Below are 288,358 nucleotides of genomic sequence, written 5' to 3'. Positions count from 1 at the left end.
TGTTTCCTCATATGTGTATACACACACACACACACACACTCACATGATTATGAGGGCTGGTAAGTCTGAAATCTGTAAGGAAGGCTGAAACTCAGGCAGGAGCTAATAATGTTGAGTCTTGAGGCAGAATTTCTTCTTTGGGAAATCTCAGATTTTGCTCCTCAGGCCTTCAGCTGATTGGTTGAGGCCCCCCACATTATCAAGGGTAATCTCCTTTACTAAAGTCAACTGCTTGTAGATGCTAACTACATCTACAAAATACTTTCACAGCAACACCGAGATTAGTGTTCGATTAAATAACTAGACACTATTGCCTAACCAAGTTGACACATCAAAACTAGCATAGGGATCATAATAGTACTTTATATCCTTGAGGATTAAACAAGATAAATGCATGTAAAATACTAAACACAATGCCAGACATTCAGTAGCTACTCAAAAGATGGTAGATTTTAGTATTAGAGGCAGGAAAAGATGTCGTTCGTGCAATGTCCTGTGCACCAGGCTCTAATCTAACAAACAATTTACAAATGCTAACTCATTTAATGTAATCCCCTGACAACCCTAGGAGTTAGGTGGTATTATTTACATGAGGTACTGGAGGTCCAGAGAGGTTCGGTAAGTTGCCCAAGGTCCCACAACTTCACTATGTGGTAAGCCAGGATGCATGTAACTGTCCCTCTGAATCAGGCTGCCCCCGAGTGGTCTCCTCAGCGTGTATAACTCAACTACAGTTAAAATCCTGAGAAAGTATGCTCTGCCTTGTCACTTGAAGTAAAACTCTACCAATCCCACAAACACAGCCAAATTTAGCTGCCAACACACATTAGAAAAATATTTTAGGGAGAACATCACACCCCTCCACACTGCCCCCTCCATTATCACCCCCTATCCATAATGATAAAAAGCCAACACCTTTCCATCTAAGAAAACTTAGCAGAAATCCCCCTACACATAAAGAATGGTTCCTTCAGCCCACTTCCATCATGAGTGTCACACAACAAATGAACTTTCCAAACAAAGAAATGTTGAGTCAGAAATACAATCACTTGTTAGTTGTGGTTTTTATGGAATGGATGACTAGATAATATCCTAATCGAAAAGCTGGAATCACATTTGCGTTCAGATAAAGGCCTGTTAGAAAAGAGATGAGAATAAAATGAGGCTCTAAGACGATGGGTACCTGTCCCAGTCATGACTGATAGGGGCAGGCAGCCAGCAAGTCTAAAGTTGCCAAATTTTGGTCAAGTCCAGGACTCCATGATGCCCAATGGTGTCTACAAATTCTTTTACTGTGGCCATTCAGGGCATTCAAGCAGCTCCCCTCCCGATTTGCAGTTAGCTGGAATTCTCTCTCGTAGCAGCGTTTTCTTTCTTTCTTTTTTTTTTTTCTTTTCAAGAATGTGCTGGAAATTTAATAGTCGGTAAAACAGAGTGCAATGATAAAGATGTTTAAAATCAAAAGCCAAGGAGTTCTTAGCTATGACTGCTTTTATTTGGGCAGAAGTCAATTCCATGTGGCAGTGTAGGATTGTAAACACATATCCCTTTTGAAATAAGAAAGACCCCACACAGACCACAGGCTATGCTTGGGTTCGACTGTGGAATACAGACATCTTATCTTTGTCAAGTTCCATATTTTCTCTCTATCTCTTCTTGTTCCTCCCTGATATCAGGTTTTTTTCTATCCTCTCCAAAAACTGGGCTCTGGAGGCCCCAAGTCTAGTGATTGGGGTTGTCTGGTTAGGCAAATGGCTCTTATACATATCAATTCCAAAAGCTACTCCCCACTTCCATACAAGGCAGCAGAGATTCATATTCCAGACCATGTGATCCCAGAGCCTAAAGATTAATTTGGTGGTGCTTGAATGATACTGGTTACGCCCTGGGGTTTGGCTTCTCTCTTGTCTTTATCTGTCAATGTCAGTGTCAAATTAGGGAGAGAAATGAAATAGGACAAGCCAAGGGCAGCCTTTCTGGGAGTTGTGCCAGGTTGGCAAGATGAGACAATGTGCTGGCAGGAGGTCACGACCGGGTCAGATGACAGAGAAAGAGGTGTGTGCAGGGACAGAGTTGGTGCTTTGAGTCCAGAGGAACGAGTTGAGGTCAAAGGTTGGGTAGATAAAATGGAGTCAGCGTTCAGAAATCCAAACTAAGCAGGAAAGGTGTGGTCTGAGCATGAGATCCAGGCCAGTCACAGAGAGAAATAATCAAAATGCAACCACACTTCTGGGGCCTGGGCATAGAAACAGAACACATTTCTCTGGTTTGCTTCCCTGTCAACTCCTTCAGAGCCAAAAGGCCCCTGCAAAGACACTCCTATCCCACCTTCCAGTCACTCCCAGGGATCCAGAGGGATTCTCAAGTTGGTGGCCTCTCAAATAAGTGCTATGGCAAGCAGGAGGCCCTTGTTTTCCCTCTCCAGGCTCCTTTCTGCAAGGTTCCCTGTTGGAACTTCCACTGCCTTCTCAGCAGCAAGCATATGCTTTCCTACCACCAGCTTCCTACATGTTGGACAAGCTGCTGCTGGCTAAACACTGCTGTCCCCCAGCCTATGCCATGTGCCCGGACCACTGCAGTACCCTCTACATTGCTTGCCCTCTCTCCTGGGTCTTACCATTGCAGGCCATACCTGCACAGTTGCGTTTCTTTGCCTGAGGGCTTTCCCTGGTGGTGGGACCCTACTCTCCACACGGCAGGAAGTGCTGGAGAATTAATACCTCTGCTAGCCACTCCAGCAATGGCCCTCAACCAATGACTGAAGAGAGCAGGTATAACTACCCCAACTTCTTTATCCCTAAGACAAGATAACTTGAAGGTGCATGTTCTACCTATCTTGGCTCCCCAGAGTTCCTCAGGAGAATTAAGTTCCAATTTTCCACAGTGGTAACTCCTTTAATGCACCTTTTGTTGACTACTTTCCCTTCCCTGTCCCACTTCCCTATGTCTCTACTGGCATTTTCTGGAATCCTTCTCAAATAAACTTCTTGCCCTTAGATGCTTGACGCAGTCTGTGCTTCTGGGTAAACCCAATGTAAGCCACCTCCCAGCTTATCTCGCTGTCCTCCCCCTGTGGACTCTTCACACAGCAACCTGAGTGGCTGTTGATAACATCAATCAGAGCAGCTCACTGCCTGGCTCAAGACTTTTCAATGTCTTCTCCCTTACATCTAGAATCAAAAGGCAAGACCAGCTAGGCAGCTGGAATTATTCTGTATTTTGATCTGGGTGGGGGCTCTATGGACACATACATATGTAAAATCACATCAGGTCGTACACTTAAGATGTGTCTCTACATAAGATGTGTGTAAATCATACCTCAATTTTAAAACGTGAGAAAAAAGAAGAGAAAGAGGACTATCGACAGAGGAGGAGACTGGGGTTTTCTTCTAGAACCAGCTCAGTTCCCACTTTAGGCCTAATGTCAGAGCTGCTGTGGACATTTGGCAGAGCAGAAAAAGCAGAAACTAACAAAGGCTATCACAATTATTTACTAATTACAAAGGGAAATGGTAACTTTATGGTAAAGAAAAACCAAATAACCAAAGCTACTAGAGCAAACCAACATCATGTGCCCACTGATGTGGTGCCCCAAGGACACAATATCACCTCAGGAATATTTCTGCCAAAAATGGATGACCTGAATCTGATCGTGAGAAAACGCCAGACAAGCACAAATGTGGGTACATTATACCACACAACCATTTTGAATCTTCAAAAATGTCAAGGTAAAAAACACAAAAATGCTGAGCTACTGTTCCAGATTAAACAGACATGATAATCGAATGCAGTGAGTAATCCTAAAGGGATTATAGGCCTAGAAAAAGATCTATAAAAGACAGTTTGGTAATAATTGGAAAAAATTTGAATATGAATTGTCGATGAGATAATACTTTTGTATCAACGTAAAATTTCTTAATTGTGGCGACGTTCTTAGGAAACATACACTGAAGTATTTAGAGTAAAAGGGACGTGATGACTCCAACTTGCTTTTTAGTAGTTAGAAAAAAACGCAGAGAGAGAAAACAAATTGGGCAAAATGAGAACACTTGGTGAATCGGAGTAAAGATAATGTGGGAATTCCTCATACTATTTTTGCAACATTTCTGTAAGTTGAAAATTATATCAAAGCAAAAATTTATTCAAAAAAGCTAAAGCAAAGCATGACAAATTGATAAGCAAAACATCTGTCTGTATAAATTTTTTTAAAAATTAAATAAGGGGAGTATGAAGTATTTGTCCCTTTCCTTGTACCTTTGCCATGGAAGCAGAGAGCCAAAGCCAGTTTTGTGAAAGATGAAGGGAAGGAAATACCCTTTTCAGCCAGGGGTACATGCCTTTCTTGGTTTGAATCAGGAAATGAGAGAGGCTGTCTTGTCCAGCGTATCTGGACAAATAAGCAGAACACACCAAACAGTTCAAGGACCCTGACGCCAGCTTTGAGGATTTCATGGTTAACCTAATATGACATTACAGAATTTTCTTCAATAATAATAGTCTAAAAAACCTCTTGAGCCAGCCTGGTGGCCCAGGGGGTTGGAGCTCCGTGCTCCTAGCTGAAGGCTGCTGGTTTGATTCCCACATGGGCCAGTGGGCTCTCAACCACAAGGTTGCCAGTTCAATTCTTCGAGTCCCGCAAGGGATGGTGGGCTCTGCCCCCTGCAACTAAGATTGAACACGGCACCTTGAGCTGAGCTTGAGCTGCCTCCCTGATGGCTCAGTTGGTTGGAGCGCAGGTTCTCAACCACAAGGTTGCCAGTTCAATTCTTCGAGTCCTGCAAGGGATGGTGGGCTCTGCCCCCTGCAACTAAGATTGAACACGGCACCTTGAGCTGAGCTTGAGCTGCCTCCCTGATGGCTCAGTTGGTTGGAGCGCAGGCTCTCAACCACAAGGTTGCCAGTTCGATTCCTCAAGTCCCGCAAGGGATGGTGGGCTGCGTCCCCTGCAACTGGCAACTGGACCTGGAACTGAACTGTGCCCTCCACAATTAAGACTGAAAGGACAACAACTTGACTTGGAAAAAAGTCCTGGAAGTACACACTGTTCCCCAATAAAGTCCTGTTTCCCTTCCCCAATAAAATCTTTTTAAAAAAAAATAAACCCGAAAAGTACTGCAACAGGGATTAGCTTGAGACGAAGCTGTGTTCATCCTGGAGTGACAATATATCAGAGCAATTAAGGTCAAAGCCTGGAAGTTTGTTTGTTTTGGAGTCAAACCCTGACTCTACCACTTACCAGAAGGATGGCCTTCAGGAAGTCCACTCCATCTCTATGGGACTCAATTTACTCTACCTTAAATCGAGGCTTTCAATAGAACCTACCTCATCAGGATATTGTGAGAAATAAATGAGATAATGAATGACAAGTACTCCGTACTGCACCTGGCATATAGAAAGTGTTCAATAAATGGAAACAAAACTGTAAAAATGAAGTAATCCTAACAGCCAGATGTGTTCAGAACACGGTTAGGAGCTGAAGTGTTTCCTAAGAGTAACTTATAATGCCTAGCACATGGAATACTTGATCTCATTTCATTTTTACAACCACCCAATGAGAAAAGTGTTATTTCCCATTCTACAGATGAGAAAATAAGATCCAGAATGGTTAAGCTGCTTACTGAAAGTCACCCAGCTAACAAGAGTTGAATCCACCACCGAATTAAGGCAGCCTTGTTTGGTTCAAAGACAAAGAGGCAGAGGGGTGATGTGAGCCCAGCTAAGTGTCTGTCTCTGAGGTTGTCCTTCAGCTGGTTACCTGGAAGGTCCTGACTCTTTGGATGGGGACCTAGTGAGTTCCAAGGTCAAGGGAGCTTCCATGACTTTTGAAGAAAGCCTGGGCTCTAGAAACTTAGAGCACAACCATCAGTGACTCAGAAATAGGTCTGGTTGCTGCAGGAAATGGTACCCTTGGCACAGATAGAACAACTCTCAATATTGGGCACTGGCAGCCTCAGCATAGAGTTGCTGGGCGTTACCCGTCATGCATCTTCTGTTGGTATCAGCGGGAAACACCTGGTGATAAGCTGGAGTCAGAAGAATATGGAATTGGGGTGGGGATGGGAGGAGAACAGGACCAGACCCAGGGACACATATTAACACCACTGCCAGGGAGGGACTCTCATCACAGTGGGAGAGGAATTAGCCAGAGGTGGGCCCTCACCAGGGGAACTGGAAGCAGAGCAAGAAGAGTATGACTGCTTGGTAAGAGGATCGTTTTCACCCCCTAAAGAGGCTGGAGGATTGATTACAAGTTACATATCAGAGATGAATTCAGATGCTCAATTATGCCAGCCCCAGTAGACAATACCTAGACAATTTATTTTCTTTTTTCTTACATTAGTGAAAGATTTCAAGGTTTGTTTGTCTAATAACAACCTTCATTTTGATCTTGGCAGATAGTCTTGAATGAGAAATGTCTTTACCCGTCTGGGAACATACCAGATCTGGAAGGGGCTTTCTTAGCGTAAGACTCACCCACTAAACCTCATAGGCACTAACTCCTGCCTCCAATGAGTGGGGGAAACAATCCCACAGTCTCTAAATTTTAAAACAGGACTTCGCTATTTTTAAGACCTGCATTATAGGAAGGAAGGAAAATGCTTGCCTGCCAGAGCCCGGGCACCATAATATCAGCTTCTTAACACACTTATTTTACATGCAGTCTTTCTTAGGTACCTAGGTATACCTAAGACCCACCCTTACACACACAACCTTCCAGGAATTGCTTTGTGGTCCATAGAGACAGGGGCCCAGTGCTGGCAAAAGCAAACAAACTCCAGAAGACAAAACTGATAACTTGATTTGCAAACAGCTCAAATATCCATTGATAACAAGGGGAGTCAGGGTATTTCAAAGAAGCAAGACGAGTGTGATGTTGAATATCTATGCAGCAGTCATGAAGATGGGTCAGAAGAATAAAATATTAAGGATCATTTCTGTTGGTTTCATTTTAACTGAACACGTGACATGAAATTCTGATTTTGGAGAGGTTGGTGTCCTCAGCACCTTCTGTGATTCTGTACAACCAAGGATTTGTTTTTAGGCTGGATCCTAGCAGAGAGTGACTCCTGGCGGGGATAAGGATGTAAGATGTGCTCCCCCCTTCCCTGCCACAATGGCTCCACGCAGATGAAGTCACACAGAGTCCTTTGCTTTGGAGCAGAGCCCTGCAAACCCCACAGCTCCAGCTGTGGGGATGCAAAGAGGGAAACAGCCTTCCATGGACAGTAACTAATAGCAATCTCGTTCTTAAAGTCTGAGCATTGAGCAAGTAAAAACCCAAATGTTTGGCTTTAATAATAAAGGTCCAGGAGGGAGAGGCAGGCTGGGCCCCAGCACCGAGCTCAGGACAAAGCAATGGGAAACCAAAAAGAGGTTCCTAACTGACCAGCAACTGCTTTCTCAGCCACACCAGGCTACCAGGACCACCATCCCTTTGGGGGCGGGGACCTGCTGTAGGAATCACTGTGAGCTCATTTATAGCCCATAAATATGTATCACACACTACATCTAGGTCTCATTTCAGAGTGTGGGCTCACTTAGCATTAACAAATCCTTTCGTCACTTTCAGAAAGTCCCAGCTTAAAGAAACCTTCTACGATTATAAATAGGCACCCAGACTCAGGAAGCCATGTCTGGTGGTTAAAGACGCTGGTGGTTAAAGAGGGCAAAACCCCACCTCCTATCTTACAGAATATTGCTTTAACAAAATTAATTTCTGCCAGGGTGTGCTATATACATGTATATCACATTTTTCTTATGTCTATTTGGTGTGTGTGTGTGTGTATGTGTGTGTGTGTGTGTGTGTGTGTGTGTGTGTGTGTGAGGAATCTTTCAGTTGCCAATGACGGAAAACCTAATTGAAACTCGCTTAAGCAATAAAGAGATTTTGTTAGCTCATGTATTCAACAAATATTTATTGATGGCCTCCTATGTGTCAGGCAACTGAAAAGTTTGGAGTACTGAAATGGTAGCTTCTGGCAAAGCCTGATCCAGCAGCTTAAGCAGTTTCACCAAACACTTGATTTGGCTCTTTGGCTCTGTGCTCTGCCTTCCACACGTTCATTCTTAAATATCACGTGATAGTCATTCCACTCTCACTTCCCTTCACCCAGTAGCTCATCCTCCTCACTTTACACTGTCATGTAGAAGAGAGTCTCCCCCAAATATCTCCCTCAGAATCCCGAGGAGTCATTCTCTGTGACTATGTGCTTGTCCCTGACCAATCAGGGTGGCTGGGGATGGGATATGCTGATTGGCCTAAACTGATGAAAACCCACCCCCAGAGCTGGGAATGGGGCCACATCCACCCCAGCCACCTGGGGGAGAGAATATGGATGCTATTGGCAGAGAAAGGGTGAATGAATGCTAGAGAAGCTCGAAACCAGTAGTCATTATTGCGTTGTATCATTGTTCCAGCTACATGGCAAGTCCTTATAGTGGCTGAGAGCACAGACTGGAGCCTGGGTTAGAATACTGGCACCATGCTTATGAGATGTGTGACGTTGGGCAAGTTATTTAACCTCTCCGTGCCTCAGTTTTCTCATCTGTAAAGTGAGGATAATGATAGTACCTGCCTCATAGGATTGTGATGAGGATTAAATGAGGTCATATTTGTAAAGCAGTTAAAACAGTGACTGGCACTTAGCAAGCACTTATAAGCATGTGTTAAATACGCATAAATGTGTTCAAAACTAGTGGAGGATTGTGCACACAGTAGGGGGTCCAATAAATGCTTGCAGAGTAAATGGAGTGAACAACGAAGTTGGGAGCAAGTCCCACAACTGTCTAGATTTTGCCCCCAGCACTACTCCATCTCTCAGGGCTGGTCCTTTTACTCTGGGGTCCATTGGTTAGGAGCTGTTTTCCCAGGAAGCTGGCAGCTGGGCAGAGATGAGTATGTTGCCCCCCCACCACCACCACCATGATTAAGGTGGCACTGCCCTAGAAGACATCATTCGAGCAGCATCTTTTCCTACAAACTGATAAGAAATCCATAGGGTAGATCCCAGGGGCCCATTAAGGAGCTTCTGGAATAAATTGTCTACATGTGCCACAACCATCTATATGGCGATTTAGGACTGGTTTCTCCTCAGCCTGTGACTTTTCACGCTTCTCAAGCTGTATAAAAATGAACTGTAATCAGGCTGATCTATAGATAGCCAGTTTCTGTTTCTGAGCATCCTGAATGAGGGTGAGTGTGTTGATACATTTACATAAAGCTGATGGATGTAGAAAGCTATGGGGTGTGTGTGTGTGTGTGTGTGTGTGTTAAAGAGGGGGTGGGGTATTCTCCCAGAAGTGGAGCCAGAAGAGGTAAAAAATAGGGAAGAATCACAGCTTTTCCAAATGAAAAGGAGTGAGTAATTATAAGATAAAGTTTATCAATTCTCTCTCTGCAAGGAAAGAACAAGCCGGCTTATAATCAAAGCAAAACTGACCAACAGGTGAATGTGAGGGACAGAGGAAGGAGTGTGTGATCTGATTTTCCTGTCTGCCTCTGCCCTGCCCTTTTCCTGTATGTACATAAAGGGAAGATGTAATCGCCTATGTATAGGGATATTTAGATATGCAAATGAGCACAGCTTGTTAATGAGCGGAGGGTGATTACACCGCAGGGAGCTGCCAGCCCTGGCGGAACAATAGGTGGAGGGAGGCCAGGTGTCAGCAAAGGGGGATGGATCGCTCTGAGCACCCCCCTGCCCCTGCCTCAGTGCCGTGGACCTCTCCGCAAAATGAAAATGTTGGGCCAGCTTCTTCCTTATGTTCCCTCTAGCTCCCAGATTCTAAATCTAATGAGTTAAGACGAGAAGTGGGAGACCAGATAAGACCTGGGTCTGGTCAGGGAATTGCCCCAGAGGCTACGGAACTTTACCAGGAGCAGGAAGGGTGGATGGGCAGCCTGTGAAACACACAGCTTCCTCAGGTGGTACAGACTGCCTGGCAAGTGCCATGGAATTGGGATCTATGCAGGAAAAGTGCGACCCTGTAGGTCACTTTGTGCCATTTGGAGCAGCATTTGGTTGAAAGATGATGATGGCTAGGAAGCTGCATGCTTTCCAGAAGTCGGCAAAGTTTTGCAGTGGGAAACAGAAAATAAAAGAATCTGCTTTTGATCTCTATGGAGAGACGCTCAGTGTTATCGAAAATGGCGTGTACTCTGTAATTGTACAGACTTGGGTTTGCTGAGCCAGATCCATCGGACCTATTTTATCCATGAACCGTGGCTAACTAGGTGCTAGGTGTACAACTAACCTTCCCCTACTGATAAGATACAGCACTTGGCCTGTGACATGTTACTGTGCTCACAAGCACTTGAGGGTGACCCAGTGTAAGAAGCAATCATGGAAGAATCTTATGAAAAACTTTTGTTGCTCAGGCAGATGTCCAGCCTGGATATCCTAGGTGTACAGGAGTGGTACAAACCCAGCAGCTCAAAGATGATCTGCAATGCACTTTCTGTTTTGTTTGTTTTTTTGCAATGCACTTTCTGAACGGTTGTTCTGAGAGCAACAAAATAGGACGCGGTTATTTCCTGTCAGCCTCCAGGTCTCTATGACACCCAAATAAAGAAGCATGTGCTTTTCTCCCCAAGTGAAATATCTCTGCTTGAACTTTTATAGATTCCCATGAAAGGCTTGAAGCTGTCTCAAAACAGTGTAGGTCTTTGTTAAAAGTCCCCTCAAATCGCCTACATCTGCTGTGTGCCTGGATCGCTCCAGGGTGAGGACATGTCCCTAACCTTCTATTAAGGGCATTCAACTTTGCACCATGTGACTACAGCATCACTCAACCCTGCCTATAAATATGAATGCTAGGCTAACAAGACTTATTGCTAATTTAATGGCAGTGGAGTACAGGCTTCTGTGCTGCACATACGCACAGAGAATGGTATTGAAAACGAGAAAGATAATTAGAGTTTAATAAATGGTAATTTGCTCCTTGCTGCTTCGTGTGTCGGGGGTTGGGGGAGAATGAAATAGACTGGGGCCCTTCCAGAAAATGAAACGTAGATAGCAAGTCTGCCATGACAGCTTTATTTTGATTCTAATCTTGCCCAGGATTGAAGTTAATTTTCATTTACCTACAGATCCTCTTTCCTGAAAATACCCCCTCTGGAGCATGAGTAGAGGAAACAATTAGATCAGAAATATTTATCAATGGGACCAAATTTTAACTAGAGTCACAGAATGAACAGGCCAGGGCTCCAGAGACAAAGTGAAGCTGAGAATTAAAATGATTATCTGGATCATTCAGGAGGAAAAAAGAAATCATCCTCTTTGCTTGAATGAGTGTCTGAATTATCTGAATAATTGTTCCCATCCTCCGTTTTGGTCTGATGGTGAAGACCTGGCCAATAGATCCGGTAGCAAAGAATGAAAGTTGTGGAAAAAGAGGACAGAAAGGCTAGTTAAGCCTGAATCCCCTGACCCCCGTGGGGTGGGGGAGGGGTGGACAAAGGCTAGCCCAGTCAGGAGCTGGGGATTCCTTGAGGCTGGTGACTAGAAAATAAGCAAAACTGAAAAACACATGGAAAAACAAGGTCCAACAAACCAGAAATGCAGCCCAAAGGGAAATGGATTTGGTGTGTAAAGCCAGGAAGCTGGAAGCTAGAGCAAAACAGAAACAGGAGCTGAGTGTGTCTCTAGGGAGAGTAAAATAATTACCTACATCAGTGGTTCTCAAACCTGGCTGCATCTCACAGTCACCTGCTAAGCTTCTAAATGCAGATTTTTGGGCTCCACTGGTATAAACCAAGAGAAGTGGAATTTCCTGGGGTAAGGGTGAGGAGCTAGTGTGTAAATGGAAGGTATGGTGTTATTTATGGGCCCTGGAAGTCTCTCCTCTTCAAAGACAGCTACTTTACTTAAATGCCTGAATGATCCACCGCTTGAGATTCATTCATTGCTCACCTGTGTGTTCATTTGTCAAACACAAATTTCCCTTGGAAAGCAACATAATAGCTTCCAAGCTTGCTATAGAAATTAATAGTTAATTGCAGTGGATTTTAAACTCCACAAATTATTTGCTACTCCTCCATTCAAGAGGTGGAACTTAATTTCCCTTTCCTTGAGTCTGGGTTGGACTTAGAGACTCACTTCTAACAAAAAGAATATGGCAGAAGTGATGGTGTATGACTTCCAAGATTAGGTCATAAAGAGCATTTCGGCTTCCCTTTTGTTCTCTTTTTTGGCTTGTTCACTCTGGGGGAAGCCAGTTGCCATGTCATGACGAGACTCAAGCAGCCTATGAAGATGTCCATGTAGTAAAGAACTGAGGCCTCCTGCCAACAGCCATGTGAGGGCGCCATCTTGGAAATAGGCCCTCTAGCTCCAGTCAAGCGTCAGGTGTCTGCAACTCCAGCTAACATTTGCAACGTCATGAGAGACCCTGAGCCAGAACCACGCAGCTCAGCCACGCCTGATTCCTAACCCTTAGAAACTGGTATCTTTATAAGAGAAAGGAGAGAGATTTGAGACGAAGAGACACGAAGGAAAGCCATGTGAAGACAGAGGCAGAGACTGGGGTGATACATCTATAAGCAAAGGATTGCCAGAACCACAGAAGCTGGGAGAGAGGCACTGAAGGGATTCTCCCTCAGAACATCCAGAAGGTCCAGCCTGGCCAACTGCTTGATTTTAAACTTCCGGCCTCCAGAACTATGGAAGAACCAGTTTTTGTTGTTTTAAGCCCCGCATTTTGGGAAAATTTATTATGGCAGCAACAGGAAATAAATACACCTCCCCTCAGAGGCCCCTGGTTCATGTCAACCCCAAAACTTGGCAGCAGAGTGAGACAGGGAATTATAAAAGCCATATAGTAGCTTACCAAGCACACCTTTTTCTCACTTGGGTGTAAGGACAGCCTGGCAATGTTACATTGTTACATAGGTAAGGTGGTGTTATCATTCCTTTTGTAAAAAACAAAAAACAAAACAAACAAAAAAAAAACAGCTAAGGAAAAGAGTCCAGAAAAGTTTAAGTGATTTATCCAAGGTCCCTCAACTGGATGGCATAGAGCCCAGAATTTGGGTCTCCAGATTTTAAATCCTGACCTCTTTAGTATACAGGAGGAGGCTGGCAGGAATACAAGGACACTAGAAAGTATCCCCATTCACTGTTTATAACTCCTCACATTAAAACTCAGCGGGGTGGGAGGTGGGGGGAGCAAGAAGGTGAGATCAAGCTTAACTCCCTTCTGCCTTGCTCAGAATTACAATAGACCTTTGATAGCGTGTAATAACTCCAATAAACTACAGCAGTGAAGTCTAACTTAAACATTTTAGTGACCCCTTCAGATCCTTAACAATGCTATAAATGCAATCCTGGTGTGATTTATAAAGCTATTAAAATAAATGCTTCCACTAAAACAAACATTGCTACCTCTCAGCATATGTTTCCTATCATAATAGAAACACAAACTTCCCTGAATTTGCAAAACCTCAAGCAATGATGCTAAAGGCAAGATGGGTGCTGTACACATATGAACTGGTGTACAATGTCTTGAGAGCATCTTTCTCTAAGGAGAGGTGGTCTTTCAGCCTCGAAGCCTTCACCTTGCTTCTCGGTTTGGAGAAATGCCTCCAAGGCCCGAAGCCCAGCTGACGCCACTTCCATCCATGAATTTCACACTATGCACAGAAAAGCGCTCCTTAAAATGCTCTCCCCAACCTTTCCACATGGTTCAGCTCACATAGAGAACCTCACTTGGGTCTTTGCCATTTCTCATGTCACAGAAATGTCTGCATGCCCTGCATTCCTGGAGGTGTTGGAGCAGGGGAGGGGCATGATCAGATTTGTTCATCACATCTTTGAACCATGAGCTTTTGGGGCTCTATCAAAGGAGACATGAACCCAGGGCCTGAATTTAGTTCATCTTCAACATCATAGCTCTTTGATCACTACATTTGTTCATTATGCGAAAGAGAAGATTTGAGAAGAAATTGAATAGGTCTGAGATGATGCCCAGGGGTCATAGGACTCAATGAAAGAGCAACAGAAAAGAGTTTGCACCTGTCCATCTTATTCCCTATGACATCCTTAATGTTTACCCAGGGTGCCTGGCATGCGAAGCATGATGGGAAGTAAGTATAGAAGAAAGGGAGACAGAGGGGAAAGGGAGGAAATAGAGGAAAAGAACAGGAATTCTAAATAATCTAGGTCACGAGGGAACCCAGTTCCAAGTCTTGATTCCTCTATTTATTAGCCGTGTGACTTTGGAAAAAAATTGTTAATTTCTCTGAATCTCCATTTCTTCAGTTTGATTTGAGGGTAATAATATAGTCCTATTATTATGAGTCTTACACAATATAACTCATATAAAAAATGTTTAGACACAGATTAGGTGCTCCATTCCCTAAATGTTTATTGAATTGTTGAATGAAACAAAGAAGGAATGGAAGAAAGGAAGGACGGAAGGGAGGGAGAGAAGAGAAAGAGGGGAAAGGAAGGAAAGGGAAGTCTGGCTGTTTCCAACTGTAGATGGCCCTGGAGCTTGGGCACCTTGAATACGGGGCCAAGCTAACCCCTTCCGAGGCATGTCAGTGGAGTACTGCCGGTCTCCTTATTTACTTGCCAGGTTTTCATCACTTACCATATACAATTAGGGGATTAATTCTCTGGAAAGTGCAGCCAGCAACACGCCAGCTGGTCAAACCACACAGATAACAGCAACTAAGGTTGTAATTCCTATCCCATTGACAGCCCTTCAACAAAAAGAGGAAGAATGGAGCGGCTGAAACTTGCATTCAAAGTCAGTAACAGTAAAAGTTACAAGTGACGGTGTGTCTGGAAGGCAAGTGAGAGGTGGGCAGGAGGAGGGTGTAGGCCACAGCTTTTGGTGCCAGTTGTGGCACAGAACACCCCTCAGGCTGTGCACCCAGAGCCTGCTTGGATTTTAGGCAAACGATTTAAATTTTCCAATTTAGAAAACAAAAGTTTAAGAGCTTATTTTTTCCTTCTTTTGCACCCAATACCTTTGGAACCTTTAAAATGGGATTACTTGGAAGGTAAAATGTTTCAGCTGCTGTGGGAAACAGTTTGGTGGTTCCTCAAAAAGTTAAACGTAGAATTACCATGTGGTAATTCAAAAGAATTGAAAACAGATACTCAAACAATTATATATGCACATGCGTGTTCATAGCAGCACTATTCACAGTAGCCAAATATCCATCAACATACAAATGGGTAAACAAGTTGTGGTATAGTCATACAACGGAATATTATTCAACAAGGAAAGAAGGACTGATACACGCTGCCATGCCAGGGTAGATGAACCTGAAAAACATGATGCCAAGTAAAAGAAGCCAGACACAAAAGATACATTGTATGAGGTCTGACAATGAAATTCACGAACTTGATATCAGAGGGACCATTCATTATGAATTTATACCAACTGGACAGTTAACCAAGTTTACTATTTGGAAGTGCTGAAAAGGCTGCGTGAAAAAGATGAAAACAATCTGAACTTTTCGCCAACAATTCATAACTCTTGCATCACGACAATGCACCAGCTCACACGGCACTGTCTGTGAGGGAGTTTTTAGCCAGTAAACAAATCACTGTATTGGAACACCCTCCCTACTCACCTGATCTGGTCCCCAATGACTTCTTTCTTTACCGAAAGATAAAGGAAATATTGAACGGAAGACATTTTGATGACATTCAGGACATCAAGAGTAATACGATGACAGCTCTGATGGCCATTCCAGAAAAAGAGTTCCAAAATTGCTTTGAAGGGTGGACTAGGTGCTGGCATCGGTGCATAGCTTCCCAAGGGGAGTCCTTCAAAGGTGACCATAGTGATATTCAGCAACGAGGTATGTAGCACTTTTTCTAGGATGAGTTCGCAAACTTAACTGTCAGAAATTCTATTTATGTGAAATCATACAAAATTAAATGAAAAATCCAGAATAGGGAATCTATAGAGACAGAGTGACGATTGATCACTGCCAGGGGCTGGTGGGAGGAGGTAATAGGGATAAAGTGCTTAATGGGTAAGGGGTTTTTACTTTCGCATAATGGAAATGTTTTGAAACCGAATAGAGCTGCTGAACTGTGAATGTACTAAATGCCACTGAATTGTTCACTTTAAAATGGCTAATGTTATGTGAATTTTACCTCAATATTTTCTAAATTATATTAATAAATATAATTACTTGATATATAGACATGATACAGAAAATTCCAATCCCACAGATGGGTATAAGTGAAAACTAAGTCTTCTTTCTGCACCTTACCTTTCAGTTCTCCCCATAAGCAATTGTATGTATGTAATACGTATTTTAGTAGCATGCTATACACAGTGTTCTGATGTGCAGAATGTTTTCTGAGGACTCCAAATCAGACATACTGAATGAATATTCCAACGCAGTCACTAGTTTTGGAATAACCATAAGTCCTGGGCTAAAAATCGAGTGATGATATTTTGGAACCTCATCGTCTGAGGCTGACGCATAGCCCAGATCGTGAGTGTGATGAGTATAGCCAGGAACCCACAGAAGACTAGGTAGAAGAGCAAGGTCAAACCCCAGCTCTTGGCGCCCCAGGAATTCCCAGTGGTCGGGTTGTAGATGAAGAGCTTCCACTCAGCCAGGCTCTGGCTGGAGGACTTCTTATCTGTCTTCGTCATGGTGCGTGCACCAACAGTGAGGGGAGCGGCAGCTGCAGAGGTGCAGGCCACGAGGAGAATGGTGCAGCTCAAATGGTACAGCCCGGCGACGGTCCAGAATGTTTTAAAGGTATAATTTCACGAGCATCAACCCAGATCTACTCAATCAGCATTTTCAAAGATGGGCCCAAGGATCTATTTTACAAAGCTCCCCAGGGGCTGTGGATGTGCACGTGGTTGGTGGGAAGGGTGCTGGACCAGCCTGTGGCTTCCCTGCCACTCCTGAGGACCTAGGTCTCCCACCTTCTGCTTTGTTGGCCTCCTGGAGTCTTCTCAGAGCTGGAGACTCCTAAGTTCCCCGCCCCTTAAGTTCTCCTCTTCAAATACTCCTCTGTGTTCATCTGCCTCAGACCACATTCTACCTGCCCCTCCACACATCCAGCTCCCAGGCTTCTCAGGGTGTTCGCAACAGCATCTTAGAGGTGCTTAGAGGTCAGCATGTAGAGGTGTAGACCTCTACAAACCAGTGAGAATCTTCACTCTGATGCTACCCAATGACTACGAGATCAAATCACAAAAAACTGATTGACAAACCGGAATGTTAATGTGTTTCAAAGATATCTACCATTCATTGAGCCCCTACTGTGTCTCCGGTCCTGGGTCAGGCATTTTTTACAATAGCTCCCTCAGGATAGATTTTATTAGACCCCATTTTACAGATGAGGAAGGAAACAGACGCCTACAGAGGTGAAGGCAGGCGATTGAGTGGTGGAGCCAGTGTGACTCTAAAAGCAATACTCTTTCCTCTACCCCACATTGCCACACAGTCCAAAACCTGTCAGTTATGCTGGGAAATGGGCCTTACCACGAACAGGGACAAGTACATCTCTATCTGGGACATCTCTTCCTGCTAACAAGATCCCTGGGAACTAAATTATAATGTAAAGATGAGCACAGAATGAGTCAAGGGCACGCAGTGTCTGGAGGCGTTGTCCACAAAACTACAGCCACATTAAGCTTGACCCGCAACAGAACTCTCGTCTCTGGTGACCTGAATATTGGCATCTCCCCAACACAGTGGACCCTCCCTTTGCAGAATGCTGGGGAGACCCTGGCAGATTTCGGTTTTGTCTCTGCTCCATCAAGGTACTGCCCAGCACCATCAGTGGGGAAAACAGACGCTGGTACCCACAAACCTATGTTCACATCCCAGCTCCTCCATTTATAAGCCATGTGACTTCAGATGCATCACTTCTGTTCCATCCTCCCAGGGTTTTTGAAGTTAGTAAATGTATGTAAAACTCACAGCCCACAGCCCAATTATGGCAGGTTCCCCCCTCTCCCTCTTGCAGAGGCAGCATTTTTCCTGGCACTTTTCTTTTGTCACATTCCAGTTCTGACGGCTGTCTCCGGTCATGTTTATGGGACTTGGGTGGTTCTTAATCCTCTCCCTCCCAGCCCTCCCTCCCCTTTGCCCTCAATCCAAAGAGGCATATGATCAAGTCTTGGCCCAGGCACAGGGTAAATATAAAAAGGACATTGTATCTGAAACTGGGAGCCGGGATCATTCGCGGGAGGATTTCTACTGCCCACCGCTCACTAAGCAGGCTTGGGGAGTCACATGAGGGCCTGTGACCCCCGCCCTCCCCCCGGCCCACATGGTCTTCCATCTCATCACAGACTGGACAAGCTCCTTGGGATATGGCAGCTTCCCACTGCCTGACTCGCAGTCAGACTCCTAGCAGGCTTACCTTGCTCTGCTTGACGGTCATCTTCCCCAAAAGTTGAGTAATATGTGAATTCATAAAACAAACCCCCTTTTACTCCTAATGATTATCATTAATTCAAGGGATCCTTATCTTTGGCTTATAGTCACCAGATTGTGTCTCCTTCAGTTGTGGGCAAAACTGATATGTATCAAGTATTTACAACATGCTAAGTGGATTCTATGTGAGTTATTTCATTTCATCCTCCTAACAGTCCTGGGAAGTGGGTACCGTTTCTATCTCCAGTCTAAAGTCAATTACAATCACGAATATATATATAGCACTATTTAGCAGATGTCATTCTCCTGCTTTACGTTTATTAACTCATTCTGTCATCACTGCACTCCTATAGTGCAAATACTCGAGTCAACTCCCTTTACTGAGTCTCAGAGAGGTTGAGCAAGCAGCCCAGGTCACACAGCCAGAAAATGACAGAGGCTGCAATTCAAGTCTGGGTAGCCTGGCTCCTGAGGCTCCTGACCACTCTGCTCCATGTCTCTCATTTTTCTCAAAGCAGGTTCTATATGTAATTTCAGCAGCCCACAGATAACATTACAAATCGATAGGGTGTGAGCCAGATGAGGCCTGGCTCAGCCACATAGGTTGCTGAAGCGCTGAAGGACAGACCACGCTGATTGATTTCTCGGTTGGGTCTTTAAATGTCAGCATGTGCTCAATGACCATCTCAGACCTTGGACACAGAAATAAAATACAGAAGGAGAGGGCATTCTAATGCGTGGGATGAGAGGAAAGCAGGGCAGAAGAAGAGCAATGGCCCAAAGCACACATGCATGTGCAGCAGGGTAGGCTTCCTGGGCAGCAGAGAGTGGCCCTTCGTAAGCAGTGAGGGATGGGAATGGGGTGAGAGTTGTGCCCTTGACCCTGGGCTGCTGGGAAGCCATTTATGGCATGACACCAACCCGAGAGAGAGCTGAGTCTTAACCTGATTTAGCTCCTTTATCAGTATTGATTGGTCACTGCTAGAAACTGCTCATTTAGACCAGCCAGGCCGACCGCTTGAGCACAGCTCATCATCACATATGCAGTGTGGAAGAGTAACCCCAACCCCCAGAATTCACCTGGACCCCCTCCTGTCACCAGGTTCTGCTGCATGGCTCTCTGGGTCTGCCCAATTCAATCATTCATTGTTTTAGGAGCTGAGGGGACAGACACACACACATGACAAAGATGGTCCTACCTCTTCTCAGGCAGCCTGGCGGGGGAGACTGACAGGATAAAGAAGGTAACAGAAATAGACCTAAGATGAGTTTCAGATGTGTTTTGTGCAGTGAAGAAAATAAAATGAAGTGATAGGAGAGAAGCTTGTGGGGAGGAAAAAAAGCAAGGGGAAGGTAGTCCAGGAGGTCCTCCCCAAGGAGGTCCTCCCCAAGGAGGTGACATTTGAGCGGAATTCTGAGTGATGGAGAAAGGGGAGTATTCTGAGATCTGAAGGAAGAGTTCTCAATGCAAGGGAAACAGCAGAAACAAAGGCCCTGTAGCCTTTGGACCAAGAGAAGCTAGTGCTGTGAACAGCAGAGAGGTGGGCAATAAGGGAGGAGAAGAGGGTGGGGTCAGAGGGACCCCAACTCCTGGCACTTTGTCCCTGTGAGACGTCTCTCCTTCATAAGCAGCCCAGGTTCACTATCAGTACTTGACATCAGTGGACCTCTTTCTCCCCCTTCTACCCATGTCCCAGGATATGACTTTGCATTGGCCCCTTGCCCTCACACTTTGGGTAAAAGATCACAGGGAGGCGACTCTTGCCCAACCATGCTTTAGAACAGGGGGGTCCAAACTGCGGCCCGCGGGCCAACTGCGGCCCATGATCCATTGTTAATTGGCCCGCAGCAAATTCCCAAAATATATTTAGTTTACTTAAATAAACCAGGTGAGGCAATACGTACTTCACCTCGAATGAGTGGCCCGGCTGTTTGTGTATTTTACCGCATATGGCCCTTGGTGAAAAACGTTGAAAAAAGTTTGGACACCCCTGCTTTAGAAGGAGATCTAATGTGGGAGGCTAGGAAAGCACCCTGGGGACTGGGAGACCAGAGAAACTTCCTGATCTTCAAGGGCTGTCTAAGCCTACCACCTTCTCTAGCCCTAGCTCACATCACATCCCCGCTGACCACTCACGCATCCAAATCTGCCTTGGGCTCTGTCTCTGGGCCTGTGTTCCCGCTGATCCAACACTGGCAGTGACCTTGACCCACATTCCACTTAGGGAAATCCCTCTCATTTGCCTAGCATAAATGATTCTGACTCATGTAGCCTTTCCTGACTCCCAATCACATTTAATTGCTGGGCTGGTTTTTTGTTTTTGTTTTAATGTTCCTCTGGCATTTGTTTGACGATCTACTTGATCTTTCATTTCCTTTTGTCTTATATTATAGATTTCTGAATACCTGTCTCTCCCATCATACCACAAAGTCTGTGGAGAGCAGGACTACAAATGTGGGCTCTGCCACGGCCTGGCTGTGAGGCTTTTGGCAAGATGCTTTACCTTTCCGGATCTCAGCTTCCTTTGATACCCACAGAAGCAGATCCTAAAACCAGAGTTCAATATCAGAAGTGTACCGGGAGGGGATCCGAGGAAGTTCCGGGAGACAAATGGGGAAGTGAGACAGAGAAAGGAAGGAACCCCAAACAGGATGCATTAACAAGTAAATTACCACACCAGGTGACTAGAGTTCACTCCTGCTGGGCAACTCTGGATGACGATGTAGATTGTAGGTTCACAACTCAGCTGAACATTGTTATCACCTGGGAGCTTTAAAACATACATACGCCTGAGTCCCACCCACAGAAATTTGAATTTAATTGGTCTGGGATGTGGCCTGGGCATCAAACAAAATTTGTGTTCCCCAGATTCTAACACACAGCAAAGTTTGAGTCACGGGTGTAGAATACATCTCAGAGCTCTCTTAGCTGAGAGGTGAAAAAACTGGGGTGTTTATCCACCAACTCTCCATCCATCACTGGTTGAAGATGTTTCTAGCTTATTCTGTGAGTGGTCCTAGCATGCTCCCTTGACCAGAAAAGAAAAACTATGCTCAGGTCCCTTGACCAGAAAAAAAGGCCCAAACTCAGATGTTTGTCATAAGCAGTCTTGGTTGTATGAGGGTGAAAATGAGCAGGGTTCTGGTAACATCACCATATCCTTCATCTTTAAAATGGGGGTAAAGGATTTGTGACTTTTTGTGAGGCTCAGCAAATGTCTCTTAAATGCCAGGCATACAATAGGCACTTAATAAATGTTATGATCTTTGCTGTGGTTATTGGTGAATGCCCTTCAGCACCCAACTAGGGGCTTTGTGGTAGGGAATGCCCAGTAAATATCAGTAACTCTCTGCATCTCCGCTCTAAGACAGCAACGCCAGAAACCTGAATAGATGGGACACACATCATTGAATCCTGCAGTTCCCAGGATGCTGAAACAGTGTCGGTCCCTAGACGATCTGATATTTCTAACCTTGGCAACACACTGGAATCACCCGAGAACTTGACAAGAAAATATGCACGGCTGGGTACCACCCCCAGGGAGTTCTGATTTAATTGGTCTGGGGTGAGGCCTGGGCATTCCAGATTCATAACAGCTCCCCGGGAGATTTTAATGTTGCAGACTTGGTGATTAACCAAGGGTGGAAGGTGGGGGGATGAGAAGGCACAGGGGGAATAGTTGCATAATTTCCCCTTCTGTTCCACCCCAATCCTTTCGTCTATGTATCCTGAGGGTTTCGGGAGAATCCAGTATCTAGGAGAGGCAGGCTTGGGGCCTCAGTGGGCATGAGACCTGCTGCTCCCAGCTCCCAGAACAGCCACTCACCAACACAGGCACCTTCTTGCTCATCCTGACCTATGTTCTTCCCCGAGTCCAGCTAACATGACCCCGGAGCCCATACCAGTTCATCTGGAAACCCCTCTCTGAGTGTCTCCCACAGGCCAGGTGCTAGGAGAGGTACAGAGGCAGATGGATACTTCCGTCCTCACAGTCTCCACTCCCAAGAGGAAAATAACCACCAGTACCGCACGTGCAAGGGCCCGGATGGAAGTCTGCAGTCTGGCAGTAGGACACGAGGGGCAGAGCATTTCCTCCTGGGGTGGGAGGAGAGTGCTTCAGACGGGTTTTCTGGAAGAGCCATACAGAAACATCCCTGAGGTAGATAGTATCTCTACTTAAAAACAAGGAATTTAAGTCATCAGGAATTTAAGTTTAAGGGACAGTATAAACACTTTCAAGCCTTCATGAAGTTTCCTTCCAGGCCGGGTGCTGCGCGTGCTACTGCACGTATCATCAATAAAAGTAATAATGACTCACATGCGTGTGCCCCTCCTGTGGGCCAGGACTCTTCTCGGTGCTCCTTTCATCTCGACAACACTGCTATAAGGCAGATACTATTGTTATGCCCATTTAACAACTGAGGAAACTGAGACTTAGACGGGTGACGTGACTTGCCCCAGGTTGCATAGTGGTGGAGCCAGAATTGTAATCCAGGCTGGCCTCGTGGCTAAGCCTCCTCCCTTAACCACCACACTGAAGGCCTCCCATCACCCCATTTCGTTCTCACAATCCAAAGAAGGAGGTATCCTCATCTTGCTCTTGATCAGACAATGAAGATGAAGGAGGCCACGGTCACACCATGGGTAAGGCATGGCTATGAGTCCATCCCGGCCTGCCCGATCCTGAAACCCTTCCCAGTCCTTTGCCCCAGCCTGCTCCCATGGCCCAGCACTCCTTCCGTGGCCCCACCCTGTTTGGGCAGGTCTTGACTCTCTGAAACATTTCTTCCCCATTGAAGACCAGACCCTTTATAAAAACAGAGCCTGCTGACTGTCTCGCTGGTCTCAGCCACAGCCAGGGTCTCCTTCCCCCCAGGCTCCTGCAGGAACTCCCACAGTCATCAAATCAGGCCCACTTGGCACAACACTGCCATCCTTAGCCCCACGAGGATGGTGCCTATGGGTAGGCCCCAAGGGTGGCCTGAGGTTCCTGCTGAGGTGTCTTGCCACATCCCTATTTCCATCATATTTTTAACTAGAGCTCTGGGGGCACCAGAAAGGATGTGTTTTGCCGAAGCAAGCACAGCCCAGCCTCTCTCAGGCACCCACCAGCTCCATGGTACCCAACTGGGGAAATAAAGCAGGACTCTGCCCTCTCCCTCCTCCTAGACTCAAAGCCTTGTCCCTTTGGGAAAGTCCAGGAAGGCTGCTCTGCACTCTGAGAAAACGCTGTCACCAATCTAAGGGCTTGTAATGAACCAAATTATGCTGAATTAATTGGCTGTCGTTAGCAGTGTCAGGGAGGGGGTTGGGGAGCAGCCGCATCCACCAAGGCTGGGAAAGGGAAAGCGGAGGCAGGACAGCCCACAGTACAAAATGCTCTGCACAGCTTGTGTGAGAGAAGAATTCCTTACTGTCAGCTCTCGCCAAAATAGCCAAGGCACCCACTCTCGCCTCTGAGAGCACCTCTATTCTGGAACTCGACTCTCAGCCTTTGGCGTTGAACATGGTGCCTCCAGGTGCATCTGCCCTTGTTCACAGGAGCCATAACACGGCCTTGATGATAAGAATGAGTCTGTATCCGCCCCCATTTCCCCACTGAGCTTCAGGGTCAAATTACAAAAAAAATCAGGAGGCCCCATCTCTTGGCTGTACATCCTACTTCCTGCCCAGATGGGACAGGCAGGCGAGGAGTCCCCAAGCTGGTAATCACATCTAGTTAAGTATTTGCATGAAACAGAAGACCAAGGCTCAGAAGAGCACATTTGGTCTTCAGCTGGCACAGAATAGAGGTGGTGCAGAGGCAAGAGCACCTGCTAGAGGGACTTGAGCCCAGAGGTCTTATTCTGGTTCTGCTATAAACCAGCTGTGTAACCCTGGACAAGTCACGTCCCTCTCTGAGCCCTCAAGGTCTTCAACTGAGGGGTGCTGGAATGAAGAGTTCATTTCAATCTGGGGTCTCAGACACTGGGAGGAGGGCACGGGTCTTGCAGGCATTGCTAAGGCTTAGGAATCTTTGCATGTACCTTACACTTTTGGTGGGGAAAATAGCTCTCACACTTACACGTACTGTTTTCCAAAAGAACATAGGATGTACGATTATTCACACAATGAAAATTTATTTTAAAGCATTCACTGAATTCACAGGAATTTTGGTCATTGTTTTCTTTTTTTAATGATACTTTACCTTTTTAATTTTTTAATTAAAGTTTATTGGGGTGACAATTGTTAGTAAAGTTACATAAATTTCAGGTATATAATTCTATATTACATCCTCTATAAATCACATTGTGTGTTCACCACCCAGAGTCAGTTCTCCTTCCATCACCATATATTTGTTTAATTTTTTTATTGTGGTAAAATATACATAAAATTTACCATCTTAACAATTTATAAGTGTACAGTTCAGTGGCATTACGTTCATTCACATTGTTGTGCAGCCATCACCACCATTCACCTCCAAGACATTTTCATCTTCCCAGATTGAACCTCTGTACTCATTAAACAAACACTCACTCTCCATCATTGCCCCCTCTCCCCAGCCCTAGGAACCACCGGTCATTATTTTCTTAATCATTCCCTTCTCTCCCCAGCCCTAGGAACCACTGGTCGTTATTTTCTTAATCAAAAGACTTTAAATAGGCAACAACAACTCTTCTCATATGGGGGTCTATGTAATAAACTGATGTTGAGGAAGAGTCTTACTTCCTGAAAAGGTAAGAAGCTCTTGACCTAGATGTGCAAAACCCCTGCTTGAGCTGACATTTAGTGATTCTGTGTTTTCTAATGTCAGGAGGAATAAAATCAACCTGTTAATTTTTCCCCCCTAGGATGAAGATGATTTTACTTTAATTTTTTTCTTCTTTCCATATAGGATGGAATGCAGAGGTAGAATCTACAGTTAGCAGAGCCATCAGAGCAGTGATTTCCTCTGTGGGGCTGGAAAGGGCACAGGCGAGCCTCGTGGGGAGCAGGAAATGCTCTGTATCTTGATCTGGTGGTGGTTACATGGGTGTGGACATTCGTTAAAATTCACTGAGCTGTTTGATTAAGATTTATGTACTTTGGTGCACATATATTATAGCCAGAGCCACATGGTTTTAAGAAGAGAGTGAGCCATCAGTTCCAAAGGGTACAGATAACATCGCAGAGAGATGTGAGGCCTCTACATCCTTTCCCAGCCAGGTTGTCAGGTAAGTGTGTACCTTGCTTATACAAGGAGGACAGGATAAGTTCTATCCTGAAATAACACCAGGCAATGAACCATTTCTTTATTCATTTGTTGAAGAAAACTGTGGGGTGCACTTTCTTTGAGCCAGGCTCTGTGCAAGGCCCTGGAGATACAGAGAAGTTCCCTGGAGCTACGTCAGCGCTCGCAGTCTCACTCGTTCCACCTATAACATGCGTGGTCAAGTTCTGTTTTACCTCACCTAGATAGCTCCTGTTGCCATCTAAGCTTATTTCCTCTTCTACTTTCTCAGCAGAGGTCATCTTAAAGATGCTCAGAGGACACATTGTGAAGCTCTGGCCAGATGATCATTAGTGGGGAGTAATCCTCTTTGTCAGGCAAAACAATCTCTATTCCTTTATAAACCTGTCCATCTTCAAACCCTGTGATCAAAGCACCTTAGTTTAACACTAACAAAGTAGGACTGCAATTTATCTGTTTATGTTTCTCTGACCTGGAATTTCGTGAAGACAGGGAATTGCTATATTCATCGTTGTACTAATTATATATACTGAGCACCAAATATGTGTGGAGCATAGTGTCTGGCACTTAGTAGGTACTCAAGATGTTAACTGAATGAATAGGTGAGGTTAAAAGGAGACAGATGGATGGAAGAGCAATAAACCCAGAGTGGTTAAATGACAGGCTGAGGGTCACTCAGTAATGACTGGACTGCAAGTGACATTTGTCCCCAGACTCAGACCCATTCCTCTTCCCTTGGCAGGCAACAGCCCACACCATAAAACTTCCTGTCTATCCCTTTGAAGAGGTGGGTTGATTTACATCAGCCATCAGAGAGCAAAAATATAGGCCTTCAAACTTTTATTGCCTTTTTATTATTCCTGATGACGCACAGAAATATCATGTAAAACATTAGCAATGACTTTGAAGGTGCATGTTCCAAAGGTTTGGGAATGGTTTTTTTTTCTAATTTGGTAAGTCAGGGGGTTTCTGCCAGGCAGGCCCAGGGGCACGAGCAGAACTAGAGCTGATTTAAAAGCAGAATTGATCTTTCAAACCTCATTTTCATTTCTATCAGCACCCTATCAGACACCTTATGCCTGAGCCAGTTCCCATCCATGTATAATTTATATATTTGATTTCAATAGATTAATTTCTGCCTCATTCACAGGGAGGGACAGAGCAGGGAGAACTCTCTCTTTTATTTTCCATGGGAGTGGTCTTATATATCTGCATATATTTCATTCTGTTTCCACCTGGAGAATTATTGTTTTAAAGACTAATTCTAAACTCACTCTCACATTCATTAAGTTTTTAAGAAGAGGTCAAATGACGAACATCTACGGTGATTTCTGTTTATACAGGACGTGGGATTGTCCCAGGCACGTTAGAGAAGAGACCATTCTATCATCTCCTGCTAGGAATGGCCATCTTTGGGGTAAAATCGAGATGTGGGAGAAGGAAGAAGCTACCCTCACCTGGTGTTAGGGGTGAGTGCCGGCTGACCTCTGACCCCAGTGTATTTCCCCATCCCCTAAGTTCCCAGGGCCCTCCTCAAGTAGCTTAAATAGGTCTCCCGGAAGAAGATCAGAACACCAGAGAAACACTAGAGTCTCTTTCCTAAACCTAACAAATTCCCATAATGCCAGACTATATTGTTCTTCCCTATCTTCATTTTTCTGCCCCATTGCCCTCTGGGAGAATCTGATCCAATTCTGGAATCCCAGAGTTTCAAGAACTATGTTGGCAGTTATTGAACTCCCCCACCTCATACCCAAAACCTTTTCTCAAGGGACCTGTGCTTCTCTGTGCACTATCAATTTCACCCCTGAGAGTCAAGCCCCAAGCCTTCCTTCTGGAAATTCTTCGTAGTTGGGCAGTGTGGCAGATTGTATTTTCCAAGATGGTTGCAACAAGGTCTCCCATCCCACATGTTCTTACAAGGTGACACTGATGATTTTCCCATTGACAGATATGGTCTACATTTCCTCCACTTGAAACCAGGCAGACTTGTGACTGGCAGAAGTAGTATTTTTGCTTCCACCTGGTTCTCTTGGAACTTTTAGTCTTGGACTAGCTGCCATGCTGTGAGGAAGCCCAGACCACACGGAAAGGTGACAAGTAGGTATCTGGGTGACAGCCCCTGCTGAGATCCTAGCGAAAGGCCACCATCAAAGCCAGTCATGTGAGCAAAGAAGCCTTCGGAATAACTCTAATGCCAGCTACCATCTGACTGCAAATGCCCAAGGTATCCTGAGAGAGAACCACCTAGCCAAGCCCCGTTAATCTACAGAACCATCAGAATTAACAATACAATGATGGCTTCCCAGGCTGCCACTCATCAAGGAGAAGGCCATGTTCAGTTCGAGCACGAAGATCATGAAGCCCAAGGCGAGAATCCAGACGCGTTCGAGTCTGGCATCCCTCAGGCTCTCCTTGAGTTGGAGATGAACTCGAACCTCAGAACCCAGCTTCGGGAGCTGAATATAACAGTAGCTAAGGAAAGTGAAGTTGGCGGTGGTCGGAAAGTTACTATACTCTTTGTTCCTGTTCCTCAACTGAACTCTTTCCAGAAAAATCCAAGTTCGGCTAGTATGCGAATTGGAGAAAAAGTTCCGTGGGCAACATGTTGAGTTTATCGCTCAGAGGAGAATTCCGCCTAAGCCAACTGGAAAAAGCCGTCCAAAAAATAAGCAAAAGTGTCCCAGGAGCCGCAATCTGACAACAGTGCGTGATGTGATCCTGGACGAATTGGTTTCCCCAGGTGAGACTGTGGGCAAGAGAATCCACGGGAAACTGGACGGCAGCCAGCTTGTAAAGGTCCATCTGGATGGATAAAGCCACGTGGAACAACGTGCAGCACAAAGGTAAAACGTTTTCTGGTGTCTACAAGAAGCTTACCGAGAAGGATGTTAAGTTTTGAATTCCCAGAGTTTCCGTTGTAAACAAAAATGACCAAATAAAACATCATTCACAATAAAAACAAACAAAACGATAAAATGATGGTTGTTGTTTTAAGTCCTTACTTTTGGGGGTGATTCATTTTGCAGCAATAGATAACCGAAACAGGCATGATTAGCAGAATAAGTGAAGACAAAAGTGGGCCTCTGGCAGCTTTTCACCTCCCCACCTTAAAAGACACCCCACATTTATACAAAATCACATACAAATGAGTGCTGACAGCCTCTGATCCTCTCTCCCTTGGCAGACATTTGGAAAGGAGAAAAAGGTGGGGGAGAAAGAGAAACAATATTCATTGAATGCCTGCCATATGCTAGGTAGGTTACTTCTTATCCATTGTACAAGAAATTGATGTTAGAGAAGTTAAGCGACTGGACTAAGGTCACACTACTAGTAAGTGTGCTGTTTGTGAAGTGAGGTCTGCATAAGTAGCCTGCGGCCTGGGCCACATGTGGAAGAAATACATGCTCAATAAATATTAGTTGAATAAATGAATAAATGAATGAATGAATGACTGCATTCCACTTGCCTTCTGTCTCTAGCCGGTTTCTTTCCTGGTGGCTCAGAGGGCAAGTTGAGCACCTGGTTTGTTTTTTCCAGAAGGGGCAAGAGAAGGGAGGGAGTGGCTGTGGGTTGAACCTAGGACGCCACCGTATCTGTTTCCTGGAGAGAGGCTGGCCTTCCTGCCAGGTGGGAGTCATGATCTTGTCTTCCCTCTCAGGTTGGGGCCTCAAGGCCACCTCCTCTGGTCTCAGCCATCGAAGGTGCAGCTCCCTGCGCAGGTTCCCAGCTCACCTCAGCCCCATCCCGACTGTATGTGCAATCTCTGATGTCAGTTCCTGAGGCAGAATCAGTGCTCTGGTGATTGCAACCACAGAGACACAGCCAGGCAGGGTCAGCGGGCTTCTCTTTGCACCTTTGTCCTCTCCAAGCACAACTGGAATCAGAATCCTTTGCCACAGGCATTTAAGGAGGGCAGTAGGTCCTACAACTACACTGTCTTTCTCTTGTTGTTTTTTCTAATTCACCCTAGAGAATCATATATTTCCAGGAAAGAGGAGGGGAAAGGCAAGCATACAGAGGAAGCTACATTGACCAAGCAATTACCATTCCCCAAGCACTGTATGATGTGCATCCATCATCTCATATAAAGCTATGAGGTACATGTTATTACCCCCATTTTACAGATGAGGAAACTGAGGCTCAGAGAGGTTAAATAACTTTCCCAAAGTCACACAGTTACTGTGATTTGGAACTGGATTTCAAGCCCTGTCAAGCCTACATAGCTCTAAAGCCAGTGCCCTTTTCCTCCTTCCCAGGAATCAGAATCCCCTTGCCTCTGAGGCATAAGGGACCATCACAGGGCCAGTAGATAATCCCATCTCCAACCCCCAAATATCATGAATGTTACTGCGGCAGCAAACCCTGGCAAAGATCACAAGCAACTTATTCAGTAAGATGTATCTGAGCTGCCTGTGATTCTTTGCTTTTGTCTGTAAGACAATTATACTTCAGATATTTGGTTCTGGCCTGTACTAGGTCCTGAGCCAGCACCTACCTCACCCTGCCTCCCAGAATCCAGACCAAGCCAGAGGAGGAGCTCATTCTCCTTCCCCGTGTACCTCACCTAGCTCACCACTGAATTCCATTTCTGCTAAATCCCCTAGCACAGTGGTTCGGCACCTAAGCTTCAGGAGCTATACTGCCTGGGTTCAAATCCTGGTTCTTAATACTAACATGTCCTCTAGTAAGTTATTCAACCTGTTCTTGGCTCAGTTTCCTCCTTTGCAAAATGGGACTAGTAAGAAGACTCACCACAGAGGGTTGTGAGGACTCAGTGAGTTAGGATATGGAAAGGCTCATAACATAGTAAGTTGGCTACTGATGCCCTTTCTGGTTTGATGTAAATACTACCTGAGCGCACATCCTCCGCGACCAGAAAGAACCTTATCAAGAACTGCCTGTGCTGCAGAAAGAACAGCGTTCAGGCAGTTCTGGAGACCATACGAAACAGCCCTGCCAGCACCCTCACCTCACCTATCACCCCTCAGAGAACCAGGTAGGGACTGGCCAGGAAGCCTTTCCACCTCAAGGAGAATATTCTTTGACATTGGCCAGTTTTGTCTTTCATAACTCACAAGCCAGCTTCACCCCATTTCCCCTTCATGTGGTACAAACTGCTTCACCACATTCAGGCCTCACCTTGAACCCTCATTTCCTCAAATTGCCTGTGCCCAGCCTGGAGGCAGCACCATCCACAGAGAGCAGGAGAAGCAGCTGCTCATTATCCCCTCCTCCCCTCCATTAGGAGATGAATCACCTCATGAGATGGGACTCTACAGCCAGAGGGTGAATTTGTGACCTCATTGCTTGGTTCACTTGGTTCCAGGCATCCCACAATGCCAGTGACCTTTTCTTTCCCTTTGATGAGTTAACACCAGGTTTCCAATGGCAGAGATTCCTCCCCCTGCCCGCAGCCCGTGGCCCCATTGCGTGTCAAGTGATTCTAGACTCTCAATGGCACAGGTTAGAGTTTACTGCACATATTAGTGGTTTTCTCCCATTGGAGAAATCCATCTATCTATCCCATTGGGGATAAATAGCAAAGCCAAGTTGAAGCCCGCAAGTTGAAGCCACCCAGGTTCCAGAAGCAGAAAACTAATTCTAATGTTATACCTCTTCTTTCAACTCAGCCATCCTGAATGCACCGAAGTAACTCCATCCATTCACTTATTCATGCTGCTCCTGTCCACCTGCCCTCTGTGTACTGCAGAGGGCACATTCATTCCCTGGCCCCTCTGTCAGCTGACATATATTTGTTCCGGCCTCAGATCTTTTCAAAAGGACACTCACTGAGCTCCTGATTTGCAGCAGGTCATGTGCTAAATGATTGACAGGTATTGTCTCACTTATTTCTCACAAATACCCTGGGAGGTAGGTACGATTATTAACCCATTTTATAGATGTGGAAACTGAGGCTCAGAATGGTTAAGAAACTTGCCTGGATTCCACATCTAATGAACAGCTGAGCCAGGGTGTGAATGAGGTCTATGCAAATCTAGAACCCAGCTTGTCACTACCACACCGTATTGCTCCCTCTTACTCAGCCCTGCGATGTTACCTCACCCTCCCTGTAGATTCATCTTCACACAAGTCCTGCCCTCTCTATTGTTCAAGGCTAAGGTTATGTACCACTGGCATCCCCCACTACTACAGGCAGACACCTCTTAGTTACTTCTCCTACTTCACCTTAAATCACTTGCATGATTCTGAGCAAAGCAGCTTAAGTCTTGTTTTACTGTCAAGAGCTCTGGGTTCCTAGAGAACTCTCTGTGACATATTCATTGACTGGTACTGCAAGAAATACCAGTGCTAAAGGCTTTGAGTAGCCCCACCAACAGCTGGATTTAAAATCCACCTTCCTGGTACCAGGATCTGAACACCCAGCCTGGTCACATAAACTCAGTATGCAAGGAAAGCATATACAGTGTTTCCCAAAGTATGTCCTATGGAACACTTACCCCATGAGATGCTACACCCAAAAAAGGTTCCACAGTCAAACAGGTTTGGGAAACATTATATACCGTAATCCCTGCCTGAAGGTTTACTACACTCCTTAGCAAATTATGAGTTGGAGAAGTTTTTCAGTAAAGAGATCCATTTCCCTTTATTTAACTCAGTGTATCTTTAATTTATATAATTCCAGAACCCTTTCATCCTTTTTAGGTTCCCTGGAATCAATGTTCCGTGGAACAAACTTTTAAAAACGCTGTTCTGGTGTCTCCACCTTTGCCTGAAGCAGACCAGGTTCCCCTGCAGTTCACCAGCCTGCCTGCTATAACCACCCACTCCACAGGCAGTGGCAAAAAGGCCAGCAGCACATGGCCTTGGCCCACGGAGCACAGCTCACACTCCTGCTACTAGTGGGGCCCTCTGGCCCATCTCTGTGACCCCTGAACTCTGAAGCCAGCTGCCAGCCTAGCCCACAGCTGACCTCCCTTGACTTGATCTTCAGGTACCTGTTGGAACAGCGGTATCCCCATAGCTTGCAAGGCAAAGACACAAATAGCTGCCAAGCACAAAATGCCTTCACAAACTTATGGCGTGTAAAAGAACTCACCTGTCTCTCCATCACCCCACCCACCGGGTAACACCCACAGCAGCCACAGCCACAGCAATCACTGCCTCCACCCCCAACAGCCAAAGTCATGTGAACGCTACCAGCCTTTGCCTGTCAGCTCCTAAGAACAGGGCTGGCGTAATGGTACATTCTGTCTAGCTCAAAGCCTAGGACAAGAGATCGAGAAATAGTAACGGCAGAGAGTCCCAGGACAGGAAGGGGTGGGGCTGTGGGGTACCTGAAATCAACACAGTCGTCTGTGCTTCCTCGTGAAATCTGTTTTTTCAAGCCAGGCATCCTCTTTTTAAAGAACCTGGATTAATAATGTCCATGACTAAGGATTTTGTGTGCATATGTGCGTCTAAAACAATGGCGGGCCCAAGGCTTTGTTGAATGGATCCACAGGTGCGTCTGCTTTGCTGATGGGTATACGTGTGTATGTATAAATGGGAGAAGGGAGTAGAAAACACAGGAAGAAGCCAAAATAATAGGGTTTTGTTAGAACTGCCTAAAAAAGGTATATACTGTGTTACCCCAAAAATAAGACCTAACGGAAAATAAGCCCTAGCATGATTTTTCAAGGTGACATCCCCTGAACATAAGCCCTAATGCGTCTTTTGGAGCAAAACTTAATATAAGACCTGGTCTTATTTTCGGGGAAACAGTATATTTTCCAGGATTGATCATTTATCCCTGCATCAATAACTGCTTGCCTTTCTTGCTTCCACCCAACCCCTGCATAGGTCCCCCCATCCCCTGTCATGAAATTTATAGCCCCTCTCTTGGAATGCTACGCTCTGCAGTAAGCATAGGTCCAAAACAATAACTAGAGGGCAAAGCAATTAACCGTTTCCCCAGGCTGAAGTTCCAGCCTCTTATTGCCTTGATAATTTACTCTGTAAAGTGGCAGGCACCTTGGCTCAGAGTCACTTTCCAAATCTATTTAAAAGTCCCTGAATTCTGCTGAGTCTGATTGCACTCTCTGAACAGGACAAAAAACAAAAGGTCTTCAACCCCTCATTGTTTCGTGGTGCTAAATATCACCCATGATACTTATTTAAAAGCCTGTAATTACAATACAAGTTGGTTTTCCTGCTACGCTTCCATTTCCTGGTGTATGAGGAGACAGAATTGGTGGTTTTATTGTTTTAGTGAGTCTTTGGCGCAGTGGACCAAAAATTATATCACTGAGTGTCATCCCTTCTCTACCATGTCTTCCTATTTGCACAGAGATCTTAGAGCCCTCAGACCTAGCCTCATGTTTCTTGTGGAAAACTTGTGGAGGCTCTGAGCTTTCAGGGAAAATAGAAGAAATGGGAATGCCAAGACCAGAAAGAGCCAAAATCATATCACAATCTGTCCAACTCTGAACCTATGATCTCATCATCAGTTCTGACCTCTTCTTGCCCCCAACTGCATTTCCTCCTGTTTCCTATTATTCAGTGAATGGTTTCACCATCCACCACTGGCCGAAGTCACTAATACGGGGTCATCTGGATCTTATCCATTCCCTGCTCACCATCCTCACGCCATATCCAACCAGTCCCCTAAGTTCTGTCAGGGCCAGTCTTTCTTCTCTAGCCCCACCCCTATCACCTTTGTCAGACCACCAACTTTCTTCTAGTTTAACAGGCTCCTAAGGGGCCTTCAGTCTTTCTTCTTTCTATCTGGGCTCCAGACTACAGCCAGAATGACCTTTCAAAAGAACAAAACAGGATCATGTCACTGCTCTGCTTAAAAACCCCTCAGAAACTACCTGTGTTCATCAGAATAGAATTCTAACCCCAACCTTGGGGCTTAACGCCCTTCATGTTGGCACCTCAGGCCACCACTCCAGCTTCTTTTCTCACCACTCCCTCTCTTACCAAATAGTAAACTATTTGTCGTCCCTAGAATACATCATGCCCTTTCGTGTCTCTAGTCTTTGTATATACTGTTTCCACATTCTGGAACACTGTTCCATCTTTCTCCAGGTTAAGTCCTATCCATTCTCCAAGATGCAACTTACATATACCTTTGTCGTGCAGGGTCTCAGGTCCCATTCCCCGCCCAAGAACGCAGGACACGGTAAGGCCAAAAAGGAACACCCACGGAGCCATAGATAGGGGAGTCAAACCAATATATTCTCGCTGGCCGCTGGGCTGGAGACACAAGAAGCAGGATCTACATAATCTGCCTAACAGCAGTCCGCACTTGCCAGCCACCATCTTCTTGCTAGCCCCCATTCCCTCTCTGCTAGCGTAGCCACAGCCGTTATATTAGTGGCCAATGGCCTACGGGTTACAGCTGACGGCCAACTAGCCACAGCTGCTGGCATCTGATCACAGTTGATGGCCATTTACTACCCGAGCCAGCACCTTTCTATGTGAGGCCGAGAGCCTGGAAACTGTTTTTTGGGGTTTTGTCCCCACACTCCACCCCTACAGGGTCTCGCCTCACAATCTACGCGACAAGCGTCTTCTGCGAGGGACCCTGTGCAAGGAGCCTGGAGGTGAATGCACTATCCCGAACACAGCCAGGCTCTCTGGGCACAGCCAGGGTTTCTCAGGGCACCACCAGTACTTCTGGGCACAGCCAGACATCCTGGGCTTCTTAGGGTACCACCTGTCTCCCCGGGCACAGCCAGGTTTTCTCAGGGCACCACCCCAGTACTTCTGGGCACAGCCAGACATCCTGGGCTTCTTAGGGTACCACCTGTTTCCCCGGGCACAGCCAGGTTTTCTCAGGGCACCACCACAGTACTTCTGGTCACAGCCAGACTTCCTGGGCTTCTTAGGGTACCACCTGTCTCCCCGGGCACAGCCAGAGTTTCTCAGGGCACTGCCACTCTCTCTGGACACAGCCAGACTTCCTGGACACAGCCAGGGCCTCTCAGGGCACTGCCACTCTCTCGCTGTGCCTCTCGGGGTACCGTGCTGGAACAACAGCGGCTCACATCAAGGTGCTTACATATTATCAATGGCGGCCAGTCAAGACACAAAAGCAAACATCAACCAGTCCCACTACATGATGGTATGTTCCCAAACAGTCAAGCGTCCATTAAATTAGGGATAGAAGGCAATTCCCCATAGTCCATAGTCATTCGCCAGGGCTGTCCTGGGGGTGAGGGATGACCTTGACCTCACCCTCATCTCCCACGGAGGACTCAGCAAGCGTTTCCTCCTGGGACTAAAAGTCCTGCATCCGGGCTGCCTCAGCAAGCAGTTCCCAGCCCACAGGGCGGCAACAACCTTCGCTTTCTCCACTTTCTCCGGCCTCTGCTGGTTGGGGAACCATCCACGTCTTTCCACCCCTCCACAGGAATCGAGCTCTCCGGCAGCTGCTCCTCCTGGTCTTCCTCAGACTGAGCTTTCATACGCACAAACTGCTCCACTGCCCTTCGGAAAGCTTTGGCCAGCACCGTATCCTGCCTACCACGCCAAGTGTCACGCAGGGGACCCTGCTCGCTGCGCCATTTGTCGTGCAGGGTCTCAGGTCCCATTCCCCGCCCAAGAACGCAGGACACGGTAAGGCCAAAAAGGAACACCCACGGAGCCATAGATAGGGGAGTCAAACCAATATATTCTCGCTGGCCGCTGGGCTGGAGACACAAGAAGCAGGATCTACATAATCTGCCTAACAGCAGTCCGCACTTGCCAGCCACCATCTTCTTGCTAGCCCCCATTCCCTCTCTGCTAGCGTAGCCACAGCCGTTATATTAGTGGCCAATGGCCTACGGGTTACAGCTGACGGCCAACTAGCCACAGCTGCTGGCATCTGATCACAGTTGATGGCCATTTACTACCCGAGCCAGCACCTTTCTATGTGAGGCCGAGAGCCTGGAAACTGTTTTTTGGGGTTTTGTCCCCACAACCTTCATCTGGAAAACTTTCCAGAAAGGTAAAAAACCCATCTTCCCTCCTACACTCCCAAAATGCCTTTTTTTAAAAAAAAAATCTTAGCCTTATCCTTCTGATATGTTGCAGAAAGTGATGAGAAACTCCTGACTCACAGCACCTGAGGACCTACCCACCCAGCATCAATTCTCCCTTTCCTATCAGGGTCCCAATTTGTTCTGATATCCACTCTACCACAAGTAGCTCCACACCTCAGGAAAAACTGACTACACTCTGTGACCAAGGGTGGACCTAACTGGTCCAAGGATAATTCTATTTTCCTTCACAACGATTGACTCAAGGATGTTATGTGTCCAAGGATAATTCTATTTTCCTTCACAACGATTGACTCAAGGATGTTATGTGACCCAGTGCTGGCCAATGAGATATGATGTTTCTTCAGAGAGACACCAGAGAGGTGGGAGGAGATGGCCTCCGTTCTTCTTCCACGTCAGGGAGTCTTACAGTTTTGTTTGTTTGTTTGTTTTTGTGCCAGGATCCCTTTGGCAGTCAGGTGAATTCTATGGACTCCTTCTTTTTCATCTTTTAAATTAGTTTCAGGTGTATAAAACAATGTAATAGACATTTACACCCCTCACAAAGTGATACCCTCCCCCCCAATCTACTAGTCTACTAGCCCTCTGACATCCTATACGAGCTGTTACAATACCATTGATTGTATTCCCTATGCTGTACTTCACATCCTGTGTACTCTACATTCGATATTATTCTACTTCAGCTTAGGTGTACAGTGCAGTGATCAGGCATCTTCACAGTCTAAGAAGTGATCCCTCTGATAAGTCCAGTGCCCATCTGGCACCTTACATGATTTTTACAACATTGTTGATTATATTCGCCATACTGTGTTTCGTATCCCCATGACTATATTATGACTACTAATTTGCACTTTCTAATCCCTTCACCTTCTCCCCCATCTGCACCCCTCTCCCATCTAGCAACCATCAGTTTTTTTCTCTATATCTCTGAATCTATTTCTATTTTGTTTGCTTGTTTATGTTGTTCTTTAGATTCCACATATAAGTGAGCTCATATGGTGTTTGTCTTTCTCAGTCTGACTTATTTCACTTAGCATAATATTCTCTACGTCTGTCCACATTGTTGCACATGTGGACCCCTTCTAAGAGTAATAATTTTAAATATGTAGAACAAAGTACATGCAAATAATTATAATGTAATATTAAAACAGTATATTTGTGATATAATAATATATGAAATACTTTATTAACACATTCAATATCAAAATCTAGTGATGGGTCTAAAATTAATATAATTTTAAAGTAGGGTTAAGCATAAATGATAATTCACGATGTATTCACAATTATGTTATGTGGAAATACATGGAATTTCTGCTGGTGGCAAAACCACAGCACACTACTACCACTGAAGTTTATTGCCTACATTCATAATTGGAGGAAATACCAAATTTCAGTTAGAGGTTAGTGGTGTAATTATTTTTCCCACTTGGGTTCATGTCTCCCTGAGTTTGTCCATGGAGCTCAGTGAAGAACACCTGGTCTGCACTTTGTACTCTCTGGCTGTGATGACTGGCATCACTGCAGCCATCTTGCCAACAACCTAAGGGTAAAGTAATATGGAGGTTGGCATAGCAGAGACATGGAAATGAACTGGATCTTTGATGCTGATTCTGAACCTCTAAACCACATATAGACTTCAGTTATGAAAAAGAATAAATTTCCTGATTGTGTAAGCCCATTTGACCCAGAATTTCTGTCACTTCCACTAATTTACAGGGAAGGAAGAACGTTTAATTTTATGTCAGAGTCAGTATCACAGGACAGCACAAATGGGGCATCTATATTGAGCCCCCATTCAAAGCAGGAAGCCCCTCTCCTGACTAAACGCAATTTAAAGGGCCCCTGCTATGTTCACAAAGCAGGAGAATACTGATCCCAGAGATCACAGAAGCAGAGGCTAGAGGAGCACCTGTCCCAAAACACCGTTTTGCAAAGCACGTTGGATGGAAGTGCAGCCTTGCACAGGAACCATTGACAAGAACTCTCCCTAACCACTGCCCTTTGAGCTCACCTGGAAGAAGTAACTGGTTCGGAATGAAACAGCTGGCCCACAGCATGGGGCAAGAACAATGTGGGGACACCAGGGAACAGTACTGCTTAAACTACAGTCCTCAGAAAAGAACATCAAACTGGAGGGTGCATCAGAAACACCTTGGCTATGTATCCAAAACATCAGAAACAGATTGCAGAGCCCTATCCCCAGAAATTTTGGTCCAGTAGGCTGGCAATGTGCCCTAAAATTTGCATTTCCAAATCGTTTGGGGGTATGCTGAGGCTGCTGGTCCAGGGATTACAGTTTGAGAAGCACTGGCCTAGAGGATCCACAGTGCTTTAAAATTAATCCCTCAGCCACATGGCTAATGATATCACGTAGGAAAGCGGAACAAGCCTTAAACATGCTTCAGGTATTAGTATGCTGAGCAGTTGATCTAGTTCTCTTTACCAAATATGTTTTGAGCTGGGAATGTGATTTGCAACTATCCTAGGCAGTAGGGTGCTGGAGCCAGCTTGTACTGGCTCATAAGACCCAATTGTTAAATTTTCAGGAATTTTGCAAGGTAGTCATTAAATACAGCCCTTATTAAAAATTAAATTATACTCACTTATCGTGAAGTAAATTACATTAAAAACAAAGGTAATAAACCCTCAAAACTCATCACTTCCTAATTATTTTACTATATTTTATCATTATCTCTGTTCTTGAGGTTATTTATGTTGGTTGTGACTGTAAGTAGAAATACTATATATAATACCATATTACTATGCATCTCTTCCCAACTCCACATTCAGTGACTTAACGTTGGTAGAATGAAATCAGCCAGGGTGGGAGTATTAACACCATGGAAATTGTCGAATGTATAGCTTTAAGAAAACATGGAGAAGATGTTAATTTTGCAAATTCACTTAAAACACATGTTGCATCTATAACTGTTACGTTGTGACTAGCACAAAAAAATTAAGGAAATGTTCTTTCAGTATGCAAAAACTACTACCTGATTCAGCAAAGAAGTCACTATGTCATTGATGACAAAATGACATTCCAATACACTTCTTCGTTGTTTGTCTTACTGCTTAACGCAAATTAGAATATCAACTGATGTTCACATTGGAATTATAGTCATTCGTTTGGTGACATGAATGCCTTCTTTGCGGAATCAGACAATAATCAAGCATTTATTCATTTGTCAAATCACAGTTGAATTGCAACTATAGTTTGGCTACAGACACAAGAGTTCAACAAAGGTCAATAAAAGCATTGTAAGAATCAATTGGCTACATGGAATTTATAATAAAGCATTGTGTATTTTATTATTTGTAAATTGTGTGCTATATGCCCTTTCTATAAAATTTTATAATAAACATATATCAATTATACTACATTTGCAATAAACACTTTTTTTTCCCCTGGAGAACCAGTTTTTAAACATTTACCAGCACCATCTTTTAATCATCTTCAAATCCTAAATGGGGTGGGCCCTCACTGATTATTAGGGTTATGATTCTGTTGCCCAGAATGAGCAAAACTGGGTGAGCAGCTCCCTTGCAAGATCTGTCTTAACCAGGTTTATTTCCTTTGAATGTGCTTCCTATAACAATGGTCTTGCACACTTGTTGAAATTGTGCTTGAGTGAGGACTCTGGCTCTTTCCTTCTCCCATGTGTAGCTTGGTGCACTTCCCTAGGCAGGGCGAAGCCCTGAAAGTAACAAAACTTGCAGAACCAGGGCCACACCCAGCCTCCTAGTAGCTCAAAACCTGGCTTTCTTTTCCCACAAGTTTACCATGACACAAAAAGCACACAGCTCCATGGAGAGTCTCTCCATGAGAACAGGACCAGGGAAGGGACGTCCCTTCCTCATGAGAAGTCCAGGGCATTGGAGCAGCATGCTAAAGGGTAGACCAGAGACAGGCTGTGCCACAGACAGAGGGCACTCTGGGCAGTGATGACTGTGGGAAACATGAAGCCTTAAGCTGGGGGAGCAGAAGGTCTTTCCAGAGCAGCGGAGATGGTGTAAGACTGGACTTATTCACAAACACCCTCAAGGACTCCCAGACAGGAGAGGCCCAGTCCTGCAGTTTACTCAGGTAGGGGTAGCCCAGAAGCAACCTTTCAGTTTAATGACTTTTCTCATTTGTATCTCATTTGTCGAGCTTCATTTTGCAGATGAGAAAGCCCATCTCCGCAGAGAGATGCCGCAACCAAAGAGGTCACATGGTAAGTCGGAGTTCAGTGCTGTAGATGTAGCCCTGTTTCATCCAGCTTCTGCTCCAGGCAAGATTTCTCCTTTAAATAAGCAGGGCAAGCATCAGTTCCTTGCATAGAAACCACAGAGCCAGCTGGCATTTGTGCCTCTCCCAGATCACTAACAGATTCTGGGGAGAAGAGTGCAGGGTGAGGGTGCTCCGGAAAAACGACTTCCATAATGGCCAGGCTGTCCCCACCTTGGCTCATCATTCACAGGTTTTATTTGTCTCTGTCTGGCACCTCAACAATACTGCAAGCTCCTACAGGCAGGGAACATGACATACATGGCTTTGGCACCAGAACTGGGTCCAAATATTGATGCTGCCACTTACGAGCTATGACACTGGGCAAGTTCATTAACTAGAAAAAGAAAAGGAGCAGAAATTTTTGAATGCCTTATGGAAACTAGGATCTTTTTAGAGGTAAGTGACTGAAACCCAATTAAAACAAGATTAAGCAAAAAAAGAGAATTTATTGGCTCAGCAACTGAACTATGATGGAACAGATCTCGTTGGCTTCAGGTGTGACTTGACCCAGGGGAATGATGGGCTCAGGACCCATTTCACTCTCTCCATCTCTGGCCTCCACATTCTCCTATTGGCTCCATTATCAAATGCGCTCTCTACTCAGAGTAGAAAGATGGCTGCCCAAACTCCAGCCATAGATGTGGTCAGACTCAGGCCTAGCAATAAAGAGAAGAGACTTCTCTTCTTAATGACATCCACACAGATCCTCGGATTTGCTTTGATCGGACCAATCTGGGTCACATGTACCCCTAAACCAATTCCTGTGGTTAGGTAAACTCACAGCACTGATTGGCCATGCTTGAGTCACCTACTCCTCCCCTGGAGCAGGGGAATGAAGCCTGGCCTGGAGCACATGAACCACAAATGCAGTACAGAGTAGTTTTCCAAAGAGAAATAAAAGGACAGTTACTGAAAGAGCGTTGAATTCTGGATAGCCAAAAAGACATCAAATGCCTGCTTCTATTGTCTGCTAGGAGGATGGTTCAGGACTTTCATTAGATTCTCACAACAATGTAACTTAACCTTTCAGAACTACGGCTTCCTCCTTTTAAAATAAGAATAATGATACCTAATAAAAAGAATAGCTACCACTTATTTAGTAAGTACTGTATCAGGCACTGGGCTAAGAGTTTAATGCAGTCCAACTCATTTAATTATTTATGTCATACATTGTCATTGGACACAAATTAAACAGATGACATAAAAGGCCCTAGCACAGTACCTGGTATATAATAGGTGATAAATGTTTAAACATATTTTATTTGTACCAGCCACTCATCTACTTACTACTAAGCATCTAAGAGGTGCTTATTTTTAAAGTTGAATTAATGAATGAAAGTATGAATGATTTCTGTGTTTAGTTATTTATGCTCTACCTAGTTGCACAAAGGATTTGATAGAACATACAGGATATACATTCAGCAATATAGTGCAATATAAATTAAAAAATAAAATCAGAATATGTAAGTTAGAATAGAATAATAAGATAGGTGGGAAAAGATACATTCTTGGAGACCATGGCATTAGTTTGTGAATTTGGCTCTGAGTTTCCTGGCAACCAAAGAGAAAAGGGAAACCCCATTAATTACAGTTCTACAATCCAAGAGTGCAGGGGGAAAATATCATTCCTCAGGGAAAAGAATTTAAAGTGTTGGCTTTTGAGATAAAAGAATCTGGGTGGGGGGTGATGGGGTTGGTAACAGGGACAGATACTAATAGATCCTGTTTAGTTACAGAACGGTAGCATCTCTAGCACAGAAGGTAATTGTCAAGGTAGCACGCCATCTTTTGTAGGGAAAATACTTCTGATAACAGGATGAGATGCCACTTTTGGCCTCTGATCAGAACTCAATCCCTTGACGCACAATGCTTCCCATAGCGTTGGGAGGGGTTTCCCGCTGACAAAGTTCAGAGGGGAAGTAGGAGCATTGTCTCCAGGAAGAGGCTAATCCTGAGGGCCTGAGCTTCCTCCTCAAGAAGAGTCAGGAGGTCTCCATGAGGCCCAGGGAGGAGAAACCAAGGGGTTCTCACCTAGCATGTCTCCTAGGCAGGACACCTCTTCTTAGCACCAAGACTCTGGCCTACAGGAAAGAGTTAAGTGCAGTGACCCAAATCTGCAGTCCCATTTTCAGCATGCTGAAAATTACTTTTTAATCCTGGCTTTCAAGGCTTGCCTAGGGAGCCATCTGCTGTACCTCCCCCATCTCAGGCACATGGGATTACCCCCAACTGCCCTGCCTAATTCGCTTTTATGAAGCCTAATTCTGTTCCTGCCCATCCAGATAATAATAATTTGGAGGATGACATTTTCATTTGTGAGGTGGGAAGAAAGCCTAGATTTTAAAACAACAAAAATCAAGGTTTCCAGCCCAGATTAAATAGAAAACAATTTGAAAGGTCAGAATCCATAAACCATTTGCAGGTCTGATACTCAGACCTCCCAGCCTCAGTGACGCATTGCTGTCTGCTTCAGGCTTCTTGGGATGGGCAATTTGGAGCTTAAGTTTCTTTTCTCAGCCAAAATACTTGGGTGCCAGAGGGTTACAAAAGTGAGTGATTGCACCCATGACTCTGGATTTGCTCCACCCAAGGAAAGAGCAGAAGTCCCTGAACTCCACACAAGACCCAGAGAATATGCCCTAATTTCTCAGTCCTTCATGAACCAGTTTATGTAGGTCACCTACTGTGTGCCTTGGTCTATAACCTCAAGGACCTCACTAACCAGTAGAGGAGGGAAATGAGTCAACAAAGAAGGGCCGGAATGAAGTATGATGTGTGCTGTGAAAAGGGGTCTCTGGTAGCACTGAGAGAGCACCAACTCTAAACCCAGATTGGGTGGGGATTGAGCTGAGCCTTAAAGAATAGTTTACCAGTAGGACGTTCCAGAGAAAAGGAATCACAGGGACAGAGGTCTGAGAGGGGATGTTGCTTCTGAAGAGGATACAGGGAAGGTGGTTCTCACCCATATGGCTGGTGGAAGTACCAGCTGCTTGCGTACTACCTCTAAGAAGAACAATCAGCAATAATTTTTGAAATTACAAATATATATATCCTTTCACCCAGAAATTCCACTTCCAAGAATTTCTCTGTCAAATACAACCCCCCATGTGCAAAGTGATGTACAAGGTTATTCAACACAGCATTGTTTGTAATAGCGAAAGGTTTGGAATGACCTAAATGTCCACCCACAGGAGACTGGTTAAATGAACGATGGAACATCCATACTGAGAGTACTCTGCAGTGGGCAAACAAAATTGAAGTAGTTCTAATTCTTTATTTTCTGGTAGGAAGTGATCTCCAAGAGTATTGTCAGGCAATAAAAAACAAGGGGATCAACCAATTGCAATGTGTAAACCTTGCTTGAATTTTGATTTGAACAAAGCAGCATCTGTTAAAGCGAGAGAAAAACGGAAATAGAGACAGAGACAGAGAGAGACAGAAACCACACCATCAACGAAATCAGAATGCTGACTGGATAGTTTACAGTATTTTCTTTTACATGGGATAGATGCCATGGTTGTGTTTTTTGAAAGTCATTCTTTTAGAGATATATTCTGAAGTAGTTATAAATGAAATTGTATGTTTGGGTTTGCTTTAAAATTATCAGGCGGAGGGGGCAGGACCGAGGGTGTACGTAGAATAAGACTGGCCCGGTGTGGATAATTGTTGAAGTGGGCTAGTGGCTATATAAGGGGTCACACTGTTTTCTCTACCTTTGTATATGTGTGAAAATTATTGTATAATAAAAAGTTACTAGAAAGCAAGAAACAGACTAGTTCATTTAGCATGGTGCCACTTCAAGTAAAAAGAGCAGAACCTCACCAAAAAAAGATATATTTGTTGAATGAATGAATGCCCTCCTGGGTCCTATCAGGTTACTTGGGAATATGATTAGTTTAAAAAATAATTATAGTATAGGTGGAAAATGTGAGGATGCAAAGAAAGACGTGAATAACGGTAAGCCGGGAGAGGGTGTAGTTGAGGAAGGTTCCTCAAGAGGAGATGACGTCTGGGCTACATCCTGAAAGATGCCCAGGAGCTTGCCTGATGAGGAGTGTGCGTAAGGAGTCACGCATTTTGTACTGAGGGAAAAGCAAGAACGAAGGCAGAAAAATTGAAAGAATACTGCATGTTTAACTAAAAATACTACTTTTGTATTACTGTACTGTACTGTTGTCTTCTATATAGAACTTTCACAGTAGCTCTTCAGTAAAAAAAAGGATGTATGCATTCACCAAAAGAAAAAAAAAGAAAGAAAAAAGAAATTGACTTGCTTCTTTGCTTGTATCTGTATGACACACCTCTGGAAGAAAACACACAGCTGGTAAAATCGGTTGCCTCCTGGAAGGTGGACTCTGGCTCGATGACAGGGGGGCACGAAGGAGACCTCTCAGTTTTCTTTTTTGTATCTTTTGAATTTTGAGCCAAATGAATGCATTACCTATATTTTAAGTTAAATTTTTTTTTAAATGTGTAAGATTTGGAATCAGGGAGCAAGACTGTCTTGCTTTTGGTAAGTTATTTAGCCTTCTATGCTTTTGTTTTCTTATACACAGAATGGGGACAATATTAGAATCTGCCTCCTGGCAGTGTTTTGAGATTAAGTGATACAGTATATTAAGTAAATTAAGTTCCACACAGAGGGCACCCTTATGCACACCAGCTGACATTAATGTCAAGGCCAGGATTCAACCCGTGACTATTTGATTCTACAGTTCGTGTTCTTTCCACTCCGAAAGTTAATCACCAGATCAAGTTGAAGAGAGGCTGGCCGTAGAGAAGACTGGTCCCCAGGGTGAAGATAGGAAAAGAATCAGTGGGATCTTTCTAAAGCTTAGATGCTATGGCCTCATGGGTCTTTATATCGGTGATCAGTTCTGCTAACAAGCACTTTCAGATGCTCACTGGTTTTGTCTCCCCCATGAAGGGTCATTGGAGCACAAATGGGTGTATGACCTTGTCTGTATGACCAGGACCAAGTCTTCCTTTCTGAGAGAGGAAATTCTTCCCAGAGCTGCTCACAGGCCTCTGGGTCAGCAAAGAACCCTGGTGTGGAAAACACAAGGCATGAGACCCAGGGCTGTGAGTCAAGAGGTGTTGGACACTATTGACAAACTACAGAGCCTAAATCATATACCTTAACCTCACTGAGCCTCAGTTTCCTCATCTGTAAAATGGAAATAAAAATGCTTGCCCTAGCTACCTCTCCAGGTTGATATGAATAGTTAATGAAAAGAGATATATGAAATTACATCTTCTAACTCAGATTCAAGACTATTAGGATTTTCTCCGATTCACTTTATTTACATTGGAAATATATTTGGCTTAAGAGTCTGACTGTGTGATGGCTCCATGGATATATATTTCCTATATAAGTTAAAAAACATGATCAAAGGGAAATTGAAAATGCTAATACTGTATTAATGAGCCAGAGATGTCACCTTGAAGTTCCCTAAACTCTCCTCCCCTCCCCTTGTCAAGAGATTACAACACACACATAGGTGGGTGGGAAGGATCAGATGCCCCATAAACACACGTAGGCAATATCCATCAATTTCAAATGTTTGTCCTTGGTGAGATCCGCAGCTGTCTTAATGCAGCTAAATGAAGTAAGGGAAAAATCAGAAAAATGCAAATGAGATTCTTATTTTAGGCAAATCAATCTCTGCAATGCTCATATCTGATCAAGCTTATCTTTAGGACGATCATTAGGATACTAGATTAATGCAAAGTTTGTTCTTGCCCTGCCTGCTGTCCGCCCTTAAGATCCTTCCCCTCACATCTTGACTCTGCCAGACACTCCCGACCCCTTACAAGTCAGTCTGGGGACAGTATCCCCAGCGTTAGTGCTGGAGGGGACCCTGGCAATCACAGGGTCCAGCTTAGCACAAGGTCATTAGTACCACCCTGCCCCCACCTCTCCTCACAGGACATGAGCCAGCTGCAGGCAGCCATCCCCACACTACAGGGGTTTCCCTTAGGAAGCCCCGGAAAGGTCTTGGAGAGAATGCAATGAGGAGCATGTGCTTTGGAGTCAGGCAGTACTGGTGGAATCCTCCTCTCTCACTTATTTGCGGTGTGACCCTAACTTCCATGAACCTCATTTTCCTCATCCGGAAAGTGGAGATAATAATGACATTTACTTCACAGGGTTGTTGTATGACCTAAATAAAAACCATGTGTGTAAAGCACTTTGTGAAGTGCCTGACATGTGATAAAAATGAGGACTACTGGGTACTTAATATATACTCAGCACTGTCCCAAGTACTTCATGTGAATTGATTCATAACAGCAACAAACTTAGAACAGAGGTGTTATTAGCCCCTTCTTTAAAAAAAAAAAAAAAAAAAAAAGAGGAAGCTAAAGACCCTGAGAAGTCGAGTGACACAGCAAGTGGCAGAGCCAAAACTTGAACCCATGGCTCTAGACCCCAAGCTCCTGCCCCACAGCCATTGCCAGCTCACTTTTTGAATTGAGAAAGATGGAGAAAGGGCCTCCCTGCCTGGCACAGAAACTGGATTTGTAGAGAACTCTTCTAGAATTCTGTACGATGAGAAAAAGACAGCACCAGGTCAGGAAGGAAAAGGCAGGTAAAAGAGAAGACACCGGGGTACGGTGCTTTCACAATGTAGCATGAAGAGAGGGGGACAGCAGCGTCTCGTTGGCAGGGCCTTTTGGTATGAAAGGGCCGTCCCCCAGTTGGGGCACCCTGGTAACCCTGTTCTGAGCCTGAAGCCTTAGCCAAGGCTCTCTCTTCCCTGAGTTTTGGGGAAGGGGCTGGAGAAACATCCTAGGCCTCTGTGGAAAGCCACAGCACACTCCCAAAGCCTTTCTTATTTCAAGTATTAGATCGCTTTAAACCGGAGCCTCAATGGGACTGAAAGGTGGGAGTTAGACTGGGAGAAATGGAATTTGGAAATATCCTCCCTCTGAATTCAAAAATGTCTGGCTATGGAAAAGCCCAGATTCTTAGAAACAGCATAATGACTGAGACTAAGGTTCAGACTTCAGGCCTATTTCAAGTTCCAGTTCTAACACTTACTAAGTCCATGACCTTGGGAGATCATCTTAACCTGCGGTCTCAGTTTTCTTGTCTATAAAATGGGGCTAATAATACCTACCTCATAGCGTTTGAGGATTAAATAAGAACATGTACAGAGCCTACATAGGGCCCAGCATAGAACAAGTGATTAATAAGTAGTAACCACTTATTATTACATATGGTGGTTTCTAAAAGACAAAAATACATACATTTAGTTGATTGTGTATGTGAAGTTGGGGGTGTATGCTTACATAGATATAAACATGCGTTTATACATGTTTCCCCAGACATGTCACTGAAAAAACAGGACATTCTTGAATCCAAATGGGATATATTCCACCTACTCCCCAGTCCAGCGAGGTGTTCAAGACAGAGATCAGATACCAGGAATCAGTGATAAGGAATCTAAGGGACTTAGCAGTATCTAAGTAGTTTGTTCAAGGTTTCAAGGCTAATCCAATGTCCTCCCAACTCTTTTTCTTAGCCTTCCTGACAATTTGTGCCTGCCCTCCCCCTACTATTCAAATTCTCTGTCAAGCTAAAGGATTATGGATTCCCCCCAAACTCAGCCAGATCATGGGAAGGATATGCTTGAGAAGAGGTGAGAGGAAAAAGAAAGGAGAAGAGGAAGCTGGAGGAGGGTGAGATAAAGAGACGGTGCTCTCTTTGTTACTGAGACCCAGTGTTCTCAAGGCGGTGAGCCTGCACCCACCCACTCTGCCCCGCCCCCTAGCCTTGTGTCTGCCCGGTCCTGCCCAGTCCTCCCAAGGGCTGCAGTGATGTCCTAAATGTTCCCTCCACAGTGGGGTCCCCGAGTGGACTCCGGGCTCCTGAGACCCTAAAGTACCTGCCAGCATCTCTGTACCACACTGATGCTGGCTCCATGCATGCCTGCCTGCCTGCCTCTGGGCTGTGAAGGGGCTGTGGCCCAGGTGAAATTCCAGGAGGGAACCAGGCCTCAGGAGAGCTACGCTTGGCTGGTTCCTGCACCATCTCCTTCTTGGGCACCTGCAGAGCCCTTGGCATGGGTCACCTTTTCATCCAGTAGTCGCTGATGGGTTTGAATTTCCACCCGAGCATGTGTGCAGAAGCTGCATTCTGACAGTGAAAGCAAAGGTGAAGGTGTGGAGAGAATGATCGGTGTAGTGATTATATGAAACGGGGTATACAAAACAGCCATCAGAGCCTGGCACGCAGTAGGACTCAGCAAATGGGAGGACGGTCCTCCCTCCCCACAGAGGAGCCAAAGCTGCATCTCACTTTGTCTCATACACTCAGGCTTCACTCCATGACACATGGAAATTTGGCTTCATTGATATGAAGGGGCTAATTACTGCAAGAGACATAATTACGAGACAGGAAATGGATTTACAGACACTGTCAGTGAGAAGGGAAACCACAGCGGCGGCTAGGACTGCTCTGTGCTCCTAGGAGCCGATATGACTAGGCTTCTTGCCCTGGGACTTCTGGCTTTCCAGAGACATGTGCTCCTAGAGAGGTTGATCCAGTTTTCCCTCTGAATTTGTTCCACAATTGATGATATAGTCCCTCAGAATCCCTTGACATAATAAAAAGCATTCCTAAGAATGTAGTTAGTCTTAAAGGAAATGTTTAAAGAGAAAAATGACAGGAAATGATAGATTTTAAAACTAACACAATGAAGAGATGCTGTGTAGAAATTATATAACACTGGTACCTGCTTTTCTAGGGTTTGATGAACCCTGAGGAAGAGCTATATATCCAGTAGTTTGCCTGATAAAAACTTCCTTTTAGAGTTTCTTATTGTTTAGGTATTTTCACACTAAGATAATGTCTTAATTCATACACACAAACACACACACACACACACACACACACACAGAGAAATACAAACAGATAGTAAGCATAAATGTAAAGGTCCCTCCTTGCTGATAATCAGATAGACAAAATTAATTATGTCTAATATTTATGGAGCACACACTCTATGCCAGGTACTGAGCTTCTCACATATTACTTGTTCATCTTTACAACAGCCCCATGAAGAGAATGCAATCATCCCTAATTTACAGCTAAGGAACTGAGACTTAGAAAGGTTAACGAAGGTGCCCAAGGTACAAGTTAATACCAAAGCAAGGGTTTGCAGTCAGCAAATGTTTGAATCCAGAGCCTGGATTCTCAAGAACAATAAGAAAATCTCCCGGATTAGGAATGATATATTCCCAAGTATCTGAAGAATATCCCGGTCTGGGTGACAGCATTCAACCCCTGATCTCCTGTCTTTAGGAAATAATCTTAAATATGGAATAAGTTTAATGCACAAAGATCTTTTTTGCAGAATTACTTGGTTATAAAAGGGAAAATATTGGAAACTAAATAATCAACAATAGGGGAATGGTTAAATAAATTATGGTACATCCATAAAATGGAGTATTATTGAACCACTAAAACTGAAATTTGTAAAGACTTTATCATAATATAAGGAAATGTTTATGTTTTGTGGAATAAAAAACAGCAAGATTTAAAAATTTGTATGCATTACAATCTCTACAAAAAATATGCAAGCAAAGACAACTGGAAGGAAATACATCAAAATGGTAGTTGGGGGTTTTTTTAAGCGTAAATAAGACTGTAAGAAACAATTTTCTGTCTTTTGTGACAGCTCTTCATTATCTGTATTCTTAACAGCCTTTCCCAGTCCCTGCCCACAATTGTAAGGCCTGTATGGTGAAGTCTTGCTTATCTTTCCTCACAGATGTCTGTTTAAAAGAACCACCATCATCATAATTTATTATTCCCATAACTGTAAGTTTTCACACAATGGGCTTCCCTTAAGCAGAAGATATCTGTGCCAAAGTTGCCTCCTTTGTCCTGGCTGATGACCTCAGACGCAGAGTAAAGGACCTTTATAAGACCAGAAAGGGGGATGTCTAAGGGGGGCAGAGCTGCAGATATCTCCACACCCGAAAAGTCATTGATTCATTCATTCATGCAGTCAGTAAACTTTCACTGAATGCCTGCTATGTGTCAGGCACCAAGCTAGGATCTGGGAATATGGGGGGGGGGGGGGAGAAATACATCAAGAAGTTTAAGTCATGTTGGCTCAAGGAGCGTCCCTGCTAATCACATGAGAAAATGGGAGGAAACTGAGGCCAAAACAAGTAACTGAGACGATAGCAAATCACTGACCAGAGAAAGAACTAGAAACCAAGTCACCCAGCACTTTGCATTTATTCCTGTCTTGGTAGAAGGAGAAGGAGAGCTGGGAAATAGAATTCTCCTTACTGGTCTGGAATGGCAGTTTCTTTGTACTAATATGGAATAATAACAATAATAATAATAATAATAATAATAATTTCAGTCAGTAGTGTTTGGCGCCTACAGTGGGATGACAAGGGCACTAACATGAATGGCTTGTCTTCCATGGGGCAGGCTTGTACCTGGGCACTCACAGACTGGGACAACTTATGTCCTGGTCTTCCTAAGACAAATGCCTCTGGCTTACCTAGGGTGATTGATAGGCCTTTTCTCTCTAGAAGCACCATGTTGCTCCTGCACTTGCAATCCAGTGAGACACGGGGGTTTTCGTGCTAGAGTGGAGTGAGAATCAGGTTTTGCCTCCTACTCCACTTCACTTACTAGCCATGTGACCTTGAATCCATGGGACTAGGGTTGTAGGATAATGAAGGAAAAGCCTGAAACTAGAGCATCGTTGGAGGAAAGTTCAGTTTATTTATGGGTTCCAGGGCTTTCCCCCAGCCCTTTGACTCAGATCTCCAGGGAGGGGCTCAGAATCTGTACATTTAATGAGCATCCCAAGTGGTTCTTACAACATCATGATAAGTGTTCAATAAATGGTAGCTTTACAGAGTTGTAATTTACATTATCACAATCTACAGTCAGTTTAACAATGACGTCACCATTTCCTTCAAGAACAATGAGTGAGGACAATGTTTTACCTCTGGATAATTGAAAGAACATTCTGAGATTCTTCTTAAAGCAAAAGTGTTCCCCAAAGGTGAATTCAGATCTCTTAATCTAGTTGCAGAAAATTATGATCTGTAAATTGTAATTGCTTCTACCTATTAATGTTTCAAAAACTTTAGGGCCTGACCATATATAGGCAACCTTATCATGTCATGTACTCTGTAGAGCCTTGGATACAGTATTCCATCTTTAGAATATGTTAAATTCACATATGCAACCTCAACATACATATAATTTTCTATATGGAGCAGACTCAAAAACATAACCCTTGCAAACCTTGGGAAATGGTCATATATGTTCTTATTATTCAATTTATTCATCCTTTTAAATCTTTACAGCCAACTGTGATTGATCACCTCTATCCTTTATAATTATTTTCTGTAATATTTTCAACAAATACTTTGGTATCATTTCTGAAGCATCATTTCTCTTCTAATACTCTCTGGAATTTCAACTTGTTAGACTAATACTTTCTCCTCAGTGTCGAATTGCTCACATTAATGAGGTCTGAATACACCCTCTTAGGTTTTTGTTCCCATATAAATTCTCTGGAGAACCATGAGTCATGACTTCTAAATAAGAACCTTTGCCCAGTTGTGTTCACAGACTGTTTAGATTAAGTTGTCTGTGAGAGTTTCTTTAAGTCAAAGCCTTCAGCTATATCTTAAGACTTACCCTGTGTTCAGTAGACTACAGGGCTTTTTCATGACTTCTCTGATGTTTCCATTCCCTTTTGTGGTGCTCTCCATCGGCCTTTCAGTCCTGCATATATTTTTAAGGGAGAGGCTCACCTAATTGCCCTCCACCACCCTGCTTTGGAAGTCCCTGCTGGTTCCTACCATCTACCCAGACTCCAGCAGAAACAATCGAGGCAGGACCCCCAACCTGGGTCCCTTCTACGAAGAATAGCAGTATCAGCTATTCACCTGCATTCTGCTAAAATCTTCCCCTACATTATCCCATTTCATCTTAAAAATAACTCCCCCCCCCAGAGTGGATATTATCATCTCTATTTTAAATGTTTGTTCCAAAAGGTTAAACAACTTGTTCAAAGTCACACAGCTAGTACGTCGCCGAGCCTGGTCATTTGAACTTGAACGACAATGCTTCCGACCTCTGTACTGCTGCTCCAATTTCCTCACACTTTTCATCCTGTCCCCGTGACCTACTAGAAGCCCTAACTTTGCCAAGGGGAATTCTATAGCTTTTAACACTGTCAGCCCAAGCTTGGCACTGGGGCTTGTCCAGCCCAGCTGGATTTGCACCACAGAGAGGCCTTATTCTCCAGCCTCTATGTTCCTCCACTGCCATTCTCTGAGGGATGAGATCATCGTGTAATTCCTTTCTGCTGCATTGGGCATTCTCCTGCAACTCCAGCGCCGTCCACACATTCCAGTCTCCCACTGAGAACTGTCACTAGGTTGAGCAGCCCCTTGGAGAACCCCAAGACAGAAGGAAACTAAATTAAAAGCCCAGGTAGCAAAGATGCTGTGTTATCTCTCAGTATAACAAGTTACCCCACAGTTTAAAACAAAAGCACCTGTTATATCACAGTCTCTATGGATCCGTAATCTGAAGGTGGCTTAGCTGGTGCCTCTGGTTTAAGTTCTCTCATGAGGTTGGAGTCAAGCTGTTGGCCAAAGATGGGCTCTCATTTGAAAGCTCGAGTAGAGCTAAAGGATCTGATTCCAAGCCCATCCCCATGGTTGTTGGCAGGCTTCAGTTCTTCATGAGTTGTTGGACGAAGGACCTTAGTTTTTAACCATGGCACCTGGGCCTCTCCAGAGGGCTGCTCACATGGCAGCTTGCTTCCCGCAGCACAAATGATCCGAGAGAGAGGACACCCAAGGTGTAAGCTATAGTGCCTTTATAATCTAATCTCAGAAGTATCGTTCTATCTTCTGTTGTGTTCTATTTGCTAGAAGTGAGTCATTAGTCACTCAAGGAGAGGGGATTAGACAAGGGCATGTATACCAGGAGATGGGAATCGTGGGAGCCACCTTGGGGGTGTACGGGACACAATTAGGTGGACTAATTTTTTACTACCACCAGTCCCCCAAAAAAACCATCCACACTAACTTTGCTCCTCTCTTCATACAGGTTTTTTTTGTTTGTTTTTTGTTTTTTTGTTTGTTTGTTCGTTTTTTGTTTGTTTTTTGTTTTCTCAGACAATAACTTTCATCATCTCTCCTGCTTGACTTTTGGAGTCCCCTACCAACAGGATAGTATAATAATTGACACCTGTCATTTGCTTAGCCCTTTCTAAACGCTGGGTCAGACACCTCACAAAACTTGAAAGACGTAAACACTGAGGCTTAGAGAGGTAAAGTAACTTGCCTAAGATCACATAGCTAGTAAAAAGCAGGGGCCCAATTCACTGTCAAAAACATCTGAACTTCAGAACCTTGTTCATGGAAGCTGTAAAGCAGTGTCTGAATGCATGATCCACAGACCACCTGCACGAGATCACCCAAGGCATTATACTCACTAAAATTTAGATCTTCACCCCTGCCTATAATCCAGAATCTCTGGGGCAACGGAAGGGACAAGTGTAGGAAAGCTGTCCAGTGCCCTCTTGGTGGGAAGGGTCAGGAAAGACCTGTGCATGATCAGGTTCCAGCCAGGCAGGGTGTTATCCTAAGCAAACTGACTGGAAATGCAGGCCTGACCTTGAAACCACTCAAGGTTAAAGTAAAGATGTGGAAGGTCATCTTTAAATTCCAATACAAGAGCAGGGCTAAAAGCAAGAAACAAAACCAATGGGTCAGGAATTCAAAAGCGTCTATCATCAGTCAAAAGCAGGAGCAGGTAGAAAAGGCCGGGACGTACACTGATGACAGAAAGGGGTTTCCTATTTGCACCGCTGGTGTGGTCCTTGGGTGGGTGGGTCAGCCTCGTCTAAAGGTTATTCTTTAATTGTTGCATAATCAAGAGAAATGCTGTTCTAGCCCATCATTTCCCATGCTGTCACCTTCCATGACTCTAACTCAGATTTGCTGAGATTGACAGAGCTGCCAGAGGAGCCAGCCCGGCTGTCTGGTATGTGTAGTTAAAAATAATCTTTCGAGTTTTCTAAGCTGGCTTTTGAATAGCTGTGTCTCTAACCGATGGGTGATCTTCATGCTATTATATGAATTTGAAAACGACTGCTTCCAGAGTGCATTGTTGCCCTGGCTGTTGTCGGCCATGTCTCCCCATATTGTCCCTGCTGATCCCAGAACACCCAACCTGTCACCTTCAAGGGCCACAACCTGTGTTTTGATCCACTGGGTTTCAAGGCTTCGCTGGCTTACCAATGAAATGAAAAACAGGGAGCTTCATCACAGCTTCTTATTTTATTTATTTCTTTTTTCTCGAGGATTTCTCTGCTACAGCTGCCTCAGGGGGCAGGTACAACAAAATGACAGAAATGAAAACACTGAGCCACATTAAAATGCTTTACCAGCAACTGCCAAATCCTGAGCCTTTGGAAAATAAACTGACGGAAAGTACAGCTGTCCCTCTGCTTGTGACAGGGAGTGTAGACTCAGATTGATGGCTTTGGGCTTAAGCCCAGGAGTTTAATGATACGATAATGATGATAATTATAATAATAACTAGCTTAATGAGTGCTTCCTATGTGCCAGACACAGTACTAGGCAGTGTGTGTATATATATCTATATCTATATGGATAAAATCTCATTTAATTCTTACTACAGTCCTGTGACGTAGGTCATACAATTATCCCCATTTTACAGAGGAGTAAACTGAGGTACAGAGAATTTCAATAACTTGAACAGAAACCTGACTCAAAAGAGCTTAATCTAAGAAAGAGATTTGTTGGCTCATATAACTTGGAAGGATGGGGTGGGGTGGGATTAGACATAGCTTCAGACACATCTGGACTCATGGGTTTAAATGATGTCTCTGAAGGACTTTGTCACTTCCTCCATCTCTCAGCTTTGCTTCCCTGTCAGTATTGATCTCATTCTTTGTTATTACAGTTGGGCTTCCAGATTATCACGAGCAACTCCAGGCATACCTTCACGCAGCAGTGAGGCTGTGCTTGCCAGTAGGCAAGGTACCGACAATTTAGGACTTGCCCCTTTAATTCTTCCTCTCACAGCAGCCACTCCCACAAATCCAACCAAGTCACTCCCTTCCTTAAAACTCATCCTTGCCCCTTCATTATCACCTACCGGATAAAGTCGAATTTCTTTATAAGGCCCCAAGGTCCCCCATAATCTGGCCCCTGTGTGTGTCTGATTTCACCTCCCATGACCCTCCCATATTACTCCATGTTCCCAGCAGGCCACAGGCCACAGCACTGACACCTGGATATGCTTTCACAACTCCATGCCTTCACTCCTGCTGGTTCCTTGGCCTGCAGTACCGTATTCCTACTTCTGATTCCTCCTGGACAATGTTTACTCATCCTTAAAGATTCAAATCAAGCCTTTCTTCCTCCATAAAGCTTTTCCTGTCCGAGGTACAGGTGACCCCTCCCTCCAAGCTCCACATTGCCCCTTGTTTCCACTTTTCTATAGCTATTGAAATTGTTTCCCTGTCACCTCTACTAGACTTAAAGTCCCTTGAAGGCAGGAATCATGTCTTACTTATTTCTGGAACCTGTCGACGTAAGAACGTCCAAACCTGTAGAGAATTTTTATAAAAATTTATTTGAGCCAAAAAGAAGATACCCCTGGAAGCAAGATTTCAACAGACTGGGTAAAATGCATCAGAGAATAACAGTTTGCAATTTCTTTTATGCATTTGAAATTAAGGAGGGAATGTTCAGGAAGATTACATGGAGATGGGAGAAAGCAAAGTGGGGATTGGATTATAGGATAGTTAACAAGATTATGTGCTTTCTTAAGGGTGATTACAGCTTATTTTAAAGATGTGTTAACCTAGGGCTGCCCCGGTGGCTCAGGTGGTTAGAGCTCCATGCTTCTAACTCCGAAGACTTCCGGTTCAATTCCCACATGGGCCAGTGGGTTCTCAGCCACAAGGTTTCCGGTTCAACTCCCACAAGGGATGGTGGGCTGTGTTCCCTGCAACTAGAAACGGCAACTGGACCTGGAGCTGAGCTGCGCCCTCCACAACTAAGGTTGAAAGGACAACAACTTGACTTGGAAAAAAGGCCTGGAAGTACACACTGTTCCTCAATAAAGTCCTGTTTCCCTACCCCAATAAAATCTTAAAAAAAAAAAAAAAAAAGATGTGTTAACCTAGATGCACAGAAACAATGGACAGGGCTTACTTAAGGCAAAGATAAACTAAAGAAGTTATGTGCCTGAGGTGTGACGACCCCCCAGGACTTGCCCAGCTACTAAGAATTTGTGATCAGATCATTCTGTGAGGTTACTTTCCATAGAACTCTTTTTTCCCAACCACAAAATCTAGTACCTACTATGCAGCCAATGCATAGGATGGTTTTAGGCCATATTTAGGCCAGGAACAGGAACCTTCTTATCTTAAAAGCCATCTTGTCTTGCTTTGTACCTTGTACCTGACAGCTTGTGTTTGCCTTAGGCCTGGAGATGCCGCCTGCAATGTAGAAACCATCTTATCCTGTCTTGCTTCGTACCCTTGTTTGTCCCCTAGGGGCTTATGATCAGCGGGCCTGGGTGGTCCTGGGTGGTTCAAACAGAGGCCTGGGTACCAGGAGTTGGAGCCGGAGGGCATGGTCATGCACCAAAAGCCTTGGTTGCTAGAGACAATGCAACAAAAAACCCCTGAAGTACTGAAAGGGGAACAACCTCATGTACCACCTCCTATAAAACTCCATACCCCTTTTTGCACGGGGAGGTTATGGTCTTTTTTATCCTGACCTCCTGCAGCTCAAACACGCCAAATAAATTCTAATAGACCAATTTTGGTCTCCCGTGACTCATTCCTCCAGCCGTGCCTAACAGATGGTACGCTCAATGACAGTTGAATTAATCAATGGATGGATGGGATGAATGATTAACTTACAATATGATTGTCAGGGCAGCTTTGATATGAGCCAATTTTTCCTAGTGTCTTAGCTCCCTAGCCCCTGGTTACAATCATTTTTTAAATCACTTTCTTGATCATCAACAATAGATTGTTTTTCACCTGAATCATAGAAATCTCCTACCCTCTGATTTACATAATTACTCTAAAACTTGTGATTAATGTCTGTTGACTACAGTCATTGTATCACAGCCCTCTTTCCAGGCCTACCTCCCAGGTGAACAATAACGGAATGACCGGTTAACTCAGAAGAAAGGCCAGGCTCCATAAAGCTGAACAATTTTTCATCAAGCAGTCACCCTGTGCCAATGGTTTTGAATCCTGCTTCTTGGGCCAACACTTTTAACTCCATTAGCTAAAATCTATCTCTCCTCATCTAGGGGCCGTTAGGATACAAGTGATACCTCACCAAGACTTCCAGCACATCCCAACCACAGAAGTCAACATGGTCCTCCAGGCAGCTCTTGAGACTCCTTCCTCTCATCTAAGATCAGATAGGATGAAAGTCCCATGAATCCCCACTAGGCAGGGACGACAGCCACATTCAACGAGAAGCAGACACAGAAGAAGAGACCTCCTGTCCCTCAACTTCCCATAGAGACTTATGGGGATCACGTTTTTCAAGGGGAACATGAGGGAGGCTGTTAGAGACAGGAATTGGGTTTCCGAGATGCCTGGATACGTCAGGTAACATTCCTGCAGGTCCAACTTGTCTGCGGGAAATAACCGCCCAACATACCTCCCCTCTCGGCTCAAACTTGCCCTTCTTTACCATAACCATTAAGCATGATCAATCACTGGTATCGGTCAAACAGCCCCACCATTAGAGAGGAGCAGCCAACTCTATTATAGAAGAGAAGGAAATAGAAACTCCAAGTCCTCACCTGTTGCTTCCTTTGGAGCCACTCTGCTGTTCAGGCCCGCTCCCAATGTCTTTGTAGTGTACTTTCACTTCTAATAAACTGCTCTTTCACCACTGTATTACTGTGTCTCATTCAATTCTTTGCTCGAGAGGCCAAGAACCTGGATACCGCGCCCAGAAGGGTTTGCTCTCTGATAACAGCTTGACTTGTGAAATAAAGTTAAATGCTGATCTAAGAGTACAACCCTTCCCAAAAGAAAAGAGAGCTAACACAGTAGTTAAGAACATGGGTTTTAGAATACAAATCTGGATTTGAATTCTGTCCCTGCTGCTTACTGTGCTGTAATACTTAACTACCGTGAGCCTCAATTTCCAAATCTAGAAATTAAGAGTAAGAATACGTCCCACTTGGGTGGTGGTGCAGATTAAATAAGATAATGTACACTTGAAGAGAAGACAGAGGAAACTATATCATCTTAACTGACACTAGGAATTTTATTAAGCAGAGAACTGTTTGCTTGGAAAATTCCCTGATAAGGAGCTTAGGGTAGAAGATGGGACTAGGAGAGGTGGTGCTGAGATATCAGAAAGGAGAAAGGGAAAGCACTTTTTTTCAAAAATAAACTCTTTGTTTTGGAATAATTTTAGATAGAAAAAGTTGCAAAGGTAGTCCAGAGAATTCCTATATACCCTTCACCCAGTTTCCCCTAATGTTAGCATCTTACATGATACATTTGTCAAAACTGAGAAATTAACATGGTACAGTACTATTAACTAAACCATAGACTTTATTCAGATTTCACCAGTTTTCCACTGTTCCAGAATCCAGTCCAGGATATTGCATTGCATTTAGAAATTACTTTTCATAAATAGAGAGAGGGTGATTATGGTGGTTTCAAAGCAATCCAGGATTAAAGGGGAGGAAAACGGGGGGGGGGGGGGGCGGTGAAAGGGGGAGAGGGAAAGAGGGAAAGGGGAGATAGAAGAGAGAGATAGCAACTCCAATTACAAAGGGTGTGGCCCTCTCCCTTTGAGTTTCTTTCCAGCCCACATTATAATCTTGGGAATGTTGACATGAGAAATTTTAGCTGTGGAAATGGAAGAAGTGTCCTGAATTTTATGCCTGGAATGGTGTGGCGCAAAAGGGAGGCCACAGAAGAGGACAGAGGAGCCTGAAGGCACATATGGCCTTGGGAGTACACATCTCCAGTCATAGAGATCTGCAGTGGAGTTTAGACGTCCACAGGCTGCAGAGTTGCCTGGGTGTGTTAAGGTCTAGAATCGACCACCCCTCAATTGGACAGAGGACACACGCGATAATGCAAGTCACACAGTGAGATTTATTTCCAGCTAGCTGGGGTCCGAGTATCTGCCCGACGCAGTGGGTTTCAACAAGGACCCCAAGCACTCTAAGCCAAGGGTTTATATAGCATTTTTAAAGCATCCAGTCATTTTCCATAGCTTCAAAGAGTATACATATCATGGGCTTGTACCACATTCTGGGGGTTTGACAAGATAAGCTAGCTTGTACCCCACCCAGTCTGCAGTTAACAAGATAAGCTCTTTTCAAACAGGACATCTGGTCCACACCCTGTTAAGGTCATCCAGAAAATGGCTTCCTTTCTTATGCTAACCTACTCTTACAGGTGGGAAGCAGTCTGTTTTATCTATATCTTGAAAGGCAGAAATGCTCCCTGTTTGGCATCTGCCTGACATATAACAGTGTTCAAAATGCACATGATTAATATTATTAGTATATTTCTCAGGTCCTTTCTTAAGGAGTGCTGCCCAGCTATCAGCCCAATTCTAAAAAGTAGACTCGATGATTATGTAGGGACTCCCTTTCCTGGTTCAAGATCCTCACCTTACCATCACCCACTGGGGACTTCATGCAGACAACACTGGACTCACTATGAAGAGAGCCCACTCCATGGACTGAACTACGCCCTGGTTACTGATGATGACCATCAGGGCAACTTGTGGGTCCCCAGGGCCCAGCAACAGCGGGAAGGATGAGCAAGTGATGGGGCCAGGGTACCAATAGCTATGATAAGGGCCACAAAACCTGTGGATCTGAACTCCCACAGAAAGGGCATCCTGGAAGGGCATCCTGGAAGGGCATCCTGGAAGGGCATCCTGGGTTGCCCTTCCTTCTCCCTCCTCCTAAAGCCTTCCTCTTCCTCCCTGCCTCCACCCCACTCCTGCCTGAGCTCCTGCCCCAGGAGAGTCCCTAAAGGGCTCTCTGGCTTTCTTCACCACAGAGATGTGAGGACTTTTGCAGAGGACCTTGCCCGAGAGGCAAAGGTTAGAGACTGAGTTCTAAGGGCAGGAATGGGGGCAACCAGTTCAAAGTCAGTCATTCTTTTTCTTTCACTGAATTGATCAGTATTTTGAGCACCATGTAATAATAATAATAATAATAATAATAATAATCCTTTGCATTTCCAATAACATCAATTATTCCAAGTGGTATGCCCATTTTACAGATGAGGAAACTGTGTCTCAAGAGGATAAAGGATTGCCAGATGGCACCCAGCTAATTATGAAGGATCCAGGACCAGAAGCTGGTCTCTCTCTCTCTCTTGGACCTGGGCACCCCTGTTAGCTACCATCATCAATGTTTCCCCAGCAAGCGTGAGTCCCAGTCTCTCAATGGAAGGCAGGGGAGCTCAGATTCAGAATACAGAGTTTCCCAAATGTCAACATTTTAGCTTTAACAAATCTATTTGAAAACACATTTCTTCAAAATAATTTATTCCTAAACAGTTAATGCAGGGGAGAAAGGCAGTTGTCAAAGAATGAATTGAACAGACAGGATAACAGACAGGTTAAGGGGAATAATTAGAGGCTTTTTTTCTTGTTATTCAACAGCTTCTTTTTCAAGCCTGTCAATCACTGTTTATTACACTTGAACTAAAACAATGATTTTTATTTTCCCCTCTCTGGGGCCAGGAGGACCTTCTGGGGAGATGGTCATTAACACTGAGGCAGGACCAGTGTGGAGTACAGGCTGGAGTTAGGGCAGCTTAAAAGTGTTCACAGCAGCATGGAAACCAGGAGGCCCGGGCCCATGCAAAGGGTTCATGCAGGTAGCTAACAATACACCTGGCAGAAAGGAAAGAACACATTGTCCAAGCTCTTGCTGTGGGCCGACATTCTTTTTTTAAACTCTCAACCCTACCGGATATAGTCTCGTCCCCAGTTCACAGACGGAGATGCAGAGGCTCAGAAGTGTTAAAAAGCATGCACACACACACACAAAACATGTGTAAGGCAAGCGCAAGAAAATGCAATGTTAAATGAAACTGCATCATGGTTCCAGAAGAAATGTCTGTTTATACAACTAAGATGAGTGTCAGGATCCTGATAGCAGGCTGTGGTTCAGGCAAGTCCCTGTTCTACTAGGACCCTGGAGACTAAGGCGGAGCAATCAACCTGGCTCTCGATAAGGCATGAGGTAGAGGATCAGCAACTACTCAACTCAGGGGCCAAGGGCCTAGAGAGGGGGCTCACTCTTGGCAAAATAGGTACCAAAACTGGTTGGAGGCACAATACATTCCAAATTCCACCAAATGAAGTCTTCCATCTTTGGATGGAGCTCAGCCATAGACCCATCTTGGAAAAACAGAGCCTGATAAAGGAAGAAGATGGAGTTAACATGGGAGAATCTGATTCGGGAGGAACAGAGAAGACTTCCCAGAGGAAGGGATAACTGAGTTGAATGGTAGCCATGTAAGTGAAAGTAGAGGAAAAGAAAAGAGAAGATAAGCAAAGACACATGTGCCAGAAACATCATGAAGTAGGGAGAAAACTTAGTTGGATGTAACTTGAGCATTAAATTTGAAGCAAGAGGTGGCCACAAATCAGGCAATGCCTGATGATAGCTAACGTCTGTTGAATGCTCACCATATGCCAGATACTTCAAAGAGCTCTACATACAATATTCATTTATTCTTTTCACAAATATTTATTGAGCATTACAGGACCAGCTACATGGTGTGCAGGGCTCAGTACAAAGTAAAAATGGGGGAGCCCTTGTTCAAAAGCAAGAAACAGCTTTTAACTTTTGTCTGCAGTGTCTCTCTTCACCAGTCATCATATTTTTTATTTGGTATTTAATGCTACCTTCCGGGAGCACAGAGATGCTGGCAGGGCAAGTACAGACAAAGGTGCCCAGTGCCCTTCCTTGTGATTTAGACCATGACTCTGACCCTCTCCTCGGGGGCATAGGGTGGCAGTGGCTGCTGGGCAGCGGCAGAGGAGCAGCTAGACAAGAACCCATCGCAAAGAGGTGGCAGAGGCAGAATCACATGTACACTGGCGCTCTAAGGCCCAGAGCATGCGCCCTTGTTCTATTAGACTTAATTTATTAAATACAGATTCAAAGGTAAAATTAGTAAGAATTTCAAGATGGTGACCTCAGAGCATTAAACTTCAAGCAAGGGACCCCTTCTGAGAGTGGGCTCTCTGCAACCTCACTGGTTGTCCGCCCATGAAGCCATGAGTACCACCGTATGTTAGGCTTTATTCTTGACTATAAGATAAAGCACTGAACAAAACAAAAGAGATAGAAATCCCACTGTCTTGCAGCTTATATTCAATTGGGGGGGGAGGGGAGGGAGCAAACCAATAAAATAAATGAGACAGATATATGGTATATTCAAATGGTGATAAGCACAATGGAGGAAAATGACGTAGGAAGAGGGTATGATGGTGCTAGGGAAGGTGAAGGGATCAGAAATAGGCTTATTGAAAAGGTGAATTTTGAGCAAAGATTTGAAGGAAGTAAAAGAATGAACCAAGAGTGCTGGGAGGGAAAGACTGTTCCAAGCAGACAAAACAGCAAACACAAGGTCCTTAAAGCAAGAGTGTTCTTGGCTTGTTCAAGGAGGTCAGTGTGGTTAGAATGGAGCAATTGAGGGAAGGCTGGTAGAAAATGAGGTCAGAGAAGAAGCAAGGTGTGCGGATCATGTAGGGCCGTGTAGGCCTTTCTAAGGACTTTGGGTTTGGCTTCGAGTATGATGGAAACCTTTGGGAGGGTTTTGAGCAGAGAAGCGAAATGATCTGCCTATTTTAAAAGGACCACACAAGGCTTCTGGTATGTGAATAAGGGATGTCGAAATTGAGTTTCAAATTTTGGGTGGTAGCAATGCAAGTGAAAGTGGAGGAAAAGGACAGAGGAGACAGGGAAAGAACCAGAGACTATTTCAATAATCCAGGTGTGTGACAGCGTCCTGGATAAGAATGGTAGCTGTGGAGAGCGTGGAAAAGGACCTGATCCTGGATATATTTTGAAAGGAGAATCAACACATTGCCTATGGGATAGGAAAGAAAACTAGAACTCAAAAATTACTCTAAGAATTTTGGCTAGAGCAATTGGAAGGGTGTTGTCATCAATTAAGATGTGGAAATATGTAGCTGAAGCTGGTTTTAAAAGAAAATTGGGAGACATGTTAACTTGGAAATGCCTATGAGACTTCTAAGTAGAAATAGCAAGTAGACGGTCATGTATAAGTCTGGTGTCGGAGGATGATGTATGGCCTGGAGATATAAGTATGGAAGTAGTTAGTATATAAATGGCATTTTAAAATAATGAGACTGGATGAGATCTCCAACGGAGTTGAGTGGAGATAGAGAGACGAGGTTTAGAGACAGCTCTAAGGTATATAGGAGCTTAGGGAGATAAAAATGAACCAGCAAAGGTGATTGAAAAGGGGTGGCCAATGACATAAGAAAACCTGGAAAACCAGGAGAGTGGTGTTCTCAAACCAGGAGAGTGGTGTTCTCAAAGCCAAGTGAAGAAAGTGTTTCCAGAGGAAAGGTTGATCCTCAATGTTAAATGCTGCTGACGGATCAATTATGAGGAATAAGAACTGACCTTTGAATTAATCAACATGGAATTCACTGGTCACCTCAACAAGAGGAGATTCAATGTGTGTGTGTGGAGGGGGGTGTGAGGTGGGGGGGTATGAAATCCTGATTAGAGTGACTTAAGAAGAAAATTGGAGTGAACCAGCTCAATTTAAAAAAGAAAAAATTAGTAAAGAAGAGGGAAAAATCATATGTTTATTCTCTCTTTCCTCGGGGTAATCAAATAGTTGCTGAGGAGAAGCTAGCAAATAAGGGAGAAATGATAGACTATCATTATATTGCAGCCCCTGCTGAATGAATGGATCTTGACAATGCTTACCATTGGTATTATGAAAAGACACGTACTCCTGAATAAAAAGGAACCTGAATCTGATTAAGCCTCTAGATCTAGCTATCAATTTACAAAAACCACAGGGAGAGAGGAACCCATTTAGCAACACCACAGGGAGGCAATCAGGAAAATCCAGTCTATAAGGTGCTCTACAGGAAAAATGGCTGGTTTCTTCAACAAAAATATTGCAAAAATGAAAAAAAGAGATGGAGGGGGAAACTTATAGATTAAAAGACATTTTAAAGGTAAATCAACAAATTACAATGAATGACCCTTATTTATATCTTAATTCAAACAAACTGGAAAAGTAACCGTGACATTTGACATCATAAATTTGAACACTAGTTGGATATTTGATTATGTTAAAGAATCACTGTTCATTTTTGGATGTGATAAGTTTTGATATTTTTGGTAAAGAGTTCCAATCTTTTAGAAGTACGTACTGAAATATCTGCAGATGATATGGTACGTCAGGGATTTGCTGCAAAACAATCCAGGAGAAGGAGTGAGAGATATAACAAGATTGGCCATAAATTGCTAATTATTGAAAATTGGATGATGGGCACATGTGAATATATTAAACCAGTTCTCTTCTGTGTATGTTTTAAATTCCTATAACAAAAAAAACGTTTTGATGGAAAGATAAAAGAAACAGTGAAATTGGAGACAGTGAGTATAGATACTTTGAAGGAGTTTTGCTGTAAAGGTGACCAGAGGAATGAGGCAGTGGCTGGTACTATTTTATTTAATTCTCAACAACAACTTTTTGAAGTAGGTGCCATTATTATTACCCCTATTTTACAAATACAGGAACTAACATATAAGAAAATTAAGTAACTTGTGCAGGGATACGCAGTAAATGGCAGAGCTGAAATTCACACCCAAGTAGCCTAGCCTCAGAGCTCTTACTCTTAACCATTTATGCTCACCACATCAAATATAGGAAAATGATATAGTCTGGATTTGGATTAATTTGACAGATGGGGGAGGGGTCAAAATTGAAGCAAGGAAACGAGAAGCTAGTATAATAGTCTAGGCAGAAGGTGATGACCTAATCCATGGCAGTGGCAGTAGAAATGAGAGAAATGGGAGAGTTGCAGATGTATGGAGATAACACTAACCAGGAGATTTGTGCAAGGTTAGGAGAACAAGTGTGAAGAAGGCATCAAATGTGGGTCTCAGATGACAGAGAAGACAAGGGGAAAAGGAGGGTGGGGTGAGGAATTAATTCATTTGGGACATAATAAATTCCCTAGTGCTCTCCATAGGAGGAAGGATGTCAGAATTAAGATTGCCTCCATTTATCGGCAGAGTTGTTCTCATTGATAAACATTTTGCTAGTAACTACTAGAGATGCATTTCTGGTTGAGGAAGAAGGTGAGCATTATTTTCACCAAATGTCCCTATCATACACAAAAAAAAAAAAAGGCATGGAGTTAACATGGTGCATTCAGATTCTGGCCTGAATACCTGCCTTCTGAATTTGGTTTCCCAGGGCCACCCACCCTCCTTTCCATCCTATAGGCATGGTTCGACCCAGATCTTAGCTCCAGCCCGAGGTAAATTTCACATGGCAAAAGGCTACAAGCTTGGAAGGTAGACAAAGGCTGAAGCTGAGTTTGACAGAAGGGGACACACTACTTACTAACTATGTGATATTGGATAAACTTCCTTAAACTGAGTCTTTATTTCCCCAGTTGAAAATGAGAATAATGATATTTGTCTCTGAAGATTTAAATGAGTGGTTGGAAGTAAATGACATAACAGAGGCAGTTAGGTGCTCAATAAAATGTCAGTTCCATTTGTGAGATTCTTTGGCTATGATATCTCCAGACTCTTGGTGGTGTTTGTGGGTCATCTTCTACGTCTGGACAGATCAAGGGCATCAAGCTTTGATGGCCTTAACTGATTCAGGCGCATTTGTCCTGATCTAGGAATACCCCCACCCCACCCCCCATTTGGGGTGCATAAATTTACTAGGTAGGGATCGGCTAGGACTCCAAGATTGTTCCATATATTACGTCTGCCTATAGCTTGTCAGTGTGAAGCCTACTGCGAGTGTCAGCACCAAGTGCATGGACAGCTCCTTCCCCAAGCCTTCCTTACTCTAATTCCAGAACCTAGCTTCTGCCGGTGGTTCTGACCAGGACTTCCCTGACTTTCTTGCTCTTCTTGCCACAAGTTTAAGCACTGAAGTTAGAGTCCATAGGTTTGGTGCTTAGTAATACTAGAAACAAAACTGATTAGACATTTTTTAAAAAACTTGCTAGGATAAAGAAACCTGTATCACTGTCTTCAACTTTTTAGGAGATGTTTCATTGTTATTTATTGACTCTGAATCTGACATAAAGTTTATGTTTTGCAAACAGTGTAACTTTTTAAAGTTTTTAAATGGAGCCCTACTGGGTTGAATGTAATGTCTTTTATAATTGCATCTCTTGCTTTATTTTCCATCTTTTAGTAAAATACTTGTGTACACCTCAGCTTTTCACAAGCTTTTGAGAGATTAAGGGTACATTTCAGGGGACTTGGTCTTCTAGATTTATACTGAGAGCATACAGCTTAAATTATTCTTCACTCCCTCAGAGATAGGTATGTAATAGGGAAGGAGAATAGTTACTGTTGCCATAGGGAATAGTTTTTGTTTTATTTAAGGGAATTAAACCATATATACATTAGCAAAGAGAGTAGATTCTTAAGTTTTGACATATAAAGCCGAAATGTCAAAAGCTGCATGTTGTCATCAGATCTCCTTAAGTTGAGGTCTTTCGTCCCTTCACCCGAGTCCTGGGCTGACATCAGAACTCGGTTGTTCGGGTGCCTGGTGGAAGAGTCCTGATGAAAACTTCCTAAGAGTACTTAGCTGATCCAACTTTTGGAAAGTGAGCCAGCATTTACTACATAACTACCTGTACCCAATTCTTAGTCGGATGCTTTACACATGTTATCTCAAAAAGTCCTTACAGCCACCCTGGGAAGTAGGTATTAGTAACCTCATTTCACAGATGTGGACGTTCAAGTTTGAGGAGCGGTCATAACTTACTCGACACTACTCAGTTTACAAATGGCAAGATTCAAACTCAAGCTAGTCTTAACACAAGAGTACACATCTGTGGCTTCAGGGATTCCAAGAAGGGAAAAGGCATAATAGGGACTGAGTATGGGGCACGGGGCTGCGGGTTGCAGGATGAATGTGGGAGGTTCAGGAACATCTTCCATGTCTGTGAGCCAGTGCCTCTCAGAAGTCCATCTTAGAAGCACAGGCTGGCACACTAAGATAGCTACATCAGGATTCCCGGTGGCCATGTTAAGAATGCAAATAGTTGGACCAAAGATTCTAATTCAGTGGGTGTGGAATATAGCCCAGGAATCTGAATTTTTTAAAGACTCCTAGAAGATTCTGATGCACAGACAGATTTGGGAACCACTGCTCTTGGCAACCCTTATAAGTCCCAGGTTTTCCGTTTCTGCCTTCAGTCATGAAACAATCCTCGGGGATTCAAAGCCAGAGCACAATTCCGAAAGAGGAAAACAATCCCCGTGGGCGTGATCACTCGGCTCATGGAGCCTGGTTAGGACAGTGGTTTTCAATCATAAGGCATGTGTGTCAATACCAGGGACAAGTTTTCAACCCCAACACACCCACTGCTGCTGTGAACGACTGCAGATCCACTGAGCCTAGAAATGAACTAACTGACGGTAAGAGACAAGAGATTCCTTGGGGATAAATGCCGACCTCTTCTGCCTTAGTACAAAGCAGCCACCACATTCTCCACCTCCTAGTGTATCGTCCAGGAGGGATTCTAATTCATCTCCAGGGCACTTCCCACGTGTCTCCCCCATTACAACTTGAGGGGGTTTGCCCTTGGAGGTTTACTTTGGACTTTCCTGGCGAGGGGTCTGATGTTTCCTCCTTTCGGTTTTGAGTCTTCTGGGACATGTTGGCTGCTTCCTGCTCACTAAAGGAAGTCTAAGCTCCAATGACCCTGAGTATAGAAAGTCCATCCATGTCCTGTGTTAGTAGTAGGGACTGAGGCAAACTGTTTAAAGGAAGATGCTGCTTCTCAGTTCCAGTCCATGCTTGCCATGTAAAAGGCAGGCTCAGTACTACCAGAGTTTCTGATTAAAAAAAAAAAAAAAAGCCCAGAAATCAGGATTTCTAAATGTAGGTTCAAATCCAAATTTAAAAATATCACGTGGGCCAAACAAAACATTTTTGTGGGTCACCGCTGGCCAATTTACAAATCAAACTCAGCAGAAAACGCCTTCCTGATTTTTGATTGGCTTGAGAGCGGGCTGCCACACCTGGCCGCGTCTTCCAAAGGAATCAGTTCTATTTTGGAAGCTGCAATCTAAAGCACTTAGTCACCCCATGCGGTGCTGATTTGGTCACCTGTCAGGATGAAGTTTTTAGTGTGGCCTTTGGTTTGAGGGAGATAAAATGGGGGAGAAGGGCTGGGACAGAGCTAACTCCTCCTATCACCAAACATGCTCTGGTCGATGGTTCTAAAGCATCTTCCTGACATGCTGACAGACTTAAAATTCCACTGCTAAAAACCACTCATTTCTTACTGTTGTATGACATGGCCAACTCAAGGCTGCTAGAATTCCAACAGTAATACTGCTTTCTCTTCCTCTTGTGTATATTTCAAATCACCCAGGAAAGGATCACCTCCACAGACAAACACCAACTTCTGCAACTGGAACAAGTTGAAGTTGGCATTACACACTGCTAAGCTCGCCAACCCAGATTTCCAAGTAAATTGGGATATTTGACCATTGCTAAAGAAGATTCAACCTGCATCTTTGCTCTCTACCACCACAAAAGTGATTGTGAACACATTCACTTTCTTTCACTTTGTAAAACCCTTTTGTCAGTTTTTCCTGTTGCAAAGTAGTAGGGTGGGGGTGGGCTCAGTCACCAGGGAACAAATATTCTTTAGCCTTGCAACTCCCACTTCTACCAGTCCTCTTCTTTCCCACTCTCTGGTGGGTGAGAACTCTGGTGGATAAATGCCTTTCCTGAGAAAGAAAGCCTCAACTAGGTGGGTGGTTCTGAAACAAAAATAGTGGTAAAGACCTAGCTAAGGGATAAGCATTGAAGGAAGTCTTGTGGGATCTTCCTGTCTCTTCAAATCAGCTGGGGCTCAGGATTCAGAGAAAAGGCATACTTTCTTTGTTACAAGGGTCTCTGTGTCTCAAGTTTCCAGCCACAATCAGTGGCTCCCTTAAAGTATATAAGAGTTCTCACAAAGATGGGGGAGGAGGGAAAAGATTCTCAGAATCACCTGTGGAGCTTATCCAAAATATCCATGCTTGTCCTCTCCATCCACCCTAACCCTCTGGTCTATCAGAGCTGGCAGTGAGGTAGGGTGTCAACCATGTAAAGTTCAGAAAAACTCACTGCATTTTGGGTTTGTTTTTTTTTTTTTTACTGATTTTGGCTCACTGCCCTTTCCACTCCCACAATACCCTTGCATTTGTCTTACTTGAGAACCATTTAACTGAGAGTTACCCAGCCACTTGGGTTAGTTTGGGAGTATTGTGGCTACGTGGAGTCTGTGTATGAGGTCCCCATTGAAATACACACACACACACACACACACACACTCACACACACTCACACACACTCACACACACACACACACACACACACACAACTTGGACCTTCAATAAGATAATGGGTGGGATTAGAAGTATGTATAATCTCCTGAAGGACATAGGGGTGGCTCTTCTGTGTAACTGACAACATTAATAGGCCTAAAGAATGTGCCAAGTTGAACAGGTGGGTAGTACAAAGGTAAGAGAAAGATGGTCAGTCAGAAGAACACAGATACAAGAAAGATGCTGAAGCAAACACCAGTCGTGCTCAACCCCACGGGAGCCTCAACAATAAGACGTGAAACATCACAGACCATTGGCAAAACCATCACCATGATGAGGAGGATGAATTAGGCTATCCAATGCTGATGTCAGTAGGCATCGATCAATCTGTCATCCCCAGGGGCTAATGCCTTGCTCCTTCAAGCAACCCTCTGAACTTCTCTCTTGTAGGGACAGTGGTGGTCTATATTTCTGGCCCCTGAGACAGTGGCCTTTTATGGTAAATGGCTTTTGATTGATCATGATTTGGCATCCCAGGAAGCATGTTCCTGATATGGCTCAAGCTGACTCTTCAACATCATCTAAAATCACTTAAAGTGACATAATGTGACTTCCTTTTTTAAAGGACTATTTAAAAAAAAGTGAAATTCACATAATATAAAATAAACCATTTAAAATAAATAAATAAATAATAAGCCATTTTAAAGTGAACAATTAAGTGGTATGTAGTACATTCATGATGTACAATCACCATCTCCAAAACATTATTATCACCCCAAAAGGAAACCCCACACCCGTTATGCAGTTGCTCTCCGTTCTCCCTTTCCCCAGCCCCTGGCAACCCCCAATCTTCATTCAATCTTTATGGATTTGCTTATTCTGAATATTTCATATAAATGGAATCATGCAATATATGATCTTTTGTGTTTGATTTCTTTCATTTTTCATAATGTTTTCAAGGTTCATTAACATAGTATGTATCAGTACTTCACCCATTTTTGTAACTGAATAATAATGGCATTGCAGAATAAACAGTTTGTTTATTCATTCATCCACTGATGGACATTTGGGCTGTTTCCACCTTTTGGCCACTGTGAATAGTGCTGTTATAAACATAAATGTATGTGTATTTATTTGAGTACTAGTTTTCAATTCTGTTGAGTATATACCTAGTAGTGGATTGATGGGTCATATTGTAATTCTATGTTTAACATTTTGAGGAAATACCAAACTGTTTTCCATAGTGGCTGAACCACTTTACATTCCCATCAGCAATAGAAGAGGGTTCCAATTCCTCCACATTCTTATCAAATTTTGGTATTATCTGTCTTTTCTATCATAGCTATACTAGTAGATGTGAAGTAGTACATCATTGTGATTTTGATTTGCATTTCCCTAAGGACTAATGGTGTTGAACATCTTTTCATATGCTTGTTGGTCATTTGTTTATATTCTTTGGATAAAATTTCTATTCAAGTCTTTTGCACATTTTTAACTTGGGTTTGTCTTTCTGTTGTTGAGCTGTAAACGTTCTTTATACATTATGGAAGCTAGACCCTTATCAGATATATAATTTCCAAATATCTTCACCCATTCTGTAGGTTGTCTTTTCACTTTCTTAATAATGTCCTTTAACGCACAAAAGATTTTATCTTGACAAAGTTTTATCTATTTTTTCTTTTGTTGCTAATGCTTGTGTGTTACATCTAAAAATCTATTGCCAAATCCAAGATCAGGAAGATTTACCCGTTTTCTTCTAAGAATTTTATGACTTTAGCTCTTATATTTAGGTAATTTATCCATTTTGAGTTAATTTTTGATGGTGTGAGGTAGGGATCCAACTTCATTTTTGCATGTAGTTATCTAGTTTTCCTGGCACCATTTGTTGAAGAAACTATTTTTTACTTATTGGATGGACTTGGTACCCTTACCAAAAAATCAGCTAGTGATAAATGGGTTTATTTCTGGACACTCAATTGTCTTTCACTGGTCTATATGTCTATCCTTATGTCAGCACGATATTGTTTTGATTACTCTGCCTTTGTAGTAAGTTTTTAAATTGGGAAGTGTAAGTTTTCCAACTTTCTTCTTCTTTATCTATATTGTTTTAGCTATTCAAAGGCCTTTTCAATTCCATATGAATTCCATATGAATGTAAAGATTGGCTTTTCCATTTCTGCATAAAAGGTCATTGGAATTATGATAGAGATTATATTGAATGTGTAGATCACTTGGGTAGTATTGCCATCTTGACAATATTAAGTCTCTAATCCATGAACATGGGATGATTTCCCATTTATTTAAGCCTTACTTAATTTTTTTCACCGGTTTTCTGTAGTTTTCAGCGTGCAAATCTTTCACCTCCTTGGCTACGTTTATTCCTAGGTATTATATTTGGGGGATATGCTAAAATAACCACTTTAAGTCATAAGTAAGATGACTATTCTTGCTGCTGTGTAAAGAATAGAACTTACAGAAGGAAGGGTGGAAGTAGGGAGATATATTGTATATTCCTGGTGGGAGATGATGGGCAATAGGATAATCTTGGGAATGGCAAAAAGAGGTTACATTCAGGATACATTTTAAAGATAAAGTAAAAAGATAGGATTGGCTGGGATATTAAAAAAAGCTGAGTCAAGGATCACTTCAGGGTTTTTGATCTAAGAAACTGGTGATTGGTGGTACCATTTACAGAGATGGAGAACACGGGACAAGGTGCAAAGAAACAACAAAGAATTTCATTTGGATAAGCTGAGTTTGAGTTGTCTATTAGACATGAGTAGTATTTATCACAATTTGTAATTACATATTCATTTGTTTACTTCTTTATTAACTGCTGTCTCAGTTAATACTAAACAGTAGATATGAGGGTGAGAATCAAATATTTCTTATTCACAGTTATATACACAATGCCTAATACAATACGTGGCACTTAGAGTATCATTAAATATTTTTTAATAAATAAAATCACAGGTAATAAATAAAATACAAGTTCAGGTCCAGGTGGTCTTTTTTATACACCTGGTTTATAACAGTACTTCCAGATGCACATGCTAATACTTTACTTATTGCTGCATTTTTAGTACTTTTTCTATTTTTGTAAGAAGTGAGATTCTTCTATTCATAATTTCATGAATCATGAATGGCTCTCACTCCATCGCCTTCCTCTCTCTTTATCTTTCCATCCATGCAACGGCCAGCACAGTGGCATAACTTAACAAATGCCAAGAAAAATTAAAATCTGGTACTTCTCAATCACAATGGCTAATATTTATTGAGTGCAAGCTATGTGTCAGGTACTGTGTAAAATGCTTTATGTCATCTTTTCTAATGCTCACAACAAATGTATCAGCATAAAGCCTGAACCATCTTTTTAATTTTATTTCAGTATGAGGGTCACTTGCTTTGGAATGTGAACCTGTCCACATAGCCAAAGAGAACAGCTGAGATGGGTACATTAATTTACTTAAGTGAATATATATCAATGTCATTTAAAAAAATGCTGACTTGTACCAGCATAAATAAAACCTTGGAGAACCTTACAATTGGGCAAATGAGTACCTTCAAGTTAAAAAAACCAATCCATTAGTCAATAAACATTTACTGAGCCCTACTATAGAGGTATTGGTGGAGGTGAAACACAAGACAGGGGATATGGACTTAGATGGGAAGAGCTGGATCTAGAATGGGGAAAGGTCATCAGCAAGCCCTGGAATTCTGGCTACTGGTGACCTCTCACCCAGTATTAATCTCAGAGGGGTCAGTAAAGCCCTCTACATCTGAGTATGCTTTGTAAAGACTTTTAAGTAGCACCCTCCTAAAAAATTCTGGCAGCCAACCCACCATGATCTGTCTCAGAATAGAGGGTCCAAAAGCAGATGCTGTTGTGAGGTGAGGGTGCCTTGCTAAGGAAGGCAGGAAGCTACATCAAAAGGATGCAGAAAATGTCCTTCCACGCTGAGTGTGGGCTCTGCTTGGTGATTTGCTCTCAAAGAGTACAGTATGGGAGGAGGGGAAGGGGGAGTAACTTTACAATGGAGAAATCTAGCAAATACTATTTCAGCCAGGTGACCAAGGTCAACATCAATAGCAATATGTCATCTTGTTAGCATATGCCCTTGATATGAGATCATGAGAATTACACTTTACCAAAAACCCATAAAGTCTAACCAGTCTAACCCATAAAGTCCCAGTCTAACCAGGAGAAAAATACCAGGTAAACACAAATTGAGGGACATTCTACAAATAGTTTAACAGTACCCCCTCAAAACCTTCAAGGTCATCAAAAACAAGAAAAGTCTGAGTAACGACATAGACCCAAGGAGGCTAAGGAAATATGACACCTAAATATTTTCTTTTAGTGGCAATTCTTCTGTGGTTCAAGTGTTTAAACTTCTTTAGTGAGAGGTACTAAAGTGTAGCAGTTAAGAGTAAGAGCTATACGAGTAAGAGCTATAAGAGTAAGAGTTAACTGGTCCTGGGTTTGAATACCAGTTCCCCCCCTTATTAACTATAAGAACGTGATCAACTTACTCTTTGAGCCTCAGTTTACTCGTCTGAAAACAGAAATAAAATGAATAGTACCAACCTCATAGAATTATCATGATGTCAAATTAGTTAATTCTTGCTGACATATTTGGCATCAGGTCTGGCACATAGTAAACAAAATATGAATTATTATTGAATTCATCTTTATTTTAGTGAGTCATATGATACAGGGATTTATGTTTCTTTTCACCCCAGATCTTTAACTAATTTGTCCCAGCATTTTCTGAAAGATCCGTTGTTTCCTAATTAATTGGAAAATGCCAACTTTATAAAATAATACTTACACATGCTTTTATTTGTTAGGGGCTTTCTGTTCTGTTTCATTGATTTGCCTGTTCATTCTTGCACAATTAGCACGCTATTTTACTTTGTAGCTTTGTATAGATTTGTAACATGTTTTACAAGTACAAGCAGTACAAGTATTCCCATGGTATTACCCTTTATATTTTTATGGTTGTTTTTATTCAAAATTTATTGATCAATTTCCATGTGGAGCACTTTCATAAGCTTAGTGAAAGGGGTACTGGAATTAAAGGATATAGTCCGTGTAATGAGGGTGTGTGTGTGTGTGTGTGTGTGTGTGTGTGTGTTTGTGTGTGTCTAAAAAGACAGAGAGAGAGACAGAGAGAGAGAGAGAGAGAGAGAGAGTGATTAATTTTTTTCATTAGCCACTCAAAAACATTCCACAAGTATCATTCTGACGCCAGGCACAGTGTTTGGTTCTGGAAATACAGGCTGAATAAGACATGGACAATGGAAGGCCAGAGACAAAACCATGATTCTAGTCTTGAATAATTGTAGAGGGTGCTGTGGGTTATCTCAATGAGGAAGGTGGGTTATCTCAGTGAGGAAGTGACAGCTGATATGAGTTTTGAAGGATAAAACTGAGATTGTAAAGCAGAAGAGAGGTGAGAGTGGGGGGGTACAGCTTGAGGGCCCTCTAGGAAGGGGAACAGTTACATGAAGACGTATCAATTTGTGGACAAAGCCAACCTGCTCAATATGATGGAAGGGGACGAGGGCAGTGGGAGAGGACTGGAGTGTATGTGAATATACACATAAAATAACTCCAGAATATTTAAAGGGCAACTTTACTGCCTAAGTTCTAGCTGATGTCCTTTCTCTTCCCTGAAGCTTTTCATCACACTCCATTTCACAAAGATCTTCTCAGTCCAGATGGCCGAGCAAGAATCATATTATATTTTGACACCTCTTGTTCATTTTTTTTCTTGTTCATTTTTATGTAATTTCCATTCCTGTGCCTTGAAGGGAGCTTCTAAATATATTTTCTTGCCAGGCGCTCCTCTAGATACTGGGCTATAGCCCAATGAACAAAATGAAAATCCTGCCTTCATGAAGTTGATAGTTCTTGTAGAGGGAGACATAATAAATAAATAAGTAAATATGTAGTTTGTTAAATGGTGATAAGGGATGTTTTGGAGGAAAATATATCAGAGGTAGAAGGATAAGTGTGTCTAGTGTAGTACTTACTATGTTGTGTTATAATTATGTGTGCCCTGCTCTTCTCCACTTGGTTATTTTTCAAAGGCATAGATTTGATTTTATTAATCCCTATAGCTTACTGATCCATGCCTGAAATACAGCATGTGTTTAATAAAAATAGAGGAGCAGTACTGGTTAAACCTGGGATGAAACTTCCTAGTCCCAATCCAATCTCCGTCACTTGTCAGCATGACCTTGGATAAGGTACTTAATTCTCTATGTTTGAGTTTCCTCATCTTAAAAAAATGGAGACAATGATAGTACCTCCTCATAGGGTTGTTGGGAGGATTAAATGAGGTAATATATTAAAGCACCTAAAATAGTACCCCTGCATAGGTAGTATTTAACAATTGATAATTGTTATTATTAAGGAATTGACTGTGATCTGAATATATTCTAACAGCATGGACTTTAGGGCAATTAAAATAATTTATTGCTGTTTGAAAAATATGTTCATGCTAGGATAGGTCTTCAAATTCAGAACCATCTTCTGAATTTACACCAGTACATCATTGCAGCCCAAGTATAGTCAGAGCAGTTTGCCCCGAATATGGAGGCATGAACAGCTCACACAGGCCCTGGCTATCCTTTTGGGAACCTCAGACCCTGCTTTGCATCCAGCATTTCTCCAGAGCTGAGCCTCTCTACCTAGTGCCTAGGTTTGAGAACATGACGTAAAAAAACATGATTGTTCAGATTCGTTTGGTGATAACATGTTCTGACAGTGTTTAGCCTACAGGCCGTGTACATTTCCATCATCTCTTCTCAGTGAAGAGATCGCCTGGAGCTATGTCATGTGTCTAGAGATATTACCTTCTCAATTGTCAACAAAGTAAAAAAGAGTCATTTCTTAAATTTGTCTGGGACACTGTAGTTTGCAAAGCACTCTCCTATCCATTATCATTCAATCCACAAGCAAACACTCCAGACAGACGAGACGGGGTGATCATTTCCACTTAGCAGCTATGGAAACAGAAGCTTCTGAGGTTAAACTTCAGCCAAGTTGGCTGAGCTTCTCTTAGTTTATGATTCTGTCTCCATGCCCTGCACCAAGCTTGCTGGGATCCCCCCAAATATTCAACATGTTGACATGGGCGCTTTATCTTGGTGTTTACCCATCTCTGTATCTTTTTCAACTTGTCAATACATCCCCGTTTAGTTACAAAATTGACAACTATACTTTTCTCAGATCAGGTGAGGCTCACCTCAATCTACTAGAGAATCACAGGCCCTCTGCGTCAATCCCTCGGGGTTCTGCCACTGGGGACAACACTCCTTGGTTAGAGGATAGAGGTTGGAATTCCGAAGTGACTCCAAGCAAGTCCATAGTTGCCCTAAGTAATAACGGTGATGAAGAATCTGTTACCACGGCACAAATCTAGGCATACTGTGGTTCTCCTGGAAAATATACTCTACTATGTCTCAGGCTAGTGACTTGTTATTATTATTTTTTAATTGGTGGTGTGTGGTAGATTTAGATAAGTTTGCTAACTTATTTTACCAAATACAGATAATAAATAATCATCATCATGAACTAATAATAAAGAAACATTTTCATACCAAAAAGGTAGGAAAAATAGAATCTCAGAATAAGGAACAATACATTTAGCTTTATGAAGAACTCACAAATCATTCTCATATTTCTTGCTCTACAGAGGTCTGTGTGAAACACTTTATCAGGCACTTGCTCTGGAGCTGGCATTTGGAATCACTGCTCTGAGACTTATAACATCATTTTTACACTTTTTGCCCTGGTATCCTTGACTCCTGCTGTGTTCAGAACTGAAGAATTCCAGAGCTAAGAAGACACGTGTATGAACTAACAATAAGTTTCTCTGTACATTTGAATTGGAGCCAAGACTTGTGAATCATTCTTTCTGGATATACTATTAAAAGCAGTGAACATGATATAATTAGGTATAATTTGGAACATTGCATTTGTTTTGTAGTGGGTAGGACAACCTGTTAATCCCAGAAAGTCTTAGCCTGGGAATAATTATGGAATCTGCAGTCAAGAGAGGGAAGCACCTGACTGGATGCCATATGTTCCTGTGATCCACTGAGTTGTCATCTATCAATGAAACCTTTACCTTCCTATGTGACCAACACCTTTTTTTTTTAAAGGGGAACAGAACTTTATTGGAAAACAGTGTGTACTTCCAGGACTTTTTTCCAAGTCAAGTTGTTGTCCTTTCAGTCTTAGTTGTGGAGAGCGCAACTCAGCTCCAGTTGCCCGTTGCTAGTTGCAGGAGGCACGGCCCACCACCTCCCTTGTGGAAATTTAGGTAGACTTCAGCCAAAATGACTAGGGTTCAATCAGCACAGCTGAAGGTATAACGATTAAAATGAAGCAAATCAAGTGCTTGCCACTCAGTCAGAATAAAGGTGGTTTTAGTAGAAGGGTCATGACATTCCTGGAGGGGTGTATTGGAGCAGAAATTTATCAGTGTTTCCAGAACCACCAGGAATTTCCAGTCAGACAGTTACATTGGCACAATGCCCTTGACTCTTCAGATCATCCAGCAGCCTCCTCTCCACGCCCCCATTCCCACCCACCCCATGCTCTGAGACCATGCTCACGCAACAACCTTCTGCTGCCTTCGTTTTCCATAGAGGCTTGCCTAGCATGAGAACTTGTATGGAGGGGAGGAGGCGAGTATTACAAACTAGCTGCCTGTTTGTTATATTTGTCACTGAAAGGCTATCAGGTGATCTGCTTCTTGCTTCTGAGTCTTGATTATGCGGCCCCTTAATCCAGTGGTTCCAAGCTTTGCTGCACATTGGAATCTACTGGGAAGCGTTTAAAAATTCTAACGTACAGATCAGACCCCATACCAATAAATTGGGTGGGCACCAGGCAGTGATCAGCTGCCACCTGGGTTGGAAGACCCCATTGTTACCAAACTCAAGGGGTTCGCCACTTGGGGTGTTCTATTCAAGATGTGGTTGTTAGGTAGTTTTATTTAGTTGCAGCAAGTAAAGGAGACAGTGGATTCACATGCAAACCTCTGTCTCTCGGAAGGGAGGTTTAGCCATTGTTTATATACACTATTTGGTTAATTACACATTGATTTCTTCTTTGCAGTTGGCTACACTTATCAGGCTTGGTTCCTGTCAAGCTCATCCTGTTTACAGCTGCATCTGCGAAATACTATGCCACATTTTAACATTTACCAAAGAATAGCATTTAGTAAGAACGACCCAGACCTTAAGACCCTTGTCCTATTAATACTACCGTATTTCCCCGAAAATAAGACCTAACTGGATCATCAGCTCTAATGCATCTTTTGGAGCAAAAATTAATATAAGACCCGGTATTATATTGTATTATATTATATTATATTATATTATAGCCGGTCTTATAGTAAAATAAAACCGGGTATTATATTATATATGTTATATTATATTATATTATATTATATTATATTATATTATATTATATTATATATTATAGTAAAATAAGAATGGGTCTTATATTAATTTTTGCTCCAAAAGATGCATTAGAGCTGATGGTCCGGCTAGGTCTTATTTTCAGGGAAACAGGATTGTCTATTTCCTCCCACCGCCACCTTCAGTGAAGTAAGTCATGCTTGAAACCAATCATGGTGGAAGTTTTTACGCCACAGAAATAGGCTACAAATCAGGCTTTTTCTTTCTTTCTAAAAAGCTGTTTGTTGAGCATTCATTCATTCACCAGCACACCACTGAAGACAGGCATCAGTGGTTTTTTAAAGATCTGCGGGTGATTCCGATGTGCAGCAAAGATTGGGGAACCAGTCTCAGTCTTTGCCTACATAGTGCTCAGCGTGATCTTAGAGAACTTGGTTCCACCTGCTAACTCTAGGAATGGCTGCAACCAAAGGCTCCAACCAAAGGCTGCAGCTCTCTTTCTTATCTGGGACCACTGTCTCTGAGGTCTTTCAGGGAGAACAACCTTTATTCTGTTCTGGAGGCTGAGCTCTGTAATTTGATATGTTGGGGGTAGATAGCTGAAGTTTTGTGCAAGGCTCATTATTGCCGTTAGTGAAAAATATCTGGATTCCAAGCATTATGAAAATGGATCCATAGGACATTCCCCATATAGCATTATGAAACATCCCTTATTCTACTGTATGTTCAGTGCATGTGAGTTATACTTGCATTTATTGATTTAAGATGTCAAAGTAATAAAGGGCACCTACAAATGTTAAGCATAACACTTTGTTATATATATTAAAACTTTTTAAAAAACGCACTTAAGGTAAAATGTTCATCACTGATTAACCTGGGAAAGGGAAAGTGTTGGCTATTGCCTGACTCTCATGGCCAAGGATGTGCGTCCGGGCTAAGGTTTGGTCCTAGGGTTTTGAGCTGAAAGATGGAGAGGGGTATGAGATGAGGACAAAGTGAACTCAGACAGTACATGCAAAGAGAGCACTCATGGGGGCTCAGGCTGTTCGTGAGTTGGGTGGAGGTCCAGCTCTGGAGAAAGAAGGCTCAAGTCCTCAGCAGAAGGCCTGGGCAACACATGAACTTGGGTTTGTCTGGCCTTGCCCAGTCCCCGGCTTGTTACCATGTTTCATCTCTATCTTAGTTCTCTTGACTCCTGATATTTTATTTCCCCCAAACTGATTCTTCCACTGTCCTGTTTGTCTTCCCATCCCTTGTTACGCCTCCATATAGCTGTTTGTGGATACGTCCTTTGTCCCACAACACTACCAAATGTTCAAAGGTTTGCAGCCTTGCTGTCACGCAGGATCTCTGGTCCTGCTCCCCACACGGAACACAGGATATGGTGAGGCCAAAAAGGGACACCAACGGAGCCACGAATAGGGGAGTCACACCACTATATTCTTGCTGGCGGCTGGGTTGGAGATACAGGAGGTATCTCCACACAATTGATTGCCACACAATCCGCAATCCGCCATCTGCTTCTTTGCCAACCAACCAACCAACCCCCTATCATTGACACGGTAGTTATATTAGTGGCTAATGGCTAACTGGTAACAACTGATGGCCACCCAGCCACAGCAGATGGCCATCTGATTACAGCTGATGACCGTCTAATAACCGGGCCAGCACCTTTCCACGTGAGTCTGAGAGCCTGGAAACTGTTCTGCGGGGCTCTATCCCTACACTTGCTCACACTCTGTTTTATCAAGCCTCCAGGTTTACTTTGGCACTGACAGCTTTAAACCCTGTCACAAAACCAATAGAGGATAGAGGGCCTAGAGTGGCACTAGAAAATAAATGGGGGGTAAGTAAGAGAATAAATTTACAATTTATTAAGATTTAAGTATCACATCTTATCCCCCCACCCAACTCCCCAAACAGAAGAGCACTAGAAATGGAGACACCTCAGGGGGAAAAAAACACAAATTGATCAGTAAATAATACAAAGAAGTGGGGAAGGAAGCTATCTGTATTGAGTGGCTACTCTGTGTCAGGCCCTGTCCTAGGTATTTCATATATTAATATATGACCCTATTTAATCCTGCCAATATCCCGTCAAAGTAGATATTACATTCTACTTCAGAATAGGTATTATTAACCCCCTTTCATAGTTGAAGAAACTAAAGCTCAAAAGTGTTAAGTGCCCAAATTCACACAGCTGACATATGAAAAAATGCTCAACATCACTGATCATCAGAGAAATGTAAATAAAAACCACAATGAGATATCACCTCACCCCAGTCAGAATGGCTATCATCAACAAGACAAATAGTAACAAGTGTTGAAGAGGCTGTGGAGAAAAAGGAACCCTCATACACTGTTGGTGGGAATGCAGATTGGTGCAGCCATTATGGAAGGCAGTGTGGAGGTTCCTCAAAAAATTACGAATAGAATTACCATATGACCCAGCAATCCCTCTCCTGGGTATCTACCCAAAAAATCTGAAAACATTTATCCATAAAGATACGTGTGCTCCAATGTTCATTGCAGCTTTGTTTACGGTGGCCAAGACATGGAAACAACCAAAATGTCCTTCGATAGATGAATGGATAAAGAAGTTGTGGTATATATACACAATGGAATACTATTCGGCGGTAAGAAAAGATGATATAGAAACATTTGTGACAACATGGATGGATGTTGAGAGAATAATGCTAAGCGAAATAAGTCAGACAGAAAAAGCGGAGAACCCTATGACTTCACTGATATGTGGTATATAAACTAAAAACAACAAAAGAACAAGACAAACAAATGAGAAACAAAAACTCATAGACACAGACTATAGTTTAGTGATTACCAGAGGGTAAGGGGTGTGGGGGGAGGGAGATGAGGGTAAGGAGGATCAAATATATGGTGATGGAAAGAGAACTGACTCTGGGTGGTGAACACACAATGGGATTTATAGATGATGTAATACAGAATTGTACACCTGAAATCTATGCAATTTCACTAACAATTGCCACCCCAATAAATTAAAAAATAATAATAATAAAAATTCACACAGCTAGGAAATTTTTCATAGTATCCCCTTTCAATTGAAGACATTTGAATGTCTAAGTTCTTCAGGGGAAGCAGACATCCAGAGGGCCTAGTATCAGAGAAAGGCTTCACGAAAGATCTGAGTTTCCAGGAGCAGAGCCTTGAAAAGTGAGTAGAACTTAGGTAAAAGGAATTCCAGGCCTACAGAGAGGAGTCTGGACATGGAGGAAGCATGACCCAGGAGGGTGTGTGTGCTAAAAGGTCAGAGGTTGGTCCTACTGCCTGCCACTGAGGATTTGGAAAAAATTTTTGAAAAGGTATCATGGATCCAGTGAGGGAATTCCTTGATTGTCAGGCTTAAAAGTGGAAGAATTTTCTACCTACTCTTCCCTGACTCCATAGCATTATTTCCTTGGCCATTCCCTCCAGCTGTATGGTGCAGTAGTAAGACTATGTACTGCAGAGCTGGCCACTCCCTGGGTTTGTGAGGTTCAAGTTACTTTGCCTTCCTGAATCTGTTTCTTCATTTGCAAAATGGAATGTAGTGATGATTTGTCATGTGACAGTCACTGAGCAACCAACACTGTTGAATGTGAGTTGCTCTCTTGGTTTCCTTTTAATTCCCCTGGCCTGGCCCAGGTTCTACAAAGTCTCCCCTGGCAACTCCAGAGGGAGCCAGTTCTTGGAAAAATGGGAAGATCACCTCCCACTTCCTGCACATTCTATTCCTGCTTATGCATTCTGATGTCCTTCTTGCTTTTTTTAGGCTCTAAGTGCTATCCTGCTGACTAATTTCCGACTTCTTGTTCATCATGTTTAGCTCCTGAAAATGGAACAGAATGGAAAGGGCCGGATACTGTGCTGTCTGGTGATGTGTTTGAGGGGAATTGGGTGGCTGTCAGGCCAGCCCCACGTGGATGGAATGCTGGGGACATGAGCTGAGAAGTGCCCAAAGTGTATTTCTCATCTGACACTGCAGGACACACTGCCTTTGATTGTAATACTAATAATAACCACCCCACTTACTATCTCTGATGAGCCAGGCAGGCCTTGATGAGCTCTGTGCTTTCTACAGCTGTCTATTTGAATCATTACCACCACTGGAGAAGTTAGGGATCCTCTCTATTTTATGGACAAGGAAATTCAGACTAAGACAAGTTAAGCAACTTGCCCAAGTTTATCAAGCCATCCAGGTGATTTTTAGGGGCTAGGAAGGGGCAGAGCAGAGATTCACACCCATGTTCTAGATCTATGCTATCTAATATGGCAGCCATTAGTCCCATGAAGCTAATGAGCACATGAAATATGACTAGCGCGACTGAGGAAATTGATGTTTTAATCCAACTGAGATGTACTGTAGATGCAAAAGATACATCAGATTTCGGATTTCGAAGACCTACTATCAAAATATGTATACAGGGCCGGCCTGGTGGCTCAGGTGGTTAGAGCGCCGTGCTCCTAACGCCGAGGTCGCAGGTTCGATTCCCACATGGGCCAGTGAGCAGCGTTCTCTACAGCGAAGATTGTGAACAGTGGAACTCCCTGGAGCTGAGCTACTGTGTGCTGTCAGGAGCAGCTGGTGGCCAGCGTGGGTGGCCGGCAGCCAGCATGAGCTGCCATGAGCTGTTGTGAGCAGCCGACCGACTATCAGCAACTGACTGCCTCAGTCAGGGGGGAGCGCAAGGCTCATAACACCAGCATGGGCCAGGGAGCTGTGTCCTACACAACTAGACTGAGAAACAATGGCTTGAACCAGGGGGGCGGGGGAGGTGGAAGACGGGGGAAAAAGTATATATATATACAACGTTTACATTAATTACATGTTAAAAATGAAAATATTTTGTATATATTGGGTTAAATAAAATATATTAAAAATAATTCTGTTTCTTTTAATTTTTTAATATGAGTACTTGAACATTTAAAATTTCATAGTGCCTCTCGTTATATTTCTGTCGGACAGGACTGATCTAAACTATGAACATTAAATGGTCACTAGACCAGTGATTTCTTAATATTTTTTGATAATTTTGGAGTGTTATGAATCCCAACTTATGTATTTAAAGATTATATACATGTACACTACTCTGTATATTATGCACATTATGTAACATTCACAAAATGGACATTTTAAAAAGATGAAATAAAAAATAAGCAGCATTTATTATACTAATTCCCTCCTGGAGCCTATTCCTAGTTCCCTTTGCACTACCTGGAGTGTACACACACCAGTTTGGAAATTCTTATACCATACTTCGAGCCCCTGAAGGGCAGAGACATTAATTCAAGTATCCCCCTCCTCCACTTTTGAACCTAGCACCATACCTAGATACAGTTCATGTTCAATAAATGTTTGTGGCAGAAATAAATAGCTCTTAAGAGCAAACATTTTCTGGTGGATTGCATGTATTTATTTCACACGTATGGAGTACTTTCTAGGAGCCAGATACTATACTAGGTGCTGAAAGGTAAACGTTTAAGAAGACTCAGCCTCTTCCCTCTGGTCAGTGCTTTCTCAAACGTTAGCACGTGTAAAAATCACCTGGATGGTTTGATAAACAGATTCCTGCCCCCACTGCCAAGACATTCTGATTCAGTAGACCTGAGACTTTGCATTTCTAAGATGCTTCTAGGAAACTACACTTTGGAGGAGACTCATATGCATTGGAAAATTGGAAAGGCATCCCAAATACTATGTGAGGATGGGACTAGGGAGACGGAGTGAAGATATACTAACTTTTACCGTTTGCCAAGAACTTTAAAATATATCACCTAATTTAACATCTCAACTTGACACACATCATCTTCATTTTCAGCTGAGGCAACTGAGATTCAGGTTAGTTAAATTACCTAAGTCAGAACTAGTAAACAGCCTAGCTTAGATTGGTTCCCACTTCTCCTGCACTCAATAACTCATGCAAATATTGTTGTTTCTTCATCTTTCAGACACTGCCTTAGGAAACAGGCATACAACATTGAGTGGGACAGGCAAGCTTTCTGTCCTGATGAAAATTCAGTAAACAATTAAAAAATAGAGTTCTCAGTGCTATGAGGGAGGCAGTGCCATGGAGCTTTATAACAGAGACACATACTCTGCAACAGGGTTGGGGAAAGCTTTCCAGGAAAAAAAAAAAATGAGACTTACACTCATATGTGAAGACCTGAATGATAAGTTAGAGGAGTGGAGGTTAGTGGGGAGTGTCTTGAACTGAAGATATGCATGAAGCTTGGAAGCAACAAACTTTGAGGGATTTAAAGAAGTTTAGAATGTCTGCAGTAAAAAAGGTGGAGCTGATAGATAAGGCCCTTGAAGAAAGTGGGAACCAGATAGTGCTGGGCCATTTACACTTACTGACTTTCATCAAGGGTAGGGACATGTTAGACTTGTAGTTTTAAAAGATTGCTATCCTCTCAATGGAGGACGGATTAGAGGAGAGCTAGCCTGTAGGCAGGAAGATGCCTTCAAGATGCTAGTGGTGAAAATGTGGGTAATACTGTGGTGGATAGGGGTGGGAGGAAGGGCGTGTAGAAGTGTTTAAAAGTATTTAAAAATCGATGGTTGATTAGAAGGGGAGGAGTGAGCAGGCAAAACAAGAATCAAAGATGATCTCCAGGGTTCTGGGTGCACACTTTTATTAAAATAAGGTTCTGTAAGCTTATTATTTCATATTTTAAAAGAAAATTCAGATAAGGTTATGTGAAAGTGAAAGAAAGATGTTATTTTAGTAAGATTCAATGACTAGAAATTATTGACTTGGAAAACATAGGAGAAAATTACGACATTTGTTGTTAAGTTTATTATTTTTGTTGTTTTAATTTGTATTTGTATCGATAGCCTTCCTGTCCATGGAGGGTGGAGTTGTGAATGCTGGAGATAATGCTTCTTTGTGTCAAGCTCAGGATTAGCCATGGAGGACCAGCCATAGGCTATGAACTGTCAATCTACTGAGTTTCTCCTGTGACTGCGGGTTGAGTAACCTTGGACCTTGCGTTTCTGTAGCTCGACATCCCTCTTTGCTCCCCCCTGTTTCTCCACACTTACGCCTTTAAAAGGGATACTACGGTAGAGGGTTCCCATCAATGGACTAGCGCAGATTTAGACTCCGCCTTTTTTGTCTTGGTCCCGCCCCCTTTTCTTTAGACCACACCCCTTCCACTTAGGCCCGCCCCCTGAAGAGGTCGTCGCTGATATGACAGCGAATTCTCCACAATCCGGACCTATAGGAGATGTGAAAGGTGGGACTGAGGTCAATCTTTTCTTCCATTTGTCAAATCAAGTGTCTATCTGGCTCCAGTCCCAGCCCATTTCATCTTCAAGCCAAGGATTGGTTGCTCTGTTTGTGGTCCCCAGCTCATTATTGGTTCTTTCATTCCACCCTCTCTTCCAGCTCTTGCAGGCGGGATCAGCACGCAGCTTCCTGCGCCTGCCAAAAAAATAAAAGAAGAAAAAAGAAAAGAGGAGAGAGGCGACAGAAAATGTCACGGAGATCTTTGGTTTTTAATTCGCGTTTAGCCTTGTCGGTCAGGCCAAACTCTGCCTTTTGATTGGTCTTTCTACCTGCCCATCCTGGATCGGGGGCGGGATTTCCCCAGGAGACCTACACCTTGTTGCCACTGGCCGAACAGTGCGCCTGTCTGAAGCTCCCGGCCCTGGATTGGAGGCGGACGCGGACAGGTGGGCGTGGATTGGCTAGGGCAGCCGGTCAGTGTGAGGCGGGGGCGGGGCCTTGGCGGCTGGTTGCGCGTGTCCGCCGCTGGCTCCGCTCTATCCGGCTTTGCTAGGGGAGGTGAGTCCGGCCGCGGCGGTACCGGCGGCTGAGGAGGCGGCGGCTGAGGAGAAAGCGGCCGCAGCGACTGAGGAGAAAGCGGCCGCGGGGACGGAAGCCGGGTGGGGGGGAGGGGGGGAGACGGAGCAGCCTTGAGCCCTGCGGGGGCCGTCGTGCGGGGGGACCCACCCGCTCTCCCCCCCAACCCTTCCAGCAGAAGCAGCCGGCGGCGGCGGGGGTAGGAGTCAGCCCGCTTCCGACTGCACCCCGCCCGCCTCCCGGGGGCTGCCATTCTTTGGCCCCGGGACCCCAACCTCCTCCCGGGGCGGTTCCCTCTGTCGGAGCGTCCGAGGGCTGCCCACCTCTCTTTCATTCCTCGGCACCTCCTTACCTTCACTTTGCCCCGGTCCTCTGTCTCCTCCCTGCCCTGCCCTGCCGCCGCCCCGGCTCCCTCTGTCCCTGCTGCCTCCTTCCCTGGCTCTTTTCTGTTCGGGAAAGTTTGGTACCCCCAGTCCGATCAGGTCCACCCGACGAGGAGCAGGGGGAGATGTAGGGAGGCCCGAGAGTCCGAGGGGGCGGGGAGCCGATTTCCCTGGAAATTTCCCCTCCGCTCTTGAATTTGGGGTGGTTGGAGTTTTTTTTTAAATTGTATTTTTGAGGAGGGGGTAGGGTTTAGAAAAGGATGTGGGAATGGACGGGGTCGATGAGTCAAGCCTCTTAGGAGATCCCCAGGGCGGTGTGTTACCTGATCCTTTGCGTGCGTGGCGGTCGGGGGGTCCGGACGTTTGGCCTTTATTCCCACATTCGAAATTGGAACCGCCCCCAAATTAAGGATGGAGTTTTAGTACCCACTTGTGGCAGGGAACCTGGGGGGCAGGGGGTCCCTTTTCCCTTTTCCTTTTTTCTTTTTCGTTTTCTTTTTCTTTTTTTTTTTTTTGGTTTTTTGTTTGTTTTTTGGTAACCCACACCCTTCCACACACACGCTCACCCCAAATTTCAACACCGAGATCCTCTTCCGCGCTTGGATTGACTGATGAAGACATAAGGCCAGTGACGCTCCATGTTTTGGGAGGTGGAGCGAGTGGTTTTTTTCCTTCATTTTTAAATGGCCAAATGACAGCTTGACCCAGTTTGCTTTCCAATCAAAGAGCATTTTTTTTTTTTTTGAATGTCTCTTTGTGGCGCAAGAGCCAACGCAAACATGATGGCGGCTTACAATGGCGGTACATCTGCAGCAGCAGCAGCAGGTCACCACCACCACCATCACCACCACCTTCCACACCTCCCTCCTCCTCACCTTCACCACCACCACCACCCGCAACACCACCTTCACCCGGGGTCGGCTGCGGCTGTACACCCGGTACAGCAGCACACTTCTTCGGCAGCTGCGGCAGCCGCAGCAGCGGCCGCAGCTGCAGCCATGTTAAACCCTGGGCAACAACAGCCATATTTCCCATCACCGGCACCGGGTCAGGCTCCTGGACCAGCTGCAGCAGCCCCAGCTCAGGTACAGGCTGCCGCAGCTGCCACAGTTAAGGCGCACCATCATCAGCACTCGCATCATCCACAACAGCAGCTGGATGTTGAGCCGGATAGACCTATTGGATATGGAGCCTTTGGTGTTGTCTGGTGAGTATCAGAAGAAAGACACAGCTTCTCATGGTGTCCTCTCGTGGTGGTGATTGGGTGAGTCATCTCGTGGTTTGCTCCATGGTGACCAAAGTGGAGCAAGCTTCTCCACTGCACTGTAGGAAGACACGCTCCCTTACGCGGGAGAGGGCACTGGCGATGTAGCCTTATGCTTTGGAGTCCCGGCAAATTTTGGTGGAGAACCCTCTGATGAGTAACATGCGTGAAGTCTGCTGTCTACCCGAACTTTTTGTTTAGAACCTAAGCAAGCCACTAAATGTGGGATCAGTAGTTGAAGGTGTGAAACGCCTATTGCTGCAAAGACCTTGGTCATCTCTCCTGTATGATTTAGTTTGAATCAGCTGCCCAGTTGCAGCAAATGTCACAACTGACCCAAACTCACTTCCTTTCCTTCATCTTGCCATGGGGATGTACTTTGCACAACTCCTTGGCTGTCCTTTCTGTCTTTTCAGTCCTTAATTTGTGATCTTTATCCTCAGAAAGAAGATAGGGTTCATAGTTGAACCAGTTAAGTAATTTGTTGAGTGGTTTCTTGTAAATTATAAAGTTACAATTGGGAAGTATGTAGCTTTAGCCTTTTGATAAGAATGCATTAAATATAGCATCACACATGAGTACCACAAATGAGGTCAGTAGACTGTAGCTATGCAGTGGCCCACATTTGGTGGAATGTTTTAGTGTCATTTAGTGCCTCTTTAGTTCCTGATATCCCTTGGTTGCTGTAGTAGGAAGTGTATTAGTACTTTTTAAACATGAAATTCCTCTACCTTTACTAATGCTATGATATTTTTAAAAGTCTAAGAGCTTCTTAAATGCAACATTTTGTCTATTTACCCTTCATAGGAAGAGTAGTAGTGTATAATAAAATGTATTTATCATCGTAGGATTCTATTCCTGTCAAAACTAGAGTGAACTGAGTTTTTCCCCCAAGATTCCCACACCAGATTAAGTATCCTGGTGTGGCTAGATGAATTGGTGTTTTGAGTGTGTTCAAAAATAGATTCTTGTTAAAGTCTAGAAAAGCCCCCATCACCACAGGAAAAAGAACGAACTCTTTGGAACTAGCCTGGTAAATGTTTCCTTTCGTCACTGTTTTTCAGGCTATCAGCGATGAGTATCATTTTTGCATTACGTTTGACCATCTTTATATACATTTCAGATTTTACAATCTAGGCTACTAAGTGATCTGATTTTTTTTTTTAAACTGGTAGAGTCCAGTGTTTGCCCAGCTAGCTCTTTCAGGAGGTTGCTGCTCCCTTCTCCAAGGTGAGTGGGATTGTTGGTGGGAAAGAGGATAGCCGGTATTGGTGCCTCTTTAGTCACTCTGCTCAGGGACCTGCCTGTTCTTGCCTTTCTCTCCTTCCTTCCATAGCCTATCCTCAGGGATTGAACTGTGAACTTCCATCTCCTGCCTGACCCTTGAGGATTTCAAAGCTTGGGGGAGGGCGATGAGGGTGGGGTGAGAGTGGACAGGAAAAATTTTGTTCCTTGCTTTACAATTTATCACTGATTTACTGAGAATGTATGTGGATTTTCTGAGACCTGGATGCTCTTTCATTTTAGTACTTTGTGTACAATGCTAAGAACTAGAGATACTGAAGGGAAAATAGGTTGCAGCATTCTTGATTATGAAGGTGTTACCTATATTTCTATCCATTGGTGATGTGATTTGTGGAAGTCTTAACTTCAAGTTGGTGCTAAGGGAAAAGTTTTTATTTTTAAAGGGGAGGGAGGTGAGGAACTGGAGTGCTGAAATATCTCCGACAGTGAACGTTCTGGTAGTGGGTATTCTGAATTAGTGATACATGAAAATCCGAATGTGTTTGATTTGAATTCACTCTAGATTCACTGATTGCCCCCTTCTACCACCTATGGAGTTCGTTCCGTGTACTTGAAATACCTCCTTCTGAGCACTATCTTCTATTGTAATACACCAGTTTTGTGTTTGCCTATTTCACTGACTTCATTTGTAAGCCCCTTGAGGGTAAGGTCTGCTAGAGTACTACTTTTTCTCCACAGCACTTAGCACAGTGCTGTGGCATCTTTGCTGCTTGGTTACTTTGATCTGGTCAGGTCCTTCTTTGTTCTTTAGCCAGATTTTTCTAGTTAGCTGCATTGTTTTTATCAGCTGTTACAGGTGAAGTACAATTTGGTATGAAAAAAAGGGAAGAGTTCCAGGTGTGTGTTTTAGTATGCAAATGCTTTTCTATTTTTATATTTACATATTGATGACTTGCTGTCTGAATTGCTTATTGTATTTGGAATATAACTGCTGTGTGACCTGATTAAGATTATTAAAACTAGAGATTTGAACACCAAACCAGTGTGAATTGCACTTGTATTCTGAAACCCAAACTAAAGATATTAAGTGATATTTTTTTACCCTTTAACTAACTCTACCAGAATTTTTCTTTTTAATTTAGGAAGCACCCAGTAGAAACAATTATTTTCTAAAATGATTAAAAAGGAACATAAAAATATTCTTCCAATGATGCGTCATTTGATTCAAAGCACCATATACCTATTCATATCCCTATTTGGACATTGTAAGAGTCACTTAGATTCAAATATATTTAATGCATTTTGCAAGTGTTTTTCTTCGGCATAGCATAGGAAACTATCTCTGCTCTCATGTCTTTTTATGTACATGCACCCAGTGGCACTGATGGCAAAAAACGTTGCATGTAATCTTGAGGAATACTGTTGTTCCTCCATGTAGACAAGGAGATATTTGTAGAAGTGATGTAGCATTTTACCATTCCGATTCATCACAGAGCAATTTAGTCTACCAGGCTTGATTTCTCTCTCTGCTGAATTAAACTAGTGGAATAACTTATTAGTATCGGGCAGTTGTGTAAAAGTAGTGAATTACCTATTAGCTTGCTGGTAAAGATGGTGCTTTGACAGTTCAATTAAGGTTTCATTAACAACTGTCTGCTGTTTTTTTTATCTCCTAGAAAGGGTTCCGATTTACCTGGTAATATAATCATGGGGTAGCCTAAAATACACTCATTGCCAATGATAGAATATTGTTGATGGATTATCAGAGCATCATATATAATTTGACCTTCTTTATCAGATTGTTAAGGTTTCCAAATGCCCACATGGTCATTTTCATAATGCAAAACCAAAACACAAAACAACCCACAAACAGAAACCTCAGTCATTTGGTGAGCATATTATAAATACCTTTTTGTCTGTAATTCATCTTTGCTAGAGGAAAGTGAGTATGTTGTGCTTAAAAATGTGACAACTCTGGGACAGAGTATTACAGTATAAGGCTTCAGGGTCTTATGAAGTGTATACTTTCGAGAGTTGGAGGAAGTTGACCACATAAGAGAGGTTTGAGGACTGCTAAACCCAGGCAGTTTTGACATTGTTAACCTGAAATATAGATTGAATTAATGGCACATATTGCCACCTTGATAAAAGTGAGTTTTGGAAAAGCTTCTACTTTATAAAATTAGTGTTTTGGTTTTTTACTTACCTGATTCATTGAAAGATAAAGATCCTGAAAGTTGGTCTGGTGCCTTTATATTCCCAAATTGGAGAACTTTGAATTTTATTCTAAAAACTTCAGCAGGTTAGTTTCATTTAAGTCTTTCACAACTTAAGCATCACTGTAGTGATACTTATTTACTATATGTGTGATCTTGATAAATTGTTTAACCTCTCTATTCCTCTTCTATAAAGTGAGGAGTCTGATAATACCTATCTCATAGGATTGGCATGAGGATTAAAGGAGGTAATCCTTGTGAACCAATGGGTACACTGTCTAGCACACAGTATTTACTCAATAAACGTTAGCTGTTTTTATTGTAGTTATTGGTAGAATTGTAGTATTGTAGTATTTTGTATTGTAGTAGTATTTGTAGTATATTGTATTTTTGGTAGAAAATCAAACTGTTGTATTAATGTGTATAGAAGTGATTTCATATATAGTCAGATTTACCAGGTGAAATCAACATGCAGACTATTTTTGGAGGCATGACTTTAAATATCATAGTGTCCACTTAGTTGTGCTATATGCCAGGGAGATAAGGAAGGTTGAATTTAGAGTCGGGGAAAAAATATTCTGTCCTAGTCTCTCAAGTGAAAAACAAACACATAAAAAAATGTATAATACACGTGTTTGTGTGGACCTACCTGGTAGGTGTTCTAGTCAGGTCATCTACACTGTTTTAGAAAGTATTACGGATTTACGTACTGGGAAGGAAATTTTTTTCTTCTCAGAATGTAACAAGTGAGAGAAATCCTTATTGTCAAAGTTCAGCTGTACTGGAAATTTATTTTACTTGTGTTTGGATGAAAAAGTGTGAATTGCTAAACAAGATCCCAGTGAGGTGGGGAAATGTGTGATTTAATGAAAAATTATTCAGTGTAAATTCTTATGCACGACAGAGATTGTTTAGCTTGCTCATCTTACGAAAATTAGAGGCATCATTTTTTTTCTGATGTTTTCTCTGGTCCTCTTATTCCTCAAATAGCAAACTAAAATTTGGAAAAAAGGGGAATGCTTTTGGGATATGTTTGGGGAAAATCCTGGAGTTAGTTGCATCAGAAAGTGTAGTATACTAAAGTGTATTGTTATTAACTGTGTTTTGTAGTTTGCAGGTTAAGAATTTGTAGTATTGGGAAGTTTCTCTATTGGCCAAGATTAACAGCTACAGCTGGATTCTTGGGGGGTGGGGGTATCTGCTATGTGAAAAGAGCTTTGAAGAGGCAGAGCCTGCACCGTAAAAAGGAAATGATTGCTCTTCTAGACATAACAGAGCATTCGTGTGAAACTAGAAATGTGGAAATCTATATTGTTAATTTTAACTACAAACAAATGTACTTTTAGAAACTTCAGGTTTATGGTCAAGAAAGCAAAGAGAGTTAGAGAATGAAAGTAAACAATCTAATGATATTGAGCAGGTTTCTTGGTGACAGAAACTTAGTTGCCAATGTCAAAATTGCCTAGGTTTAGCAGTCCTGAAACCTCTCTCTCATGTAGTCAGTTTCCTCCAACTCTCAAAAGTGTACACTTCATAATACTGGAAGTCATTTTGTACTTAGGCTCCTGTCAAGATTACCCAAATTATATTCAAAAACCAAAAATGAAACAAAACCACAACAAAAGAAATGCGTTTTATTCTTGGGGATAAATTTCATGTTATGCTATTGAATATCAACTTAGAAGAAGAAAAACAAATATTTTTTATTAAAAAAAAAAACATTTCAGAAAGAATTGCCTTTTCAAACAAGCTAAAACAACAATGTGCCTGAGAATTACATGGAGCTTTTTTAGCCATCAATTAGTACCACTGGTGCATGTCCTGAAAAAGAAATAAGGGCAGATAGGGTTCCCTTTCAATATGCTATGCTAGGAAAAGAATATTTGCAAAATGCATTAACTGAATATATGTTTGAATCTAAGTTCTGGGGTTTTATCCTCAAGACATGGACAACTATAGAAATGTTCCTTGATATAAGGCCATTCTCTAGTGGAGTACTGGAATATTTCATTATCTTCACAACTTGGAGCATTAGCGTTTTCACTGACTTTCTATATTGTGGAGTGGCCATTCTTGGTGATTTTTATTAGATTTGTTGATGTATGTCCTAGCAGTTCAAGAATCTACTGTTTATATACTATATGGTTCCTTAATATGCTGATTTGAGATCTCTGGTGGAAATTGTCAAGGGCAAAGAAACTTTTCCATTTGTCATCCAACCAAACAGAAAGAAGCCATTGGGTAGAGGCTCTTTCATTATAAGGTTATAGTTGGGTTTTACTTAAAATTCCCTGTGCATCCATAATACTCCAGTGAATTATTTGCTGATTGGGTCATCTAGTGTAGATCAACAATGATTTCTTCACTGACGCAATATAGCTTGTCAGTTTGACCCTGTAGTTGCTTGGGGGCAACACAGAGTGCCTGAGGCAACTGTCAATATGCGTGTGACAAGTCATTGTAGCGCTTGTCTGTAGTTTTAAGGTACCTCACATTAGGAAAAATACTGGCACTCTGGCATTAGGAAAAGATGACTTCTAAGGAAACTAATTGAGTTGAAATTGAACAGTCAATTGTAATGGTGTGAGTAGAGGGATGTCTGACGTTGATCATGATTGGTGCTCTTTACCTAAACCCAGTTTCATATCTGTGTTTTGAATTAATTTGGCCAATTGAATCATGTCTACTATCAGACAGTAGAAGGTTTTGACGTTGTTGGAACTCACTAATCAGTGTATTTTTATTGTCATCCTGCTACTGACCAACACTGTTGTAAACACTAATGAGGATATTTAGTTCTATAAATAATTTTGCAAACCTTTATCAAGCTTCTGCTATTATCTGTACTGTTCTTGGTACTGGAATACAGAGATGTTTAAGTCATGATGTTGCCCTGAAGGAGCGTACAGTTAAGTAAACAGTGTGAAAAATAATACACCCTCGCTCTCATCTCAGAGAGTCTTGATGGAGAATTGAAACTAAATTTTGAAACCATTAAATAAAAAAATTTAAAGATAAATTATTTTCCCTTGTTCTTACAATACTCATTTATTGTGTGTGGACTTACTTCCCAGGCACTGTGCTGGATGATAGGAATTTAAAGGATATTACGACCTATTGGGAGAGAGAGAAATTTGTAAATGGATAATTGTCATTCATTGACATAAAGGCAGTAATAGAGATATTCCCTGGATATTACAGGAACATAGAGGAGGGATTTCTGTGGAAGGTATGGGTGCTTCCAAGAAGAGGTAATATCTCAACTGAGTTTTAAGAATGGGAGTCAATGAATGGGGAGGGGCATTCTGGGTGGACGGGCCTATATGCAGGAGACTACAGGGCTGGAGTTGCCGAAATACAAAGTGCAGTGCATAGAGTGATCGGAGCTAAGGATGGGGGTGCAAGCTAGAGTCAGCGCCTGAAGAAGCTGGATTGTCCCGCTGACTAGTTACGGCGCCATTGGTACTTGGGAGAGGAACAAAAAACACCTCTTACTCTTTTTATGAATAAAGCACATACATAGATACACAGTGTATCTACGGTATTAAAATTTCATGGGGGGGATGATGAGGGGGAAATGGTTAAAAAACACACCTTTGTGGTGGTGGTGGGGGTGATAATGAAAAAGGTCAAAACACTGGGAATGGCAACCCCTGAAAGTATTTGAGTAAGAGAAAGAATTGTTCAGATTGATTTTTTTTAAGATATGTAAATAGAAGAATAGAAGTAGTTGAAGTCTGAGCCTTAGGGAATGTTCTCAGTTGTAGATGGAAGAAATTATTGTAGGCGAAACAAAAGGGCAGTCAGGAAAATGTGTTCATGGTGATTGACAACTTAGGCATGGCGGAAGATAGGAAGATGGGAGTGATCTTTGGTGCAGATAAAGTCAAAGAAAATGAAGGTGGAGAAAAGACCACTGATGTGACAACATGGATAGACCTGGAGGGTATTATGCTAAGTGAATAAGTCAGACTGAGAAAGACACATGGCATATGATCTTGCTTATATGTGGACTCTAAAGAGCAAAATAAACAAACAAACAAAACAAAAACAGACTGATAGATACTGAGAACAAAGTGATGGGGGGAGGCGGGGTTAGGGAGCTGGATGAAAAAGGTGAAGGGATTAAGAAATACACATTGGTAGTTACAGAATAGCCATGGGGATGTGAAGTACAGCATAGATAATCAATAATGTTGCAATAACTATTAATATGTATAGTGCCAGGTGGGTACTAGACTAATCTTAGGAAATCACTGCATAAATTATATAAGTGTCTAACTACTAGGCTGTACACCTGAAATTAATATAAAATAATACTGAATGTCAACTGTAACTGAAAAAAAGAAATACTTTTTAAAAAAGACCGTTGAATTTAGCAAGTAGATCATTGATGGCATTTGAGAGAATGATTGTGTGTATGTATACGTATATGTTTGATTCTAAAGAATATCTTCAACAGATGTTGGATAGCTTCTAGAATTGTTTAAAGGAAAAATGAGATAAATGTAACCCTGTTGCAGTGTGACTTGACCTTATTGAACAGAACAGTTCTAGAGTCTCTTTGGTCCTTTATTGGGTTGTATACTTATTTCTGAACCAGTCGCTGTCAGTGGAGATAGGATTACTTTTGGTCTACCCCTGGACCTGGAGATGGAGCCTGTTATAAGTGGGAGGGATGAATTGCAGCAGCGGTTGCTAAGAGGGCAGGTAGTCATTAATGACCAAGAACGCATTCATCTAACTTACGTCAGACTCAGAAGAACTTGACCGGAGCGTTTATAGAGCAAACTGGAATAATATTCTTTGTAGAGAAGCTGCCCTGAATTATTTGGAGTGTTTTCCTTTTCTATTCTGAAGCTTTGTTTGCCTAAAGTAGCAGAAGGTAAAATTGGTACCTGATCCTTGCCATGTTTGCTTTCCTTCCCAGTTAGATCAGCTATCCCCCATTGATTTCTTTTCTTTCCTCTCTCAGTGTTGTGGTTTTGTTATCTAGATAAAGTTCTCAGTCTTGTTTTCAATTTAAGTAGTATAGAGTTCAGTAATGTCAGGCAGCGAACTCCTTACAGGGGACTGGACAACACAGAAACTTTTGTTTATCCATTTCTTGACCTAAAATTCTTGCTCTGAGCTGCAGAGAAAAGGTGAAGGGAGACATTTGAACAAATAGATAAAATTAGTCATTTGACCCAGATTGTAGCTATTTTTTTTCCTCCGTCTGCTTGGATAAAAACCATCCTCAATTTACATAAGCAGGTGATTTTTCTTACATGCTAATTTTCTTAATGTACCATGGCAGAGAGCTGCAGATTTGCAAATTGTGTGAGTAAATTGAAATAAACCAGGTGACTATTTTACTTTATTATCTTACCAGTACAGAAGTACCCAAAGGGTGTAATTATCGGGTGATTGTCTCATTGCACATCTAAGTTAACAGGCAGCCTGGTGCAAAGATTTTTTTCCCCCCACTTTCTTCTCCACTTCCCTCTTTTTAATTTTTCAAAAGGAAACTATTGATTTCTATATTTACTTTGACAGGCTAGAATTTTAGTAATCCAGATGTGGGGAAATTTGAGCTTTATTAAAAGTAACCCAGATCCAGGTAAAGGAGGATGGTTGAATAAAACTATGATACACATTAAAAAAAAAAAAAAGTAACCCAGAAGCCATAAAAATTGGCAAGTAATGTGGGTACTGTGCAGAAAAAGACACATGCATACTTGGTTTGAGTTGGAATTGCCTAGGAATGAGGTGAGAACCTTCAACTGTATTTAATTGGTTGGCTTCCTCTGCGTTCCTTTTTCCAGGTTATGCATGTTATAGTAATTGGGGTTATTGTAAAGTTAACTGGGTGTGTCGTAAAGCCAGTGTTCAAAATAAATATTGATGCATATTCTTTCAAAAACCAAATGAGTTAATTGCAACCCAGTTTAAAATATCATTTCAAATAAAACAGAAATTTTAGAGAGGTACAACAGTTTGTTTTAGGGGCTTTTTTTTCCAAAAAATTCATGAGAATAAATAATGTCGATCAATAAAGTACCTTTCTTTATTAAACTTCCCAATATTAAACTTAGTAATTAATTGTCATGCAGGGAGTCACGCAGGGTCTCTGGTCCCACTCCCCACATAAGAATGCAGGACATGGCGAGGCCAAAAAGAAACACCCACGGAGCCATAGGTAGGGGAGTCATACCACTATATTCTCGCTGGTCGCTGGGTTGGAGACACAGGAAGCAGGAGCCACACTGTTCGCAACCCTCACTGCACCGCTTGCAGGCTCAGCAACCATCTTCTTGCTAGCCCCCATATTTTTTTGTTAGCATAGCCACAGCAGTTATGTTAGTGCCCAATTGGCTAACCGGCTACAGCTGACGGCCAACTAGCCACAGCCGGTGGCCATCCAATCACAGTTGATGGCCATTTACTACCTGAGCCAGCACCCTTCTATGTGAGGCCGAGAGCCTGGAAACTGCTCTCTGGGCTGTGTCCCCACATTAATGCTATTTAATTCCTCAGATGTTACAATATTATTTGCCTAGTGATATGTTAGAGATTACATTATACTCCCGGTAGCTTTGAAGTAATGATTTAGAAATGAATCATAATTGTAAGCTAGTAAGTTAAAAGTTTGGCCAGTCTTTGTATCCCAGTACTTACATATTTATCATTAGTTTCAAGAAAAATAGTTCAGAGGAATGTTGAAGGCAAAAACAGTGAAAGAATGGGGCGGCTGCATGGCTCGGTTGGTTAGAGTGCGAGCTCTGAACAACAGGGTTGCCGGTTCGATTCCCACATGGGCCAGTGAGCTGTGCCCCCGCCCCCCCAAACTAGACTGAAAACGACTTGAGCTGAGCTGCCAGTGGGCGGCGGGATGGCTCAGTTGGTTAGAGCCTGAGCTCTCACAAGGTTGCCGGTTCAATTCCACATGGGATGGTGGGCTACGCCCCCGGCAACTAGATTGAAAATGGTGACTGGACTGGGAGCTGAGCTGCACCCTCCACCACTAGATTGAAGAACAACGACTGATGGGTGCTGGAAAAACACAGTTTCCCAGTATTACCCAATAAAAATTAATTTTTTAAAAAAAGTTCAAGAATGACCTGAGGAGGACAACATTTTAAGTAGAAACGGACAGTATGGTTTAGTAGATTAGAGCCTATACTCTGATGACAGATTGCCTGGATTTTAATCTTGACTCTACCATTAATAAACGGCTAATAAGCTGTAGGCAAATTATTTAACTTCTGTGTGCCTCATGGTAGTCGTGTATAAATTAGGGATAGGAATGGTGTATCTCTCATAGGATTGTTGTGAGGATTAAATGAATTAGAACTGTGCCTGACACTATGTAAATGTTAGTCGCTATCATAATTATTATTGCCACTTTCAGTATGAGTGAAAAAATAGGGTACCCCCTTAAAGCTCACTAATTTAGGGCAAATAATTCACAGCTTTTTTATGATTGTTGACAGGTATCAGGTATGTGATTAATACCAGAGGTTTTTTTGTGATTAACTCCAACTGTTTGAAAAATTCATTCAAATTCTAGAAAACCTTCCAAATGTAAAATTTTCTTTAGCACATAAAAGGAGGTGTGTTTTTTTTCTCTTTAACTCCCTCCTCCCACCCCATTATCAAAGTAATAATGTTTATAGTAGGAAACTAGAAAAATACAGAAAAGCTGTTTGTAACCTACGATTCAGAGAGAGCCACTGATAGCATTTGGTATATTTTTTTTGTCCATTTTTTTTTTTTTACCTGAAATGTGTGTGTATGTGTTTGTAGTTTTATTAGAGTTGGGCTCATGATTACACTGTGCATGTACAATTTAGTATCTTGTCTTTTTCACTAACATTACAAAGGTAGATTTTGGCCTTTTTTTTTTTTTTTTGATGGCTATTTTTTTCATTCTCAAAAGCCTAGAATTCTTTCTCTGAAAGGAATTATAGAGTTGGAAGATACTTTAGAGTGCATTTAGTGTAACTGCCTCCTTTTATAAATGGGAAAATTGAGACCTGGAGAAGCTAAGAGATTTGTTCAAGGTCACACAGCTGGTTAGAAGCTGAGCCAGAACCCTTACTCTTTTGCTGCCTTACCAGTAATACCTGTCCAACTTAATGCCCATTGAAACTGGAGGAAGTGTTCTTATAAAAACAAAAAAAACAGAAAGTCTATAAAGAAGACAGGAACAATGCATCTAAAAAAACAATATTTAGAATACTCTGTTGGTTGCTTTTTGTGTGCCAGTGACTCTAAGGTTTCTGGTAAAAGTTTAATGTCACAAGTTACAAGGCTTTTGGTGGAAGACAAGTCAATCTTCATAGTACATGTAATTGTGTATCTGTTTTGACGATATTGTGCTCCTCCCTTTTTATTTTTGAAAATTTTTAAACCTCAGAAAATTTAGAATTATACAATATTATACCCATAAACCATTCTTCTAGATTTATATTTTGTGATTTTTGCTTTATCTACTTTGAGGCTGTTTTTACAGAATTTGCTGAAACTGTCTTTTGATTAAATTTAGACTTAAAATGTTAAGAAATTTATGGTCACTGCATCGACTCACTGTTCCATATAATAAATCTTGTAAGTTGTCCAACTAGAGAAGGAACTGGAAGTTTTCAAGCTTGTGACTTTTGGAATGCTATTTATTCTCTTAATACTTAAAACAAAATTCAGTGTGAATCATGTGTAACTGAAACATATACCAGTCAAAACTAGGCTTCAGGCAAAGTAGAAATATTCTGTTCTGCAAAGTTTTTCTTTTTTGTGGTATTTATCTCAGATTGGGAGTTAAGGGACATTTTCAAAATAAGAACCTAAGGTCTGGTTTCACAATTTTGTGACAAAGGATATGACTGAGAATATTACATTATTGAAGCTAAATTTTAAGTTACTGTAGTTTTTTTAAAGTAAATTACCCTAATAACAGTCACATGAGCTGATGATGCTGTATTTGTGTCACCCAATTCACTGCTCTGTATTTTTCAGTACCGAATAATTCCTTTGTTAAACTCATTTTCAGTAAATGAGCCATTGTTTCCCAAAGGGTAATGATTATTTCTATATATAGCACAAATCCCTAAGAAATAGATTTTAAAGTCTAAAATATCAGTGTTTGGAAGTGGTTGAAATTGTCACTCTGTATATCAAGCCACAACAACTGTGTATAGAAAGGGCTGCTGAGGTGTTCACTCCCTAGGCTACAATATGAGATAGTATGCTTACTAGGAACCAACTGACAGCAGGTCTGTAAAAGTGAAGTCTTTTGGTTTACTTGCAAAAAAGGGTTGTTGTATTGAGTCCACCCAGCTATTACATAATTTTATAATGTAAACACCTAGAATGAGGTAGCTAGAGTTCAAATCTAAATGCCTTGTGACAGGTAAGGAGATACATAGGCAGCACATACTGTTTATTTCTTGCAGTTGATAGTTGATATCAATATCTGCAAGTAAATGACTGACTTGTTAAAGTACTTCAGCAGAAAGATTAAAATAGGGACACGGATGTCTAACTGGTGTAGATGCTGAATATCTAGTTACCAACACATACCAGCTTGTCTCTGTAGGTGGGCAAACTTTTTAAATAACTAGTGTTTATGCTTTGATTTTTCCCCCCTCTTAAAATAGATGCTCGTTCTTAGAAAACAAATCAAAATCAGTCTCTCTGTTTCTTTCCCTCTCAATGCTAATAAAAGCAAATGCTTATAACTACTTATACACATTCTCTAACCCACTGCTCCACTGAAAATGATGAGAGCTTCAAAGGCTGGGGCCACATCTTGTTTGTGTCTCTGGAGCCTAATACAGTCCTTGGTGGGAATTTATTAAGTGTTTGTTGTTGAATTGAAAATTGCTACTGTTTGTATGAGATGGTGACTGTCAAAGAAGAGTACTGTCACTGGGTCTTGCCATTATGTAGATCCCTACTTCCTCATGCAATGGAGGAATTTTTTATGAGGGAACATTTAGAGTGGTGTTTAGATAACCCCTTGGTAATGTTTTGTTTTCTTACATTTGGATTTTTTTTTTTAAGAGTAAAGAGCCCTAATTTAAAAATAGTATATACGTAGTAACCAGCTATTCCCCAAAATAGTCCTTTATTTTGCTACTGCTTTCTATAATATGCATTAAATTAAGAATGCTGTTGCATTGTTTAGGAAAAATACATTCTCAATGCAGTACTGTGATCTCATGTTAGAAAAGTAGAAACTGTGTCTGAAGTCTCATCTAATACTACATTAAAACATACCAATGCAGTCTGTGAGGCTAGCGCAGAAAACAGTTACATTCAATTGTAAGCTCCTTATTCTGTTCTATAAACTCATGAATAAATGAGATTCTCTTTAGTAATGAGGAAAGAATGGTTTATTTCAGTGGTTTGCTGGTATATATTTAACTGAAAAATAAAAAAGCCCTAGTTTGTAGGGCTTGCAATTTCTGTGGTGTAAATACTCTTAATGGCAATTTCAGGCTACCAACATGAAGTCACTAAAAACTGAATTGGAAAAAGAAACACAGTAGCACACCATTGTATTTTCACCATTCAGGTAAAGTAGATGTTAACCCTAAAAGCATAAATCGTAATAATAATTGGGAAGTGGTGATTTTTGAATATTTATTACCTTTATTGTAAATGATTTACTTCATTGTAAGTTTATATAATTTAATTTTTAATAATGGCTATGTTTCACAGCTTGCAAAATTCCTGAAAATGTCTCTCCAGATCCAGTATGAACCAGCTCCAACACACCACTGGCTTAGTTTGTATCTTTGTTGGGATATTTAGCTAGTGGTGGGGAGGTATGAAGTTAGATCCCTGTTCATCATGTACAAAAATAAAATCCAAGTGGATTAAATATTGAAATGTAAAAATAAAAAGCAAAGCAAAAATGTGAGAAGAAAATACGGATATAGACAACTGTTTTTATCATCTTGGAGGGAAAGAGCTTATTACCTTGACTTCAAAGCAAGAAAAGAACATCAGGTTTGTCTGTGTAGCAATCTGAGATGTGTGTTTGGTAAAATACACCATTAAAAAGTCTAGGAGAGGGTGGACGGGTGACTCAGTTGGTTAGAGCGTGAGTTCTGGGCAACGGGGCTGCCTATTCGAGTCCCACGTGGGCCAGCAAGCTGCGTCCTCCGCAACTAGAATGAAGTCAATGAGCCACTGCTGAGCTCCCGGGTGACCAGATGGCTCAGTTGGTTGGAGCGCGTGCTCTCAACTACAAGGTTGCTGGTTCAACTTCCCCCAAGGGATGGTGGGCTGCACCCCCTGTAACTAACAATGGCAACTGGACCTGGAGCTGATCTGCACCCTCCACAACTAAGATTGAAAGGACAACAACTTGACTTGGATGGAGCTGATGAGTCATGGAAAAAACACACTACTGTCCCGTCCCCCCCCCAAAAAAAAAAAATCCTGGAAATGCACACTGCCAAAATAAAATAAAACAAGATTCTTAAAAAAAAAAAAAAAAAAAAAATTTCTAGGAGAAAATACAGAAAAAGGGGTGAAAATATTGGCAACATATATGAAAGATAAAAGTCAATATCTTTAATATTTAAAGAGGTGTTAAAAGCAATAAGAAACAATGGTAAATAACCTAACAAAATGGACAAAACAGGAGAATGAGCTGATTGTAAAAGAAAAAAAATTTGTTTAAAAACGAAAAGATTTTCACTTTCATAAAGAAATGCAGAAATAAGATACTATTTTTAACCTGCTAGATTGATATTATAAAAGAAGTGATAACTCCCCCAATTGTAACAGATACAGTGGAACAAACACAAACGTTTGATGATAGCATTGATGGTTAGAGACTTTCTGGGAGAGCAGTTTCTCAAAATTAAATGCACACAGCCTTTGAAGATATTGAGCTTAGATGATATAAGGATGTTCATTCACTATTAATTATAGGTTGAAAGCACCCTAAATGTCTATGAATAGTGGAGTGGTTATCTTTGAAAGATGATCATAATTTATTAAGTGAAAATCAGTGTCAAAGATTGTTCCCTTAAAATATAAAAAAAAATTCTCATGTGTTCCAGACAAGTCTGGAAGGATATCTACCAATAATGGTTATTTGAGTGAGGTGAGAGTGTAGCATATTTTAACTTGGATTTTATAATAATAACTTCTACTTTAAAGAAAACCCTATGAGTTTCTTTATTATAAAGAATAAAAACCCTAAGGAGATACATGGTAGTGTCCCTATCTTTAGAAGAGGAAGCTGCAGCTCAGAGATCTAACTTCCCTGATGCTTCATAGCTAACAAGTAGCATAATAGGGCTTCCACTCAAATCAGGGCTCTTGAAACAAATGAACAAACAATACTGATACACAGACCAGTGCCCCCCAAATGTACACATTTTAAGAAAGGAAAAAACTGTATTAAAATTGTAATACTCAATAATACCGATAACAAAAGGTGAATACAAGTCACATTTGACTTCTGCAATTCCAAGAGATGCTCAAAGTGGTTACCATCAGCGTCCAGACACTTCTCATTATGGCGAACTACTGCTTGAGCATAGATAACATCTCTTTAAATGTGTATACATTTTTTGGCACCCCTAGTATATGTAAAGGATAAGTGATGGAGGTTACAGAGAATAATAACGAGTATCCATGAGCCCACAACCCAGCCTAAGAAATAGAACATAAAACCAACACTGTTGAAGCTACTTTTAAACACCTCCCCATCCCATCTCTCTACCTTATCTCCCCAACCAAGAGAAAGCCACTATACTGAATTTTACATTATTACCTGCTCTTAAAAAAATGTCTTTCTTGAGATAATTCATATCATACAATTTGCCCATTCAGAGCGTAGAATTCAGTGGGATATAGTATATTTACAGTAAATTTTGATTTAAATTTTAGAACATTTTCATCACCACCAAAAGAAATTTCATACCCGTTAGCAAATCACTCCCCATTCCCCTGCCACTGGCAACTGTTAATGTTTCTATCTCTATAAATTTGCCTATTCTGGACATTTCATGTAAATAGAATCATAAAAATGTGTGGTATTTTTTTTTTAATTTTTGTATTTATTTTTTATTTATTTATTTATTTATTTAATTTATTAGTTTCAGGTGTACAAGACAGGTAATACTTAGACGTTCATCATTTATATCCCTCACACTGTGAACCCCCCTCCCCCCATCCACTGTCCCTCCGACCTCACACTGAGCCATCACATTATATATATAAAATTATAGTTGGCATTCATTAATGTTTAGCTTCTGGTGTACAATGCCGTGATCAGGCATTGTGTGGTATTTTTTGACTGACTTCTTCAACTCAGCATGTTTTCCAGGTTCATCCATGTTGTAGCATATATCAGCACTTCTCTTTTTATGCCTGAATAACATTTCATTGTATGAATATACTATTTTTTGGCTGTTTTGAACAATACTACTTAGGACTATTGTCATGCAGAGTGTTATGCGGGGTCTCTGTTCCCGCTCCCCACATAAGAACGCAGGATATGGTGAGGCCAAAAAGGAACGCCCATGGAGCCATAGATAAGGGAGCCATACTACGATATTCTTGCTGGCGGCCGAGCGAGACACATGAAGTAGGATACACACTATCCGCAAACTGCAGTCCGCTTTTCTGCCTGCCAACCACCCAACCAACAAGCCAAACAACGCAGTCACGGCAGTTACACCAGCAGCCAATTGGCCAACCAGCTACATCCAATGGCCAACCACCACCCGAGCCAGCACCCCCCCACGCGAGGCCGAGAGCCTGGAAACTGCTCTCTGGGACTCTTTCCCCACACTCCACCCCTACAGGGTCTCGCCTCACAATCTACATGACAAGCATCTTCCGCAAGGGGCCCTGTGGTGTATTAGCCATTAGGCACCTACGGGCAAAAAGAAATAGCAGTCTTAGGAACCAACAATGGGAAATCCCTTCCATCTGAGAGGATACATGCTAGCTTTTTGTCCTGGGAACGGAGGGTCGCTGCCACTGGTACCTTTCCCGGACTTATCCTTTAGACTTGGTCGGAATTGCTGTTCTGGACGCAACTGTTTCCAAAGTTCTAACAGTGCATTGGGTTGTATGTCTATTTTTTCCTGATCAACCCCTGCTGCCACAAGATCACGACACATCTGCGTGTGTGTTACTCTCTGAGGCCTGCCATCTCGCCCCCTTACTTTTGACTTGGGCTTCCAGGCCTTAACTTCTTGGACCTCCTGTCTTAACTTCCTTTGCTGCTGGCTTTCAACATCCCCTAGGGTGGCCATGGCAATTGTAACTTCATGGATCCGCTGCCCCACATAGGGTGTAAGAATGGCAAACAAAGGATCCAAAAGCATTTGCAGGGACAGTATCCAAAACCAGCCCTCTCATGCTGGTTGTAAAACGCCCGTCATCGGGCCCCCCGCATATTAGGGTTGAACATAGCATGTCTCATACCCATTTCATGGATGATTTGAGTAAGTTCAGTATATGATTGCCATTTACTCACAATATCTGGCAGCTCACCAGCCTCTCCCCATATTGTGCGCACTGCAGCAGTGAGCCACTATCAGTGTGATTGCCCTGGTCTTGGGCCAATCTATGGCAATTCTATAACCTTTGTCGCAGAGACGGATGCACTGTCACAAAGGCTAGCTTCTCCATTTCTCCCGGGGAGCAGAGAATGCTGTCTACCCCTTCATCCCATAAACGCAGTAGCCAAGCTGAAATTGGCTCTCCAGGGCACTGTCTGTACCTCCTCCCCAGCTCCTGCAACTCAGTGGGAGTGTAAGGGGTGTAGGTTGTGAACTCAGTCACAGTTGGGTTACTGGCAGCAATATCCCCGGGGCCCAAAGTTGCTCACGTTTTACCTTTTGCTTCAAGATGGGCCGGGGTTGGGAGCTACACTGTCTCCACTCGCGTCGTCATCCGCCTCTGCCTCAGAGTCTCCACTGTGGGGCTCCTCTATCAGGCAGTCCCGAGCTTCCATCGCCTCCCACCGGGATGCCTGGTCCTGCACCTGGGCTATTCCAGCAAGCACTTCCTCCGAGTTATGAAGCACTGCGGTGAGAACCTCCTCCAACTGACAGTCCCGAACTTCTAGCGCCTCCCCCCGGAGCTGTTGGTCCTGCGCCTGAGCTATTTCATTAAACATGTCTTCCATGTTATGACACAACACGGTGAGGAACATCCATCCCAGAAAGGGTCGGCTATACCCTTTGTCTCCTCCGGCAACTGCTCAGCTAGAACCTGTAGGGCCCTCTCCACACTGGCCAGAGAGCCATCCATGTCCTCCCACCCCTCCTCGGGGGTCCAACTTCTGAGAACAGTGGCTACCGGGTACCACACGCTGTGTGGGGACCACATGTCCTCCTGCCCAGAGTCACGCCATTCCTACCTGGCCGGAATTCTGCTCGCTGTGCCAGGCGTCCGATTGGGTGGAGGCCTCAGTGCAAGACGTCCACAGCCCTCGGAGCCTACAGCAGCAGCACATTACCAAAAGGAAGGTGATGCCTTCTATGGCCAAGAGGGTGGTGTGCCATCTGGAGGCTCGAGTCTCCCAGGCAGACCGCGCCTCCCATTCCCGACTCAGCTCCTCACGGCCTCCCAAAGCTGAGCTTTCATAAGTATAAACTGCTCCATTACCTTACAGAGTTTCAGCCAACACCAAACCCTGCTCACTGCACCATGTGTCATGCAGGGTGTCATGCGGGGTCTCAGCTCCTGCTCCCCACATGAGAACGCAGTATATGGTGAGGCCAAAAAGGAACACCCACGGAGCCACTGATAGGGAAGTCATACCACTATAGTCTCACTGGCGGCCGGGTGAGACATGAAGTAGGATCCACACTGTCCCGCAATCCGCCGTCCACTTTTCTGCCTGCCAACCAACCAACGAGCGCAGTCGGGGCAGTTACATCAGCAGCCAATTGGCCAACCAGCTACAGCCAATGGTCAACCACCACCCGAGCCAGCACCCCCCCACCCCCCGCTCCATGCAAGAGCCTGGAAAGTACTCTCTGGGACTCTGTCCCCACATATTCATGTACAAGTTTTATGTGAACATGTTTTCATATCTCCTGGGTATATACCTAGGAGTGGAATTGCTGGTTTGTCTAGCACCTGGTAACTTTATGTTTATCTTTTTGAGGAACGACTAAACTGATTTCCACAGTGTCTGAACCATTTTACATTCCCACCAGCAATGTAAGAGGGTTCCCATTTGAGAATATCCTGTCAACACTTACTGTCTTCTTGATTATAAGCATCTTAGTAGGTGTGAAATGATACACCATTGCAGTTTTGATTTGCATTTTCCTAATGACTAATGTTGAGCATCTTTTCATGTGCTTGTTGGCTGTTTTGTACATCTTCCTTGGAGAAATGTCTATTGAGTCTTTTACCCATTCACTTTTAAATTGGGTTGTCTTTTTGTTGTTGAGCTGTTAAGTTCTTCATGTATTCTAGCTACCAGTCCCTTATCAGATATGATTTGCAAATATATGTATTTTCCCATTCTCTGGCTTGTTTTTTCACTTTCTTGATGGTATCCTTTGAAACATAAAAGTTTTCAATTTTGGTGAAGTCCAGTTTATGTGTTTTTTGGTGCTTGCGCTTTCAGTGTCATATCTGAAAAGGTTTTGCCTAGCCTAGGATCATGAGGATTTACACCTGTATTTTCTTTTAAGACTTTTATAGTTTTTAGCTCTTATATTTAGGTCTGTGATCCATTTTGATTTAATTTTTGTATGGTGTGAGGTAGGGGTTCAACTTCATTCTTTGTTGTGGGTATTCAGTTGTCCCATCATAATTTGTTGAGAAGATACTACTGTTATTTCTCAATTGAATGGCCTTGGCACCCTTTTTGAAAATCAATTCATCATAAAAGTTAAGAGTTTATTTTTGGATTCTCAGTTCTATTTCATTGATTTATAGATCTTTCCTTACTACACCATTGATTATGATAACTTTGTAGTAAGTTGTGAAATAGGGAAATGAGAGGGTTCCTACTTTGTTCTTTTCAAAGAACATCTTGGCTATTCTGGGTCCCTTGCATTTTCATATGAATTTTAGGATCAGCTTGCCAATTTCTGCAAAATAGCCATATGGGATTTTGATAGGGGTTGCATTGAATCTGTAAATCAATTTGGAAAGTATTGTAATTTTAATTACATTATCTTCCAATCCATGAACATAGGATGTTTTTCCATTTATTTAGATCTTTAATTTCTTTGAACAATTTTGTAGTTTTCAGAGTACTTTTTACACTTCTTGTTAAGCTGACTCCTAAGTATTTTATTGTTTTTAATGATATTGTAATTGGAATTGTTTTCTTAATTTCATTTGTGGATTGTTCATTGCTTGTGTATACAGTTGATTTTTGTATATTGATCTTGCCCTGCCACCTGGCTGAACTTGTTTTATTAGTTTTAATAGTTTTTTAGTATATTCCTTATGGTTTTCTATATATATAATCATGTCATCTGCAGATACAGTTTTCCCATTCCTTTCCAATCTGGCTGCCTTTTATTTCATTTCCCTTCCTAATTTCTGGGGGAAGAGCAGACATTCTTATTTGTTTCTGACGTTACGGAAAAGGCGTACAGTCTTTTTCTATTAAGTATGTTGTTAGCTGTGGGTATTTTGCAGATGCCCTGTTTCAGATTGGGAAAGTTCTCTTCCTAGTTGGTTGAGTGTGAAAGGGTGTTGAATATTACTTCATTTTTGAATGTTGAATATTTTTGACTTGCATTGAAATATTTTTGAATATTGCATTGCTGGGATATATCCCACTTATTCATGGTGTATAATCTGCATTATTTTATCTTATTTTTGTTTTAAATAGACTTATTTTTTAGAGCAGTTTCAGGTTAACTGCAAAATAGAGCAGAAAGTACAGGGAATTCCCGTAAATCCACTGATTCTGGACATACATAGCCTCCCTCACTGTGGGCATCCTGAACCAGAGTGATACATTTGTTACAATCCACGAACCTACATGGCATCCAAAGTGCATAGTCTACATTAGGACTTACTCTTGGTGTACCTTCTATGAGTTTGGACAAATGTATAATGACATACATTCACCATTGTAGTATTACACAGAATAGTTTCACTGCCCTCAAAATCCTCTGTGCTCCATGTATTTGTTTATTCCTCCCCTCAATCCCTGGCAACCACTGATCTTTTTATTGCCTCTATTGTTTCCCATTTTCAGTCATATAGTTAGATTCATACAGGATATAGCCTTTCAGATTGGCTTCTTTTACTTAGTGATATGTATTTAAGGTGGTTCTATGTTTACTCATGGCTTGATAGCTCATTTCTTTTTAGTGCTGAATAATATTTTATTGTCTGGATGTGCTACATTTTATTTATCCATTCACCTACTGAAGGACATCTCGGTTGCTTCCAAGTTTTGGCAATTATGAATAAAGCTGCTGTAAATATCCATGTGCAGGTTTTTGTTTGGACATAAATTCTCAGCTCCTTTTTTGCAAATATTTTCTCCCAATCTGTGGTTTGTCTTCTCATTCTCTTGATGCTTTATTTTTAAGTTTTAGTCTTAAAAGTTAAATTTGTCATTCTTAAAATTCTTGTTCTTAAAAGAATTCTATAAAATTCTCCCATTTAAAGTATACAGTTCATTGAGTTTTAGTAAAGTTATACAGTTGTGCACCCATAACCGTCAACCAGTTTTAGAATAGTTCAATCATCCCCCCCAAATTCCCTAAACAATATATTTTTTAGTTCTGCTTATTTTGGGGCTTTATACAAATGATAAAGATTAAATGGATGTTAAAGTACTTTGAGCTTCTTAGAGAAAGGTGTAAATAGACAATGCAGTAACTTGATAATTTTTGGTTCTTTTTTCTAATTAACAGATATGATAAAGAATGAAGGTGAGTTTGTTTCATTGTCAACATTTTAATGACTATCTGAGGGAACAGATGAGTAAGGGTTTATACAGAATCGGTATACTTTAGAGCATGACTGCCCCATTTATTCAAGCTCCTCAAATCAGAGGAAACACTGAACTAGGTAAATATAAGAGTGGTTCATTGAGGCATTCCTTTTAAATTTTTCTCCAGCTAACTTTTTATGGTATCCATGATAGTTTTGAAGATATTTGCATAAGTTTCACTACTTTGTTTACCTTACCTTAATATAAAAATAATTCTTTTCTATTATGAAAAACTAATTGTATATCTCTTTACTTAAACTAATGATTCTGTTATTTTTTAAATTTCAGTTTTGGGGAATTTCGTTAGGGAATAACCCCTGAGTGTCAATACTGAGTACTGGTCATGATTTAAAAGCTGGATCCTCGTGTGACTAATATGGTGGTAGGAACAGTTAATTTTACATAGACTTCCCCAGAGATTCAAGCTGTTGGGATTTGGAAGTTGAAGCACTAGATTTTCTAGTTGCAGTGTTTTACCATTCTTTAATTCTGTGGGTTTTTTTTTTTAAAGGAGTTCAGAATCTTAGAAGAAAATTGAAAAAAGACATTTGTACAAAATTATTTTGTTTTTATTTTGAATGATCCCAGAGATGATTTTTCTGTTGCTTTAATTATGATTCAACAGTGCTAGTGATGAAAGTAGCACCAGCTAATTTGTGTGTTATTTCAATATCATTTGAGTTCCTAACTTGAATTTGAGAGTTATATAAGTTATCACATGTTTTGTGGGGGTCTCTACCTCATGGAAGTGTCAAATGAGAGCCCATCCTTAAAACTAGAAATACACTTTTTCCTTAGAAGCTTTAATTTGTAGTTATAGAGGTAGAAAAGACACGAAGATCGTTTCATTCAGTACACTTAGTTAACGCTCTAGTAATCATTCCTTTCAGTTTTGTTATACAGGGGATATATTGGATTTCTCAAATTATTATAAAAATAATTGTGTAGAAAATAATGCCATGTAATTTAGAGGGGAAGATTTGAGAGGTGATGCCAATTGAAATTCATAAATAGGTCATTTGAACAGAGAGTGAGGGATTATAGATGGGGTAGGCTGTTAGTATTTTTTCTTAGAATCCTGCAGTGGTGTGGCACTCTAGCCTTCATTTAGTGGCTTAATTCTGAGTTTTATTGCCCTCTTGCCCTTCTGGTCAAAGAGTTCTGTATCTAATACTAACTTGATGCGCATTTCCTTTCATTTAGTTATCTTTCACTGAATGTAAATACCTTTATTAAGCTTCCTATAACATTTACAAAGTTTGGGGATTCTCAAGGTGAATGTATAGATTAAAAGAAAATTCTTATTAAAATCAAAACCTGGAATTATGCAATGTTTTAGGTAAATGTTTTAAAATTTACTAAAATGTACTGTGGTATCTTTGGATAACGATGAAAAGTTTACATTAAAGCCATATGTGTTGTATAATTAACACAATAAACTTAGATAAATACTTTTAGCAAAAATTATTAAATTACGACAAATTGACAACTGTTTTATCTTTAAGGCAATAATCAAGCCACCCCTTATCTTTTTTCTGTTTGTTACATTGTCAGTTGGTAACACAACTGGAACAGTTCATCCAAATAAACATCATGGGTGAGGAATATTAATGCCTGATGCCTAATACTTATAAAGCATCTAAGAAGAAAAATAATTGAAAATTGAAGATGATTTATTTGTCTATACCATTTTTTCCTCGGTCGACTCATTTTCTCAGGGCTTAGGTTTTTTAAAAAAAATCAGTTTATTTTGTCTTTCTTACTGAACTTTATTCTTTAAAAAGTGTTTGCTAAAATGCTGTCCTGAGAGGGGAGATAATTTTATGATCTAAAAGTCATTTTATGTTTTGTCTATATTTGGCTATTGGAAGAAAGTCCCTAATTCCTTTCTCCAAAGATGTTGTTTGTAGAGTCAGACTTGTGGAAGATTTATCCCCTCCCCCTCATAAAAGTTCAATTAGTAATGTGGAACATCTTATTCTCCACTCTTTCTTCTGGAGCTTTTATGACAAATAGGGGGTTAGCAGAAAGGAATTGGGACAAAAAGAGAAACCCTGAAAAGTGCATTTGGAAGCTAATAAATAATTAGCTGAATGGAATGAGAAAAGAGTGTTTATTTACCTGTTGAAAAAGTGCAGGCCTTGAGAAAAGTTAAGGCAAAAATAGTGTTTTATGAAAACCCTACCAAATAATGGGTTTGTTCTTTTAAGTACTTTAAATAGTTGTGATCTCAGATAAAATAATTGGGTGAATGTTCAGATTAAAATGTCAAAATAATTTTCTGAACCTAAACACAGGACTCAGCAACATTTTTATTAAGAACTTGGACAATAACATAGAAGGCTTATCAAATTTCCAAATCAGTAGAAGCTAGGAAAGATGGCTACCACAGTAGATGACGAGTATTCGGAGACAGCGCTATAAGAATGGGCAGAAATTGACAAGCAGAAATTTAGTAGGGCTAAATGTAAAGGTCTGAATTTAGTCATCTTTAAGTTAGCAAACATATTTATTGAAGACCTGTGTATTACTCAGTTTTGAGCAGTGAAGATACACAGGGGGAAAAATTAATATGTTAAATAGGGAAGGCAGACAATAAATCTCTTCAGATAATTTACCTAGATTCACATTCTGCTACTTATGTGGCTCTCGGCAAGTTGCTTTGGCTCTTTGTGCCTCAATTTCCTCTTCTATAAAATAGGGATTAAAATGGTACCTGTCACAGGTTCTTGTGAGAATTAAATGAGAGGATACATGTAAAATGCTTAGTACGGTGCCTTGCCCATAGCAAACACTCAATAAATAGCAGCTGCTCTCATTGTTATGTATTAGTACTTACCGCCTTTGTTTTAACGAGGAAAACAGTGATTTTATAACCCAGCCTAATTTATGAGGCCAAGAAATCTTCCCTAACACATCCCTATCTTGAAGAAGCATGTACTTGAATCTTTTTAAGCATATAATACTACAGTTAAGATATGCATACAGATAAGCACAGGACGCTTACCTGTGGGAAGACATAGGTGGGATACCCAGGTCCTCAGTTTGTACAATTCCAAGGGGACACTTCTTAACAATCTTATATTGAATGGTCACCCCTGTAGTTAGGCAGTGCATTTTATTTAAAAAAATTTTTTTAAAAACTTTTTGTAGTAGGCCAAATTAGGGAAATGATATCTGAGTTAAATTTTGATTGTGAAAGGTCAAAGGGTGGAGGGGGGAGGACAGCTCAGACAGAAGAAATTTCATGTGCAAAGTCATGGGTAGATGAGACCATGGTATGATTGGGCACCTGGAATTAGTTCATTATGACTAGAGTGAGAGATGAGATGGATGAAAGAGTGATTGCTAAAAGCTGAGAATAAGAAGAACCTTGTTTGCTATTTTAATGCCTTCAGAGCTTTATCTGAATCTGGGAAGCTACTGAATGAGTTAAACATTTAAAATGATCAGATTTATTTTTATTTTTTTCTTATTGGGTAACTGTTTTTTCCAGCACCCATCAGCTCCAAGTCAAGTCGTTGTCTTTCAATCTAGTCGTGGAGGGTGCAGCTCAGCTCCAAGTACAGTCGCCGTTGCAGGGGGCGTAGCCCACCATCCCATGGGGGAATTGAACCGGCAACTTGTTGAGAGCTCGCGCTCTAACCAACTGAGCCATCCGGCCACCCCTCCGGCAGCTCAGCGGCAGCTCGTTGTCTTCAGTCTAGTTGTGGAGGGTACAGCTCACCGGCCCATGTAGGAATAGAACTGGCAACCCTGTTGTTCAGAGCTCACGTTCTTAACCAACTGAGCCATCTGGCCTCCCCCCAGATTTATTTTAAAGGTGCTCAGGCAGTGCTGAGGAGAACGGTTTGCAGTAGGAATAGGTCTAGAAGCTGGGAGAAGGCAACTGTAGTAGTTTAGGTCAATGCTATGTCTAATGTATGTGGACCACAAACTTTATTATGAGCCAGCAGTGAGGAAGAAAGTACCTTTCCCCTTATTTGCTTGAGGCTCATCCCTAGACATTTAAATACTTTTATGGCAGTTTGACATAGTTCATGGTTTATAAGCTTTGCTGGACTTTCAGTGTTCTCCAGCAAATCTTTTTTTTTTTTTTAATTGGGTGACAATTGTTAGTAAAATTACATAGATGTCAGGTGTACAATTCTGTATTACATCATCTATAAATCCCATTGTGTGTTCACCACCCAGTCAGTTCTCCTTCCGTCACCATATATTTGATCCCCCTTACCCTCATCTCCCACCCCTCCAGCAAGTCTTACACTTGTCTCAAGTCAGTTTTTTTCTCCACTGCCCACAACAGCTCTTTCAAACCTCTATCACTCTCCTCAAGTTCCTACTCCACCTCTTCCTCACTTTCCACAGATGACTTCATCCTCTATTTCAGAGAAAATAAAGCCAAAGGATGCAGGAACTAGATAATTTCCTGTTCCACCCTCAGACCAATATGTGTGGCAACATTGTGTAGCTTTCTTCCACTTTTCTGTCTCAATCCTATTCTCTTCAGTTTTTCCACGGGCTTTGTTCCATCTATGACCATCTCAGATTTTCAACCTCTGCCTCTTTTCAGTACCTTACCCCAAAGCCTATAAATTTGCTCAAGGCTCACCTCTAAATTCAGTCTTTATCATCCTTTGGATTACCAGCCTAACTTCTTTCTTTCCCTTCATAGCCAACCTCCTTGAAAGATTAGTCTTCCATTACTGGCTCTGTCTCTACTCCTTCACTCCTCCTTTACTCCCAATCTAGTCTATGCTCCTTTCTTTTTTATTCTCTTTTCTTCCGCCTCCCCTCCACCCTCCGGTTTAAGCTATTGTTCTCAGTCTAGTTGTGTAGGACACAGCTCCCTGGCCCATGCTGGTATTATGAATCTTGAGCTTCCCCCGGCTGAGGCAGTTGGTCTCTGGTCATCGGTCAGCTGCTCACAGCAGCTCTCGCTGGCTGCTCATTCTTGCCGCCGGCCACTCACGATGGCTGCTGGCCACTCAGCAGCACACAGCAGCCCCTGGCTACTCACGCTGGCCGCCGGCCACTCACACTGGCCTTTGAACCGGCGACCTCAGCGTTAGGAGAAAGGCGCTCCAACCACCTGAGCCACTGGGCCTGCCCCTCCATTTACCTCTTAATGGACATTTTGGCTAGTACAAATAAAATTCCAAGGAACATTTCATATGCAAATCTTTGTGGACACATGTTTTCATTTCTCTTGAGTAAATACCTAGGAATAAATATTGAGTCAAATGATAAATATACGCTTAACTTTATATGAAACTGCCAAACTGTTTTCCAAAGTGATTGCAATGTTGCATTCCCACCAGCAATGTGTGAAAGTTCCATTTGTTCCACATGGTTCACATGCTCATGAACATTGGGTATTGTCCTTTGGCCGTGCCCCCGCCCCCTTTGTAGCCATTTGAATAAGTATATAGTGCTGTCTCATTGTGGTTTTGCATTTCCCTAGTGGCTAATGATACTGAGCATCTGTCTTTTCATGTGTTTGTTTGCCATCTCTTTATTCTTTTTGGTAAAGTATCTGTCCAAGTTTTTGTCCATTTGAGTAACTTTTACATATTCTGGATATACTTCCCTTTTCAGATATGTGATTTGCAAGTATTTTGTCCCAATCTATAGTTCTTTTTTAAAAAATTCTCTCAATAGTGTCTTCTGCAGTGCAAACATTTTAATTTTGATGAAGTCCAGTTATCAATTTTTTTTTCCTTTTATTGATTGTGCTTTTGGTGTCATATTTAGACTCTTTGCCTAACAGGTCATGAAGATTTCTCCTTTGTTTTCTTCTAAAAGTTGTATGGTTTTACAGTTTGTGTTGAGATTCTGTATTCCATATTTGAGTTAATTTCTGTGTAAGGTGCAATGTTGAGGCTGAGCTTCCTTTTTTTACATATGGATGTTTAGTTGTTCCATCACTTGATTGAAAAGCCTATCCTTTCTCCATTGATTTGGTTTTACGCTTTCTCAAAAATCAATTGGCCATATATATGTCCCATTTCTTCTTTAACCTGTGGATTATTTAGAAGTGTGTTTTTAATTTTCAGAACTGATCCTTATTTTCAGGTTACTGCCTTATAACATTATTTTCTTGTGATTTGAATATATGATCTGCATGATTTCATTTTCTTTCAATTTTTCAAGGTTTACCTTATAGCCTCATGTATGATCACTTTTTATAAATATCCTATTGTGTTTGAAACTTACATTTATTCTGCAGTTATTTAGTGTATAGTGTTTTGTGTGTGTCCATGAAATAAAGTTTTCTAATTGTGCTATTTAAATATTATATATCTTATATAATTAAATATGTTTTTATGTACATTATCTTTCAGTTGATATATTGTTAATATCTTTTATTCTGGTGAATTTATATTTCTTTTTCTCTTAAGTTTTGCTTTTATATATTTTGAAGTGCTTATTACATTCAAGTTTAGAATTTATATCCTACTGTTGAGTCTTCTAAATATGTACTCTTATTTATAAAAATTATTTTCCCACAAAGTTTATCTTTTGGTAATGCATGTGCCAATTTTTCTTTTTTTAAATTAATCTTTTAATTGCAGTTGTAATTTACATGCAACAGGATATATAGGTCTTAAGTATACAGTTTGATGAGTTTTGACAATAGTTAGCTCTACCCTAATCAAGATAACAGAACATTTCATCACCCTCATGAATTCCACCATGCACTCTCCTACTACCCTAGGCAACTACTTTTTTTTTCTACCATGTTTCCCCGAGAATAAGACCTAGCCGGACCATCAACTCTAATGCATCTTTTGGAGCAAAAATTAATGTAAGACCTGGTCTTATCTTACTATAATATATGATGGGTATAACATAACATCATATCACATCACATCACAACACAACACAACATAACAAAATAAAAATATAAAATACTGGGTCTTATATTAATTTTTTCTCCAAAAGGTACGTTAGAGCTGATGGTCCGGCTAGGTCTTATTTTTGGGGAAACACGATATCATTTTTTATTAATTTTACTTCTTAGATTTTATATAGATGGAATAATGCAAGATGTACTCTTTTTGACAATCTTCTTTTATGCTACATGGTTTTGCAGTTCATCCATGTTGCTTGCAGGACCTCAAGGTCATGAAAGTATTCCTTGGTGTTTTTTCTAGAAATTTTATAGTTTTTGTTTTTATGTTTAGGTCACTTTTCTGTCTCAAATTAATTTTTGTATATGGAGTAAGATAAAGATTTTTTGTTATTTTATTTTTTAATACTGTTCTTATAACACTTTTTGTTGAAAAGACTTTCCTTAAAGTTGAATTGCCTTCTTCTGGTGTGGCAAACAGTTCATTGCATTGGGTAGTCTAATCTGTACTTTTATTCTGTTTCATTGGTCTTTTTGTCTATTCTTATGTTAATGCCATACTGTCTTGATTATTGTAGCTTTAGAGCAGGATTTCTCAATCTTCAGCACTGTTAATATTTTGAGCCTGATGCTTCTTTGTTGTGAGAGACTATCCTGTATATTATAGGATACTTAGTTCCATCCCCCAGATGTAACAACCGAAAATGTTTCCAGACAATGCTGAATGGGCAAAGGACAATACCAAATGCTCATGAGCATGTAGAGCAAATGGAACTGTCATACTTTGCTGATGGGCATGCAAAATTGAAATCACTGGAAAACAGTTTGGCAGTTTCTTATAAAGTTAAGCATACACTTATCATTTGACTCAGTATTACCCCCTAGGGGATAAAAATCACCCTCAGTTGAGAACCATTTCTTTAACTCTTTAAATCAGTGAAAGTCCTCCAACTTTTATGACCTAATTCAGGATTATTTTGGCTATTCTAGAACTTCTGCATTTCCGTATCATTGTAGAATTAACTTGTTAGTTTCTATTTACAAATCTGTTGGGATTTTGATTAGGATGATGTTAAATATATAAATCAAATAGGAGGGGTGGCCGGTTAGCTCAGTTGGTTAGAGCGTGGTGCTAATAACACCAAGGTTGCCAATTCGATCCCCGCATGGGCGACTGTGAGCTGTGCCCTCCTTAAAAAAAAAAAAAAAATAGAATAAATCAAATAGAGAATTGACATCTTAACAAAATTGAATCTTCCAGTCAATGAACATGGTATATCTTTCCACTTATTTTTGTCTTTAATTTTTCTTGGCAGTGTTTTGAGTTTTCATTATCGAGGTCTTGCACACATTTTGTTAAATTTATTCCTAAGTATTTAATATTTTTAATGCTATTGGAAGTGCTGTTTTTATTTTTAATTTCACTATCTAATATTGACTAGTTGTAGGCCCTTCTGCACCACCTGCAACCTTACACTCAATGAAGGCACTGTGGCACTAGAGGAGATCTCTTTCAGTAGTCCTGCTGCTCAATTCTACGGAAGACCCCATGAAAAGAATTGGCAGAAAAGGCACAGACCTTGGGTCTGGAAATCATCAATTCTGTAGTCGATGAAACTAACCCATTTTCAGCCAATAATAGTTTGTTTAAAAGTTTCTGTTTTTTGTCTCCTTACCTATATTAGTGGCCAGTTTGTTCCTCTTCCCACTGGGGATGAAAGGGGCTCGGATGTTTTCTCTCTCAGCAAGGGCTTATCCCTTTCTGGAATTTAGTTTATTTACATTTCTTTGAATTCTCAACTTTCATTTAACCAACCAACTAAGGAACCAACCAATGATGATATTGTTGCTTATCCAACCTTTTTTCTTTGTTAAGGAGAAGTATCTTGTTAATTTCTACACCCTAATTGGAAATAGTTAACTCCAGTTTTCTTCTTTCAGTGTTTTGGTGTATCTTTCAACTTCTCTTTTGTTATTCTTTTACTGTCAACATTTCTGTGTCCTTATATTGTATGTATATTTTATGTGTCTCTGGTATACAACATATACTTACTTTTTTTTTAATCTATCTGACAATCCTTTAAGTAAAGCACTTAATCCATTTACATCAATCGTGAGTATTGCTCTTTTAAACTTTTTTTCTACCATCTTATGTTATATTTTCCATATGTCTTGCTTTACATATTTCTTCTCCTTACTTGAATTGCTTGAGATTTCCTACCCCTTTACTCTAGTTTGTGTCTTGCTTTACATATTTCTTCTCCTTACTTGAATTGCTTGAGATTTCCTACCCCTTTACTCTAGTTTGTAAGTTTTCACACCTGATTTCAGTTCTTTCAGTTGTCCTAGAAATTTTAACATTCATATTTAAAGTCCATAGGTAATGTATATAGTATTGTCTATTTTCCAATTTGCCGGGTCAGTTTTAATAGACTCCTATTTCTGCATCATACTTTTTATTTTATTTCTTCAAGCATATTGAAAACAATTATTTCATACTGTGCAACTAATAATTCTGTTATCTGCAGTCTTTGTTGGACTAATTCTATAGTTTGCTAGTCATTGACTCTTACTCATAGGTGCTTGTTTCTGTGATTTTATTTTAAATTGTGAGCTCGTGGTCTTTGGAACTTTGTGTGTTGTATTTTCTGAAGCTAGGAATCAGATTTTTTTCCTCCCCAGTGATATCTTGAGTATCTAGGGGCACAACCTACTTAAAATTTTTGACCTTAGGTTTTTCAGGCCACACCACTGGTTTGAATTCTAACCCCACGGGGGGTGCTTACTTATGGTTAAGAATTCGCAGTGGAGACATGTTTCAGTTCTACCATGAACCAAAGCCAATCAAGACGCTTCTTCCTATCATTTCTCTCTGCAGAATGATTTTTTTCCTATTTCATCCATTAGGGATGCAGCCTTTTGGGGAGTCTTGGCATCTCTATACAGGTGTTGTTAGTCCAGTCTGTCTCCATGGTAGGGCAGGAGATAGCCTCTTGTCATCTCAGCAAGTAGACATTAAAACCTAGTCTTTTGTCCCACAAGGATTGGCCAGTAACTCGAGGGAAAACTCTGGCTATAGCGTTCCTCATTCTTGTGAATTTATGCTTTCTTTCTGTTTCTGCCCTCGGGAATTCCTTTGCTTCCCCCTCAAGGTTAGTCCCCACACCTTGCTCTTGGAACTGAGACCAAAACTCTTCTCAACACCATTTTCCTCTCAAAGCATGTAAGGCCCCCTGCCGTTCCCAAAGAGGTACAGAACTGAGTATGCAGACTATATGTATGTTGAAGGCATCATTTCCCTCGGCTTTGTTGAAGGCTTTTTCCTGATGGTGTTATTGGGGAAGTTAAGGAATTGATTTATTGAAACACTTTTTATCCAGCGTCTTTAGGTACATTTTCAACCTAATTTCCTCTTCTACTCTGTCTTTGGGAGTTACCTCTAGTTGTGTTTGAAGTGTGACAAGGTGTAGTATGGGGGGGGAAATAAAGTCCATATTCAGTTCTATCTCCAAACTTGGAATGTCCATCCCTGCACTTCCACTGTGGTAAAAGCACCCTACTCATCACTCACTTCAGATATTCATTCCTCTCTCTAGGTATTCTCCCCTTTGGCTGAACTCCCACTCTTATCTGTACCCGCAGATAGAATGAATTAATCTATTTGTTTCCATACTGCTAATCTATCTGTCTGTCTTCTGTCTGTCTATCTTAAGGGGAGATATCCCTATAGACACAAAGCTAGAGACTGGATTTTATTTGTTTCTATGTCCCTAGCGTGTAATAGGCAGTCACTAAGGTTGGTTGAATTGAGTTCTTAAAATCTTTATAACAAATCTTAAATTTTTAAGCTTTTAGATAGGACTGGTATAACTTAATTTGCTATTTATTTTTAGAAAATAACTTTTAAAGCAGTTAAACTTTATTCAACAATTGAAAATAAAATAATTTTATTTGGTATTTGGTAAATTGCTTGGACTGGTCATATTTAAGGAGAGATTAAATTATGATTAAAATGTTAATCTGCCTTACCATCTCCAGAGTGGCTGGGTGATATGAATTTAGAACAAATGGAGATTTAGATCCCAATTATAAATTCTAGTTTACTTTAAAATTATGAAATATGTAGAATTTTCTGGAAGCAGAACTTTGTGTCTGGAATATCAAAGGGAATTTTTGCCTCAAGGGCACTATTTATTTTTTTTTTGTAGGAAGTTTCCTAAATGACCTTGATGGTAGGGGTGGTTGTGAATCGTGTTGTTTCCTCTTGCCTGATTTTGTCTCTTTCTTTGATGAATTAAATAGTCATTTTGTGGCTATTATATACATGTCCTGCAGAAAGAAAAAAGGGGGTGTCCATTGGAGAAACTGAGTTTATAAACACAAACCCCTTCTGCCTTGCACTCTTTCCATGTTTGAATATGTACAGGTGAGGAAAAGAAATACGTAGTAGTATGAAAAAGAGATGGGAAGAATACCTGGTAAAGAGTAGAGATAGGCTGGTGAGAAGACCAACTAGAGCAGAGGTTGGGATGATTTAACAATAGAGAAGGCACAGGTCGGAGAAAAAGGCAAAAGGCAGTGCCAACACCAGAGTTTGGCGAATGGACAGCAGGCCGGCTCATGTTGCTCTAAGGAACATGTTTCATGTGTAAACATTTTTCTGATACCCACTTTTTGTTTTAACATCTCCATAATCAGGATGTTTCTTACAGTCAGTCGTATCCCATAGCTTAATAAACAGTGTGTGTGTGTTTCCTTTTTGGTGGTACATAAAACAATGGCACATTTATCCTTACGGTAGAACTTTACATTGCTCATAAGGAGTATTGGCTGTATTAGCCTGTTGGTTTACATTATGTGAGCTGGCAGGCAAATCAATGTTTAAAACATTCAGAAACAAACTCTCAGCATTAAACTGATCCAAGCAACTGACTCTTGATGTTATTCCAATAGAAACCTCCTCTCTCTAAGGTGATTTATGTGAACCTAGCAATTACCTTTGTAAAAGGTCTGGCTGTGTTTGCAATTGCCAGAAATCCTGAATCAAATATAAGTAATCGCTGGACAGAAATAAAAGTAACCTTTCCCCACCACGGGAGTTGAGGGGCTGTTTCCCTGCAGCACCTACATATTATTTATTAGGCAAGAACAACTTGTGTGGCAACTTCTTACCATTGCTTAGGCAACAACATCTTTGTACAATTTGTGCCTCAAGTTTATCTCTGTTTTATGTTCTGGAGTCTCTTCGGAATTTTAACGTAACTATTGAACCCACAGACTCACTTATCTTATTTGACAAAATTGGGCATTTGAGTGAAAGTGCCTCAACTTAAAAACTACTCTTAGTTTTTCTCTTTTGCTGTGGCTGCTGTAAAGCTCATAGCTAAATGTGCAGCCTCTTTGGTTCAGGAATGTAGAATAATATTTAGCTTACAGACCACCATCTAGCACCCCCCTTCACATCATAACTTTTCCTACCCTTTTCCCCCTTCCCTAGACTCTTGTTTCCCCTCTCTCTTTAAAAATCATACACTGTATGTTTCTTACTTAGCTACCTCCCATTTGTTTTGGAATGGGGTGGGATATAAATAAGGCTAAAAACATCAACAAACAAAATCTATCTAAAAATGTTTTCCCATGTAGTGAAAACAGCAAATAGAAACAGGTGAGGGTGGAAAGTACATTTTTGTTTCTAACATTATTTCTAACTTAGAGACTTAGAGACTCTTCACATTACTTCTAACTTAGAGACTAGGTTTTTGAAGAAAATGATGATTAAAATTTTGAATGATTTTTAAAGTTAGTTACTGTCGATGAGTTGAAATAATGAGAGAGCTATATTCTTTTCTAACAGTAAAGGTACTTTTCTCCTGGTATTTTGCCTGAGAATGGAGAAGGTAAAAGAGTACCCTCATTTCCATGCATCTTTGTGTGTGTTTTAAGTTGAATGTCATGTGAATAAAATACAGAGAACCCATGGTCTATAAAACAGTGAAAGGAAAGAGAGGGTTAGCTATCCTTGGCACATGCATTTTATTCAGACACTTGTCCTCTTATCTAACCAAACTGAGTCCAAAGTGGTAACTGAACTCATCTCCCTATTAGCATATTTTGCTCTCTCTCCCTATTTCTTCTGCCTCTGAAGTAATGATGTAGCATGAAAGATTGAGAATTGTAGTCAGAGCTATATATAAAATTACACTAATCCAATGCTTTGTGTCTGGCCAGCTTTTTTTTTTTTAATTGCTTTCTCTTTTTGGTGCTTTCTTTGGTTAGTATCTATGTCCCCTTTCCTTCCTTTTACTGTTCTTACCTGTTTTTGCTTTGCCTTCTTACACTAGTTACAAACCTCTCCTTTCCCTTCGTTTCCATTTGCCAGCCCTTGGGGACAAAAGTCATTCTGGAGAATTGTCTTGGAATACTTAAATTGTTACTATTTCTAAACCTATTAGGCATCTGGCACTGTAAATTAATCTAAAACGTTAATCTAGAGATTAAAATCAGGCAGCCTGATCAGTTTGATGCAGAGAATACTATTATAATTAAACTTTGCATTAATATGGAGGGAATTAATAAGAAAATGTTCAGAAACTTCAGCTGCTTGTCACTGATCTGTTATTCATTCATACTGGAGAAGAGAAACGAACCTTGGCTTTTCATGTTTTATAACATTAACCTTACGTTACACTATCGTAGGTCTCTTTCCTGTAAGCATTTCTCAAGCATTTTATAGTTCAGATTTATGGAACAGAGTTCTTACAAGGATGTTCTGCCTGTAAATGCACATTTGTTATTTAAACACTGAAAAGAATAAGTAAAGTAGCATTGAATGAAGCTTATTAATGCTTCTAGTTATTCAGTCAGTTAAAACTATTCAGAGTACTACTGCTTCAATCCAGGAAGTACTGTACCTTTTTATTTTCTCCTAGAAAGCATCTGTGATTATTTGGGGTAAAGGTAACTGAATAGGAGTTTAGACCGTTGCATAGAAGAAAATTAAAAATTTATTTATTAGAAGATTTCCTGAAATACCATGCCGTTTTCTTCAAGCATTGAAATAAAAATGATAAAATCTCCTTTGATTATATTATAAATCATGTTATCATTTTAAAAATTAATAGACTTTGTATTTTAGAGAAGTTTTAGGTTCATAGCAAAATTAAGTGGAAAGTACAGAGTTCCCTTCTATCTTTCTCACTTGCCCCCCCAACTTCCCCACCAGAGTGATACAAATGATGAACCAAGATTGATACATTATCACCCAAAGTCCATACCGTTTCCCCAAAAATAAGACCTAGTCGGACCTAGCTCTCATGAGTCTTTTGGACTCATTAGAGCTGATTGTCAGCTAGGTCTTATTTTGGGGGAAACACGGTAGTTTACATTGGAGTTCCCTCTTTGTTATATATTCTATGGGATTTGGCAAGTGTGTGACATATCCAAACTTAAAGTATCATAGAAAATAGTTTCACTGCCCTAACAATCTTCTTTGCCCCCCAATGCATCCCACCCTCCCCCCAAACTCTTAGCAATCACTCATCCTTTTACTATCTCCATAGTTTTGCCTTTTCCGGAATCATATAATATGTAGACTTTTCATGTTGGCTAAATAAATTAACACATCACCCTTCTTTGTACAACACCCCTAAACATAGATTTGTGTGTAGAGTGTAGTTGGCTTAGTGCTGGACTCAGAGGCAGCAACCTGGCTTGGAGCTTCATTCTGCATTTAGTTGTGTAACTATGAGCACTTTCTTTTTTTTCTTTTTTTTTTTTTTAGTTTTATTAGTTTCAAGTGTACAAAACAATGTAATAGTTAGATATTTACACCCCTCACAAAGTGATAACCCCCTTCCCTCAATCTGTTACCTCTGACATCATATAGCTGTTACAATTCTATTGACTCTATTCCTTATGCTGTACTCCATATCCCGTGACTATATATTTGTGTGTGTGTGTGTGTGTATATATATGTATATATATGTATATATATATACATATATATATATATATATACATATATATATATAATTATAGTTGACATTCAATATTATTCAACTTCAGGTGTACAGTGCAGTGATCAGGCATCTACACCATCCCTGAAGTGGTCTGCCTAATAAGACAAGTGCCCATGTGACACCCTACAAAAATCTTTACATTGTTGATTATATTCCCCAAACTGTCTTTTATATCCCCGTAGCAATATTGTGACTACCAATTTGTGCTTTCTAATCCCCTCACCTTCTCCCTCACCCCCACCCCCCTGCCAACTAGCAACCATCAGTTTTTCCTCTGTATCTCTCAAGACTATTTTCTGTTTAGTTTGCTCATTTATTCAGTTCTTTGGATTCCACGTATAAGTGAGATCATATGGTATTTGTCTGTCTCCATCTGACTTATTTCACTTAGCATAATGTTCACAAGGTCCATCCATATCATTTTGTTTCATTTGTTCAGTTTTTGAAGGAGAAAGTGACCTTGTTGGCATTTGATAAATGTATTAGGTAGGGTTCGACCGGATGATCTCTAAGATTCGTTTTAGTACTATGAGTTTATAACTCATGATGAGGTTGGGCTTTAGACATGTCACCTTTGTGGTGTCAGTTTGAGAGATTTAGTCCTCAGTCATAAGGTTTATAGCTTAATTCAGTGGATGAGTCACCAAGGAGGAAAGGGTACAGTAGTCTGAGAATGCCCACATCAGGGAAGTGGTTCGTTCCCTCTCTATATTTCTCCCATCTTTCCCTTAGAGTTTAAGGAATCTAGGTTTGTTTTAGAGCTTGCTGAGATTTACTGGTTCCATCCATGCAGGCTTGATCACATTCACATTCGATTTTTTTTTTCTTCCTTTTTTGAGTTGTCTTTTTTTCTGATGTTAGTGGACATTGGTAATTAATGCCCAGACCCATCAATTTGTTAAAGTTTGCAAAGTGGTGAGCTTCTGACTCTACCATTCCCTCTTATTTATTAGCTGAAATACTCTTTAATGTGAAACTTCGTCTTCTCTTTGACTACCTGTTGATAGGTATGGTTTGTATAGGAAAGGTAGGATAAATGCATGATTTGTTCCCTTTATCTGTTTTCAAAGTAATGAATTGGTTCACTAGCATCCTCCAACAGTGACCGATTAATATTATTGATTTATGGATTTAGGCATATTTGATATTTTGATTTCATTACAGTTATTGTCTTTATTGACGTATAAATTATACTGTCTTGGCACTGGCCTCCTGAGTTCTTTCAACATAATCTTAGTAGTCTAGTAGACTAGATATGGCAAAATGTTCCACCTGTATATTTCCTACCCCAGAACTAGAATCAGCCATTTCTCCAAGGTCCCCTGAGCACTAGAGGTATTAATTCCTCTTGGGTTGGTCATTGTTTTCTAAGACTTTTTCAGTAGACAAATCTTTTTTTGTGTTTAGTTTGTTTTTTTTAAAGATTTTATTGGGGAAGGGGAACAGGACTTTATTGGGGAACAGTGTGTACTTCCAGGCCTTTTTTCCAAGTCAAGTTGTTGTCCCTTCAATCCCAGCTGTGGAGGGCGCCATTCAGTCTCAAGCTGCCATCCCTTCAGTCTTAGTTGTGGAGGGCGCAGCTCAGCTCCAGGTCCAGTTGCCTTTGTTAGTTGCAGGGGGCGCAGCCCACCATCCCTTGCAGGAGTCAAGGAATTGACCTGGCAACCTTGTGGTTGAGAGCCCACTGGCCCATGTGGGAATAGAACCAGCAGCCCTCGGAGTTAGGAGCATGGAGCTCCAAACGCCTGAGCCACTGGGCCGGCCCGACAGATCTTTTTAAGATAAAAATGACATCAGGAGTTCATACTGATACTTCAAATTGAAATTAATTATTAAAACTCTGATCTTACCCTTGTATCTCCTTTCTCATATTGAGAATCTTGGCAGCAGAAATGATAGAAGTAAAATATCACATAAATATGCATTTGTTTCCTCCCATGGTGCATAACACTCCGCATACCAACACCAACAATGTGATTAATGAAAACAGGTGAAGATTTTTTTTTCCAGCTTTATCAAGGTATAATTGACAAGTAAAATTGTAATACTATAAAGTGTACAACTGGATGATTGATATATGTATACATTGTGATGAAAAGATTCCCACAATTAAGTTAGTTAACACATCCATCACCTCACATGTTTACCTTTTTTTTTTTTTTTTTGGTGAAAACACAAGTTCTCTCTTAACAAACTTTGTTAATACCATGTATTCAACTATGGTCACCATTTATACATTAGATCCTCAGATAATTACTTTTCAGTGCTCAGGAGTAATCAATCTATTACAGGGATATACCACAGTTTTGGGTTATTTCTAGTTTGGAGCTATTACAAATAAAGCTGCTATGGATATTGATGTCTTAGTCTTTGCATGAACGAATGTTTTCAATTCACCTAGGAGTAGAATGGCTGGGTAATAATAACTTTTTAAGTTATATGTGTAAAAGTGTATGTATAACTTTTTCATTATACTGTTTTCCAAAGTGGTTTGACCACTTTACCTCTCCAACAGTGTGTTAGTTCTAGTTCCTCCATATCCTTGTTGATACTTAGTTGGGTCAACCTTTTAAATTTTAGATATTTTAATAGGTATTTACTGGTATCTCACTGTAGTTTTAATTTGCATTTTGTTACTGACTAGGATTTGCTATATGTGTATCTTTTTTGGTGAAGTGTCTGTTCAGGACTTCTCCCCATTTTTTTAAAAAGTGTATTTGTTACCATTTTATTGAGCGTTGAAGAGTTTTTTATTCTCAATACAAATCTTGTATCAGCTATATGATTTTCAAATAAGTTTTCCCAAGTTGGTGATTTGTCTTTTTATTTTCTTAACAGTGTCTTTTGAAGAGCAGAAGTTCTTAATTTTGATGACTTCCAATTTTTCTTTCTTTCTTCTTTTTTTTTTTTTTTTTTTAAGGAGGGCATAGCTCACGGTGGCCCATGCAGGGATCGAACCAGCAACCTTGGTGTTATCAGCACCACGCTCCAAACAACTGAGCTAACCAGCCACCCCAGTGACTTCCAATTTTTCAATTTCTATGTGGATCATGAGTATTTTTTATGATGCCATTTTATCTTATTAGCTTTTTTAACTATAACTTTTTCCTTTGTTATTTTAATAGTTGCTTCAGGATATCTTTAAGTCATCATAGTGTACCTTCAGTTGATATTATATTACTTTATGTATAGCATAAGAACCTTGTAGTATACTTCATTTTGCCCCTTCTTGCCTTCTTTCCTTGGATTGGTGACATGTAGTAGTGCACAGTGGCTTTTCCTTCCCGTTTTTAAAGTAAAATGTCCCTGTGTCAGGACCAACTTTTCTTTGGTCTCATGCTTCCAGACTCAATGCATTAAGATGAGTGTGTTGCTCATAGCTTAAAAAAAAAAAAAAAAAGTGGGAAAATAGAGGGGAAGGGAAGGATTGTCAGCATTTTTGTCTTTGAAAAGGGATTTAGATCATTGAAATGGAACATTCAACGTTAGCAGTTTCAGAAAACTTGTGGATACACATATTTCTTTACAACAAAAACAGATCTAGAACTTTTACGCAGTGTGTAGTAATTCTTTCATTTGTGATATTTGTTTTTCTCTGGAGGAAGCCATAGGTTGCAAGGGAATTTTCTTGTTCCCATTAACTACATAAATATTTTGAAACAGTATTTTAGGATTTCTTTTTCCCTTATTAATATTATTCCATCTTCAAGCTCAGTGAACAGTATTTTATAAAACTCCTTGTTTTCTAACCAGGGCTTAAAGCCCTCTCTTTCAACAAACACCTGCTGTGTAACACGTAGCAGGGAGATAAAGGTGAAACAAAACAGACTATCCTGTCCTTGTGTAGAAATAGCTAAGAAACTAAATGGTTTAATTTTTGTTACTTTTTAAAGTTTTTCTAAGCCAGATTTCTAAGAAATACTCTCTCCCAACTAATGAATAATAACGGTCTGGGAAGGGAGTTGAGGGAGGGAGGGACATATATTAACAAAGCAAAGGACTTTAGTTTCTCTGAAATAGTCTAGTGACCAAATGCTGGGAAAATATACAATGGGTTTCTTAAATATAGGTCTGGCTCTAAAATGCATACATACTTAATGAAACCAAAATTGAGCACTCCTAAAGTAGGCTGATCTGTATATAATAGCATGTGCAGAAGTAGAGCTTTTGTGGGTGGTCCCCATTAACTTTCCCTCCATATCCTACCTGCATATTCCCCTTAATTTACTCCATAGGCTTACCAGATGAGCAGTTTCTAATAAAAATTTTAAAAAAAGAGAATTCTGTCAAAGGAGGTCCTTGGAAGGTACAGAGTGGTATCATTGTAATTGCTGCTTCCTGTAACTTCAGAGTTCAGAGAGAGCAGCCTGGTATAAAAAAAAAAGAACATACATATTAGAGTCCAACAGATTTTAATCCAATCCCAGTTCTCATTCCCTGTGACCCAAGACAAATTTGTTAACTTCTCTGTGTACCAATTTTCCTTCTTGAAAAATGAAGGTAGCAATCTTTGCCATGAAAATTGCATGTCAAAGGCTCTCACTGTTTATTTCATTTGTCCAGCTAATTTGTTGATGTTGTACTAGATTCTTTAATGGTTTCTGCTAGTATTAATAATTGATGAACATCATGTCAGGCTTTATTCAGCTATTAGACTGCCTAAACCAGGATATGGTTTGCATTAGAACACATTAGGACTTGAACCCAACCTCTCTGAAAAGAGAATGACAAGAAAGATTGCAAAAAATAACTATTGCTCAATAACAAGGGTAGCAGAAAGAAGCTGTAATATTTTTACTAGAATATGATAGATTCATAAGTTTTGCCAGTAAGCAGCTATATTCTCATGAGATAATGTGAACAAGTAGAATGATTTGTTTTTGTTTATGTGAAGTGAAATTACACTCGCTGAAAAGGCTATAATTTTCACAACTTCCTAGGGGTTGCTATATAGGGAACGATTAGATTCTTTCTTCAGATTTCCGAACAAACCACCACCAAAACAAAATCAAAAGCAGTTTCAAACCCAAGTAATTTGAAAGTTGGTGTCAGCTTGTTTCTGTCCTAGGAACCTAAAAGCAAGAACACATTTCAATAAGGCTGCCTTTCTCTTTTGCACCTTTGAAGTGACTGTCATGGATATATTTATAAATAGTGCTTTATTAACCCAGGTATAGCCACTTGTTCTTTACTGACTGGGTCCAAGACTTAAATACCAGAAAGGGAAGTAATATTGGGAGGGATGATGGGAGTTCTTGACAAAGGAGCTACTGATTTGCATGCATGGTAGTATATAATGTAAGGTCAGTCATGAAAAGATTAAATATATGAGAAGGATTATTTATTTATTTTTATTTTGGGGGGGAAAGGGAACAGGACTTTATTGGGGAACAGTGTACTTCCAGGACTTTTTCCAAATCAAGTTGTTGTCCTTTCAATCTTAGTTGTGGAGGGCGCAGCTCAGCTCCAGGTCCAGTTGCCGTTGCTAGTTGCAGGGAGTGCAGCCCACCATCCCTTACGGGAGTCAAACTGGCAACCTTTTGGTTGAGAGGACGAGCTCCAACCAAGTGAGCCATCTGGGAGCTCAGTAGCAGCTCAGCTCAAAGTGCCATGTTCAATCTTAGTTGCAGGGGGCAGAGCCCACCATCCCTTGTGGGAGTCGAGGAGTTGAACCGGCAACCTTGTGGTTGAGAGCCCACTGGCCCATGTGGGAATCGAACCGGCAGCCTTTGGTGTTAGGAGCATGGAGCTCTAACTACCTGAGCCACCGAGCTGGCCCAAGAAGGATTATTTTAAACACTACTATCTCCTAGGGGTTTGCTGGAGGAGTAAATAACAGTGTTTATCATTTTTGAGGTGAAGAGAAGGAGAGACAAAGCTATTTTTTATACAGGTGAAAATGAGCATCTAGGAAAGGTTGGTGTAAGAGTTGGGTCTCTTGGATTACCTAAGCTCAACGCAGACTCTAGCAAAAGACTTGTTGGCTCATATAACCAGACCTCAAAATGGATAGAAGTAGAACTAGACTAAGATATATCTGAAATGTAAGACTTGAATATTATCAGGATTCTGTCTCCTTTGTGTTTCTCTGCAAACTCTGTTTATTTTCTTGAATTGTTTACATGGCAGAGGCAACTCTCAGGACACATCCTTACAGCTCTTCTTTAACCAGAGAGAAAAGGGGACCCCTCCGGGTCCAGTTTTTTAATTTCCTAAGAAGTCTTTTTGGATGGTGGAAGAAGTGCCCTGCTTATCAGAACAAGATGAGAAAGAACACTGGGAATGCATAAGTAATAGCCATCAGGAGCCTCAAATGCAAATTGTTGTTCTGTGTGCTAGGAAGGGATTTTCATGGGAGAAGAGACTGAGTGTATGGTGCTGTTAAATGTTACACCACACTTCTGTTGATGCCTCTCTGTCGTACCTGTCCTGTTTTATCTCCCTCTCTCTCCTAAGCAGTTTAGTACCCCCTCAAAAACTGGAGGGTAGTCATCTTGAACAGTGGCCTGGACCCTAGGAGAAGTTTGCTGACCATTTACATGGTAGTGTATCTGATTCATTCCATTCCTAACTCGATTACTAGCATCTACATGTGATGGAATTATTTTACCTTCCCGCCCTCCTCCCCCCCCCCCGACTATAACTCATGTAGTTGTGGAAGAAATTTCGAGCTCTTTGGAAAAGATACATCTCTCTATCCAAGTCTCACTTCCTGAGTCAAGGATCCTACTGCTCAGAATTATGGTATAATTGTATAGTCTAACCTATAGGGGCTTTATTATAAAGCAGGCTGCCAGTAAAAGTCACTTCTGGATCAGTATCATCGGCTTCCAATTTTTCTGCCCTTAAAATAATTATAGTTGGAGTGATTATCCCATTAGGCATCCCGTTCCCCAACCTCTCCCTGGATTACATCAATCCTTAAAGTTACATATAAAAATTACATCAATAATACAGCCAGATGGCATTCTGACACTCACTGTAAGTATTCTAGGATTTCCTGAAATAGCTGGCTCAAATAGAAAAGTTATCTTCCCCCAAGTATGTTCCTGTCCTTTTCTCTTAGTTGTGTTTTAACTGTTGCAGTTATCTTAAAATCATAAAACCAGAATGGAGAATTTAACATTTCCAGAATTTCTCATGTGTTTCTCCAAGTCTCTCTCACGAATGAAGTATAATTGCCTAACTTATTAAATAGTGATATTCAAGAAATGTCAGCCCAAGCAGTCTTTTATAGATCAAGAATATAGTTTTTGAAGAAGTTGTAAAAGAATGGTAGCTACTTAACTGATTTCAGAAGAATAGTTTAAACAGCATTCTGGATTTCATTCTGACTCACTAAACATAGGACTTAATTTTGAAGAGGATCACAGAATTCCTAAGTCCTTGATTCTACTATGTAAAATTATAATTTCATGCCTGAGAAAAAAGTACAATATAGTTTACTTTTTGCCCAGTTTAAATAAGCCTAGAAAATGTAGGCTGACCAAAACCTTATAGAACTGTTATTATTGTACCTCATTTGGTATAGATCTGAATTTTTGAAAATGAAATATTATGTTTTTTAAAATCCTCCTACAGTATAGCTTCCGATCTCTAGACCTAAGGGGATATAATCAAAGGAGTACTGAAAAAGGAGAAAATACGGTTGACCACTGACTGCATTTGTACTGAGAAGGTTACCTGAACCCAATACTGGAATCCTGACACCTGGGCATCAAAAGAGAAACTTTCAGTGGGCCGTTGATCTAAATTAGTAGAAAGCCTATGTAGATACTGAAGATACTTGCCTAGTTCCCCACTCCCACCTCAGTTTCCAAACAGCAAAGAGAAAAGGAAAAAAAAGGAAAAAGAGAATATTGAATATCTTCATTTTCCTCAATAAAGAAATGAGGCCTTCATAAAAATTTGCATTTACAGATAACTTGTATCAAGGAAACAATTTAAGAATTCCCTTACTATTGGAAGATAAAGAATCGTTTCCTTTTCTATTAGAACATACGAGGTATATTCTTATCCCAGCAGTTGCCTTGTAGAATATATATGAGTAAGTGAGACACTGTGAGGTCTAAATAGTGATAGGATGGAGTCTTTCCTCTTGTTTCATGCTTTATCTGTGTCTTGTATGTTGCAGGACCACATCCCATCACCACCATCTCCAGCCAGACTTAATGATAATTTTATTCATCTTCTGTAATGGAACTTTGCTTGAGCCAATTGCTTGTATTTCAATTTGGTTTGGGATATAATTTAACTTAAAAATGAGGCACTGTGGCCATACAACAAGTTATTTTTATTACATAACTTCTGAAGGCAACTGCACAAAAAAATGTTCAGATAGCAAAGTACTTGATTGATTATGAAAAATTGTAAATTATACTAATGTTATTTATAATTGGCCATTCTTCTAAATGTAATTGTTTCCTCTTTTAAGAAGATGTAGTAAGTGATTTTCATTTCTTGTGTGTATGTGTAACTTGTGTTCTTTGGTTGGGCATTAAACAAGTAAAACTGAAATCGTTCTTTATAGTCAAATTTACAAGCATTTGACATAGGTTATTCACTTTTTTCTTTGAATTAAGATATGCTGAGTTGCAGGGCAAATTTGTTAGACATGGTAATGTTTGCTAGATGGAAACTCAAGTTGTATTTCATTTTTATAAATAAATTATCCTTCCTTGATTTGAAAATCTGAACCCAGTTGGATTGGGAAACATTAGGTATGATAAATTATTAACCTTGAATAACTCGTAGTATATTGCTCTTTTCTGTTTGAAATTACCTATAGTTGTGGGAGTAGTATTAATTGATGCTGCTGTGATTATGATGACAAATTCTTGTACATTTCCACTGTCTTCAAGTAAGATAATTGACTTTAAATCTTAGCAACTAGGAAACCATTGAGGATCTATCACTTTTCAATTGTGATTCCTGCCTTCATTAGTCCCCTTTACAGATTGAATTTCCATTTTTGTGATACAGTGAATGTTCCTTTGGTTTAGATTAAATTCACCGAAATTTAATAAATATTCTATGCGGGCGTTTTTTTAAGTGAATGTTTACAAGGTATACCAAGCTAGTTGACGAAGATTTATTTCTTTGTACTTTGTATTTGCCAATGCTGTAATTTTTGAAGGTGTTGACTGATTTTTAATAGACTACTTATCTTCCTTCAAACCAGAAATGAGTCAATCCCATACCCTGCCATCTTCTTTTTATACATAAGGAGCTGAGGCCCAAATAATGTATACCTAAAAAGTGTATATTAGAACCTCTGTTACTCCTTTATCTATCTTAGGGCAAACTAAGTAAATTATTAAAATAACATTACATTTGTGGGACAGAGCTTTTGAAATGAGATAGTTGCTCATGTCAGATCGCTTGTGATCGGACTGAGTCAAGTCCAAAGGTTCTTTTTTTTTTTTTCTTTAATCACCATAAAAATTAGACAGAAATTATAGCCTCATATGTCTGAGATGGGTTGAGAGGGTAGAAATGGTTGATTACTTTTCTTCCAATGTTAGAAATCGGACTATTATAGTAGTTACTGCTCACTCTTTGGTACCATAACTCTCACAAGCAGAGAGTAAACATTTTTGTGAAAAGTTCACAGGATAGAATGCAGGAAAGAGGATGAAAATTAATGTTGAGTACATCTTCACACATCAATAAGGACACTTGTATATTATTGGCCACATCATTTTAATTGGATGGATATTTCATTATTTAACTGATCACCTGTTGTTGGACATACAGGGCTTTTTCGCAGTTATTTTTCGCCATTATAAAGCTTTCCAGTACCATTTTTGTATATAGTTTTATTTAATTTGTATGATTATTTCTGTAGTAAAAATTCCTAGAAATAGAATCGATGGGTCAAAAGGTCCACTCATTTTTCAAGAGTTTGGATATACAATACCTACTTACTCTCCAGAAATGTACTAATCAACAACTTTTATCATCAGTATAATTTTTGCCAAGTCTATTGGAGAAAAAAATAATAGCTCATGGTTTCAGTGTCATTCTTTTATGAGTGAAGTGGAGAACCATTTTTTTTTTGTTTATGATTGTGTGATTTTTTTTAAAAAGTTTTATATACCATAAAATTCACTCATTTTAATTGTACCGTTTGATGAATTTGGGTAATTATATACAGTTGTGCAGCCACCACCACAATGAAGACATAGAATGGATCTCTAACCCTAAAAGTTTCTTTCTACTCCTTTGTAGTTGGTCCCCTCTCCTACCTGTAATCCCAGGCAACCATTGATTTACTTTCTGTCAAAGTAGTTTTGATTTTTTTAGTTTGAAACAAATGGAATCATATGGCACATATGATTTGACCCCTTTTGCTTAGCATAGTGTTTTGAGATTCATCCATGTTATTTTGTTTATTAATATTTCATTTGTAATATTGATTTGTATTCTATAATGTAGTTGTGCTAACATTTGGTTATCCATTCATCACTCGATGAGCATTTGGATTGCACTGAAGTTTTGGCTGTTGTGAATTATGCTGCTGTGAACTTTTTTGTGTACAAGTTTTTATGTGGATATATATTTTCACTGCTCTTGGGTAAAACACCAAGAAATGGAATTGCTAGGTCACATGTTAAGTACTCATATATGCCTAAATTTATAACATACTGCCATACTGCTCTCCAAAGTGTCTGTATACTACATTCCCAGCAGCAATGTATGACAGTTAAGTTGCTCCAAATCCTCACTACCACTTACTATTGTCAGTCTTTTCTTTCTCTGTGAGCTTACATTTTATTAGAATAGAGAAATATGTCCATAATTACAATATAGTGTGACTTAGTGCTAAAAATGTCAGTCTTGTTAAACTTGAGCCATTCAAGTGGATGTGTAATAGAATCTCAACTGTGGTTTTAATTTGTTTATCTTTGTCTACTGATGTTGAATATCTTTTCATGTGCTTCTTCTACATCTGCATATCTTCTTTTATAAGGTATGTAGATCTTTTGTTAATTTTTAATTTTAAAGCTTGTTAGTCTTTTTACTATTGAATTGAAAGAGATATATATTCTGGATACAAGTCTTTGTCAGATGTTTTTAAAAATATTTTCTCCCATTTGGTGGCTTGCCTTTTTGTTTTCTTAACAGTTTCTTTGGAACAACAAAAGTTTTTAATCTTGATGAAGTCCATTTCATTTTTCTTTCCTTTTATAGCTTGTGCTTCTTTGTGTCCTCTCCGAGAAATCTTTCTTAAACACAGACATCAAAATTCTCTCCTATTTTTTTCCTGAAGGTTAATAATTTTAGCTCCTACATTTAGTTCAGTGATCAACTTTGAATTAATTTTATGTATAATGTGAGGTAAGGGTCATGGTTCATTATTCTCTATATGGTTGGTTATCCCATTATTCCAGCCCCATTGGGTGAAAACTCTTTCGCTCCACTGAAATTACTTTGGCTCCTTTGTTGAAAATCAGTTGGCATGTTTAAGTGGGGGTCTATTTTTGGACTCCACTGTTTTATGTCTGTATGTCTGTTGTTATGCCAGTAGGACACCATCTTGATTACTGTAGCTTTATAATAAGTCTTGAAATAAGGTAGTGTAAGTCCTTCAACTTGGTTCTTCAAAATTGTTTTGCTTATTCTAGGTCCTTTGTCTTTTCATGTAAATTTTAAAATCAGCCGTTGATTTCCTCAAAAAAGCCTGCAGGATTTTGATTGGAATTGCATTGGATCTAAAGACCAATTTTGAAATGTTTGCTATTTTAGTAATATTAAGTCTTTGAATTCAGTGGACATGGTATATTTCTTTATTTAGGTTGGCTCTAATTTCCCTTTGTGATGTTTTATAGTTCTCAGTGTATAGATTTTGCAAATCTTTTATTAAATTTAATCTTAAATACATTATTTTTCATTATATGTTATTGTCAATGGGGTTGTTAAAATTTTTATCTTTATTTGTTCATTGTTAGTAGTACATAGAGATACAATTGAATTTTGTATGTTAACTTCACATCCTGGGACTTTGTGACATTAATTTATTCTAGTAGCTTTATTGTAGTTTCCTTAGAGTTTGCTACAGGCATGTCATCTGTCAATAAGGATGGTTTTACTTCTTAAACTCTCACCCATGTGTCTTTTATTTATTTATTTTACCCCTTGTTGCATTGGCTAGGTACTCCAGTACACTGTTAAATACAAGTGGTGTGAGTGGACATCCTTGCCTTGCTCCTGATCTTAGAAAACATTGAGCCTTTCATCATTGAGTATGATTTTAGCTGTCTGTTTAAATCTGGTTGAGAAAGTGATCATCTGATTAATCATGAAAGAGTATTGAATTTTCTCAAGTGCCTTTTCTGCATTTATTCAAGTGATTGCATTCCATTTCTCCTTTATTCTAATATGGCGAATTGCATTGATTTTCAGAAGTTAAATCAACCGTGCGTTTCCAGGTTAAACCTCACTTGATTGAGATGAATTATCCTTTTTATGTACCATTGAATTCAATTCAAGGATTTTTTTTTTTTTAACGGAGGACACAGCTCATAGTGGCCCATGTGGGGATCGAACTGGCAATCTTGAGGAATACTAGTCTGTAATTCTCTTTGCTTGTGATGTCTGTGCTTTTGATATTAGGGTAGTACTGATCTTAAAGTTAATTGAGTATTGTTCCGTCCTCCTTTATTTTCTGAAAAAGTTTTTGTAGAATTGGTTTTGTTTCTTACTGAAACATTTGATAGAATATACCAGGGAAGCCATCTGTGTCTTGAATTTTCCTTAAGGGAAGTTTTAAAATTATGAATATAATTTCTTTAATTCATATAAGGCTATTTGCATGATCTGTTTCTTGGGGCAGTTTTGGTCATTTGTGTCTTTCAAAAAATTTGCTCATTTCATCTAGGTTTTTATATTTAGCATTAAAAATTTTTATAATATTTCTTTATGTTTTTAATAGATACATGATCTATAATGATGTGCCCTTATTCATTTCTGATACTGACAAATTGGCCTCTTTTACTCTTTTTTCCCCTCCCTTTATCAGTATTGCCAAAGGCTTAGCAATTTTATTAGTCTTCAATTGATTTCTTTATTTCCTTCCTGTTTATTTTGGGTTTCATTTGCTATTCCTTTTCTAGTGTCTTAAGGTGAAAATCTAGGCTATTGAGTTTGTATTTCTTTTTTCTAATAGTCATTCAAAGCTATTGATTTCCCTGTAGACAGTGTTTTAACTGCATTCCAAATTATCCTTTAGTTCAAAATATTTTCAAACTGCTCTTGTGATTTCTTCTTAGACTCATGGATTATTTAGATGTATACTCTTTAATTTACAGATGTTTGTATTTTTACTCCTGAACTTACTGTTATAGATTTCTAATTTAATTCCATTGTGATCAAAGAATATTCTTTGTGTGATTTTAATCTTTTTTTAATTTATTGAAACTGTGTTACAGCTCAAGATATGGTCTATCCTGGTAACATAGCATATGCTCTTGAAAAGAATGTCTATTCTGCGGTTGTTGGGTGTGATGTTCTATAAATACCAATTAAGGAAAGGTCAGCTATGTCTTTTCTGATGTTTAGTCTAGCTGTTCTGCCAATTACTAGAAGAGGTGTTAAAATCATATCTATAATTAAGGAATTGTCTGCTTCTCTCTCTAGTTCTGTAAATTTTAGCTGTTATTGGACACAGGCACACTTATGATTGCTATGTCTTTCTGATGAATTGTCCTTTAGTTCATATAAAATGTATCTTTATATCATGTATAAATTTTATCTTGAAATCTATTTTATCTAATGTTACTATAACCATTCCAGACTTCTTATGCTTATTGTTTACGTAGTGTATCCTTTTCTATTCATTTGCTTTCAACCTATCTGTCTTTATGGTTCAACTGTGTCTTTTATGAACAGCATATATGTTTGGTATTATTATCCATTCTGACAGTCTCTGTCTTTCAAATTGGAATTTTTAGTTCATTAATATTTAACATAATTGGTGATATAGTCAGGTTTGGGTTTACCATTTTGTTTCTTATCATCTCCTGTTTTTTTGTTTTTATGTTCCTTTTTGCCAGCCCGCCCCTCCCCCCCACTTTTGGATTATTTGAACTATACTTTTAGAATTTGATTTCAGTTTCCCTGTTGGCTTTTGTACATACTTCTTTGCATTCTGTTTTCAGTAGGTGCTCTAGCGATAGCATTATACATCCTTACCTTTTTCACAGCCCATCTGCAATTAAAATACTACTTCTCATACACTATTGAAATCTTGCAACGTTATTCCCAAACCATCTCATTCTTTATAGTATAGTGCATTATGAACCCCAGAAAACAATGATATAAATTTTTCTTTGCACTGTTTTATGGCCTGTAAAGAATTAAGAGGAAAAGACAAACAGGAAAAAAAATAAGCTTTTGCATTAACCAGATATTTATCATTTTCAGTGTTCTTCATTGTTTTCAAGGATCCAGGTTTTATCGGGTATCAATTCCCTTCAGCCTAAAGAACTTTCTTCAAAATTTCTTATATTGTAGGTCTGCTGCCAATTTTGCTTTAATCTGTACATATTTCTATTTTGCCTTTATTCTTGGAAGGATGTTTTAACTGAATATGTGGAAGTACAGAGTGTCATTATTTTTTTCAGAGACACTTCAAAGATATTATTACCTTCTCTTTTGGCCTTCCATGGTTCTTGAGGAGAAGCAGTTTGTGAATCAGTTTATTTTTTTCTCCCTGTATATAATATGTTGTTTTTCTCTTGCTGCCTTCAATATTTGTGCTTAATGTTTGAATGTCAACAGTTTGACTATGATGCTTTTCATCAGATTTGGAAAAATAGCAACCATTATTTTTTCAAATATTTTTTTCTGTCACATTTTCTTTCTCTACTCTTTGTAGCATTCTGATTACAAATATGTTGGATTATTTGGTCATATAGGTTCCCTAGACTGTTTTTTTGTTTAAAATTTTTTTTCTTTGTCTTCATCTTGGATAATTTTTATTGATCTATATTCATGTTCACTTACTTTTTCCTTCCTATTTCCGATTAGCTGTTACAGTTCATTCAGTGAATTTTTTTATTTCAGAAACTGAACTTTTTTTTTTTAGCTCTAGACTTTCCTTTTGCCTTTTGTTTGTTTTTTTCTACTGAGATTTCTTATTTTTCTGATGAAATTTTCATTCATTAAAAGCATGTTTTGATTTGCTTTGTTGAGGATCATTATATAACCATTTAAAAATGTTTGTCTTTTTTTTAAACATCTAGTTCATCTCAGAGTCAGACTTCATGAATTTTACTTTGTTTTGTGCATGTAGTTTTGGGTTTGTTTGTTTGTTTGTTTGTTTTGTGCATGTGTTCTGTTGTCTTGGTTCTTCATGTCTGGTAATTTTGGATTATAACCTGGGCATTATGAACGTTGTGTACAAAGTCTGGATTCTGTTATTTTTCTCCATTCAGTATTGTTTCCTTCTTTTTAAGCAGGTAATTTTCTTAGTAGCTTAATTACTTGTAGCTTGTTGCATTTTACATTGGGACAGCAAAGTATCTTCTTATTTTGTCAGTTTCCCATCTGTTTATCCTTATTTATTCTTTCAAATAAATCTTGGAACCTGTTTCAGTTAGCTATTGCTTCAAAACAAAACACTTCAACCTTAGTGACTTAAAACTCTGTCATTTTATATGTTGAGAATCTGTGGGTCAGGCTTCAAGCAGGGTTGGCTAGGAATTCATGATACTGAGTAATGTCTTTTGGCAGTATTCAGCTGTGAGTTAGTCTAATGTGAAGGGTCCAAGAAGGCTTCACTCACATGTCAGGCAACTTTAGAGGATATGACTTGGAAGCTGGAATCATCTGGGCACTCTCCTTCTCCATATAGCCTTGGGTCCTCTCCACATGTTCTGTATAGCAGGGCAGTTGGTCTTACTTTTGTGAGCATGTGTTCCAAGACAAGAAGTAGAAACTGCTGGTGTCCAAAGACCTGGGACTAGAAACTGGTGCGGTGTCATTTTTGCCATATTCTGTTATCAAAATTCTGTTTTGTGAAAAGGCTGTAGACCCAACTCTCCGTGGTAGGGAGGGTGTGGGCTAGTGTCCCAAGAATTTATGGCCATCTTTAATCTGCCACAGACTCATCAAATTTTCTCCAAAATCTTATTGGAATGTTAATTGCAATTTTGTTAAATTTGTAGATGAATCAATAATTTACATCCTAATAATATTTTACCACTTAACTATGCCTATGTATCACCACCTGAAAACTTAGGGCTGAAAACAACATTCTCATGAATCTGCCTTCTGGTGAGGGCTCAGTGGGAGAGCTAGTTCCTGCCCATTTGGTGCTTTGGCTGGGAAAATTCAAACAGCCGGGTTTCTTTAGGCATCTCGACTGTGTTTCCCCGAAAATAAGACCTAGCTGGACAATCAACTCTAATGCATTTTTTGAAGCAAAAATTAATATAAGACCGGGTATTATATTATATTATATTATACTGGGTCTTATAGTAAAATAAGATCCAGTCTTATAGTAAAAGAAGACCCGGTCTTATATAATGTAATATTATATAAGACCAGGTCTTATATTATAGTAAAATAAGACTGGGTCTTATATTAATTTTTGCTCCAAAAGACGCATTAGAGCTGATTGCAGCCTGGTCTAATTTTCGGGGAAACACGGTATCACTATGTGGTCGCTTCAGCATGGGGCTGCAGCCTGACTTTTTACATGGTAGCTCAGTTCCAGAGAGAGATAAAGAGATAGGAAGATTTTGTTTGATTTCTGTTTGGGAGAATTTCAGCATTTGAATAACACAGCGAACCCCAGATTTAAGTCACAGCGAACCCCAGATTTAAGGGAAGGGAAGAAGACAAGGCCCTTTTCTCTGTGAGAGGAATAGTGAGGTTTTGAAGAGCATGTGGGACTAATATTAGGTTGGTGCAAAAGTAGTTGCGGTTTTTGCAATTATTTTTAACCTTTTAAACAGCAGTTACTTTTGCATCAACCTAACAATAATTATTGTGACCATTTTTGGAAAGCACAGTCTTGCCACATTCTTCTCTTTCAGGAATGTGGTTTAGTCTAAGTCTGTTTATTCAAGTTATTTGTGTTTTTCAGTAAAATTTTATATTTTTATGTATCTAATATCCATCTATTGCCTATCTTCATGTTTTTTTAGATTTATTCATTGCATCTTGGATCATTGAAGATCTTTTTTCCATGTGATTTTTTTTTTTATCTTTAGTATGATTTTGACACTGAAAAAGTCTTCACAAAAATTTTCACAAAGCTGGGTAGTAGAACATTTCTAATGTTATATAAATTTATCCTCCCTTCCTTATGTGCTGTGCTCTTTAGAGGATTTTTAAGCTACGTGCTTAAGAATAGCCATTTGTAAAGGGAATAGAACTTCTGGTTTCTGGTCCAGCATAAGGGAGCTTAGAACTTGCCATTCCATCCTAAACAATGACGGTGAAATGGAAGGAAGTTTTATTTTATAATATGTGATTCCTTCCCTGTTTCTTGCAAATACGTATGTGGTATTTAAATGTGTGAGAGTGACATTGAAATTCTGCATTGCATGCCTTTTTATTATGAGTTAAAATTTTTGCATTCACTTTCTAAGGTCATACTTTACCCTTTTTTCTGAACTTTGGAATTTTTGTAATGTGAAAATTTTTGTTTGAAAATTGTTTTTATTTTGCCATGTATTAAAAACAGTACAAGAAGAGCTGCTTCAGATAGTAACTACATATTTAAAGTTCTACAGATTTAATTACGGGAATTTTTTATGTGTATTTACAGATGAGATAATAATGAATTTGGAAATATGCTTAGATTTTAAATGTTACCTGGTGATCAGAGTGGTGGCATTTAATGTCCGTGATGAACTTTTGAAACCAACTTCTGAGTAAAATACTTTTGAAAATGGGCAAAAATCTAATACGGACTGTGTTTCCCCGAATATAAGACCTAAACCGGAAAATAAGCCCTAGCATGATTTTTCAGGATGACATCCCCTGAACATAAGCCCTAATCAGTTTTTTGGAGCAAACCTTAATGTAAGACCCGGTCTTATTTTCGGGGAAACACGGTACTTTCTTAAACATAGCAGATTTGTAGGTTTAAGTTCCAAGGGAAGTAGTTTTAAGATTGATAAGCTCTTTGAAGAATTTATTTGGACTTTGCTAGTTTTTTGACTCACACATTTATTTTGTGTACTCACATTCTATTTCTTTTTTATTACTAACTGTATTGCGGTGACATTTATTAATAAAATTATGTAGGTTTCAAGTGTACAATTCTATACTACCTCATCTGTATATTGCATCGTGTGTTCACCACCCAAAGTCAGATCTCCTTCCATCACCACATACTTGACTCTCTTTACCCTTTTCTATCTCCCCTTTTCCCCTCTTTCCCTCTGGTAACCACTAAACTGTTGTCTGTGTCTGTGAGTTTTTGTTTGTCTTGTTCATTTGTTGTTTTCAGTTTTATATCCTACATATGAGTGAAATCATATGGTTCTTGACTGTTTTCTAACTTATTTTGCTTAGCATGATATTCTCAAGGTCCATCTATGTTGTCACAAATGGCAGTATTTCATCTTTTCTTATGGCTGAGTAGTATTTCATTGTATATATGTACCACATCGTTATCTAATCATATTGAAAGACATTTTGGTTGTTTCCATGTCTTGGCCACCGTAAATAATGCAGCAATGATCATAGGTGTACAAGAAGGATTGCTGGGTTATACGGTAATTTTATTCTTAATTTTTTGAGGAACCCTATACTGTTTTCCATAGTGGCTGTACCAATGTACATTCTCACCAGCAGTGTGTGAGTGTTCCTTTTTCCCCACAACCTCTCCAACACTTGTTATTACTTGTCTGGTTGATAATAGCCATTCTAACGTGTGAGATGGTATCTCATTGTGGTTTTGGTTTGCATTTTCCTAATATCTAGTGAAATTGAGCATGTTTTCATTTATCTATTGGCCGTTTGTATGTCTTCTTGGCAGAAGTCTTCAAGTCCTCTGCCCATTTTTTAATTGGATTTTTTTGTTGTTGTTGTTGTTGAGTTGTATGACTTCCTTATGTATTTTAGATATTGGCCCCTTATCGGAGGTGTTGTTTGCAAATATCTTCTCCCATTTGGTTGATTGCCTCTTTGTTTTGTTGATGATTTCTTTTGCTGTGCAGAAGCTTTTTAGTTTGATACAGCCCGAGTCATTTATTTTTGCTTTTACTTCCTTTGCCTTTGACATCAAATTCATAAAATCCTCTCTAAGACCAAGGTCCATAACTCATACTCTATTTCCATTAGTGGTTATAGTTGCTTAATAAGTGAAACACATGAGAATTCCTTTTCAACTTGAAAGAAAGTCCTCATTGACCCTTTGTCTAATGATGAATGTGATTCCTGCCTGATGTTCACTTTTACATTGCTCACTGAAACTACTGTATTCTCTAAGAGCAGGCAGTGATTTTGAGATATGGTTTTAGAATAGAGGTATATAAAGCTGCTTTTTCTAGCCCCTTCTCAGTTAGACCTTGGCAGTTCCTTGTTTCTCTGGCTTGTTTCTCCTGGGGATTTGTGTGACCCAAAAACAAATTGCTTTATATAAACAATCATTTCTACTTTATCAAAGTGGGATCAGTCAGTAGAAGACAAGGGCTAAGTTTTAATTATCTCATTAATAGATGTTGTAAGTCGTTTTCAGATAGACTGTTTTTTGGCAAACAAACTTGACATTTCTCATCCTCATGACTTTGATGGTTGGTTTCATCCTTCCTGAAGTGAAAATGACAACAAGCAGAGCAAGGCTGTCAAAGAGAGATTCAGGATCTGTATGGAAGTAATTTTCAGTCGGAGGCAGTAGCAGTAATCTTGAAATCTTTTTACATGGAACCCTGTAGGTTCAGGAAAGCCTTTATTTTTCCCTGGGATAGTATTTTGGATATAAGTAGCAAAAAAAAAAGAAACTATTTAGGAACAAACTGATGCAGTCCTAATTCTAAATCCACTTTATGGTTTTCTTATGGCCACCTTCTCTGAACTCCGACTGCTAAAACTCGCACCATTGACTCCTACTTTAGTTCCACTTGACTTAGTATGTCTTCCATTTTTCAGGTGGTTTTGTTAGATGTTCTCCTCAGTAAAATGCCAGGAAGCAGCTCATTTTCCTGTATTCAGTCGCATTCTGCATAACTGTCTGTGATTGCTACCTTGCATTTTCACCTTGGTCCAAAGTTTTCTGTCTTAGCTAAAAGGAAAGGAAACAGGCACCTCCTTTCACCCAATGTTCTTTTAAATTCATAGCCCAAAGGATTGAAAATCTTTCCACTATGTAATACACACCTGAAATTCTAGCTGTGGTATAACAGGTGGCTTCTCTAACATGGCTAATAAGCTGTGGCTGAAGCAAGTGCGTTCCTCCTTACCTGAGATTTTATAGTTTATAATGATATAATCTACATATGATATTAATCTGTATATTTTTTTAAACTGGTAATATAAAACTTTTAAATTTGTGTTTTATCCAAATGCTGGTATGCTTCAGATCTAAACCTGGGATGGTATTTTCATCTCCTTCTCTCCAGCTGTCTTTTCAAGTGGGAGAAAATATGGATTACTCTTCAAAGGGTTGCAGGTGTCATTTGCTGGTGAAAAATGGATTTGGGAAAAAATAAGGTCTCAGTCATCAGATACTCCCCTGCCAGGTGTTCAGGCAGCCAAATCCTCCCCCTACCCGTTGTTAAGTGAGCCGTGAAGAAGACGTTGTGATATACCACGTAGATGGGGTATAAAAGAAAACCCTTGTTATCTCTTGCTAGCAAGATTTGAGCCTGTCCCTGTTTCCCCAGGTGGGTCTGAGGTAGACATTGTTAGCTAATTATGATCACCCAGCGCGTTTAGAGCTATTTTGCTTGCCATATCATGCCAGCAGGTGTAAGTGCCCAGAGCCAAGGCGGCCTGCTGCCAGCCCTATGTTAGAACACCAACATATGAAAAAAATTGTTCGCAGTGTTCTTATTGTGGGTGATTTATTTCATTTCCTTTGTTGTTCTATTTTCCATAATTAAAAATCAGGGGTAAAGTAAATTACAATATTTGCCATTGCATTTTTTCCAAAATGTATGTTTTTTAAAACTTACCCAGCATTTAAAGCATGTGTACTGTGGTTTAAGAACCTAGCATGGAATACATAGAATAATGATTTGTGTACCTCACTATACCTATTGTATTGAAAATATACCTCAAACAAGATTTACTTGTTAAATTTTTTTAGTTTTTAAAATATTTTTGCATATTCAGTACCTATTATCCTCAACTAAATTCTATTATAATAGTGTGCTTTATTTATATGAACAAAATAGTATTTTCCTATACATTGCCATTTAAAATCATTTCAATTCATATATAATGAATATACATATGAGGTCAGACAATTAAGTTCGTGAACTTGTTGCAACAATGTTGCTAACCTTTTTTGATATCAAAGGGATTATTCATTATGAATTTGTACCAACTGGACAAACAGTTAACCAAGTTTACCATTTGGAAGTGCTAAAAAGGCTGCATGAAAAAGTTAGACGACCTGAACTTTTCACCAACAATTCATGGCTCTTGCATCACGACAATGCACCAGCTCGCACGGCACTGTCTGTGAGGGAGTTTTTAGCCAGTAAACAAATAGCCAGTGTATTGGAACACTCTCCCTACTCAATGACTTCTTTACCTGAAGATAAAAGAAATATTGAAAGGAAGACATTTTGATGACTTTCAGGACATCAAGGGGAATGCAACAACAGCTCTGATGGCCATTCCAGAAAGAGTCCCAAAATTGCTTTGAAGGGTGGACTAGGCGCTGGCGTCCATGCATAGCTTCGCAAGGGGGGTACTTGGCAGGTGACCGTAGTGACATTCAGCAATGAGGTATTTAGCACTTTTTCTAGGATGAGTTGGCCAACTTAATTGTCCAACCTCATATTTATCCCAAAACTTTCTTTGTAAAATTGGGATGTGTTACACACCATGTACCTTACATGTCAGCAGATGTGTTCCAGATTACATAGCAGGAAACCATGGGCAACAAAAACTAATAAATGCAGAAGCTATATACAGTTGGAGACAGTAACTCACTATCGGAATTTCAATTCAAATAAATTTATTGCTCAGTAATATAATAAGATAAAATTGAGAGAATGAAACGGAAATAGCAGGCACATGTGCTTTATTTTAAATGCACAGATTTGAATACACACAATGTCTTAGTAAATACTTTCAGCATAAATTTACATAAAACACCCTCAGATTACGGTGCAATAAGGTAGATGTGAGTAGCAAAACATAAGTTTTCAACCAGATGAAAAAAGGGAAGTACAGGGGCGGCCTGTTAGCTCAGTTGGTTAGAGCACAGTGCTCTTGGCAACAGGGTTGCCGGTTGGATCCCCGCATGGGCCGCTGTGGGCTGCGCCCTCCGCAACTGCATTGAACCGGCTGCTTGGCTTGGAGTTGATGGGTCTTGGAAGAACACGTTTAAATAAATAAAAGTTTAAAAAAAAAGAAAAGGAAATACATACTACAAAAAGCTATACTATACTTGAAAAAGCTATACTTGAAAGACATGAAAACCCTCATCACTAATTTTTTTAGCTTAAAAGGCTAGCAAAGCTAAACTTAGTTTTTGTTCAAATCTACATGTCTACTTCAATAAGAAAAAAATCTGTATTTAACGACCTAGTTAATCTCAAAAGGATCTAATAAAAGAACAGTAATAAGGTAGATAAAATTAAGATGAGAATTACTGAAATAATTTTTATAAATATTTAGAATTTAGACTATAAAAATTTAGAATACGATACAACTAGGTAACTTTTTAATACGTCAGTTGCAATAGGAAACACAAGAAAATCTGCTGAAATCACTGGTAAGTTTTTCAACATGTGATACCTATATCATATAAATAGCTACTAAGCACAGAAGGCTACCAGTTTGTTTTTTGAGGCAGACAGATACAGTACTTGATAAAGCCAGAACATAAAAATGACGACCAATCTTGTTGATAAACATAGATGGAAAAACTCTTACGTAAAATAATGTGAATAGAATGCATTAAAAAGTATTCAACATTTAAATATTCACCATGACCAAGTGAGATTTAGTATAGAAATTTAAGATTGCTTTGGTATAAGGAAAGCTATTACTATACTCCATTCTATTACTCCGAGAAATGGTAAAATCAATTAAACCAACATTCATTGGGATAGGGAAGATACTATTCTAGACTCTGAGAAAATACAAAGATACATGTTAGTGGAGTCCTTGCTCTCAAGGATTTATAATTGGCAAATTAAAAAAGAAAATTATATAACAATGAAAATCATAATGTCCCCAAAATACTTTAAAATATTCTAAAAATATTTTATAAAAATCAACCGCTATTTATGAAACCTTAAAAAGTATAAAGGAAATAGGGTTTTCCCATATATTTGTAGCTAAAAAGTCAACATTAGCCCAAAATGGAGAAGGAGAAGCATCACCCATTTTAAAAATAAATAAAACATGCAGTTTGCTATAGAATGTCAGCTAATGTATAAATGCTTTTTCAAAAATTAAATGAGGTACAGCTATATGAAAGAAGGAAATTAAATTATCACAATGTAAATGATAGTTATAGACCTAGAAAATCTAAAGAATACAACAGTATAATAATTGAATTTAGGAAAATTGCAAATTTTAAATTAAAAATAAAGGACAGACAGTATCCGACTTATTAGGATTTAACTTACAGTTTTTCAGCTTTGTGATGGTGCAAAAGCAATATGCATTCTGCAGAAACCATACTTCAAATTTTGAATTTTGATCCTGTCCTGGGCGAGTGATATGTGGTAAGATATTCTCTCGTGATGCCGGGTAAAGGCAGTAAGCTGCAGCTCCCAGTCAGGCACGAGATCATGAGGGTAAACAACCGATACTCTACAGTATTTATCAGGACATTAACCCCACTGTAAGTTGAGGAGCATCGTATGTTATTGTATTTTAACAATAGGTTATATAACAATAAGTATAAACTTTTTTATAGTGGTAAATATTTAAATACTTTAGCTTAATGTGTGTCTATGTGAACAATAAAACTTTAATAACCATTAAAGAAGTTTGAATAAAAGGGATGTTGTACTCTGGTTAATGGGAACGCCAAGTGTATTAAAGTCCCATGTGTACTATATTACTATATTTAATATTTAATAAAGTAAGATACCATCATATCTTAAAAACTTGGCACTACAAATGTGAGCACCACCTGGGAGCTTGTTATAAATGCAGAATCTCAATTCCCCACCCCGTTCATAGTGAATCAATCTACAAAACACTAATATTAAAGTAAAAAAGAAAGAAAAGATCATTTTTCTGTATTTCTTTGAATAAGCTATTAATATGGAAAACTGCGAGGTGTGATCAAAAACCACGGTGAATGCTTAAATTAAAATTTATTACAGTAAAAGACACATCGCCATTAAACCCTCTCAAAATACTCCCCCTCATTTCATATACACTAATCCCATTGTTCTTGCCACTTTCTGAAGCAGTTCTAGAAATCCTCTTTCATGAGTGTCTTTAGTTGCACTATCGTGGCTGCCTCCATGTCCTGAATCGATTCAAAACGTTTATCTTTCGTGGTCATTTTGATTTTGGGAAAGAGCCAGAAGTCACACAGTGCCAGATCCGGTGAATAAGGTGGATGAGGACACACCGTAATGCTTTTATTTGACAGAAATTGCCATATACCAGAAGCGATGTGTGACATGGAGTGTTGTCATGATAGAGGATGATTTACGGGACACTTTAAAACACACCTCTCAACCGTAGCTCACACCCAACTGACTGCACCGAACAAGCTGAAACTTGTCACACACTGTTACTAAGGTTCGAGGCACCGCTTCCTGTATTGAAGATCCCTGCCTTTCCATTGGATGGCACTCAGCAGCAGCATTCACCATATTTTTTTTTTATCACACCTCATATATGGATATCAAGGGGAAAAACTATACAGGAAAAGATCAAAATAGGGCGTTTTCTACTGACAAGAACCTCCAGTAAAATTTGAGTAGATGTCGCTGGAGCAAAGACATCTTTTTCTTTTTTTTTTTAATTGGAGAACAGTGTGTTTTTCCAGGACCCATCAGGTCCATGTCATACCGTTGTTTTCAATCTAGTTGTAGAGGGTGCAGCTCACTTGCCCATGTGGGAATCAAACCGGCGACCTTGGTGTTATGAACATTGCACTCTAACCAACTGAGCCAACCAGACGCTCCTGGAACAGACATCTTTGTCTTGTTCTTGATCTTGGTGGGGGAAGCATTCCGTCTTTCATTGTGAAGTAAGATGTTAGCTCTATGTTTTTCAGATGACCTTTATCAGATTGAAAGAGTTCCTTTCTATTTCTAGATTTTTAATGTTTTTATCATGAGTGGGTGTCGTGCGGTGCGGCCTGCAGGGTCTCAGCTCCCGCTCCCCACATAAGAACGCAGGATATGGTGAGGCCAAAAAGGAACATCCATGGAGCCATAGGTAGGGGAGTCATACCACTATATTCTGGCTGGCGGCTGGGTTGGAGACACAGGATGCAGGAGCCACACTGTCTGCAACCCACCAAGCACTTCTCTCTGCCAACAAACCTCACTTGCTAGCTGCATTCTGCTTTGCCAGCCACCTTCTTCTTGCTAGCCCCCATTTTCTGCTAGCATAGCCACAGCAGTTATATTAGTGGCCAGTGGCTCACTGGTTACAGCTGACTGCCAACTAGCCACAGCTGATGACCATCCAATCACAGTTGATGGCCATTGTGGGGACAGAGCCCCAGAAAGCAGTTTCCAGGCTCTCAGCCTCACATAGAAAGGTGCTGGCTCGGGTAGTAAATGGCCATCAACTGTGATCCGATGGCCATCAGCTGTGGCTAGTTGGCCGTCAGCTGTAACCCGTAAGCCATTGGCCACTAATATAACTGCTGTGGCTACGCTAGCAGAAGAAAATGGGGGCTAGCAAGAGCGGATTGCAGAGAGGCGGATGCTGCTGGTGAGAATATAGTGGTATGACTCCCCTACTTATGGCTCTGTGGGTGTTCCTTTTTGGCCTCACCATATCCTGCGTTCTTATGTGGGGAGCGGGAGCTGAGACCCCACCTGACACCCTGCACGACAGCCATTTACTACCTAAGCCAGCACCTTTTCATGTGAAGCTGAGAGCCTGGCACCTGCACTCCTGGCTCTGTCCCCACAGTGGGGTTAGATTTTTGTTGTTGGATTTGATTTCTTACTCATTTGTTGTGGATGTTTTCATCTATGTTCATGAAGGGTATGGAGCTGTAATTTTCATCTCTTGTGATGTCATTGTCTGACTTTGGCCTTGTAGGATGAGTTGGAAAGTGGTTAGTTCTCAGTTTCTGGAAGAATTTGTGAAGGACTGGTACTATTTCTTCTTTAAATATTTGATATAATTGACTAATGATGCCGTCTGGACATGGACTATTCATTGAGGTAATATTTTGAATCATTGATTCAATTTCTTGTTACAGTTTTATTCAAGATTTTCTATTTCTTAGGACATTTTCAGTAATTTTTATCTCTCTCAGACTTTTTCTATTTCATCTGAGTTTCCTAATTTGTTGGCACAAAGTTGTTCTTAACATTCCTTAATAATCCTTTAATTTGTATAGATTCAGTAGTGATACCCTTTTACTATCCTGTCCATTTGTATCTTTTTTTGTTGGTCAGGCTAACTAAAAAGGTTCATCAATTTTTTTGACCTTTTCAAAGAATCAGCTTTTTATTTCATTGATTATCTTGATTTGTTTTTCTGTTTTGTTGTTTCCATTCTGATTTTACTGTTTCCTTTTGCTTGCTTTGGGTTTAATTTGCTCTTTTTCAGTTTTCTTTAGGTAGAAACTTATATATTACTGATTTGAGATCTTTATTTCCTATATACTGTTTAAAGGTATAAAATTTCCCTCTGAGCACTGCTTTAACTGCATCCAATAAATTTTGATATATTGTATTTAATTTTCATTCGATTAAAAATATTTTCTAATTTGCCTTGTGATTTCTTCTTTGAACCATGGATTATTTAGAAATGTGTAATGTTTTAATATTTGGAGATTTCCAAATTTATTATTTGTAATATAATTCCGTTGTGGGCTGAACGATATATTTTAACTGATTTTAGTTCCTTTCAATATATTGATAACTTGTTTTTTTACCTAGCATTTGGTCTTTCCTACAGAATGTTCTAAGTGTGCTTGGAGAAAAATGTGCATTCTATTTTGTTGAATAGTGTTCTGTAAATGTTACTCAGGTCAAGTTGGCTGATGATGTTATTTAAATATTTTCTATTTGTCCTTAATTTCTGTTCAGTTATTCTTTTGAGAGTAGGGTATTAAAACCTTCAAATATAATTGTTGAGTTTTCTGTTTCTTCTTGTCAAGTTTTGCTTTGTGGATGTTGGGGCTCTATTTTTAAGTATGTGCAGGCATACCTCAGAGATACTGCATGTTCAGTTCCAGACCACTGCAATAAAGCAAGTAGCACAATAAAGCAACTAACACCAATTTTCTGATTATCCAGTGCATACTAGTATAAAAGTTATGTTTACACTATAGCATAGTCTTAGTGTGTAATAACATTATGTCTTAAAAAAAGAAAAACAATGTACATACCTTAATTTAAAAAATACTTTATTGCTAAAAAATGCTAATCATCATCTGAGCCTTCTGTGAGTTGAAATCATTTTGCTCGTGGATCTTACTTTCAGTTTCTAGAAAAACAAAAAAGAAAAAATGCAATATCTGCAAAGCAAGGTATGCCTATATATAATTGTTATACTTTACTCATGTGGTTACCTTTTTAACATTATGAACTGTCCCTCATTGTCTCTAGTAATATTTTCTTGTCTTAAAATCTATTCTGTCTTATATTAATATAGCTTCGCCAGCTCTCTTCTGGGCACAATTTCTATGGTATATCTTGTTCTATCCTTTAACTTCCAACCTATTTTTATTTTTTAATGTAAAGTGTGTCTTTTGTAGATAGCATATAGTTGAATCTTGCTTTTTAAAAATTAAATCAGACAATCTCTACCTTTTGATTGAAGTGTTTAGTCTATTCACATTTAGTGTAATTATTGATATGATTGAATTTACATTTAAAGTTTTAAATTTTTGTATATATTTCAATGGTTTTTTGTTCCTACATTCTTCCTTCAATTTTTTTTTGTGTTAAACAAATTTGTATTTCAAAATTGTATTTCCTTGTGTGAAACAATTATTTTTCAGTTGACCATTTTAACTCATCTGTTTATTTTTTTTAATCCTCTTGGCTTTTTAAGTTTTTCTTTATTGATTGTTCTAGGGATTGTAGTGCACATCTTAACTTGTGAACAGTCTGTTTCAGATTAATACTGTCTTACTTCTGGTAAAATACAGCAACTTTGCTCCAATATAGCTCAACTCCCTCTCCCTTTTGTCATATACCGGGGGTGCCAAAAAAAATGTATACAAGTGAACACTTTGGTTAACGTTGCTCAAGTAGTAGTTCGCCGTAATCAGAAGAGTCTGGACGCTGATGGTAACCACTTTGAGCATCTCTTGTAATTGCAGAAGTCAAACGTGACTTGTATTCATTTTTTGTTATTGGTATATATTAGAATTTTAATAGTTTTTTCCTTTTTTAAAATGTGTATACATTTTTTTACACCCTCTGTATATATCATATAGCCCCATCAGTATATTCTTTTTATCCACATATCTGCCATTTCTAATTTTTCATTTCTTCCAGTGGATTTGAGTTACCTTCTGGGCTTATATCCTTATGGGCTAAAGGAAATTTTTTTGTTATTATTTATTGTAAGGCAAGTCTGCTGGCAACAAATTCTCCCAATCGTTTCTTTTCTTGGAATGTATTTATTTTGCTTTTATTTTTGAAGTACAGGGCCTTTTTTAACTGGATATAGAATTTTTGCCCATTCCTTCCCCATCACTGCAAATATGGAATTCCACTGCCTTCTGGCCTTTATTATATTGGATGAGAAGTCAGTCATTAATAGTATTGTTTTTCTCATTATTTTCAAGAGTTTATATTTGACTTTATCTGTGTTTGACTATGAAGTATCTAGGTGTAGAATTCTTGTGTCTATCCTACATGGAAATTTTTGAGCTTTTTGGATCTGTAGATAGATTGTTTTTCATCAGATTTGAGAAATTTCAAACCATTATTTCTTCAAATATTTTTTTCTACCCCTTCTTCTCTCTCCCCTTCTGATATTCCCATTAGGTATATGTTGATACACTCAGTGTTATTGCATGGATCTCTGGGATTCTGTTCATTTTTCTTCAAATTTCTTCCTCTCTGTTCTTGAGATTGTGTAATTTTTAGTTCACTGATTCTTTGTGCTATTTCACATCTGCTATTGGGCCAATCTGGTGAATGTTTCATTTCTAATGTATTTTTCAACTGTAGAATTTTATTTGTTTTTGTTTTTGTAGTATTGAGATTTGTGTATTGAGATTCCCTATTTGTTGAGTCATTTTCACCATATTTTTCTTTAATTCTTTAAGCATGATTTCCTTGAATTCTTTGAATATTTTTATAATAGCTACTTTTGAAATCTTTCTGAATACAATATCTGGGCCCACTCAAAAACAGTTTCTATTGACTGCTAGTTCCCCTGAGTATGGGTCACATTTTTCTGTTTCTTTACGTATCTTATACTTTTTGTTTGTTAAAAACTGTGCATATTTGATAATGTATTGTAACAACTCTGGATCTGATTCCTCCCCAGTCCCTTTCCCACCCCTGAAGGTTGTCATTATTGCTATTAGTATGTATGTTTCTTATAGTTAAGTAACTTGACTGGACTTAATATCCAATATCTTTCTCTCCTGTGGGGTGCAGCCACTCAAGTCTCTGCTCAGTTGTTTTTTGTTTTTTAATTGCCGTTTTTAGTTGTTAGCCTGGCCTTTTTGGGGTCCCCCTTGTGTCTACATAGTTTAGTGGTCAGCCAGTGATTGGTTAAAGGTTGTACTCAGACATCTTGAGCCAGCAAGGCTTCTACCCTTTGCTGATCCATCTGTGAGTATGTTAGTGAGCTCATCTAGTGTTTCAATATGCCCAGGCTTTGATTTTCTGCTTAGCCTTCCAGTTCTTCCCTTCAAATGCGGGAAGCCTCCCAGCTAGCCATTGATATGTGGACATCTGGGCCCCCTCCAGTCAATTCTGAGCAAATACGAGCATACAGTCTCTACTTAGCCAGGGATGTGTGAGAGTTCGCCTAGCCCCCGTGGCTCTCATTTCCAGAATCTCCTTGTTACATTTCTGGATTTCTGTTAGTCTACCCCTCTTCTTTACTGGGACAGCAGCCTCAGGCTGACAGAGCTGTAGGCTTTCTTTGTTCTTTTTCAGTGGAGTTTAATACTTTTACTCTCAGTGCCATTGGGTGTGTATTTTCACCCTTCACTTCAGATCACATCAGCAACCTCTGACAGTGAAGCTTTTGGTTTTCATGGCCAGCCCTGCTCAGGTACAACTACTGCATGAACTCTGCGTGGGTGGGGTTGGGGGGGTGGGTAAGAAGCAGCCCCAAGCAATAACACCCCGACTCCCACCGTTCTTACCCAGAGTTCCACAGTTTTTCATAAATAAACACTTTTAAGTTTGTCGTTTGACTTTGGTTGTTTTCTGGAGTCCTGAAATGGTTGTTTTTGACACTTTTGTCTAGTTTTATAGTTGTTTTGGTGGGAGATTTGCTGACCTCTCCAGTTTGCCACAGCTGGAAGTTCTGCCTCCTGTTTTGTATTTGCAATATTTTTGGTTTTAGTTATTTTTAAAAGGCTAACTAATTAGAAACCTGAGGCACATTTATCTATTGTAGCTGCTTCAGCATTTTGCTTCACAATGAAGGAAGTTAGGAGATTGTGATTAGATTAGGGGTGGGACTGTAATTCTGCTGACAGCACTCTCCTGTGGAATGTTTCTTAGTAGCATATTCTTGTGTAAGAATGAAGAAAACTTTTTTTTTTTTTAGGCAAGCAAATTCCTTTGGAATTCTACCAAGACATAAGAAAAATATTATGTATACTTCTCTCTACAGAATGAACTAAACAAGATCTGACAAAATGCATTGGGCTGGTATAGATGTACATTTTTATGAAAAATAGTGGAAAACATCTTCCTCTTTAAAAATTGCTCATTATACAAATTTAAATCTAAAATGCATTTTTATGCTTGAAAATTTGACTGGGAAGTTTGTCTTTTTTAGTTATGTAATAACATACACAAAAACACACACAAAATAAAATACACAGATCAGTGATTTATCGCAAGATACACACCTCTGTAGCTGCCATCCACGTGAGAAATAGGACATTGCCAGCACCCAAAAGACCCTCTGCTCTCCCCTCAATATCTCCTCTCTTCCCCAAGATAACCACTATATTAACGTTTATGGTAACTAATTCCTTTCTTAATAGTTTCTGTCTCCTAAGTATGCATCCCTTTAAACATTAGAGTTAAACTTTACTTACATTTTTAATGTTATAGAAATGAAATCTTACAGTATCTATTCGTGACTGGTTTCTTTTGTTCAGAATTATGTTTGTGGATTAATCTGTTACCTCATGTAGCAATAGTTCATTTTCATTGCCGTAGAGTATCCCATTATGTGACAATTTGTTTATCCATTCTGTTCATGGAAGTTTGGGTTGTTTCCAGTTTTAAGAGTATTACAAATATTGCTACCATGAACACACCTATGTGTGTTTTAGTGTATAGACATGCACATTCTTTCTGGGTATATATCTAGGAATCAAAATGCTGCATCACAATGTATACAGACATACCTTCCTTTTAGTGTATAAAGCCAATCTGTTTTCCAAAGTGATCATACCAATTTACATTCCCACTAGCAGTCTATAAGAATTACCATTGCATCACAGCTTCACCAAACATTTGGTATAGGCAAGACTGAAATATTAGCCATACTGCTGGTTATATAATATATTTTACTGTGGTTTTAACTTTCGTTTCCCACATGACTGATGAGGCCTTTTCATATGTTTGTTAGCCATTTGGACTATCCTTGTTTGTAAAATGCCTGTTCAAGCCCTTTTTAGAAATTTATTTGTAGGAGTTCTTTATGTATCTGCATAAAAGCCCTTTGTTCCTCATATGTGTGTTGCAAGCAACTTATACTATGTGGCTTGCATTTTTTACTCTTAGCAATGTACAGATATGAAAAATTCTTGATTTTTAAAGTAGTCAAATATATCAGGTTTTTTTCATTGTGATTAGTACTTTTTGTGTCTTATTGAAGAAATCATTCCCTGTTCCATTATCATGAAGTTATTCTTCTATATGTTATCTTCTAAAAGCTGTGTGATTTCAATTTTCGCATTTATTCTATAATCCACCCACAATTTATTTTGGTGTATGGAGTGAAGTAGGGATGAAGTTTCATTCTGTTTTTCCATATGGATATCCATTGTTCCAGTGCCATACATTAAAAAGAATGTTGTCATTGTCAGGGTCCAATCAGGAGGAAGAATTATACCAGTTATTTAAACAGCTGAATATGGGGGTGGGGGGAGTGGGAACAATTGCTGATCAGTTGTAAAGTTGTTTGTAACTAAAGTCTAAAGTTGTAGGTAACTAAAAAGACAAGAAGAGAGCACTGTAGTGTATCAGGGAAATAGTAGCTACCACTGCTACAGCTGGAGGGATAAAGAGAAGAGGCTGGAATTATTAAGACTTGGAACCCCATGCAGCAGAAATGCAGACATCTAAGGAAAGGAGACTAACACCCTAGTGCTGGTGACTAGGGTGGAGAATGCAGGGAGGGTGGTTCTACAAGTGCTGGGAAAACTATAACTGGGTTCAGTGACTGTTACAGGAAGGCACTACCACTGCTGGGAGTTAGAAGTATTGGTAGGGTGACACAGAAACAAGAGACAGACAGGAAGCCCGCAGGAAGGAGCAAAGCAAGTCCTTTTTTCCTCCTCCAGCCTTGCAGCCCCTTATTGGCAGAGCCTAACATGGAGCTAGTTGGCAAAACCAAACTGGTTTGCAGAGTATATAGATGGATAGGTTTGAAGCTGAGAAACAAAAGCTTAAGGCACAACCTTTCCAACTGCAGAGACAGATTTATGATAAGCCAGGTGTCTATGCAAGACACTTTCTGGGTCATATTGCTACTTCATTGGTCTACTGTACCAAAATTACAGACTAAATTACTATAGCTTTATAGTAAGATTTTATATCCAATAGAGCTATTATTCCCACCTTATTCTTCAAGAGTGTCTTAGCTTTCCATGACATAATTGCATTTCTATTAAAATTTTCTAACTGATTTGTCTAGATCCACAAAAGGAAAATCCTTTGGGGTTTTGGTTGGAATTTCACTGACTCAATCAATTAGTTCGGGGAGAATTAAAATTTGTACAATGTTGAGTTTTCTAATCCATGAATATGGATAGCATGTTTCTTCATTTATTTATATCTTCATTTCTCTCAGTAATGTTTTTTTCAATCTTTTTATGTAGAGGTCTTGCATAGCTTTTGTTTGCTTTACTCTCAGATTTTTTTTTATTTTGAAAATTTCAAATATATATTTCCTTTACTTTTGAATAGCTAGGCCCTGTTATACCCACCAACCAGATTCAATAATTATCAACATTTGCTTCATTTGTTCCAATAATACTTATTGCTGAAGTATTTTAAAACAAATCTTAGACATCATGTCATTTCACCTATATATATACTTGAGTATACATTTCTAGAAAATATGAACATTTTATTTATAACCGTAATTCCAAACCATATTCAAATTTCCCCTTTTATTTCAAAACTAACTTTTTAGTGGTATATTGGTTGGTATGTTCAGACAGTTTGCTTTTAACTAACAGCATATTGGGACTTACATTTTATGTTAAGTAAGTTAATAATTTAATCTGATTACCTTCATGAGCATTCAAATTATACTAACAGTATTTGCTTCCTAAATATTTTAATAAATATTAGCTTAGCCACTAAAATACTGAATGATAAAGCATTCCCTGTGTCAATTAAACATTTTTTTGATGATGTGAACTTTGTTTCTAAATTCATTACAATTTTTGACATCTACAAAACCATGTTGTTATAAACCTACGATGTGAATAAAACCGTTCTTTCATTTGTTATCTTCTATATTTATAAATCTAATGTGCAACAAAAATTGCCATTCTTTATTTTAAAAAATTTATATTCCTCAGTGTTTCTCTTACTGAACACATATCTTTAAGGAAATCATCAGTAGGATTAAAAGCAAGCACATTTTTGAGTGACATTATTTTGGTTTTGGTTACCCTTTGTAACCTCTTTTTGCTCCAAGTGTTAAAATGCAAGGAGGTGTGGTTGTGAATTATTTTTCTTTGTGGCTTTTTAAAGAAACCTTTCCTTCACTGCAACTGGTTCTCCTATCCCTACAATATTCATAGGTGTGTTTCTAGGAGAGGGCTATGGCTAGTGGGCCATGAAGGCTAGGCTGTGTCATGTTCACACTCTAACATGAGACAATTCCCATTGAAAAGATAGTGTGGCAGCTTTCCTGCAGGCCGGCCAGACTCCTCACAGAGATATTTGACGTTGACTGAGGAGGAAGAGTCTCTATGACTTCCCAGCATCTGCAGTGAGGATGGAACTAATAAACACATGATCTAAAGAACAATAAAATATTCCCAAGACAACAATTAGCATAAAGTGATTTCCACCTTTATTTTAACTTAATCAGTGATTACTGGTGAGGAGTTGAGGAGGTCTTAAAAGTTAGATCTTACTCACTGGTAATAAGTATTTGAAAATAAATATGGCAGCCTGATATTGGATTGCTTGACTATTCCTTATTCATCCTCCCTTATCAGCACCCCTGGGTGTCTCACTACAGATCAGAATAGCCCTCCTGCTGGGATCATTGCTATTTATACTTATTTAAACACAAAGGATGTTTAAGTTTATATTTAACTCTGTTAAATGTAGACGTTTTGCTGCTTCTGATCATTAGTTTTAGGATATGAGACAAAAATGAACTATTTCACTGCTCCAGCTATTGTATAAGGCCTTTTTTCCTTGTAATATCAGATTCACAAATTTAGGAATCATTTTATAAGTATCTTGAAAACAAGAAAAGAATCTCTGATGTAGAGAGCTAACTCAGCTATTACCAAATTTGGATAGACATTGAAAAAAATCCGAAAACTCTGGTTGGTTGGAACAAATTAAATATGAAACATGAGAATCCTTTTTATGTGTTTTCGGGTGGAAGCAGGCAAGCCTAGAAGGTTTGTTCTTCTAAACAGTATGCAGCTCTGTAAATTATGTCAGAGTGCACACAAACTATAGCCTGTTAAAATCCTGGTTAGAAAAACCAGAGAGACGTAAAAATAAATTGCTTATTCCAAGGACTAAGGTACAAATAAGATACATTTTCTAGACTTATTTGTTGTCAGAAATTTTACCTCATAGTCTGCTATTGTTTTCTCCAGACTTAATCTAAATACAAGTAAAAATAACTTCTAAGGAAATGAATTTCAAAATGAATGTGAAAGCAATAATCTAAATATTTAGAGTCCAGTTAGGAGGTTCTGTTATTGAGATGTGTACTGTATTGGTACAGTTGCTGTAGTAATTGTACGTAAAGCAAACCACAGGATTGCTGATTACAAGTTTATATGAATAGAATTAGAAGAACCCGATTTTCTTAATCCAAGTCGAAGCATTCTCATTAGAAGTTATTTTCTTTGAATAGTTAAAAACATTATCAGAAACATGTACTTGAAAACTACTAAAATGTAGGGGAAAGATTCTTAACATAATATGAAAGAGGCGCATATGATTTGGAGATTCTTGCTGACTAGTTACACTAACTTAAAGATGTTATAACATAGCGTTCCAGTGCCTACAAAAATATCCTCATAAACTTCACTCTTATTTCATTCCAACCCTTCTGTTCGTCAGTAATTTAAGCAGATATGTGGCAATGGTCACAGTTTCCTGGGATTAAGAACACTCTACAACAAAACGACCACACCAGATCTAAAAAGCTTCCTGTTTTGGTATTGTACTCTTTTGACTGACTTTATCTCTCTAAAGAATGGCTTGTGGGTTCTTCTGGCTGTTTAAAAAAACAGTTGAGCTTGTATTCTAAGTGCAGAGAAGGGTTGATGCACTCTGGGCAGATGTGAGAAAGAAAGGATTCTTTCTCACAATCCTTAAAACTTTTATTTTTAATATATTGTTTACAGAATCAAACATTAATTTAAATCTTAGGAAGGAAGTGCCGTTAGTATAACTTGAAGCTCATGAAGGTAATTAGATGAAATGACAGATGACTGTTTTATTGAGGGCATCCAGTACTTAGTAGAGAAAGTAACTGACCAGGAAGTGAATTATAAGTAGAAGGATGGCTCCTTTTTTCTGAAATGAGGAAAGTTGCCCTAAATGTTATTTGTTATCTCTGCAGCTGGACCTTCATTATCAAGTGCAGTTGGAATAACCAGGGTATTACAGCAGGAGAGAAACTAAGCACAGCAAGTCTTTTAGTAACAAAGAAAAGAAAAGAATTCCTGTGTAACAGGCTTCCCACGCTTATCTGTGTTCTGCGCTCCTGTTTGTGCTGAACTAAAGCATCTGTTACCTCAAGTTAAGAGAGAACAAACTCAACATGGCGTGAAATTACTGCGCAGCCATTCACATTCATTAGCGCTATATTGTTACCAGCCACAGGCATGACTGACTTTTGCATGAATAATAAAATGCTGCTTTGTGAATTTTTACCTTAAAAAAACATTACTAGACACAGCACCAACCTTGAGCCAGGTGCGGGCTTATCTTAGAGCAGCTTTCCTCCCCACAGTAGGGTCAAGACCAGTAAGAAGTCAAGCTGGGAAGGAATAGTTCTGTATGAAGCCTTTAGAAAGGGCACTGTGTTAAGTCAATTTACTCATTTTGTAAAACTAATATTTATTGTACAGGTATTAAAATTACTAAAGTACCATTTGGCAGTCATCGTAGTAATAATTGATTCAGGTAAAAAAAAAAAAATCATCAGTGGATGCCAAGGGTAGCGAGTCAGAGTTTGATAAGGAAAAGAATATTCGCAGTTACAAAGGGGAAAAAAATAGGAACTTTGCAATGGAAAAACCTGACAGACACCTCATCCAATTGATCAAAATTAGCAATAGTAATGAAAATTGACATCGTGTGCCTCCTAAAATGATGCACTGAAAAGATATCATTGATATCATGATTTGTTAAAAAATGCAAAATCATGAGAAAACACCAGACAAACCCAAATTAAGGAACAGTCTACAAAGTAATTGGCTTATACTCTTCAAAAATGCCTGTGTCATGAAAGACAAAGAAATGCCAAATAACTGCCCTAGATTAATGAAGACTCAAGAGATATTGACAACAAAATGCAATGTGTGATCCCAAATTTTCCTTCCTTGCTTTTTCATTGACATTTTTCTCTTCTAGTCTCTAGCTACAGAAGTAGTGTATTTAAACAGAAAAAAATACGTATTTAATAATCTGAATTAAATACTATATTCAGTTTCCTTCCTATTTTACTTTTCTAGTTTATATGGATTTAAGTAATGTGGTTTTGGGTTGCTACTTTTTAAACAACAGTCAAGCATGTTAGGTCTCTTAGCCTAGTTGAATTACATTTCAAGGTGTTAAAGAGTTTAAAATAATTATTATTTATCAAATTTCTAATCAGTTGAAGAAAGAAGAGTCCTCGTGCTGTTTAAAAATACTAGAATGCACCAATTAAGAGTTTCATGAGCGTTCAGGAAAGGAAGCAGTGATCTCTAAGATGAATTTATAAAGAAGTCATGGTATTCATAAAGAAGTTTGGTATGGTTTTTAGACAGGTAGATAACAGGAATGCTTTATTTCAGGAAGGCAATTTGATGAATGTCTGATTTCCTTGTGAGCAAGATGAAGAAATAAAATAGAGTGGTTGTAGTTAGTTAAATAAATAAATAATTCGACAACCATATCTAAGATTAATGATTGGATGCCAGTCTCATAGATGGTTTCTAATGTTACATCTGTTGCAGAGATCTGTTCTCAGTTCTGTTCTAAACTTTAATTAAAAACTTGGATAAAAGCATTGATGACCTACAGATCAGATTTTAAATGACACAAATCTGGGAGGGATAACCAAAGCATTGGATGACTGAAACAGGAAATGAAAGATAATGGTAGCTGGGAATGATAAGTGGGAATCTAGCAACATAAATCTGATAGGAATAAATTATACGATGACAGCCATTCATAGATGATGGGTGGGAGGAAAAAAGCTTTCTGTTAATTTATGGAAAATCAATTTGCCAAATGGCCAGTTGGCCAATGTTTACCAAATTTATTGATTTTTTTTTAAACTTTGATTTAATGTATATCAATTGGGTCCAGTCAGAAAAATGGAAACCGCACTCGTATTTCAAACATAGGGAAGGAAATACGGGGAATTGGATATACAGGTGTTAGATGGCTAACAAAGAACTAAGAGGGACACTGAGCTCTTAAAGAGGTAATAATTATAGGAGGCAGCTACCACACCAAGAGCTGAGAAATGAAAGGAAAGAGGTGATTATAACCTAGAATCTATCGCCGTAAGCTGACAGTCTTCTCAGGACGGGACACTGTTCAGCTTGTGGTGGTACTGAAATCCTTATTACTAAAAGCTGTTCATTTATGTAAGAAACCAAAATATTCAAGTCGTGTCCTCTATGTTGAACCGAACGTCATAACATCTGAGTGAACATCTCGTTCATCTTGAATTTGGCTTTGAAAATACAGCGTAAAACTAATTTGACCTCAATCACGTTAATGTTCTATACTGCCCCTTTCCATAACTCCGTGTGCCGTTTTCAAAATGGCTTTGCCACTAATAGTCCTTCCACCTTAGATGAATTGCCAGGTACCCTCTCAGAAAGACTAAGTGTATATAGACATTTAGACAGGAATTTTTTAAAAAAGAAAAAAGCGTAACAGATGCGTTGTGTAGGCTAAACATTCCCTTTGATTATAGGTACAGGTGTGTACTTTTTAAAATCTTTCTCACTGACACCCTTTAGCATTTAAATATTAGTGGATTTAATATTTTGTTTTTAAGATAAAGATATTTGTCATGCTCTGAAACATTAAAGAACAAGGTTTGGAATTGATTTCTCTTGTCTTTTTTTTTTCTCCCCCTGAATATGGCTTCTTTAGGTCAGTAACAGATCCAAGAGATGGAAAAAGAGTAGCACTCAAAAAGATGCCCAACGTCTTCCAGAATCTGGTCTCTTGCAAAAGGGTCTTCCGGGAATTGAAGATGTTGTGTTTTTTCAAACATGATAATGTAAGTGAAACTGGTGTTTGGGATAAACTATTGGCTAAGCATGCTTAATTGTATGAGTCAAGAGAAAAAAAAAAAAAAGTTAAAAAGGGAACATGCAAGTCATTAATGCGTTTGGAAACCTGCAACGAATTAGATCCTTTTTGTGAACAGTGAGCAAGTTTAAGTGAATTCTAAGATTTATTGATAGATAAATATTAATTGATGCAAAGCAAAGGTTAATATTTACTAGGTTGGTACAAAAGTAATCGCGGTTTAAAAGGTTAAAATAATTGCAAAAACTGCAATAACTTTGGCACCAACCTAATAGCTGAGGAACAATACTAATATTCAACATAAAAATAGAGTGTAATATGTAGTCTGGGTGATTTAAGTGAAAATAACTGGCCTCTGATTTTATGTGTTTTATTTTTATCCTTTAATGTTTCTATCAGAGACTGAGTTATAGATGTGGGGAAACATTCTCTTCTCAAAAAACAAAATAGTTATTAAAGTAACATAGGTTAGCTTTTTTATGGCTGTGTTTAGAGTTGTCAGGACTCATGGGTGAATAGAATCATTGTGGTTTGAGAGATAGCTTTACCATAATTAATATTGATTGAAAAGTTTGATACATGTAAAATTTACCTGGGGGATGATAGCTTTGGGCTCTTAGTTTTCAGTTTCATGTGGAAAGAAAAACTGCCTCACATTCTGCATTTGGTACTCAACCTAAGGTATTTTTTAATTGCTGAAGTAAAAACTTTATCAGAAAAATAATAATTTCTTGTGAGTGTCATTGCCTATTTGTACAGTAACCTTTAGAACTTTGGCCCAAGTGTGGTTCTCTCTTTAAGAGAGAAATTTGTGTAAGTTTGAAGTATTTGGTAAAACCAGGAATATCAAACTTTGGTTTGCTTGAAGCTCTTTGGTTTGACATATTTCATTTTAATGACTACCCCTCTTGAAATCTATTTTCCTTAAACTTTTTTTAAAAAGTTGTTGCTATCTTTCAGCCAGTTAGAACTATCTAGCTATATGTTTGTTCCACTAACTCTCCAAATACCACTCAAATTGCTATTTTAGGACTAGTTCCTCAGATTATGGAAGTGATTTAGAATGATGTCTAGTGCTTGCTTAGTTACTTATTTCTCGAATTTGCGTGAGTACCACTCTGCCATCAAAGAGTACAAATCTTGTGTACATTGGCAGAGACTCAAGTAAAGGTATCCACAGTGAAGAAATGTTTTGAAGATGGCCACAGAAGTGTGCTTACTAGAGGCTTCAAATGGTTTATTATATTCAGACCTATCTTGACTTCTTTTATAAAGGAGGGATGGTATGTACAATAGGCTGCTATCTGTATATATTGGTGTCTTTTCTCGTAACTCATTCCTACAGAGTAACTAATTAAGTCACAAAGACAGTGTCAGAGTGAGTAGTGTAAGAAAAGAAACAAACTGGATTATTGAAAATCACACCTTATTAAAACATAACAGGGGTGGCCGCTTAGCTCAGTTGGTTAGAGCGCGATGCTCGTAACACCAGGGTTGCTGGTTTGATCCCCGCATGGGCCACTGTGAGCTGCGCCCTCCACAACTAGATTGAAACAACTATTTGACTTGGTCCTGGAAAAACATACTTAAAATAAATAAAAGTTTAAAAAAACAAAAACAACGTACCCACCACTGTTTGGAGCTCCTAAGCTCTATCATAAGAGTGGTAGTGACTTCTGTGGAACTGTTCAAAAGTGAGGCAGGTAGTTGGAGATGAAGAGGGCGTAGCACCACTGTTTTATACATAATGAATTTATGCTGTGCTCTGAGATCTATCTCCAAAAGCATCTCAGGGCCAGCATACCTGGTATGTGTGGAATGCCAGTCTAAGAGGCAACTGGTATTTGATGTAGTTAAGGCAACAAATGTTTATTAATTGTGTCCTGTGTATAGAATGCAGTGCTACTAGGTCATGTGGAGGGTACAAAAATGTTTTAAAACATGGTCCTTTTTTGAGGGGAGTAAAGTAGGTGTTTTAACACTTGTTACTATGTGTCAGGGAGTATGCTAGATACCTTATATATATTACTTCATCTAGTCCTTAAAAGTCTTATCAGATAGGGCTTGTTATCCCAGAGGAGTAAACCAAAGCTTAATGTTAAAACTTGCCTGAGGTCAAGGTGGCACAAGTTTGGAGTCTAAATCCGTCTTGCTTCAGAGCCCATATTCATTAATTGTGTACACTTTTATGGTACACATCCTTTATCCCCAAATTACATTAGCTTCTAGGGGTTTCTGCCCACGAGGAGTTTGGTAATGTGATAAATACGATGATAACAGTGCTATGGGAGGGCTGCCTGCATGGTTAAACCTTTAATACTGGACAGTGTGTTCTCTGCATAGCAAAAAGCCGGGAAACCAAACCTGGAATTGTACTAAAATCACCAGGTGAGCCTTCAGAATGTGGATTCATGGGTCTCATCCCACAGGTACTACATTGGGATCTCTGGCGTTGAGCCCATTGAGCGATATTTTTTTAAAGTTTCTCGGGTGAATGCTAGCAGATGAGTTCCATAATATGAAGGAAAAGAGAGAAATTGTTGTGGACTTCGTAACTCAAAGTTACTGCAAAAAGGGAGAAAGTAAACCTTAAGATGAGTCTTTTGCGATTAAGATTTGATTGAATAGAAGGAGAAGAAAGGAATGTCATGATGAAAATGACATCTGGAAAAATTAACCTGGTAATGAGTTGTAGGAAGGTTGGATTTTAATTTGGATGGTTTTTTAATATGTCAGAGAATAGCTACAAAGCTCTGGGAGTCTTTGGATTTTCTTTTGAGCAGAACCTACAAAGTCACCCTATCAATTCATTGATTTGAGGCAATCTGACTCACGCACACGCACGCACACACATACACACACACACACATAATTTTTTCCCTTACAGAACAGGTTGTTTATCATCTTAAAGGATCGGTTCACCGTGATGCGATAAATAGAAATGGGTTTCACTTTCTAAAGATCGACGTTGTTTAGGCTTATCACTAATGTCTAGTCAGAATCTAAGCTATTATAAAATCTGGCAAAATGTTTTTTACTTCACCCACCTATGCACATGTGTATGCATGTATACACACATAATTGTCATTAACACGGAAAGGGGATGATTCCGTTTCTTCTCAATCTTATACTCTGAGAATCTGATGACAGCTATGAACCCTCTTGGAAAAATGCGCTTACACACAATTTTTATGTCACTTTAGGCTTTCGCTAGTCCTCTAAAGCCCATTCAGAGCCCCCTTGGGCCTGTTGATTCCTGCTAAGAGTCTCTAATACAAGTCTTGGGCTTTTTCTTGTCCTTGGGCAGTAGCACTAAGCACACAATAGGCAGTCTTTGAAGAGTGAGTGAGTAAAGGAATGAAAGTGATGATAGAAAAAGAGAAATCTCAGGGTCTGAAATGATAGATAAACTCAGTGATCTCTCTCTCTCTCTCGGGGTTACTTTTTCCAATCTTTTGGTTCTGGATTACTCTAGAGAGGAGTAGAGGAGGCAAAGAGGATCATTTGTTTTCCTTTGTATAGTCTGACCTAACTCAGACAAGGCCTCTTTGGATTCCTACCTAAGTAAGATAAATAATCGTACCAATAAGAGACCATAGGAGCCTTCTCTAAATGCACATGTGCTGTTTAGCTGTAGACATTATTAATGCTGATGATTCTGTCACTGAGGAGTGTGAAACACCCAAAGGTGAATAGATTAGTCTACTTTTGAGTGGATGTGTTTGTTTCCTCTGTGCCTAGAATTTGTGGTACTGGGCAGATTCTTGATGCATTTAAAATCACACAGTCTCTTGTGGAAAACTCATTGTTGTTAATCAGCATGTTCTCCTGAAGTCCAGCTGTATATTCAGTGTAATCCCATCCAGAATCCCAGTAGGATTGTGTGTGTGTGTGTGTGTAAATTGACAAACATTCTAAAATTTATGGAAGTGGAAAAGACCTAAAATTCTCCAGACAGTCTTGAAGAAGTTGAACAAAGTTGGAGATGCACACTTCAGGCATTGAGACATATGACGAAACAGTAATCGAGGCAGCACAATAGATGAATGGAACAGAATAAGGCATCTATAAACTGACATACACATATACAGAGGGTGCGAAAGTGTTAACATTTTTTGGTACCCCTGATATATGTGCACCTGATTTACAAGAGAGGCACCACTACTCCAATCCAGGAGAGAATGGATGGCCATTTCAATAAACAGGAATCAATTAGCTATCCATATGAAAAACCTCTACTCACAACAAACACATAAATTAATTCAAAATGGATCATAAACTTAAATGTGAAAGGTAAAATAATAAATCTCCTAGAATAAGACATAGGAAAATATTTTTATGACTTTGAGATAAGCAAAGATTTATTAGCTGAACAAGCAAAACATTTTCCATTTAAAAAAAAGATTGTTAAACTGGACACCATTACCAATAAGAATTAATTCTCATCAAAAGTTAAGAGAATGAAAAGACAGATCTCAGACATAAATCCAACATAAAAACTTGTTTCCCGGATATATAATGTGACAGAAAATTTTGTTGTTGTTGTTGTTGTTGAAAATTTTAAATGAATTTTAATTTTTTTATTGTTTTTTAAATTTATTGGGGTGACAATTGTTAGTAAAATTACATAGATTTCAGGTGTACAATTCTGTATTACATCATCTATAAATCCCATTGTGTGTTCACCACCCAGAATCAGTTCTCCTTCCATCACCATATATTTGATCCGAAAATTTTTTTTTAATAAATATATAGCGTTTGAGGAAGACCATTAGAAATAAATATTTTACTTGACATTTTTCAAACTGTAAATTCTGTATCTAAACATATATCTTATAAAGAGCTACAAATCAAGAGTTTCTGCACATCAGTGAAAGACTTAAGAATTTCACAAAAGAGGATAACCAAATGGCTAATAGGCATATGACAAAGGGCTCCAAGTCTTTAGTAATCAGAGAAATGTAAATTAAAACTACAGTGAGAAACTACTATATACCCACCAAAATAGCTAAAATCAAAAAGACAGTACCCAGTGTTGGCAAGGATCTGAACCAACTGAAATGCTTATCATTGCTGGTGAGAGTGTAAATTTGTAAAATTTACATTTAGGAAAACCAGTGGTTTCCCCTAAATTTAAATATGCACCTACCCAGTGACCCAGCAATATACTCCTTGTTATACTCAAGACAAATTATTTATATATCCACCAAAAGACCTGTGCGTGAGTGTTCATAGCAGTTTTATTCATAATACCTAGAAATTGAAAACAACCCCAATGTTTGCCAACAGTACCTTGGATCAGTACATTGTGTTGTGTTCCATTCGTATAATGGAATACTACATATCAATTAAAGGGATGACCCACTGATCCACATGTCAGCACAGATGTATGGTTAATATGTATGTTCTACCCAAGTTGAACTGTATATTCAACGTAATCCCAACCATGAATCTCAGGTATAAAAATTCAAATAAAAGAAGCCATACACAAAAAACTCCACTCTTTATAATTCAATGTATGTAAAGCTCAAAGACAGGCAAAGCAAATCTATGGTGATAGAAATGAGAACAGTGGTAACCTCTGAGCAGGGATGGGTTTTCACTCAAAATGGGCAAAGGAGCCTTCTGGGATGTTGAAATGTAAAATCTAGATCAAAGATTTTAAGCATGGAGTAAAAGTTCATCATATTACATCATTTGACACTGTGTGTGTGTAAAAATTAATTGAATTATACTCTTAGGAATTGTGTACTTTACTATGTTACAACTCTATTTAAAAAATAATAGTGAAAACATAGTCTCTACCTTAAAGAATTTAAAATTTATTGGAGGGGGTGAGAGAATGGGGAGGCAATAGCTCCTTTGCTAAACATGGGATTTAACTCAATTCTATGAATAGTTAAATTTTTAGTCTTTCTATTAAGATTGAGATTCACATCAATTGTTTCATTAATAAATAGCTGACTAAAAAAAAACTAACGCATTTACTCATCATATAACCAATTTATAGTGACTCTTCTAACATCACAGAGGGGAAAATGCTAAGAAGCTACCAGAATGAGCTTTTGTTTAATTTGTAAAAGATTTGAGAAATGTGCTGAAACACTATTTCATAATGACCATAATTTAAGGATGTAGCTTTAGTTCATTTTTTAATTAGACAAGTTTTCTTACTTTTTTATTATATTTGAGATCCTTTGAAGAATTGGTGGTATTTTGGGATATTTTGACTCTTTACATACAAGTCAAAGTCTTTACAAGCATCCTCCTGCATGTACATTATAAGGGTAATCTCAAGCATTTTATTCCCACAACTAATACTGGGGTTATAGAGGGACTCAGGCTATTTATTTAAATAGGGAGTCAGACATGACGTTTGGAGTTTGAAACTCTGCTACTATTCTTTCTCACGTACTCACTTCTCACTTCTGAGATTTCTGGATCATTTCTCCTGGTCTTAGCACTGTTTCTGCCACCAGGAAACACTGTGGAATGCCATCTTCTGATGACATTTTGAGGTAGAAAAAACAGGAGTGAAAAAACAACAGGCGTTTAAAAAATTCCAGTCAGAGTTGCACCTTTAAAGCTAACAATCACAGCTCAATGCTTTAGTGCAAATGTGTAACCCTATTTTATATGGCTTTTCTACAAAAAGCCTCATCAAATTTGGAGTAAGAAAGCCTCATTCTTCTCTATCAAGGTTTAAATGTGTGGTTGTCACTTTCCTCTAGATAACCTCTAATTATAGCAGATAGATTTGAAGTGTAAAATAGCTTTGTCTAATGGACGCTGTCACTCATTGCATTCTGTTTTCCTGCAAGACAGGATGTATGTTGTTCAGATACAGATTTTAGAGTCTGAAAGATGTCAAGTAAAACACTAATTTCTAACTGCCTTCCTCAGACATCAACTATTCATGTTAAAAATTGTTCTATCACACAATGAGAAATGAATTTATACGAATTTGTGACACTAACTAATTATAGGTTTTTTAAAATATAGAAATGAAATATTTTATCTTTCATATGATAAAAATTATTCTTTGAAGAAACTGAAAAATCAGTTATTTTTCATTTATATCAACAGTCTTCAGTAAAAACATTTTAATTCAGAAAGGAAAGATAGACATTCTTTATAAAACATCTAACCTATTTCAAAACCTGTATGTTTAACTGGTTTTAAAGTGAGTTTTTTATTACAGGAGATTTTAGTTTAATTTAAAATTTTAAAGTGACACATGCTTGGCCAAGGAAAGAATAACCTTTAAAATGAACATGATTTCTTCTACACGTAAATTGCAAGGGCAAAAGAAAAAGGGATAGAGGAGAAATCTGTAGGTTAAAACTTAAATCAGCCATACTATGTAAATTTTGTTTAGCTCCTGATTAGACTAACTTTAAAAAAAAAAGCAAACAAACAAGGAAATTTGAGCACTGGATATTTGATGGTATTGAACATTAAATTTTTATGTTTGATAATTATATTATTTTAAAGATTTTATCTTTTAGAGATGCTTACTGATTGGCTGAAATAAATCTAGTATTTGCCTCAAACTTATATAGGGAGAATGGAGGATAAAGATGAAACAAGAACGGCCATGTATAGATAACTAGTAAGGCCAGGGATTGATTACATGAGTATTCTTTATACTGTTCTGCCCACTTTTATATGTTTGAAATTCTCCATAATAAAAAAAAAATTTTCTTAATAAACTAGGCTAAAGATCAGAAAATTTGAACTTGTACCTCCATATAACTTATTTCCTGTTTAATAACTTCTTCCATATCCTTTGAGCCGCATTTCTCATTAGCAAGATATGTTCAGATTCTTAAGTATGACATCATAAATGAAACTTAAAAGAGTAGCTACCCAGCTGGTCAGGAAAGTGGGCCTGTTTGTTATGTTTCAGTGGCAGAAGCCACATTGGTAGTATGCCACTTTTATAAGAACTTGAATTTCAGATGCCTTAAAGTCTTGTTTTTTCCCCACCCTAGTGACTTCTTTTTTTGTACTTAGAATAAAATTCAAAATGCTTAACATAATTTAAAGAAATTTTGTGTGATAGATCCCCTGTCTTTCTCTTCTATTTTATCCCAGTCTGTTTTCTTCCCACTCACTATGTTCCATAAGCACTGGCATTTGTTTCTAGAATCTTCCTGGTTCTTTCTTGCCTTAGTGCCTTTACATTGCCTACTCATTGCCTGACCAACTCTGGTTCAGTCTTCCACTTAGAGTAGTGTTACTTCAGGGAAGCTTTTTCTCCCCATTCCTCTTTACTTTTTCCCTTCATTTTAATAAATGTCATAATTACATATTTGTGTAACCATTTGTTTAATGCCTTCCACTTCCCTAGTCACAAAAGCAGGGATATCAGTTTTGTTCAGTAGAACCCAAAAGCCTGCCACACTACCTGCCAGGTAGAGTGCACTTAGTAAACATTTTTTGAACAGAAATAAAGGACTGAATTGTAGGTATGGCTCTTCGTGATCTTAGAGCAACACCAGTTGTTAAAAATAGGACATTTCCGGGTGCCTGGATACCTCAGTTGGTTAGAGCGCACGCTCTGAGCAACAGGGTTGCCGGTTAGATTCCCACATGGGCCAATGAACTGTGCCCTCCTCAACTAGAGTGAAGACAACAACCTGCCACTGAGCTGCCACTGAGCTCCTGGGTGGCCATATGGCTCAGTTGGTTGGATCACGTGCTCTCAACAACAAGGCTGCCAGTTCGACTCCTGCATGGGATGGTGGGCTGCGCCCCCCACAACTAGATTGAAAAAACAGCAACTGGACTTGAAGCTGAGCTGCGCCCTCCACAACTAAGATTGAAAGTCAACAACTTGACTTGGAGCTGATGAGTCCTGGGAAAAAACACTGTTCCCCCAATAAAAAAGTCCTGGAAATACACACTGTTCCCCAATAAAAAGTCTTGTTTTTTAAAAAAAAAAGGACATTTCTTTTCAACATTCTCCTATGCAGGGGTTCTGGTAGCATGTAATATAACCCAATTGCCTCTCTCATTTGGTGTAGGTAGAATTATCTTGTAGATAGTAAGTTTACAAACTCATCTTAATGTTTAGGACTATGTTTCTTGACTGATAAATTTAGTTAATCTCAGTGGGCAATTGTAATTAAACTGTAAATCATTACAGTGTTAATAGTATTTATGTACATTTATGTCATAGGTTGTTTCCTTTTTAGTTCTCTAAATTTGACTTTATTTTTTTCTTTTTCTCAGGTACTCTCTGCCCTTGACATACTCCAACCTCCACACATTGACTATTTTGAAGAAATGTATCCTAACCAGGGAATGTGAAAGAAGGGGACAATTTTTTATTAATTTGTTCTTCTAGCACTTTTTGGGGTTCATGCCTTGAAGTATATTAAATCTCATCCTTACAGAAGTGGTTGAGTACCTGGAATCAGGTAATTTTGAAATCTCAAGTATCTGTCAGAGCTTAGTATTATCAATATATCCTGAGTGGTGATAACACAAAACAAGACCTCTGAGCAAATGTTTTGTTTAATCTCCACGCAGCCTTATGAGATAGGTTATTACCATCCCATTTGGCACATGAAACCAGTGAGGCAGCTATTTTGTTATAGAACATAATAAAGTGCTCTTGTCACTATACAACAACAGTCAAGAGGCTAATTCTGCCCTTTTTTCTACCACTTGGGGTAAGATGAAAATGAAAGAGATAATGGAAGTTAAATGTCCCAGGTTCCTTGGAATCGTGGTGGTGACAGTGATGGTAATAGCTATTACTTACGTAAGTTTTTATCAGATACGAGGCACAGTTCTAAGTTTTTTACACATAGAAATTTATGTAATCCCTGTAACAGCCATCTGGGGAAAGTATTGTGCTTATTCCCATTTAACAGAAGGGGAAACAGAGGCACAAAAGAGGAAAAAAAAACTTGACCAAGATCACAGAGCTGGTAAGTGTCGGGATTGAGGTTCAATTCTAGGCAGTCAGATTCTATAGTCTTGATTTCAACCCCTATGTATGATTTTCTCAAGGATAGAGGCTTTAACATTTTCCTGTTACTAGAGTTAATGTGCAAAAATAGTATATTAGGTAAACTAATGCCTGGTAATAGCTCCTGGAACTGTGCGTGAAAAATATTAGGACATAAGTTAGCCCAGCTGACATTCTTGACAAAGCATCCCTGTTTGCCATTCTACAGTTAACTTGGTGAAGCTTTAAATGACAGGGAATCCTAAACACTGAATTCAGTGAGCTCATAATAGTGCAGTGTATTCATTCAAGGCTTTTTATTAACACTAGGCCTGTGACTCAGAATGGAAACCAATATAATAGCAAGACACTTTTTCAGATTCAGCAGTGAAATCAACGAAAATCTTATTCTTATGCAGGTGGTAGGTAATTCCACATTAGAAAATTATCTTTGATAATTTCTGTAATAACTGGGACAATTAAGAGCTTCCCAGAGGGAAAGAGAACAGCTAAGCTGACTAGGGATGTGGGAAACTTGTAAGGCGATTGAGTTGTCACTGATCGAGTTGTCACTGATCGGCACTCCTGGGATATTTTGATCTGATAAACCAAAAGCTCTTGAATGTTATAACCCTTGGTGGTATTTTAACCCACTGGTCCTTTGTGGAATTAATCCCTTTGTAAAGAGTTAACTCAGTGGACTGAGGGTGCTCCAACCCCACACATTTCAAAGAAAGGACTGGCTCTTGACTGACTCCTCCCTGATAAGAGTGTCTTTGTATATGGGAGATCTCAGGCCAGGCCAGATGGTTCTGACACACCCGTTTTTTAAAAGTGCAAAATTAACCTAAGAATAGAAAAACTGAGCAAGTTCTTTTCTCCTCAACTGTTGGTAAGTAGTAGCAACTGAGGAGAAAGCAGTAACGATTCCTTTTATCTGGTGGTAAGAGAATCCACCTACTAGAAGGCATTCTTAGGATTGTGTAATACTATTTCTGCCTCTTTGGAAATAAAGTTGCTGACCAAACCTTGAAATTAGAAGAAATCCTCTTTATTGAATAAGAATTTTACTGTTTTACAGGCTGTGTCTTGGGGCCCCAAGATCACCCTCAAGTTCAGTGACTCACTGAAAGGGCTCACAGGACCCAGGGAAGGTGTTCTACCACAGTTACAGATTGTTACAGCAAAAGAATATAGTTAAAATCAGCAAAGGAAAAAAGTGTGTGAAACAGAGACCAGGAGAAACCAGGCGCAAAGTTCAATTGTCCACTTCCAGTGGAATTGCACAAATAGTGCTTAATTCTGCCAGCAACAATGTATGACAGCACAGGCAAGTGTTGTCAACCAGGGAAGCTCACCTGAGCCTTGGAGTCCAGGGTTTTTATTGGAGGTCAGTTAGGTAGGCATAGCGCGCCTGAGGGACTGACCTTAGCTGCACCGTCTCCAGCCCTCCAACTTCCACCCCATTCAGAGGTTAAACTAATGCAGGTGGACCAAGGCCCCAAGCGAATAAAAACAGGTATGCACCTTAAATCCCATTGTTAACAGAAACTGTCTGGTGTGGCCAACGCCCTGGGCATACTGAGATACTCTTATGAGGCAGAATATTGCAAGGACACAAAGGTTATTTCCCAGGAACTGGTCAGGGGCCAGTCATAAAGACTTTTGGAATGTGTAGGCTTTGCTGAGTTAACCCTTTATCGCACATAAGCCTTCCATGGGGATAGAATGTTTTCCTATGAGATGATTGGTGAATGTGGGTATATTTAATAAATGCCAAATATATGTAGATTATCTTCCCCTGAACACTTAGCTAATTCATTATATCCATTTTCTGTCTTACAATTCAAGCATGAATTGTAAGGTATTCATTTTGTGTACTTACATTTGTCATTCCTTTAAAAACCCAAATGTGCTTCTATAAGCTAGGTGTTCTCAATCACTTATTGACCATAATTTAATTGAGTCTGGAAGATCCTTGATTCATTATTTCAAATACTTAGCAGCAGAGGAAAAGCTAGCATAGTTATGATTAAAAACCATGAGTGGCACAGGTGGTAGAGTAGCTATTGGTAGCTGATTTCAGCCCATTTCATTAGTTAGCAGAATGCTTCTATAAAATGCCTCTCCCCAAAATTGTTATGAATGTTTAAATAAAAGACTTTGCCATGAAATATTTGTGGAACGCTCTGGTATACCATTTATTTAAATGTTTTACTTCTTTATTTTTATACCTTCAGGTTAAAAAATTGACATTTGTTGCTTTCATAGAAATTAGCTGGCTACAGAAGGAAAAATCTTTCAAACCTAAACCTCAGTGTTCTTGTTTTCTGTGCATAATTTTTAGCTATATGTAGAATGATGAACAGAAAAAAAGTATTTTTCAGTGGTGCCATTTGGAAAACACTGAATCATTTTAACATAAAAAAGAATTAAACCTATAGCTGCCACAGGATTATAAAGACTTATTAGGAAGGAATGATTTAGCTTGGAGCACAGGATACTAAAAATTTGTGTTTTTAAATGGAAATGTAAGAAATGCCTCAACTACATATATGCCTTACTTTTGCTGATTTTTTTCATGTCCTAAATAGGAAGTTTTCTGTGTCCTGTGCTTTTTAATATACAAATAAATTTATTGTAGACAAGGCAAAAAAATTTTTTTCCCTTTATTTTCATCTGAAAAATAAGACAACTTAATAGATAAGGTCCAAAAATATTGAAGATTTAATAGGATCTCAAGTTACTATTTGATTTCAACTTATTATGTTATCTACCTGTGTCAGTAGCTCCCTCTGTGGTGTCTCAGAAATACGGCATCGACACTATATGTGGTTTTAGATGGTGGCTTTTTAAATTGGAGAATTGCTTTGTCTTTACAGATTTTAGAATGGGTAACATTTTGAGATGTAAATATATAATCATGGAATTGTGCTTTGAAGAAACTGTTTTTGAGGTCTGTTTGAGGCTCTCGTTTTAGGTAAATTCTAAGTATACTGCTATTCATCTAATGGATGTTCTAATACTTAGTTAATAAAAGAGTCAGTTCACAGAGTCAAAATTTTGTATTTGTCATATTGTTTCAGTTCCAAAGGGAACGAAATAATCTTAAGTAACCTTCCATTATACGTACCGCATCATTACACTTTTTTCTAAGATTAGAATTTAGGAATGTTGTATTGCATATGTAACTTTTAGTAGGCAAACGTTTTAAACCAAATGTTTTTAAAATTAATTAATAGTTAATATTTTAGAAAATTTGAGGTCAGGGGACATTTTGATGGAATCAAGTGTACAGTAAATATCAGCATATAGTATCATGCAGTTAATTATAAGTCTTTCCCTGAAATTGTAATAAAATGGTTATATTAGTGCCCACCAAAAATTTAGCTTGGGTTTTGAAAGACCATGCATCTTTATTTTTCATTTATTTATTTTTTATTTTTTATTTTTTTATTTTTTAAGACCATGCATCTTTAGATAACTCCTTAAGCAACTTTTTAAAAGACAGTGTCTAGATTATAACTTTACAAATCTTCCTACAGGGCACAACAGGTTTAGCGGGAGTCAGGTATGGAAGACCAATAAATTCTACCATAACCTCTATGTCATCTACCTGTTGTGTTATCCTATTTTTTAAATCTAGTATACCAACCTAGAAAATACATTCTTTAATAATTAAGGAAGATTATGTATTTTTCTGAGTTGAACTTGCAGCTTGTTAAAGGATCGTAATTTTAAACTTTGAGTTTCTATTTGGAAATCTGTATGAAAATAGTTTGGCACTTAATTACTTTAGCCTGCTGAAATTTAGTCCAAGAGAAACCAGTTCTAACTGTTTGATTGGAAAACGTTATTTGTCAAACTTCAGTCAGGAGTCGGGACTCTATACATAAACAAACTCCTCCCCAGAAAGGCCTGGATGCCTGCTGAATTGGAAATAAAAATGTAGCTTGCTTTGGGAAAAGCTTATTTTTACCTTGAAACATCATCTTATTATTTTATGGAGAGGGATATAGGTGGTGCAGGTCTTCTGTGCTAGAAGCAATTCCAACCTAAAACCAGTGGAAATGAGAAGTCTAATGGGGTGACCATGTGTCCCAGTTTTCCAAAACTCCTAGATTTTACCTGGTGTCCTGGTATCATTATAAGTTCTTCCTTTCACTTGCAGAAGTGTTTCTGTTTGGGTAACAGGTTTGGCTTGTGCAGGCAATATTTAAACAGGAATCTCGTCATAAAGGCAGCAAAGAAGCTTATGTGTCCATTTTTGGCCAGTTAGAGTCCTTGGTAGACAGTCATGTAGATTTTGGCTCTCTGGATGTAGTAGTTTAATGATAGTATTATACATTATATTTTATAGCAACATTTTGTTCATTTAAAGAATGCACAATACGTGATTCTCTGGTGCAATTATACAGTTCCAAAACCCTCAGGGAATCATACGAGTCAGTGAAGAGCTGAAAAATGAAATGTGTATATGCATATATAAGAGTACTCTGCAACAAGCATACCATCAAGGACCAGAAAGCTGCATCCTAGGCGCTTTGAAGATTGCCATATTGTTAGAATTTTCTCTTCATTTATTCCATAAACATAAGTATCAACTATGTTCCTAGAACCAGGAATTTTTAAAAAATTTTGCTCACTGTTTTATTCCCAGCACTTAGAACAGTGTCTAACACTGTTCATATACTGTAGCATATAGTAGGTGCTAAATAAATATTTGTAAAATGAATAAATAAGATAGTCTCTGTCCTCCAGGTTTGTAATCTAGTCGGATATAATCATATAAATAATAGTTATAATCTAGGTTGGAAAGTATAGCAATAGAAAAGAATCGATATATCCTGAGAGTACTGGGGGTTTGATTTTCATTCTTTCACATTTTAGTTTCCAATCTGGATTACTTGAAAAGCATTTGATGATTTAAAACAACAGCTTTTACTTAACCACTGTTAACCAATTTTGGCTCCTTACTTCTGAAGCCTAGGACAAAAAGTTGAAACAAAGGAAAAGTTGCAGAACAATCCTGACTTTAACCACCACTTATTCAATATCTAGTCAGCCTTATTTATTCATTCAGCCAAATATTTAGTACTACTATGTATATAATATTGAGTTAATCTCTGGAGAATACAAAGATGAATTGTGTCAATTTTTTTTTCCATTTAATTTGTCAGGTACTGTTCTAAATACTTATCTCCATTTTACAGATGAAGAAACTACCTCAGAGAGGTAAACAACTTGTCCAAGTTCACTTAGAAATGACAGAGCTGGAATTTGAACCCATGTTGACTGGTCTAATGGGCCAAGAGGGCTCTGACCCCACTGCTGCCTCTCATGCTTTTCCTCAAGAAAAATGGAGTATGTGGAATGAGATAAGATGCAAAGAAATAACTATCAGATGGTAGAATCTTCCAAAAGGAATATAGGCAGGTGTTGTGGGAATTTAAAAGGAGAGATTGCTTCAGGCAGCAAAAACAATAAGACTTCAAAGATGAAAAGGCATTTCAGATGAATATTGAAGGATGAGAAGGACTTGTATGGGTAGCATGGAGGAAGATGAATATTCTAGATGGAGGGAGTAAGGCATCAGGAGCATCTTTTAGGGAATGGCAGATTATCCAGTTGACTAGAGTTTAGCATGAATAATGAGAAATTAGGCTAGCTGGCGCCAAGTCATGGAGGGCCTTGAATGTTGAAATTCATCTTTATTCAGTAGAAGTTTGAGAGCCCAATGAAAGGTGTTTTGTGTTGTTGTTTTTTTTTGTGGTGAGGACTATGACAGTCAGAAATGTTCTTTATAAACTTAAAGAGTTTCTGTTTGAGATGAGAAAGTTCTAGAATTGGATATTGGTGATAGTTGCACAACATGGTGAATATACGGAATGCCACTGAATTGGTACGTGTAAAAATGGTTAACATAGTAAATTTTATGTTATATTCTACCACAATTAAAAAAAAAATTTTGGGAAACACCTGACTCAGGCTGAGAGGCAGTGGCTGTTGTGAAAGGAGAGCAGGATTCTTGGCAATTGACTGGGACTTCTTCAGCCGTGTACTCAATGGCCTGGGTTTCGATGTTGATGACTAGTTGGGTATTTACAGAGGCCGGACAAAGAAATGAAGAAATCTGGGGGTGCTAGCTAGAACATTACCGAATAGCTGGCCACATTGGAAGAGAAGTAATTGAAATCAGAAAAGGAATTGGGATGCTCTGAGAAAGAGGAGAGGTGAGAATCAAAGACAGAACCTTGGGATGAAAGCAAAGAGCAGGTTCAGCAGGACTAGTAGTGTAGTTTGAATTTGGAGATTGTGTTCCAAGAAAGGAATCTGTAGTTAGCACACGTTGTGATCACTTCGAGATAGAAAGTAGAGCCATGCTTTGAGGTGGACAAAGTAGAATAATAATGAAAGTCCTTAGAGTTCAGCTGGTTAAGAAACTAAGGGGCAGAGAGTCTCTACCCAGGCTGCAATTTAAAATCACCCAGAGAGCTTTTTCTAAAATGAGGATGCCCGGACCCTACAGCCCAGAAATTCCGATTTAATTGTAATTAAATCAGAATTTAATTTCCCACGACCTCCCTTCAATGCCCCACCCCCACCCCAGTGATCTGAATGTGCCCTCAAGGTTGGGATCCACTAGGCTAAAGCACTGGAGTGATTAATTATCAGCATGAAAATTATCAGTTACCACCTGAGGGACTTTGAATATGCGAATGTGAAGCAGTTATTTGTGTCATTTAGCTAAGATTGTTGTAAAGGGGATTGTTGTAAAGGCTGCTAGAAAAGACAAGGGTAAGAGACTATGGAATTAGTTTGGGGTATGTATGTTTTTAAAGGAGAGAGTTCTTTAAGCAATAGTGGGACCAACCATAGTCTGGAAAAAGGGTAGGAGAGAAAGAAGCAGCTAACTCCTCCACTTACCAGCTCTTTTAAGTGGAGACCACGTTCCCCATCGCCAGGTTGATGCTCTTCGTGTAAATCCATCATAAATGCTTTTTGACAAACATATTAACTGTGATCTACAGATCTTTAAAAACCTCAAGACCTACCCTGTTTCCCCGAAAATAAGACCTAGCCGGACAATCAGCTCTAATGCATCTTTTGGAGCAAAAATTAATATAAAACCCGGTATTGTATTGTATTTTATTGTATTATATTATGCCCAGTCTTATATTAAAATAAGTCCTAGTATTATGTTACATTATATGTTTATTATATTATATTATATTATATTATATTATATTATATTATATTATACCGGCCTTAATAAGACTGGGTCTTATATTAATTTTTGTTCCAAAAGACACATTAGAGCTGACACATTAGAGTCTGGCTAGGTCTTATTTTCGGGGAAACACAGTACTTCATCTTCTGTTTAAGCCATAAGAAAGTCAAAATATGTCATATTTAGGCAGAAAGTTCCAATTTTATTTTATTCTGATACATCAACAGTGAAAAGGGCAGGATTCAAAATGAGGTGTCAGAAGCTTAAGGCTATATGTGTCTTTGGCTCAGAGCCTTGTGCCTCATCACCCAAAATCTCTGCTTCATTCATTCTTTAAACAATGAGTGTTTTTAACTTATCGTAGAGTCAGAATCGTGCATTTTAACTGAAGCTATTGCCGCATGTGTTTTTTTTAACATGATTAAGAGAGAGAATTAGTTTATGCTAACTTCCATTCATTTAGATTATTTTCCAGAGTGAGCTTGAGAGATAGGAGTGAAGAATGTGCTGTTCCATCTGGTAATTTCAGCTCCCATACACTTCCCATAGTGTTGAGAGAGGTACTTTAATATAGCATCATACCTTAACACAAGCCAGTTGTTTCATATGGGGTTTGATCGAAGAAAACAGCAGTCTATTCCAATACCACAGAACACAGTACTGCTGAATTTAATGAGAGTGATACATTGGTCTCCAACATAGCATCTTCCCAAATGATGTTTATGCTATCCTCAATGTTCATTTTATGCCCTCACTTTGGAACTTTACCCTCAGGCAAGATGTTCCAGCAGGTAGTGTAGAGTATAATAGCCATTGCTGTTATCCTTAGGAGTCCATGGTTCGGTGGAGACGAACGACAATTTTCAAATCATTATAATACTGGGTAATCAGGGTTAAAATAGAGATATTAACCAAATTTTCTTAAGTGGAAAAAAACTGCTCTGCCCTCATTCTTTCCCTCCCCAAAAAGTTTTGGAAAACTTGTCTGGAACTTATAATTTTCATAGAATAAGACATTTCACTAGTCCTTTTTATATCAATCCATATAAGATCATTTGCTTATTAGAAGGATATAAATATATTTTCAATATTTCCAGTCATGTTTTTAATTTTCCGCAAAATTTTAGGCAGTATCTGATTTCTGTTGGTGGGTCTATGTAACCCTTTTTGTATCGCTGTTCCAATTAAATAGTAGTGCAACAGGTGGTACATCTCAGCGTATAACAGAGACGAATTCCATATGTGTTAGAAAGTGGGCACTGTGAACAAATGGATAAGACTATGTCAGATCTTACCTTTCTTCCAACTTTATTGAGATATAGTTGACATACAATAGATGCAATATCTTGACAGAGGAGGCAGGTCCCTTTAAAACGGACCATCGTTGGGGTGACCAGTTAGCTTAGTTGGTTAGAACATGGTGCTAATAACACCAAAGTCGCCAGTTCAATTTCCGCATGGGTCACTGTGAGCTGCGCCCTCCTTAAAAATAAATAAATAAAATGAAATGGACCACCATTTTATTTTGTCTCTTCTTAACTGTCATAGAAAGTACTCAGAAACAGACTTCTCTGATATACCTCTCCTAGATTCTTTCTTCTAGATTTTACTCTCTGTACATGTTTAATCCTCTCGGCCCTTCATAACTGTTCATTTTAATAACTTGGCCTTTTAAAATCTTCACCCAAAAATGAATTTCACTGGTGAGGGGTAGCTCTGGGTAGGTAAGGGAGCATCTATAACTTGGCTCATTGAGAGGCTTGTCCTCCCTTCAGAATGCTGTTTGTGGTTGCTTATACCACTGATAGCAATCTACTCTCGGTTTTAATGACATCATTCTTGCAGCTTTACAATAGATCAGTCTGGAGTAAATTGCTCTCAAATTCTGTTGGGCAGAAGGACATTTGAAACCAGGTTGTCTGGATACAGAAGTAAGGTTTCCACCCTTAAGAAAGGGTGGGTGGATCTAATTTGAGGGCTCATTGTCTCTTGGAGGAAATGTTAAGATTTGTTATGTTGGCAGAAAGAAGCCTGATGCATTTTATATGACCGATGTGTGTATCCTTTATCCTCTGAATGGATGAAGAGGCGACTGAAGAATTTGCCCCTTCTCTTCATGAATTAAACTTAAGTAAAATGTTTCTAGCCTAGGTAGAGGCTCTTTGTTCAAATGTCTCATTTTGATATTCAGAAAAAAATAGTGACTATTCCAGTCATTCATTTGGCTTCTATTCCTTAGGTTTGTGTATATAGGTGTTTGCTCTAGAGGGTTGTGATGGTGGGACATCAGTAGTCACCAGGCTTTACCATCTACATTTGACAGACACACAAGGCCTTTGCCTCCTCTAGAGCACTTTGGGGAGAAGAGAGCTGAGGTTTGAAATAACGTCATTTTCTCTAGAATGTTCTTTCTGTTTTATTTCATATGTGTTTATAGCCTTAGTGCCAAGGAGTCTGCCAACAGAACCTTCTGGGCTATGCCAGACTATGTAGAATGACAGCTTTCCAGTTTTTTTCTGGTTGTAGAATTGATTTTTTTGTAGTCAGTTGTAAATTGCAAATTAAAGGGAGTTTTAATTTTTAAAATTTTAACATTCTATACGACAGATTATTTACCTTAAAAAGAAAAGGAATTTGCCTTTGCCTGGGAAAGAGATTGTTGTAGTCAAACATTTTAACAACGTGACCTTTTAGTCTATTGATTTCTATAGAGAAGCATAGGCATGCTTCAGAAAAGGTCAGCGATTCTAACTGAAGCGCACACGGATTTTTTTTCTAGTTGCAAAGGCACCCATGCTTTTTGTTAGAAAAAAGATGATGAGATTTAGAGCTGTCCATTTGTTAAAAGAGAAGAAAGCATTGCTGTGATGCATTGCTGTATTTCATGTGGAAAGCATTGTTTGAAATCAACGATATCCATAAACCAGATTTTCATTATGCATGCTATTTAATTCCCTCATTTTTATTTCAGGGGCAGTTACATATCTGCAATCTTGGTTGAAATTTCCCTACTCTGTGGACCAGATTTCAGAAGGAAAAAAAAAATGTGAGGAAAGATATACTATCAAGTCTTATATTTATGGTTGTGAGATTTTTTTCTTTCAAACAAGAATGGTAGAGTTTCAGAATTAGTGCTGTATGTGAGTTTAATCATGTTTTATCTGCCATTCTTGAACTTTTCATATACATGTAAGAGAACCCATAGCTTGAGGAGCCAGACTTGAGGATCTGCATACTACAATTTATTAAACCCCCCAAAATTTACTCTGTCCTTTCGGGAAATTATCTGACTCATATTTGTTACCACATGTATCACACTCATATGAAGACTCTTAAAAAAAAACACCAAAATAATGGTAGAATTGTTGACCCATATGGTGCCTACTTGATAAATATTTAATACTGCAAGATTTCTTTTTCATAATCTGGCTTAGTGTTGGTTTCCGTCCAATATGAAATGGAAGAAAGAATGAATCAGTTTTCATTAGCTGAAGTCAGTAAGGACTGTTGAGGGATTAAATTGTGTTTTCAAAGCTTTCTGTCCATATTCATTCTGTAGGGAAATAATTTGATACAACAGATTCTCCATTTTCTTCTCCCAATCCAGCTAAACCAGTTAAATATCTTTATGTTGCTATCTGAAAGCTTTTAACACATTATTAATAGTTTTTCATACATCCGTCACTCATTGAACACAGAACTTTAAATGTGTTCTCAGACTTCAATTTACATCAGCAAGCAGGCCAGCCTGCTGTAGTTCTGAACTCTAGATGTCAAGTTGTTGAACCTGATATCATGTTTCCCGGAAAATAAGACCTAGCCGGACCATCAGCGCTAATGCATCTTTTGGAGCAAGTATTAACATATATTATATTATACCCAGTCTTATACTAAAATATGACCGGGTATGATATGATATGATATGATATGATATATGATAATATGTAATATAATACCAGGTTTTATATTAATTTTTGCTGCAAAAGACACTTTAGAGCTTATGGTCCGGCTAGGTCTTATTTTCGGGGAAACACAGTAATAGTAATCACATCCCCTAGTAGTAGTAGTCCCTTTATGGCTGCATAAAGATTACCTAGGCTTTGGTGTATTAGCAAATCCTGAGATGGTTTTAAAGTTCCAACTCACAGTTGGAGTATTTTTCCCTCTGCTTTAAAGAGAGTCACTGCATAGCTGGAACAACTTATTCACACCACCTCTTTGAAACACCTGTGTTCCAGATGAAGCCAAAAAATCTAAAGCTTGAATCTAGTTTTTTTCACCTCTCTCAAAAATAAATACATCTCTAAAATGTTCCCAGCTGGTGAGAGTGAAATGCTGTCAGGCCCCCTAGCTATTAGTAGAGGGTAATATTGAATAACAGCAAAGCCACACCTACTTTGAGCTGCTGAAAGCCCTCATCACTCCATTATTCTCCTGAACTGTTTAACCTTCTGGTTAACCTTCCGATTGTTAGCCTCTTGACATATTTAATTCAGGTGTGAGAGTTCAGGAACGCTCACAGGACTGAACGCTCACAGGACTATTTATTTGATCATTTTGTTATATCTCACTGTTCTGACTTTATTTTTTAAGGTTAGTAGACACCAGACGGCATGTGTTACATGGAAACCCAGAGGTTTCAGAAGCCACTAAATATATTAGACCTGCCTTAATTGGAGGATATGAGGAAGCAGTGGGGCTTTTAGCCACTTCATAGACCACCCGAATCTCCTGCTACCAACTCAGTTTATTTGAGAGCAGTACTTCAGGAATTTAATAGACCTACAGCACACTAGCGCAAATCTGTATTTCAGCCAAAGTACAATTTATTCACGTACTACTTATACCAGAGAGCCAAATGGTAGAAAATAGGATTAGGTCAAAATGGCATTTTTCCAAAGAAAATATGTTATGCATAAGCCAAACAAAGTTTTTGTGCGTGTGTTTTTGTTGTTTGGGAAATAAATGTAGAATACTAATCAGCTGTGGGATACCAATCTAAAAACTCGTTTTTGCCACTCTGGGCTCATGACTTCAGGTTACTAGAAGCCCGTTACCAAAATCAGGTATTCCCTGTGTGGAAGTTTTCAGAGACTTCACAGAGATTAGTACGTTTAATGGCTCCCTTGAGTTTCCATTCTGTCCAAAACCAACCTAAGTCTATCTCAAAAATCATATGCCCTGTCGAAAACTTTTCGTGGTCCGAGAAAAGGTTTCTGTCCTCATATGAAGGAGTGTGACTATCATGGACATACTGCTATTTGGTGCTCAAAAAACCTGCATGAGACCGCTTAATAAGTGAATAGAATTTTCCTCCTCAGCAATGATGTCCTTTTAAGATTGCCTGCTCTTTCCTTTTAAGGTCAGTAGCTTAAAAGAACTTTTGAAATTGCTTGCCTGTTCTGTGTTTCTTTTTTAGTTATATTCTTTTGACTTTTTCCTGGGGGGAGGGAGAAATGTTGGGAAGGAATAAGAACACAGTCCTTTTGGCAAAGGCATGGTCTTGGATATCGAGCAGTCCTAAGTTCAAATCCTGCTCACTCCTCCACACACACCAGCTTTTTGACCTTGGAAAAGTTGTTTGATATTCTTCCCTGAGCCTCAGTTTACTCAGTGATAATTAGAAATAATAGTTTTCCTCGAAGGACTATTGTAAGGAATAAATGAATTAATGTCGGTGGGAAATTTGGGACAGTGCCTGGCATCTTGATACTTAATAAACTCAGTACTCTTCCTCCCTCCCTTAACGATGATGATGATGATGATGATAGCAGATACTGTGTTTCCCCGAAAATAAGACCGGGTCTGATACTAAGTTTTGCTCCAAAAGACGCATGAGGGTTTATGTTCAGGGAATGTCATCCTGAAAAAATCATGCTAGGGCTTATTTTCCAGTTAGCTCTTATTTTCGGGGAAACACGGTACCACATAATCCCTGTTCACCACATGCCTGGCATTTTTATGTGATTCACATATAACATCTAAACCCTGGCATTAACTTGGCTAATGTTACCAAGCTAGTAAATGGCAGAGTCGAGGTTCTAACCTGGTCTTTGATTCCAAAGCCTCCACTACACTGCCTCCCACTGCCTAAATCTGTTTAACTCTTCACTTTAAAAATTGGCTTCCTGGCCTTCTGTCTTCTGAAGTCGAATTATTTCATTCATCTTTTTTCTGAGGTTTAGTTCATCTTGTGAAAGAGCACAGGTTAAGAACAAAGGCTAGGATCTAAGGTCAACTCTGCTGAATACTCTGGGACCTTTGGCTGGTTCCTTTACCTCTCTCTAAACCTCTTTGCTTGTTTACAATGGAAATCATAATAGGACTTACTTCTTAGAATAATTAGGAGTAGATGAGGCTAAATACGTTTAAAGCTGGATGCCTACCATAAAGAAAATTCAGTAAATACCAGCTGTTTTTCTTTTCTGTCAAGCTTCTATGGCCTTTTGCATTAAACTCTTTTTGCTTTTGTTTTCTGTATTTGATTTTTACGTAACAATCTCAGACTTTTTCTACCCTTTTGAATGTTGCCTTGCTTCCATCTATATTTTTTCTCTGTGTTGTCACTGAGAGAATTCGCATGCTCTCTACTCTGTCTTGGTGCCCAGTCAGTGTTTATCAATGCTAATGACGATGGTCAAACAAAGATGCTGTTGGCACCAGCCCTTCAGCCTCTGAGACTTCCTAAAAACAAAAGGACTCAATCATCTTACACATAATTAAAGGTCAGAATGGGGTGTCAGCGTTTGTTTCTGTGGTGATTGTGTAGCTTTTTCTGCAGAATTACCTCTGACAGTTGGAAAAGTCAGGCTTTCTGGCATGAGGCTGATTCTCATGCATTCTTAAATTACTTCCTAAAATAGACACAGCATCTCCGAGGTGGGTTAAACAAATATTGATCATAGTACAGATTTGTGTTAATTGGAGCAGGAGGCCAGGGAAGGCTTGCCATTGAGTTGTAGTTCATTCCCAGGCTCTAGATGAGTTTCCTAGTCTTCTTGCCCATAATCCTTTTTGCATCAAAGAAAATTGTACAAAACTTTAAAATTCTAAACAGCCCTCTCTTTTCTCTGCCTTTCTAGTATATCTAATATATTCCCACCTTATTTCTTTGATCCTCAGAAGATTCCTTGTTTTTTCATGTTTCAAACTCTGTCCTACCTGAACACATTTTCTTCCTCTGGCAGGTCTCCTGCATGTTATGTTTGGGACTGCACTGACAACTCTCGTGTTCATTATTGTACAGAATGAATCCTGGTGTGCTTTATTCTGAAGAGTGTCCTATTATTAAAGTTGAATTTATACCCCATTAATGGTGACATGCTACCATAATTTCAATATCCAGATTTTCAAAATAGAAGGAAAGAAATAAAAAAAATATTTTTAATAAAAGAAAAACTTTGTGCAAAGAAAAACGATTCTAATCACAAGCAAAATGAATACCCCATCTGTGGCAGATTTCATTTCATAAAAAAAAGTAGAGATTATTGTTTATTACCATATGTAATGATTTCCCAAACTTATATTTTCAACTTAGACATTCCACCAAAGACCTGTCCTATATTACCAGCAATCTCTAGTTCGGACTTTCTTTTTTTTTTTAATTTCAAGGGCTACTAGTCCTACCCTCCATCCTACCGCACACAAAGCAGGGGGTCCCTATTATACAGACACGTGGTAATTTTTTAAGTTCTCCTCATCTATTAAAAATATAATAATAGGGAATATGAAGCTATTCAAGTAAGCATATATGATTCATAGATACAGGAAAATGTTTATTTGTCAATTTTAGCTTTGTAATTTGACTAAAGGGTGAAAGGAATACAACTTGAAGGAAGTGAATGTTCAGCAGGTGGAAGGCAACAGAGAGAACGAGGTAGAAAACTTGCCCGTATGGTTTTTTTTAACCTTTGTATTATTTTTCAGTTGTTGACAAGAGGAGTATCATTACTTGGCCTTCAACCTGACATTTCTTCACCTCCAGTCTAGAACTGTTACGTGGGAATAGTCCCAGGTTGTTACAAGGATTAAATGAGGGGACCTATGTTAAAAGTGGTACAAAGTAGCCTCAAAAATACTTTTCAGTACACTGAGATAATTCCTCTGCAAACTGTGGGATTATTTCTTATTTAAGGTTGTGGCCTGGTAGTGACAGAATGAAGACTACAATTCAGGTTATAGAAGAAATGAGGAAGAGTGCTTTATGTGGATTTGGGCAGTTACTTTGGATTCAGTTCCTTCCAAGAGGAAAGACTAAAACTCAAAAAGAGAACAATTAGTCCTTTAGAATGACCTTCCACTTGTGAGAATTCATTGAGGTAATTCATATAAAGTACTTAGAAAGTGCCTGGCCCATAGTGAGAACTCAGTAAATGTTAATTGCTTTTATTTTTATTATTTCTCATGTGTGTGTTTTTTTGTTTTGTTTTTTTTTAATTTTTAAGATGAACCATTTTAGAAAACCAAATGCAAGTATATATGTTTTTACAGATACAGGTAAATTACCAATTAGAATGTGCCTGTAATTTAGAAATTCAGTAGGAGCTGAAGAAATCTTGATGGTTTCTTACATGTTTAAAGCTTTAAATCTCTATAATTACTAGAATTTAGCAATTCTAATAACTTAGAGATTTATCTCGTTAGAAGAATATCTCGTGGTTGTGTTTTTTGTTGCTTTTATTTTTGTTGGCTCTCTGAGGGCAAATCTGGCATATTCGATTCCAAAGCAGCGTCCAAGGGGCTTTGTGAGGTTAACAACCATAACATTGTTGTAATCTTTGAGTGACTGTATTGTAATTGCTTGTTTAATTGTTCTTCTCCCTTGTTAGGCTATAAACTCAGTGAGGGCAGGGACGCTCTTATAAACCACTGCATTTCCAGTACCTAGAACAGCAGAATATTGAAAAATGGCGAATGGCTTCCCATTTGAAAACACATGGCAAGGGAGAGATTCTAAAAGCTGCATCGTGCAATGAAGTATTAAATTTCTAAATTTTTTTTGAAACCTGATGTTTGCAACATGAAAGTAATGTCAGTCACATGAATTTCATGGAAAGGGTCAGACCTCAGAATCTTTACAAACCTAGGTTTGCACCCAAGCTCTGTGTCAGCAGCTTAACCTCTCCCAGCCTAGTGGAGTTACACATTAGATACTATGAGGATAAGTGAGGTGACGTGGGAAGTGGCACGTGGTAGCTTCAATAAAAAGTGAGCTTCCTTTCTCTTTTTCTTCTCTTCATAGCACATCATTAGAAGTAATTCAGCTTTCCTTTATTTTAAAGTACTGTGATATTTGGTTAAGAAAGGGGAATAGTAGGCAAGCTTCTATGAGAAGCAGTTGGGTGAGGTATAGAGAGCTCTGGACTAGGAGTCAGGAAACCTGAGGTAGTTCTGTCTTTTTACGCACTGGGAATGTGATCTTGGGTAAAAGAACTTCTCTGCCCTGAGTTTGTGTTTCTATTAAGTGATAGTCCCCTGTAATTAATAATATTTGAGAAAGCAGCAGAAGGACTGGTTTCCACCCTGTTACAAAGAAGCTTCTAAAACGTCAATATTACCCCTCCCCCCCAAAAAATTAACTCTTTAAAACAACACAAACAGTTGTTTCTCTCAGGCCCGGGAGGAATCAGCGCTGCCGTGCTCCACCCCCCCCCCCATACATTTATAATTGTTAATTTGCATCATTCTTTTTTCTGAAGCAAATCAGTACTTTTTGAAATCCATATTTCATGGAGCTACTTAACTAATTGCTGCAATCAGCAGCAATTTATTTTATAGCAGGGCTGTTCAAATCACTCTGAGGTTGGCATACCATGCACAGTGTGTTTTTTACGATCATGATTTTAATGACAAGTTTTAATAGGGCAAAATGGTTGATCTGTTAATATTCTGAAAACCCTAACTTTGGTCCTATATTTTACCTTTACCCAATGGTAACTTAAAAGGCCATAGCAGAGTCGTTGACCCAGTGGGTACATCAGCTGTGGAGGGGTTGTCCTATTTAGAAAAACCGGGAGATGGAAAGAGCACCCTGTTTTTCCTCTTGTTTGGAGACCCTCATTAAATTACTCAGAAACAATAATCAGATAGCTGCTGTTCAAATTAATGGCATCTCTGAGTCCCTGTCAAGAGAGCTTTATTTAATGCACAACAGACCTGGAGTGATGCAGGTGCCTTTTCAGCCCCTCATTTAATTTAAGCTGCTTCAGTTGGCATGGCAACTAGTTGAGACATCTGGGAGAAATTATGCTGGGGATTGAGACTTCAGAGGATTTGTGCTAGAGCGAAGCAGAAACCTTCTCATAAAGTGGTGTGTGTTGCTTCTGAATTTCTGCACCTATATTGTTAAATCTTCGAATTCAGGAATTGTATTTTCCAGAAAAGTAAATTTGTAAAAGGTCGGCCTGGTTGTTAGCTTGTTTTCTGTGAAGAAAAAAATGCTTTACTTGTGGAGTGAAAACTGAAGAATTTACTTTGCTAAACTAAAGCTTGACAAAACCTATGGATTGGCCGTTCTAATTACTTTATAAAAATCATACATTTAAAATTGTTCAGTCTTTTATGTTTAAAAGATACTGGAGGAGGAGAAACCATCTCTGTACAAAGGTAAACAAAATGGTAAAGGTGGACAGGGGCTCTTTGTGGTTTTGCCTTGGACTTTCTGGTTCCATTAAGTTTACTAACCAACCCCCATGCTTTTTTAAACCAGTCTGTCATCTCAAGAAACAGAGATTGAAAGTAGCACTCTTAAATTCTTCTTTCTTAAGTATTACAACACAAAGTTGAATGAAAGGTTTTTCAAGTTCACAGATCCTGAGGACAGGGATGTGATCTAGTCATTTGTGTTTAGCAGAGGGAGTGTCTGGTGGTTTCTATTTTGAGAAATAAATTATTTTGTGAGAGAAATGAAGCACATATGTATGTGGTCTTGGTATAGAAGAATTGACGTACCATTTGAAATCATGCTCTATATTCATTTGGAACACATTGCTTTTCAATTTTTTGATATCTGGTAATACTTTGTTCTATTTTAGGTTGAACTATGTGAAATTATTTTTTGTGGGTCAGCAATGGTCCAGAATTGTCAATTCAAATCCAGCTGGTTTAGGGTCAACAACACTCTGATCTGGAAATCATGTGTTTCATAATGCTAAATATAAGAACTTTCTTTCCTGAAATGAGTAATTGTTTATAAAATACCTGGTTAGAACAGGTCCCATGCCAGCCAGTGTTTTCCTTTTTCCCTTTCTTTGAAAATGTTGTCACTATTAGAAGAAAGCATATGATATTTCATACTTATTCTTTGTTTTGGGGGCTTTTGTCTCAGTTTGTTCCTTTTAGAAATCAAAACAAAGTTTTTCAAGTATCAACACTATGAATTCAACTTGATAATTTGAAGATTAAGTTATCTTAATCTTATAAGGATATTAAGGGTTAATATGTAAAGCACTCTTACAAGTAAAAGTTGTCACCCCAATAGAAAATTGAGCAAAGGACAAGAACAATTCTCTCTCTCTTTCTCTCTCTTTATCTCTCTCTCTGTCTGTCTCTTACTCTCTTTTTCTCTCTCTCATTCTCTCACATATATGTAGCCAATAAACATATAAACAGTTTTCAACATGAAAACACAGTTGATAGAACACAAATCTTCCAGTCCTTCCTGCAGTGCCCCTAAAATGTCAGTAAAGGGTTAAAAACTAAAAGAGGCAGAAACCTATGCTGGCAGTAGTGAGAACCCAGAAACAGGTTGGTTCTTGCTACAGAACATCAGAACAGCTCAGGAGTTAGAGACATCAAGTATCTCAAAAAGTAGGGATGCAGGTAGGCCTAAACATAGGATTGGTTGCAAGCCTGTGTAAGAAATAATATGTTCAGAGCTTCTGTCCTGCAGAAGACTAAAGCTTTCTTCTCTGGAGACAGCATGAACTGAGCTACGGTGTCTTTGGTTCCTTCTCCCACTCATACCTGGCCTGTGCCTTCTAAAACAGAAGTTTGGAGGGCTGTCCTCTGGAGAAATGGATTAATCCAAGAGAGAGGATCTATACATAATTGAGGATCCCTCATGAAACAGAACTATAAAGCTCTAAGTCCTCCCACAGAGCTACGTTACTGTCAAACAGTAATAACCTAAGCGTCCAGTGGTAGGGGATTGCTTAAGCCTTAATATTATGTAAAATTACATAAGCATTTAAAATGATAAGAATTATATACCGTGGAAAGATGTTCACAAGATGTTTTAAGTGAATATAGTGTATGTGTGTGTGTGTGTGTGTGTATACACACATACTGGGGGGATATATATATGTGTGTGTGTGTGTGTGTGTGTGTGTGTGTATATACACACACATACTGGGGGGATATATATATATATATACACACATACTGGGGGTGCCAAAAAAAATGTATGCACATTTTAGGAGATGCTAACCTTTGGTCAACATTGTTAAGGCAGGTAGTTCACCATAATCAGAAGTGTCTGGATGCTGATGGTAACCACTTTGAGCACCTCTTGTAATTACAAAAGTCAAACGTGACTTGTATTCATCTTTTCTTATCGATATGTATTAATTCAGTTTTTTCCTTTCTTAAAATGTGTATACATTTTTTGTGCCAAAAAACTGTATACAAGTGGACACTTTGGTCAACATTGCTGAAGCAGTAGTTCACTGTAATCAGAAGTGTCTGGACGCTGATGGTAACCACTTTGAGCATCTCTTGTAATTGCAGAAGTCAATGTGACTTGTGTTCATCTTTTGTTACTGGTATATATTGACCATTACAATTTTAATACAGTGTTTTCCTTTCTTAAAATGTGTGTATGTGTGTGTGTATACACATACACATGGTGCCAAAAAAGTGTATTAAAGTCATAATACAATGAATGACGCTAGCATCCGTTTGATGAACACCATCTTTTGAGCGAATGTCATACTACACATTGCTACCATAATTCAATTTTGAAAAGTAATACATAGATATCTTTTATATGTGTACATATTTTGGCACCCCCAGTGTGTGTGAATGTGTGTGTGTGTGTGTGTGTGTGTGATATATGATCTACTTTGACACCATAATTCCACTTCAAGGAATATATTGTTAGGAAAATAAACAGATTCACATGAAGCCACACACACACACACACACAACCACCATGTATCCCCCAAAATAAGACCTAACCAGAAAATAAGCCCTACCTTGATTTATCAGGATGCCATCTCCTGAACATAAGTCCTAATGCGTCTTTTGGAGCAAACCTTAATATAAGACCCGGACTTACTTTCAGGGAAACACAGTATATGTTTATCTCAGGGTTATTCAAAATAGTTTTTTTAAATTAAAATAACTTGGATTTTCAACAATGACAGATTGGTTAAATGAATTGTAATATCCATACATTAGAACACTATACAGTCATAAAAATTTTGCTCTATTAGAATATTTAATAATGGTATACTGCTTGTATTTTAAGTTAAGAGAACAGGCAGCAAAGCCATACGTATATTATAATTCCAATTTTAAATATACATATATATGCACACAACATTTTCATGCAGACATTATACATATATAGGTTAATTCAAAGAAGTAGGATTCTGGATAGTGTTTATATTCTTTGGCTTCTTTGCATTTCTCTAGTTTTCTACCATGAAGGATATTTTTGAAACTATTTTGGAAATTTTCAAAAATACACAAGAGTAGAGACAATAGTATAATAACTACCATATACCTGATACCCAGCTTCAACAATTATTAATCATTTTGCCAATCTCATTTTCTCTATCCTTTTTTTTTGAGAAGGGAGGGGAAGGAGGGCTAGAGTATTTTAAAGTAGATTCCAAATATCACATTATTTTACCTATAAATACTTAAATATGCATTTCTAACTGATAAGGACCTTAAAAACATTCATTTCTACCTTCCCTTCCCCTCAGACACGTTTTTATCCCCATTGATTTGTTACATTTTTTCCAAGAATGATCAACATTGTGTCTTTGGCGGATTGCTTCTTCATGGTGAATTTGGATTTTTATTTCTCATATTTCTGGTAAACTGGTCATTAGAACTAGAGGATTGATTATATTTAGGTTCTTTTAGGCATGAGTACTTTCTATGCAGTGGTGTGCATATCATAGGGACATAATATCTTGTCCCACATTAAGTGCTATTAAGATTAAGTGGTGGGTTGAGGTGATGTCAATCTCATCCCTTTCAAGTGGTTTTAGCAGCCATGATAATTGGTGCCTATATGCTTGATAATAGAGGTTGCAAAACAGCGATTTTTCCCCCTAACCTATCACAGCTTCTGCATTTATTAGCTGAAATTCTATAAAGAATACAGTGAACATGTAGTATATTTTATTACAGTTTTTAAAATATATAACAATATAAAATCTGAAATTGTGTGGGGTCATTGAAACAATTTTAAACATAGTCAAATCTAAATTTCACTACTATGTAATCTTAGGCATGTTACTTGACTTCTGTTAGCCTAAATTTCCTCAATTGTAATTGAAGATTGAACTTCTATCTTGTAGGATTGTCATGAAAATTAGATGAGATGATGTATTTTAAATACTTAGTAGAGTGGCTAGTACCACTCTACTAAGTGGTGCTCAATAATAGTTCATTCAACAGATATTTACAGGGACTTACTATAAGCACGCATTGTTTCTGAGAATTTGAGATAAACTTGTGAATGAAACAGACAAAAATCTTTGCCCTCATGGAGCAGGTTGGGGAGACAAACAATAAACATAGTAAGTAAATTATGTAGGATAAGTATTAAAAGAAAAAGTAGAGCTGTGCAAGGGGGTAGCAATTAGATAAGGTGTGCGGACGCAGTATTAGAGTGGTCATGGTAGGCCTCATTTGAAAAATAAGATTCAAGTAAAAACAGAGGAAGTGAAAGAATTAACCAAGTAGATGTCTGGGGAAGCACAATCCAGGCACAGGAAACAGCTAGAGCAAAGACCTAAGGGCAGAGGGTATCTAGCATGTTCAAAGAATAGCAAGGAAGGGAGTGATAGGAGAGGAGGTCAGAGAAGAAGGCCCAATCAATTACGGCCCTGTACAGACATTTTTTAGGACTTTGACTTTTACTCTAAATGAAATGGGAAGTTTTTGCAGAAGGATGTAATCTGACTTCCATTCTAAAAGATTGTTCTGTGGAATGCATATAAAAAATAAGATGAATTGATGAATGGAAAGAGCCATGGATAAATGTGTGCTAAAACAAATACAGCAAAATATTAAGTGTAGAATCTAGGTGGTGGTGATATTGGTGGTGGAGGTGGTAGTGGTCGTGGGGTGTGTGTGTGTGTGTGTGTGTGTGTGTGTGTGTTTGATCACTTTAATTCTTTCAAGTTTTCTGTGTGTTTGAAAATTTTTAAGAAAACAATTTGAAACTGTTAAGAAGAAAAACTAAATCTAACCTGGATGACGTGTATCATTTTATAGAATGACTCTAACATTCTATACTGTCCTATAAGAAGAAATTCTACATGCCAAATCTCATTTCCTCACTAACTTTCATTATGAAGTAGAATGTATTTCTTTGGAGAGAATTTGATTAACAAAACCTAGATAAAAAATCATCCCTAAGAGCATAAGAACCTTAAAAATTATATTTTCTAATTAATAAAGTACTGTCAATATATAGACTAAATAACATAACAGTAAAAAATTTATTCTGACTGCTGTATTTTAGAAATGTAGGGGTCTTGGGCCAGTGTGGTAACAGCTGACATGCTGAGACGTCAAATTCTATGGCTAAATTTTGAAAGAACCAATAGGATTTTCTGTTAATTCAGTCAGGTGCCACATAACATGTTCAGTCAACAGTGGACCACATATAAGACAAGTCGTCCTGTACGATTATAGTGGAGCTGAAAAACTATTGTCTAGTGACATCGTGACCATCGTAATGTGTAGCACAACACATTACTCACGTGTTTGTGGTGATTCTGGTGTAATCCAACCTGCCCTGCCAGTCGTGGTAAAGCATAGTACAATACAATTACATACAGCACATAACTCTTGATAATGATGATAAACAACTGTGACACTGGTTTATGTATTTACTATATTTTTAGAGTGTACTTTCGACTTGGTAAAAAAAAAAATTGCTCTTAGACAGTATGCTGTGTTATGCCAGTAGCAGCCTCATACATCTCATGTTTTCCGTGGGTTTTGGTTGCATCATTTTCTCTTGTGCTTGATTTAATCTTGTGTTGTTTTATTCATCATGGCCCCTAAGTGTACAAAATGCATTGCTAGTTGCCAGTGAGAGGCCATGTCAAGTGATTGTCCTGGAAACGAAATTAAAAGTGATTAAGGATTGTAAAGATGGAAAATCAGTGATGACTATTGCTCACCAGTCAGGCATGTCCCATTCCGTCATAGCTGCGATCTTGAAGAACAAGAACAAAGTGATGGAAGCCGTTAAAGGGTCTGCTTCATTGAATGCAACCAGACTAACAATTTGAGAAGGTCCCATATCAGATGTGGAGAAAGTTCTGATGAGCTGGATTGAAAACCAGACACAGGAGCATATCCCTCTAACCACCATGACGATCGTGGCCAGAGCAAAAAGTTTGTTTGCCATGTTGAAAGAAAAGGCCGGACCTGACTACAATGTTGAATTTACTGCTAGCTCTGGGTAGTTTAAATGATTAGAGAATTGTTGTTCACTACATAATGTGAAAGTCATTGGTGAGTCTGCAAGTGCTGATGTGAAGGCAGCTGAAGAATTTTTGGAAACTCTAGATAAGCTGATCGTGGAGGAAAATTACTTGCCAGCACAAATACAGTAGTAAAGAGCAGTGTTCATGGCACATTACCTGCTTACAAGCAAATCTGTGATGAAAAACAGCAACTAAGCAAACCACCATAGACATGTTTCTGAAAAGCGTGAAACCTCCTCAAGAAGAGCCTCAGACAGATCCTTTATCCTAAGAGATGGCAGCTCCATTTGTGTCATTGCTCCTGGAGACCTTTTAGTGGGATAAGATGTGGAGGTGGAAGACAGAAATATTGATGACCCTCACCCTGACCCTATATGGGCATATTAGCCTATGCACGTAAGCTAATGTGTGTATCTATGTCTTAGTTTTTAACAAAAAAGTTTTTTAAAAATTAAAAATCTTAAAAACGAAAAAACCTTATCAAGTATATAAAGAAAAACCATTTTTGTCCAGCTGTACAATGCATTTGTATCTCAAGCTAAATGTTATTACAAGAGTTGAAAAGTTTTTTCAAAACTTCAGTTTATAAAGTAAAAGAACAGTAAGCTAAGGTTAATTTGTTATTGAAGAAAAAACTATTTTTTATAAATTTAATGTAATCTTCATATACAATGATGTCCTAGGCCTTCACACTCACTCACTGCTCACTCATTTACTCACCCAGAGCAACTTCTAGTCCTGCCAGCTCCATTCGTGGTAAGTGCCCTATACAAGTGTACCATTCTTTATCTTATGTACCATATCTTTACTGTATGTTTTCTATGTTTAGGTATACAAATACTTACCATAGTGTTAGTTTCCTACAGTATTTAACACAGTAACATGCTGTACAGGTTGGTAGCCTAGGAGTAATAGGATATATATACACACTGTCATAGCCTAAGTCTAGGAAGCTGTACCATCTCGGTTTGTGTAAGTGCCCTCTGATATTCACACAATGAAATCGCCTCATGACGCATTTCTTAGAAAGTATCTCCATTGTTGAGCAGTGTGCGACTGTATTTAAATCATAGAATTCACCCAAACTTAGTGAGTAGTTCTTGACTGCGGGCAGGGTAAGACCTGAATCTGTCCTATTCTAGATATAGCAAAAGACATTACCTCTGCAAGAGTTCATCTGCCATGTGTTGGTTGATTGAGCAAAACCCTGAGAATATAACACAGTACAAAGCATAGGAAGCTCAAAGTTTAGTAAGGGCAAAATACATAAAAAGTTAAGTAATAAAAGAATTATTAGGATTGTAGAGACTTGGATTTGAACCAGCCATTTTACATGTTTTTAGGACTACCATACTTTATAAAGTACATTGAGCCACAGTTGATAGGTAAATTGTCATCTTTTCCATAGGTGCCATGGTGGCCGAGGGTGAGACCACCAACCCTCAGAGGACCCTCCAATAATGTGTCTGAATAAACCCTGAGACTGTTTGGTCTTTACGCTCTTCCTGGCCTGACTCATTTAAAACTACCCTTATTGTCCCTTTTGTAACGCGGAGTATAAAGTCACTTGGTTGTTTACTCTGCTAACTTTTAAACAATATATGCTCTAATTTTGGCAGCATTTCATCTTCTGAGGGCTGGCTTCTCACCTCTATTACACTGTCTAGAAATTTGGTTTTTTTCGTAAGCTTTTTCCAGCCTTAAGAATGCAAGTTAATCTTTATACCTAGTGCCTACTTTGAGGGCATTAGGGGCTGAATTCTCCGAACTCTCCTTAACCTTATACCTCAAGATATGTTGTCACAGAATTGATGCAGAGTGACCTACATAAAATTATCGTCTCTCCTCAACCACTCAGCTCAGATCATGTCAAAGTTTTTCTTTATCAGATTTTGCGAGGTAAGATTTTCTTGATGAAGAAAAAGGTACAGTTGCTGTATAAATGAAATGTTTTGCTTTGCTTTTCACTTGAACTTTGAACTAATCTAACCTTGCAAGGATTTATTCTTCCCTAAAGACTTTTTTTCTTTTGCCCAAGGTATATTTAATAATCTCTGTACTTGATGTTAAATTAGAGGTTTTTGAGGTTGGCCACATGGTTCTTATTTTCAGTGATGAAATAGAAGGCCCTGTCTAATTCATTAGGTAGTTGAGTCGGTTAATCTACAGAGGTAAATAAGCAAGATGGTTTGTCAAGCAGCGATGATTTAGGAGATCACCAAGTTGAAAAGTAACTGTGTTTCCTGTGCATGTCGTCCTTCCTTCAAGCCAGCAGTAGGTGGGCCTGGTTAGAGTGTTGGCTGGCATACCTGAGTCCAACTCTAGAAAAACAAAATGGTTCTTAAAGCCAAAACATGGATGAGACGGTTAGAAACAGCCAGCTAAATCTCCAGTCTGGCTCATTAAAGAGTACTGACTTGATAGAGAAGCAATTTGGGCAGACATCATTGGAGTTCTTCCTGGACATCGGTTGTGTCCTTCAGAATTTTGCTGTTACAAATGAAGACTTGTTTAAAGTCGAAACAGCTTTCTGACATAGAAAAATATTCCCCTCCCCAAGATTCATAGGATTAAGACATTCTTTATAAAAATTGAAAAGCATCTGCCAAAAGGATTAAAACACGTATACATAAAAGCTAGAAAGTTCACCTTCCATAGATTGTTTTATTTAGTGATTGGGTGGAGGGTAGAGAGAAAATATTGGATATTAGATCTTTTGTACATTTGTAAAAAATATGGTTTATTGCTATATTTTATTTAAAAGACAGCCTTGAAGCTGTGACGTTTATCTAGCAGTGTTAAAGCTCCCACCCCCAGTCTTTTAAGATGTCGAAAGTATTTTGAAAGTAATTACTATGTTGATTCTCAGTTGTGGAGAATACTAGCAATAAACCTGGGCAACTTTCTGAATTCTGTCGCATCAATGAATGCCTGTCCCGGAAAAAAGATTCCCTGTTGATTAACGGGAACTATTTTGTTGGAACAGGCTCAGGATCACAGGTTGAAAGTATAGATAGCAAAGCTCCACTAGCCTCACTTAAGAGTAATTCGAGGGTATTCGTATGGTCAACCTTAACTCCAGTGCCTGAAAAGCTTATCTGTACTTAAACCTAAATAATCTTTTGAGTTATAGACATTATCCCTAGATTGTATAAACCTTTGATGACACTATTTTACTGTAGCAAAGTTATACTAAGTCAAGCTTTTAAGGATGTTTATTATGCAGTTATTTAAGGAACAATTTTAAACCCTGTATTGTTTCTCTGGTTTTCCCCAAATTACTGATTGAGTAAAAGTAATTACATATCTGCAATTAAATCTGTTTGTTATTTCAGGTTTGAAATATCTCCATTCAGCTGGCATTTTACATCGAGACATTAAGCCAGGGAATCTCCTTGTGAACAGCAATTGTGTTCTAAAGGTAGCTTTTTGGTTTTTTTTACATATCTAAGAAAAAAATCAGAATGTCAAGGCAGGTTTTTCATTTCATTTTCATTTCTTGACCAAAAATTAAAGAACCCAGTTTTCTCTAGCAATATCACTAATCATGACCATAGTAACTAATTTGTAGTATTGGCTCGTGGATTTTTTATGATATTTTTCATATATTTGGAAACACTGAAATTGGAATTACAGTGTGACTAGAAACAAGAATAGAGGAGGCAATTTCTTTTCAGATTGTTCCATTATTGAAGGAAGTGTGTATCAGAAGAAATTTTGAAAGACGGGTTAGCTTCTATTTGTATGAGAATGAAGTAGGGCTTTTAAGAAGACTGTTTTTACACAATTAACATTTTTATGTGCTGTTTGACTGACGTAGCAAAAGTAGGGAAGTGGAAACATTTAAAAGTGAAACTACTAAGCCAGAAAGGGGTCAAATGTATTTCCACAATACTGTACTAGTCAATCCTTAGTTATTCCTCTGAAGGGGAATTGGTTACAGGACATAGTTAATAGCTTCAAAATCTCAGGTCATCCATTTCCATTTTACTTTTCCTCCAGTACCAACCCCACCCCATTGTTTTTTGTTAGAGTGACTCACAAATAGCAAAATCCACACGTGCATTTCCCTACCTCTAATAGAGGTATGTATTAGCAGAACTCCTTAATAGTGAGAGGTCCACCATATTTTTCCCTATCATAGACATTAGAAAAAAGGGACTTCCTGTGTCATCTCTGTGTGAGAAAATTAAAATTCCACTTGTTTTATGAGTGGCTACAATATCATATGGTGTTTCAGTCTACCGTAAATGTAAACTCTTAACATTTTAACTGATATATTTGAAAAGGAAAACTGTTTTTTAAATGTTTTCTACTTTAAAAGTAATCAATGGGAGGTGGGGAAATAAAGGTGAAGGGTATTAAGAGGTACAAACTTCTAGTTATAAAATAAATCATGAGGAGAGCATTTGAGATCCTGATCCCCATCAGTTGTCATCAGTTGGACTCAAATAAACTCATAAAAATTTTCTAAAAATAATATCATGAGGACCTAATGTACAGCATGGGGAATATAATCAATAACACCGTAATAACTTTGCATGGTGGCAGATGGTTACTAGACTTATCATGGTGATCACTTCATCAGATACATAATTGTTGAATCGCTGTGTTGTACACCCAAAGTTAATATAATATTGTATGTCAAGTAGTATAATTTTCAAATTAAAATGAATAATTAATTAAAAATAAAAGTGATCAGACTGGTTATTAGCTCGTTGGCAGTTAGACTAAACATTGAAACCAAATATATAAATGAATTTAATTTTTTATTTTAAGTGCTTTCTTTAAACTGTGGGCCAGTTTTCTTTAAAAGCTGATACGTTATGCTGCTTTGAATCAAAAGTCTCCATGTTGCGTCAAGAATTTTGTTCCTGTTTTAACTCTAAAAGGTTAAAAACCTATTTTTCATATTTTACCTGAAAACAACTAATATTGTAGTTCAGTCTTTTGTTTCCACGGAGAAACTAATTGTTCCCAAAATCCACTGACGTAAATATTCCTTCTAAAGGTCATTGAGTTCATTCCCATGCTACCTTACCACTTTTGAAAGATGCAACCTATCCCCGTAACCTATTTAAATTTTTAAAAAACTAAAAACCTTATAGGCAGGAATTCTTTGTCCTACTGAGACCAAATCAGTTTTATGACAATTCAAGCCAATTTTTTCTTATTTCAGTTTCTGGTTGGAGAACTTCACAAAGCATTTTACGTAGAACTTGTCATGCTTGATGCCATTAACTGCTTGAAGTCCATTTTCCAAATTGTCTGTTATGGTATTGGAACCGCTCGCTACATGAATAACTAAAGGAAAATGTCGTTCATGAATAAACAACACACAGATCAGAACAAATTGAAATTTTGCTGTGCCCCTTGGACTCGTCTTAGTGGGCAACTTTCAAATGCCAGAGTAGAGTGCCAGGCTACAACATTGCTCTCTTCTCAAATGTACAAATTCATCGAAAATAATTATGATAAGACATTTCCTTTACATTAGTATCCTTTCATATTGTGAATATATTTTGTTTCTCATTATGCACAAAATGGATAATTTTGCTGGGAATCTCAGTATTTTTCTTTTTTTTTTAGTTATCTGATCATACAAGCTTTTTACTTGGAGTGTAGCTTGTCTTCCATGTAACTTGCCAAAAAATGGCTCCAGTTCAGACTGATGTGTTTAACAAAGAACTTGCTTTATAACAGAAACATTTTTAGTTGGGTGGGTGGTATTTTACGCATTTTATATATATATATATATATATATATATATATATATGTATATATATATAATATACATATGTATATATTATATATGTGTGTGTATATATGTATAATATGTATGTATATATACACACACATATACATACATATATACACATACACACTCATACAAGAAAGATATAGGAAAGTGGGTATAAGTTGTTTTCTTTGGTCTTGTTTTCTTTTAAAAGATATGCTAAAAATTCATGGCCAAGTAATAGATTGTAAAATATAATGTGTTGTTGAACTCTAGCCCTTGAGAGGATTTTAATATCTCCACATACAGTCATAAATTCATTTAATGTGACCAGACATAGAAAACTAAAGACTGAGAGGATTGACAAAAATTAGGGGTAAAACTTGTTTTCTTTAAAAGCAGTGGTTTTCAAATATTTTTTGTAAGTTGCCAGACCCTTTCTTTTCCAAATAAAATCTTATATTGGGACCTCAACTTATTTACTAGAAAACAGATAAAAAATATTATTTCGTCACTTAGAATATTGATTCATAAAGTTAATAATTGAGAACACTGGAGCTTCGATGGCTATTATTCTCTTATTTTATCTTCAGTGCTCCCAGTGTTTTGGTTGCCCGGTGTGAAGAAAATTTTAATTCCTGAAAATAAGCAAAAGTTGCTGTAGCTATTTACTAACAGCTCACTTTGCAATCTCAGCAGTCTTTTCAGTTAAACAGAAATAGCAAAAAAAGATTTATTCTTACATCTGCATATAAATTAGTCTTTCTCATTTACTGTTATGTCTTCAGCTTCTAGAATACTGTCTAAAACATACAAGTGCTCAATTAAATATTTATGGCATGAAGAAATGAATGAACCTAGTAGCCCTTGTATTCTACAGTGCGCTACATTTTGACATATTCACACATTTGAGTGTGAGTTAATATTTTAAATAGAAAGCTGATACAGGTGTAGTTTTGGTACAGTGTTTATGGAGCTCCTGAAGTACTTCCTCAGAACTGAATTCAGCAGGACTGTTTGAAACCCATAGCTTTAAAAGAAATTCTATTAACATATATTCTATAAAAATAGTGAACATAGCTTATGAGGTCTTCAACATACACTTTTTTATTTTTTGCAATACCTTCCTCGATGAGCCAGCCTTGAAAATAGATATCTTGGGTTTTAGAAACCTAGAAATACGCGTTTAGCTGTTTTGGGTTTGTTTCGGTTTTTTTGGTTTAGTTGTCAATTAAAAACAGATTAAAGGTGAGAAGTATATTTTATAATACATCACTTTACATAGAAATACGGAAGTTTGACACTTTTCTTCCCTCTCATCCAAATAAGATCAAATTACATATTGACCCAAATATTCTCTACCTGCACCATTGAAAACTTCAGAGTTCAGAGGTCTATCAAGATTTTGGTTTTTGTTTTTTTTTTCCAGAAATATGTATTTTATTTGTACTTCTGGGGGACACAACATTAAGGAATTGAGTGAGTTTGAATAAGAAGAAAAATCCTTTAAATTGCTATGAGTCCTCCCACCCCACAGCCTTTATCCTGAAATTGCCCACTGCTGATGCCATGTTGATATTTAAGAGTGGCCTGTGGTTTTTGATCCTGCCTTTATTTTTAGTCCAAAGTTGGTAGCCAGTAGGTGATTATATGGTTTCTTATTTGGATCAAGTCTCAAAGTTCTTCTTGACAGGCTGCAAAGAGCTGGGCTTGTGGTCATGTGTGCCTTTGAGATTCCCAGTCATTGTCATTCTATAATTCTACCTTTATTTCAGTTTGAAAAAAGTCTTGAAGTCTTCCCTGGAGTTCTTGAATGTGAAACTGTCTTGTACAGTCTATAAGACCATTTTCACAGGACCCTTCAGCCTCTTTACTTTTTTTTTTTAATTTATTTATTTTTTTAATTTATTAGTTTCAGGTGTACAAGATTTTGGTTTTTTTGCAGTTTTGTTTTCCTTTTCCATTTGTCTGCTTGACAATATGTCAATCTTTTCTATTTAGATTTGTGATTTTGGATTGGCCAGAGTGGAAGAATTAGATGAATCTCGTCATATGACTCAGGAAGTTGTTACTCAGTATTATCGGGCTCCGGAAATCCTGATGGGCAGCCGTCATTACAGCAATGCTATTGACATCTGGTCTGTCGGATGTATCTTTGCAGAACTACTAGGACGAAGAATACTGTTTCAGGCACAGAGTCCCATTCAGCAGGTATGATATCACCTTAAGCTTTAGAAGCTTTCAATTCTATTACAGATTTCAAGGAAAAACCATTTTGCACACGTCTTTGGGCTTATTCATTGTACTGTCTGAACTGCTTTTAGCAAATTCAAGTTCACTTAAAATTCAGAAATTTATGAAGTTGAAGATTACAGAGAGATTCACTTTATAACTTCGGAGCATCTTAGCGGGTGTGTTGACTTTATTACAGGCACTCATGCATAGCAGCAGACCCTGCTGTAACAATTTGCACAGGTATGAACTTCAGTTGTTAGAGAACCTCTGTTCTTTCTAACTGAATGAGTCTGACTAGAAAATGTATTTGGTGACTTAAGTAAGGTAACTTATGCTTTGTATTTAGAATATAAATTTTGAGTGTTGGTTTCTTTCAATCTGAACATTTAGAAACATTTTTAACCTACATTATTGGGCTAAAATGTTTAAATATGGCAGAGAACATCAGAAGCTGATTAAAATGTAGCTTTGGGAAGCCATTCACGATATTTTCATTGTCTGCCTTTATAGCTAATTTATTGCTACACATATTTTCTTAGGATCATTTCTAAGTATTTTTTATTCATAAATTTTAACAGTATGATTTGCATGAGAAGAACATAACAATGATGAGCTCAGGCTGTAGAATCAAATTGGTGGGTTCAAATCCTAGCTCTGCCACCTACTATCTGTTAAATCTTGGGCAAGTTAAACTGTTCTGAGGATTGTTGTGCAGATTAAATAAACTAGTAAAGCGGAACATAAGGCCTGACACACAGGGAGCATTCAGCTAGTGCTAACAGTTATGACGGGGGTGGTGTGCCAGGATACTGGGGGTACAACAGTAAAGGCAAAGTTAGTTCCTGCCTTTGTGAAACTTTCACGTGACAGAAAATAAATAAGTGTACAAATAAATATAATCCCAAGTAATGATAAGTTCTATGAAAAAAAATTAAACTGGGCGGCCAGGTGGCTCAGTTGGTTAGAGTGCGAGTTCTGAAGGACTGGGTTGCCAGTTCAATTCCCACACGAGCCAGTGAGCTGCGCCCTTCACAACTAGATGGAAGAACAACAACTTGGAGCTGATGGGCCCTGGAGAAACACACTGTTCCCCAATATTCCCCAATAAAGTTTAAAAAAAAAAAAAGAAAAAAAAATTAAAGCAAGTTAGGGATAGAGAATGATCATGAAGCAGAGCAGTGCTCAAGTATTCTCTGAGGGGATAACACTAGAAGGGTGACCCAAGTGAAATGAGGGAGCAAGATACTGGGAAAGAGTGTTCTGGGAAGAGGGACAACGAGCATAATAAAGCATCTGAGGCGGGAACAGTGTGGCATGTTGGAAAGATGGCATGATCAGGAGGAGCAAGTACAAGACAAGGTCAAAGAGAGAGAAAGAGCCTGACGATGGCCACCTGGCAAGCACTTTGCATTTTATTCTCTTCAAAATGTAACGGAAAGCTATATGAAGGTTTTGAGCAAGGGAGTATTAAGATTTGATTGATCACATTTTAAAAGATCACTTTAACTATTATATATCTTTGTATTCTTTGTAGTTCTTTGTGATTCGAACACTTGACCAACAATGGAATCATTTCTTTAATGTTCTTTCTACAAAGAATTGTTCACTGATATATTAGAAATTATATATCCTATGATCAACATTTAAATTTATTTCTCCACTATATAGTCAAAGTTTAATTTTTTTAAAGTTTACATCTTAAAAATTGATCCTAGTGATAAAAATCATTATATATAACCTAATGTTGGGTACTGTTGACAGTATCTACTTCACTGTTCAATTTCTTTAGAAAATAAAGTTTAACAGACTTACCTATAAAACTACCATATCTGGATATAAGAAGCTGCCATACAGAAAAGCTTAAGTAAAATTTAAGGGGTTGCTCAAATCGTATATATTAAATAAGGATCTTAGTTTGCTCCTGAAAAGAATACAGAGGGTGCCAAAAAAAATGTGTACACGTTTTAAGAAAGGAAAAAACTATTAAAATTGTAATACTCAATATATACTGATAACAAAAGATGAATACAAGTCATGTATACATTTTTGGAGCACCCCATATATAAAGGAAAAGGTGAAGCAACTGGAATAAATGGTGTTCAGATAACTCAGATTCTAGAGAAATACATGGGTCTTGAGTTTGCCAGTCTGACGTAGCCACTGGAGGAGAACTCAAATCTATCATCAGTGTATTTTGGGGTGAGAAATCAAGATCTAGAATGGAAAAAGAATCTGACTTTTCAACGGAATTAGTTATTTTTCTGTAGCATTTTCTTTGTATCTTTGAGAAATAAATACCCTAGGTACTATAGTACCAGCAAACGTCATAAAAATGTTTCTCATCCATAGAGGTGGGACCCATTTCAAACAACTTTCTGAATGTTTTCCCTTTGTTTTCATGAGCCAGTCACTTCCTTCTGCCTTTAGGGTATTTATTAGAGATCCAAAAGTATCACCAACACACTTTTCGCAAAAAGCTTAGAGATCTTTACTTCTGTGGAAAACGAGCTACTTAGATATCTCCATTATCCTGGAGGGCAGTGATCATGATGGTTACCCCTCGGTTTAGATAAGTGCAGAAAATAGTGCTTTATATTTGGCATCCCCAGCACCAGGAAAAGAAGTATTCTCTAGGTAAGAATTTTCCATTCTGGAGGAAATTGAAAGAAATGTTATTGCTAATTAGGTTAAGGTTAGAACAGAAAATTAAGGTAGTTTGGTACTTACAAAGACTTGTTTGTGAGAAGACTGGTTTTAGTGATCTCTTTTATTGTGCCCAGCTAACTCAGTGTGGCCTTATGCACTGTCATTGTTAGATTCTAAGTCCCAGAGTTTCCTGTTAGTGTAAGAGATTTCTAGAGTAACTAGAATGTAAAGGGTGTATAACTAGCCCAAACGTTGATGGCTTCGGTTTAATTTCAGCTATGAATGTTCTGGGTATTTACTAAATCGCAGCTGCCTGATCGGTGGATTAGCTCCTGGATGAGCATGAATCCGTGTGAAACATCAGAACCTGTTCATTAACTGTTTGAAAATAACAGTCATTAGCCATCAGTGAAAGAGCAGTTCACCTCAGCAAGGACCCTAGATGCTATAGTCTCAAGACACAGGGAAGGTAGATGCAGACTCCTAAAGTACGATAGCCTTAGAATGCCGTGCTTGCCAAAACATATTTTCTGTGTTTCTATCACAAGGGTGCCTAATAAACATTTTTCTGGGTTTTTCGCCTTAAAGTTTATTTCCCCCAAATTTGGTCCTCATCTCTAAAGAAAAGTTGTTTTTGTGAGTTTATTATCCATCGGTACTTTATGTTTCCTTGTAGTTGGATTTGATTACGGATCTCTTGGGCACACCATCACTGGAAGCGATGAGGACGGCTTGTGAAGGCGCTAAGGCACACATACTCAGGGGTCCTCATAAACAGGTAAAAGGAGAAGGAGGGTATCTGTACTCGGTCGCCGTCTGTTGGGGCACGATTTCCCTTCCAACAGAATAATGAAGTGAGACTTTTTAAACAAAACCATTACTTGTAAGTTTTGTTTATTTTGTCATGGCTATAAGTAAGAAAATGTTAAATATTTGCCAAATCAAAATATGGTAATTCCCAATACTGTAGGAGAAAATAAATATTATTGTAACACCATTGCTAATAAATGACCCCTGACTTTTTGTCTCCTGGTTTTTCAGTGTGTCTGGGAAAAGTTACTGGGGAAGGAGTTTTGACCTCAATGCCATAACTTAATATATATATATATGTGCCCTTTCCAAATATTCAGCCAAAATACCTGGTATCTCTTATTTCAGCAAAGAATGTGAAGCTGTTTCTATTGTACTCTTGCCTCTAACACAGAATCAAATGGGAGGGTTGTTAGAAAAGAGGTATGAAGAGAAAGATTGCCAGATTTGCACTGATCAATATTACTTGCAACCAGCCAAGTCACTGCTGAGAAAGACAGGATGGTTTTTATCTCCACCCTGTGGATTTAGCAGCATTTTTTAGAAGCACTTTCCTAATCTCCTTTGGACAGAACATCTTAATGATGTGAAGACTGAGTAAGGGGAATAGCTTTCCTAGGAACAAACTGAAACAGAAAGACTCGGCAACTAATTTTCTTGGGCTTTGCCGTGGTTTCTTTTAAACTGGGTGTTCAGATGATCTGACTGATCATTGGAAGATCTGATTGACCTAACTGACCGAATGACAGACTTTAAGTTTGACACTCTTCTCACATTACCAGCCAGACCTGGCCTTGTCAAGCCAAGGCCTTGCCTTTCCCTTGCCAGTTGCCTCTATAATTCTAGTGTCACTCCAGTGCATCCATTTTTCACCTGCATACAGAGCCATGGGTAAAGTATGTTATCTCCTAAAACCAGCCTGAACTAGTAAATAGAGATGTAGATGCTGGTATTTTAAGTAGCCCCTGCTGGTTATACCTTTCTATGGCATTTAGTTTAGAGCTGAAATAATTTGAGGTCCTAACTCCCTTACAAGAGCACAGTAAGTCTTAAAATGTGATGAAGCTCAGATACGCTAGAGGAAGATTCTGTATTAATAGGAGGAACTAAAAAGATCTATTATGTTCTATGTATTGGCCAATATCAGGAATTAAGCTGATTTATCAATACCTCATGGTAAATGTATCCTTGGCAGTTGGAAAATAATTTTCCTCTTTAACTGACCTCTTTAGGTCAGTAAATTTTGCCTGGCTAAAGGTAGCCAGTAATGAAAAGTAACGACGATCAGATACCCCCATGCCAGCCTTCCTCGGGGCCACCTTTCCATTTCTAGAGGAATTGTAACCATTGCTAATAGTTCGCAGCTAACTCATCCTTTGTGTCAGAGATGCTAAACAGCAGCCAGGAGAGCAAGACTTCCTGAGGAGTTTCCAGCCTGCTGTCTAGAACAGCGCAAAATGTAACTTACTGCAGCAAAAGTCATTCTGCATTCCTTTGAGCATTTCCTGGCAAGTGAGTCCTTTTTCTACTAGAAATTTTAAAACTCTGTTAGTTGTAAAAACCTAGAACTTTCGATTAAATTAAAAAAAAATAGTAAAAATCATATTATCCAAAACAAAGGGTGGAAGAAAGGAAAATTTTAAATTCCATATTTATTTAACTAGTTAAATAGGTTAAGGTGTTTAACAGAATCCTATCTTAATACATTTTTACATGAATTTGCCTCTTGACAGTAGTGCCTCTTAGAGTTTAACATTTTGCTTATCACCAAGTTTAGTGATGGCTTTAAGAGAGTACCACGGTAAAAGTTAGGGGTACCTCTGGCTAGTCTTGGTGTCAGAATATTTTAATTTTGAAGAGAAGACTGATGGAGTAAGAATTAGGAGACCATTTCTGCTGAAAGGGTAGATATGCTTTGCACAGACTTTAAAGTCTTATTTTTAAATGCCTTTTAACCAGTGCTGCAGACGGTCTCTTAGGCAGGTGTTCATGGTCTTTGAACACTAACCCAGGTGGATTTGTATAGAGTAAGTTATACTTGCCATGTATAATTGAATGTAAATGCACTTAGCATGGTATTTGGTTTCATTATTTCCCCCAGTATGGAAATTGTTTTCTATCTCCATTTGCTAGTTGATCTTTATACCACCACTGCTCTCAAGAGAAGTTAACAGACCCCTGAAGCTCTTAAGCCAGTAGTCAGATTCTGCCTTTTCCCTTCACACTCCCTACTCCTTCCTTTACCCCATGATGCGTATCTTATATGCCTCTTGTTAGCCTGTTAGCAGCTGCTTGAAGTTATCTCCATTCATGTTATAGCTATTTAGAGCTGAGACTGAAAGACTCATACATACACACCCACACATCAAGTATATTTGGTATGTTGCCACTTGCATTTTTTTTTAACTTCAAAAGATTAATTTGGTCCCCAATCCAATATATACACTACAGCTTGTGTAGTTCTGTACATCATGACAATTTTGCAAAGAACTTAGTGCTCCGTGCCGGATATGTGCTCTGTTTATGTTTCTCTGGACTGTAGTAATTAAAAGCAGGCAGTGGTGTCAGTCTCAGGCTCACCACATTGCACAGCATGTTGAATGATATCCTGGGAGTTGTACACTACAGTTTTCAGGCAGGCTGAGCATGAATCCCAACTCTACTAGTAACTCACTTTGTGACACATTAATTACCCTTAGTGTGCCTCAGTTTATTCACCTATAAAATGGGAATAAAAATGATTCCTACCTCAAATTGTTATAATAATAAAGAGTGTATGCAAGGAAAGCATAGAATAGTATCTGGCATTCTAAACACTTAATAAATATTAACAATTATACTCTAAAATAGTAGATATAGCTTATGATTTTTTAAAAAATATGATCAAGTGGAGTTTATCCCAGGAATACAAAGATTAATTAATACATTAAATCCTCACAATATTCTATAAACCTATATTCTTAGCCAGTCACTGCCTGGCACATAGACCTTCACAGCAGATTTTTTTTTTTAATTTCATTTGTTTATATGCAAGTTATATGTAAGTACATGTAAAATAAAAATTTTACTGAGACTTAGTCATCCCTAGCTATCCCACACACCGTCCCAGTCTCCTCTGGATTGATTTGAGAATATCTTTCCAACGTATTTTTCAATGCATTTATTTACATATATTTGTACAAACAGAAATATGTTTTATTTTGTGAAACTTCGTGAAAAATATATACATATACAGGAGAACCTAATTAGCTGTCTTCTTAAAGTCATAGATTACTGCTTCAAATTAATTTATTTGTATTGGTTCATGAATATACCCACTTCCATGTGGTGTAATCGTCAGGACTCTTTCCAGTGAAACTCAGTTAAAACTGGCTTAAGGAAAAAAGGTATTCAGTGGCTCATGTAACTGAAAAGTCTTGAACTACAACGGACTTGAGGACCTCCTAGATTCAGGTAGTCAAGTGATGTTTCCTGCCAGGAATTTGAGTCTCTTCTCTGTTCTGTTTTCCTATGTTGGTTTCATTTTCAGACAGGCTTTCCTCCATGTGTTTGCAAAAATGGAACCAGCAGTGCAGGCCTACATTGTACTAGCAATATCAATCCTTCAGGAGAGAGCACTCCCAAATTGATCCAGAAAAAAATATTGGGAAGTTCTCTGATTCAGTTGAGAATGTGTTTGGTTATAAGTAATAGAAAATCTTGCTTACAGTGGTTTAAAAAAATAGGAGTTGATGTTTGCCTCATATCTGGTCCAGAGGTCACAGCAGCTCAATTATGTCATCAAGAATCTAGTTCTTTCTTTTTTCTGCTCTGCCGTCTTTATAATGTTGCCTTCTTACTCTCTTGCTGATAGATTCATGGTCACAATATGGCTGTAGATTTTCCAGATATCATATCCACATTCTAAGCAAGCAAACGGAGTAAAGAGGGGGCAGTAGCAACGTCTGTCACTTTTATCAGGAAAGCAAAGTTTTCCCAAAAGCCTGCCTACCAAACTTCTGCTTATATGTCCTTGTCCAGAACTGTGTAATATGTGGCCTCCCAAATGCAAGAGGGCTAAAAAAAAAAAGAAAAATGCGTATTTTCCATCCCATATAATGAAGGTCCATAAGGGAGAAGAGGATTGAGGGAGTGTGTTGGGTTAGCCATCCATGGCTGTCCCTTACCTGTTTTACCATATGCCTGTGCCGAAGCCAGTACTGGTGCTCAGGCGAATATATTGCTGGATCGGCCAGGCCTGGGTCAGGTGCCATCCCTGGAGTGGGGGCCTGGCCAAACCACTTGATTTGAGAGTGAGAAACGAGTGTTCCCTAAAGGTCAGGGAATGCTGGGCAGACCAAAACTCTCTAGTATTTTTTATTTATTGTCTCTTCTACAACTCAGAATCTTGGATGAAGAGAACCTCAGCTGCCATGACCCAAGTATCTATTCAGGTAGATAGGTACTTGTGGAGGCTCTGACCTGTTGATAGGATTGAAAAGTCTAATTTCGTCTTTTGTTCAACTTTTACGATGTTTAGATCTTCATTTTTCCTCAGGTTGTTCCCAGCTGATTGTGTCAGAAATAGATACATTTTCACTGGAGTTCAAATAGTTCTGTCCCCTGACAGGGACTATGTCTGAACATTTCACAGAATCAGAGTATGGTAGAGAGTTCGTTTAGTTCAAACTTCTTATTTTCAACTGGGAGTTTCTTTTATATAACCCCACAGTGCTTACTGTATGTAATGCATTGTGCATCGTGTATACTCATTTAACATTGCTGACTGATGCTCATGGCTCCTTTGCTGCCAAATGAAAACTAACAGGAACATTGAACAGGAGTCAAACAGCCTGGCCGACTGCTGCGTGGCCCTCACTCTGCGGTTGGCTTATGACTGGTATATCCATTGAGGGCTTCTCACCCACATCCAGAAGCTCATCCTTGCTTCATTTCACTGACAATCACAGTCATTAATAACCCTCTTCATAACCCTTCCTGTCCTCGTGATTCAGCACTGGCACCCACTCACTCCCTCATTGCTAAGTGACTTACAAACTTGCAGAACAAACAGAAAATGGACTGGTGTATTTTAAAGTGGGCGGGGGGAAGGGATGTGTGTGAATGATAGGGGAATTGGCAAAAACTTTTTCCGAAAGGAGATACTTAGGGCATCTTTCTAAGCATTCTGTTTTTTCTCTTACTGAAATTGATTCAATTACACTTGATGAGAAATATAAACTTCTTGTCTAGTTCTGAGACCCTGGGCCCAACTGGTTTCAACCATAATGGCTGGTGAATTAGAGGGGAAGATAATGGAATTAGAAACGCAGCGTCTCTAACATGGCATCTTTCCTGTGGAGCTGATAATAGGAACTAAGTTATTAATGGTTATCTTTCTGGGGAGGTATTGGCATCATGAACTGACTCTTCTTTTTTTCTGTGTGCCTCTTTTTAACATGCATATAAACACAGCAAGGAAGAAAGCATATAATATGACGGACTATTCTATGCTGAAATTAAACTTAGCCTTATTTGAATGTATTTGTTGGGGTGTACTTCTGTAAGGAAAGATTAAATTTTAAATTTCATTTGCTTTTCACAAGCTCCCCATCCCATATCCAGGCGTCCTCAAGTCTTACAAATTTTGCCTTCTGATTTGTTTCTCTAGCTTCCATTCAGTGGCTTCTGGAACTACTTATGTTTCTCTTGCCCACCTGAGAGATGTTATTCATCTTTGTTGCCCCCACACCTAGCCCAGGGCCCGGCATTTGGTGGGTGCTAGCTCAGCATTGATGTTGGCTGTAGGCAGGTCTGTACTAGTGCAGCCCCATAGATGAGAAAGCCAAGGTTCAAGTGACCTACCCAAGTCTAGTGATGGCAAAGTCAGAATTTGAACCCACATCTTCTAGTACTCATTTCCTGTATTCCCTTTCCTAAGCTATAGCATAACGTCCACTACAAAACTAGGATGAGGGGTAGGGGAGGTTTCACATGGGGAGTGGAAAGGAAAGAATTGCTTATGGTGAAACATTTGAGTCAGTAAGAATTGGCTGGAATTTGACTGCCAACCTGCACAAACCAGTGAAAAAGAAGACGGCTATTCAGTCAAACCAAGAATCAGAATCTTTTAAGAATATCAAATTACTCCACTTTAAACAATAAAAATAAATTCTTAGCAGAGGGTGGCCAAATAGCTTAGTTGGTTAGAGCGCAGGTGCTCTTAATAAGGTAGCCGGTTCGATCCCCACATGGGCCACTGTGAGCTGCGCCCTCCACAACTAGATTGAAACAACTACTTGACTTGGAGCTGATGGGTCCTGGAAAAACACACTTAAATAAGTAGAAAGGTCAAAAAAACAATTCTTGGGGGGGGGGGGGAATGTGCAAATTGAGTTATAAGTTAAAACCTCTTCCTCACACTCTCCATACAGGTGCATTATCTTGACTAATACAAATTTCAGAACTACCATAGACTTACATATTTTTAACAAAAATACTTTATCTGCAAACATGTAAATGCACCAATAAATAATAGTAAGTTGATATAAACATATTTGAATGTCAACGATATATGGGTTCTGTGTACAATGCTTTTTATCTGTAGTAGTCCTGTCAAGTCTCATACAATTTTTTTTATTTATTTTTTTCTGAAACCGGACTCCTTAATTTCCCACCTCTTCTCTAGGGCCCTCATCTGAGGGCTATGACTGCCCCCCCACCCTTCTAGGGCTGCGGCTCATACAATTTTAGAATTAAAGTCAACTTAGGAGATCATTTAGTTCCATCTGCCTCATTTAATACTTAAGACTACTGAAATTTAGACATATTGATTTATCTAATTTGTTAGACTAAGATGAGATGGGCGTTCTAGTTTACTATTACTCCTTGATCCTGAAGAAAACTTCTGTAAGGTGAATAATTACCTCCTGATGATTCTGAGGTATCTTGTTCTTATTGGGTTTTCCTATGTGGCTTTGTTGGAAGGAGGCAGATATGTAAAATACTTGATGTTAGTAGTTGTCATAGCAAGATTCTGAGGTTGTGATTGAGGTACAAGGAGACCTTTTAGGGTTACTTGTGTGAGAGACAGCAGTGTTGCCATTCACCTGCTCTGTCCTCTGACTCTCCAAGCAGCGAAATGGAGGCTTTATAAGCTCGGGGGCTTCTCAACTCATCAGAGCCATCTCCTTGCCTCAGTGCAAGAGTGTTAGATATTAGCATGTGGTTATGTCTGCCACTCACAAAGACAGTTATTGAATGAGAAATCAAGTGCTTAAAGGCAAAATAAGTGGGACCAGCAAAAGCAACAGCATACTTGCTTAAAAGATTCTGTAACTTCCTGAATGTCTTACAGCTTCTTTAGGACTCGTGTTTTAGCAACTCTGTGGTAATGTTGCCATAAGACATAGTTCACATGTTTGCTTTGCACAGTTTACATGCTTAACTTTGCATGTGGCCAAGGTATTAAATCTTTTTACTCCCACCCCTAGGCATTTGGTCTTTCTTGCCAGAGTATTTACAGTATAAGGCTAAAAGGGGCCCCATATTTACAGGACTAGCTTTCATTTTGCATCGGCTCTTTTGTGCTCTAGGCTACAATGGCTAATCATGTAATATAAAATATGCCACTGGAAGTCAATGACAGTTGTTTTTGAAGACTGGTTAATGAGGGAAATACTCAATCCCTTTGAGTTTAGACTTATGTGCATACATCTTTTGAGCTAGGTACTTATCATAAATTGGCTGTATTCCATATCTCTGTACCCAAAGACTCATTTATATATTTGAATTCTTTATTTTTTCACAGCCATCTCTTCCTGTACTTTATACCCTGTCTAGCCAGGCTACACATGAAGCTGTTCATCTCCTTTGCAGGATGTTGGTCTTTGATCCAGTAAGTAGTGTTTGTTTTTATGTTTTTTAATGAATTAAAAATCTGTGTGTTCCAAGAAAAACATCAATAGATGTGCAATGTAAATAATGACTTTTCAAAAGAAACTTCAGTCTCCAATTTCATGTATATCATGTTCATTCATCACACAGAAGTTTGATTATTAACATACGAATTGAGGTGAAGAGAGAGAAGGTACTGTGTCATCCTTTTTTTATCGCGATATTTGTAAAAGGAACTTGGCACCAACTTAAATCAGGAGGAAAAAAAGTTAATATTATTTGAAAATATCTTCCCGTTTACATTGCATAAAGAAATATTTACTCTCTGAGTTGTTGAAATGTAGCTTTTCCAAATGCCATTTCTAAACTTGACTTTTCTGGGACAAAATTCAGCTCTTCATTTATTCATTCATCCAAAGAATATTATTCACATCTGTGCTCATAACTATTGTCAAAAATGGAAGCATTTAGAAAAGAATTTCACTTGCTGAGAGTACGAGGAAGTCACCAACAGATATTTAAAGGGGAAAGTACCCACAAACTTACCCGTTATTAAGTTTACATTAGTCTGTTCGTGATGAGAAAACAGCAACTTTCTCACAGAACTATCAAATCCACAAAGGTCTGAACGGTCTTGAGACATCAGCAATAACAAAACTTAGGGACAGAAATGTTTTGTTAGCGAATCCAGGTTTGTGAGAAATAGTCAAGCTTTTATTTGGTGGACCAGAACCAATCAAGTGACCAAGTTATTTTTGTTACGTCTCGGGATACAAAGTGGATTTTTATTTGTTTAGTGTTCGTTTATTTTTTTATTTTCCTTTTGTTTGTTTACTTTGGCATGTGAGGTACTTTAGTGATACAGAAGCAAGACGAAGTGGCAGTTCTGAATTTCACAGTCCCTCCTTGTGATCAAGTTCCTGCCATTAAGGACAGTTCCAACCACATAAGTTGCTCAAGGAGCTAGTGATTTAGTGTCATTCGTTTGGTATTTTATTTTATTTGGTAAGTTTATCTACATAGCTCACAGGAGATGTTGATTTAATACATAAAGACCTTTTGTATGGTTAACAAAACTAGAGCCACGAACTTCAGGCTTCAGAGGTAGTTTCTGTCTGCGCTTAGAAGATTTTGTCAAGGCCCTGAGGTTAAAATGTGCTTTCATGTGTCAGAAATACCTTATTCTCTTTATTAGTTCCTCCAGATTAGGAACCAAGAACCATGTGACTCACCCATGTCAGCTTTTACCTGCAGTACTTACCGCTGTCAGGTGTCCTCTTTCTCTGAGGTCACATGTTTATGAATGCTCCTGACCTGCCGGAAGCTCTTGGTCTTACAACCCTAAGGCTGGAATGTCCTAAGCCATAGAAGGGATACCAAGCATGGTTTCCTGGAAGGCCCTGTAGACATCTGTACTACACGTGAAACACAGTCCTTATTCCTTAATAGTGGGATTGTCACGCCTAATTCAATGAAACTTGTGGTGTGGTCATAGTTATAGATTTATCTGTAAGAAGGAGAGAAGATTTATCTAGTAAGGAGGACAGATTCTTGGTCATTAATAAAATAAAGGAATTTATTTAAGGAACACTGCGTAATATTTAACCATTTTTATCATGATCTCGTACAACAAGGCCAACCAATATACATTATTGTTTTACAAAATGATTATTTTTAAATTGGCCTGATGTTGTATTAGTTTTATGGTTGGTAGTAAGGATTCTTTCCTTTCTAGTTCTGAGAGTTCAATTAGAAATAGAACCATTTTTAAAGAGTGCTTTATTCTGATTTTAACCTGTTAAATTGAGGGTTAGCGATACATTAAGAAAGAAATGATGTTTTTAAAATATCCATTAAAAATCGAACATTAACCGTAGTTAAGTCAAGTTGATTTAGTCCATTTAGTCTGCAGTAATTAAGTCAGTCTTATTTTGTTAATCTTGGGTTAAGCAGTCTATTGCCAGGTGTCTGCTCCTGGACTGAAACATTCCTGGAAATCCTAACTCAATTACTTGGTTCAGTCTAAGAGGTGGTTGTCTGTGGTGAAGATACCAGTTACACCCATGAAGTTATACCAGGAAGACAATCGTCAGGAGTACCTGATAACAGTCCTTCACCGAGGTCCTTGTTATATTGCTAATGGAAAACTCGATCCTAATCTTTAGCTTGAAGCATGAGCCTTTAGGCAAATCTAAGAAAAAAGCAGAAAGCACCAGAGGATAAGAATAAAGGGCTCTGGTTCTTTTATTATAATATCAACAATATTGGAAATAATGGGGTATAATAAATAATTTATAAAAATGTAATTAACTATTACCTCAAAATAGTGAAGACATTAAACAAATCTCCAGAGACCTTAATTTATCTAAAGGCAATAAGTAGTTACAAGCCATATTTTTAAAGCACAACAATACTTATTAGGAATATAGACAAAATTATTTCCTTTTTCCCCCTTGACAAACAAAATGCGTTATCTTGCATACACATCTTCCTGCCATCACACATTCTTTTACATTCTTTAAAAAATATATAGATCAAATATATGGTGATGGAAGGAGAACTGATTCTGGGTGGTGAACACACAATGGGATTTATGGATGATATGGTACAGAATTGTACACTTGAAATCTATATAATTTTACTAACAAATGTCACCCCAATAAATAAAAAATAAAAAATTAAAATTAAAATTAAAAATTAAAAAAATATATACGTGTACTTTAACCCGAAGGTATTTATTGGCACATCTTTTTTAACTATTTACTGATGGCTACTGTACAGTGTATTAATGAAGAGCATAGGTATATTAAAATTATGTTGTCCAGGTATCTAAAGACTATTTATTAATTCAAATTAGTATTAATAGAGTCTTAATGTTAACTGAGAATCAGGAGATTAAAATTAAGTTGACATATAAAGTCTTTATGTTGTGTGGCATTCTAAAAACGAATTTCTTTTTAGAAACATTACCTATTATCAGTCATCTAATTTACTTGAATACATAACTTTGAAATTCCATAATTTTAGAGAGTGATAATTAGTTTATCTGACCAGCAAAACCAGTAGAAAAATTCAAATGCAAAATGATTATATGCTTTTTGTGAGAAAACACACCCACAACTTGTATAAACTAGAATATTTTTCTAGCATTATCTGTACATGACAGTAAAATCAGGGAGAAAACAGTTGTTTTTAAGGTTTTATAACTATTAGACTGATTTGTCCAGTCATCTTGCAAAGGAATATCACATGACTTTATCTTATACAATTACATATTTTGCATCATACTTTGTAACCTACTAACCAAGAGTATTATTTTAACTTACAGATAAAGCCTTTTTAAATCTTTGACTTACAACCTTAGCGAGAAAAGATTTCTAAAGAGCCAACATATTTAATACATAAAGAAGAATAATTTTTTTTAAAAATCTTTCCATTTCTTTTACATGTCTTTAATGTGTTAATAGTGTTTCTAAAAGCTGGTTAGAATGGGAGTTAGCTCCATTTTATTTTAAAAGATATCATAATATAATGTATTAACTCCCTTCAGAAGTATACAAAGTACATCGATTTGTTTACTTAGAAATATTTTATATTTATAAAATGGAAATTTTTATCAACTCCTTTAAAAGTAGAAGAGCCAATTTTGCTAAAGCAACAAAATTGGGATAGAAACAAGTGTCCGTATCTATTACAAATGTTGACTAGGTAAAGAAAAAGATATGCACAATATGTAATTAAGATACAAAGGACATAATTAAGCACCATTAGATCCTTCAAAAGAATACCATTACTGTTGACAACATCCATTTGTGATCAAAACATTTAATAAAATGGGTATAGAAGGAAAATACTTCAAGATAACAAAGGCCATATATGACAAACCTTCGCCTAATATCATAATTAACGGTGAAAAACTGAAGCCCTTTGCTCTGTATTCAGGAACATGACAGGGCTGTCCCCTATCACCTCTGCTTTTCAACATAATATTCAAAGTCCTAGCCAGAGCAGTCAGGCAACAAAAAGAAATAAAAGGCATCCAAATTGGGAATGATGAAGTTAAATTGTCACTTTTTGCAGACGCCATGATGCTATATATAGAAAACCCTCAAGACTCCACCAAAAAGCTATTAGAAACAATCAACGAATACTGTAAAGTTGCCAGCTACAAAATCAATGTACATACTATGTATATACTGACAATGAAATCTCAGAAAAAGAAATTTAAAAAAAAATTCCTTTTGCAATCGCAACAAAAAGAATAAAATGGAGTAAACTTAACCAAGGATGTGAAAGACTTATATACTGAAAACTATAAGACATTTTTAAAAGAAATTGAAGAAAACACAAAGAAATGGAAAGACATTCCGTGTTCATGGATTGGAAGTATTAACATAGTTAAAATAGCCATATTACCTAAAGCAATATAGAGATTTAATGCAAACCCCATCAAAATCTCAATAGCATGTTTTAAAGAAATAGAACAAAAAAATCATCAGAATTGTATGGAACCACAAAAGACCCCAAATTGCCAAAGCAATCCTAAGAAAAAAGAACAATGCTGGAGGTATCACACTCCCTGACTTTAGCTTGTACTACAGGGCTACAGTAATCAAAAGAGTATGGTATTGGCAGAAAAACAGACACACAGACCAATGGAATAGAATTGAGAACCCAGAAATAAACCCACATAAATATGGACAATTTTCAACAAAGAAGCCAAAAACATACATTGGAGGGAAAAAAAAGAAAAAAGAATACCATTGCTGAAAATTTGGGTAATTTTGTGATTTCTTTCTCAATTTAGAAAGATAGTTAACTTATTTTCCGTGTTCATACCTCTTACAAAATGACAGTCTCCTTTTTTTAACCTTGTTTCAGAAGTCCGAAGGGACTTTATAATTTGTTTAGAGAAATGGAAGTTGATCATTATATACTAGGGATTTGATTCACTTTTTGTACAAAGGCTCTCTTAGGTAAAAAAAAAAAAAAAAAAAGTGTCTCATAGGTAAGACACTTTAGAAGACCCAGTATGGGTGCTCAAAGATCACACAAACACAGAGCATGTTATCAGTAGTTGGGAAAACACCAAAATTTTTTCAACCCTGCCTTCTCAAATTTCAGAATCCTCATACAGACAAAAAAGACTAACATGGAAACAAACCAGATTACAGCTGTTGGTGGCAGCTGACAGGGACTCGATTTCTGACATCTGCTACCTGACAGAAATGACTTAATGGTGAGATGATAAAATTAAAACCCAGATTCAATCACTGCTGCCACCAGTGTGGACCTGATCAGCCATGCTCAATTGAAAACGGAAACAGACTTGGCCAGGAACCAGATTTAGTGTGCGAAAGCCGAAGAGCTCACTTGTTGAGATGAGGGACCCTGTCTTGGGCAAGGTGCACCGTCGGCCAGCTTGTTCCTTTTGGTTCTGATAGTCATCCTTTGTCCCAGTGGGATCTCTGGGAATAGCTGGACTCATTGCGGAAGAAAAAGGAAAAGTTTACTTGTTAAGAGTTCCAATGATCCAGTAGATCGCCAAATACCAAACGTGGCAGGTAGCAAAAGGAACAAAACAAAGGTTGTCAAGCTCATATTTGTCTGTTTGTGGTGGATAAACAGCAGCTTTCCTTTGTAATGATCATATCCTGAAAGGTCACGGCATGCCTTTTAAAATTAGCATAGCAAAAAATCAGAGATAAAAATGTTTTTAGGGAATCTAGGTCTATGGGAAATAATTAACATTTTATTATTTGGGGGACCAGAACCAGTCAGGATGACCCAGTTATTTTTTGGTTTAGTTGAATACAAAATGGTTTTCTTTGTTTAAATTATGTTATGTGAAGTGCTTGATCATAGTGGAAGCAGGGCAAAGGGTCAGTTTTTGTTCTACTCTCTACTCCTGAATCCATCCTTAAATCCTTTAAAATTCACTTTCAGTAATACTTATATGTCCACTGAGCTAAAGGGAGGGACAATTTTTTCTTCTTTTTTTTTTTAATGGAGAAATGTTTTTTCATTTATCAACCTGAAACTAGTATATTAAGTATTCTGATCTGAAGTGTCGAAAACCACAGGCTGCTGATTTGAAGACTGAGCCGAATACTTAAACATGCCATTCAGACTGTTATCCGCTGCCAAACTCCAGCAACTTTCAGATAGGCTTTTGCCCTAAGTTGATTTGGTATTCTAAGAGAAAAGTTTCAAGCAGCTTTATACAATTGCCACCGTGATCACCTCTCTTCTGAATGCTTAGAAAATATAACTGTTCCTTAAAATGTAAACTTAAAATATAAAATATTACATGTCTAAACACCATGGTATTTGTCATTTTTGACCCTACATAACGTTTATTTCAAGGTAGGAACTTTTCAGGATCTTAGCAAAGTCATTTCTTAGTGCTTTGTGGTGTATAGTGGTTTCTAACAGTAGTTTCTTGTTCTAAGTCACATACTCCCTCTACCGCTACATTACCCACCTCTAAATTCAGTTATCCCTCTTTACACAGGATATACCGTATCAGCTGTGTAAAGTAGTTACTGTGTCTTGTGAAAGCTCCTGTACGGACAATCATGTTTATCTGTAGTGTTGATGTGCTGGTCTCTAAATTTGATTTCAGTCCAAAAGAATATCCGCTAAGGATGCCTTAGCCCACCCCTACCTAGATGAAGGGCGACTCCGGTATCACACGTGTATGTGTAAATGTTGCTTTTCCACCTCGACTGGAAGAGTTTATACCAGTGACTTTGAGCCCGTCACCAATCCCAAATTTGATGACACTTTTGAGAAGAACCTCAGTTCTGTTCGACAGGTTAAAGGTGAGTATCTTTTTTGGCCTTTGGCCAGCCAGGATAACTAGTAATATTTTCCATTTTGTGGCTGTGAAAAGCTGAGATGTAGAGGGTGACCAAAGTTCCTTCCTATGTTTATTTTACAACCTTGTGTGTAGCTGTTTATCCAGGACATATAAGCCAAGGAGGCTATGGGTGTTACAAAAACTCTTGATTTAATATTACATCCAGGGGAAGGTCAGGCAGAGGAATGAATATTTTGTTCGTATTTTCAAAGCTGATTTATTTAATGAGTGTGACTCAATATGTTTAATATGTATTCAGTCAGTGTAATTTATTTCATTGAATGAAACATAGTGGACTTCTTTTTTTTGTGTAACACCCACTAGGGGAATCATTCCTTGTATGATGACAAGAGAAGGGAATTTCTGGTAGTCGACTCGTAAGATTTCCTGACACAATCTCCTATTGGGGTGGGATGGGGGTTAATGACACCCAAAATTCTGAATGATCTGTTGTCTGCTCTAGGGCATTTTAGAAGAGAGAGTAGTCCCCAAAGTAACCAGCCAAAACTATGTGCCTAAACACCAGCTGAGGTTTCTTAGTGATCTTCAAGAAGGTGGTAATTACCAGCAATTTAGAAGAATTCATTCCTAATGCCAATTCTGTGGGGTCACTCTCAAATTTACAGACCATTTTCCTCCTCTTCCTGATGGGATTTCCAGCCCCTATAATGCCACTTTGGGTAGGCAGGGTAAGAGGGGAGAGGTTTGTCTGTATTTAGCAGCAACTCTCATTTTGGTTTCAGGATATTGCTGCTGGATTCTGCCTGATAGAGGACGGGTGTTTGATTTAACTAAACCAGTGGGAAATGTCGGCTAGAGTTAGCTGAGAATCCACTGCTCCCAGACCTGCAAATTGGCATGCCTTTATGATGTTTGTTTTCTCCGCAGAAATTATTCACCAGTTCATTCTGGAACAGCAGAAAGGAAACAGAGTGCCTCTCTGCATCAACCCTCAGTCTGCTGCTTTTAAGAGCTTTATTAGGTAACTATATGGAATTCCTGTTCAAATTAAAAGGATGCCATTGTGATTTGGTTCTTCAGCGTATTTCTGTTTTTATTTAGATTAGGTACCATAGATTTTAAAAAGGTCCAACAGAAAGTTTCCGTTAGGAGCTTTGGCTTTAGTCAAAAGCATATTAAAATGTAACCATTAGGGTTTACACTGATGCTAGTTCACTGTGGTTGCTTTGGCCATTTTTTTTCTTATATGACCCATTGTGCTGCCTGACCGTATACGTGGGAGTCGTCCTGCCCTTCCATAGCAGCCGGGTGGCAGCCTCTCTCCTGGAGTTAGACATGGTCACCTGGGTTCCCAATACCCTCCCCATTACCTTAATAGTAAATGCAAGAAAGAAAATTGTTTTTTATAGGTGGCCTGCTGGTGTGTGCTACTTAGAGAAACAGCCAATAATAGGCTTACTGGTTAAAGAGCTATAAACCTACTTTGGAGCCTAGCGAGCGTCATTCTCTTTGTCCTTTTCCTTCTCAATCTTATTCTCTTAACTCTTCGGATCAATCAAGGTCCAGACAAGAGAAAGAAACCACACCCTGTACAATGTAATAAGAAGTATTAACTAGGAAAATATGGTTAATTACTATATGGCAGGATATGAAAGAGGATTCAGAAGGGTCCAGGATTCAGGAGCAAATGCAGAAAGCATATACCTTCCTCTAGACTGAGGGAGTGTGAATGAGGAAGAAATGAAGAACTTAGAGGAGGCCCCTCCACCCAAGTCTAATAAGATTTGGACCTCTTTGGAGAGGATATGGCTATCACAGGAACACATAGCATCAGGGTAGTGAAGAAACTTTCATAAAGTGGAGACAGAACTGGTCCATCAAAGAGGCCTGCTGGGTTGCAGAGAAACTCGGCAGAAGGTTTGGGTCAACCAAAGCTGGGTCTTTCACGTCAGAAAAAACACACCAGAATCAGAAAGGGCAGCTGCTTCCTACTGCTGTGGCCTCTAGGCTCCTTGCAGCGCCTTTGGTCAGCAATGGCTAACATCAGGCTAGGTGTCCAAGGAGAAACATGAACAAAGGTCTGGCTCTGGTGACACCAAGCAGGACAGAGAAGGGTGGGTTTTACCTGAAAGGCCACTCTGTCTCCTTTCTTCGCCACCTGCCTTCCTCGCTCTCCTTTTTCCTCCTCCTCCCTGCTTCTCTTTCTCTTCTCCTCACTTCCATTTTAATTGGCCTTGATGTGGTATTGATGTTGATTGAATTTATTGAACCAAAATGCAGACTTTTTGTGTAGAATTTTTAAATCGGGGTGACTTTCATTTCTTCCACCTATGTTTTCAGTAGAAAGAAGGAATGGAGTTGTACCTTTCTTTCTTTGTGGTTCAAAATTACTTTGTTTTAATACTTTTCCCCTTAGAATCAGTGACCCAGTCAATCAGGTGTTTTAATACCTTTCCAGGTGCAAGTTATTCATTATCCTGGACCCCAGGGAAGCAAAGTGGTTACACACACACCCTCATGTTTATAATCTAGTTGGCAACATTAGAGAGACATGTGAAATAACTGAAAAAACAGATCTGTGGATAACAAATGCTAAATGATTACTCATTACTACTCAATTAATACTTGATAAAGAATGCTTATGAGACTCATTCAAAATAGGTCTCCACTTAAAGTCACTATATTTTGAGAGGCTACTTCTAAATGGCTAATTCTGCATTTTTTAAGGTTAATTTCCTGATTGATTATAGACATTATTATTTATAATAGCTACCATTTACTTTATACTATGAAGTAGTCTTTGTGGAAAGCATTTTGCATACATTATCTCATTTATTCATCACAATAATGAGGTGGATAGCATTATCCCTTTCCAGAAGAAAAAAAGATGAAAGAATTTGCTGTAGTCACACAAGTAAATGACATGTTGTTTTCAAAGCCATGTATAGACCACTGGACCATAGAGCCTCACAGTAGATACAGACCCTTAAACAATTTGAAAGAAATGCAACTTTAGATACGTTAAAGAATAATAACAGCAACAATAATAATATAGTAATAATAATCTGGAAATGAACTTTACAATTTTTTTTAAAGGAAAAGAGGAAAATAGGCAGCAGTGAATTGCCCTTTGCCCTTTGTGGTGTTACAACTGATTTCACCATTTCTCCATTTTTTTTCTAGTTCCACTGTTGCTCAGCCATCTGAGATGCCCCCATCTCCTCTGGTGTGGGAGTGATGGTGGAAGATAATGTACTACTGAAGATGTAATGTAGCTTTCCACTGGAGTCTGGGATTTGCAATTCTGGAGGTTAATCATGCTTGTACTGTAATTTTACTAATGAAGTTTTAAATTAACAACCACTACTTGTATGATATGAATAATATTTAGAAATGTTACTAGACTTTTAATCTTGTAAAGTGGTTGTGCTTTTAGAAGACAAATATTTTACCCAGAGTTGCACATGTTTTATGAATTTAGTGCAGCTGTTATGGCTCACCTCAGAACAAAAAAGAATTGAACCAAATTTGGGAGTTTGGGGTTTTGTGTTTTTGTTTTGTTTTGTTTTTCTTTTTTAAAAATGAAGTGAGATTGTTCACACATACACACATACAAAGGACAGTCATACATTTTGATATTTGAGCCATTCCTGAAAATTATGGGTTTTCTAAAACTAAAGAATCTAGAAACCTTGCCTGCGACCAATCATGGAGCCACGTGAGCTGATCGTGGCGGCACCTGGGGGGGAGGAGGGAGGGGCATGCCACCTAATGATCGAGCCCTATAATTAGCTTCTCATTAGAGCCGTGACGGTAATGTGTGCTGTCTAAAATCCAATGTTGTGGGTAGAGAGAATGAGTTTGTGACTAGGAGAGACTAAACTTCTGTTTTCCTTACCCAGTATAAATATATATATATATATTTAATCTATTTTTATTAGAAGTTTTTCTGCTCTTTCTTACATAAAAGAACCCTCAAGCATGCATCTTTCATGTGTGTAAATAATTCATTTCTGGGCTAATTTCAAAAGAATCCCAACATTGCTGTATAGAGAGAGAACTAGCTTGCACATTTTAGGTCTGTGAAATTTTGTGAGACTTTTCCTGCACTGGACAATAAAAATAAATAAGTAAATAAAAGACAAAAACAAATTTTTAAAAATTTTAAAGCCACAAAAAAAAAAGGCACATAGGGAATTATGTCACATGTGTTTGTGTCCTTAGGCAAAGCTGTGGGAGTCTTGAAATGTCACAGTAGTAAATAACTTATTACTTTTTGACAAATTCTTTTTTTCTGTTGGAACACTGAATTCTTCTGTGCATATGTATATATGAATACAAATTGAAGGCCTCTACCTCCTGGAGTTATACAACTTGGCTTGTTTACCTCCACATGCTGATGATGACTATTTTTTTTTTTAAGTTCAATGTGGAGACTTGAAACTTGAATGTCCCTTCCAACTTTTATATTAAAAATAAAATGACAAGAAAATTGAAGATTGTTTTTCACCTGTACAAGGAATACTAATGGATCGTCTTAAAATTGGTCTAGGAAAAAACCTTGGTGTGTGTTATGGACAATTAACTGTTAAAGTTATTGTAAGTTATCTGTATTTAGCAGAGTATTTTCATCTTGAGTGATCTGAGCTGAATTTGAAGACTATTAATAAGTTATGTTGGGAAGTTTTAACTTCAATGAAGTAATTATTTGCTGTGAAAGAAACAAACATTGAATTACTAAACAAAGATGGTGCAATATCTTTGTTTTTTTTTTACGAGGCTCCTGAGAATCCACCCAACTGAAGCATTTCAATTCACTTGAATGAGAAACGTGTTTAGTATCAAAAGAGCCCAAGAAGACACTGGTGTGAAAGGTACAATCTCAGAGGTTGGTCAATTACCGTGGCACACTTACTGGTCACTTTGTACAATGTAGATTTGAAGTACAGTGGTGAAAACATTAAATGTGACATTTGAAAAAGATGTGTCATCAGTTTTATTTCAATTCCTTTGTTTTCTCTTCAAGCCTGTATCCTGAATTTGCAAAGTTTTAAGACATTTCCTATTTATATTTCCATTTAGAGCTTTGAGGAAATTAGATGTGCTTTTAAATAAAATTTTCCCAGAAACTTTAACTTGCCAAAAACACTTTGAAAACTTAACCAATATCAAAGACATTATGATTTTAATATATCCAATTTGAAAGTCTTTCCAGACCTTAGAGTCTAATGTAGGGATTTTTTAAGCAAAGAATCTTGTTGCCATGTTGTGGGGACAGAGTCCCAGAGAGCAGTTTCCAGGCTCTCAGCCTCACATAGAAAGGAGCTGGCTCGGGTAGTAGATGGTCATCAGCTGTGACTAGTTGGCCATCAGCTGTTACCGGCTGTTAGCCATTACCACTGATGTAACTGCCGTAGCTAAGCTAGCAAGGTGTGGCGTGGTGGTGTGGCGTCCTGGCGTGTCGTGAAGTGGTGGAGTGTGGATTACGGATTGCAGAGAAGCGGATTGCAGCTAGCAAGTGAGGTTGGTTGGCAGAGACAAGTGGATGGAGGGTTGCGGATCATATGGCTCCTGCTTCCTGTGTCTCCAACCCAGCTGCCAGCGAGACTATAGTGGTATGACTCCCCTATCTATGGCTCCGTGGGTGTTCCTTTTTGACCTCACCATATCCTGTGTTCTTATGTGGGGAGCAGGACCAGAGACCCTGCATGACACCCTGTATGACACATGTATGAAATCAAACTCCAGTATATTAAATAAGTGGGGACTGCCCTAAATGAAACCGACTGCCAAGGAGACGTGACCCCCTTCCTCCTCTTCCTTTCTGCTTCCAGACCCTGGCAGCCCAGAGGTACTTCCAGCTAAGGAAAAAGTTCCATCTGGGGAGTGGTGTGTGGTTAAGACCCGACACCAGACTGCCTAATTTCAGAGTACTTTCCCTGAAGCTGGATAAAGCAACATTACTCTTAGGTTTGTAGATGACATGTACTTCTCCGTGTCCTGTCGTGGTTTAGCAAAATGAATGGATCTTTTTTTCCTGACTTGGGGTGAGTTGATTATTCTCACTCATCTTAATACAAATACATATATTTATTAGTAATTGAAAAAAATGTGGAATTTCTACAGCCAGTAGAATCAGTATGAACAAATAAGTTAGGGCTGTAATGAGGTGCACTTTGTTTGCAATTTAATTTTAAGAACCCAGAAGATGAAGATAATCTCTCATGACGGCTCATAAATTTGGAGTTTTTATTTTGTTTTTCCTCCATGACAGGTCATTTAAAATATATTAAAATAAACATGTTAAACGAATAGAATGCAAAATTTGCATGAATTTTGAAATTAAGGTAGCTTTGGGGGGGCTGTTTCCTACTATGCTCTAATAACGTCTAGACATCACATTAGTAAACAGACACTTTTTGAGTCTCCTCTGCAGTATTTGACTCTCCACTTCTCCTTCCTTAAACAGTCTTTCCTTGGCTTCTGTAACACCACTGTTTTTCCCTCTTTTGGGGGACCACAACTCTCCCTTACAAGCTCCTTCTGCTTAATCATCACATTTGTGTTCTGGGCTAGGGATCAATCCTGGGTTCTCTTCCTACTCTAAAGCCAAGGGTTCTTGACTTGGCTATTTGGTAGAATCACTTGGAGAACTTTCAGGAATTCCCAGTGCCTAGGCTGCACCCCAGATCAATTAAATCAGACTCTTCGGAGGCAAAGTCAGGCGTCAGTTTTGTGCTGTAGGTTTGCTTTGCTTTGGATTTGAAGTTCTCCATTTGACTCCAGCGTGCAGCCAAGATGGAGATCCACCGCGGGACACTTTCTTCTTGTGACCTCACCTACCCTCGTGGCCTCAATGACTATAAGAGGATGACCCCAAATCTCTTACCTATATACCCAGATTTTTATACTATGTGCCTATTAGAAATTTCTACTTGGGTATCTTACAGGCCCCTCAGATATGTCAAAAATGAAATATAATGTCTTTCCCCTGACAACTTGATTACTATCAAATCATTCTCCCTTTTCTCCCCTGGCCCTTTTTCTCCCTTTCCTAGATTAGCAAAATGGTTAAGGCTTAACTAGCTAGGGCCATCCTCAGCATTTCATGAATTGTGGAAGGCGGGAAAGGAGTTGGGAGTACGCTTAGGAGCAAGGCGGGCATAGTTGTGAGCTGGCCCAGGCGATAGGTCAGGACCTGTGCCGGGGTGGGACTCATGACAACACAGCACCAAGTTCTGTTCTGGCAGGTGTGATGGAGGAGAGTGACTCGGGTTATGGGGCTCCATCTGCTCCCTACCCCTCAGTCCTGGTCCTGGGCTTCACCATCCACCTCATTACAGAAGTGAGAAATCAGAGTCCTCCTCATTCCTATCTTAATCCCAGAATTCATGCACATTTTGCATTCCATTCTTTAATACATTTTTAATGTTTTTAACGACATACCAGAAAGAAAAAATAAAAATCTTACCAGTTAATAAGTTATTGTGTTTCCCTGAAAATAAGACCTAGCTGGACCATCAGCTCTAATACGTCTTTTGGAGCAAAAATTAATATAAAACCCAGTCTTATTTTACTATAAGACCAGGTCTAATGTAATATATAATATGTAATACAATAATTGGAAAAAGTGGTAAATTATGTTTTCAGGTTGCTGTTGGTAGGATTTTTAACAAGTGGACCTTGCTAAGAGATCAGTGTTTATGTTAGGTAACCGACTTCAAAGGTCTCTGATCAGTGATCAGCCTTCTACTCTTCAGGGAAATACTCTTCAAAGATCTCTAAGTAAATAAAGATGGGTTTAATTTTTTTTATTTTAATTTATTAGTTTCTGGTGTAATAAAGACAAGGTAATACTTAGACGTTCATCATTTATATCCCTCACACTGTGAACCCCCCTCCCCCCATCCACTATCCCTCCGACCTCACACCGAGCCATCACATTATATATATAAAATTATAGTTGGCATTCATTAATGTTTAGCTTCTGGTGTACAATGCCATGATCAGGCATCCACAGTATCCCTGAGGTGGTCTCCCAAATGGGACACGTGTCCATCGGATACCCAACAAAATCTTTACGACATTATTGAATACGTTCCCCAAATTAATTTTCAAAAAACCCTGAGGCCATCTTGTGGTTACCAGCTGCTTCCTAATCCCTTCACCTTTCCCCTTATCCCCCCGCCCCCGCCCATCTAACAACTCTCGGTTTTTTTCTTTGTGTCCCCAAAACTGTTTCTGATTAGTTCATTCACATATTCTTTTCTTTAGATGCCTCATATAAGTGAGATCATATGGCACTTGTCTTTCTCTTTCTGACATATTTCACTTAACATAATGTTCTCTAGATCCATCCATGTTGTTGCAAATGATAAGATTTCTTTCTTCTTTATGGCTGAGTAATACTCCATTGTACAAATGTACCACAGCTTCTTAATCCTAATTTTTATTTGATAACACTAATTTTCACAGCTCATCCTACAGCCAACTATCTTTATCCAGTTCTTAATTGCAGCGATCATACTGTGGTTTTTAAAAACGAACAGCTTTACCTTAGAGTGTTTGAGGATGCCTGACAGTTTTTGAGGATGTTTATCCTTCAGAAGGAAAATCTTATAAAGACGATATTGTGAGTTCCTTTTAAAAACCATATTGTGTGTGTGTGTGTATGTGTGTGTGTGTAATTCACATGGTACAACCTACAATAACACTGTGTAAAGGAAATCATTCTCCCTAGAGGCACCAGCCACCATTTCCAGTTTCTATCGATCATTCCAGAGATACTGTACATAATCAAGTTTATATCTTTTTATAGGAATGATAGCATAACATGTACACTGTCCTGCATCTTGCCTTTTCCACTTGATGTGGAAGATTGTTCCACATGAAGACACATAGTTTTAATTTCAGCCACTTTTTAATTATGAAAGTGAACAGTGACTAACTTGAACTTATTACCCCTTATCCTTGTTTTTATCCTTTGTCATGACATTTTTCTCCATGAAGGCAAGTAATTCAAAGTAGAACCAACTAACCAATTTTCGCCAGGTAAGCCATTGCTCATATGTGTAATAATATATATTTTAAAAATCATTTTTTATTCTATTACAAGTTTTCTTAAATGACAAGTATTTAAACCACATTTTTTTATTAAATTTATTGGGGTGACAATTGTTAGTAAATTTACATAGATTTCAGGTGTACAATTCTGTATTACATCATCTATAAATCCCATGGTGTGTTCACCACCCAGAGTCAGTTCTCCTTCCATCACCATATATTTGATCCCCCTTACCCTCATGTCCCACCCTTCACACCCCTTACCCTCTGGTAACCACTAAACTATTGTCTGTGTCTATGAGTTTTTCTTTCTCATTTGTCAAACCACATTTTTTAAAAACGTTTTTCCATCCCACTCACTGCACTGACAAAAATCAAGGTGTTTAGGGGTCCAAACTGCTTTCCGTTTGTCAGATTCAGATGTCGCCCTGTCGACTCATTTGTGGACCTTTTTTCACTCCAAACTGTTTTCCCAAATTCCTATCACTCAATAGCTCATTTTATCAAAAAGGGCCTTAAAAAAGGTAGTCACATGTGGCACATAAAGACCAACAGAAGGACCAAATCATTAACATCCATGCTTTCATCTATCAAGAATCAGATTAAGCTGAGTTTAACCAGCTGTGTTCATAATGTTTTTTTGAGTACAGCAAAAATACCAACTTTTATTTCCAGCAATACAGATGATTAGATATTCTTAAAAAACAAACACCTAGGAATTCTTGATGAAGTACAACAAACATTAAATAGATAGCTGACTTACAGAAAAGGGGAATATTTTAAGGACACAAAACAATACTGGATCTGCTTCCCTAAGGCTGTCTGCCAAGTGGTAAAAGTAACAGCTAACAAGAATAGCTAATGTTCATTAACTAATTACAATATGCCAGGCCCTGCTCTAAGTACTTTAAAATATTAACTTTATAAAAACACTATGTTGTAGATATTATTATTAGTTCCAGCTTCCAAAGGAAGAAACTGAGGCTCAAACAATTTAGAATCTTGGCTAGTAACAACTAAGTGGGAGACAGGAGACATGGCCTTGGCAAGATAAAAAATTAAAACTTAGATTCCCACATATACCATGTTTCCCCAAAAATAAGAGCTAGTCAGACAATCAGCTCTCGTGTCTTTTGGAGCAAAAATTAATATAAGACCCAGTATTAATATTATATTAAATAAGACTGGATCTTATATTAATTTTTGCTCCAAAAGATGCATGAGAGCTGATTGTCTGGCTAGGTCTTATTTTCGGGGAAACAGTAGCTGAGACATTTAAAGGGCTATACCTTCAGCGAAAGGGCTGTGGAGGGGGAAAAAAATCCTATCTGCCACAAGGGAATTTATTAAAGCCTTACCTCTAGGTGGGAAAAAATTTCCACAAGAATTTTCAACCCCAGGTTTGCCCTTACATGTCATTAAATTTCAGATTTATGCTACCATTAAGGCCTGGAAAACAAACCAAGATATTAAAGTGGCTTTCAGTTGATAGTGCCCTGGGGTACCTACCAAAAGCAAACACAGATTCTCTTTTGGGGAATACATCCTTACCTGGGGCCTCAGAGGATTCCAGTAGATAAAGCTCACCCAAATATGAGCTCACAGTCCAAAATTACAAAACACAAGGATATAAGCCACTATACAAAACATGATTGCAAACCAAGTACTTCAGATATTGAAAGTATTGGATGCAGAATACAAAATAATTATGTTTAAAAATAATTAGAGGGCCGGGCTGGTGGCTCAGGCGCTTAGTGCACACTGTTCCCCAATAAAGTCCTGTTCCCCTTATCCAACAAAATCTTAATAATAAATAAATAAATAAAAATAGAGACATAAAGGTAACAAAACGTCAAGCAAAGGGGTGGCCGATTAGTTCAGTTGGTTAGAGCGTGGTGCTAATAAACATCAAGGTTGCCAGGTCGATCCCTACGTGGGCCACTGTGAGCTGTACCCTCCTTAAAAAATAAGAGGCCTTCCTCGTTTAAAAAAAAAAAAAATGAAACTCATGAAAAAAAAAAAGAAGCCAAGCAAGAATAAGTCATTGAAATATGACCAGGCAAATTTTAAAGACAATCGACCTATACAAGTGGAAAAACAAATCATTGAAATTAAAAATAGAGTGGATATATTAAACAGATTGAACACAGCCAAAGAAAACAACTGTAACTTGTGAAAATTACCAAGTATACATTACCTAGTAAACAGCAGAAATATACAAATGTACAGAAAACAATAAAAGATTGAGACTTGGGGAATTGAGTAAAAAGTTCAAATCTATATAAAATTGGAGTTTCAAAAATAATAGAAGAGACGATATTAAATAAAAGCTGCAATTTTCCTGGATTTCATCATAGTTAGGAATCATTGGATTTAGGAAACATCATAAAGCAAGATAGACAACATGTTATAGTGAAACCACAGAATGACAGAAGGCCTCAAATGCAACAAAAAACTGCCTAAAAAGAATAACACTAACACTTGACTTCTCAACAGCAACAATTGAAATAGAAGACAACAGAAAAAGTCTTGAGAGGAAATAACTGTTAACCTCGAATTATAAAATATCATTTAGTGCAAATACACAAAGAAGATATTTTCAGAAAACAAATTTAGTTTACTATCAACAGATTTTCACCAAAGGCAATTCTAAACAATGTACTTCAAGAAGAAGGAAAAGAATAAAAGATCTCCAATGCAAGAATGGTGAACACGTGACAACATGGGGAAAACTAAGCCAACAGACTGCATGAAGCAATAATGTCTAGTTGGGAGGGGGACAAAATAAATTAGACTGGCGTTCTTTAAACAGGGATACACATACAAAGAAACACTCCAGGAAATGCATAGGCACATACATTTTTAAGAGTCAACTTTAAAAAAAATAAAAAAATAAAAATAAAATAAAAAAAGAATTTTAAAAAAGGGTCAACTTCAATGTTTTCCACCACCCCCATTCTCCCACTTTAAAAAGACAGGCTTCTTACACATCCTAAATATTACAATGGCACAATGTCCCTGTGTGTAAAAATTTCTTGGGTTGCCAGGTGAAAGGTTTATGAAGACCTCACCTCTTTTGTCTCAGTACTGTCAGTACATCAATCCTGAGAGAGAATTCCTGGAAAGTAAAGAGAGCATTAGGAAGAAATATTGAGACGCAGTATTTTATTTCAGACAACAAATTCATGACACAGCTCTCTGTCTTAAAATTCAAAAGTGAGATGTGTTTTGTGGAAATACGTATAAAATGAAGCCAGACTTCCTAATAGAAGGTAAATCAGTTTTGACTCCTTGGTTTGCCAATGAGGACTTTTCAATTAGTTGATATGGTAGTCATTTTTCCATAATTACAATTAGTTGGAATCTGTAGCTATAAAGTTCTAGCAAAAATATATTTAAAGCAAAAGATGTGAAAATTAGCAAAAAACATATTGTACAAGTGTTGGTGAGAACGTGAGAAATTGGAACCTTTGTGCATTGTTAATGGGAATGTAAAATGGTGCAGCCACTATGGAAAAGTGTAGCATTTCCTCAACAAAAAAAAAGTTAGAATTACCCTTTGATCCAACAATTCCATTTCTGGGTATATACACAGAATAACTGAAAGCAGCAACTCAAATAGATATTTGTGCACCAGTGTTCATAGCAGCATTATTCACAACAGCCCAAAGATGGAAACAACCCAAATGTCCATTGATGGGTGAATGAATAAACAAAATGTGGTGTATACCTAACTATGGATTATTATTCAGGTTTAAAAAGGAAGGAAATGGTGATGCATAATACATGGATGAACCTTGAAGACATTATGCTAAGTGAAATAAGGCAGACACAAAGGACAAATACTGTATGATTCTACTTATATGAGGTCCCTAGAAGGGTCAGATTCATATTGACAGAAAGTAGAATACGGGTTACCAAGGGCTGGGGGAGAGGGAAAGTGGGAAGGAATGGGGAGTTTAATGAGCACAGAATTTCAGTTTGAGATGATGAAAAAGTTCTGGAGATGGATAGTGGCGATAATTGCACAACACTTAAAATGGGAGATCTTGTTAGTTGTATTTTACTACAATTTAAATATATATATAAAACTGTGCTGTCCCAGAAATGGAAAAATGAAAAAAAAAATGTAGATGTATCATTAGCTAATCGATTTATTTTCAGTCTCTTTTCTAAATAATAATAACATTTTAAGGACATAAAATCAGTTCATTGTAAATGTAGGGGTTTATTTCTGGACTCCATTATATTCCACTGAAATATGTTTGTCTTTATGCCAGTTACTACAGTGTAGCTTTGCAGTAAATTTTGAAATCAAGAAGTGTGAGTCCTCCAACTTTGTTCTTTTTCAGATTATTTTGGCTCTTCTGGGTCCTTTGCATTTCCATATGAATTTTAGAATCAGCTTGTTAATTTCTGCAAAAAGGACAGCTGAGATTTTGATAGGGATTGCACTGAATGTAAACAAATTGGGGGAATATTGCCATTTTAACAATATTAAATCTGATCCATGAACATGGAATGTTTCCATTTATTTAGCTTTTCTTTCGTTTCTTTTAATGTTTTGTCATTTTCAGTGTACAAGTCTTGTACTTCCTTTCTTAAATTTATTCCCAAGTAAATATTTTTGATGGAGTTGTTTTCTTAATTTCATTTTCAGATTATTTACTGCTAATATATAAAAATACAGTTGATTTTTGAATATTGGTATTTATCCCACAACATGGCTGAACTCAATTAGTTATAATAGTTTTTTAATGTATTCCCCTTAGGATTTTATAATAAAGTTTAACATGCTCTGGAAAACATTGTAATCTAAAATTTTTATATAAATCTTTTCTGTTTTTTTCCTGAGGGTAAAAATGAAAAGTTTCCAGTTCTGTTAAATAAAAAAAACTTGATGATGGCATTTAATAAGAAAATTTTTGTTTGTTTGTTTGTTTTTTAAGGGAAGTTAGGCTTGGCCAAAAACTATTTTGAAAGATGTCAAACCTGTTGAAAAGTAGAAAGAAATAGTACAGTGAAACCCATATACCCTTCACTTATAGGTTCACCAGTTTTAAACATTTGCCACATTTCTTTTATTAGTCTACATACAAATATGTATATACAGAGGGTGCCAAAAAATGTATACATATTTTAAGAAAGGAAAAACCTGTATTAAAATTGTAATACTCAATATATACCGATAACAAAAGATGAATACAAATCGTGTATACATTTTTTTGATATCCCCGATATATACATGTATATTTGTGTATATAAATATATGTACTTTTTTATTTTTAAAAATTTTTTAAAAACTTTATTTAAGTGTGTTTTTCCAGGACCCATCAGCTCCAAGTCAAGTAGTTGTTTCAATCTAGTTGTGGAGGGTGCAGCTCACAGTGGCCCATGTGGGCATCGAACCAGCAACCTTGTTGTTAAGAGCACCACGCTCTAACCATATGAGCCAACCGGCCATCCCCTGTACTTTTTTATTTTTGATGAAACATTATGAAACTTCACCCCAATGTATCTCCTAAAAACAAGGACATTATCCTACATAACTACAATTCCATTAGCATACCTAAAAAATTAACATTTGGCATATTATCTAATATACAGGACATATTCAAATTTCTCCAGTTGTCCCCAAAATTTCATTTATAGCTTTTTTGTTCCCAGTTCAGGGTCTAGCCGAGGATCATGTATTGCCTTTGGTGATCGTATTTTGCTAGCATCCTTTAATTTAGGAAACTCTGCCTTTTCTTTCATGGCATTTGGATCTATGAAGGTGCAAGGCCAATTGTTACATAAAATGTCCTACAAAGATTTGGACTTTTTCTGATTGTTTGCACATCATTAGATTCAGGTTGGTAGACTGTTACAGAGGGGAGGTGATGTACTTCCCATTCCATCAGATCAGGAGGCATAAATGTTTCTCCCATTTTTGGTGATATTAAGCTTGGTCATTTGATCAAGGCTGTGACTGCCAGATGTCTCCATTGTAAAGGTGCCTTTTCCCTTTAAAATTAATAAGTTATCTATGGAGAGGGATTTGGAGACCACATCACATTCCGCAACAAACTGTCATCCAATACCATCTATTGATGATCTTTGCCCTAATTACTGATTATGTTAGTGGATGGAAAATAGTGATTTCCTACTTCTATCATTCCTTCTATACTTGGCTTTTTCTTTTCCATCCCAAACAGGTTCAGCCATATAGTGAAGGATTCATCAAAATTTATCTGAGTATGTAAACATACCTTTCATGAAGGTTCTGAAACTGCCCCTAAAGGAAGCTGTGGCACAGATTGCTCATGGACCACTGAAATCTCCTTCTTCCCTAGACTACATTCCCAGACCTTTGGTGGTAAGATGTGGGACAGGTCTAACTTTTCTCCAGGGGAATGTGATTGAAAGGGAAGTATGCCACTTCCAGGCCTTAGGATAGTGGATGCACTTCTTCCATGCTTTCTTGGCAATTACTAATTAGAACCATGGCCACATGGCCTTGACCGTGAAGGTGACAATGCCTTAGAGCAGGGGGTCAGTAAGCTACAACTTCCTCAGGTCAAATCAGGCCCGATGCCTGTTTTTGTAAATAAAGTTTTATTGGAACACGGCCATGTTCACTCAGGCATATGCTATCTATAGCTGTTTTCACACAACAAATGGCCATGTTAGGTAGTTGGGACAGAGATTGGCCCACAAAGTCTAAAATATTTATTGTCTGGCCACTTATAGTCAAGTTTGCCAACCCTTGCTCTAGTATATAGCAGGCACTCCTTGTGTGAGAACTGTTAACTCTTCCATTACATGGACCCCTTTACTTCCACCACCAAATGTATTGAGATACATCTATCTTGAAAAGAAATCTGACCCAAATATCTCCTTTTTTTTTTCCTTTTTTAGCTTCTCAACTTCTAGAAACACATGATCTAGTATACAAATTCCAGTAGCTTGCTTCCAGCCTTTCCCGGGCCAATCTACTATGCACATGAATGAATCTTCCTAAAACACAAACTTCCTTCCTCAGGATCTCCCCGTCTCCCTCCTGCCCTGATCTCAAACCTATTGGCTCTTAACTTTCCAGAGCCAGTCACCAGACCCCTCCTCCCCAGACCAAACTTAGCTCCACTCCTACCTGACAACTAGATCTGGGACAAGGGTGAGATAAGTAACACACCTCAGCCACAAAACTTAGGAGAGCACCAAAATACTCAGTAATCAGAATAAACCATAATTTAAGGCAGTAATTTTAAAAGTCAAAACTAATGCAAAAAGATGTATGAACAACAAAATATCTGAATTTTAGAAAGTCTTTCACAATTAACCCCCACTTTCTCTGTCCCTCCATCCAAGTTCACAGGTTCTTTGACATGAGAAGGAGGTAATCACTCAAGACAGCTGGCCAGATGCCCTCTAGCTCAGGGAAACCCACAGATCTTGAGAGATCGCTCTGAATCTCCCCCACACAGACCCTTGCTACACCTCCAGCACTGAGAGAATCTTAGCTTTAGTTAATGAATATACAGAGGGTGCCAAAAAAATGTATACACATTTTAAGAAAGGAAAAGACTATATTAATATATACTGATAGCAAAAGATGAATACAAGTCACGTTTGACTTCTGCAATTACAAGAGGTGCTCAGTGTGGTTACCATCAGCGTCCAGACACTTCTGATTACTGCAAACTACTGCTTCAGCAACGTCGACCAAAGTGTTAACATCTTTTAAAATGTGTATACAGTTTTTTTTTGGCACCACCGGTATGTTTTGGCTTTGAGGTGTGAAGCCATCTGCTGATTCTAGAACCACAGTGGCTTTCCAGGTCTTATCATTTTCCATTCCATTAGCAGCAGAATCTCTTGAAATCTGATATATCTCCATGTTGCCCTTGGCTGGCTGTTCTTACACCCAATGTTCCTTTACAATTTCACTGCGTGGCAATCTCTGTGTCGCAGAGGAGTCTGACTTTCATAGTATTTAGTTCACTCAACAATGACCCCAGCTTTGAGTTAGTCAAATAAAGATGCCAAAGGCACAGTCTTTACTGTCAAGGAACCTACAGTCTAGCAGGAAAGGTATTCAGATCAGTGTTTCTCAGAGTGAAAGGTAGAAATGTGTCAGAGAAGAGGTTCAGAGAGAGCAGCAATACCACCAAATCAGGGCCATTAGGGAAGGTGGCCTTCAGCTGAGTCTCACAGTATTTTAAGGGATAGGGGAGGTGGACAGGGGTGGGGTGAGAAGGGTTGGTGCATTATAAGGAGAGAGAAAAGTGAAATAAAATCAAAGAGGAGAGGGACAAGCTTTGTACAGTTGCTGCCAAAGACGAAGACTGAGGGTCTAGCTCGGACTTTCTCCGAGCACTTTGCACTGGGGGTTAAAATGCTCCAGTTCCATTTCCACCACCATGGGGTCCATTGTTAAGCTAATGGTGTTTGTCTCATCGCAATACAAATCATTTTTTTAAAGCACTAAGTGTTGCCTCTTTCTCCCTCATTCTTTCACTCAGCCAACACTTACTTTGGGTGAGGAATCTGCTGATTAGCCATGTCCTTCACCCCAGGGCCCTTTGCCTTCTACCACTTATCTGATCTCATGAAATTAAGAGCTGCAGTTCCCCCACTGAAACAATTTCAAACACAAGACCGCAGCTGGGCAGAGATTTTTTTTTTTTTTGGACAGAGGGGCCTTCCAGTGCAAGTGCTTGGCCTTGAAAATCTTTATCTACAGATAACAAACTTGGCCCCATGATATGTTTTTTGAAGAACAGTCCCATTAACAGCTGGACATTTACCACATTCTCGGGGCAAATCTCAGCTTAGGGGCCCACCCCGTGCCTGCAGCAAACAGTTATAATCATGGGGTACAGCTTAAAAGGTGCAGCCGTGTCCTGAAAGCCGTTCTTGGGGGTTGGGGGGGGAGTACTGTTGCCAGGCCCCTCCTGAGTACAGCTGTGTAAGGAGTGCTCCAGCCTGCCCGAGAGGCCCTGTGGGGGCCAGAATTGTATTCGCACAATGTTCAGCCACCCATGACGTTCATCCCTGGCTCACAGCCCCAGAAGGGACCTCCACCTCCCTCTCCTGCTGTGCTTTCCTTCTATCCTGCTCTGATCGTCCTCCTGAGGAAACACCCTTCTCTCCAGAGCCCAAAGCCCTCACTGTGAAGCTAACAAACCCCTCCACACCCTCAGCCTTCACCTCCTGCAGTAACTGACACGTGGCTGCCCCTACCCCTCAAGGTCTTGGCTTCCCACAACTCTGTCAGCGCAGGGTGTTCATTTTCTCACACTCCACAAGCTCAGGGTCAGGAGGTGGGGCCACGGAGCCTCCCTGCTCCCCAAGGCCGGATCCACCCCTCCAGTCTCTGAGGTTGAAGCCATACCTCACCCCATGCACACTTTCCTCCTGGTTACTCCCTCATATACTGAAGACTTTGGCAATGGGCTCACAGTCTTCTCCCCACCCAGCTGCCACCACCATCCTAGCGCGGTGGCCTTTGCAGTCCATCTAGCCCACACCCTGGCCTTTCTGTGCCTTGACCTCATCTCCAAAGACCTTGCCCTCCACTCCATTTCAGTCACACCTTCCCATGGACAGAACCTCTTCCTGACACCAAGAACTCAGACATTGCACCCCCACACCATAATCTCCCAACCTTCTGGCCCACGCATCCAGTTTCTAGCGCTCTTCCTCGGCCTCAATCCGTTCATCCTCTCTTCTCTGACCTCACATCACTTACTACCTATCCAGCTTGACGCGCATGCTCCGTCTCTCCACTCTCGCTCAGCTCCTCTAAAGCACCATTGTCTGTCTGAACCCCACGCTGGGGGAGTCCAACAGCGTAAAGCACATGGCTTAGGAGACTGGGGCCTCCAGATCAATGGCCACCCGCCTTAGCTGGGCCCTCCAGGCTGCCAACAATTTCTCTGTCCTAGTCCCATGGGGCCCATGCTGTGGAGCACAGAGCTACTCTGACCTAACCCTAAGCCTTCCATTCTCTCCAGCCCCGGAGGGACTGCTGTCTTCCTCCTGTATGCACAACCTCTCCCCCGTCCCAGAAACTTTCAACAGCATCTAACAAGTGAAAGTGCTCTAGTCTCCCTCATCTGAAAAGTAAGCCCTCTCTTGAGCACATCTCCCTCCAGCCACCGCCCCATGTCTCCCTCCCCGTCACAACCAGATATCTACACTCCCTGCCTCCATCTCCCGCCTTCCTTACTCCTGGCCCTGCTGGCATCCGGCACTTGCCTCCACCAGTCACAACTGCTCTAAGGGCCACCAGGGAGAACTGACACAGCGTCGCCCTGACACAGCGGACTCTCCTTCTGTCCTTGTGTTTCTGACATCACACTCCTGTTATCCACCTGTACCACAGCCCCCTCCTAGGAGGAACCCTGAGGTTGGAGCTCCTTTGAGAGGCCCGCTGCTCTCAGCACTTCAGCTGCTATCAAACCCTGACGCCGCACAAATCTGCATCTCGAGACAGGTCCTTTCAAATGCCTACCAGACTCCACTCAGATGCTGCAGGGACGGCTCATGTGAACACGGCCAGAACCAATTACCTTCTCTTCAACTCCTCCTTTTTGTCCCTCTCCTCCGCAAAGGACAGCCCCATCCAGAGCAGACCTGGGTCCAGCACACCGAGATCAATGTTTGCTGAATGAATAAAGAAATCCCTGATCCTCCTTCATTCTCAACGGCCAGTCACCAAGACCTATCCATTTCACTGTCTACAGCCCTCCGCTTTTTTAAACCATTGAGCCTGGCTGCCTCCTACGCCTCCGTCGGAAGGCTCCCGGGACTCTTCCCTCCGGCGGGACAGGGCTCTTACCCCGTGTTCCCACCGCCCGTGCCTGCCGTGCCACAGCCACGCGCTGTCCGGCCGGCTCTAGTCTGTGACACCCCCACGGCATCTCCATAAGCGCCCACCTCCCAGCTCCCAGGAGACGCTCGGTGAGCTCAAAACCGAGGGAGGGAACCGAGTACGGATCGCCCAGGGCCACAGGGGGCAGCCGCCGCGGAGGCCGGCGCGCCACGCGGTGGGCGGTGAGAGGCCCGCCCCCCGGCACACCCCTCCGTTCGCACGCGCCGCGCGGCAGCAAGGAGCCCCGCCCTCATCCCACGCGGCACTCCTGGCAGCCAATGCGGGGCGACTTCTCGACACGCTATACTCATTCAAGCCAATAGACGTTCTCTGAGGAGAGGCCCGCCTCTCCCAGCCAACCAATGGGAGCGGACTGCGTATCCCTCACAGCGGGGGGGCCGCAGGGGAAAGGGGTCCGGGGACCCTGCGTGGTGTCCGTCCCTAGTCCCACGTTGGCGGTCTCAGCTAGCGAAACCTCGGCTCCTGCCCGGCCCAGCTAACGGATGATGGGGACGCTGAGCGCCCGACGCGGCCTGGAGTGGCTGCTGGGCCTCTACTTCCTCTCCCACGTTCCCATCACCCTGCTCTTGGACCTGCAGGCGGTGCTGCCGCGCGAACTCTACCCCGTCGAGGTGAGGGCGCCGGTGGGTCCCCGCAGTTTGGGGTCCCTCCGCGCGCTGCGGTGGTGCCCTGGCGTCCCCGTGACTTCCCCTCCTCCGCCTTCGGGCCCTCCCTCGCCCACCCAAGGCTGCAGCTCTGTCTTCCTTCGGTCCTGCGGCTGCTTCGGCCCCTCCTTACCCTTCAACTCGACTTCTTCCCCGCGGTTCTCTTTGTCTATCGCAGACCCTCCCCCCAGGCTACGGGGAGCATACACTGTTCCTCGTAAAAACAGTCCTTCCCCGGTATGTTTCAGGCTCGGACACCCCATCTCTATAGTCAGTTGTCAGTGTTTGAGGGAAGTCACCTGGATGAACCAGTGCCTGAATCACGTGTGAGTTTGGGTTTAACGTTGTGTTTCTTGAAAGAACTTTAAAATACCGTCTAATCACAAATAGTTCAAGCAGAATTAGAGCCACCCAATGGGCATTTGCAGATCGTCATTACTTCAAGATCAGGATCCAGCAACTTCAAAAGCTCAGAAGTAAATTAAGGCCACCTTTTCAGATGGGCCCTTTCCATCGGGTTCCACTAAGAACGATCACCTGAGTAGAAATAGGGGCAAAAAGCCTCATTTTCCTGGTTGTTGGAGAGCGTTCTTATTCCCAAATTTTGTTTTGATGCATTTTATTTCTTGAGAAATTTATTTTCCCGGTCTTTTCATGCCTGGACCCTGTGTAACTTTCTTCCATGGAATTCCTGTTCTCAGTCTCTCTATCTCCAGTCTGTCTGTACTTGCCCACAGTTCTGCAGACTGACTCATCAACCTATAGATTTAATTTTGCCCCTGTTTCTTCTTAAATGCTTTTTCTGTGCAGAGCAAGGTTTCTTAACCAGAGGTCCATGAACCCGATAGTGCATGCAAAATTGTGTGTGCCTTGTGTTTTCTGGGAGGAGAGTGTGTAGCTTCCGTGAACTTTTCCAGGGGTCTAACCCTCCCCAAAAGGTTAAGAGCTGGTGCTCTGTGTACCCCTACTCCGTAGTCTTTTGGTTTGTGTTCTTCTAAATCCAAGCATAACTGGGAAGACCTTTAGCCTATCTTTTCATGGGAAATGTGTAGATAATGTGTGACTAGAGCATTTGATTGCACTTGGGGGACGGGGATATCCCAAGAACTGCTTGAGTTGAGTGTCTTTCGCAAGTCAGGGCTCTAGCCTCAGTTATCAAGTAAGAGAATGTTGGGTTACATTACTACAAGCTCAGGCATATACAGGGTATTAGTTTCCTGTTGCTGCTGTAGCCAGTTACCAAAAACACAGTAGCTTAAAACAACACAGATTTATTCCCTTACAGTTCTGGAGGTCAGAAGTTCAAAGTGAATCTTGCAGGGCTGGTTCCTTCTGAAGGTCCTAGTAGAGATTCTAATCTGTTCCTTGCCTTTTCCAGTTTCTAGTGGCGACCAGTGTTCCTAGGCTTGTGGCCACATCACTTCAATCTCCACTTCTGTCATCACTTTGTTTCCTGTTCTTCTCTAGTCCAATCTCCCTCTGCCCTACTTTTATAAGGACACTTGTGATTACGTTTAGGGCCCACCAGGAGAATCTCCCTGTCCCAAGATCCTTAATTTTAATCACAGCTGCAGAGTCTCTTTTGCCAAGTAAGTTTCCATTCACAGGTTCCAGGGGTTAGGAGGTGGATATCTTTGGGGGGGGGGCATTATTCAGCCCACCACACAGGCCCAGGTAACACATACTCTTTCTAAACAGATTGTCAAAGCTCTGCATCAGCCGTTAGTTGCTTTGAAGAAAGTCTGTGGGGCCAAACAGAACTCAGGCCGGCTGCCTATGTACAATCTGTGATGTTATGAGTCCCTTTAATACTAGGCAAATATGTTACTCCAGGTTATTTCAGACTTAACAGCTGTTGTTTTCTTCATCCTTTTTGAATGTGCCATTCCCACAAGTCCTTGCTCACCACTCACAAAATACGGTTAAAATGTGTCCAGCATCATAAAGATCCCATTTAAATTTATTTATTTGATTTGGTCAAGTTTCCTCAGCTTTATTTAATGTTGGCTTATTGTAAAAGGTCAAGAGCCAATGCAGGCAGGATCTGGCCAGAAACTCTGTGTGTGTGTGTGTGTGTGTGTTTTTGTGTGTGTGTTGAACTTGTTAGCAACATGGGCATCCTGGCTGAAAGGCCTGTGTCTCAACAAGTCACTCTTGTTGCTCCAAGGTGGGGAAATGATGGTTTGCTGCTTCTCCATGAGGAAAATAATAATAATAAAAGCCTTGAATTATTCTCAGATTCTCTTTGATAATTGGCCAAAATTTAACATCTGTTGTTTTTTTCCTCCTTAAATAGAAGGGATTTTCCCCTAGAACTAAAAAGCTTATGGAGATCACACAATGTTTGGGCTAAAATTTGCAAACACTTTTCTTGGTTTGAATCAGATCAACACTTGGAAAAACTCTTACTATGAAACAGTAAGAATTTAGTTGGGATTAGAACATGAAGATGGGAAGCATTTTGGAGTGTCATTTGCAGTTGGGAGCCATTGCTTCTGTTAGAAATAAGGAAAAATGGGTGAGCATCTACGTCTGAAATCAGTCTGTGATCTCATTCTAAGTTAGAGAAGTGCAAAAATGTTCAACTGGTTTAGAATTCCATGTGCACAGGCCAGGTGACTATTTTTAATGGGTTACAATGGTAAATTGAATCAAATCTGACTCAGGTATAAATGGAAACAGTTCTAGTACCTTTTGGGGAGTCTTATTAACTAATAAGAATAATTCTTCTTAAGGACCAGTTGCAATGCCAAGATCTTTAATAGGATTAAACTTGAACCTCTCCACATAGGTATTAATTATATTCAATTAAGTAATCTTTATGTGCTAGCCATTGTTCTAAAGACTTTATTAACTCATTTTATCTTACCAACAGTGAAGTGTAGGTACTGTAATTGGGAAACAAGCTTAGTGAGATTAAGTGCTTTTTGCCCAGAGCCAGCACTCAGAGCCAGGCTGTCAAGCAGCGTCTCTGGTCCTGCTCTCCACATAAGAACGCAGGATATGGTGAGGCCAAAAAGGAACTTGACCAATGGAGCCATGGGTAGAGGGGTCATATCACTATAGTCTCACTGGCGGCTGGGTTGGAGATACAGGAAGCAGGCTCTACAACCTGTCGTGTGCTTCTCTGCCAATCAACCAACCCCGTGCTAACTGCAATCCACATTTGCTAGCTCAGCCACGGCAGTTATGTCAATGGCCAATGGCTAACTGGTTACAGCTAACTAGTTACAGCTCATGGCCATCTACTACCCGAACCAGCACCTTTCCACGTAAGGCTGAGAGCCTGGAAACTGCTCCCTGGGACTCTGTCCCCACAGGCACTCTGCCGCCAGGTCCCCTCCTCTTTATTCCGCTGCGGGCCTGTGCCTGGCCTGCCACCAGCCCTCACTGTGGCATCAGGTGGCTGTTGTATGAGTGTGGCCAAGTGTTTGGGTTCTAATTGATTACTCCGAGAGCTGGATGAGTATTTAGTTTGCTAATCTCACCCTGCAGCCCTTAGACATTATAGTGCTGTACGAATCTGCCTGGATTTCTGAAATAGGGGGATCTGAGAGATTGGATACAGAGTGAATAGGAAATGAAATTCAAACGAACCAGAATGCGCTTTAAATTCTGCAGTAACTCTTTGTACCGGAGAAAAGCATGTTGTTACCTCCAGTATTTTTTTAAGGAAATCTAGAAAGCAAAAAGGGATCTTAAAAAAAACATTTAGCTGCTTGTTTTACAGATGAGGAAATAGAGCTCAAGAGAGTATAGTGACTTAGCCTTTATGAATATTTTCTACATTATCATCCTGAAAAGTGCTTACTTAGAACGAAGCTAAGGGTATTGCTGTGAATTTAAATTTCAAGTACAAATTATAGATCACTTGGTCAATAAATTGGTTCTCTAGCCAGAGCCTTTCTAAAATTAAGAGTATTTCTGGGTATTTGCTTAAAGCTCACTTGCACCTGTGAGGCCTCCATTTAACAGTAGTGAGCCTTTATCTTTTGATTAAAAATTAACAGGAAAAGTATCTTTGGATTTTCCACTGTAAGCTAAGTTTTACCTTGGAAGTTGTCTTTATCATAATATAAAGATATAGACGAGTATTTGGCTCTGAAGGCAGGTGTGTCAACATAATGCCATCTCCGGGAGGTTAAATGCAATAGATCTTCAGTAGTCCACGTGGCGTGCAAAGCCCTAAGCTTTTGGTCTCTTAAAAAAGCCCAGAATGGGCAGCCTCAAAGCCTCCCACTTCCCTCCTCTGCCAGTAGCCATGTCAGCAGGGATCTGTATTTTTTTATTTGACAGCTCAATTACGAGGGTGGGGCCCAAGTTAGAACTGAGACTGCCAACACAAGGTTTGACATAGCCAAGAAGCTATGTAGTTTGTGGTCTGGGGCAGAGTTTGTTCTACAAATATCCTACCGGTCTCCTAAAAGAAAAAACTTGAGAACTAGGGGAGTTAAGAGTGATAAGGAATTTGAGATGTGGGGATTATTTAAGTTGTCTAAAATTGCATCTTCACAGAGGTTCGATTTACGCCCCTTCTACCACCCTCAAAAGAAGACAAACTCAGTTCATTTCTGTATTTGGGGAACACCCTCCAAGCTTGGTGTGCAGTTACCCTTGTGAAAGGACAAATGTCAGGATGGTTTTCACATGTCGTTTCTTTATAAAGCATGATATTGTTGGCGGATATGTCACGTTTGCATTCATTCAGCAAACCAAGGGCCTGTTAAGTGCCAAATATTATTGCTTTTGACAGTGGGCAACACACTCAGATATGTGTTAATCCTGCAGTCACACACACATGCTGGGTGGCACAAAGGGGCCAGAAGAGCTGAGGAAAGCTTCTGGGAGAAGGTAACGTTTAGAGCTGGTGCGTTTTTATTAAATGGTCATCTAGGCCGCATCGCACAGGCCGTGTGCCAGGTGCTGCCCCGGGAGCTGGGTCATGAGACTCTCCGGTGGGTTGGAGCTGCTGCGTGTGTCCTGCCAGCTGGTGTCTTCATCGTGATCTTTATCTTTTTCTAGTTGCGAAACCTGCTGACGTGGTATGCCAAGGAGTTCAAAGACCCTCTGCTACAGAACCCCCCAGCCTGGTTTAAATCCTTCCTGTTCTGCGAGCTTGTGTTTCAGCTGCCTTTCTTTCCCATTGCAACATATGCCTTCTTCAAAGGTTGGTAAATGGTGGGGACATCCCATTTTTTGCTCTGAAATCACGTCCCAGAAATCTTTTGGGCAAGTGTCTCCAAGGGAGAAGAGAGTGGTCCCTGGAGTTTGTATGACGGTTTTATAGGATGTGGTGGGAACGGCCAGGATCGCTCCTGTAAAGGCCATTAATGTGGTTCGGGCTGAGGTGTGTGGTCAGCTGGCCTGCATGATGGCCTCAGCCAACTGGAAAGCTCTCGTACACATGAAACCGGAGGCTACGTAACCTAAAGATTGAACTTGTTGCTGTTTATTGGTTTTTTTTTTCCTCCTCACAGAATTTTTTATTGTTGGCTTTCATTTTTCTGCTTTAGGAAGTATCATACTGGCTTATAAGCAGCAGCAGCAAGCTAATTCCTAAAGGGCCTCACTTCTTACTTCAAAATTATTCTTACAATGTCTCCATATAACAAGTGCTTTTATAAAGAAGGCGGTCATAACCAATGTATGTGGTAACTAAGCTTGCACAGCGTATTTCCCACTGGAGACCCCGAATCCATCTCTTGGCAGAATCTGTTGATCTTGTGGCTTATGTATACTGTAGTTAAATAGATGTTGCTGGCAGCCCCCAACCCTTGCATTTAAACCAAATGGCTTTAACGGATAATGGCCATTTTCCTGCCCTAGTTTTTCTGAATTCCATCGCCCACCCTTGGTTCTTTGGCAGCCAGTGTGCTAGGGCCTCGGCTGTCACAGAGGTTTGGGCAGTATGTAGCACATCTGCTTTTCCATTTATTTCCACTTGGAAAAGTAAGTAGAATGATTTCAGCTGAAGGGAGCAGGCAGACACAGTGTGGGGAATGTCATGGGTGCCCCTGGAGTCGTGAACAAAACGAACGCTTCTCTCTTTCTCTTCCTGGCAACTTTAGGAGGCTGCAAGTGGATCCGCATCCCCGCAATCGTCTACTCGGTTCACACCATGACAACTCTAATTCCAATTCTCTCCACATTTCTGTTTGAGGATTTCTCCAAAGCTAATGGTTTCAAAGCACAAGGACCTAAGACTTTCCAAGAACGACTAACCCTCGTATCTATCTATGCCCCCTACTTTCTCATCCCTCTTATGCTTCTGCTTTTCATGTTGCGGAGCCCCTACTACAAGTATGAGGAGAAAAGAAAGAAAAAATGAGAGAAATAACCCTTGTCCCAGCGGGAGAGATGCCCAGAAGGCAGTTTCCTATTGGACCCAGTACAAGGAAAACTGCTCAGAACCCATTTGAAACACACAGCAGCAACACACAAGAGCAAGGCACTGGCAGGAGCCCCATCAAACTGTCACCTTCCAAGGGCACTGGCACCAACAGACCGATCCCCTGAGGACGGGCTGAGGGATACGGGCTAGATTATAGGGAAGTGGTACCAAATCCCTCACAGTGTGCCCCACTGCAGTCCCGCTGCAGGATTACTGAAAGCAAGAGTAGAAACTGGACAAACTTCCAACAAACAGGGCCAGCTTGGCATGTTCCTGAGTCATTTGACCCACAACATACATGTGACTAAACCCTCGACTCATGATTATAGATATGTCACTAATCAGCAAAATGAATAGGGGGATGTTTTAGGCCATTTTAAAGTTTGAAAATTATGCCTCTTTAATATTCATTAAAAACGATCATGTTTTCTTGCCCCCACCCCAGTGAAGGGGCGGGGGAATATTCTGTAAGAGGTTTAAACTTAGTTTTCCTTAAGGTTTGGCCCCGGCATGAGTATCAGCCAGAAACAGGAAACTGGAAGGTGTTTTGTTTCTGTCTTAAACAGCTCGTCCCAGTAGTAGAGATGTTTTATGTCTCCTTATTTATCCTCTTTCCAAACCTTAGTGTTCTATATTTTTACAGACCATTTGATAGAAGTTGCTTTACTCAGAAGTCTTGTGTCTCAAACCTGATCTGGAAGTGTGCTTCCTACTGGATAACTTCATCCTTCCTAATAGTTCCATCATTCCTTCCTGTCTTAGTCGAAGTGGGGGGACAACTGGTTATGACATCCAATGTGTGCATCACAATAGGGTCTCTTCACATTAGTATTTGGTGTAGAATTAGCTTTCTCTAAATTCATACACAAAGCCAACTCAAAAAAAGAAAGAAATTTGTGAATACACATGGAAAATAGTAGCAACTGGTCCCAGTTAGTTCCCACCTTTTTGCCTGTTCTGCTCAGAAGCTGTATTGTTCTGTTGGGAGTATCATCTGACTCATGTGTCTGGTCCAAATAAAGGTAGCTGCTGACTATTGCCTGGTTTGTTTTGTGGACTAGAGGCTAGCGAGTCCAAGGTTCTTTTACAAGGAGTTAAGCGTACACTTTAAGGGCACCAGGAAAAAAATAGATAAGCCATTTGAAAACAATAATTTATTGCTTTTTCTTCCAAAGCTTTGTGAATTTACAAAAAAAAAAAAAAGGGATCAAAGTTTACAGACTGCTCAGTTTAGATTCAATTGCAAGACGTGAGACCCTCGGCCACTGAGGTCACTGGGTGTTCAGCAGATGTGCACTGACATCTGAAACAAATCCCCAGATTTGTTTTACTGCCTTCAGAGCTGCATTCCTTATACGCCACCTCACATGACATACTTGGGTCATTGGTCAGTCACTGGAATGGTACAGGTTTGTTTTTTTTTTCTTTTTTGCCCTCCTATAGAATGAAATTTTCAGTTCATTTCTGAAAAATAAATTGGTCAATAAATTCATTTTGTTCTGCTTCTACTTTACACAAAGCTTCATATTCAACCCGATACCTGAAAAACAAAATTGTTAGAAACGCTAAAAATGGATGAAATAAACCATGGACTTAATTCTTCTAGAGAAGAATAGAGGTGATTTAAATGATTCCAAGAAATGGTCTGAGTTCAGAATGAAGAAGTTAGGGCAAGAAAGAGAGAAAAAAGGAGGTGCAAAGCCCTGCCCAGGGCCACCCATGAGAAATCAGCCTTGAGAGAATCTTTTCCTTTCAGAGAGCAGGCCAGCCAACTTGCTGCCTGAGCTTTCATGCTCTCTACTAAGGTGGTTTGACATGAACACATTTTCTATTTCCTTCCCATTGAGTGTAATTTTATTTTATTTTTTAAATCTTCAAATCAGGATGATAAGTGAGACACTTCCTGGGAGAACAATGATGGAGGACAAGAGGTGGCCATTAAGAGGGAAAAACAGAATTGCAGCTGAGTCAAGAATTTGCTTTATGTAACTTCTTACCTTTCGAGCTGCATTTTCTTTTCTGCTATTAGTGCTTGGAGTTGCTGCTGTTGGGCTTCTCTCTGCTTTGCTATAGATTTGAGCAAGTTCCGAGCACCAATGGCCTAGAAAAACACAGTATTACCAAAGGTCACGGCTTCCTTCAAACCATCTTGAGCATTAAGTCCACAACTGGGTAAGGGCCACTCGGGGGCTCTCTCACTGCCCAGGGGAAAAGAAGGTCGAGCCTCAGAGCTTTGGGAGTAAGTCGTTAACCTCATGATCCCAAAGTGCCTGATGAGAACTGGACTGCAGCTGGGGGGCAGAGCTAGGCATACCCCCGATTCTGATACAAGGGTGTCGAGTGGCCCATCTGGTGTGCCACTTAGCTTTGTATCCTTTGCCAAGTCATCTATACTCTGTCGTTCCTCTCTTCGTTTATAAAAGGAGGATAAAACCATTTAGCTCAGGGACCATTACAGAAAATAATGATTAAAGTGTCCTGGCATATGAGTTTAATAGTAGCTTAGTTGGACCGGGAATTGTTGGATTTTTTTAAATTGAAGTATAATTGACATATGACATGTTTCAGGTGCACAACATAATGACTTGATGCTTGTATAGGAAATGTTATATCTTGTTTTAATTAAATAAAAGAATCTCCCCCTCCACCCAAAATACAAGTCAAGAGGACAGAAGTATGACAGGGCTAGTGAACCAGGGTCCCAGGCCAAGATTTAGACAAAATACATGTTGATCTTACCTTCATCTTCTCATTTTCTGCTTCTTTTGCAAGTTGGTCAACAAGCTCAATTAAACCACCAACTATTTTCTGAAATTGGCCAATTTCTTTTGGGGAAAGAAAAAGAAAATGTTTTTCTCAGTGTCATTACTCTCCCTAAGCATTTCCTTGCAGCATGAGGGCAAGACTAACTGCCCCTTCTAATGTGTCAAAACAATTTGGTGTCTGCTGGCCTAAAGTTGGCCACCCTTGGTCTGAACCTAGAGATGGGGGCCAGGTGCCCAGAGCTGGTTGGGCATACCTGGACCTTGGGTCCCCTCTGAGCCAGTCAGTTGCTGTTACCTCAAGCTCTGAAGGCTCCTGGTGGGCCCCTTCTGTGGATGGACCCCATCCTGCTTTCCCAGGAGTGACAGGAAGCACAGAGGGCCATGTTCATGAAAGGACTGGAATGCTACCTCATGACTATAGCCACAGATGACATACCAGGTTTCAGTTAATGGTGCAGTGGGGGTTGCTACCTGTGACCAGAGCCAATAAAGAGCTCAAAACACTGATGTGCTTAATCTCCCATTCTCTTTTTTTCCATATCCTTTAATGTGGTGGAACCCCATTCTACTGAGGAGTAAACTAAAGCCCAGAGAGGTGGGACAAAGTTCACACAGCAATCAGAAGGCTGGTGATAGACCTATGGTACCTTTCACCTGGCGAGCTCTCGCCACAGCCTAGAGTCCCCAGAAGGCTCAGAAATCCCTGCTCTGGCTAGATCTGCTCCAGAGTCTGCCACAGGGCTTGCTTGGTTGCTAGGATAGGAGGTGTCCTGGATATCTATAGTTGAAAACTGACTTCACGGAGTCTGTTGAGTTGCTTCTAGAGACTCCGGTTAATCAACTTTCCCTCCCAAGAATGACAAGCCTACCAATGAGAACCCTATTACTCCCCAAGAAATCAAATCATCAGTACATAAGTCTCTTTCCCACTCCCACGCCATAGTTCTGCCCTCATTTAGTTTAAGGTTTCTGAAAGCAAAAAAAATCAAAGATGGCATATCTCAAAAGACACCCTCCTCTGACTGGTGCTCCTTGTGGGACTACATAAGAGCATAAGAGGGCAGGTAGGGACGGTGGGTGGCACGTGGGAATTCCTAACGGCCAGCTTCCACACCCAGGAGCCAGCAGCTCCATTCTGGCAGGTGGAGGTGGGGCACTGTTGGAATAAAGCTGAGTGGCAACATGTCTCCCCAAATGATACTCACTGTCCACAAAGTCCTTGCACTCTTCCTTGAGCTCTGTCGTCTGCTGGGTAACCACGGGGTCCAACACCCGCAGCTTGTTCAGCTCGTCAAAGTGCAGCCCTGCTTCACCCAGGATGTCCTTGGCCATAGCTGTAAAGAAACAAGCCTCATCCCTGATCACTTCCCAGCCACCCAAGGAAATGCCTGCGTCCAGCCCAGCCCGGCCCCACTCCTGCCCCCAGACTCCAACCCCAAAAGCCCAGATGTACCAAAGGCTCCCCCTTCCCGTTACCCCCACCTCGCTAAGCCTCACCTGTTTCCCTTCTGGCTTCCCTAGAGAAGAGAGGATCTGCTCTGAAGGAGTGACAGTGGCAGCCAGGAGGAGATGTGTCATAGGAGCAAGGGTCAGGAAAGAATAAAGTCCAGTTGCTTGTCACAGGCATCGTTCATTCAACACATATTTCTTGAGTGCCTACTACATGCCAACACTGCTAGAGGCTGGGGGTACAAAGATGAGCGCTACATGGTGCTCGCCCTGCAGGAGCATATAGTTCATTTAGCTGGAGGAAGACACATGTAAACTGAAAAATTATACCGTGTTAAGTGTTTTTACAGAAATATTACTAAAGCACTGGAGGAGAACAGAGCAGTTAACTTGGGGTGAGGGAGTAGATATCGGCACGAACTTGTCAGCCATAAGCATATTTATTTATCCCCAGTCATGCACCCGAAAGGACATGAAAAAGCTTTCAAATACAGTACTGGAACAATACAAAAAGCAAGTAAAAGAAAATCCGAGTGAATTAAAAATTAGGGTTAGAAAAATAAGCTAGGAGTAAAAATATTACCCAAAATGTATACCACTGGATACTGTCCACTTGCCTGAACTAAGACCCAAAGTTGGGTCAGTCTCTTTCTAGCAGAAAACACAAAAAGGAATGAAGTATCAGCAACAACGTATCAGGTAAGGAAGTCAGGGAAAGTCCTTCCAAGCGGAGAAAACAGCATGAACAGAGCCTGACGTCACTAAAAGGGCCTATCCTGCCTAGAAAGGACAGAGGATAGAGCTGGAAAAGTCAGATGGAGCCAGAGCAGAAAGACCCTGGAAGCCAAGCTAAAGAGTTCGGGGTTTTTCTGTAGGCAAGAGAACCAGCAGGGATATCTTCTGCCTTCCCAAGCTACCTTGCATTCCTGATCCAAAGGATGCCTCAATTCTGGGAAGGAAACACTGAAAACTCACCCTCATTCTGGCTTGAAAATAACAACACGAAAAATAGAGACTACATGCCCTGTCTAGAAATGGAGGCAATGCTCCTCAGGTCTAGCCATTGCTGCTATACCGGTTCCCAAACCCCAGGTGTTCCAAAGGGTACACGCCCTGGCCCTGCACCAGCCTTTCCCTCTGCTCGCGCCTCCCCCAGCCTCGCCTGTTTCCCTTCCAGCTTAGAGTTCTATTCCGAATGGGGTGATTGTGGGAGTGACTGCCCAGAGCTCTGTACCACAGGAGGATTCATGGTTAGAAAAAATGAAGTCCTCCGACTGCCAGCACTTTCAAGAGGACCAGAAATCCAGATTTGTATATGGAACTTGATTTTTAAAGGCAAGTATCGAATTCGAAAAATTTAAAGTAAGGGAAAAAAAAAAAAAAACATATCCCACGTTGTGTGGGCCAACTAATGTACGTCCATAGGCTGTCTGTGTATAAGTGTGGCCCAGAGCCTTTGGCCTCACTGGAATCCACTGAAGTAGGCTACGTAGCATCTTCCTTTTGAAACATTTTAATCATCCAGAGCTTCCTTATGATCAGGATTTATAAAAAGATCTGTCTTCCAACTTGTTCTTATATTTACACATATAGTCGGAGCATTTGACACAGGGGTGTGCAAACGTTTTTCACCAAGGGCCATATGCAGTAAAATACACAAACAGCCGGGCCACTCACTCGAGGTGAAGTACATATTGCCTCACCTGATTTATTTAAGTAAACTAAATCAATCAGCCTACACTGCTTTTCATGAATGGGATTTTTTTTTTTTTTGAGAACAAAAAAGGTTGGCAGTTCATTCTCAAAACAGCTGCCTCTGATGGCTTCTGGATGGTGGTCCTTCTTGACAGACCTGGAGGGGGTGGGGGTATAAAATAAATTATATACTATATTTCAAGCTTGTTGTGCAAGTAAGTTTGGATTGTAAACAGATCCACTAATATTTGTTTTAAAACTGCTATCACCATAAAATGATTACATTTATTAAGTAGTAGGACTTAATAACACATGGAACGTGTAATATATTTTGAACTCAGGGGAACACGGTTGCAGCTCAGTGGGAAAAATGAAGTTGCGCTTTGGCCTGCAGGATTGCTGGCAGGTCCGGAGTCAGTTTTGTGGTTGAGATGCGAAGGACGTCACAGAGATGGTCGTTGGTCATTTTGGTTCTCAATCTGCTTTTTGTTCAGCCTTATCAGAGAAAATGTTTGTTCACATATGTATGTTGAGCCGAACAGACTCATCATTCTTTGTGTGGCGTCTCATCAGAGGAAACTTGGCTTCTTCCAAGCTCCCATAGAAGTCAGGTAAGGAGAGAAGCTGCTGCTGATTCTTCAGAGAATCATCACACTGCATTTCTATAAGTTCTAATTGCAGACTCTCTTCCACTTCTGCATTTATCATGAAGGGAGTCGCGAACAGCTTGATATCGTTCTCAATGGTAGAAAAATCTTGGAAGCGCTGAGAAAATTCTGTCATGAGAGATGTGATCACAGACACATACATATTTCCCTTTTTTATCAGAGAGATCGACCTTTGGAAACGCAGATCATTTCGGACAGTGTGGGGAAGTGCGCAACATTGAAAGTGCGCAACTGTGCCTCAAACAGTTGGAGTTTTGCACAAAATGCTTTCATGTGTGCGTGACGCTGCGGTACAAGTTGGTCTTTGCCTTGGAGGTTTCTGTTGAGTGTGTTGAGGTGTTCAGTAAGATCAACTAAAAACGCAAAGTCTGCCAACCATAGAGGGTCACTCAGCTCGTGAAGAGGTCGGTCCTTTTCTTTCAAAAACTGGTCGATCTCTGATCTCAGAGAATAAAACCGCCGAAGCACGGAGCCAGCCGAGACTTAACCAGCGCACTTCTGAGTGGTAGAGCAGGTCCCCATATTCAGCATCAACGTCGTTAACAAAGTTTGAAATTCTCTGTGGTAGAGTGCTCGTAACTCGAATTACGTTTACCGTTTTCACAACAGAGTTCATCACGTCGCTGAGCTGCACTGTTTTGGCACAAAGTGGTTCCTGGTGGGTGATACAGTGCCTTTTACCTGCCTCCCCTCCGCTCTCCTGCACCTTGGCGCACACCAGAGGCCATTCCTTTGCGCTCGCCTGTCATAGCTGGAGCTCCATCCATTGTAACTCCACACAACTTGTCCCATTTAAGACCTATCTTGTCCATTGCATTTGACACAGCTTCAAAAATGTCTTTACCTGTTGTTGTGGTATTTAGACTGCTGAGATCAAGCAGCTCCTCCGTAACGCAAAAGTTATTGTCAACTCCCCACAAAAAAATGAATAACTGTGCAGTATCTGTGGCGTCTGCGCTCTCAGCACATGCAATGGAGTAGAAATCAAAAGCACTCGTTTTGTCTGACAGTTGATGTTTTATGTTGGCTGACAAGTCTTCCATTCGCTGCACAACTGTGTTTCTTGATAGGCTAATGCTGTCAAATTCTTGACTTTTTTCTGGGCACATTATTCCTGCGACTTTAGTGAGGCACTGTTTTATAAATTCACCATCTGAAAAAGCCTTTCCATGCTGGGCAATGAGTTGAGCCACCTCATAGCTGGCTATTGTGGCATTTTCTTGAGTTTTTTTGGCACAGGAAAAATACTGTTGTTGAGCTAACAAGATAGTTGTCATCTGCTTAACCTTCTGTTCTCGTTCCACACCAGTGTAGGACATGTAGGTCTGATGTTTGGTTTCGTAGTGTCGTCTTACATTGTACTCCTTCATCACTGCCACGCTCTCATTACAAATCAAACACACATATTTCCTCTTGACTTCCATAAAGTATTCATTTTCCCACCGTGCCTGAAATTTTCTACACTCACTTGCTATCCTACGTTTCTTTGGTGTTGTCATTTTCAGTGCGCTGTGGCAAAATTTTTAATTTTGTTTTGTAGAGGAACTGCCTTGATCAACTCAGTAGCTCCACCTAGAGTTAAAACCAAGAAATGCAATACCGCCAGGTTTCACGTGCGGGCCATATTCTGGTATATTTTTGGAATTTGCTGTGGGCCAATTAAAAATGGGTCGCAGGCCGCAGCTGGCCCCACGGCTGTAGTTTGGACACTGCTGATTTAACAACTCCTGGATGACTAATCAGACCAACTGCTCTAGAAAGCTTCAGTAACCCGAGGGAGCAAACACACATCTGCTTCCACTTCCACTCCCTTTCCTGAGAACATGCGTTTATTCAGAAACACCTACTGAGTCCCTGCTTTGAAGACAGAGTAGTGAAGAAAGTGCTTCAATGCTTTTAGTTCCCGACCTCTGGACAGAAAAACAAATAATCACCAACTGTGCTAATAGGACGAGGAAAAGCACTGGTACCGGGTGAGGCTGCAGCAGGAGAGCGTAATTCTTATGGGGGTGAGCCTTCTGAAAAAGTGACAATCTGAGACTTCAAGAATGTCTAAACGTTTTTTAAGTGAACTGGGGAGGAGGCATTCCAGGCAGAAGGAAAAGCATGTGTGAAGATCCTGCCGCTGGAAGAAATTTAACACATTCCAAGAACCGAAAGGCTAGTGTGGTTGAAACAGTGAGCAAGGGGGAGCATGGAACAGAACGAGGCTAGATGGAGAGGCTAGAGCTGTCATAGAGGGCTCTGAGAGTCACAGTAATGAGTTTGGATTGTATCAGAAGGGTAAAGGGCAGCCAGTGGGTTCTCAACAGAGTGACATAATCGGACTTGCCTTTTAGAGAGATCACCCTGACTCAGAATGGGGTGGATTAGAGGGAGCAAGAGGGTGGGGTCACACCTCCCTTGTCCATCACCCTGACCCTAGCATCTAGCACGGGGCCTGCACATAATTGGCACTCAACAATTGTTTGTGGAATGAATGGCTGAAAACAGAGGAGGCTATTGCAGTCACCAAGGCTTAGAGCCAAAGAAAAGTGTTCCAATTTGAGATGCTTTGTAAGTTGAGTTGTTAGAATTCAGTAAAGGAATGACTGAATGTAGGGGTTTGAGGACGACTGAAGGAGAGTCCGACAAGAGTCCCATTTCGGGTTGGAGACCACTGCATAGTCAGAGGGAATAGCTGGATGAGATGGGTAAGACCAGAGAAGGCTCTCAGCTGACTACATTCTCTTCCAACTCCCACCCCACGCGCGTCTGAGCATCTGGGAAACACCGGGCACCAAAGCCAGACCGAGCTCCCCGGAGATGAGGGCGTTCACGCTCTCTCCGCCCCTGACTCCCCGGATCCACGCCAGGCACTAGCCGCAGGCTCCGTGCATGGGGTGTGAGGAAAGGGCACTGGGAAGAAAGTCAGATCTGGGTGATGGAGGGGGCTTGCACTATGTAAACTTCTTGAACTTATCCGAGCCGCAATTTCCTCATAATTGCGGAATTTGTTGCCAGTATCAACGTGCAAAGCTCCAGGCCCAAGCTGTGTGTAAAACCCCTCCCAAAGAGTCGGGCGTAATTCCCACGTTTCTTTCGGCCTGGGACAGCCTTTCCTTAGCGCGCGTGGGCCTGTCACCTCGCCCCGAGTCCGCCCGCGTCCCCCGACCCAGGGTCACGGCCTACCTTCCGACCCCGTAGTGGCGGCGCGCTGCGGCGCAGGCTGAGGTCGGCAGGCAGCTTCTCTCCCCGGTCCGCGGCAGCCGTACCTGCTTCAGCCGCTGCCACGGCTACAGGACCTGTTTACACATAACGTCACTACCTGACACAGGAAGCACTTACACCCGACTAACCCGCAGAGCCTGCTGGGAAACAGAGGCCCAAGAGGAAAGTCGGCTGCCTACAAGATCCAGAGGCCTTTGCACCGGAAAGGCTGCCGGAAGTAGCTGTGCGCTTACCACGGAATCCTCTCAGCGGCTCTTCCCTTTGCCCTGATTGGGTGCTGGGCATGCTTGGCCTTCTGTTCTCAGGATCGTAGGCTGGCGCGGCTGGGCGGTAACTCGAGGCGGAGTCCGCGGTCGGAGGGTGTGAGTGTACAGCCCGGATTGCTGGCAGGCGGGGGCCACAGCCTAGGGGCGGCACGGTTTCGGCTTGCAACCAAGCTGAGAGGAGAGGCGCCCCCAGGGACGGTGAGAACCGGCTTTGCCGATACCCTGGGGGAAGGGATGGATGGGCCCTGGGCTGGAGCAAAGAGAACCCCAGCTGGACCTGGGGAAAAGGCGAGAGACGGTGTAGGGGAGAGGGGGCGCTTAAATCCCCCACCGAGGGTGTGTCAGAACCGGCCTCGTGTTCTCGCCGGGAAGGAGGAGTACGGGCTGGGACAGACTGGACGCTGGCCACGGAGAGGTCGGGTTTCCCTACGTTTCCCCAGACCCTTTGGATGAAGCCTAAGATTTTCACACCGAGGATTTCATCCAGATCCATTGTCCCTCGCCAAGATCGGCTCTGTTCCCACGCCCCGTTTCCCCCGCGTGTGACGAATGTCTGGGTCTCCCTGTAGGATGCCACCTCCTTCCCCGGGCGGGGTGGTTTGCCCTTTATTCTACTTGGGCTCCCCTGAGCCTCGCCGAGTGAGACACAGATACGCCCGTGGCTTCGGGCATCCCCAAACAGCCACACCGGAGTCCGGAAGGAAGAGCACTGGGGCTACGAGTGGAAACTTCATTCTCACTGGAATTACTGTGTGGGGCGTCACCTGCCAAAGAATTCCTGGAACTCATTGGTCTGGGCAGAATCTGAGCTGACGTCATCCAGGGGCTCATAGTAATTGCTTTGTAGGAAAGGAACAGCTTAGCTCTGGATTTGTCTTCCTCTGTTGGCAACCAACTAGCCTTTGAGTTCCTTTGCTTTGGCAGAATAGGTAGTGTGTGCTTTCTTTGATCCTGGGGCAATTGGGGCTAGATACAAAATACATAGGAACTTGTTAAAACCTGTTAAGGGCTGGATTTATTCCTATGCAGTGGGCTGCAGAAGGTAAGGTGATCTCACACTAGTGTTACTTATTGATTGGGCAATCTTCTGGGGAGGGCTCATTCCATCCCTGAGGCTAATGAGTCCAAGGAATTCAGTACTTCACACAGCGTCTGCTCTGGCCCTTCCTTGGACATTCTTCCCAGCGACCTACCTAAATCTCATCAGGGACAATTTCAGTATAACAAACCGACATATATTAAATACTTTAAAATGTGTATGGCATTGTGCTAAGCACTTTGGAGAATGGAGCGATAAACTTGGGGAAACCAGTGCACTGCTTGTGGGTTGCGCTTATAAGGGGTGTTGGCAATTGTACATTTCTGCATGTTGTGATAGGTAAATGAAGTAATTTCGCTTTTTTCTGTCTCGGTTATCGTCAGTGTGGTCCAAGCCTTCACCATTTCTTGCCTAAACTACTGCTTCCTTTGGTCTTCCCATTTGCTCTCTCGAACCCTTAAATCCATTCTCTACGCAGCAGCCAGAGTGAGCTTTTCAAAATAGAAATAACTCAGGTCATATCACTCCCCTCCTTAAAACTCCAATCGGGGCAGCCGCTTAGCTCCGTTGGTTAGAGCTCGAAGCTTGTAACAACACCAGGGTTGCCAGTTCGATCCCCACATGGGCCATTGTGAGCTGCGCCCTCCGCACCTAGATTGAAACAACTACTTGAGTTGGAGCTGATGATGGGTCCTGGAAAAACACATTTGAATAAAAGTTTAGAAAAAAAGAAAATTATTAAAAAAAAACAAACCAGTTTTCCAATCGATTCCCATTGCAATTGGTATAAAATCCAGACTCTTTAATATGATTTTGGCCCCTGCCTTCCCTTTACATCAAGCCAACTTTCCCCTTTCTATGCACCAGCCATCTTGGCCTGATTTTTGTTCCTAAAATGTGTGTCTAACTGAGGAACTTGGCACCTACCCTTCCATGTGTCTAAAATACTCCTTCAGACCTCAGCTGGAATATCACGTTCCCAAAGACATTTTCCCTGGCCCCCTGTCTAGATTAGTGCCTCTCCCTAGTCACTTTCTTATCACTGTTTTATTATCTTCATTGCATTTCTCACTTTTGGATTACCTGCCTATTCATTTTTTGTCTATATCCGCCAACTAGGATGTAAGCTCCATGAGGCCATGCCTTGTTTGTTCTCTTCTGTATCCCCAGTGCCTGGCACATAGCACAGGCACAGTAAATGCTAACTCTTATTATTTTTATTTTTGTTACCATTATGATGCTTCTTTGAACTCCTTGAAGGCAAGGACAATATCTTCTCATCTCTCTATCATCTCTCATCTCTCTATCCCTACTGCTTAACATAGTAGGCACTCACTGTTGTTTTCTTGCTGAATGAAGTAATGAATATTAAATGCCTAGAATAGTACCTGGAACATAGTAAACATGCAATGAATGTTTGCTATTGTTTTTTTCTTCAGCGATGAATTTTAGTGATTCTCTAGAAAACCAAAACATATAATATAGACTCTAAATCACAAGAGGTGACCTGACTTTGCCTTCCTTTGCTTTCCTTGCTCCTCCCTTCCATGAACTTCTAAGTCACTTCATTGTTTTTAGATTTATCATCTGGTTTTTTTCTAGCCCTTTCTCCCCAGTCTTGTTGGGAAGGAAGAGAGGAAGAGATAGGGCTGGGCCCCCTTTCAGGAAAAGAAGCAAAAATAGCCATCCTGTAGTTGTTCTATCCTGAAAAATGGTGACAATTTCAGGAACTTGGGACAGGGCTGGTGCCAAGAAAGGGGAAGGTCAGGAAACCCCGGCTGAAGCCAGGGTCACCTCTGCCAAGAACACTGACCGCAGTATTCCCTCCAACCTGACTCATTCCATGCTCTCCTGAAGCTGCTTTACTTGCCTTCCTGAAGCCAGACTCCGGGTGGTACTGGTACAGGCTGCTCCTGAGCCTGGAATCTTTAGAAGGGAAGTATATCCTGTCCCTCGGACTCCTGGGAAACTCCTAGGCTGGCTAGACTCCCAGTAGGTTTGGCTGGAAGTCTTGGATCATAGGAACCTGGAAAAGAAAATAACTGGAATCCGACTGGTGGATCCCCAGCATGAACATGTCTACTCTGCCCAGTCTGTTCCTCTGACTGGTTCCAAGGGCTTGCTTGTCCTCCTTGCCACCCAGAGCTCAGCTGAGTCTCAGGGAGGTTGGGGAGGTGACCCGCTCCGGGCTCTAGGAGACGTCCCAGACCTGCTTCCTGGTACCATGAGGAACAGCAGAAGCATCTTTCTTACCATTGCCTAGCGCCTTACTCTGCCAGGGAATCGGGCTCATCAAGAAGAGAATGAGTGGATGGTCAGTGTTTTTCCTCCGATCCCCTTCTGGCTGAAGGCCTCTCCTCCGCCAACTCCTGTCTTCTCTCCTCTCTCCTGCTCACAGCACTGAGAGTATGAGGCTCTGGCCTCCACTGGCCACTCACTCGTGACCCTTCCACCACGGCGGAGCCTTCCAAGCCCACCTCCTGCCGTGTGGTGATCTACCTGCAGCGGGAGATGTCGGGGGATACCTGCCTGTGCCCCGCCTCAGGGGCCAAGCCCAAGCTGAGCGGCTTCAAAGGAGGAAGCCTGGGCAACAAATACGTCCAGCTCAATGTGGGCGGTTCCCTGTACTACACCACCGTGCGGGCGCTAACCAGGCACGACACCATGCTGAAGGCCATGTTCAGCGGGCGCATGGAGGTGCTGACTGACAAAGAAGGTGAAGTACTGGGGCTTGCTGGGCGAGGTGGGGAGGAAGGGGGAGTTCCAGGGGAAGTGACGTCAGGGCTTCAACCTGGCAGATCTAGAGTGCAAGTTCACTTTTCCAGTTCACCTCGTACAGGACTCCTTCCCTTAGAATAGTGTACATATAGAATGTGTGTGTTTCCGCATTTTCCAGGGAGACAATCCGTACTTTGTTTTTTATTGACGTAAGATTAGATTCTCATAAGAAGCTTCACTATAGTTAGGATGCAGTGGACAGAAGGTGGGCAGGGCCTGGCATTTTCTAAGCTGTCAGGCGGTGGGCACCTCAGCTTGGCCCTCTGCAGCCTCCACAGAGCCTGGAGGGCCTGTCTCTCCCAGGATATGTGCCAGTGCTTGGTTTCCGGGAGGAGGGGCGAAGAGCAGCCATGGACCTAAGAGCTAGAGGTCCTGTTCCCCTTTATTACCCTGTGCTGTGGGCCCTAAGCTCATGTGCGCTTTGCCACCTGTCACCAGGCTCATCAGGTGGCATGTGCTTCTGAAAGTTCCTGGAGGCACACAGTAACCCTCTGGGACCCATCTGAATCCCTAGGCTGGATCCTCATAGATCGATGTGGAAAGCACTTTGGCACCATTTTGAATTACCTCCGTGATGATACCATCATCCTCCCTCAAAACCGGCAAGAAATCAAGGAATTGATGGCTGAAGCGAAATATTACCTCATTCAGGGGCTGGTGAACATGTGCCAGACCGCCCTGCAGGTACAGAGGCAGTGTTGGGGGAGGTTGATGAGGTTTGGGGACATAAGGGTCCACTTCCTAGAAGGCTGTGTGGCAGGTATGTTTGGTGAGTCCCGACCTCGTTAGACACGCCAGGCGTTGCCCACACCAAACAAACGGGCAGCCAGTCAGTTTGTGAGGTGACGGACTCAGGCAGTATGCCTAGGCTCTGCTGCTAGTTTATAGCCTAGAGCAGGGGTGTCCAAACTGCAGCCCGTGGGCCAACTGTGACCCATGATCCATTGTTAATTGGCCCACAGCAAATTCCAAAAATATATTTAGTTTACTTAAATAAACCAGGTGAGGCAGTACGTACTTCACCTCGAGAGAGTGGCCCGGCTGTTTGTGTATTTTACTACATATGGCCCTTGGTGAAAAACGTTGACAAAAGTTTGGACACCCCTGGCTTACAGACTAGATTTGAAGTTTTCTGGAACTGGGAGTCTGCTTGCCAGCTGGCAGTCCCTATTACCAGGGGCTTCCTGATCACTGCCAGCTACCTCCTCAGCAAGCAGGGGGTGGCCATGGCAGAGGGGTTCTGACAGCTCCTGGGGAAAGCCTGGCTAAGCCTGGCAAACAGCAGATGTCAAAAACGATTCTCGGCTGTGTGTGTCACCCAGGACAAGAAGGATTCCTACCAGCCCGTGTGCAACATCCCTGTCATCACCTCCCTGAAGGAGGAGGAGAGGCTCATCGAAGCTTCCACCAAGGTACTGGGTGGGACCTGAGGGCTGCAGGCGGGGGGTGCCAGGACCCTGGCCTGGCCCTCACACTCTCCTCCCCCACAGCCCGTGGTGAAGCTGCTATACAATAGAAGCAACAACAAGTATTCCTACACCAGGTAGGGGGGCCCTTGGTGAGGGAGGGGGGCGGGGGAAGGGCAGCAGAAGCAGCGGAAAGGGCCAAGCAGCCAGAGTGGGAGTTGGGCAGCAGACCCAAGGGAAGCCACCTGCACTCCTGGCACAGTTGGCATGGGTCTGGGGCTTAGGAGGGAAGGACAGAGAGTAGAAGGGGAATCGGAGCAGAGGCGTCTGGAACTTGGTGCAGGGCCCTGGCTGGGATATAGACGAGACCGAACATGTAACACCCTTTTGCCATGTGTCATGTCAGGCAGCATGCCAGGTGTTTTCCGAGCGTTACCTTACGGGGTGGAGGGGGGACACTGGGAAGCCAGTGGGCTAGGACTCCTAAGCCAGCCTTTGCGCTGGGCCAGTGTCCTCCTGACCCCCCAGTGTCCTCTCAACACGCCACAGTTAGGTGTGTGCAGGAGGCTGCAGGCTCCGAGGCCCAACCCCTCCCAGTGACACTCTGTGGACAGACACGTTGCCAGTGTCACCCCTACAACAAGGGAAAGAATCCTGCTGAGATAGCAGCAAGCCTCCTTCCTTCCAGGCCTAATGAGAGGGGCCCTCCCTCTCTCAGTTCTCTCTGCTTTAACTTAAAACCAACTCCTTTTCCTCTCAGGCCCCTAAGCCCAGAGGGTGCCCTGTGACCCTTTCTCTTCCTGTCCGCTCTGGCATCTTGACTTTTCCTTATTTCAGAATGACAGGGGAGGGATGGGGAGCGCCCAGCTAGTACCCCCCATGTGCTGGAACCTCATTCCCAGGCCTGCTGGCCCTCATGGGTTTTTCAGCAACTCCGATGACCACCTGCTGAAAAACATCGAACTGTTTGACAAGCTCTCCCTGCGCTTCAATGGCCGCGTGCTCTTCATCAAGGACGTGATTGGCGATGAGATCTGCTGCTGGTCCTTCTATGGGCAGGGCCGTAAGCTGGCAGAGGTGTGCTGCACCTCCATTGTGTATGCCACAGAGAAGAAGCAGACTAAGGTATGGGGGGCTTCCCTCTGCATAGGTGGGGGCAGGGCACACACCAGGGCAGCCCCACGGAGCCTTTCACCACAGAGAGCAAAAGGCATACCATGACGGTGCTGAGCAAGGATAAAAGCCAGAACAAGGGGCTCAGGGAGTGGCATGGGAACTACTCGTTGCAGTCAGCTGAGGGGCAGGGGCTATTGGGAAGGGAACAACCAGTGCAGTGGAAAGGACCAGGTCTTTGGAGTTGGCCCAATTCCAGTTTGAATTCTGGTCCCACCATTTACCAGTTTTCAGTCTCTGGATAAGCCATTTAAACCATTCGGGCCTCAGTTTCCTTGTTTGCAAACATGGGAACGATAGTGCGAATTTTACAGAGCTGTTATGAAAATGAGCTTATTCTTAAGAGAAGCAGAGCAGTGTAGTGAAAATAGCTGTTCAGGCCTCTTCTTTGGTCCTTGCTAGTTGGCTGTTCCTGGTCAATCAGCTTAGCCTCTGCAGTAACAACACTGTGCCAGGCACGTGTGGGGGATCTGTGAGGTGATAGCTAACAAAAACTCAGCTAACCCCGCTCTCCCAGGCCGCAAGCAGTCGGTGTCCTCCCCAGAGAGTAGCTGTCCCCCTTGAGTGTGTGTTCCAGAGATCGCTGGGCTTTGCTGGGGCGTGAGGGCAGCTCTTCTGGGGGAGAGTCGGACTCATGTGAAAGGCTCCTCGCAGCCAAGCTGGTGTAGCACTTTGGCCCCCAGACTTCTGAAGTGCCTACAGCTGGGCAGTCTGAGGGTCGGGGAAGGATTGCTTACAGGTGGTGCCCCTGCTTCCTCCTGTCATTTTTGGGAGGGGTGGCTCCCATGTGCACATATTCATGGGGTCAGGATTCAGGGGCAGGTTTCTTTGGGGGCTGGTTACGCTGCGAAGTAGCGGCCGCATCTGTCCTGTTAAGTGCTTTCTCTTTCATGAATTTTTTGACTCCTCACACCATACCTGTGAGACAGGCAGGCCTAGAGCCATTTGACAGAGGAGGGAACAGAAGCTCAAGATGACACAGCACGTTAGGCTAGAATTCAGGTGACTTGAATGCCATCCTTTTCTGTCTTTTAATTAATATTCACCACAACTCTCTGAGGTAGTTATTAACCATGATTTTACACATGTGGAAACTGAGGCACAGCAAGGTTAAGCCCAGGGCCCTAGCTATGAAGCACTGGAGCTGTACTTGTACCTAGGCCTAACCACAGCGCCAAGGCCCGAACCTCTGCACTACTAGTCCACTGGTCTGGGCTGCGGTGGGGTGTGGAGAGCGTGCTAGTCTCCTGCGTCCTTGTGTGCATAGAGTACATCTCACACCTTCAGAGGGGGACCCACCCTCACCCATGAGACAGCCCTGTCTCATTACAGTTCCGACCTTTTGGAGCCAGTGCAGGGCCAGGGGCCCTAACATGCTGCTCCCTCTCTGGGAGGAAACCTCGTTCAGTCCTCTTGTCCCCATCCCCCCAGGTGGAATTTCCGGAGGCCCGAATCTATGAGGAGACACTCAATGTCCTGCTCTACGAGACCCCCCGAGTCCCTGACAACTCCCTGTTGGAGGCCACCAGCCGTAGCCGCAGCCAGGCTTCCCCCAGTGAAGACGAGGAGACCTTGGACCTGCGGGACCGTGTCCGCCGCATCCATGTCAAGCGCTACAGCACTTATGATGACCGGCAGCTCGGCCACCAGTCTGCCCATCGCGACTGACAAGACTCTCAGGGAGTCAGGGCACAGGACACCCTGTCTCCCCTCCTGTGGAACCCCACCCCATGGGCCACCCCACGCTGCTGCTGGCGGGGTCTCTGCTCCAACACCCAGAGGCATGGCAGGCCTTGCCTGGGAGGTCAGAGGGCCTGAGCAGGGGAGGGACCACATTCCTTTCACTTCAAGACGACTGAATCCTGGCTCCTTTGCTCAGCGTCTCCCTGCCTGCCTGATGGGGTGCATTCTGCCCCTGGGGTGAGTGGACCGACCGGCGCACCTCCTGCTAAGAACAGTCCCCTTGGCCCTCTGCTCTGCTGAAGGGCTACTTTTAGGCCTCAGCTGAGGCCCATGGAGAATGGGTTCATTCTGTGGAGGTGGCTGCTGGTGCTGTGGAGGTGCAGTTTCTTAGAAGGTGGGGCTCCTTTCGTTCCTAAGGTGTTTAAGCACAGGCTTGGTGAGTTTGTTTTAAATAATCTAGGAAATGAATAGTTATAGGTCTAATGAGAGGACTGGGTATTCCTGCTATCCCTCCAGGGTGCCAACAACCTGAGTAAGGCAGAACCCCAGCCCCTTCTCGATACCTTTGGGATCTATTTCTTTAAAGCACTTTGTACTTTTGTTCAGGAGATTTGTATTCCCTGACCCACATTGTCTTTTTCTGATCCTAATAACCCCCTCTTCCCTGCAGAATCAATCTGAGGGAGGGGATAAAAGAAGCAATAAAAACACTGACCAGCTTTGGCTTTGCCAGGCTGGCCAAGCAGCCAGCCCAGAGAGCGCTGAGGAACGATGTGTAAGTTGGGACCTGTGGTCCTAATGCCCGTGAGAAAGGACGTTTTACCCCAGTATCTTAGAGTCACGTAACTAACCCTAGGGTCTAGCATGATTGCTCTTTGATACTCTTGCCCTTATCTCCAAGGTATGCTGTCCTTATGTGAGGCCAAAGAGCCATTTAGGGGCCAGGAGCATGGGCCACAGCAGGAAAGCTGTGGAGCCGTGGGCAGTGGGCGCAGTCCTGCATTCCTGGCAGCCCTGTGCAGCCGTGCCACGTGCTTAGTCACATGTCTTCCCCTCCCCCATCCATGCATGGGGTTTGTGTTCTGGCTGGGGATGGTGATTCTACCCGGGGTGAGTCTAAACACAGCGTGATGTGAGCAGCCTAAGCCCCTTAAAAGGTTTCATTTCTTTCTTGTTGGGTAACTTGGCCATGGAAGGGCCAAGCACCAGCTTTGGGGCAAAGGTGTGAGTTGCTCTTCAGAGCTTTGGTTTTCATTCCCTTCTGTTTAGATTGGCCCTTGGGAGGCTGCTTATCCAAATTCTTTTCCAAAGGAATGCCATCAGGGAGGGAGTGTTCAGCCAGCCTAACAAAGCAATACAGCCACTCAGCAATACCCACTCATTTGTAAAGGGACATAGGTTATCAAGTTCATCTCTCGACTACTCTTACTGTAAGCCCGAAAGTGGCTGCTCATGGCTGACCCTACAGAGACTATGGGCAAATGCCAGGCCAGGGTCAGCAGACACTCAACAAGGACCTGAACTGACATGATGGGGCAGGGGGAATGTAACTAATCAGGTATTTTACACTTGTCACAGTCTTGAATGTATAGACTTTCAGGGGAGGCACCCTGTGATCAGCTATAAACAATTCTTCCAACCCTCACTGAAGTAACAAGATGGAGACAAATCCATTTCTTTGGCCAGATTCTAGCTTTGACCTTGCGGCTTTCCCACAGAACCTGGGACACTTCTGCCTGCGGCCACTGGCCTATTTCTTCAGCTGCCCTCCTGAAGTCCTTTAATGCTCCCAGTCGCAGCTCCCCACTGAGGTATTTTAATGATTGTCTTTGACCTTCACAGCCCTTGTAGCCTCTTTACTGCTTTGACATTCAGATCCTCTGCTGTCTCAGTGGTAACTAGTCTTCCTAAGGAAGCAAGATAGTCTGGGACTCTGGGCACTTTCTCTGATTGAAAATATCGCCTTGGTCTTAAGAAAAACACTAACATTGAACTCATTGAAGTAATCTTAGCTTTTTAAATCGGACTTTGTGTTGTAAGGGTTTAGATAATTGAGTTTCCCAACTCCGTTCAGAAAGCAGCTCTTAGTTGTGTGAATTTTTCAACTCTGAGTAGCCCAGGGGAAAGTAAACAAAAAGTGTGGATGAAAAGTCAAACGTCATCAGTATCTGAGAAAACTGACAGCCTGCTGTTAACCACATGTACCAGTATCAGCTTTTATTCCGTTTGTTATCTGACCAAGGTCTGCCTGAAGGATGGCACAGGTCCTGGCATAAGAGAACTTCTCCTTTATCATGTAACTACAATTCTCTGTTCAGCGTAGGTGATGGAAACAAACACTAATTTCTAATAAAATTGAGTTACACCGCAGTGGTGCAGAGCCATGCTTAAAGGGTGTAGGGCTTGGTCAGCTCCCTGCTGTGGACCCAGTTCTGGTATTTGTGTTCACCACCTGACCTCCTGTTCTCCCTCAGTTGTAAGTCTGATTGTACCCAGTTGCCCTGCAATCCAAGCTCCCCCTGGTGGAGGATTAAGAACAACACTAATCAGGGCTGAAACTGAGATTTCATATGAATTCAAGAATAAAACAACCTCTTTAACAATTACTGTGGTTGTGGGGGAGCGGGAACCCTAAGCATCAGGGTGAAATGCAGCACATTTCACCTCTGGCTCTTGGAGACCTTTGAGAAGTTCAGAAAGTAGCTTGGCTTAATTACCATCCGTACCGACAGCTCCTTGGCTAAATTTCTGCCTTTATGGTCTGGAGCCTTGACAGTCTCGTGCTGGTGGCTGGCAAGCCCAGGCCCAAGGAGGCCAGAGATGCCACTGGTTGGCCAGCACTAAGAATCGGGCCACTCCTCTGACCCGCTGTTGGCCTCCCACTCTGCACTTGGCAGAAGGTAAAGAAGAGAACAAGAGTCCAGTCCAGCCCCCACCCCACTGGCTGAGAGGCACAGTGACCCTGGGAGACATCCAGCCCAATTCCAGCCTTAAGAGGGAAACACGTACCCTACAAGAAGGGGCAGCTTCCTGGAAGGACATCAAGGAAAGCAATCAAGGGCCCCCACTGGGTCAAAAAGGAAGCCTGAGACCCTGGAGGCAGAAATGGCAAAGGTGGCCAAGCGTGCACTGGTTTATTGACCAAACGTCCCATTTCAAACAACTTGTGTGACAGGCCTGGAAACTCCCCCAGGCCTGTGGCAGCTGAACTCAGAGTTCCTGGTGGAAAGGTCTACTGGAACACAGTGTAGGCAGGGCTTACAGAGGAGGTTAGGCTTGGAGGAATCCTACATGAGTCTTCTGGAAAAAACTGTTACAGTCCACCCACCAAAAAAACCCACAATCAAATGGCTCAAAACAATTAAGAGACCCACTGTGGCCCCTGATGGAGAGAGTTCTGCAGCAGTTCTGGGGTGAGAACTGTTCTTCAGAGGCTGAGCCTGGGCACTCAGGGCCTCAGCTGGCCTACCAGTGAAGGCCTGAGGGTGGTGTCTTCTCATCTTTATTGCTTTCCAGGGAAAAGGGAGGGATCCGGACATCAAAGTGGGAGCCATCAGGCCTCTCGAAGCGGAATGTACCCCTGTGGGTCAGAGAAGCTGGTTTAGAGGGAGTGAGGGCTGAGGATCTAGTTAGCTCTCTGTCCTCAGCTGCAGAACCACAGCAGGATGAGGCAGGCCTGAGTTCTCTTCTGCCTGGCTCATGCCAGGATAACAGGTCCTTCTTGGCCATGCATGAAAAGAACCAGCTGTCCTGATTCTGGCCCTTAGATGCATACTGTATAAGCTACCCAATTACACTTTCAGGTTAAGATCACCGGGTGGGGGGGAAACCAACTACGTGGGCAACTCTGTGCAGCATCGAATTACCAGACCTCTTTGGCTTAAGTCTTCCGTCCACAAAACCACAGGAGGCTGGAAAATACATGGTCATAAAAAAAAAAAAAAAAACAAACAAGGGCCGGCCAGGTGGCTCAGGTGGTTGGAGCACTGTGCTCCTAATGCCGAGGTCGCCAGTTCGATTCCCACATGGGCCAGTGAGCTGTGTCCTACACAACTAGACTGAGAAACAACGGCTTGAACCGGCGGGGAGGGCGGGAGAAAGGAAGAAAGAAAAAAAACAAGTCCCACACAACGATGAACAGCAGAGAAGGCTCCATCGCAGGACTGAACTTGGCCTAGAACTAACTGCCAGCAATGAGCTCCCACTCTTCTGACCTGTACCTTGTATCTGGAGTTGAGCTGCCCCTGCCCCAGCACATGCGCACTCACCACATGTGCCCACTGGAAGCTTGCAGGGAGACGTGGCTGCTGTACTGGAACGCAGGCTGCTCCTTGGATAACACTGGTTCCTGTGAGGGTTCAGGCAAAATAGGTCAGGCCAGACAAGGTCCCTGTACCCCAGGGCCAGATGTTGCCCGCCAGTCTTTCAGGACTGGATGCCCTCATGCTTCGCAAAACAACTGCCTGCCAGTGCTTCCTCCACTGCACAGCCATGGACCTGGGCCTTTTATTCCGACTCTGGGAAAGATCATCTCGGACTGCATGTCTGAGGGCACTGGGTAAAGATGCCAGGCCCAGGACCTACTCTATACACAACACTCCCAGTGTCCATTCACAGAGTGCCTACGTGCCAGGCACCAGGGTCGTACTCTGCAAACCATTGCTGACTGAAGTCTCCAAGTACTCATAAGCTACTAGGTGTGACTTCCATTTCAGCAGTAAGAAACTGAGATTTTGGTTAAATAACTTGCCCAAAGTTATGCAACAAGTAAAGAACACAGCTTGCATTTGAAGCCAGACTAATTCCAAAGCCCTATTCTTACTCGCTATCCCATCCTGCTTCCCCAAGTCCCTGCTGACTTCGATAAATGCTTGTTACATGGCCCCTGGCCACTTCTTGTGACTTTATTTCAAAGGTGACAGAGTGGGACAGAACAGGAAGGGCACCATCAGATCTCTTCAAGGACCAACAGAAGACGTAAGCATATAAAGAGGCAGAGGAAGGAAAACCAAGAGTGCTGGAAGGTGCATATCCCACCTACGGGCATTCAAAGTCAGATTTTTTAAAAGGCACTATGCTGGCAACAAAAACTACCCCAGCTTTGATGTCAGATTCACTTGATTCAAATCCAGGTCCTGCCACTACTAGCTAGGGGACAGTGAGCTAGTTATTTAACTGTGTAGTCTCCCTCTGTCCATCTGTGAAATGGGTTGTAAGAAACCTCTCTCACAGGGTTGTTGTCAGGTTTCTCACCAATGCATTCACACAGGGAGCCTCTGTCCTTCACCACAGAGGGGGAAACCACGCGCTACGCCCCCAGGCCTGCAGGGCAGGACCAGGCACTGGGCATTACTGGCCCGACGGTGCTCACCCTGCCCACCACCCCTCGGCCTCGCACTGTCTCCAAGGTGCCAGACAGACTGAATATCCTCCAGTGTCGCTCGCGGAGCTGTACCACATCACTGTCAAGGTTCTCCAGGCGGATACAGTAGCGCCACTGTGGGAGTGAGGGGAAGAGTTCGTGCCTGAGAAAGGAAACCGGGCTAGCCCGCCCCACATGCTAGGGCAGCAAAAGGCAGCAAAAGCTGACAGCTGCATTGCACAGGCCCCACTCCCCAGAGACATAAACCACCTCCCAACCTGGTCGCCCACCCTCCCGCAGGCAACCCTCCTGAGCTCCTCCTCCCCGACGGAGACACTCACCCAGTAGACGTGGGAATTCTGGGCTTCCTGGGGGAAAAACACAAAGAATTTAAGTGCCAGAAGGCAGGACCCATCTGTTCTGATCAACATCTCTCTCGTGAGATCGATGTATCGCAGGAAGGCTGCAAAGTCAGAACGACGCTGCAACTATGTGGATGAGAGTGACAGCGCGATGGCCAGTAAGCCGACAGTGGGGGCAGCCTCCCCTCCATCCATCTCTGGCCTCCCTCCTCCTCGTCCTACCGAGAGCACCCACACAGCTGGATGCCAATGGAAATCAGCCACAGGGCCCTTCCTTCCTCTGGACCACCCTCCTTGCCAGCTGCCGTCCCTCCACCCCCATCACTGCTGGCCCAGGCGGCCGCCCTCCTCCCAGGCCCCTCCACAGCCCAACTTTATTATAGTACTTGGCATGGTGTACGTGGAGATTCCCCCAGTACCGTGAGCTCCTGAAAGGCAGGGTCAGCGTTTCATTTTTACTTACATCCCCAGGACCTAGCTTACAGCCAGGCAAGAAATCGCTCTAGAAATGTTTGACTGATGCATAGAAAGTGTGATCAGCCCATACAGAGGCAAGTACGTGTATATTCTTCATAAACATGGCTCCCTCTGAGCCAGAAGAGAAGGGGGAGTCAGCCTGGAAGAGTCCTCCTAGGACCCGAGGGTTTCCCGGTTCTAGGTCTTGGTGTCAGTCACTGTCAAGAGGCTGTTCAACCCCACCCAGTACTTGCAGCACTTGCAAGCAGAACCACAGGCACATGGTTGAAATTTAGAACGCACTCCAGCAATCCCTTTGGGGGTCCCACACAGAATCGGCGGCCCAGCCCTGAGGAAAGGGGCCCAGACTGGGTACATACCCTCATGCCCATGTAGAAGGGGATGACGGTGACGCGGATGTTCTCAGTCGTTTCCCGGTGGACATCGGAGAGCTCCAGCCAGGGGTGATTCTTTTCTTGCCAGGCCCGTAGCGTCTCCCGAGCCACAAAAGGGGGTGCTGGGGCAAGAGGATGAATGCTTCGTCCATTTATCCAGGCCTGGCACAGAGTCCAGGGCATTGCACCCACTTTCCAATTGCCCCTCCTAGAAAACCCTTCCCAGCGGTGACCCAGGTAAACAAGATACTCAAACATGAAGCAAAAGCACAGACTGGAAGAAGGCACAGAGCTGCTTCCAAGAATAAGCCCTGAGGACATATTGACATCACAGGGAGAGAACTGTCCTGGGAGTCAGGAGCCCTGGTTTTCAGACCTCGCTCTCCTACTAACTAGCAACTTTGAGTCCCTTCTCATTATCTTTCAGCCTCAGTTTCCATATCTAGAGGAGAGTGATAGCCAGCTACTAGAAGGTCTAATGGGAGGTTGAATAAGGTGGTAGAAATAGAGCTTTGAAATTATTTCTATGATATTGTCTTCGAAGAAAGAGCCATCCCTTTCCAGCTTGTCTTCTTGAGAGAGATTACCTTTTGTCTGGTCATACAGAAGAAACCTTTCAAAGAGCTCATGCTGGATGGGAACCTGATCCGTGGAGGTGTAGGGCAGGATGTCTTCATGGCTGACATAGTCCAGGCCTGGCACAGAGAGGGGAGGAACAGGGCTGAGAAGCAGCACAACTCCTGGCCTTGTCCCAAGGTGGGATGACCGGGCACCATTGCTCTCAGCATCTATAATCTCTCCGAGCAGATGAAAGGACATCGGAAAGACATCAGAATCCTCTCTGAGGCACACCTGACCCCTCCTCAACATGTACCATTTAGATGCTCGTACTTACCTGGAATGGCATAGAGGGCCCGGCTGTCATCATGGTTAGCCAAGAAAGTCACAGCTTCTGTCTGAGATCTCTGGGACTAAGGCAACAAGCGAGTCAGATTTTCTTAGTCCCTGTCCAGTCCTGAGGACTCGGGGCCCAATGCCCATCTGGGCTCTGTTTCACCCCTCTTCCTCCCTTTGCCCCCATTGGGGTTCAGGCCTTTCCCATGGAGAGGAACCCCAGGCCCAGCCATCTTGCTTACTTACTATATGTGGACAGTCTCGGGCATCAATCAGCACCTGATAGTAAGTGTGAGTTTTGCCTTTCACCTCCTTAGAGCCGTGGCCAGCAGGATTTTCTGCTCTACAGGTTAGGAGAAGAAACCCAAGACCACCCTGAGAGAAAGGGAAACCTGCCCCAGTTCCATACCCCCTTCTCATCTAAACAGACTGGTGCCTGAACTGAAGGGACTTTAGCACCAGCTGAGTACCTGCTCAGCAACACCCAGCCCAGCCACTCGCTAGTCAGGGGCAAACAACGGGATGTGGAGGACCTATAGCACAGTCATTTGTCTTACTCTCTGGCTGCCTCTTGGAAGAAGGGGCCGTGTTGGGAAAAATCAAACTGCTGCTTCAGTCCCAGGAGCCCAGAGTACCCTACTCTTCTCACATCCCAGGGGCTGTGATCATTTAATGGTGCTGGGCCTTTTTAAATGTACTCTAATGATGATAGATTCAGGAAAAGATTCTAACTAAACATCCAGAAATCAAGCAGACGAGTCCCCCAAATGCTTTCTGGGATAATTATAACGCAAACTGAGAATAGCATGGGAGAGCATCGTGGGGAGGCCTAAAGGGATTCTCTAGCTTAAGACTGTCCCTGGCCCCCAGCACTTTTGTCTCCATGGGTATTAGTGTCAGGGGAGTACTCTGGGGCTGTTCCTAAGGCCCCTGAAGACGTTGTCTTCACCCCTGGGATCCCAAGTACGTATGTCTGCCATGAGTCAGGCCTCCTCCTGAGCACACTGTGAGGCACAATGACAGGGAAACTTACTTTTCTGGAGCTGCGGAAGCCACATCCCGGTCATACAGTCTGGCCTGCCAGGGAAATAGGACGACACCTCGGTAGCCAAAAACACTATGAAGGAAAAGCTGGGAGGGGAGGAAAGAGAGGCCACGGTGAGTCTGCAGTCCACTGAGTCCATCCAGGTGGGGCCCAGACCACTAAGCAGTGCAGGTACGCCCACTCCAGCACAAGGTCTTAGCACTCTTTTCCTTGAACTCTGTGACTCACCCAGACCAACTATAGAACACTTTGACCCTCTTCTATTCACCTGGCTGACTTCCACTCATCCTTTAGGCCACGGCATAGGCCTCAAGGAAGTGTTCCCTGACCTCCCCTCCACTTAGCACAGTGCACAGCCATAGACCATTGGCATATCATAATTCCTTTCTAGACTGTCAACTCCATGAAGACATTGCCTTCTGATTTAACTCCAATGCACAATGCCTGGTCCACCGTAAGAATACCAAAAAAAAAAAAAAAAAAAAAAATGTTGAATAAACAAAAAGTTCTCCTTACCTACAAGGGGCCTAAATCCATCTCAGTGGATCTGACACAAAGCTGGTACAGAAAAACAGCCTCACACCCAGATCTTACTACACTGCGAAAAGTTCAACTGTGACAAAGCATCAAAGGTTTGCTTTTCTGAAAGCTCCTTCCACTGGCTTCTTACCATCCACTATGTTAGACAACTCTTCAGTAACTTGGCTCTCTCCTCACTATAGTCCAAACCATCCCTGTCCACACTAACTTGGAGAGAGAACCCATTGATATATGAAACACATTCAAATCCATAAAAGCAGAAACCCGCCTTTCAACACTTATGATTCTGGTCTGGCACCAAACACCAAGGCAGAAAATCATAACATTCGGGCCTGTCACCAAATCTGACCCTTTCAGAAGAGCACAGCACGAAACGAAAGACGAACCAGCCCAGCAGCACTCACCTGCCCAGTCTCGTATTTTCCATTTTGTTTTGGCACCTCAAACACACCAACTGTCTCCAAAACTTTGCCCTCTGGTCGGTTTCTAATTAGGAAGGAAAAGAATAAGCAACTGAACAGCTGAGGAGGTAATAGAATTTATCCGTCAGAAAAAGCTAATAGGATACCGAGGAGTCAGGGCAGCGGGGCCAGCGGAAGCCGATAAGGGTCCTGCAAATCACCATTCCATAGAGATTGTGTCTCTCATTTGGGGTCCCACCACAGGCCCCCTCCTTGGTTTCCAATTTAGGACTGACTGCTCCTAGGTCACTTTCTTCTCTTCACTCTCAGCATTCCTCATACCCGGCTTCATTGTGTTCCTTGCCTCCCTTTCTTCCCTGAGTCACTCTCCTGACCTCCCACAGCATTTTAACTCTCCTTCTCATCTTGCATTTCAGTTATTTGTGTCCATGTCTTATCTCCATTAGAGACTGTAAGTTCCCTGGGAGCAATGCCTGTGTCTGATTAGCCTGTGTTCCCCGCAGAGCCTACTGTATAAGAGGAGCTCAAAAAATATTTGTTCTGTGTTATAATTCCATGTCCCTCTTCCCCCTCCCCTTGAAGGGCTTAGTCATCCGCTCTCGATTTCCCCCTGTACCCCCTACATTGCAACTAGTCGTCTCACTCTAGTTTTTGTTCAGATTTACATCAGTTTTCACAGGGGTCTGAAATTGTAAATATTATCATCTCCCCCCAACGTGTCTAATCTCAGCCCCTAAAGGTCATTTCTCTCAGTGACCTCTTTGGACACGTGCTCTTTCTAGGGACTCTTCAAAGCACTTATTTTTATTATTTTTGGGAGATGTGAACATTATACCTCCTCCCCCTTGACTCTCCAGCCCCAATTTGATTTGCCTGTCCCATCCCCACAGACAATGTTCACACCATCCCCATGGCCTCAAGCCCCCCTTCCCCTAGTCACATTGAGGGACACAGTCTCCCCAAGGTCACACTGAAACCGGGGGCCCTGCAAGGGTCCTCAAGAGTCCTCTGTTTCCCCCTTCAGGCATCTTTCTGGGAGGCCTTAATCCAATCCGGGGCTGGGGGTTCAAGTCAAAGCCCTAGGGCTTAGCAAAAGGCTAGCTCACAGCGGCGCTCGGAGACCCTCATGTGGGGAGGTAGGATTCACTCGGGGAGGATTACTAGCTGCCCGTGGAAGCCAACCCCGCACAACCCAGGGCTCTGGACCACGCTTCCTTCTCCGCTCCTGGCACACGGCCCGGGCAGCGCAGGTCGGCTCCCGGACGGGACCCTCTCCCGGGTGCAACTCCAATCACCCTCAGCGGGCCCGGCCTCCTGGCCTCCGCCCTGACCGGGAACACTCTCCCTAGGACCCGGGCCCCGGCCCCGCGCTCCGTCCCTCACCGGGACGAGAGGTGCCTCCGCGTCGTGGTCGCCGCTGGTGGGAAGGCCCCAGCTCCACCCGCCGCACAGAGCGGCCTCGGCCCCCGGGCCCCTGTCAGCGACCGAGACCACCAGCGGCTGCCCACGACCAGGGCCCGCCGGGCCACACAGCCCGCCATGTCCCACCAAGCGCCCGCTGGGCTGCTGACAACAGGGCCCGACCTGCGGCCCGGCGGCGGCCCGCCCCCGCCCCACACTGCCCCGCGCCGCGGCCCGCCCCCTTGGCCCTCGGCCCCGCCCCGCGGCGCCGCGCAAGCTCCGCGCTCCTTCCGGCGCACGGCTGGCGGAAGTCCAGGTGGGGGGGGGTCACCTGACCGTAGAGTCGGCCAGAGATGGCGTCTTGTTTGGTTGCTGGCGACAGGCTGGTGCGCGCTTTGGGCTCTGGCGGGGAGCTGGAGCCAGAGCAGCTGCCCCGGAAGCTGCGGGCAGAGCTTGAGGCCGCGCTGGGGAAGCAGCACGAGGGCGGTGACGGCCCCAGGGGTCCCGCTCGCCTGGTTTCCTTCCGCCTGATCCGGGATCTTCACCAGTACCTGAGAGAAAGGGGTGAGACACCCATTCTCCAGTCCGGACTCGCCTCCTTTTTTCCAGTCTCTTCCCACCTGAGGTCTTTTATCCACTTCTAGCATCTTTCGGAGGGAAACGTCCATCACCCTCGCCCGCCCGCCGACCGGTCATCGAGCCAACCCAAGAGTCACCTAAATCCTAGGGCAACCCACTCCCTTCACGACTTCCACGGGCGTCCCTCGTGTGTTACAAAATTTACGTGTGCGGCTTCTGATCCCTTGAGAGGCCCCACTTCCAGGCCCAAGTAGGCCCACCGGACCCTGGAGGAAGTGCAGGTTCTAACCCAGGACCACCTCTCAGGTTCAGTTTCTTCCGTTGCAGCCACATTCAAAAGCCATCTTAGCATAGTGCGCTTGTCCCGTTCGGAGGTCTGGATTCCTTTTCATCTCAAAAGCAAAAGTGGTTAAATGTGACTTGTTTGTTTAGCTAGGACGATAGAAAGGTCTGCGCTGGGAGTAGCATCTGAACTCTAGTCCTGGCGCTGCCACTGACTCTTGTTGGAGGAGTTAGTTCTCTTCCGTGGGCCCCAGTTCCCTTAAGTGTAAAGGGTGGGAGCAGAGCCAACTGGGACGTAAGGCCTTTTTCCAGAATTCATACAGCCTACCCAGAAGTACTGAGGGTAGACTGCTTGCCTATTGGAGCTGAAAAGGATCTTAGAGTTCATCCGATGCAGTGTGTCCTCTGAGGGCTCGACGTCGCTAGGACTTAAACCTATTTAAGGCAGTTCTAGCCTGACCACAGAAATGACCTAACCTAAAGGCTACTATAAGCGGCTTGCATGTTAGCTGTGACCTTGGCAGGATAATTGGGAGCTGACAGTTAACCTCAGCTGCGCAGCCCTAGGAGGTGATTATGTGGAATTGCCTTCTGTCCTTCCCAATTGAAAATGATCCCGGATGTGAATCGGTATAGGAATGGCCATGCTTTAGTCTGGTAGAAAGAATAGAAGGACTAGACCCTTTCCTGATCTTAATCCTTTGACCTCAGCTCTATGGATCGTTATGTTTGCGGAAATCTTTTCTTCCCAGATTCCACACTGTACCTTCATGAGCTCCTAGAAGGCAGTGAAATCTATATCCCAGAGGTGGTGAAGCCTCCTAGGGTACGTAAGGGATATATTTGTGAGAGTGGGTGTTGGCCGCGTTGGGCTTATTCGTGATACATCCAGATTTATGGATTAACTTCTGGGCTCAAAAATTTGTCTTTTAAATCATTGGGAGTTGGGTGGGGGAACCAGATATTTTCCTCCATGTTTGACAGCTTGGAAAGTAGGTCCATAAAAATAAAATTCCAGGGCAACTGGTTAGCTCAGTTGGTTAGAACATGTTGCTGCTAACACCAACATGGCCAGTTCGATCCCTGCATGGGCCACTTTGAACTGTGTCCTCTTTAAAAAAAAAAAAAAAAAAAAGGAAGGAAAAACTGTTTGCAAAGCAGTGGAGGCAGAACTGGTACGTGAGTCTCCTGGTACCCTTAGCAGTGCTTTGCTCTTTGAAACCAGTGATTGTGACATGTTTCCTAGCAAACTGGGAATATCATTCTTCTCATTTGATTTTTCTGCCTTAGAACCCAGAACTTGTTGCCCGTCTGGAGAAAATTAAGATACGTCTTGCCAATGAGGAATATAAGCGGATCACCCGTAATGTCACCTGTCAGGTAAGGGCCTGCTCTTCAGTACATGGACTGAGTAGCCCCGAAAAGCAGGGCCCTGCACTGGGAAGAGGTACAGAGGAAGGAAACAACCTGGAAACTTGGTTTGTGTACTATTCAAGGACCATAGAAGTTCTGTGCTACATACAAGCCAAATATAATTCCCAACTCATTCACTGAGACTCTGGGCTTAGATGGTAACTGATTCTTAAAAGTTGTGGAGAGTACAGCGTTAGGAATAGAGACAGTGGAAATGTAACGGCTCGGTGTGATGTCAGAGGGATAGTGGATGGGGGAGAGGGGTCCACACAGTGTGAAGGATATAAATGATAAACGTCTAAGTATTTCTTTGTCTTGTGCACCTGAAATTAAAATAAATAAATAAATAAATAAATAAATAAATAAAAGAAAAAAGAAAAAAAAAGTTGTGGAGGTGGAAATGAGCCTTGGAGCCTTCTGACAGGCCTCCCTACTGTTCTCTGTCATACCCCTGCCCTGGAGCAAGAGAGGGGTATTGGGAGCCTCTGTCCTTTCTCTGAAATATTTGATCTGTGGTCCAGAAAAGAACCCAACTGGTCCCAGACAAAAGAATCCATGGAGAAGACAGAGTTAATATTTTGGGGAATAAAGAAGGCTGAGCCCAGACTAACAACTGGATACTCTCTGGGCTGCCTCTGAGCTGCTTCCATTCTGAAATCACTTGGTTTTTCTTTTTCCCAGGATTCAAGGCATGGTGGGATTCTTGGTGACCTGGGAAAACAAGGTGAGGTACTAGGAAATCAGGCGTTAAAGGCTGTCCCTAGGAAGGTCAGTCATGGCACTCCTTCTCACCCCAATGCTCTGGTGTTAAGCCTGAGCTATTCAGGCTTGCTGTTTGAGGGAAACCAGTTGATGGGGGAGGCAGCCATGAGATAAGAAGGCCTCCTGGAGGATGCTGACCTCAAGGTTTCTTCCCTGGTTTTTCCCCAAAGTGAGGTCAGTGAAGGCCCTGATCATCACCATCTTCAACTTCATTGTCACGGTGGCAGCTGCCTTCGTCTGCACTTACCTTGGAAGCCAGTATGTCTTCACAGAAATGGCCTCGGTGAGTAGGCACTGAGCAAGGTAGGGTGCTCCAGATGGAGTGATAATGGGATAGGGAGGGTGTATGTGAAAATGTCTTGCATAGGTTAGGTATTGAACAAATATTCATGCAATAAACAAAAGCATTTGAGCTTTCCAGTCATCACGGGTGTAGATAATAACCTCAAGAGAATCCTCTTCCCCAACTTATGGACTGGGTTGGGGTTCTCACTATCCTTATTAGAGGTGTTGGAGGCTACAGAACTGGAGGCTGGCCTTCATCCCCTGAGTCTGGTTCTCTCCCTCCCCAGCGGGTACTGGCTGCATTGATCGTCGCCTCTGTGGTAGGTCTGGCGGAGCTGTATGTCATGGTGCGGGCGATGGAAGGCGAGTTGGGAGAGATATAACTGATACTTCGTCATCAAAGTCTGGAGAGGGTTTGGAGGGGCTCCAGGCTCCTGGATGCCTGTCACTGACTCTCAGTCAACCCATCAGGCTCTTTATACTCAGCTCTGGTTAGTCAGGGCTGAGCCAAGGCTATCTGCCCTTCCTGTGGGGAGCCCTATCGTCTGCCAGTTGCCAGAGGGAGCATAGAGGAGACTCAGACAACAACTGGTCTGTCAGTACCTTCTCCTGATCCTGGTGCCCATCTGCCTTCACCAGTCCATTCTGGGCACTGCTGGGGATGGATTTTTTTCCCATCCGGAGTAAACAGAATCCAGGTCTTCCTCGAAGTCGACCACACTGCCTTGAACTTGCACAAGTACACAAATTAGTCATCATCCGTGCTCCACACATCCTTGATGCAGACCTGTAACTTAGTTCTGAAACCTCCAAGGAAGCAGAAAGGTTTCCCTTTCTCCCGTTTGTGCTGGAAGAACTGATCAGAGGATACCAAATAAGAGAAAAACAGGTTAGTACAGGGTGGTGGAATTGGAAGTAAGACAGCTACCTTTTTGGAATCTTTTTTGTTGTTGTTGTTGTGGTTGAGAGCCCACTGGCCCATGTGGGAATCGAACCGGCAGCCTCCGGAGTTAGGAGCATGGAGTTCTAACCGCCTGCGCCACCGGCCCGGCCCTGGAATCTTAAGTGTTATCTCCATCCTCTTCTTCTGCTTGCCTTTTTCAGATGTTCTAAATGCTTCTGCCTGTCTCTACCACTCACCAGCCCTCCTCAAACTTCCCATCTTTCCTTCATCCTTTGCTCTGCCTCCAAAAATGTAAACAATATAGATAGCAAAACAGTTTATCTGCTTTTAATTGCAAAATCCCTCGTACATATTTGTGTTTGTGGAGAGAGTGTGCCTGCTGTGGATTATCTCGACTATAATAGTAAAGAGAGATATTTGTTGTGGATAGGGATTATTTCCAGATTTATATATGTAACTATATGAATGTGAATAAACATACATACGAATATGTACACAGAATATATACATTATGAGTATATCTGCATATTGTTATACATAAGCCTAATGTAGGATATTTTATGTGGGTTCTTAAACATGTTTGGGTAAGTGAAAAAAATAGTATGTAAATGCTCATGGTTGACTTAATTGTTTTACATAGTTGCTTTTGGTTTTCACAAAAGTCTTGGAGGTTGGAAAAGAAAATGGTCTTAGGCCCCTTTTCCAGAAGACAAAACTAAGGCTGAGAGAAATCAAATGGCCTGCTGTGGTCCTTCCTCTGTTAAAAGGAGCCAAAGACTTCTAGGTGGTCCTGAAGTCTCTGTGTAATGTTAAACTTCTAGAACGTATATTAGTGATATGGTGATAGAATCTATATAAGACACTTAAAAACAACATCAGTTATTTATCCAATAAATATTTATTGTATTCATTGTATTTTTACTTCAAACCTGTGACAACATAAAAGCCCAAAGATTTCATATTTTTAGAATTGTTCAGGGTCTGCCGCTAATGGTAGTTTCGTCTTTCCATTTGTTCACCGCATGAGCTCCTGTGGTCTTTTTTTCCCCCCAGAGCACTCTTCTCTTAGAAATAACACACTCATTGGCTCAGTAGAAATTTACTCTACAATGTTTGCCAGCTTCTTCCTGATACATAGCAAGTCTGAGCCTCAGGGCAATATTCTACGTGAGAGAAAGGCAAGTTTTAGACCCTTCTGTTTACCATAGATCACTTTGTTAAGAAATCTTAGGATTTTTTGGTTGGTTGGAAGAAATGTCAACTGTGAGGAAAAAAATAGAGGTGGCATTTTACAGTGCTTCTAGCAACCTGAACTATTTAAGTTAAAAAGCTCCACTGGAGCTTTGTGGAGAATCCTGGCTTTACTTACCTGTGCTGAACTCTGTGGGCTAGGGTACCCACAAAGCCTTTAAGCTTTCACATCCCCCAGGTACTTGGATTCGGGTTAGAACACTTCCAAATTTTAGGTAAGGAGCCAGCCTCCTCAAACAGCTTCTGATCCAGGGTGTTATTCTTCTCATGATGAGATTGGGGTCATTCCACACGCACACACCCCTTTCATTAGTATGGGGTCTTTACCTGATCCCAATGCCCGACTCAAGCCAAAAGGCTTCTGTGGCACTGAGCACTTAGTGAGAGCTCTTTTATGGGCCAAGTACGGTGCTAGCATCTGGGGATAGAGAGGTAAACAACCTAGTTCCGGCCAAGGAAATGGCCACTGTGCAAGGTGGTTTCCATCGGCAAGAGCACAGTTAGAAATAGGAATCAGGTTGTCCTCCAGTTGTCACAGAAAAGGGAACTCTTTGTCTACTCTCAGCCACTTCCTCTGTCTCACCATATCATGCTTTCTCTGGTGCAGTCTGGGTCCAGGGCTTCCCAGGGAGAAAGGGGAGTGCTTGGCAGGAGGCTAGAAGAACAAGAACTTGGAGCCTTCCTGGTTTCTCATGGCCTGCTGTAGAGGGAGAGGAACTAATGGTGTGTTGAGAGCTTTTACAATGTGTCACACACCACCGTC

General features: G+C 40.7%; 6 protein-coding genes and 1 pseudogene across 11 annotated transcripts; 5 read left to right on the top strand and 2 right to left on the bottom strand.

Annotated features, from left to right (window-relative positions):
- Window positions 1-27,918: 27,918 nt before the first annotated feature.
- LOC308488750 (small ribosomal subunit protein eS7-like) lies at window positions 27,919-28,508 on the top strand (annotated as a pseudogene). Its single transcript has one exon. The product of its transcript is annotated as a small ribosomal subunit protein eS7-like (transcript).
- A 59,830-nt stretch (window positions 28,509-88,338) lies between these two features.
- NLK (nemo like kinase) lies at window positions 88,339-231,109 on the top strand. Its single transcript, XM_081028362.1, has 11 exons — window positions 88,339-89,352; window positions 165,972-166,101; window positions 175,371-175,426; window positions 201,800-201,906; window positions 203,343-203,428; window positions 207,746-207,955; window positions 211,302-211,403; window positions 219,225-219,311; window positions 225,936-226,134; window positions 227,061-227,154; window positions 229,317-231,109. The coding sequence occupies exons 1-11, from the start codon at window positions 88,892-88,894 to the stop codon at window positions 229,369-229,371; spliced, it is 1,587 nt and encodes a 528-aa protein (XP_080884488.1). The 5' UTR covers window positions 88,339-88,891; the 3' UTR covers window positions 229,372-231,109.
- Window positions 231,110-246,424: 15,315 nt separating this feature from the next.
- Window positions 246,425-254,299, top strand: TMEM97 (transmembrane protein 97). 2 transcript variants are annotated; one of them, XM_081028120.1, is made up of 4 exons: window positions 246,441-246,686; window positions 246,968-247,045; window positions 251,742-251,886; window positions 252,788-254,147. In XM_081028120.1, the coding sequence occupies exons 1-4, from the start codon at window positions 246,558-246,560 to the stop codon at window positions 253,045-253,047; spliced, it is 612 nt and encodes a 203-aa protein (XP_080884246.1). In that variant the 5' UTR covers window positions 246,441-246,557; the 3' UTR covers window positions 253,048-254,147. The 2 variants fall into 2 exon arrangements, with proteins under 2 accessions (XP_080884247.1, XP_080884246.1); XM_081028121.1 differs by lacking the exon at window positions 246,968-247,045 and having other exon boundaries at window positions 246,425-246,686; window positions 252,788-254,299.
- IFT20 (intraflagellar transport 20) lies at window positions 254,247-263,018 on the bottom strand. Of its 4 annotated transcripts, none has more exons than XM_081028124.1 (6): window positions 262,859-263,005; window positions 257,373-257,594; window positions 257,081-257,209; window positions 255,850-255,935; window positions 255,108-255,211; window positions 254,247-254,574 (listed from the first exon to the last, which is right to left on the bottom strand). In XM_081028124.1, the coding sequence occupies exons 2-6, from the start codon at window positions 257,500-257,502 to the stop codon at window positions 254,499-254,501; spliced, it is 525 nt and encodes a 174-aa protein (XP_080884250.1). In that variant the 5' UTR covers window positions 257,503-257,594; window positions 262,859-263,005; the 3' UTR covers window positions 254,247-254,498. The 4 variants fall into 4 exon arrangements, with proteins under 4 accessions (XP_080884250.1, XP_080884251.1, XP_080884248.1 ...); XM_081028125.1 differs by having other exon boundaries at window positions 254,248-254,650; window positions 257,373-257,413; window positions 262,859-263,018; XM_081028122.1 differs by having other exon boundaries at window positions 254,248-254,650; window positions 262,859-262,992.
- Window positions 263,019-263,165: 147 nt separating this feature from the next.
- Window positions 263,166-273,612, top strand: TNFAIP1 (TNF alpha induced protein 1). Its single transcript, XM_081027839.1, has 7 exons — window positions 263,166-263,361; window positions 266,601-266,918; window positions 267,495-267,664; window positions 268,303-268,392; window positions 268,471-268,523; window positions 269,316-269,511; window positions 270,991-273,612. Exons 2-7 carry the CDS (start codon window positions 266,714-266,716, stop codon window positions 271,225-271,227), a joined length of 951 nt encoding a protein of 316 aa, XP_080883965.1. The 5' UTR covers window positions 263,166-263,361; window positions 266,601-266,713; the 3' UTR covers window positions 271,228-273,612.
- Window positions 273,613-274,361: 749 nt separating this feature from the next.
- POLDIP2 (DNA polymerase delta interacting protein 2) lies at window positions 274,362-282,349 on the bottom strand. Its single transcript, XM_081027838.1, has 11 exons — window positions 282,102-282,349; window positions 280,701-280,782; window positions 279,745-279,842; window positions 278,958-279,054; window positions 278,713-278,788; window positions 278,405-278,512; window positions 277,803-277,939; window positions 276,946-276,972; window positions 276,614-276,739; window positions 275,511-275,590; window positions 274,362-274,822 (listed from the first exon to the last, which is right to left on the bottom strand). The coding sequence occupies exons 1-11, from the start codon at window positions 282,257-282,259 to the stop codon at window positions 274,708-274,710; spliced, it is 1,104 nt and encodes a 367-aa protein (XP_080883964.1). The 5' UTR covers window positions 282,260-282,349; the 3' UTR covers window positions 274,362-274,707.
- A 34-nt stretch (window positions 282,350-282,383) lies between these two features.
- Window positions 282,384-287,257, top strand: VMA12 (vacuolar ATPase assembly factor VMA12). The gene is made up of 6 exons (XM_081029100.1): window positions 282,384-282,683; window positions 283,733-283,806; window positions 284,271-284,360; window positions 285,075-285,117; window positions 285,326-285,438; window positions 285,728-287,257. The coding sequence occupies exons 1-6, from the start codon at window positions 282,473-282,475 to the stop codon at window positions 285,821-285,823; spliced, it is 627 nt and encodes a 208-aa protein (XP_080885226.1). The 5' UTR covers window positions 282,384-282,472; the 3' UTR covers window positions 285,824-287,257.
- The last annotated feature ends 1,101 nt before the right edge of the window (window positions 287,258-288,358 follow it).

Source organism: Rhinolophus hipposideros, assembly GCF_964194185.1.
Source record: "Rhinolophus hipposideros genome assembly, chromosome: 20".
NCBI classification, from domain to species: Eukaryota; Metazoa; Chordata; class Mammalia; order Chiroptera; family Rhinolophidae; genus Rhinolophus; species Rhinolophus hipposideros.
Note: the sequence above shows the minus strand (reverse complement) of the source record. Positions and strands in the feature narration are given on the sequence as shown.

Coding starts and splice junctions, on each gene's coding strand:
- NLK (XM_081028362.1), top strand. CDS start 88,892: ATGTCTCTTTGTGGCGCAAGAGCCAACGCAAACATGATGGCGGCTTAC. Junction 89,353..165,971: donor GGAGCCTTTGGTGTTGTCTG/GTGAGTATCAGA, acceptor TGGCTTCTTTAG/GTCAGTAACAGATCCAAGAG. Junction 166,102..175,370: donor GTTTTTTCAAACATGATAAT/GTAAGTGAAACT, acceptor TCTTTTTCTCAG/GTACTCTCTGCCCTTGACAT.
- TMEM97 (XM_081028120.1), top strand. CDS start 246,558: ATGATGGGGACGCTGAGCGCCCGACGCGGCCTGGAGTGGCTGCTGGGC. Junction 247,046..251,741: donor AACCAGTGCCTGAATCACGT/GTGAGTTTGGGT, acceptor ATCTTTTTCTAG/TTGCGAAACCTGCTGACGTG. Junction 251,887..252,787: donor AACATATGCCTTCTTCAAAG/GTTGGTAAATGG, acceptor TGGCAACTTTAG/GAGGCTGCAAGTGGATCCGC.
- IFT20 (XM_081028122.1), bottom strand. CDS start 257,502: ATGCCTGTGACAAGCAACTGGACTTTATTCTTTCCTGACCCTTGCTCC. Junction 255,936..257,080: donor GTGCAAGGACTTTGTGGACA/GTGAGTATCATT, acceptor TTTCCCCAAAAG/AAATTGGCCAATTTCAGAAA. Junction 255,212..255,849: donor CAGAAAATGAGAAGATGAAG/GTAAGATCAACA, acceptor GTGTTTTTCTAG/GCCATTGGTGCTCGGAACTT.
- TNFAIP1 (XM_081027839.1), top strand. CDS start 266,714: ATGTCGGGGGATACCTGCCTGTGCCCCGCCTCAGGGGCCAAGCCCAAG. Junction 266,919..267,494: donor GGTGCTGACTGACAAAGAAG/GTGAAGTACTGG, acceptor CTGAATCCCTAG/GCTGGATCCTCATAGATCGA. Junction 267,665..268,302: donor TGTGCCAGACCGCCCTGCAG/GTACAGAGGCAG, acceptor TGTGTCACCCAG/GACAAGAAGGATTCCTACCA.
- POLDIP2 (XM_081027838.1), bottom strand. CDS start 282,259: ATGGCGGGCTGTGTGGCCCGGCGGGCCCTGGTCGTGGGCAGCCGCTGG. Junction 276,740..276,945: donor AGAATTCCCACGTCTACTGG/GTGAGTGTCTCC, acceptor TCACTCCCACAG/TGGCGCTACTGTATCCGCCT. Junction 274,823..275,510: donor GCTTCCAGTGGGCACATGTG/GTGAGTGCGCAT, acceptor TCTGACCCACAG/GGGTACATTCCGCTTCGAGA.
- VMA12 (XM_081029100.1), top strand. CDS start 282,473: ATGGCGTCTTGTTTGGTTGCTGGCGACAGGCTGGTGCGCGCTTTGGGC. Junction 283,807..284,270: donor AGGTGGTGAAGCCTCCTAGG/GTACGTAAGGGA, acceptor TTTCTGCCTTAG/AACCCAGAACTTGTTGCCCG. Junction 285,118..285,325: donor TGGTGACCTGGGAAAACAAG/GTGAGGTACTAG, acceptor TTTTCCCCAAAG/TGAGGTCAGTGAAGGCCCTG.